This window comes from Barbatula barbatula, assembly GCF_947034865.1.
Source record: "Barbatula barbatula genome assembly, chromosome: 5".
Taxonomy (NCBI): Eukaryota; Metazoa; Chordata; class Actinopteri; order Cypriniformes; family Nemacheilidae; genus Barbatula; species Barbatula barbatula.
This window is the reverse complement of record NC_136769.1, coordinates 7,502,084-7,772,922: the sequence shown is the minus strand read 5'-3', so window position 1 is coordinate 7,772,922 and position 270,839 is coordinate 7,502,084. Positions and strand designations below refer to the sequence as shown.

At 38.6% G+C, this 270,839-nt stretch overlaps 18 protein-coding genes and 1 long non-coding RNA gene across 30 annotated transcripts; 11 read left to right on the top strand and 8 right to left on the bottom strand.

Annotated features, from left to right (window-relative positions):
• The first annotated feature begins 9,704 nt into the window (after positions 1-9,704).
• col1a1a (collagen, type I, alpha 1a) lies at positions 9,705-24,723 on the top strand. The gene is made up of 51 exons (XM_079456043.1): positions 9,705-9,920; positions 11,288-11,479; positions 11,842-11,864; positions 12,045-12,080; positions 12,666-12,758; positions 13,141-13,212; positions 13,562-13,606; positions 13,794-13,847; positions 14,135-14,188; positions 14,298-14,351; positions 14,434-14,487; positions 14,571-14,624; positions 14,707-14,751; positions 14,866-14,919; positions 15,294-15,338; positions 15,463-15,516; positions 15,997-16,095; positions 16,219-16,263; positions 16,384-16,482; positions 16,612-16,665; positions 16,854-16,961; positions 17,128-17,181; positions 17,271-17,369; positions 17,477-17,530; positions 17,708-17,806; positions 17,976-18,029; positions 18,116-18,169; positions 18,353-18,406; positions 18,506-18,559; positions 18,670-18,714; positions 18,833-18,931; positions 19,078-19,185; positions 19,374-19,481; positions 19,585-19,638; positions 19,737-19,790; positions 19,883-19,990; positions 20,203-20,256; positions 20,378-20,431; positions 20,592-20,753; positions 21,547-21,654; positions 21,739-21,846; positions 21,942-21,995; positions 22,106-22,213; positions 22,300-22,353; positions 22,427-22,534; positions 22,641-22,694; positions 22,841-22,948; positions 23,042-23,321; positions 23,413-23,603; positions 23,688-23,930; positions 24,167-24,723. The coding sequence occupies exons 1-51, from the start codon at positions 9,839-9,841 to the stop codon at positions 24,311-24,313; spliced, it is 4,347 nt and encodes a 1,448-aa protein (XP_079312169.1). The 5' UTR covers positions 9,705-9,838; the 3' UTR covers positions 24,314-24,723.
• A 4,889-nt stretch (positions 24,724-29,612) lies between these two features.
• On the top strand, positions 29,613-32,447 carry LOC306894573 (uncharacterized protein). 2 transcript variants are annotated; one of them, XM_079457231.1, is made up of 6 exons: positions 29,613-29,648; positions 30,880-30,904; positions 30,983-31,094; positions 31,181-31,490; positions 31,606-31,974; positions 32,135-32,447. In XM_079457231.1, exons 3-6 carry the CDS (start codon positions 31,013-31,015, stop codon positions 32,145-32,147), a joined length of 774 nt encoding a protein of 257 aa, XP_079313357.1. In that variant the 5' UTR covers positions 29,613-29,648; positions 30,880-30,904; positions 30,983-31,012; the 3' UTR covers positions 32,148-32,447. The 2 variants fall into 2 exon arrangements, with proteins under 2 accessions (XP_079313357.1, XP_079313356.1); XM_079457230.1 differs by lacking the exon at positions 30,880-30,904.
• A 914-nt stretch (positions 32,448-33,361) lies between these two features.
• On the top strand, positions 33,362-57,225 carry ppp1r9ba (protein phosphatase 1, regulatory subunit 9Ba). The gene is made up of 11 exons (XM_079456214.1): positions 33,362-33,497; positions 35,077-36,450; positions 48,628-48,760; positions 49,386-49,506; positions 50,523-50,627; positions 50,952-51,087; positions 52,831-52,974; positions 53,227-53,280; positions 53,362-53,591; positions 53,701-53,797; positions 53,868-57,225. Exons 2-11 carry the CDS (start codon positions 35,134-35,136, stop codon positions 53,919-53,921), a joined length of 2,391 nt encoding a protein of 796 aa, XP_079312340.1. The 5' UTR covers positions 33,362-33,497; positions 35,077-35,133; the 3' UTR covers positions 53,922-57,225.
• A 169-nt stretch (positions 57,226-57,394) lies between these two features.
• On the bottom strand, positions 57,395-86,808 carry rapgefl1 (Rap guanine nucleotide exchange factor (GEF)-like 1). Of its 3 annotated transcripts, none has more exons than XM_079457641.1 (15): positions 85,653-86,808; positions 75,765-75,843; positions 72,644-72,794; positions 72,138-72,235; positions 71,376-71,488; positions 70,542-70,709; positions 70,254-70,351; positions 69,657-69,779; positions 68,876-69,054; positions 68,454-68,544; positions 67,763-67,813; positions 67,258-67,345; positions 63,896-63,960; positions 62,801-62,855; positions 57,395-59,684 (listed from the first exon to the last, which is right to left on the bottom strand). In XM_079457641.1, exons 1-15 carry the CDS (start codon positions 86,032-86,034, stop codon positions 59,560-59,562), a joined length of 1,866 nt encoding a protein of 621 aa, XP_079313767.1. In that variant the 5' UTR covers positions 86,035-86,808; the 3' UTR covers positions 57,395-59,559. The 3 variants fall into 3 exon arrangements, with proteins under 3 accessions (XP_079313767.1, XP_079313768.1, XP_079313769.1); XM_079457642.1 differs by having other exon boundaries at positions 85,535-85,662; XM_079457643.1 differs by lacking the exon at positions 85,653-86,808 and adding an exon at positions 85,188-85,348.
• A 7,887-nt stretch (positions 86,809-94,695) lies between these two features.
• Positions 94,696-101,740, bottom strand: casc3 (casc3 exon junction complex subunit). Of its 2 annotated transcripts, none has more exons than XM_079457043.1 (13): positions 101,523-101,740; positions 100,885-100,909; positions 100,673-100,728; positions 99,145-99,366; positions 98,720-98,868; positions 98,402-98,578; positions 97,415-98,229; positions 97,252-97,313; positions 97,026-97,134; positions 96,816-96,932; positions 96,475-96,680; positions 96,184-96,306; positions 94,696-96,112 (listed from the first exon to the last, which is right to left on the bottom strand). In XM_079457043.1, exons 1-13 carry the CDS (start codon positions 101,706-101,708, stop codon positions 96,095-96,097), a joined length of 2,265 nt encoding a protein of 754 aa, XP_079313169.1. In that variant the 5' UTR covers positions 101,709-101,740; the 3' UTR covers positions 94,696-96,094. The 2 variants fall into 2 exon arrangements, with proteins under 2 accessions (XP_079313169.1, XP_079313168.1); XM_079457042.1 differs by having other exon boundaries at positions 94,696-96,065.
• A 504-nt stretch (positions 101,741-102,244) lies between these two features.
• Positions 102,245-105,732, bottom strand: msl1a (MSL complex subunit 1a). Of its 2 annotated transcripts, none has more exons than XM_079456701.1 (9): positions 105,601-105,732; positions 104,510-105,152; positions 104,219-104,412; positions 103,872-104,116; positions 103,704-103,768; positions 103,554-103,621; positions 103,245-103,369; positions 103,065-103,137; positions 102,245-102,968 (listed from the first exon to the last, which is right to left on the bottom strand). In XM_079456701.1, exons 2-9 carry the CDS (start codon positions 105,035-105,037, stop codon positions 102,878-102,880), a joined length of 1,389 nt encoding a protein of 462 aa, XP_079312827.1. In that variant the 5' UTR covers positions 105,038-105,152; positions 105,601-105,732; the 3' UTR covers positions 102,245-102,877. The 2 variants fall into 2 exon arrangements, with proteins under 2 accessions (XP_079312827.1, XP_079312828.1); XM_079456702.1 differs by having other exon boundaries at positions 105,271-105,637.
• A 7,185-nt stretch (positions 105,733-112,917) lies between these two features.
• Positions 112,918-118,959, top strand: nr1d1 (nuclear receptor subfamily 1, group d, member 1). The gene is made up of 8 exons (XM_079456309.1): positions 112,918-113,348; positions 115,854-116,153; positions 116,240-116,328; positions 116,446-116,590; positions 116,693-117,366; positions 117,468-117,653; positions 117,771-117,981; positions 118,087-118,959. The coding sequence occupies exons 1-8, from the start codon at positions 113,300-113,302 to the stop codon at positions 118,281-118,283; spliced, it is 1,851 nt and encodes a 616-aa protein (XP_079312435.1). The 5' UTR covers positions 112,918-113,299; the 3' UTR covers positions 118,284-118,959.
• A 715-nt stretch (positions 118,960-119,674) lies between these two features.
• LOC306893745 (uncharacterized protein) lies at positions 119,675-125,703 on the bottom strand. 6 transcript variants are annotated; one of them, XM_079455768.1, is made up of 11 exons: positions 125,459-125,593; positions 125,278-125,320; positions 124,706-124,802; positions 124,210-124,333; positions 123,857-124,014; positions 123,691-123,747; positions 123,402-123,544; positions 123,038-123,203; positions 122,798-122,937; positions 122,526-122,688; positions 119,675-121,206 (listed from the first exon to the last, which is right to left on the bottom strand). In XM_079455768.1, the coding sequence occupies exons 3-11, from the start codon at positions 124,721-124,723 to the stop codon at positions 121,141-121,143; spliced, it is 1,035 nt and encodes a 344-aa protein (XP_079311894.1). In that variant the 5' UTR covers positions 124,724-124,802; positions 125,278-125,320; positions 125,459-125,593; the 3' UTR covers positions 119,675-121,140. The 6 variants fall into 6 exon arrangements, with proteins under 6 accessions (XP_079311894.1, XP_079311891.1, XP_079311895.1 ...); XM_079455766.1 differs by having other exon boundaries at positions 119,676-121,206; positions 125,263-125,320; positions 125,390-125,593; XM_079455767.1 differs by having other exon boundaries at positions 119,676-121,206; positions 125,263-125,320.
• LOC306893746 lies at positions 120,405-123,228 on the top strand. The gene is made up of 3 exons (XR_013786615.1): positions 120,405-120,588; positions 121,070-121,229; positions 122,521-123,228. It is a non-coding gene; the product is annotated as an uncharacterized lncRNA (long non-coding RNA).
• A 5,838-nt stretch (positions 125,704-131,541) lies between the features above and the next one.
• On the bottom strand, positions 131,542-158,176 carry igf2bp1 (insulin-like growth factor 2 mRNA binding protein 1). Of its 2 annotated transcripts, none has more exons than XM_079455563.1 (15): positions 157,556-158,176; positions 156,281-156,341; positions 137,914-137,962; positions 136,512-136,563; positions 136,014-136,077; positions 135,328-135,615; positions 134,638-134,772; positions 134,140-134,262; positions 133,883-134,018; positions 133,609-133,725; positions 133,408-133,524; positions 133,000-133,074; positions 132,683-132,814; positions 132,187-132,300; positions 131,542-131,858 (listed from the first exon to the last, which is right to left on the bottom strand). In XM_079455563.1, exons 1-15 carry the CDS (start codon positions 157,728-157,730, stop codon positions 131,712-131,714), a joined length of 1,785 nt encoding a protein of 594 aa, XP_079311689.1. In that variant the 5' UTR covers positions 157,731-158,176; the 3' UTR covers positions 131,542-131,711. The 2 variants fall into 2 exon arrangements, with proteins under 2 accessions (XP_079311689.1, XP_079311688.1); XM_079455562.1 differs by having other exon boundaries at positions 133,609-133,731; positions 157,556-158,161.
• Positions 158,177-165,247: 7,071 nt separating this feature from the next.
• Positions 165,248-172,256, bottom strand: ube2z (ubiquitin-conjugating enzyme E2Z). Its single transcript, XM_079456216.1, has 7 exons — positions 171,488-172,256; positions 170,572-170,644; positions 170,019-170,206; positions 169,643-169,754; positions 169,365-169,477; positions 168,405-168,495; positions 165,248-168,153 (listed from the first exon to the last, which is right to left on the bottom strand). Exons 1-7 carry the CDS (start codon positions 171,889-171,891, stop codon positions 167,983-167,985), a joined length of 1,152 nt encoding a protein of 383 aa, XP_079312342.1. The 5' UTR covers positions 171,892-172,256; the 3' UTR covers positions 165,248-167,982.
• Positions 172,257-173,897: 1,641 nt separating this feature from the next.
• atp5mc1 (ATP synthase membrane subunit c locus 1) lies at positions 173,898-176,416 on the bottom strand. The gene is made up of 5 exons (XM_079457660.1): positions 176,314-176,416; positions 175,109-175,156; positions 174,785-174,862; positions 174,423-174,610; positions 173,898-174,201 (listed from the first exon to the last, which is right to left on the bottom strand). Exons 2-5 carry the CDS (start codon positions 175,145-175,147, stop codon positions 174,087-174,089), a joined length of 420 nt encoding a protein of 139 aa, XP_079313786.1. The 5' UTR covers positions 175,148-175,156; positions 176,314-176,416; the 3' UTR covers positions 173,898-174,086.
• Positions 176,417-201,682: 25,266 nt separating this feature from the next.
• Positions 201,683-203,311, bottom strand: eve1 (even-skipped-like1; the record flags this gene model as incomplete). The annotated part of the gene is made up of 3 exons (XM_079457722.1): positions 201,683-202,138; positions 202,399-202,640; positions 203,287-203,311. The coding sequence occupies 3 exons, from the start codon at positions 203,309-203,311 to the stop codon at positions 201,683-201,685; spliced, it is 723 nt and encodes a 240-aa protein (XP_079313848.1).
• Positions 203,312-211,541: 8,230 nt separating this feature from the next.
• On the top strand, positions 211,542-212,629 carry hoxb13a (homeobox B13a; the record flags this gene model as incomplete). The annotated part of the gene is made up of 2 exons (XM_079456582.1): positions 211,542-212,205; positions 212,382-212,629. 2 exons carry the CDS (start codon positions 211,542-211,544, stop codon positions 212,627-212,629), a joined length of 912 nt encoding a protein of 303 aa, XP_079312708.1.
• Positions 212,630-231,566: 18,937 nt separating this feature from the next.
• Positions 231,567-234,738, top strand: LOC306893585 (homeobox protein Hox-B9a; the record flags this gene model as incomplete). The annotated part of the gene is made up of 2 exons (XM_079455513.1): positions 231,567-232,080; positions 234,503-234,738. 2 exons carry the CDS (start codon positions 231,567-231,569, stop codon positions 234,736-234,738), a joined length of 750 nt encoding a protein of 249 aa, XP_079311639.1.
• A 6,041-nt stretch (positions 234,739-240,779) lies between these two features.
• Positions 240,780-243,237, top strand: hoxb8a (homeobox B8a). Its single transcript, XM_079456261.1, has 2 exons — positions 240,780-241,591; positions 242,348-243,237. Exons 1-2 carry the CDS (start codon positions 241,168-241,170, stop codon positions 242,659-242,661), a joined length of 738 nt encoding a protein of 245 aa, XP_079312387.1. The 5' UTR covers positions 240,780-241,167; the 3' UTR covers positions 242,662-243,237.
• A 1,110-nt stretch (positions 243,238-244,347) lies between these two features.
• On the top strand, positions 244,348-248,281 carry hoxb7a (homeobox B7a). The gene is made up of 2 exons (XM_079456738.1): positions 244,348-244,806; positions 247,646-248,281. Exons 1-2 carry the CDS (start codon positions 244,383-244,385, stop codon positions 247,891-247,893), a joined length of 672 nt encoding a protein of 223 aa, XP_079312864.1. The 5' UTR covers positions 244,348-244,382; the 3' UTR covers positions 247,894-248,281.
• Positions 248,282-254,119: 5,838 nt separating this feature from the next.
• Positions 254,120-257,400, top strand: hoxb6a (homeobox B6a). Its single transcript, XM_079455596.1, has 2 exons — positions 254,120-255,511; positions 256,614-257,400. The coding sequence occupies exons 1-2, from the start codon at positions 255,085-255,087 to the stop codon at positions 256,862-256,864; spliced, it is 678 nt and encodes a 225-aa protein (XP_079311722.1). The 5' UTR covers positions 254,120-255,084; the 3' UTR covers positions 256,865-257,400.
• A 1,705-nt stretch (positions 257,401-259,105) lies between these two features.
• On the top strand, positions 259,106-261,533 carry hoxb5a (homeobox B5a). The gene is made up of 2 exons (XM_079455601.1): positions 259,106-259,782; positions 260,428-261,533. The coding sequence occupies exons 1-2, from the start codon at positions 259,203-259,205 to the stop codon at positions 260,673-260,675; spliced, it is 828 nt and encodes a 275-aa protein (XP_079311727.1). The 5' UTR covers positions 259,106-259,202; the 3' UTR covers positions 260,676-261,533.
• The last annotated feature ends 9,306 nt before the right edge of the window (positions 261,534-270,839 follow it).

Below are 270,839 nucleotides of genomic sequence, written 5' to 3'. Positions count from 1 at the left end.
CCAAAAAAATACCAATGAGCCACTGAGCAGATGGACCAATTTAACAATGTCTTTAGTACTTTTCTGGACCTTGGCAAAAACTGACACCATGATGTCTATGAGGAGGCCTGAAAATCTCTCGGACTTCACCTAAACCTCATCTTTATTTGTGCTCTGAAGATGCCGGAAGTTCTCTAAACATGTTTAAAGTCATGTGGGTGAGGAAAAAATCACACAATGTAGATTTTTGAGTGAACTTCCGCTTTAAAGTCAATGGACATCGCCGTTTTTTTTTTAACTTTTTCTTTTGTGTTCATTTTTGGGTGAACAATTTCATTAAAAACTGTCCTTTGGTACTTTTTACACTAATACATTTTTAAAGACATACTTATCATGTTTATTTAGTTAAGATGGAACACATTTTATAACAGTTATATTATCAAAGGACTTAATTTCACTTTTTTACTTTACCAGACGTTGCTATTTTTGTTATGTCCTTGGATGTGTCTATTTAAAAATATTCCAGATGTTGCTGTATTGTTGTAGATCCTTATAATCTTTTTTTAATATCTCTTTTATTACAGTTTTCTAATGACGTCATCCTCCAGGAAGTGACAACCTTATGGTAAGAAGAACGCAACAGCACGAAATCAAGCCTTCAAAAATTCTATGAATTCTGTTATGTTTCGTAATATCATGTGTTTCTTCTCACATAGTCCATTAGTCTCATTTCTACCATAGCCTTCATATCACCACTACTTGAAATGAATGCAATTCTTGAACCATAAAACATCAGAACATCTGAAAATGCACACATATCAAGCCCCAGCCACCTGTTCACCAGCGCCCGCAGGTTGTCTCCGGTGTCTGTGTGCGCTCCGTGTGTTCAGTGGGCACCTGTAATTGTGCGAGATGATTTTACCTCTGCTTTAATGACAGACATTTACAGTCGTCTCCAGATCTGGGGCGGCATTCTGGATTGTGACCCCCCCACCTGGCCCCACCCACCTTCACCCTGTCATTAGTCTGGGATGTGAGGAGTTTATCAAAGTAGAAGTGATGCCATCACAGTCTAGCATTGAGAAGAACACGTCGTCTCTTGGGAGGAAGAGTCCCATGAGGCTTCATTGTCCCCTTTATGCAGGTGTGTTTAAAGAAAATTAAGCAAAATGCAACTGTGGTGTCATTTATTTTGCAAATCTCCGCTCTCATTAAGCATGTCAAAACAGTTGTTCGTGCAAAATAAAACCTCTTTCCCTAGCCTTTTTTATCTATGTGTGACCTCTACATCTCATTCAAAGGTTCATTGTGTTTCAACATGGTTCCATTTCAGATGTACCACAGAATGCTTCAGGTTCCAGTGGTCTGGATCGAGGTCTGATTACGGAAGTCATGCCACTCGGCAGCCATGTTTGCAACGCCTCTGGGCAGCTATTTACAAGTCCAGAGTCCTATCTACTTGAATGATGGAATATTTCTAAAATCGCTGGCAAAAATCACAATTATACAGTATACTTCCAATCAATAATTAAACATGACATGAAATGTATCATAACTTCCTAAAATCTACTTTTTCGAGGTTGCCTCATCTATCGCGACTGCGCACAGGCTGGCAAGCGCAACACATAAGCCCCGCCCCGGAGAATCGTCAGTCTTTATTGATTGACGGTCGGCTGGTTTTAATGGAAGGCGGGACTTCCTTCGCTAGAGCAGCCATATTGAGCGTTGCATTCCTCCCCATTCATTAATGGACAGACGGACAGATTGTCATAAAGCGCTGCGTAATCATTTTCACACTGAATACGAGTTCAGCACTTTTTGGCCAAGTTGAATCAAGCTGTTTTAGAGTTCAACGCAAGCTTTCGTTGGCTTCCGTGATCAAACAGCATCAATTTGTGCATGCTTAGATTTTGTTTAGTAAAAAGCGTTTTAATTGCCCTGTGGTTGTTAAATGAGACCCGATGCTGTAAAACAACAAATGAATATGTGTCTAAAGCGTGCGACTGCTCACCTGCTGAGCTGATGAAGTGTCTTAGTAAGCATTGGCGCCAACTTACACATTTTCGTAGGTCTTAAACTTCTAACAGGGGCTTGTGAAGTGTGTCTCACACCCAGAAGCTACTGTTTGACATCCGTATACACGTGTACACGCAAACACACACTTCACAGGACCAATAAACATACACAAAATAAAAACACAGCGTGAACTCGTATGCAGGCGTGCAGTTTTAACTGTTTGTTACCTGTCAGGTGGTTTTGTTTAAAAATACCTGATGGCTCAGTATCTTCTAAAAGCTTTCATTTACATTTACATTTATGCATTAGACAGACACTTTTATCCAAAGGGACATACATCGCATTACACTATGCTTTCGGCATCAGACTTTCAAGCAGCCCACTTCATTTCACGTCAGGGCTGGTAAGAAAAATGCCAATCATCAGCAAGTTATAATTCTCCCTCCATGGCCTATTTGCCTCTTTACCATGTTTCTAAAACAAAATAATACAAATTGAAAGGATAGTTCACTGAAAAATAAAACATTCTGGTGTGTTGTAGTGGGTGTTTTGAATGTGCTTCGTGTCAAACGCATGTCTTCAGTCTGTATTTAGATGAAGGAAATGTACAGTAAATGTTGTAGTACAGTAATTTGGGACATTAGTGTTTGTTAAACTCCCAATGCCATTTACTGTAGTTGATGTAAATGCCAGCGACGACTGCAAGGCCCCTGCATAACAAGGTAGCAATATGGCGCTTTACATTTTTAATTTTTTGCCTTGGGCGAGCGAAACCAAATGAAACATCTGTCTGCAAGCTGCTACAAGTGAAGAAAGGGATAGTGATGTGGTTCACCTCTGAAATGGGTTCATCTTTAGAATGAGGAACATTGGTCTTAAATCTCACGCAGGTAATTCAATGTCAAATATATTTGTTACCTACATATATTATATTATAAATATATTTAATACATTACCTTATAAATGTTCTGTTGGTTGTATTTTGTTCAAACGTTTTCCTAGTGCTAAAAACTGAAACCGGAAGTTGTTCTTTGTTTACATCATTCGAAGTGGTCTTGTGGTTTGTTTTGTGTATGTTGTGGCCATACAGTAGCTAACTCTACGAAACATGACACACACATTTTATAAATATGTATACAAATGTATATATTACACAAATGACAGCAGGTTTACCTGTAAGACAATAACAATTAGACATAGATGTTAGGAATGACCACAATGAACAGTACAATTTAGCACACTGTAAAAATAAAAGATTTCTTAAATATCTTTTTGTGTACTCAAAGAACCTAAAACTGTATTTTAAGTGCTTCAAAGCTTCTTTTCTCGTAATAGTGCTATTGGTGGGACCATCTTTAGTCTTTGTGGTTCTACCAGGAACTTATAAGATTCCTGAATAACCCCGTATCCAGTTCTGACGTTCCTGAGTCACATTTTCACTTCACTGGGACCTCAAAGTGCCTTGCGGGTTATGGTTTTTGTAAGATCCGTAAATATGTAAGTGGTTCCTGGAGAATCTCTCTTGTATAAGACAGCATCTAGAGGAACCCACGAAAAAGCGATTTTAAGTGTCTGATTATTTTGATGTTTTATAACAATAAGAATAGTCCAAAGTCAGGTTTTTGGCCCCTGCTATGTGAACATACATTTTAAAATCATGCACATGATAAACGGCTACACGTTATTTAAAAAGTTGTCAGCAAGCTTTAGATTTAACAATTGATCATTTTGTATTTCTTACTATTATGATTATAATTATTGGAGATTATTCTACACGTATATATAAGTCACTGAAATCTGTTTCCATCCAAGTTCCTATTCACTGTTTGTAGTGCAGTCTCGGCCCATTGTCGCAGCATCATTGCATGTGTGCAGGTGTTTCACTTTTCAGCTCTGCGCAGACTGGAAAGAGGAAGAAAGCGACGCAGCCAGTATTTTTCACTCGTTTTTAGACGAGACGTGAACTACCCGTGACATTTCTATTTGAAAACATGATTTATCTACCTACATTGCACACTTTCACAGTTAAACTGACCCGAGCCTCTGTCATAAGCGACTACCGCCTTCTTTCTTTTGATTGGACAGTAATGCTCAGCTTCCTTCATTTGATTGGCAATCTCAATTAGATTGATGAGCGCTTGTTTTGGCATTTTTTACAATATTGGCAGCAGTTCATTCAGTTTGTCCTGTTATTCATGACTTTTATGACACACCATGGAAAAATGACCACGGGTATATAGGCCAACAATAAATCGGTCAAATTAAAATATTATTAATCTTTATGTCTATTAATCTTAATCTTTATAATCTTAATAATTAATGTCACATTAATTTTAAATGTAGTTTAACCAATAAAACCCATACAAATATTTTTCTTGATATTCCATGGTTCTTGACATTTTACCACATCTTGTACATAATAGCATTTTTGCCCAGGTTTTCAAGTACTAAAGCTATAGATGGCTTATCATTACAATGATTAGATCAATGGAAAATTTGTAGCGGTTATGTTTTTTCAAGAAGCCATTCAGTCATAAGCCATACCTGTTAGGAAAATCCCCAATTCATTTAAAATACCGGTGATGTAGTAAAACTAAACAAACTTGTATATACTTACCAAGTGTATCGTACTGCCATAATGACATGTAGTACATTTATACCTTGTCTCTGTAACGAATGACATGACATGAAAAAGTGCCAATAACTCCGACATTCCCCTCATGTGGTACCTCAAATCTTAGATGGCAGAATCTTAGGCTCATTGTTTGCAGCAGATGGAATAGGTGAAAGGTAAAAGATGAGCGGCCTCAGGGGCGGAGAGTTTCATTAAAGCTTCATTACCTGGTGTGCTGGTTCCTGCCCTGCAGATGTGTGTAAACTGTGTGTTGTGAAGTGTGTGTGAGCGTGTCTTTGCCAACGCAACACGCTCCCAGCAAACGTGTCCTTTAACAGCTCTTCAAACCGGTGGCTTCCGTTCATAAAAGCTTGCTTTTAAAATGAGGCACCTTTTGGTTCAGGCATTCAGTGAGGACAGCTAAAGTATACTCATTAGGGCCTTTTATGGAGGGAGATGAAAGCAGATGTTTTCAGTGGATTCAAATGTTAGTTCATTTATTGTTTTTGGTTTATCTAATATTTAGCTAACAGTTTTTTTACTATTGTAGATTCGTTCTTTGTGCTTAAAAAAAGGGCCGTTGACTTTACGACTTTCAGATTAATAAGTAGAGACACTTTCTTCCTAACCTACATGTATAGCCACAGAACCGTCATATTTGTGCTTAGAATGAATCTGGCCTCTCCTCGGTCCATCAGTAATTCTCATCAGAAGAGCAGCCGGCCAGCTGCAAACTCAATCAACTATTATTGTTTTGTGTCATTCTATGGTATAAGCTAGAGAAAAGCACACAAAAGAATGAGCAGGGCAGCTAGAACGGGTGACGGAGAAAAAAAGCCAGGAGAGAAAGTGAGAGACGACTTTTCAACTCAAAACTAACCTCATTTCTCCATCCAGTGGAACTCCACCCATAATCACTAGCTGACCTCTACTAGCCTCTGACCACAGAACTATAGATTACAAAGACCAGAGGCAGACTAGGAGGTTCTTAAAATGCCAGTTGCTATTTCAATGCTGTGCCTTTCCGCTACTGCAGCTTTGTAAACTCAGTGAACGCTCAGCACATTTACCACAAACACTAAAAGAAAAAATCAAGGGCGTGGCATAAAGGTGACAGGACGTTTTTACGTTTTGTGTCAGTTTTTGCTCATTAGAGACGTTCCCTAGATGTGCATCATAGTTAATTGACACGTGATTTGTTAAGCATAGGTAACAAAGTACGTTTTATTTTGCTTGAGTATGTGCAATTTCATAGTTGCACATAGGAAATTCATGAAAACTCACATTCTCCTATTTCAGGCCAGGGTGGATCAGTGCTCCTTTCCGGGAAGTTTTTTCCATTGTATCTGGAACACGAAATTCAATCAATTCCTTAGAAAATCCTGCGGACGCCGTCCAATATTTTTGGAAACATACGATTTTAGTATGCCACCTTCCCTGTAAGACAGATGTAGATACAAAAACATACTGTTGCAGGCTTTCACACACAGGCAAAATATCATTTTTTGCATTCATGTTGCCTGACACAGTTGACATGCTAAATACGGCAAATGCTTCTTTGTATTTAACTATTTTAACTGCCCTTTTACAAATGTAGTAAACTAGTACAGTTTGTTTGTCACAGGGCCAAGAAAGCACTCAATTACGCCCATTTCTCAAACGAACAAAGCAGGACCCCGATGTTAAGTTATATGAAAGGGCTCTAAATTAAGAAGCATATCATAACTTACAAATTGGCTTGAGGCAAGCTGACAAACACATAGCGGTTACATGTGCTTTTTCCAAGAGATTGCTCATAAACGTATTACATTGTTGGTGTTCTTTAATCTGGCTTTTTGGAAGGATATGGATGGATGGATTTAGATTTGCGCTTGTAGTTATTTACAACAAACGGTTTAATCCGCATTGTAGTATGCGGTTTCCAAATGTCTTTAAATCAAACTCTGTGAGGCCTAAAAGCATTCAGGGGCACCAAAAGAAAAAGAGTAGCTTTGAAGAATCAGGCTAAGATGAAAACGATCCAAACTGAACAAATTGCTAGGTAAAACTATACTTTTGAGTTAAATAACAATGAGTGAGCTTGTTTTTTTCTGTCAGTGTTTTACTGTAAACACTGCTAGTCTTTTAACAAATGCATTCAGGTTCACAGTATCTTCCTCGTTTTGTGTGTCTGTGTGTGTACATGTGTGTGCATGACTGCAAACCATAAAGCGGATAAGCACTTTCCTGAAGAGCAACAGCTGTGGACGCAGCAGTAGAATGAGGCTGGTATTTTTGGAGAACAGGCCTTCTGCACCATGAAAGTGTGGGGTGGGTCACAACACCTGTTTGCTCAGGACAGACACCCACCTATCTAAGCACAGAGTCTCAGAGCGTGCAAGACTGAGCTGGTTGCCGTAATGACAAGATGGTCGGAAAGCGTTCCTCGCCAACGTGTCCCTTTTTTCTGAGGCTATTGCAGTTTGAACAGTGGTTACCTTGATTTTTGCATCAGTAATGATGGGTTTCCAACAAACAAAAATGCTAATATAATAGGGTTTACAGTGTTTTTCGTGTTAAGCACTTTGAAGATGTATACAGAGGTTTATAATGCTTTAGCAAGGTCACTACTTGTCTGATTGTCACAATTCAACTGTTTCTGATACTGATGTGCAGTAATGTGGAGAAGACAGCAGCTCCTCGTATGAGAATCTCATCTAAGATCAATTGTTCGGCACTCTGAAAAGTCCTTCTTTTCCCTCTACCCTGTTGCTTTTTCCAGGTCACGTTTTAAGAAGCTGTCTGTGCTGTGTTGTGTTTGGCTGTTTCTCTGCCGCAGCTCATGCTGGCTTTGGACAATGTGTGAGCTCCCAGAAGGCTTTGCTCTCGCAGGCTAAACACTAATACTCTGCTGTTTTGCGGTCGCATCCGTTTTCATAAATTTTCAAGTCTGCTTTGGCCACTATTGCATGTATCTATATTTATAGTATTTAGACAGATGACAGGCCCTTGCGAAAACATTTTTCAGTGTTTTGAAAACAAACAGCTACGGCAAAACTAACAAATATGATTATAAACAAAGCGTTTTTATGTCTAACTTAACAGTGACTTGCAAACTGAAATAATTGTTTGTGTAATGCGTTAAAAACACAGTAATGCACATTTGCATATGCATACGATTCACATGTCAGCCATTTGACCAATGCTGTCAATCCAGTATGCATTATTGTAAAAGCAAACCAGGATATTAAACATAAAACATTTTTTTTATATCGTCAGAAATTGTCTATAACTTAAGGGTGTACTATATGACCGCAAATTATACGTCTGTTTCTATGACTTTGGATATTTATAGTTTGTTGAATGTGTATTTGCTATTTTGTTCAGAAGAACAATCTTTGCAAGCTTTGGCTGCATTCTTGTTTTACTTCTGTGCCTTTAATTTGAATAATGTTTGCTTACTATTTTTGTTCAAATAGAGGGGAACAAATGGCAACTATGTGCTTCTTGTGAATTCGCAATTGTAACAGAAAGCCTTCTTATCTGATTTTAAAGCATTAAAGCATTACCTGTTTTTCTGCAGATATGTTTTGATAATCATTCTAATCTGGTATCATTTACACTTTTAATTAAAAGTTAAATGTAGAATTTGCTTTTGTAAGATGATTTTATTCAAAGTGTTTGCTTTACATATAATGTAAAAAGACCCAATATAATGTCATATTGTAGGCTTGTAAACTTGGAGAAGTTATTCATATATTCACACACATGCACTTAAATAGAAACAACTTCTTAATTTAGGGTGCACTTGCCAAAAGCAACTCTGAGTTCAATTAAAATATCAAAATGAATTTGAATACGTTAATATTTGAAATGCAAATTAAAGTAATCTAATTATATAATGATTCTAGTTAGTCTACTGTGTGTACAAGCAAGCACGTTCCTCGCGAGTCGACTGACCCTATATGCACCTGAAAGCGATGAGGTGGCGTTTTCTCTTTCTCTCTCTCCAGGGCCAGGCTCTCGACTTTCATCTCCATTACTCTGAGCGGGATGAGGCAGTCCCAGCTCTTGGATGAGAAGCTGGTATGAAGATGAGGAGAGAGGGGGAGAGCGGTGAATCTGATTGGACAGTTGCAGAGGTGCGACGTGTCTGCGGAAGAGAGATGGAGCCGCTGACAAGCCAAATCACTTTCTGCGATGTCAAAACGAACGCACGCTGAGCTGTCGCTTCTGTGTGGATGCGTTTTTTAGGATATGCACGTTTAAAAGCATTTTATATGCGCTATCGCCTTGACATCATGCCAATGTGTGGTATATGCTGGTTTCTGTTTTCATTTTATTTACGATGTGTGCCTATCCCCAATATGCATCTTAAGGTCAATATTTCAAACGTTTACAAAGCACATACTTTTTCAGAAGTCCTTAAACAGAATATTAAAATAAAAATGCAACCAGCACTTCAAAGCCCAAACTGCCAACTTTCTCTATTTCATTGCCAATAAATCGCATCAATTCTAAAAACGTATAAATGTATATCACATCAATTCTAAAAAAATGCACAAAGCCTTGCAAAGATAGTCTAGAAGGCTACTATACTCCAACACGGTTTTAAACAATTTAAGTCCACAGTTTTCATTATAGTTCTGTTCCTGATTTTTATCATGGCAAAAATACCAAATTCTTCGAATGTCGTTGTATAGAAAATGATAAAACATTAAGAGAAAGTATAAATACGTCACTGAATTTTGCAAAATAAACAATAAATAAACAATAAACAGTATAATACATTTAGAAAAACGGTGTCATCGTCGTCTCCATGATAATCGTAAAGAGTCTTGAAATAAAAAGTCCGGAGCAATGCCCACAATACAGGTGGCCACCTTGGCACACAACGTGCAACTTATCCAAAAGAAATGTAGAAATCAAACCCTCACCTTTTTATTAAGAGATCGGGTTTCGTTAGATGTCGGGGTGAAAAAGTTTTGAAGACAGCCCCTCCGTCCGGTGAAGGAGGGACGCTATTCCATTAAACGTGAACATGCTTGAGTTATCTGGTGCGCCCGGCGCCTCCCAGAAAGTTTGGGGTATAAAAGCCAGGTCCTAGAGTTCGTTTAGGCAGTAGGGAGTTTCTGCTGGGGTCTGAATTGGAATCACAGAAGACCGGACCCTACCCGTGTATGATTGGAGTCTAAAGAAAAAAAAACAGATTCCCTCGTCTCAAAGAGTCTACATGTCTAATATTTAGACATGTTCAGCTTTGTGGATATTCGGTTGGCGCTGTTGCTCTGCGCAACGGTGCTTTTGGCAAGAGGACAAGGCGAGGACGATCGTAAGTATAAAACTTTTCTTAAAACTTTTGCTGGAGGTTGATGGTTGCAAAAGGGGCGAGGAGGTGGTTTTGTGATGCTGAGATGGGTTAGGCAGAGAAAATAATTTCTAGACGCTACATTTAATTCTTGCAGTTTGTGCTGTGCCTTAAGCATAGATTTTCATATTTTCCTGGAATGGGAGAAAAACACTTGGACATGAGTTAGACCCATTGGGCCTTTTCGAGCTCTGCATGCGAGCCTTTGGAGACAAGTTGGCACAGGTTTCCAGACTCTCCTCCATGCCATATTTATTGTCCTCAAGCTAGGTTTCAGCTTTCAGCTGCCAGAAGAGAAAAGCAGATGGGGAAGCAATGTTCGAATACCACACAAAATGTCATTTGGAATTGAATTGTTAATAACAAAAAGTGCATGAAGATGTATTTGTAAAAAGAGGCGTTGGTTAAAATATAATTCGTTGACTGGATCAAATATTGACCAGCTGGAAAAAGAAAAACACGTTTAGCTTAGATCTTGCTTATTCTTCTTACGTTTGAACGGAACAAAATGATCCGAATAGAAGAGACATGTATGGAAAAAGTTTTTTCCCCAGCATAAGGGTGATCTCATTCTTGGACTGGGATTTGGAGCATCTCACAAACTGGCTAGTGAAGTATGCTGCATTAAAACTACATGATCTACATAATAACAAACTAACAATAACAATGAAGTTAGAATCATTGAAAAGTTACATTCAGAGTCATTTGACATTTAAAACGCCTTTCTTCCATAACCTCAAATCATTTTACCAGTTTAAGTGGTTATGTACACAGGCGGTATTACAGCGCCACCCAGAGGATACATACGCAGTTGCATTACATTAAGACAATTGCCCCAAAACGTTCCCCCATCCCTTTCGCTTTTTTTCTCTGTTATGGTGATTGGAAACACATGCGGACTCTGCAGACTTTCCACTTAAGGAAACCGTCAGTCGTTGCCAAACCGACAGTTTTAAATTACTTTATGATGGACGGTCAGCTTCAGCGGACGTGGAATTTTTCCCTGAATAATGGATTTTGGGCGTACAAGCATAACCCCATTTACGGTTCACTTCAGACCAAACCATTTCCAATACAAAGCATGCAGGTCAGGGTCTGTGTTGACACCCATAATCCTCAGCGTGTCCCCAGGCCACCCGAAAAAAAGTTTGATCTAACAAGAATGTTTGCAACTGTCACACATTTACTACCAAATTCTAGATGCATGCATTGCAAGACTAAAGTGAAATTGTTAAATTCACAGAATTTTAGTACATGAACACCAAACGTCACATAAAAGACGAATTTTGTCATTCAAACTTTCCTGCTCACGACCTTGATCTTTTTCATAGGCACAGGTGGCAGCTGCGCCTTTGACGGTAAGACCTACAATGACAGGGATGTCTGGAAACCAGAGGATTGTCAAATCTGCGTGTGCGACAACGGCGCCGTTATGTGCGACGAGGTGGTGTGCGAAGACACGGTCGACTGCCCCAACCCAGTGATCCCCCAGGGCGAGTGCTGCCCCGTCTGCCCAGACGACGGTACGACGCCTTGATTTTCACGCACCGTTTTGGTTGTTGTTGTTTTTGTAAACCGAGGGAAATTCTTTCGAGATCAACATTCCCCACTTTAAAAGTGTGTGGCATCCTGGGAAAATCACGGATCCACATCATGTCTTCCCCTTCCGGATGTGGTCGGCCCATCACTGGATTATTTTACATTTCATTTCAACACCCTGATCCTTTGGCCCAGTAGGCTTAAACCAAGGCCTAAATCTAATAGGGGAAAACAACACTCACGGTCTCATTGCTGATACTGTTTATATGTTTTCTCCTTAAAATAGGAATATTATTTATTAGTAGTTTATTTGGTTTAAATTTTTATTTTTCCCTCACTTTAATAGATTTCCAGGACCCCGGTGTTGAGGTAAATGCCACTTTTATTTAAAACAAGCTTATATTTCTACTGAGAATATATTAAACAGTAGGCTTGATATAAATAATGAGAATGCACTATTAAGTAGGACATACATTTGAATCATTATTTAAAATGAATAAAATAATTTATGATTTATAAAAACTTATTTTTAATCCTTACTCTTTTTAGGGACCTAAAGGTGCTCCTGGTGACAAGGGTGACAGGGTAGGTTTATATTTCTTTCTTTTCATTTATGTGCATGTGTGTTGATCTGTGTTTTGATTTTCTTAGTAAATATCCTCATGCTCCCAGGGACAAAATAATGATATATTTAGTTCTGCACAGGCAAACAGTTACACCTTACAGCTTTATATATATATATATATATATATATATATATAGACATTTAAAGCTCACTGATCTCCAAATGTGTGTGAACAACAACAAACATAGCCTGATTTCAAACCTTGTGCAGATCTGGGGGTTGGTGTATTTGCTGAATAGCAAGTAGTTTTTTATGGGTGTCAAACTGATGTCATCTATAAGCATGTGCAGCTAGTATACCTTGTTTTGTTATATGGTGTTCATGGTACTTTGAACACTTGTGTAGAGGCACAGGGGTATTCTGTAGTCTGTATTTAAATGACAGAGTGAAATATTGACCCTTCATTGTGCACTAGTTACATCTGTACCCAGTAAGACTGACTTTTCATTGTGGTGTATTGACTTGAATTGTACGTGGTATACAAACCTGTATGTTACACAGAGTATTTCTTATTCACTCAAATCATATTTTTCTCTGTAAAACAGGGTCTTCCTGGTCCTCCTGGCAATGATGGAATCCCTGGACAGCCTGGCCTTCCTGGGCCCCCAGGCCCTCCCGGACCACCCGGCCTTGGTGGAGTATGTATCTCACCTTAAAAGAGAAAATACCAAAACTTTGTAAAAGAGACAGAATAAAGAACGGACTTCCGTGTATATTAAGGCTAAGTGCTTAACTTCTGCAGTTTTTGTTCCAAACTCAAAGATCTAAAGAGAGCTCTAGGCCAGGTATTGAAATTAAAGTACCTTTCAGGTCACCTTTCAGCACCATTATAGTGGACAGCGCCCTGGGGCCTTTGCAGTAGTTGCATTGCATGAGATAAGGCTTAGATCAATTCCATTTTAGTTCACTGTGCTGAGATATACTGATATATCTTAAAAATGTTGAAGTTCAGAGGTTCACATACTAAGGAACCTGAAGTCTCTGTCCAAATCACTGACAACCTTTTTTCTTCTGCTTCAGAACTTTTCTCCTCAGATGTCTGGTGGCTTTGATGAGAAATCCGGTGGAGGAATGGCTGTTGCAGGCCCCATGGTTAGTACACATACATAAACACACATGCTTACATGCACACGGTATGCCTAAAATTAGGCATGCATGCAAACATGTTGTGATTCCCTTGCCAATACCAAGATACACTTAGTTTGTCCCCCTGTCCTTCTGTTTTTCTCTTTATGAAAAACCACATCATTAGATGTCACCCTACAAACAACTGCTACTTATTATCTTTTCTGTTCCATTAAACATAATCAGACTTAAATAAAAATATCATCAGATGTTAAACAGCATTACTACTTCCTACTTGCCATACAAAGACCTGTTGCATATTACACATAAAAACATGATCAGATCACACTGACTATCTGCCTATTTTTTGTTGTAGGGACCCATGGGTGCTCGTGGACCCCCTGGACCTCCCGGATCATCTGTGAGTAACAACTGTTTAACATATTGGATCGAAATAATCAACAAATTATGTTTTTTTTTATTTTAGAAGAAATACACAGTTGGAGAGCACATATTTCTATTTTCAAGTTTTTCAAGATTTTCCTGCAATTCTAATTATTCCAACTATCAAGTATATAACATTGTGTTTTTTCTGTCAATCTCTACAGGGACCACAAGGTTTTACAGGCCCCCCGGGTGAGCCTGGCGAGTCTGGTTCTCCTGTAAGTATACAAACCACATACACACTTTAAGACTCCATGTAACCCTTGTTACTGTAGAATATGCATTATATGTGGCATAGCTGCAGTTTGACTCATGTAAGTCAAATGAGATTAACAGTTTCTTGAATCATGAACTCAGCCACATTGATTTACCCAAGGTCAGATACATGATATCCGACTAATATAACTAAGCTCTCTTACTGGATAATTTAAGCCGCCACAATTTGAGACATGTATATACACGCATAAAAAAGAGGCTTTTTCAAACTTAGCTTTCCAACGTTTAGGGTGCAATGGGTCCCCGTGGTCCTGCTGGCCCACCTGGAAAGAATGGAGAAGATGTAAGTAACCCACGGTTTTTAAACTGTAATTTAAAAAAGAAATTGTGTTTCCATACCTCTTTCTGATATAGGCCTTATGATTCAGTCTAACTCCTTCCTCTCTTTGTAGGGTGAATCTGGCAAACCTGGTCGCGGCGGTGAGCGTGGAACCCCTGGCGCACAGGTGAAATTTAGAGTGCTAGTCTATGCTTTTCAGGATAATGTAGTAAGTCGAATATATTATTCAACATAATATTTTTGCTTAGGGTGCTCGTGGATTCCCCGGAACCCCTGGACTTCCAGGCATCAAGGGACACAGAGTAAGAAATGTTTCTTTCGGACTGACCACTTTGGACATCTATCCACATAAACTAATATCTTCATGCCATTCTCTCTACCTCAGGGATTCAGTGGTCTAGATGGAGCTAAGGGAGATGGTGGCCCTGCCGGACCTAAGGTAAAATGAACATCTTGACCCAGTGTAAACGTTAACATTTTAACATTCAGCAGACCACTTAACATGCTGCTTTGTCTGGTAGGGAGAGGCTGGTTCCCCTGGTGAGAACGGTACCCCTGGTGCTATGGTAAGTAACTACTATTAAATCACATATTTAAACATGGCACAGATTTGTCTTTTCTAAGCTTCAACTTCCATGTTTGCACCTTTCTGACTTTCCTTCTCAAACTCTGTTATCCAGGGTCCTCGTGGTCTGCCTGGCGAGAGAGGCCGTGCTGGTCCTTCTGGTGCTGCTGTAAGTTATATATGTGCCTTATATACTTATACTTATATGTGCCTATTCAGTTCAGTTCAAATTAATTGATATTGATGCACTGATTCAAAATGGCATAACAAGGAAAATAATCACAAAAGCCAAACGACAACAAAAAATAGATAAAATATATAATTTTATATATAAGTCATATTCATATCAAATACAGACATTGTAACCACAGACATATGAAGAAAAATATTTCCACAGATAATATTCTTTAAATGCACTTCAATATAATAAAGTATTAAACACGAAGTATTTATAAATCCACAGGTTATTACCTTATATTTAGATTATAAATGGGCTGCTGGTCTCTATTATGGCTCCAAATAATCTCTCTCCATTTGTTTCAGGGTGCCCGTGGAAATGATGGTGCCGCTGGAGCTGCTGGTCCCCCTGTAAGTGACCATATAAAAAAATTATAATGAAAAAAGGACAAACTTCCACAAAAAATCTGGTTGTTGAACCTTTACAATCAGTACAAGAACTTTAAATTCAACGTGTATTTGTTTACTTTTTTAGGGCCCAACTGGCCCTGCTGGTTCCCCAGGATTCCCTGGTGGCCCCGGAGCTAAGGTAAAAATTATATTTCAATTGTTTCATCAAATTTTACCTTCACACAAACAGCAAGAATACCCTGAGATGGAACTGATATTGAGTCATGAGAGCCAGATGGTTTCGTCCATTCAGATTATAGTTTTTTAACACTACTGATGTGTCATTCATCTGGATTATGTCAGTCATTCATAAACAGTGTGTTAATAGGGAAAATCATTCAAAATTATGGGATGTAATTATCCATATTGGAAATCCAGAGGACGACAGATTCATCCTTCACAATAAAATAAAGCGAAAAAGGAAATTCCTTTGACACACATTCCATACACATGAAATTCGAATTTAGACCACAGAAACACAGGTCATCTCTTCTCTTCTTATATTGATTTGTGGACCATATACATTCTTCTCTTATTTACATTAGGGGTTGAGATGCTCACTTCATGTTTATTTGAGGGCAGTTAGGTGTATCACCTCATTCTTCTTTGCTTTCTCTAGGGAGAGGTTGGTCCACAGGGAGGCCGTGGTGGTGAGGGACCCCAGGGAGCCCGTGGTGAGCCTGGTAACCCTGGACCTGCTGGTGCTGCCGGACCCGCTGTCAGTAAATCTTTGTATTTTACAACCAATGAAACCTGATGAGAATTATCTCTGGTCATTTTTTTAAGTTGTACCGTTCTGTTCTGTCCTGACCTCTACGTTCATATCGTCCTTCAACTATAGGGTAACAATGGAGCTGATGGTTCCCCTGGTGCTAAGGGTGCTCCTGTAAGTATCATTTTAATCGTTATCCGAAATTCAGGTCGCAATATTATTTCTGGTTATACTTGAACTGTGGTGTTGGCAAATTAACCCCTAAACGTTGTAACTCTTTGCTGCCACCTGCAGGGCGCTCCTGGTATTGCTGGTGCTCCTGGTTTCCCCGGACCTCGTGGTCCTCCTGGATCTGCTGGAGCTGCTGGTGCCCCTGGCCCTAAGGGAAACACTGTAAGTGGCAACTTCTCCCGAAATTATAATTGTAATTTTTTTTATTTGCACTTTTGGGTTTATTTAAAAAACCTGAGATCTTCTAGGCTTTTTGTCTCCATCTGTTCATCGATTTATTTTGTTTTTCAGGGTGAGACTGGTGCTCCTGGTTCCAAAGGAGAGTCTGGCGTCAAGGGAGAGGCTGTAAGTATATACCATCATTTAGTTGAAACGTGAATAACAAAAACACTGTGCATGACATTTTGTCCCATTTAACCCAATCCAAACGCACCAATATTTCCAGTTGCTTATTTGATGAATGCATTTTCATACATTTTCAGTATTGTTGTTCAATTTCTAACCATCTCAACTTTGTTTGCGTACTTTCACAGGGTGCCGCTGGAGTTCAGGGAGCCCCTGGACCTCCTGGTGAAGAGGGAAAGAGAGGACCCCGTGGTGAGGTCGGTGCTGCAGGTACCCGTGGAGCCCCTGGAGAGCGGGTATGTACTCACGTCAAATCTGTTCAGATATTTTGTTTCAGATAATAATATGTGTTTGGAGAGCTCCATATACCATTTCAGCTCTGTATACATATTGTTCAAAGTTCTTAATTCAGTACACGTTAGTTAGAGGCAGTAACTCCAACCATTTTGTCTCTTTGTGCAGGGTTCCCCTGGTTCTCGTGGTTTCCCTGGTGCTGATGGAGCTGCTGGTGCTAGAGTAAGTTGTCAAAAGATACGGAAAATCCATGTGGTATACTTAATTTAATATTTCCGCTGTAAAATAAAACTCTTTGGTCTGTGTGATAGGGTGGACCTGGTGAACGTGGAGGTCCTGGAGCTGTCGGACCTAAGGGTGCCACTGGTGAGCCTGGTCGCAACGGTGAACCTGGCATGCCAGGATCCAAGGTAAGAAAGTTGGCATCAAATGAAGTGCCGGTTTAATTTATTGTGTGTTAGTGTTCTGGTGTCACTGAGCATTACTTAATCCGATCTCCCCTTTTTGACAATTAAAGGGTATGACTGGTAGCCCTGGCAGCCCTGGACCTGATGGCAAGATGGGACCTGCTGTGAGTTTCCCATTCTCTGCACAACACTCCCCAAACAGTTCTCCATAATGACAAAACATAGAATATCCATAACTCATATATGACTGACATGCTTCCCATCTCTTTTGCACAATACATATCCGGCATTGTGGATGGGGTTTACAGAGGTTACTTGGCTTTTTGTTTAATAACTGATAGGGTGCTTCTGGACAAGATGGCCGCCCTGGACCACCCGGCCCTGTTGGATCCAGAGGACAGCCTGGAGTCATGGGATTCCCTGGACCCAAGGGTGCTGCTGTAAGTGCTTTCTTTATCTTTCAAGTTTGACTTTTGAAATAAATTCCTGAAAATAGTCAGGGAAATAGCCAGATTAAGTTAGAATCCACTACAATTCCTGTGTTATCAATACAGTACTTGGCCTAAATGTAGACAACCTAACCTGATGGTTTATTTTACTCCTGTACAGGGTGAGGCTGGCAAACCTGGTGAGAGGGGTGTGATGGGCGCTCTTGGTGCGACTGTACGTATTTCACAGCACTTTTAATAATTTGGTTATGCTTGTTTTGGTCCAGACCTTATGCTATTGTGTTTTATGCTTGAATATAGGGTGCTCCTGGTAAGGATGGTGATGTTGGTGCCCCTGGTGCTTCTGGACCTGCTGTGAGTAGCAATTTTTACATTGCACAATGCACCAGACACAAGGTTTCTAGTCATTTTAGCTAGATTATAAACAGCAACTTTGCTAGTTCATCATGTAAAGCATCTAATTACAGTGGTATAATCATAAATGAACCACTCTGATATTTAATTTTAGCTAATGTTTTTTAACCATTTACTGAACAGGGGCCTGCTGGTGAGAGAGGTGAGCAGGGACCCGCTGGTTCTCCTGGATTCCAGGTAAGTGTCTTTCACTCATTCCACCCACTAAAACACAATTGTATCTACTGTGGATTATGGAAACTAAATCTTCAACTCCTTTTTGTCTTAAAATGACAGGGTCTGCCAGGACCTCAAGGAGCAACTGGTGAGCCTGGTAAATCTGGTGAGCAGGTAAGTTACCAGCCGTCATGCTGATAAAGAAATCAAAAACAATGTTTACCTCTTCATTCTAAATAAATATATATGACATAATGCTTTTTTGTCTCCTCTGCCTATTAAAGGGTATCCCTGGAGAGGCTGGAGCTCTTGGACCCTCTGGATCCAGAGTGAGTATCTGCGGCATAATCACAAAATGATCACCCAGCCACAATCCAAAATCTTCTTCACACTTCGAATTAGTATAATGATCAAGAACTGATGGGATCTCTCCCCTTTTTAACCAAGGGTGATAGAGGATTCCCTGGTGAGCGTGGTTCCCCCGGCCCTGCTGGTCCTGCTGGTCCCCGTGGATCTCCCGGTTCAGCTGGTAACGATGGTGCCAAGGTGGGTTTGAACTATTCTGTTAACCATCCTTGAAACTTCCATGGGTAAAGTTAAACAGCTAGCTATGCTAGCTATTGACGGTATTATTATTATTATTAGCAATTTAAATTTTAGAGATTACATGAAGGATCTTTTTGCTTTCTTAGGGTGATGCTGGTGCTTCAGGTGCCCCTGGTGCTCAGGGTCCTCCAGGACTTCAAGGCATGCCTGGTGAACGGGGTTCTGCTGGTCTGCCAGGTCTTAAGGGAGACAGAGTAAGTAAAAATGACAGCACACTTAAGGTGACAAACAGACTGCACAAAGCAGTATGCCTAGGCCTAGACGATAGCACACGTGAAGAACTTCACCCTACTTAACCAGACTTCTCGTACAGCTAGGCTTGTGTCAGGCACATGGTAAGGACTTTTAACCCAAATTAACTGATGGAAAACTTTTACCCTAGGGTGACCAAGGTAGCAAGGGTGCTGATGGTGTCGGTGGTAAAGATGGAGCCCGTGGTATGACCGGACCAATTGGACCTCCAGGACCTGCTGGAGCTCCTGGTGACAAGGTGAGTGTTAAACTGGACTCCATACTCTGTTGTTGTCATTCATGATGAATTCTTAAAGTTGAAGAGACCCATCATGTTTTCTATTATTTGTATCTTAATCCAGGGAGAGACTGGTGCTGCTGGACTTCTTGGACCTACTGGTGCCCGTGGAGCACCTGTGAGTGCAATCTTCTAAGAAGAGTTATGAATTTGATGAAATGCTGATCTGTAGGGAGTTTCTAAAATCCTGATCTCTTGATGTTTTCTATAATCTAGGGTGAGCGTGGTGAGAGCGGTGCCCCTGGACCTGCTGGATTTGCTGGACCTCCTGTGAGTAAACAAAATCCCAGTAGAACATTGTAACAAGTTTTAAAAATCCTAGGCCAGTTCATGGTTCAAACATCTTATTATCACTCCAACAGGGTGCCGATGGTCTGTCTGGTGCTAAGGGAGAGGCTGGTGACAATGGTGCTAAGGGTGATTCTGGTCCTCCAGGACCTGCAGGAGCAACTGGTACCCCTGGACCCCAGGTGTGATTATTTTCTAAACCCCCTCAGTCCAGGGACAACACAGACAATCTTCTTAGAAATTTTCCAAATGCTTGTCCAAAACAGGTCATACAGTATATTCCCTGTTCAAGCATTTGCATTCATCTTTATAATGCGTAATGAATTCATCAGTGTTCTATACTAATGTTGACATGACACTTCTGAAAATTAAAATCCTAATTTGTGCCAATCAGGGTCCTGTTGGTGCTACTGGACCCAAAGGTGGCCGTGGTGCAGCTGGTCCCCCTGTGAGTTCAACTACTATAATTTTATATTTTTCAATATCCCTCGATATAAATCTAAACGGAGTTAAAGAAGTACCTTCTGCTATTCAATGTACTTGGAACTTATGTAATAATTTATTTTAAGGGTTCTACTGGTTTCCCTGGTGCTGCTGGCAGAGTTGGACCTCCTGGCCCCTCTGTAAGAACCTCTTCCACAGTTTCATTTACACTGGAGTTTGCACACAAACACACAATACAGATCCAGCCTGTTCTAGACTGTTCACACATTTTCAAACACTGTGCTTCAAAGTAAGTAACCTCTTCCATAATTAATGATTGTTTCTGATTTTTGGCTTTAGGGTAACGCTGGACCCCCAGGACCTTCCGGACCCCCTGGAAAGGAGGGCCAGAAAGGTAACCGTGGTGAGACTGGACCTTCTGGTCGCACTGGTGAAGTTGGTGCTGCTGGACCACCTGGTGCTCCTGGTGAGAAGGGAAATCCTGGAGCTGAGGGTGCCCCTGTAAGTCTATCATGGTGATCTTTAAAAAAACGTCTACTCAAGGCCAGTGTATATTTTACTGAATTCGCATATTGTCACATTTGAATAGACATTGGAACCAGTTTGGTTGCCATGCTACCTCACTGTCATTTTTTAAAACGCCATGAACGCTGTGAGAAGAAGAGAGGGGGAGTGGGCGGGGCACGAGAGAAAGTGATCCGATTCCACATCTTAAAATATATCAGACATTACCTGTTTTATACAGTCTACGGTCATTTCACAAATCACACTTTCAAGCCACATCGGTTTTACAGTAACCACTTAATGTAATATGAGTATTTATTTTTTATTAAATGCAAGTTTAACTGTTCTAGTTCAAATTTGACCGTTAAAACACAAGTAAAACACAGTCTGTTACTGTTCCGGCCATACTCACAGTGGCATCCATGACGAGCAGGCTTTTTTCCAATCGATGAACCTTCCAGCATGGGAGACGGACGCTCTAAAGAGGCGACTAGCATTTCCCCTTCATCTGTTTGAGTTCCAAACGTGACACATTGAGCTGTACTTGTACACGTGAGCTCCGGTCCACCGAGAGCTCCAAATGGCCATCCGTGCCTGGTTCTCTGAGCCACAATTTCAACGACTGTCATGTATTTATCACTTTCAGTGGAGAAACCCTTCTCCCACATATATACCGCATATAATGTATTTCACATAAAAATATACTTTTATAACACCTTGACACACAGTTAGACATTGCCCATGTCAGATCAAAATTATGTCACTAATATCTTTGCCTCTTTTTTTGCAGGGTTCGTCTGGTATCCCTGGACCTCAAGGTCTTGGTGGGCAGCGTGGTATTGTTGGTCTTCCTGGAACAAGAGGCGAGCGTGGTTTCCCTGGTCTCGCTGGACAATCTGTGAGTGCTTTGTCATACAAAAAGATCACTGGTCTAGTTCCAAGGGCAAATGTGTTCTAAAGCTTTCTTTGTAATGCCATCTAGGGAGAACCTGGCAAACAGGGACCTGGTGGCCCCTCTGGTGAACGTGGACCTCCTGGTCCTATGGGACCCCCTGGATTGGCTGGACCTCCTGGCGAGCCTGGTCGTGAGGTAATAATATACACCTGCAACATTACTTAAGTCTAACAATAACTCTGAAGGCCCTTCTGCTGACATTTAACAAACAATTATTTGTCATATATTAGGGTACTCCAGGTAATGAGGGATCTGCTGGACGTGATGGTTCTGCTGGCCCCAAGGTGATCTAAACTTTTCATACTTCTAAAATTCTCATAGTGTATACACATAAGGCACCCAAACCCTTGGATGTTCCATGTCTCTAACATTAGCATTGTTCGTGTTATAACAGGGTGACCGTGGTGAGAGTGGAGCTTCTGGTGCTCCAGGTGCCCCTGGACCCCCTGGCGCTCCTGGACCCATTGGGCCTTCTGGAAAGACTGGTGATCGTGGAGAGTCTGTAAGTGTCCCATCCTCAAAAAAGAACTGTTGAAGGGTTTACAAAGATTATACATTTAATTTAAATGATCAATTTATCCTCCCTAGGGTCCTGCTGGTCCTGCCGGTGCTGCTGGCCCTGCTGGTTCTCGTGGTCCCTCTGTAAGTCCATATTTAAATGAGTCTGTGTTTATAATATACTTTATTGTAGATTGAGTAGTAATCTTGTGTGCAGGGACCCGCTGGAGCCCGTGGAGACAAAGGTGAGGCCGGTGAGGCTGGTGAGAGAGGCATGAAGGGACACCGAGGATTCACCGGAATGCAGGGACCCTCAGGACCTCCTGTAAGCCAATCTATGTGACTGATGGAAAATAAACCTCCGACATATTATGTATAGCTCTGATATAATATCTTTTAGAATTGAATTATAGAATTTTTATATTCTGTAGGGACCTTCAGGAGAGCCTGGACCTGCTGGAACTTCTGGACCCGCTGGACCTAGAGTAAGTATTTAAAGATATATAAAATGTACAACTTCTTTTATTTAGCTGATTTCATTAGGCTTTGAGGCACACACATAGTAACCTGAGTTTGTTTTAAAGTTGATGTGTTCACAAAAAATATTGTTGTCTTTGATTTCTATCAACAGGGGCCTGCTGGATCTGCCGGTTCAGCTGGTAAGGATGGTATGTCTGGACTTCCTGGTCCCATTGGACCTCCTGGACCACGTGGTCGCAATGGTGAAATTGGACCAGCTGTGGGTGACACATTCCTTATCCATATGATTATGCAGCCAGTAAGCAAAATGTGTACTTTAACCTCCCTTTATTTGGTTTGTCTTCTGGTTTAGGGAGCCCCTGGATCTCCCGGACCACCTGGACCCCCTGGACCCTCTGGTGGTGGATTTGACATCGGCTTCATTGCCCAACCACAGGAGAAGGCCCCGGATCCCTTCCGTCACTTCCGTGCTGATGATGCCAACGTGATGCGGGATCGTGACCTTGAGATTGACACCACCCTCAAGTCCCTGAGCCAACAGATTGAGAGCATCATTAGCCCAGATGGCACCAAAAAGAACCCTGCACGCACTTGTCGTGACCTGAAGATGTGCCACCCAGACTGGAAGAGCGGTGTGTGCCTTTCTACAGCCATCTGCTTTCTCTTCATCATACTGCACAACTTCACATATTGTAATCTCGTTGCTTCATTTTTTCTGCATAGGCGAGTACTGGATTGATCCTGACCAGGGATGCAACCAGGACTCCATCAAGGTCTACTGCAACATGGAAACTGGTGAGACCTGTGTCAACCCAACTCAGTCCAACATTCCTAAGAAGAGCTGGTACACAAGCAAGAACATCAAGGAGAAGAAGCATGTCTGGTTCGGAGAGGCCATGACTGACGGCTTCCAGGTGATGATACGATGATATGAATTTCTCTTCATGTGCTTATCTACTACATTTGCTAATTTTCTGTGCTTCACTCAACCCCTGCAGTTCGAGTATGGCAATGAGGACTCCAAGCCTGAGGATGTCAACATTCAGCTCACCTTCTTGCGTCTCATGTCCACCGAGGCCACCCAGAACATCACATACCACTGCAAGAACAGTATTGCATACATGGACCAGGCCTCTGGCAACCTGAAGAAGGCTCTTCTGCTGCAGGGCTCAAACGAGATTGAGATCAGAGCAGAGGGCAATAGCCGCTTCACATACACCGTCACTGAAGATGGTTGCACGGTAAGGAAACGTTTTTGTGTATTTTATTTAGAATATTATGTGGCTCTGTTAATGCTACCATATTTATGTAGCGCTTTACGTATGTGATCAAGTTTACTGGAATAAGGTTTAAATCAAATCTAAAAAGTTACGATTAAAAAGAAGCTACTCATCCCATGTCAATAACAATTTATTTTGTAACGTTTTTGATGTTTTGTAAAGTTACTAATGTCATCCTTCTGTTCTTTTTCTTGCAGTCGCACACCGGTGCATGGGGCAAGACAGTAATCGACTACAAAACAACAAAAACATCCCGTCTGCCTATTATTGACATCGCCCCTATGGACGTTGGCGCACCTAATCAGGAATTTGGCATTGAAGTTGGCCCAGTCTGCTTCTTGTAAAAAGAAATCTGGACTTGAGATTGTTTGTGTGCGTGTGTTTTTTCTAGCAATCATCTCTCTGAAATCTTTTCTATGCATTTAAAATTCAAACCCTAGAATTCAAATTGGCTGTCCAGATGATCCACTTGCTTAGACCTGCGCTTCAGAAGACAGTGGTTGTGTGTTGTCAGGCTTTTTTTCTTTGGACCACTATACTGTCACCAGCCACACTGAGGATACTTTAGAAGACTCATTTGTTTCACTGGCAACAAGAAAATAATATATACCTATAAAGTGTAAAATCCCCCTGGAGTTTAAAAGAAACATCACTGACACGAGTGACTTTTTCAACCACTGCGGAAGGACAATGAAAGACCAAATCCACATGCTTTGTACCATGTTCAGGTGTTAAATAAATCTGTAAAATGACATTTAAGCGTCTTTGTGTTATGCCCACTAGGACCACCGGGTGCCATATGCAAGATGTTTTTCAAACGTCACAGCTATTAGAAACATGGGGTTCGGCTTTGTTTGATGTCTTATGGCTACCTCAAAAACGAAACCATTCCCAGTGTTGACCAACACCAGGTCAGGATTTTACTTATGAGAAGAATGGATAAAAGAGCAAGTGACCGCTGCAAAAGGTGCTATTTTCCTTATGAGGTCCTGTAAGCAAGATCCTAGAGTTTTTCTAAAAGAAATGTATTTTTCATCGCTTTGCTCACAGGGCCTTCGGTGCTAATAAAAGCCAAGCGTCTTGCTGTCCAGTTGTGACAGATGCCTTCTTAAGTGTACGCTAAGAGCCAAACAGCAGAGCTTTTTTCAAGCAGTACTGTAGCTGTGATGCACGCAGTCTTTTCAAGTGTAGAATAAGCAGGTGGAGTCGGTTTTTATTTTTCAAAAACACCTTTTTGACACTTTTTGGTTGTTGTCTTTTGGTTTCTTAACAAAATATTCCCCAAATGTTGTCTAGTTGCTTCCAGCTCCATCCCCACTTCCCTCCCAGAACTCTGTCATAGAAATTTGTTTTTTTAAAAGAGGGTTAAATCTAAAAGGCAATCACGTAGAAAAGTCCTAATATGATGAGAGGAGCAGACACACCATAGGGGGATTAAAAAGCAAAAGGATCTGTACCTATTTTGTATATGTATAATAATTTGAGATGTTTTTAATTATTTTGAATGCTGAAATAAAGCATGTTAAGTGGTCGATCTTATGTTTGTCAGAAGTGATCTTGACTCGTCCCTGACTGCCCAATGGACTTGAATGAAACACAGCTTGCACCTGTTACAGTTGTTTTGACTCAAAGGAAGATTAAAGAAAATCTCTGAAACCTTTGTCTTTGCTACTTGCTGGTCATTTTAATTAGCAAAACTAATTGCAAGAAAAAGTCTAGCCAAAAGGACATCCATGGCGAAAAGTAGCTTCCATTAGTAAATGCAGAAGTTGTGATGATAAGCACTAACCTGATAGAGTCTGGGGGTACTTCTGTGAAAAAGTATCACGATATTCCACAAAGAAATTAGTCCTTCAGTGAGAATGATGTACCTCAGGTCCAAGTCCCAAACCGTCCTTGCAATAGTTTATCCTTGATGTAGCAAATCTGCTCATCTTTAACATGATCTTGTAAAATGTCTCTGGATTAAAGTACTAAAATATAAATTTTAAACTACTTGAAATGCTACAATAAGCGTTGAAGGAGAACTCTCCTCTGCTGAAATGCTCAGTGGAATGATGAAGGTGGTCAGTGGTGAAGGTGGTACTGCTGCAGGACACAACAGGGCCATTGTATTTAATGGTATGCAGAGTCTTCCGTAGTGGGGAGCTTGAATGTCTGAGCCGCTTAACCCCGGCGATTTTAACAGCCCAATTTTTCTGATACAGGGAAGTTTTAATCTTTATCCTGGAAAGCCATTTGTTCCTATTTAATGTTGTTATGTCAATTGTCAATAATAGAACAAAATGACCTCTTTGAAGATTTACGTCAAAGCTCAGATAAAGTTACCCAGCACGAGCGGAACAGTACAACAACCCTAACTATCATAATGCATTTCCCTCATGGGTTGGGGGAGGGTGAATTTGAAACATAAAATCTAAAAACTATAAACCCTAATCTAATTGTATTATTATTTATTTTTATATTTTCTCAGCAAGTGCGGTATAGTCTCACCATGTGGCCAAATCATGCAAATGCATTTCTAGAATGAGATCGGTAAGTGTATAACACATCTTCGTAAATACTATATTTTATTCTTGTGAAAATTCTTTTTTTAACTATTGCAACTACAAACAATTACGTTCTAGCAATTATTTTACTAACATATGTTCATGACACCCTCTGGTGGTCGGGTATGGGTACACCAATATAGCCTCTGGGTGGCTATACCTCTTGCTACTTTTGAAACGATTGGGGATAGACTTTCATTATCTTCGAAAGTAATTTTTCAAGTAAACATGAAAATCCATTTAAAAAGGTGAACACGTTTGAACTAAAAGCCCTCCTCATGTTGAAATTAAAGCGCTATATAGCAAATATCATTTTGCGTTCTGATGCTTAGTAGTTCTAACAAATGTTGCTGAAACATATTTTATGCCTAAACAGTGCTAATGTCTATGCAAGTAGAGGATCATGAGGATGTTAGTGGTGGATCTGCTGTGTTTTGGATCCCTGAGAAAGACATTGACTTGCTCATGTTGGTGAGAAAGAATCTGAGATTTTATTAGGATCTGTGAAGAGTTTGGTTCCAAAATGAGAAAACACCGTTTTTAACATTTTTCAAAAATCATGTTTTTATTATGTTATCATGCTTTTTTCTGTTAGTTGGCTTTATTTATTTATTTTAGTTATGCACATAACAGAGAGAACAACCGACGTCTGCAAAACATGTATTAAAGCGGCCATAACTCAGACAGTTTCTTTATATCCTATGTTAATCTTGTGTACGTACAGAATAGTATTGCACCCTTCAAATATCCGCAGAGTGTTTAGTTTGATCACATTTATAAAAGACAGATACAGCTTTACGATTACAGTGAGAATTATCCAATAAGGGACTAAGTAAAGTTGTTACCAAACGAAATTTCATGTTCGAATTTTTCCTGTAAGAACGCCGGAGGAGTGTATCGAGCACAGAAAGACCACGCAGTGGCGGTTTTAGGCACGGGGGAACCGGGCAGTCGCCCGGGGCGGCATTTTTTCATGTCACGTGGGGGGCGGCACCGGCACGAGCAGTAAAAGAAACTCTGGGCCGCCGCAAATCGGTTATCTATTATCTATTCGTTCATTGTGTGGGGAATTGGCAAATTGGCGCCCCTGCATGCTGAAAAGATAAAGGTAGGCAACCATAATGTTCTCTCTGTGTTATGATTACTGTATCTATGTTGCCAAGTTGTGTGGAAAGACACTGTGGTGTTTAACCTAGTCGTTAGAGCGCCCGACTCTCATTCGGACAGACGTCGGTTCGATGCCCGCGCAGGGCAGGTAGAACCGACTATACTTATACAACAAATTTGTTTTTAAGTCACAAACACGAGATCTAATTTCACCATAATATTGTGCTTTGCAACAAAACTGTTACAAGTTCAGTTATTATGATTTATTTCCATCAGTTGGGTTAACGTAAGGTCCCGTAATGAGCAAACAGAATTTTCCAATCTGTAGCTAGTTTCTAAGACGAACATAACCTTTGCTATTTATTTGCTACATCACACATGTCATGAATATGAAGGTTTTATGCATGTTTATGACAACTGTCATTAAGTGTCATTCGCTCAATTATGACATTTTTAATGCAAATATTGTTTGTTTGAGGTCTTTGTTGACAACTTTACATTAACCAATACATCTTAACCTGTCATAATTGTCATAAAAACATGACATAGCAGATTAATAATTGAATGTAAGACACTACTTAGCTGGTGTTTCGGCATCTAACCATATTGCCTTAGATACACTTCTGTACGCGTCACAGTTGTTTTATTTGACAGAACAAACATTTTACTTGTACGATCAACAGAAAGTTGGCCATCCCATCGCTCACCCCCTACCAACCACGACAAACAATATAACACACTGGATATAAAGGAAACGGAAGTGAAGACAACAAAACACGTGATTACAAATAACCGATAAGAAGATAAATGAATTAAGGCCACTACAGCTGGGTTAACTGTCATATTGGTTTTGACATTGGCTGTCATGAGGCCATTATAACTATCATGAATCTTTTTCTGACCACTTTTTTTCCAGTGGTACAAATTGAATGTCAGTAAAATATCATTAAGTGTTAATACTCTGTCAAATTGTTTTATAACAATGTCATGTATACTTTTCTTGACCTCAACTACAGTGGTACAATTACATTTTAATGACAAATTCAATTTGTACCACTGTAGTTTAGGTCAAGAAAAATATGACATAATTTAGTTTTTTCGAGGGGGGGGGGCGCTCAAAGATGTTCTCGCCCGGGGTGCAATTCAATGTAGAACCGCCACTGAGACCACGTCATACATCCAACTCGTTTTTTGACAAGTTGACCATGTCAAGCATGAGAAGACAACACGTTTAACATTGTAAATAAGTCAGAATGCATGAAACACCATTGCACGGCCGCTTTAACACAACAAGTGCAACACGCTTTTTGTGTTATCTGTTTAAAAATATAAGTGTCTTACCTGTTCTGTTCAGAAGAAATAAACCCATGTCTGAATTCGTTTTCAATATTTTCAGATCACAGAGTTCACGGCACATTGGAAATTAGGGCTGTCACGGTTATTCAATTTGACTGATGAATAATTGTCTAATAAATCATTGTTATGACGATTCATGTCTGTTTTAGGGCTTTGACATTTCATTCTCATTAATGTTTTATTTGGCTTTGAAACGACCATTTCGTTCTGAATATTAGTTTTCTCTTAAAAAATGGTGTCATTGTATATTTCAGGTCTAGGCTTTTACATTACAATAACACAGCTGCCAAATCCGTGTAAAACGAGTTTGAAGCCACCATTAAAATGCTATCAGTCATAGAAAAACTTCTAGTCTGTTTTTTCTCACTTGCAAGACTACAATAAAAAGTTACATGACATTTTGGTAGGCTGGTCTTCACATTGAGATTAGCTTAAATAATATTTAAGGTTTATGGTATATACTTTTTTTAAGTGGTTGTTGGTACATTTTACCAGTATTACCATGGTAAGTTACTTGTACTAAAACATGCAATATGCATGTTGGCTAGCAGCAGTGTGCTATTCGTTCTGTTCACGAATGTGACGAAATGACGCATAGACTGCAAACACCAAAAAAGTATTTACACGTCCCATTCCTCATTTTGCTACTGTGCGGACGAGTAACAAGGTGGGTCTGTCAGTCTTTGTTTATTTGGCAAACAGTTTATAGGAACACATATGTCAAGGAATGAAGTTAAAAATTAGTTTTCACTGTGGTTCATTATGTAGGGAGGATACACTTTATACTTTGGTCACTTTATTTTTGTCAGGGTATATAAAGTCTAAAGTCCTTCTCTGTGCTAGACTGCATAGGTTTTGCTGTTCATTACTGTTACATTTATAATCACAAACGGAATATTCAACTGGGATCAGTGATCATTACTAGTCTAAAGTTGTAAATTTAGTCTAAGTAGTAGGCCTATATGTAACCAACCATTTGCAGTCTGTATTTGATGACATTTATCAGGTCTTTGAACACTTTAGCTCAGCTATTTGCTCAGGCTTTAGATGGCTGTCTGGTCTTAAACTGGTTAAAGCTGGAAGTAGCTGCTTTCCAGACGATCTGTCAGATGATTTTAGATTTGAAAAAACTTCAGAAGCCAGCCATCTTACACTGGTTTTAGCAGCTTTAAATGTTTTCTTTTTAAAGACTGCCGAAAGACATAAATAAAGCTAATAAATCGCTGCAATTTGCAGCGATTCTTTAAAATTAAAAATGTGTTATTTTTTACTCAACATGCTTTCAGAGCTTTCAGGGTCTTTGGAACACAAATAAAGATATTTTAGGTGACATCCAAGAGATCCAGAAAAGTACTAAAGACAATGTTAAATTGGTCCATCCGCTCATAGTCGACGCATTCACATTCGATGAGGGCAGACCTTCAAAGATTCTGTTTGTTAAACCACTAAACGTGTTTTGTTTGAGATAAAAAAAAATTATGTTTTGTGTATTCCCCCCGGCGTTGAAATCAGGTACAAAAATCCTGGTTTATTTGTTTCTCCTATTGAAAGTTAAGCAATCAGCAGCTAAGAGTGTTGTGCCACTCTAGGGGTCGTGGTCCGGCATGTTTATGTGGGAAAGTGACATCAATGCATTCCCTCTATAGTTCCCAATTGAAAGTTTAGTCAAGCACAAGATTCTAAAAGGACTTTAAGGTATCTCTTACATTTCTTGAGTTACAGGCATGCAAAATTTGTAAAAAATAACACGAAAAGTGCTTTGTCCTTATTCTTGAACTGTCATTATTGGCATAAAATGTATGAAGGGTTGTTAAAGTTTTTTTTCAATTAGACTAATTGATATACCATTCTCTGAAATAAAATAAGAATGCTGTCATATTTCTCATGTCATTTCACAGAGTTTTATATGATTCCAAATTTAAGGTAAAATTGTCATTTATTTATTTTCTTTGTGCATATTAAAACACATTTCTCAGTGAAATAGTATTCTTTTTGACATAGATAAGCTGACAAGAAAACAAACTGAGCATAATGTTCATAACTTCTGCAAGGCTTCTATGGAGTATTGTCGGAGTTTTTGGTTTTATATTCAGCATCTACTCTGTCAATAAGGGTAAGATACACCTACACACAAATCTCACACAGATACAGTACACCAAGAGGGAGGAACACTGATATAATGATTGTGTTTCCTGATAGGACAGAGGAGTGAACATCGGACATGTGTTGACTTCGATTCTGTGAAGCTTCAGCAGCTCAAAAAAAGTGCCCAGGATGCACTAAACGCTATTTCTTCACAAAACGTGATTTGTTCTGGAGAGCGAGCGAAACAGGGCCAGCATGTCTTTAACAAGGGAATCCTTCGGTTCCATTACAATGTTCTGGATGACCTGCTGAAAATAGATACAGTGGGAGGCCATGAGCATCTTGATAGCCTAATGCGGGACCTTGTAAACCCCCTCGACCAAACTGTACAAGAGACAATTAGAAATACGAAGGCTTACTTCAGGTCTCTGTGTGTGTGTGTTTGCGCGGCGTGCCTGCGCAGGTTGGATGAGTGCAGTGAGGTCCCAACAATAAAATGACATAAATGATCAAATTGTTATATCTTGTTGTCTCTTTAGTGCGGAAGAGATCTACGTGGATTGCAATGCAGATGTGTTCGGAAAGTATGTAAGTAAGCTCCGAGCTAAACTTGTGGCATACCTCATGGCTGATACATCTGTCACCATTTATGGGAGGTACGGAATCCAGCAGATTCGTCGGGAAGTGCACCATATCGCCACTCGAATGGTGAATCATGAGGTGTATGTGGACCCGATGGCCCGCGATCGCTGGCTGTCGGAGAACCCAGGACGTGTGAAAAAGTACAATCAGGCCACATGTGCCATTGCGATTATGTTCAGAAACATCCTGCAGGACTTCAAAAAAGTGTCTGACAAGATGAAAGTATTTCGCTCGAGGGGAAACAAGTGGATCTGGGACGAGGACATGTGAGAGTTTGTTTTCCTGTAGACATACAAACCAAGCCATAAAAAGTTTATTAAAATTGACAGACCCAAAAAAAATTCTGAGGAGTTCACTGTAGAGCACTTCAACATAAAGCTCACCTTCAACAGACATTTTCTCATGTAACTCTTGTTCTCTTTTCAGAAGTGACCTGTAGTGAGTCCGCAGACTGAATCTGTTCCAGAACCAGTTATCCTATTCATATATACAAATCACAGATTCTTGTTTATAATTTCCCAAATATTTTGACATATTTCAATGTTTAGTGACAATAAATATAGAAAACAAATGTCTAACGTTATATCAACAATATGTCTGCCATCATTTTTTCTATCTTCATTTGTGAGTTATACAGAACATTTAGCCTAAAATGTTTTTCATTTGTACAATTTTATTACAATTCTATCTGTAAAATTGATTGAACGCATTAAAATTGCACTTTAAATTCGCAAACTACCTTCTCAGCCTACAAACAAGATTGTCACAGATTATTTTATCATCTATTCTAATAGTTGTGTGCGACTGCACAAGAAACGTCTCCTTTACCCCCTTGATTCAAAGTCCTAGCATGTCAATTTAAAGTTGAAAAGGTTCTTTTTAGTCCATATTAAGCTCTTACTGTACATACGGCCTCTTCTATGGCTTCACAATCACTGACTGACAGTAACAAAGACTCTCTGGTTTTAACAAGCGTCGACAGACGTTTAGACTCGCCACACGGTGTCGCCCTATACATACAAGCTTTTAACTAGAATTGCAAAGAAACTAATCTCTCTAAAATGGGTCAGTGTGTCTTGGAGGCCTTCGCATTGCAGAGGTTTCATTCGTGCAGACAGACACGCGTGTTGATAGTTACATGTTACTAACATGGGTTCCGGCCTGTTTGAGTCCAGGTGTCGTAGCCCCATCTTTGTAAGGTCTTGCCATGCATTGACATCTCTGATATACGAAGCTGCGCTGTTTATGATGCAATGATGATGCGTAGATGTTGACTAAAAAACGGCCTTACAAAAATCCACAATCTTACCTTTTAATACAAACTACCTGTATTTATGTATTTAGCACACACAATGGGAAACTAGAAACACAATTGCTGTACCAAATACTTATACGTTATAGAACATTGTAGTTTTTGCAGTTTGGCCCTGTTGAAATGGTTAAGCTCAGTGATGCTGCTGCTGTTGGTGATGAGAGTGTGTGTGTGTGTGAGAGAGTGTGAGAGAGAGAGAGAGAGAGAGAGAGAGAGAGAGAGAGAGAGAGAGAGAGAGAGAGAGAGAGAGAGAGAGAGAGAGAGAGAGAGAGAGAGAGAGAGAGAGAGAGAGAGAGAGAGAGAGAGAGAGAGAGAGAGAGAGAGAGAGAGAGAGAGAGAGAGAGAGAGAGCAGGCGCGTCACACTCTCGTGGGGGGAAATCAAGAGGGCGAAACGGCTCGTGGACACAATGGATTTGCGAACAGAAGGATTTTGCGTTGAATAAGCCACAGGGTCTTCGATGAACACGACAAACAAGGTAACATCTGATCGCGAGGAAAGAAGTCACGTAATTTTCGCGTTTTGTCGCGTTTTTTCCCTTTGATTCGTACAGAGCAGAACAGTTATGTGGACGGGTGAGGATGCAGGAAGTCGAGGCATCATTGCAGAAAGCGGGGCCCGAGCGCTCCGCGGGGTCCTAGTGTCGTGTTTTGACAGGCTGTAGTTTTAATATGTTGACACTTCTTAAATCCATTTATCGACACAAAAACAACATGCCGTTTTAATTGCAGATCTGGTCTTTCTTACGCATTAGGATTCAACGAAAATGAAAAAGAGCCGGACGTTGTCGTGCCTGAAGCCTGGTGAGATAAGTCATCTGCTGGCATCAGCAGCGGTATGGGATCACAACAAAGCCTGCTTGTCTACTAGTATGTGCGGTATTTCCCAGGGATTCACGAAACGTTATAAAATGATATCATCAAACGATTTTCTTACGTTCACGTTTGTTTACTTTGTTTCAGGAAATTCGTTCATATTCTGACTTCCTGACAGAGGATCTTTAAGATGCTTATAGCCTACATAGATCATATAACGTTACCGTTACATATACCGGACTATGATAAATGAGCAAAAAACATCAATGCACATTTCTAAGTTAACATTTTGGCTTTTCTTTTTAAAATAAATACGCATCCTTAACGGACTTCATCTGTGCGCTATTGCGCTCGAGCGTTTCTTCGAGAAATGTGTTTTTACGGAAGCGTTTCGCAGCAGCGCGTTAAGCTTTTTTACCCTTTTCTTGAATGTTACTATTTAAAGGTGGTAGTGTATTAAAATGATAACACGCTTTCAATGAAATTGTAAGTGTACTCTAAAATGAGGAGAAACAAATAAGGATGTAACTTTCTGGCTTTTTGACCCTGGGGCATCTGTGTGAAGCTGTCAATGAATCCCCTCAAACACAATTGTGTAATAAATGTCAATAAATAATAAAATGTGATTTCCCTGAAAGCGCACTCTGGCAGACATATATTTGTTGTCTGCATTTACATCTCCAAGACGTATTTGTTTTATTGTTCGCTCATCTGCAATATATCTCTGAGACGTCTGCTGTCAGACGTCATAAAGACATCCAGAAGGTGTCTGTAAGATGTTTATGATTTAGACCGTATGTCAAACTTCTCTTTCTAAAACATTTAGCAGATGTTTTTACAGAGCAGATATATACCAGACCTCCAGATCTTTAGTAGACATCTAACACACTACCTGTGTTATCTGGGTTAATATCGTATGTTGAATTTTTAAGGTCTTGCTAATATGATGAATATGTGATGAGGAATGATTACATACATACTCGTCCCCAAAAAGCATCACTTCGTTGTGTATGCCCGTCAGTCTTTACATTAATTTTTGTGTTCAAATACTCCCACTTTATATGTATTGCTATATGGGCTTCAGAATTAATCAAGTTTAAGTTGATTTAGTTTATTTTTAAGCCTCGAAGTTATACATAATTTTTGCATTTCATTTATATTTGTTTCTCTCCTCTTTTTTGATTGCATGGATTGATCTTCACTGTTTCCTGATGGCCTTCTGACATTCTGTCCTGCATTAAGACGGAGAAGCAGAGGGCTATGCCATTTCTGCTCATCTTTACTGCTGTTTGATTAACCATGATGAAGACTGAACCCCCATCTGCACCCAGCGGCAGCACAGCCACCCCCCTCGTATCCCGAAGCGCCTCCCCGCACAGGAACGCATATGAGGCTGGAATTCAAGCTCTCAAGCCGGTAAACTCAAGTGCTGTGAATAAAGATGATGGGAAACTTCGACAGCAGGGTCGGGGCCGCAGGTACGGCTCCAATGTGCACCGCATCAAGAACATGTTCATGCAGATGGGTTCTCCCGGTGAGGAATTGGACCCATCGAAGGCCAACGATCAATCTATCCGACTCTCTCTCCCTAGAGCGAGCAGTCTGAACGAGAATGTGGATCACAGTGCTCTGCTCAAACTTGGTGGGACTGTGTCAGAGCGGGTTAGCCGCTTCGATGTAAAGACTGATGGCAGCAGTTCTCGAGGGGCTGTCACCGGTGCTACCAAGCTGCAGGAAACTCGAAAGATATTCGAACAACGCCACCTACAGGAGAAGCAGGCCGCAACCAATCGAATCCTCTTGAAGAAAGAGCGGGCGTCAGGATTTCAGGACAGCCGTCTGGATGTTGTGGTTCGCTTCAATGGAAGCACAGAATCCTTGGACCGGCTTGACGCTGAGGATTGTCCCGCAGATGCTGTGTCTCCTACGGTCAGCCAGTTGAGTGCTGTGTTCGAAAGAGCAGAACAGCGTAACAACCTTCACCGACCGTCCTCGACTTCCCCGACCCCATGCAAGCTTGAAGGAAGCAACTCACAAACCACCAGAATGGTGCAGGCTGTCCCTCTGACAGACGAGCAGGAGGATGGAGGTCAGGGAGAAGACCACGAGGGTGCTCCTGGGAGTCCGAAGTCCAGGGCAGGCATTCAGCCAGATGGACCCAACAATAAACCACGTGAAGATGTGTCGTCTGGCACAGCCGATACAAACCTAGAGAAGATCCAGGATGCTTCACACACAGTAAAAGAGTCCAAACATGGGGAGCATCCATCAGATGCAGGGAGCAGACTGGTACAGGCGGATGTCCACGCCTCGCTTGAAAACGGGGAGGCCACCAGCAGCTCGGAACAAAAGGAGGAAACCGGACAAGGAGCTGGAGAGGCCTACACTGAGGAGGAATCCCATAGAGAGGATATCTCAGAAGCAGACCTTGTGGACATCAGCGCATATAGCGGCATCGGAGAGGACTCCGGCGGTAGCCAGCTGGATGACGATGAGGAGCCAGAGGATGATGATGCTTATGAACCAGAATCCAGCTGTTCAGAGATCCCCGGGCTTCCGGCAGAAGACGAACCTCCACCAAGCAGGAAGATTGGTTTCAGTTCAAACCCAATTAAGGTGAGAGCTTGTGTACAAAAGCAAACACTGAAACAAAGCATGCAATGTGTAATAAACATAACAGCATCATAGTGTACATTTTATATAATAAAAGCAGCAGGCGCAGTTTAGTTTAAATGCTGGTTCCAACAGAAATCATTTGGCAGATTTTGCGATTGGACAGAGCCTGGATGGTAACTGGAACGCACATTTACATTTTATGTCAGATCCTTTATGAGGAGAAACTCAACTCAAATGCTTTTCTTAGAAGCAGTGTTAGATCTCATCCGTTCAGATGATTTCATAAAACTATTAATAGCTTGACGCAGTAGTACGGGCCTTTGTTTTCTCAAATTGTCTATACCTCCATGAAAAAGCTGCTTCATGGCCTGCAGTTTCCTCAATGCACCGTCATCAGCCCCTGAGGACCCACTTCAGCTGATCGAAGATAGGTTGGTCTGGTGGTTTACACTCTTCTATTTGTATGAGAGTCACGTGGTTGTGTTCCTCTGTGTTTTAGGGACCGTTGCTTCTAAATTGGTTTATGAGACAATGGTGTACGTAACTGATCTTAAACCATAGACAGAACAGAGACGAATCAATGTTTTCAAGCTGCATTGCATTGGACATGGCTTTCATTGGTCTCTCATTGGAAGTGATCGTGTGTTATCTTTGTTGACCGATATCCATCCAGCTTTTAGTGTCTTTTAAGTATCGGAAACGTTTACTGTTCTGAGCTAGTATAGCTCCTTGAGGCACCTTCACATGATTACTACCGTCTGTTTATCTGATCAACAGAGTACAAAGTTGTGGCTGTCTGTCTGGAATATTTATACCACTTGCTGCTGCTGCAGTGATCATGTGTTGTGCTTTGAAGGATGTCTTTTATAATAGAAACAGTTTGTAAAGGCTGAACAAACCCCCTGGTATTAAATCCCATAGACGTCAGTAAGATTACACAGTGTGCAGTTCAGATACAGCATGACTACAGCATGCCTTCACTGGGAGCTTGAAACTCCCATACTGTAAAAGTCTGCACCTGCTATGCACAGCACTTCCCGTTTTTTATTTGTGTAAACCTTTATATCTACAATTTCTATCCATATTTGTCATTTTTTCACACTACAGATACTACAGCTTGATGTAGACAGAAACCTGCTTTATTGTATGTGTAATGTGAACATCATATCCATTTGTAACCCAATGTTAATTATAGATTATTGTAATTTTTGAGTATGAGCATGTTTATTCCACCGCATTCTCTTAATGCAATGTAATAAAATATATTTCCAGACACATAACACCGTGTCTACACCGGACGCGACCGGCACGATGCAACACAACAAAAGACATTAGAAACGCATTAGAACCCATTAGAACCCATTATAATTTTAAATTTTGTCCACGCTGGATGTGGCGCGACAAACCCATTGAGAACAAGCAGGTTGTCATGTCGCATCGTGCCTGTCTGCGTGTTATATTTGACTATTTAAAAAAAAAGGTTAGTGGTTTTTATTTATGGGTCAAATGTTACTCAGACGCCCTCAAACAAGCAACCAGTTTACAAGAGTTGGTTTAAAGGTCATACGTCTATGTTTTTTATATTAGTTTGTGTGTGAGAAAGATACACAAAACAATCCTTCATAAACCATCTGTGCGTAATGTACCCTGCTGTTTACGTGTTAATGTTGTAACGATTTCTAGGACGAATATTCAACATCTATCAAACCGTCTGTACCTTTGTTGATCATTTGCATTTATGTTATTTGTAGATATTCTGACTTTGCTATTAAGTGGTTTGAGAGAACAGACAGGTGGACAGAACCTCTCATGGTCGAGCTACAGAAATAGTACAGTAACTGCAATTTCATGGGGAAGAGACGATGAATTTATGGCTATTTGTAGAAGTTGACTTTCAGCACTGAACTCAGACCAGTATTGCTCATCTTGGAAGTGAGAGGCTCTGGATTTAGATGTGGCCAGACCAGATCCCAAAAACTGTATATAAAATAAATGTATTAAGTCAGATTTGACTCAAAAGTTGACTGTGAGAAAACTGTTAAGGAATAACAGGAAATGATGTGGTAATGATTTTTAAATAGTCTCTCTAAGTCAGTGGTTCTCAGACTTTTTTTTAAAGGCCCCCAAATAAATAATTATAATCTTAAACTTAGAATTTGTATTAAACCAAAAACATTTTTATTAAAAAAAATTCTGGAACATCAATTACTTTGGTTTCTGGTCTTATTTATGTTATGTTTCATTGCATAAAATGTATGCAAAATTATTTATATTTCATAAAATGCCACAACATCTGTGCCCCCTGGATCCATCTTGGGGCCCCCGGTTTGAGAATCACTGCTTTAAGTAGTACAATGAAATGTTATGGTCTTTTGATTACAGAATAAATTGCACATGGACCCTTTTTGACTCTCAGCGGACATAAGGCCGTTGGAGCAGCTCACAACAGATTTCGTCCAGAAATAGTTGAGTTGTGCTCACTTTCACATAATCCAGTAAGAAAGTCTTGCTCTTTGCACTACAGGTGGTCATAGAGCTTTTGAGAGATTAAAGGGAAAGTTAACCTCAAAATGAAGCTCTCCAATCTTGTCAGTCTATGGTTCGCGTTCACGCGTATTCAGCTTGAGAATATATCAACTAAAATTGTCGTCGCTTCAAAATCTGTTGAGCCACTATGAGCGAATGGACCAATTTAACAATTTCTTTAGTACTTTTCTGGACCTTGACAACAACTGTTACCATGATGTCTATGAGGAGGCCTGTAGATCTCTCAGATGTCACCTGAAATATCTTAATTTGTGTTCCAAAGACGCCAGGAGGTCTTAAAGCATGTTGTAAGTCATGTTGGTGATTAAAAAATAACTCCATTTTGATTTTGAGGTGAACTTTAGCTTTAAGGTACTGTAGCCCCGAATACTATAAATAACATAGAGACCAAAGCTTCTGTGTGCTGCAGGTTTGGGGTTCTCGATTGATCTCGGTAGTTGAATGAGGCCTATTACCAGGCTGAAACAGGAAACTGCTAGAAAAAGGAAATGCTATATCTTAAAGGGCCAGCGGATGTTTTTAAATGAGAGGTTCAAACCCACCCATGCCTCTGCTTGGTTGCCTCCACGCTCTGCTGCATGTTGAGTGGCCTTTAGAGCCAAACTTTAGCTCAAATGAATGAAAGCAAATGGAGCATAGTATCTTAACAGCATACTTTTGTCCTCCAGTGACAGAAATGTCACAGCATTCCTCAGATTCCACTTAATAATATATTACATTTTTACAATATATTTTATAACATTTCCTTAAATGGAAGACTTCCCTAATAGTGCATATGGCATTGACTTTAGTATGAGGGTAGTTGGCAAATAAACTGTACACGTGCCCGATGGTGCGACAGCAAACATTCAGAAAACAATGTTAATAATAAACTATTTGATAATATTTATAATATAAAATGCATTACATATATTTATAATTCCATGTGTTTTGGTTAGCAGGCCATTTTGTCTATGATTTAACCACTTTACTTTATACTGTAGATACACAATCTTAAGAAAACTAACAAATATTTTAACATTTTGAGATTTAAAGTATATTATGTTTGCTCATTCAGCCAAAGCAATGTGGCCAAATGGTAACATTTGAATTGAACAAGCCAGTGCCCTATTTACATTGTGCCATTTATCTGTCTTAAATTCTGTCTGTACATCATCCCTAAATTTTCATTCCTGGAGGTTTCCAGGGATGTCAAACAAGCTAGATAACTGCCTTCCAATTAAACCTTTCATACATTGAGTCATAGATGGGCGAAGACAGATGGGTCGTAAAAGAAGCTGAATTATATACAAAACAGCCAGGGGAGGACTGTTTAAATACCACAGAAGGCATTGGTTTTTGGTGAGATTATTGATTGATCTATGGCCTCATTTTTTTAACAGTTCTCACTGCCCATCCTCTCATGCGGTGGCTGGTCGGAGATCGTCTAGACACAGTCAGAGCCAACGCAAAAACCTACGTGTGGTCTTATGTTTAGAGCTTAAAATCTTTTAGTTTACATTTATTCATTTGGCAGACGCTTTTATCCAAAGCCACTTACAAGTAGTTTTATACAGTGGCACATTACTGCAGAGCAATCAGGGGTAAGGTGCCTTGCTCAAGGGCCCTTCAGTCATGACCTCCTGGCTCTGAGATTAGAACCAGCAACCTTCTGATCACAAGCCCAACGCTCTAACCATTAGGCCACAGCTGACCCGACCTCTAGTTGAATTGTTCTATACTCATTTCAGCGTATGGTGTAAGCTTGTTTGCTCTCATGTTTTTCAGCTTTTTCTTTCTGCTGGCATTTAAAACAGTCACACTTTAATCCAGAGCGAAAAACAGAGGCTTGTTTACCACCCAAGTTAGGTCACCTATCATTAAAATGACAGATTATAACATTTTCATTTGAATTTCAGATCAAAATGCTTCAGTATTTAATACAATACCTGACATTTTGTTATGGATCAGTCTCACAAAGTATACTCAAAACAGTTCATTTGTAACACCACTGCCTTTTTAGAGATTGAATCCTGTTCCGCTTTTGAGGCATTTAAAAGTAATTGCATTTGCAATTCCTATTTGGATCGTACCGTTTTAAAAATGCCCCCAGGCCAAACCCAGTCTCTCAACCGTATACCACCTCCCTGCGAATCGCTTGCAAGGTTAAACTGCTCTACGTTATCAGCGTTTTTGAAGTCGCACAAATATAACTTGATGGCTAGCATGGAAGTCTGGCTCTAAGGAAACGGTTAAAGGGTCGGCCAATATCGAAGCATTGTTTCATATGTTCAACATGTTGGTGGTTTCAGGGCAATGTGTGATATTTTGCTGGGGGTTAAGATTATATTGATCAGTCGTTGGGTAGATTTTGTTGTGTGGCACTATTGCACCTGTTTATTTGGCTGGCTTCTCTATTCACTGAACTGTAACATCCATTAGGGGATGTTTATCATTTTATGACACTGCTATCAGCTTTTCTATCTTAAAAACCCTCTCCTCCTGTCCTGTTTTGAAGGATACATTAGTATCTAGAACAATAGTTCTATTTCCAAAACAGTATCTGATTACACAACAGTTATGATAATGGACAGTGCGAAATCTCTTTATTTCTAGCTCTTAAAACGACAGATTACATTAGGGATGTGCATTTTGGTTAATCGAGTTCTCGACAGATAAACCAGAAGTGTGCTTGAGTACTTGTAAACATACAGTGCTTCAGTAAACAGTCTTTGCGTTCCCTATCGAGTACAATAGGTAGGCAGAAGACTCAATCTTTTGATGTCTTTTGTCGCGGTGGGGCACTGCTGTCTTTTTCCAGTATACGGCACAGTTAGCCACTTTAGCTACTTCCTGTGTGAGAAATGCCAGCCGAGGCAGCAAACGCCTTTTTTCCTCTGTGTGGGAGAGCTGAAAATCAGCCATTGGCTCACTCACAGGCAGTCTGCTGAAGAAAGGTTGCCAGGGTCACGTTGGAAGCGGGCACACTACAGCGCCTGTTCCTTGTGTCTCTTTCTATGTGGAGCTCTCTACTCTGAGGCCGCCTCCTTTTTCAAGAGGCCTTAACATCAGGAATTCCTTTTTTTCTTGATCTTCGAAATGTATGTCCATGTACTTGTAAAACATTTTGAATTATTTAAGGAGTAGTTCACCTACAAAATGAAAATTCTGTCATCATTTACATGCCCTCTTGTCATTTCAAACCTGTATGACTTTCTTTCTTCCGCAGAGCACAAAAGAAGATATTTTGAAGAATGTTGTCAACAGCCCCCTATTCACTTGGTTACAATAGAAGTGAATGGGGGGGGGGGCTGTGCTGTTCTGTTACCAACATTTTTCCAAATATCTTCTTTAGTGTTCTGCAGAAGAAAGAAAGTCATACAGGTTTAAAATGACTAGAGCGTGTGTGAGTGATGACAGATTTTTAATTTTGGAGGTGAACTACTCCTTTAAAGCTGGAGATGAATTTCGGAGATAAAATAATAACCTCACATACTGGTGTATGAGCACAATGGCACAGCAGTTATTATTGATGCTCATTTCACATGTAACTCCTTCTTAAAGGCACGGCAGCCCTAAATTGGAGAGGCATTTTAAAGGTGCTGTGCGAAATTATTTTAATAAAATTATTTCGATCTATTGACAGAAATGCAATATAATAGACATGACTGTCTTCAGAGGTGTATGAAGACTTTACATAATTAATGATATTTCTTTCTACATACGCCACGGGTCCCCTTACATTGAATTGGCCATTTTGTTTCAACAGTAGCCCTAAATGGACAAACTTGCTCTACAGAGCGTTATGTTAATATGTTATCGTATATCTACTCGGCAAAGAAGCAAAAACACTTAATGATATGATGCTTCACCCTCCGCATCTCTATTGCTTGCTTTTTATACACTCCACCTTTTTCTTTACATAGTGATTTACAATGTAAATCAGTGGTTGCAGTGGACTGTGTTCTGAGCTCTTTACTCTCCTCCACCTTGTTTGCTCCGATAACGGATCCTCGGATGAGTTTTCCCGGAACGCCGCAGTGGAGGCAGACATAAAGCCAGAATTGCATTTCCAGCTCGGTTTTCTTATTAAACTCATTTGTTGTTCACACATCTTGACAGCACCGCTGCAGATTCAGTCCAACTCTGCCTGCCGTCTTTTCTTAAAGGGAAAGTGCACCTAAAAATGACAATTCTCTCATCACTTGCTTTCCTTTATGTTATTCACTTTTAATTTCAGTCTAACTCTGTATGAATATTTTACGAACATGCGGGCTACAAAGAGATTACGAGAACGAGTCTTTGGGAGGGGGGGATGAGGTCTTGTTATTTAGAAATTTGACATCCACGGTTCCCATTCAATCTTATTAGAGACCGCATTCCGGCACTCTGAATAGCAGGCCTGATGTCGAGAGACTGAAATACAATTAGTTACAGTCGTGCGTTTGTGTATGTGTGCTGGAAAATTTTGGAACAGCTGGTCAGTCTGTAGATCAGCGTACTAAAGGTGGTATTAGTGGAAACAGGACAGACCATTGTGGACTACACAGGAATCCCCTGAGGTGTGTGTGTGTGATTGTTTTCCCTCTTCTGGAACGCCATTTATCTCGTCCAAACAGCACTCAAGTCGTAACACACACTGAAATACTGAACGTTGTGTGACACTATCTTAAAACTGACCTATGACCCACCCACCCACACAACACAATACTCATATCAGTGAACTCTTTTAACAGTCTGCATGTTAACACTTTATCCACAACTAGTGGTTCCCAGAATGCCGCAGAGACGTTCTCCTAAAAGCGAGCAAAAAGCAGCCAGAGGTCAATTACCCACAATGCACATCTCCACTTGGTGGGATTAAGCCAACAGGTTGATTCCTAAAGGATTAGCAGCGTGTCTTGTGAGATTACAGGACTTGTTACAAACAAGGTGTGTGTCATGGTTTCAGTAATGAATCATAACTTTATTTCTTTTCTTTAGGAGCAAGGCTGCTCTGGTTAAAGATCCGTGATGTGTTTCGCAGGAGTTGGTATAAAGTAACACTTTTCTGCATACAGAAGATCAGATTTGCTAGGAATTTGAAACATGATCAGATGGTGGATCCCTGGGGGTTGCTTTTGGATGCTGTGGTTATTTTCAGGTTAAGATAGCATAAGGGATAGTTCACCCAAAAACGATGTCCTCCCAAATTTGTATGACCTTCTTTCTTCTGCAGAAAACAGAAAATATTTTCATATTATCACGTTGATAACAACACAGGCCCCCATTGACTTTCATTGTATGATGTCAGATAAAACATTTTGGCCGAACTATCTCTTCAACACGAGTAATGGTTTTCAATGATTTTTCATGTTTCAATCTTTCACACCAACCCTTAAAGGTCTAGTTCACCCAAAAATGAAACTTTCGTCATCATTTACTCACCGTCAGGTTGTTTCAAACCTGTATACATTTCTCTGTTCTGTAAGACCGTTAGCCATTTCAGTTCTGGGATATTGTCTACTTCCATGGTAGGAATAAAAAATGAGATATTTTGAATAATTTATGAAAACAAAGAGTTCTGGGGCACCTTTGAAGACCATTTAATTTGAACTACTATGGTAGTCAATGATGTCCCGGAACTGAAGATTGCTATCATTCTTACGAATATCTTTCTCTGCGTTCATCAGAACAAAGTAATTTATACACGTATGAAATTACATAGGGTAAGTAAATGATGATTTTTGGGTGAACTATCACTTTAAATACAATTTGAGGTTTTTATTTTTTTCACACAAGCAATACGGAGCATTTTAAAATCAATAACTCTGCCAAATGGATGATTGGTTAATTGGTAAATTGATCGGTTGATTGATTGGCTATCCTTTAATGTCACATTAAATCAATGGGTGCAAATGGTTTTCCGGTTATCGGGTCACGGAGTGTATGTATGCAGGCGAGACCACTGAGGTGGTAATGGACTTCCCTAAATTAATTCGTTTTCGTTATGTACTGTATTTTTGTAAATCTGCATTACTGTACTAAAGCTCTGCAGGTTCTAAAGTGCTACGCACTGCTTTATCCTTCCAAGTTTAGCTCTGATCATAATCAACAACTTCCTGTTGTCAAAGCTGACTTCCTCCTTTGCCTGTTGTGCTTATGTTGTGAATACAAGAGAGCGATCACCGACTCTACCGTATTTTATTCAAGCGGCAACCTTCCGATTTCTCTCGTGAAACCAACACGGAGACATTACGTCCGTGTTTTATACAGTCTATGATTTTATTGCATACAGCTGAGAAGGGCTCCCTCAGTTTTGACCCTGCTCCTAGATACCTGCCTGTGCTTTAAGTGCATCTAAAGATCCTGAATTATTTATGTGTTGAAGGTGGAAAAATGTACTGTAACCTAAGATATATATGTAACACAGCCAGTGTGTAAGGTTTTAATAACACGGTTCTAGATGGCATAAAGTAATCTATCTGAAAGTTTTTAATAGAAGAAAACTGATTTGTAAAGGATGCGACTGTATTATTTTGATGTGATTTGAGGAAGTTCATTCTAATCTTCAGAATAATAACATATAGCCAAAGATGTTCCAAAAGTAAAGGAACATCACCCAACAGTTAGCCTTGGTTCTCCGAAATTTGACATTTAGCATAAAATTCTAATGAAACTTTTGAAACAGAATGATGTATGCAAATGTATTCATGATACTAAACAGGAAAGGGATGGGGTCTCACAAGCTCATGCGGTACCACCCGATTTATCTCTCTTTTTGTCCTGTCTGTGGGTTACAGTAGACCACCCCGCAGCTGAATCACACGTGTGATTTTCAGGATTTAGATTGTTGCTAACAATATTTGTCACAACCTTTCAGAACGCCTGGGGTTTTCTTGTGTCCGTGTCACTTGTGTTCGTCTCCGTAGAGTGTGCATCAGTCTGAATCTCCATAGCAACCAGGCGAAGAGTGTCAAAACAGTGCCCAGAGAGGGCGATTTTCACAGTGGCTCGGAGAGAACAGTGTTAGCACAGATGCGCAAAGACAAGAGTGAAATAGATCTGTGGAGCACGTTAGCCCACACAATTGCTTTCCCTTTCTGTTGCACAAGGTACGTAATGTACCTTTTCTGTTTTTTAACACATCTTCCTTTATTCGGTCCAGGGAGTGCATGCAGATAAATGAAGGTTTGTGTGTGTTCTCTCGCTTGTGAGGGAGGGGCTGCCTGCCGTTATGCTAACACACTGCACCGTCTCCTGCATACCAGCGAGAATACAGACATCTGAGCCAAAACACAGCAGCTTTCCACATGCACAAACAGCATCTTTGCATGCGTATCTCTTATATACCCTGAATAAAATCTCTTCTCTGCTCTCTTTACGGCATGCACATCTGGACTTTGCATTTCTGCTGTCGCTTCCAACATTCCGTATGAGACGGACGAAGAGAGGTGCAGAAAGGGAGATACCAAATGAGACGGAGGAGATGGAGGACTGGGTCAGACACCCCACAGAATCGGTTGGCACTGGGTTGTTTGATTTGGCCTGAAGTGACCAAACCAGTTTAGTCAGTCAGCAATAACATATGCAGTCACACAGGCAGTGTACATGAATAACATGAATTTTTTATAGATGTAGTTTTATTAGTTTTCACAAAACAAATTGCCAGCGGCAAGATATTGTGGGTCTCCGTGAGACCCGTAACCCCCTCCCTAACTATTTCACAGCCATTGGAAGGAATAAATAACGAGATAGAGGAAGGTAAAAGGAGGGGGAGGTGCAGAAGGAGAAAAAAATGGCCCGGCGATGTCATAATCACAATCGCCAAGCCGTTGCTATGGAGACAGAGACATGTGAACAGGCCCATGGCATGCACAGTGAGGGTGCACCGACCTGCCGTTTGCTTCAGCTCTGAGATTGAGAGGATATTTTTAGAGAAAAAATAATACAAGGGAGGGATTTGAGAAAGACAGGAGTGACCCAGTGAAGAGAGCTTTGGGTAAAAGCTGATCGTTTTACATGGTGTATAAAAAGTCCAAGCTGGGCATACATTGTAGTAGGATGGTCCATGCCAAGTCTGGATGGTTGATCAGCTGGTGAACCAGATTTTGACCTGATGAAAGCAGGTGGGCCCACAAGCAAACCATCTTTCATGTTCCAAAAAACAGGCTGACCACCTTAATCAGGTCCGACCTGGTTTTCTATCAGAAAATACATCATACATAAAAAATAATACTTAAAATAAGCCTTTTAAACATATAGAGCTATTTAATAGCTTTTGTATTCAATTGTTTGTTTTTTATATACAGATGCAGAGAAATTAAGACCTCATCATTTAATAATGTATTTAATTACATTGTTACAAAGTAAAAATGGACGAGACGAAAACTTGTGAATGATAACTAAGAAAGATGGGGCATGAAGTGAAAGACGGAGAGGGTGATTGTGAAAGACAAATTCCGCGTGGTTGGCTGGTTTAAGGAAGTTGGAAATGACTAAACAAAAATGAGAAGAAAAGCAAAGTTAACAACATGGACACATATAATAATAACACATAAATAATGTCCCACTGCAGACGAAATAAGAAAGAAAAGAAAAACGAGGGGCTGGGTTCTGATCAGTAAATTGACTTTCATGTTGTTCATTGAGCATGGAGAGATGGACTATTGAAAATCCAATGGGTTGCCTCTTTTATAGACTGATAATCTTTTACTTTTCTGTTCCCCAAACAGGAAACTAACCCCCAGATTCGCTGATGTTTTACGAGTCACATAATCAAAGGCTTCTTCAACACTATATGTGCTGCTGTTTCCGTTTCAATATTATAGCTCATATAGCGGTACGCTGTATGCTTGTGTGGTTTCACTGCCTCTGTGAAGGTAGTTTGATGCATGACTTTAGCTAGTAGACAGCTGCTTGTACCGCCCGAGGCATGAGAAAAATGATTTACAGAGGAGTGTTTGTAGCTCTGAATATTTAGCAGATAACTACAGGAGTCCTTATCATTTACCAAGTGCGCTAAGATGGACCAGAACTGAGATCTTACAGAATAAATAGCGAGAAAACGAACAATATGTAATTGTTTCCTTGAGAAATTTCTGTGTGATCTTACGCTTAAATATCACTGTTGCTCAGCCTAATGTATGAGGTCGGGTTGATTCTGGTTTCACATCCTGTGTATATGGTGCTTTCACTATTGTATGTTGTGGCAGGTATGCATTGCCTTGTGAATCACGGTTATTGAAATCCACTTTTACTTTGGGCTTAGTTGATCCACCCGACACGCTTCTGTCGAACTTCTGTCATCATTTATTCTCCCTCGAACAGTTCCAAATCTGCATAAATGTCTTTGTTCTGATGAACACAGAGAAGGATATTTGGAAGAATGCTTGTAACCAAACATTTCTTGCCCACCATTGACTCCCATAGTAGGAAAAATTACAATGGTGGCCCACATTCTTCAAAATATCTTCTTTTGTGTTCATCAGAACAAAGAAATTTGTACAGATTTGGAACAACTTGAGGGTGAACAAATAAAGTCAAGATTTTCATTTTGGGTGAACTGTTCCTTTAAGTCACACTTACACCAAAGATGATTTCAATTTTGCTAAACCTGATAGCCGGGTTTAATTCATTCCTACTTCTTACTCAAGTCCTTAATCTTTACAGGTTTTCACCACATACTCCAACAAAGAATACGACAGACGCAATGATGAGGTCGACCCCATGGCAGCTTCGGCCGAGTATGAACTGGAGAAGCGCGTGGAAAGACTGGACCTCTTCCCCGTGGAGTTAGAAAAAGGTACTCCATTTTTTCTTTACCACACTTCTGGTATGGCATTCGTGGTATGATGTCCTTAACTTCCTGTTTCCAAACACACTTTCTCAAGAAGCTTGCCAAGTAAGCAGCTTTTGCTGATTAAAAACATGGAGGGGTCGATGCTTTTTCTAAAGCAGGCTGGCGGTAACCATGGTTACTGGATTTGAAATATTACAGCGCTGGGTGGAGGAGGTCGAAAAAGCTTCATCCGCTATGTAAACATTTTCAATTCAGCACACATTGACCTTATATGACACTCATGACTTCACCGCTGTGTAGCAGAATTAAAGAAACTGGAAGTCAGCTGACGACAAATAAACAAGAGATCTTCACAAAATCATAGTTTCAAGAGGATCAGTGCAAAGAATCATTTATAAATAATCTCTTCAATCTGTTTACACTTGCAAGATTGAATCACATGTTAATCCCAGCTCATAAGCTCATTATTTAGTTATAAACATCTAAAAGCCCTAAAGCTTTTCTAAGGACCATTTATGAGTTCTCTGTTCTATTGTATGGATAATATGGTAAATAAATAAGAAATTGCGGTACCATAACAACCTGTACCCCAAAAATCTTGTAAGCAAACTTTGTGTTTTCGGATCAGACAATGACGGTTTGGGAATCAGCATCATCGGGATGGGAGCCGGTGCAGACATGGGCCTTGAAAAACTAGGAATCTTCGTCAAGACGGTCACGGAAGGAGGAGCCGCCCATCGAGACGAAAGGTCAGTTGGAAAATGAAAGCACCTGAATTCGATCTTTTATTGGATTTGAGCATTCGAATACTTGTGCTTTGCATGCACAGTGTGTGCTGTGTGTTGTCTTAAATTTTGCATGAAATCTTCATCCATCTGCAGTCTCTTGATGTGTTTTAAATAGCTCATCTCATTAGAGTCTGCGTTCAGAGTCGCTGCAAAATGTCTGTTATACTGTACGCACACATGTGACCACACATCACTTGAATGCTGCAGTATATTTGAGGGAGTTGTCTGCTGTAAGTTGCTTCATTTCAACCGCACCCACCCTGCAGGTCATACTGTGATTTATACTGGTAGAACCAGTATAACCATTTATTCTTATAGAAGTGTTTTTATTGTTAGTACTTGTGGAAGTTGTTATTTTAAATATAAATAACATTAAATCTAAGTATTAACACAATTTTATGCTTTTTCATCTTAATGCTTAAATGAACGGATGTAATTGATGTGGATTGTGTAGTTTGCTCATGTATAGTTCGAATCTGATCTAAAAGACCACGTCAGTCTGACAAAAGGTGCGAATAATAACAATTCGGCCAATAGCATTACATTCTTTAGCTCATAATGTGTTAATGTAGCAGAAAGAACATGGTGCTAGCAAGGACTGTGAGAAACAGCCCATCTGAAAATGAACTGTCATCACTCAAAAACACCCCATCATCACTATCTTGTTCCCGATTGGTTCTCCTGCTGTCCATCAAACAACCAGCTGTCCTGATAGGCTGGTGTAGGCTGTCTTTGGTGGAAGCTGGCATGCTTTATCACTTAGAGGGCCCGATCGATCACTTCAACAGCCTGAATTACAAGAGGTGTAGTTAAGTGGGGCACTGATTCACTGCTGCCGTTGGTCAGTCTGTTTCACACCAAATGAGTGTTTTCTTTGGCAGCGTCGTTTTTTTACGCATAGAGATTTTTGCTGCAACCATTTCACAGATCTATTGTACTGAACGTCTGTGCGCACTTCTGTTCTTTCTTTTTGTCAGGATCCAGGTGAACGACCTGATAGTGGAGGTAGATGGAACCAGTCTGGTGGGCGTGACGCAGAATTTCGCAGCATCCGTCCTGAGGAACACCAGTGGAGTTGTCAAGTAAGAAACTAGCAACATCTTAACAAGTTTACTTGTGATCCATGTCACGCGTTGGTTTTCAGCTTTATTAAAATGTATCAAAATGAGTTGGATTGGCAAATTTTTGAAATACTAGATAGAAGAGTAAGAATTACATAATGATATTCGATTTAAACTTTGTGATCCATTTCCATTTTAATCCAAATCATCATCTTGGTTTTCCGCTTCCCTAGAACCCATCAAACATACGTCAGAATAAAAATGGAAGATAATCCACCAGTGCAGTTGCGTGATAAATTAGTCACGCTCCTGCTCACCTGATTGGCTGTTGTTTGCTTTGTGCAGGTTTGTGATTGGCCGGGAGAAGCCAGGGGAGCAGAGCGAGGTGGCCCAGCTGATCCAACAGACGCTGGAGCAGGAGAAATGGCAGAGAGAAATGATGGAACAACGCTACAACCCCTACATGGAGGAGGACGAAGAGGTGATGTTTGGTTCAAGGAACTACAAAAAACTAAATGTAGTGCTCTGAATCTTCCCGTTGCATTTATTGAATTTGTTCAACAAACTGCACTGTCTTAGTAAGCAAATGATGTGGCCGTAAACAATGGACAGCTCTGTTATTTAAACCACATTGAATTATTTCAAAAACACTTGACTTTAGCTTTCTTTGGCAATGTACACGTTCTCGTGGCGCCGACGGCCGATTAGCATTGAATATTTTCAATTACTAGTCATTAGATGTGACTTTACTTGAATTCAGCGCGCGGTACAGAACATCTTCGAGGTAGGAAACGTTAAAGCAGAATTCAGTGAGTTTATTACAATTCACAATAATAAGCTCTGTTTATCTGCACCGCAGTTCTTGTTCGTGTAACATGAAGCGGTACGTCCTGTTCACATCTCATAATTGTCCCCCGCACCTGCCCACGTCGCCATGGCGTGAATGTGTGGAGAATCGATAAATAATTCAGGTGTTGAAGATGAGCTGTTCTCGTATTCTGTATTTCTGGAGATCTGGGGCGCAGCATGCTCAGCTCCCCCCTCGGCCCAATGTCCTCCTCACAGTCTGATGTTGTCTCAGTGTTTGAGACACACTGGAAGTGACAGTTTGTCTACTGCGTTACCCACATGTCAGAGTTCAGACGGCCACACTGACACAGTGATAGAAAAAAATACGGAAGCACTCTCTTATAGCCCTCTTTATCTCTTATTAATGACTTCACATGCATAAAAAATAGGGATGTTCATACATCATAAATATATCAGAGCTTATATAATATATACTTTTATATTTATTTGACTTGTATATTTACTAAATGACAGCAGTGGCATCATCTATACAGTTTATTTGTTGCATTTCTTGTTGATAACAATAATAGCATCTCTCGGATACCAACCTACGCATACAACAGCTTGTATATAACATCAGTAACGGGAACAAAACGTTACATCAGGGGAACCAAGAGTTTCTGTCATACGTGTCATAAACTGCATGGCCACTCGCTTCCTTCATCCAGACAGGAAGTGATTGTGGGGGAGTTTCTGTCCATACATGTCCATTGTTTAAAGTATGTCTGTAGTAGTGGTGCGGTTGCAGAGACTCTGAGGGAGTGTCGGGTGTGCGGGAGTCTTGGGGTCCGAGTAATTGCAGTTTGAGATGTCGAGAACACGCAGGTGGTTTTATGTTCAGATGTGTCGGGGCATGTTTTCATTTTGAGGCGCTGAAAATACACAAGGGACTTCATTATGTTGTTGGGTGGGAATCTTTTTTGTGTGTCACATCAGTGTATCCAGCAGTTGCCGTTTTCTCCGTCTGCTCTTAGATTTAACCGTCCGGCTGTACCACAGTCAGTCCAAAATGGTGGTTGGCCAGTTAAAGGGTTTTTTAATGATGTCCTGGCATGTAATAGGCTTCTGTCTAGCACAACTCTGACCCCTAGTGGTAAACCGTACGCTAATACACACTAAAAATGAGTCAAGGCCACGGGCTGACAGAAGAGCTGAATTTCATTATTAAAATCATAATCACCTGTAAAATGGTTAATATGTTGAATGTTTAATGTAGCACTTAAAGGGCAGGTCATTATTGGATATATATGGAAACATGATTTAGATGTAGTTGTTTCAGACACTAGCATTGACGTTAGTTCTACAGCAATGATGTTTTCTTACAGTGTTTGTTTATTAATCAGATGATTCACCATCTATTGTCTCTCTCTGGCAGACGGGTGAATACGCCACAGACGAGGAGGAGGAGATCAGTCCCATGTTTCCCAACGCCATCGAGGTGTTCGACCTGGCCGAGAACGAGGACATGCTCTCTCCTGTGGAGATGGACCCAGAGAAACTTACGCACAAGTTTAAGGAGGTCAGTAGGACACATGGATCCAAAACATTATGATTACAAAACCACATAACACTTATTAAAAATAAATCTGCAATAGCAGCATAGTCACTGGTGTCAAAGGATGAATCCTTAGAATAAAAGATTGATGTGCTGTAATAGAAATTCTGTATGAATTGTTCAATTATATCATAAATGTATATCTGCAGAATGCGAAATTTGCACAAAGTAACAATGATGTCATAACACATGTCAATCTCTCCCCCACATCTCTAGCTCCAGATAAAACATGCAGTAACTCAGGCTGAGATCCAACAGATCAAGAGGAAGGTACGACCACCACTGATCTCACATCTATTGTAAATAACGTTTGGTTTGCCCTCGTGACAAGGTCTCTTTCTCTGTCTCTAGCTGGCTCACGCTGAGCAGGATAAGCTGCGCTGGCGGATGGAGAAAGCTCAGCTGGAGCAGACGGTGAGGGAGAATAAAGAGCGGATGGAGAAGTTGGAAGGGTATTGGATGGAGGCTCAGAGCTTATGCCAGGCGGTGGACGAGCACCTGAAGGAGACGCAGACACAGTATCAGGCACTGGAGCGCAAGTACAGCAAAGCCAAGCGCCTCATCAAAGAGTATCAGCAGAAGTGAGTGCACGGGATTGTGGGTACTGAAATCTCTTGAGTGGGTACGGAATGAGTTTGGTTTACATATGTACTGTATATATTATTTGTGTGTGTGTGTGTTTGAACGCAGAGAGATCGAGTATCTGAAGAAGGAAACAGCGCAGCGCAGAGCACAAGAAGAATCAGAGGCCAGTCACAAGGTGGAGACAGAAAACCTCCAGGAAAAGGTTTGTGTTTCTTTTTTCTTATCTATGCACACACTGTGTTGTCATAATTATGTGTCTTTCTTTCTCTCAGATTACAGACTTGGAATCAAAGCTGGGCGCTTTGAAGAACCTAGAGCCTTCGTAAGCTTCCCGCTGCGGAAAAGATGGAGAAACAAGATAAACGCCTTCGACCCCGCCCACTCTCCCCCGCCCACATTCTTCCTCCACGACCTGAAGCCGAACGGATGAACTACAGGAAACATGATGATGGGGGAGTTACCGGGGAAACGGAGTGGACAAACCAAACACACTGTACCAGACACCAGACAGACGTCTGCCCATCAGGAGGCCCTTTTATATAAGCATTTAGTCCCGTTTTCCTCCTTTCTTTCTAAGCGCCCTTAAAGGAACCACGGCCGTATCTGCACTCGGCAGGAATGTAAAACTCAAAACGCTTGCAGCAGAAGCTTGTTACTCAGACGCAGACAGAACGGAAGCCCCCCGTTAATGAGGAGACGATCGGAGCGAATGGACTGTTTGTATATATTCTTGCATATATTTAAATATTAAAACCGCTTAAGCAATGTTCCGGGGGGAGGAGAGGGGCTTTTACCTTTCACATATAGGCAAATAATAAGGTAAAAAAAGTGTCCATTTACATTTTTTTGCATGGACAGCATTTGCAAACAGGGTGTGAGGAGTGTAAGTTTGACGTTTAGTTTTAGCATTAGGGGCTTTTAGGCTCTGTAAAAAAACATGTTCATGAACCAGTGTTAAAAGAAAAGGCGATTATAGGTGAGATTCACATCAGTTATCGAGTGCAGCGTTAGCGTGAAGCTCGAAAACTGTCGGAGGTCACCGCACGGTGTGTCTCTCTTACAATGTCGCCTACACTCTTAAATATAAAGATGCTTCACGATGCAACAGAAGAACCTTTGCTTGTATGGTTCCTCAGAGAACATGTAACATCCGGACAACCTTCCTATTCCACAAAGTGGCCAAAGGTTATTAAAAGATAAAGGACCTTTGATTGAATGGTTTTTTGTGGAACCAAAGATCCTTTTTGTAGCGCCTTTATTTTTAAGAGTGTATTTCTGTCGAGTCAGTTAAAGTTCACCCAAAAATGAAAAGGATGTCATCACTGTCTTCTCTGGTCATTTCAAACCTGCGTGACTTTCTTTCTTCAGCAGAACACAAAAGACGATATTTCGACCGAACAATGGCGGTACGCATTGACTTCTATCGTATGGATCAAAAAACAATGCAAGTCAATGTTGTTCGGTTGCCAACATTCTTCAAAATATCTTATTTTGTGTTTTAATGAAGAAAGTCATACAGCTTTGAAATGACAAAAGGGTGAGTAAATGAGACAATTTTCATTTTTGGCTGTACTATCACTTTAAGCAAACTCCAGGTATGAGACTGTACATTCAGAGAAAGAATTGTGTATCATGGCCTTTTTTACCAGCTCTCTTTGTCTCTGTCTCTAGAGACCACAGTAACACACTTGGAACTGCATTTTCTTCAGTATTATTATTTCATTAACAATAATGTGGAATCTCTCTTTTGTGGCGTTATAACCCACAACTGTCTCAATGTATGTTTAAAATAGAGTTTGTTTCGATTGTACTCCTGGGGAAACTGGAATTTTGACAGCAGTTGATGGGGGGCGTTTAAGGCTTCAGGTGTTCTGCCTTTTGCTTCTGCAACTTAAATCAAGAGCTGGTCTTAGATCAGCATTCTTCCTAAATCCATTCAGACATGTCGACACCTCATTCACGAAAGGAATTTCTGTGTGAAATTGTGAACCATTCTTGGATAAATCATCGCATTTGATTTGATGTAACGGTGCACGTAAGAACCGAGTTCCAGAGCGGTCATTTTCAAGAGATGAATTCTTCAGTTAAATCCGATAGCTGTGTTCTGTTCTCCTCGGTGTTTGATTCAGGAAGTACCATCACATTTTCAGTCCTTGTTTTTTAAATGCAGTATTGAAGTATTTCAAGTATTTTAGTGTGTCGTCGAAGACATTTTGTCATTTTTTTCTTTTCCCTACATTATTCTTAATGCTACACTTCTTTTATCGCAATGGACAAACGGAAGGATAGAATAAACATTCATTGCAGGTTTTGTCTCGCAACAGATTCTAAGAATCCTAAAAGAATTGGTTTTGGTAAACTTTAGTCGTAAATAATCTGAGGTTGTTCTTTGTTCTGAAGCTGAAAAGTAAAATCAATGGTAACTGTTTTCTCTGCATATTAAGATGGAATACGAGAAAGCTACACGCTTCAATTGAACAAATTAAAAGGGATTCAAAGCACTGACTAGAAAATATATATATGTTAGTAAATGAAGAGTTTGTTTCCAAAATGAGATAACTTTTTTTACATCATGGTTTTATTTATGTTAGTTAGCTGTAGGTTTTGACTTATAGCTTAAATCAAAACAAACCAACTGCAGTTTGATTGATATTCATTGGAATGCACATTCAACTTTTAAAAACCGAGTTATCTCATTTAGAAAATAACGTCATTTTTTGGGAGGGGGTCATTAGTCCACAACTAATAAAATAAATATTTTGAGGTTTTTCTTTTTCATTTTTATGAAAGATTTGATGATGTACCTGGATAAGGATATTCTAACATGATATTTGCTGTTAGCTGAAATGTATTGTTGATGGATATCCAGAGGGTGTCACATTTGCAAGATACATTTTGTAACCCTGTTACACTGTAGGAACAAGCAACCTGATGTTTAAAATAAACTTGGATCAAACGCTTTACATCTACATCATCGACGCTTAGCTTAGCTTTTGCCTTTAATGAAATGAAATTGCTTCCATGTACAGGAAAGGACTTGGTCTTGTGCTCTGGTATTATGGATCCTCTTTATATTTCTTGTCTACGGTTTATTTAAAATGACTTCTAATACAGTCAGCTCACAATGACTAGTTTAAAGATGATGTTGTGCTGGGCTGGTGTTAAACAAGCAGTAACTTAGTGGTAGCCCTATTGGATGGAAAGCGGCAATAACCTCGATCGTAATTGCTGTGCGTTTTAAAGCTGTTATTCGTAACTTTTTTCAGTTCAAATACGAATCAGTTACCGAGCAAAATCATGAAAAGTATTCAAAATTGTCTCCAGTGATAATGATTTAAAAGTTACTTCAATACTTCAAACCCACATGAAGAAAATAATTTGCAGTTCAAAATTTCATGATATTAACAGAGATGTGATAAAGAGGTGAACATTACGGATTGCAGTGTGGAAGGAAACTGTTTTTATGCTTTATTTCAGTTCCCGTTTTACACCGCCGTGTAAATGCTATCACCAGAGGAAGATGTTTTTCATTTGAAATTTGACTGGTTGCATATTTACTGTCATGAATAATAAATGCAAATATGTGCTGATCAACAGTATTAAACTGTCAGTTTTGAAAGTCCCGTTGTCAACTGATTTTGTTTGATGTTTGTGCCACTTTGTATCAGGTGCGTGCGTTCCTTCAAGATTCTTTAAAAAAATACAACAATGCCATCTTTGTCTTACCAGCTTCTGTTCAAGCATCATGCGTTTAGAATTTACACTTAGACCTACGTGGTAAAAAAAGTCTCTATATTTAAGCGATAAAATGTGATGGTGAGTTTATTTAACTTGAAATGAAACCAATTACTTTAAATTACTTTTCTGTTTCTTGAAAACCAAATACATAGTTCATCATTTTCTGTAGAAAGAAATGTTACTTTAGTAAAAGGGGTCAAATCCAAATGTACTCTAAAACATTTTTAGGTTATAAATAAATGAAAACCAATCGTTGGGTAAAAACTAAAGGTCCAGTCTGTGAATTTTAGCGGCGTCCAATGGTGAGGTTGTGAATTGCAACCAACGCCTCATTTGGAAGCAATACGGTGGCTGACATAGGACAAAGTCGCCACGTTTTAACTTTTTTGCCAAGGAGGCAACGTATTTACGCTCCGTAGAGCAGTTTGTCCGTTTAGGGCACTGTAGAACAACATGGGGAATTCGATGCAAGGGGACCCGCGGTGTATGTAGATAGACATAGCTCATTCTAAGATAATAAAAACATAATGCGTCACTTTATAAGGTCTTTATACACCTCTGAAGACATAGTTACGTATATTGCATTTCTGTCAACAGATCCTCCTCAATCTCACACATTATACCTTTAACACTGTGTTGTGTTGTTTTCAATCTATGGGTCCTCACACACACACACAGGTATCTGAAGCAGTGTGGCTCAAGTGCTCATCACTTTATTTTAGATGCATTTTTGTCTCAAATCAAGAAAGTGGGCGGGACAGTGTCCACCCGCCCTCTTATCTTTCATTGGACATGTCTGAGTTTCAGAAATTTGCACTGTAAACACGGACTTCTGTACAAAACCAAAACAACAATAGAATACCCGCTTTAAAAAGATAAAAACTAAGTAAACGTTGACCAAAAAAAACCAAACAAAATCCAACTAAACCATCAACATGCTGTACAATTTATCCATTGCAGATAAAGAACGCAAAAAAAACCAATGCAACCAAAACAGAGGATATGTACACGTCATCTGTAATGGATAAGAAATGATATCAAACCCAAACAACGAAACCAGCAAATATACAATTCTTTCCTCTATAACCTCAGACACTGTCTGGGTCCTCATTTAAACTGTACACATACATTTGGTTCTTTGATTTACAAAACAAATATTCCTTTTGAGAGTCCTTCTCATATCTCTTACATAAAATAGAGTCATTAATATTTATTTAGCTATTTACATGATGTATGTACAGGCGTTCTCTTGTATGACCTCGGGAGGAGATCTTGAGGGTCCAATCCAAGACGAGTCAATCCATACAGTCTTTGTAGCTTATGATAAGTGAAAAGAAAACTTTTTCAGTCATGAGAGTTTACTTTTTCCCTGACTTTAGCGAATGTCCTTTTAACATATGGCCTGGACGTATTGGGACAAAGTGCTCGACTGTGTAAAGGTTGGGCCATCCATATATTAATGTTAAAATAGTTGATCAATTCTGAGGTTGTCACAGTTAAAAGTGAAAATACTGCATTAGGTCACTTATTTTTGGTCGTATCAATCTTGTATATAAAGAGTGACCAAATCTTATTTGGCTTTTGTTAGCTTGCTGTAGTGTTTAGGTGAATCTCTTTGAGACTTATTTACATGAACAGGTACAGTTGAAGATTCTGTAAGTAGGCGCTGGTCTTGGATTTGGGACTCCTTTGATGGCTGGGGATCCATTATATGTACAGAACACTAACGTCTAATGAGGGTAAGTAAGTGCCAATGTTGGCGGGAGGGGGGTTGGGAAGACCAAAGGTCAGGAGGTCAGATTGTCTCATGTTGTAAGAGATGTTTGGGATAAAGGTTCAAGAATCAACGATCAAATCGGCCTGCGTTTCAGATGGCCCGTGTGAAAAGTCCACGAGAGATTGTGATTATGATAAGGGCCGGCGACCCGGTCGGCTGTCGGTTTGGTTCGGTTCAACTGATGGCAGTGCAAACAGGTTTCCCTTCAGTTGTGAACAGCGAGAAAAGCGTAAAATAAAATCCAGACCTTTACGTGGGGTGATACTTAGAACATTGACACAGATTCACTCAAATCACAATTCACACCGTTTCCATGAATGAGTTTCCTGGTGTGGAGGCGGAGCCTGAGATGATTGACAGCACAGCTGGGTTGATCTGCGACGATGAAGCGCGGTGCACCTGGGGTTTATTGAAGGGAAAGAGAGGTCGTGGAGATATGGCTTGTGTGTTCACATGTCTTTTGGCTCCAGCTTGCTGGACATCTCAAACAGCAGGTTCTGATTGTCGATGACCTGCAGCTGCCTGACGTACGCTTTCGTCTGGAGGTGAGACGGGGACGGCTCGGCCTCCACAGCTGCGAGAAAGAATAAAAAATACAAAAGAACTCCATTAAATCTACAGAAAGAAAGCTATTAAAGGAATAGTGTTTTTCTTTTCCCCTTATTTCACATGTTTCTGCTAAAGATGTACATTTTTATATTTTAGTCGATGGTTTAAATTTACATACTTTCATTTATATTTTATCCATATATACCATATTTAAATTCCACTTTAATGTTTGTAGCTATTGTATGCGAGATAATAGTCCATGAACCTTTCACATTTGATCATAGTTGATTTGTTGGTTTTTGGTAAATGATGCAAATTAAGCGTTAATTCAACTATATAAAAAGAAAAGAGAAACTGGATAACATGATGGCTTGAATGTTTACTTCGCATGAGACCAATATTTAGCCAATAAAATATTTTAGACTAAGTTAAAAATAAGCTGCTCTTTCGTGGAAAGCTGCTCTGAAAGAATGCAACATTTTAAAAGCGCGATATGGAAAAACTTGAATTGAAATGATATCTGTATCTTCACTATTGGAATGTCTTTCTCCTCAAGAGAATCTGAATTTGATACTTAGCTTGACCACATGGTGGAGCGGTAGAGCTGAGATACCAGCATTCATATCACTCGCTCACTCACATGTCCAACTGACCTAACTTTAGTGACAGCATCAGTTGCTAAGCCACGCTTTTCTAAAAGAAACATCAAACCGCAAGAGCAGAGAAAGAGAGGCAGGAATGAAAACAGCTCTTTTCAGCAGCTATGAATAGCTGCACATTGTCCTCTCTGATCTCTAGAAAGAAAACCTGTCACTCCGCCTCTGCATCAGTTTCATCTGTCAATCATGTCTTCTGGCACGACCGATGCTGCTGCAGGTACCTGCAGATCCGAGAGCAACTTCCCCTTAGCTCTCCAAACCCAAAGCACTAGCCTGAGGAACACTTATTGATGCACAGTTGAGCTGTGAGACATAACAGATACTCTGGTTTGTTTCAATTCAATACAAAGTTTCTTCTAAAACTCCTTTGAGGATAATACATAGGATAGAAAACATGTTTCTTTACATTAAAGCTCTGAACGTTGCTCTTAATCCTTTTGATCTCTGATAAAAACGACACACAAGAGCTGATTCGACAAGCATATATCATAAAACTGACGGAAGATCAAGTTCCTGCTCATATCTGCAGCATCCCTCCTCCGACAGCAGGAGCGCATTAAATACAATTACACAGTCATAAGATCCAACATGCGAGTAGCTCCCTCAAAGTTCATCTCAGATCTGATTTTACGCGAGCGTGAGGAGCTACGTGTGATTTCAGAAATCTACAATCTGTCCATTTAAATGAATTCCCTCTGGCCTGTACACGTCACTATCTCCAGCTACAGAAATGTCATTGCAAACGGGACACAGCATCCAAAGTACCATCCAAATGAAACTCGCCGCATGTAGAGCAAATGGAGTGTTAAAATGAAAAGAAAACGTCCAGTGTGCTTGTCTGGGCATCGGTGCGTCTAATGGAAAGGGAGGAGGGCGATCCACTCAGGTAGATGGAGACAGAATGAGCCCTAATAATTACAGGCCTGATTCAGCGGAAAGACAGGAAGATGAGCACCCTGACAAACTGAGACCTGCCGCTTGACTTCAATACGCTGACGTCACTGGAGATACTGCATAGCAACTGAACGAAGAGCTAGAAAATAATAAAGTCATAGCCAAAGGGGGCTATTTTCTCAGTGAGTCATTTCAAAAGCAAAGTTGAGTTTGGTTATAGTGTTCCTAAATTAAAGTTAAACAATAACAAAGACCCTTTAAGGCAGGTTGATTCACTTGGCGGCCATCTTGGTAACACCCCCAAGCAGCTGTTTGCTCTGTAGATACAAACAACAGACACTGTCGTTTATTATGTTTTGTTAAGATTGCAGTAACGCATGCCAAATCTGCAATAAGATCAGACTACAAACTATTTTTAGACTGGTAAAGTGGGGGAAAGGACAGAATATCAAAAATATTCATTTTAGAATTATGATATTATGAGTATTGTGATTATTATTGTTATTATAACACTTATTATTATCACCATTACTAATATTATTTTCAATATTAATACGAAATATACGTTTTTATTCAAAAATAGTCATCACTATCTATTTATAGATATTTAGAAATTTGCAAAACCCAGTGACAAACATAAAAAAACATAACTGATATATAATATATATAAATATTATAAAAATCAAAAACACAAAATATGGAGATACAAGGTTTCAGAAGGACAGCGGCAATATACGTTTCTCTACTCCGAACATCACATTCAAGTCTCTTTTTAAAAAGTAAATGTTCTTCAATGCCATTATCACTGCTATTGCTTGTTTTTGTGTTTAGCATGTGGTGATCCTTGTTATCAAAAAATGATGTTGATGACACAGTTATGCATGACAACGTGAAAACAAACAGTAACTTGAAGTGGAACCGAAAGAGAAAGATTTGTCACGGTGTCATAGTGCAGGCGGTCTTTTTGCGTTATTTCCTGCGAAGGTGCGAACCAACTCACAACTTTGCAACCTCGTACAACGTCGTGGTTGCCATGGAACAAGGTTTTGTTTGTGTGATTGTTGTGAATTCCAACTCTGTAGGTATTGAAACCAAAAGCACTTCTACTGTTATAGAAGATAACAGTGTTACTGATCTAGGACCAGCTTCTTAAACACGTAATTGTTTTCTGAACCACGCGACAAAATGAACCCAAACTGGTCTAAGGTCAGCACATGGTAGTGCAACCAACACAAACAAGTTGTTGAAGTATTGAAGTGTTGTGAAGCATTGGCCAGCTGTTGCATGCCTGTGTGTATGCACATGTTGTGGGCGTGTGTATATTCGCGTGTGTTTTGAAGTGGTGCCCTCTAGTCCGTGCCCCCCCTGAGGGCTGTGCTGTCCTAAACAGATGGGCTGTGGCAGGGTGGAGCAGCAGTCTCATTGAATTAATCCAGCTAGACAGGTGTGTGTGTGTGTGTGCATGCACGTAAGTTATGTTGGCGGGTGGAGACGTGCTCTCATTCTGCTCCACGTCTTTCTGACAGGTCCATGTCTATCTGTCTGTGGGTGTATACAGAGTTGGGTGTATGTGTGCGAGTGTTCGTACCTAGCTGACTGCTCCTAAACCGCCTGATGCTTCGAACCATCTCGGCCACTTTGTGCTGAGGGAGGGACAGAAAAAGAATAATTATATGACACTCCTTCCATCCTTCCAGGGTTTTAACACACCACATGAAGCTACAGCCATTAATGAGTAATACAATCATCTGAACCTATGATCCATCGTATTATGAATTATGCATTATGAATGTTTTTGTTCCATTCTGAAAACATTAAAGGTTTCGCTATGCTTTACGATAAGGTTATATTAGATAACGTTAGTACATGTGTTACATAACATAAACTAATAATGAGCAATATCGTTTTTAGAATTTTTAGTTAATGTCAATACAATTATTCATGTTCATTGTGCATTAAGTAAGTGATAATGTACAGCCAGCCGGTTGTTATCGCAGAAATAAGCCCTGACAGTGTTATCTGGACCTGACACGATCTTGCGTCTTATTTCGCGATAACAGCCGGCAGCTTGTACATTATCCTGTTTATTACTTGGCTACTTGGCACATGAGAATCAACTGGACATGAAATGTGAATTTTTTATATTTTATTAGCTTATTTGCATACCTTAAACGTCACGAACAGGCAATTTGGTTTAATCACTTTTAAAAATAATGGACATAATAAAAGACAGATATTTAATAAATGATCAAAATGATTTGCTGCATCCGGGTTACAGTGTGTTATTAGTTTTGAGAGGTTGTTATCTGGGAATAACAAACCTGCAAATGTCGCGACTGGCCAATCAGAATCAAGCATTCCAACGAGCCGAGTAACAACTAATATTAATAGTTTACCAATTTTGATTGCAAAAATGTATTAATAAATGTATTAGTAAATGCTAAAATTATTATGAACTTCGATTAATAAATGCTGTAAAAAATGTATTTATTGTTAGCAAATTTTAACGGATACAACCGTATTGCAAAGTGTTACCAAAGTTTTATTTAACTTAATGTAAAAAACATATATAAAATCTTAGACGTATATAGATACGGAGTTATGCTAAAATGTTAGCTTGGTAAATGTGATCATGTGTGTGTGTGTAAGCACATCATTGCTTCCATTATATATGCCAACTCACCATTTTTTCAAAATTAACCAGCTCCCCATGGAAAGTCTTACAGCTCTCATGGAGGAAGGTCAAATCTGCAGAGAGAAAGAGAGAGAGTGAATGCATAATAAAGGAACTCTTTAAGCTTTATTGCTCCCTGAACTCTCTGTAGGTCACTTTGGATAAAAGCGTCTGCTAAATGACAATGTAAATGGTACATTATCCTGCCATTACTCGTCTGGCATCTTTGTTGCAGAGATTATGTAAAGTTCTACATTGGAAAACAGGACTGAGGGAAAAGTGAATTTAAATTTTCCCGTAATAAGTCATGATCTGTGGTCTACTGTATAACAGAGAGAAAGAAAGAGATAATATCACCAGGAAAAAATGCTGAAAGTAAAGCCCTTTTCATACAGAGATCCTGGAAAACACACGGAAAATGTGACCAGGAAAGTGTCCCGGGATCGTTAGATTTTGTTCATTCACACAACCGGTGATTTTATGTAATCTGTGCGTGCGTTCACACACCCTGTGAAGATCCCGTATACACACCTGACGTAATATGTGCATTTTTTTGTCGTGAAAATTGGGCTGATCACGGTAAAGGATATTTCCTTGAGCCTCAATGCTCTTCGTTGTGCTGCATTTACCAATAGAAAATATAAATAAAAAAAGTTTGTTTTAAAACTGACATCTTTGCAAAAAGCAGCAATTTATGCTACAAAAGGAGAGATTATTTAGGCCAATTTGGAAGTAGATAAAGGAAGGTAGTTATAACAACAAATGCAAATTGCATTATTTAGCCATCTAAAAACACCTATAGCCCAACCAGCTTACGCTAAATATAAGATAAATGTAAAATGTCGTATGAAAATTAAATAAAAGCACATTGTTCAGGCTTGTTCGGTGTAAATAATGAAATAACATTAAATAATGTCCTTAATGACAAAATATAAAGTAATACAAGTCAAAATTAGCCTGCATTTATGGAACATAATCTAATTGCAATACAAAGCTACTTGTATAATAATTTTTCAGTAAAATGATGTACAAAAATGTGGGTTTAAAAAAATATTTTTTTAAACAAAGTTTGAGAAACGCTTCTAAGAATTTAGATTTTGTAACCATTTTGGCATAAACTCAAGTAGATCAAATGAAAATCCATGAATAAAGCGTATTCCACATAATGCTTCAAAAAACGTAAATACACACTTAGGTCGGTATATGATCATCATGTTTACATTGTTTGCAGTGTTTTTCTCAACAAAAACAATTTCAATGTTCAGGTGAAAGTCAAGCCAGTGTCTGCACAGAAACACACAGGCTTCTCCGCAGCACGAGCACGCAGGGTGCACACATCCATGTTTTAAAGGTTGGAAAGTGATCAAGTTTATTAAAGCTCTGTGTATTTTCGTGTTTATAGTTTTGATAAAAGTAATTTCATGTTTAACTGCGTTTAGAAGCAGATTCTCGCATCTGACCTTAAGTTTGGTGATTATGACTCTTGTATGATTTAGCTAAAGCTTGCTTCTCTATATTTGTCTTTGCATAGCCAAATTATTTATTATAGATGCGTGTCATCACTACAGGGTTTTCACGCCATTGTTTTTGCCTTTTGTTCACACAGGGCGCTTTCAGGGACTGATCCTGTTAATCTCACAAAGTCCCGTCTCCAGAATCACTTTTCGGATCAATCCGGCATGCGTTTGCGTTCACACAGAAGGCGCTCTGGCAATTTTATGGCAATTTTCTGGGATAAGCGGTCTGTGTGTTAGGGGTTTAGACATGAACATTAGCAACTATTAAATGCGCAATTTTCTTAAGAATTAATGTAATTTTGTCTTCTCATAGTTTGAAGTCTTTCCACTTATTTTTAATTAGGCGGCGTTTTTCCTTATTCTAGAGCCTGTTCTTTTTCTCTGTTGTATACAACTCAGCACAGAGTTTGATGTTCAACTGATCCTGACAAACTTGAGTCATGACCACCTACTGTACAGGGAAGGATACAGAGAAAGTGAAGAGATGGCGAGAGAACAGACGGGTGAGAATATAACAGCTGCCTTTCAATGTGTGTCTGTGAGAGTGTACGAGTAGCCAGGTGATGTGTGCATGCAGATACTAGGGGAAGACTATAGTCTCAAAGAGACTATCATTTATGTCAAACTTCTCAGACTATACATGTCTATACATACATTGAGAGTAAACACAATAGCTACACAATAAATGTGACCCTGGACCACAAAACTTGTTATAAGCCCATGTTTTGAATAAATAAGCTTTCCGTTGATGTATGGTTTGTTAGGATATGACGATATTTGGAAGAGATATAACTATTTGAAAATCTGGAATCTGAGGGTGCAAAGAAATTTTAATACTGAGAAAAATCGCATTTAAAGTCCATCAGAGGCGCTGTAGCAGGCCGTAGCTAAAAGGAAACAGATTTGTTTTAACAATCTCTATTGGCTTACAGCTGTAATGATGCTGTGGAGAAGATGAACCCGAAAGCTGGAATTCTAAGCTTTACATAGATACCAATCTTGAGGAATACCAAAAGTTTCCGTTTCCAAAAAAAATATCTTCATGGAACATGATCTTAACATAATATCCTAATGACTTTCGACATAAAAGAAAAATAGATAATTTTGACTCGTACAACGTATTGTTTCAAATATACCCGTGCTACTTATACCTTATCACACATATTTGAGCACAATATCAGACATTTCTGCGATATTTAGGAAACATGAGGGATGCAAAACTTCCCTATAAACTCTTTTTTGTAGAAAAAATGTTGAGATATTAAACATATTTTTTCTTACAATTATTACAGGGTATTAAATCTGAGGTGCCCACAGCTACTTTACAAACAACTCTGGACACACACACACGTAGACACACTCCTTTTCTCTCAAATATCCCTGGTACCTTTATAGTTTAACGTTGGAAAAAGTTTGCTTTGAGACGCACAGCAAGACATCATTGTAGCCATGTGTGAACGCGTTGCTGCTATTCATTAATTCTTTACATCATACGCAGACATTTCTGGGTATGTGTGTGTCTGTATTGTAAATGTGCATTTATGTGGCTCCAGGTGTATGTTTGGCCCCGCGGGGGTCCGCAGTTCTCCATACACAGGAGCTGCCGAACAGAGGGACATGAATGTGGAGCTTTTCTGAGTGACTTTAAAACAAACCGCCACGACAGGAAGGAGCTTTATATGAACGCATCTGGAGAGCAGCTGGGAGACTGAAACCAGCGGTACATCACCATGACGGTGTGTTTGTGTATGTTTCACTTCAAATCTAATAATGTGAACAGGTTCTGGTAGGATTAGGGTATGATAAATATGGACGTCTCAAAATTCGCCCATCAGAGATGTATGTGTGTCTTACCCTTTAGCAGCAGTGGAGTGAAGGGTATGAGAGGTGCTCTCAGGCTTGCTAGAAGGTCCCTGTATGACTTGTGGTTCCTGGATGGGTCCTGTATCAAACATGATCATCATCAAGTTCCAAACCATTTACTACCATAGTTGAAAAATGGCTTTATACATTTAATTGTTCTTTTGAACACAAAAGAAAATACTTTTAAGAATGTGGGACAGCAAACAGCTCTGGAGCACTTTTGTCTACTAGTTTATTTTGTTCATCATAAGAATTTGGAACAACTCAAGGGTGTGCATTTTTGTATATTGTCATTAAATTCATAAGATATGCTGTGGTTTGCCTTGTTGCCTAATAATTTTGACCAATAAATAACTCAAAGGTTATATTATATATTTTGATAGTTAGATATTTTAATATTTATTTTATAAATTTAATCTAACCCGAGGGGAAAAAAAATGTGTTATCTATAAAATCTCATTGGTGATATGTAAGAGATGGATGGATAAACACTCACCGCAATGCTCTCGAACTGCTGAAACTGCTTACGGAACTTTCCTGGCAAACCCTTTCAAAACACACACGCAATGAATTAATTTAAGACAAAAATCACGTGCCATCAAATTATCGTATATTGAAAACAAAATTTTTTCTTCTTTTAATTAACTTTGGCATTAAAGTTAAAGATAGATTCATTCACTATTCCCTATATAGCGAATGCTAAATAGTCCACTATATGGGGAAGAAGTGAATGAAAATGAGTGAACCATTTCGGACGCTGGCGTAATACTATATATCCTGCGTCTGACAGTACTGTCGCGGACATTGGTCAAAACGCTTATATTACACCTGTGTGGCTTTATGGATTGTTTTCATTTTTACATTATTTGTCACGTTAACTGTATTCGTTTTGAATATAGAGAACAAAACAAATGTTGCCACGTTTATTTACTTTTCGGACAACACTACAAAATGGCGGACACCTGATATAGTGCACTAAATAGGAGATGGGGGGCAAATTCAGACACAGCTTTGGAATTATTTCTTTTTGCAAAGAACTTCTAATTCAGTTCTGTTACCATGACAACTGCTAATAACCTCCTGCCGAGAATAACACACAACGCTTTGGTGAGTAGGCAGAGGTGCTAAAGTGTGTGAGTGCAAGAGAGAAAGAAACAGCGAAAGACTCAGAAAACAAATGCACTTACTTCCCAGGTCAGGCGTAGGCGACTGACTGCAGGATTGTCCAAACCCAAAACCAACGCCAGAAAAGACAGCAGATCCTGCTGCTGTTTACATCTAAAACACATAGAAACTCAACTGTTAAAGCACACGATTTAAACCAAAAGTGCCACCCAATGTTTTTCTCCTGACATCGCTACATTGTTAGTAAAAGTCTCTAGTAACAATGATTATTTTTGCTACTGTCTCTTAAACACGTAACTTCTACATGTACGTGACATCTTTCATGATTGACAAATGACATTGAGTCTGAAAAGACTAACAACACCCCTGCCGAGGCGCTGAATCCCGAACAGGTGTTGATGCAAGAGGGCGGCCATATGTTAACACGTTTGCGGTTCTGACGTCAATCCTCAGACAATATTTGAATAACCGAGCACACACTCACAAGGCTGCGATCTTTATGAACTTGCGCAGCAGCTGTATCCTCTTTGGGAGAGACTGGCACTGCAGGATCTCCGTAGCGACCCAGTGCTGCACCTCGCTGCACCGCTGCAGTATCAGTTCCAGGTTGAGGGGGCGCCAGCGAGCCTGTTCCCCGTGGAACACGTAACACACAAACTCCACCTGCGCAAACAAATCCAGATAAATAAAATCAGCCATGAACTGGGATACAGACACACGGAAAACAGTGCAAGTTATTTTTGGGCTTTTTTAGCTTCGCAGACATTCTCAGACATTTCTCAAAATATCTTCTTTTGTGCTCTGCATCAAATACAGGTTTTGGATGACATAACAATGAATGAATGACAACTTTAGGTTGGGTTGAGCTATTCATTATCCTAAGCTTTTAAATCACATGAACAGGGAAAACTTCACTCACTCACAGGATATATTGTGAGATAGGACTGTAGCATTTAAAACAACATGAAGGCATGGCTGACATTTATTTTGCATTTTAACATCTTGAACATTACAAATCCTTGATTCCCAATTAAAGTCGAATTACAACCAAAGTTAAATGCACACTTAAATCTGTCTTCTGATCTTTTAGTGTCCTATTACGTGTCCCTGTAAAGCTCTTTAGGGTTCAGTCATATTCCCATGATTTGATGATATTATCTTTCATTATACTGATTTCATAATGAAACAGCTTTATGGGACACTGTGAACATGTTTGTGTTTTAGACTAAGCTGTACTGATGGTTTGAGGGCAGTAGTGTCCTGACCTCGTGCACACAGCTGAACAGCTCCCAGTCAAACACCACCAGCTGATTGGCCACCTCCTCTGCGCTCATGTCATGGAGTTTGCTGTCACCCGGTGACCAGTGGATCTCCTCTGGGAGGGGTATCTAAAGAAAATATGAGTGTGAGAACAGGACGGTAGCACAATAGACACGTCCCCATATCAAATGTAGAATAACAGTCCAACTAGTATTGTTGTTTTATAACCTTTGTTTTGTCTAACTGTTTTTGTCACATAGTGATCTGTGCTGGACGTAATCTCAGATTTGTTAATGTATTGGACCTCACAGTCTTTATTGTTATCGTCCGCTGGTGTGGTGTAAATATAGTTATAGTTTCAAATAACATTATAGTTATAATTTCTTGCATAAAACAAGAATGAATAATATAGCTCTTGTTTTTTATATTTGTACAATACACAAGACATCAACTTTGCTGACCTTTTCCTAAGTAGTACTACTATAAATGATTTTCCCAAATGATTGTCACATATACTGTGCACTTAAAGATGCTATTTATAAAGGTCTCCGTGGCAACGACCTGTCCTCTCCTCACATCACTATCTCGCCAACGGTTCTCACCAGGCTTTCCAGCTCCAATGGTTCGCACGCAAACAGGTGGGTGTTAACGCCCAGAGTTGTGAAAACAGCCTCGTCGCTGGGACGGAACACGGCCTTCTCTGAAACAAATACAGATTCACGTGGGACATTAAAACATACACATTGAACCCCAAACACTGACATTTCCCACAACAACGATACGGGTGTAAGAATAATATATATTTTTAACCCTGAATGTTTGCATTAGAAAAGGTTATAGTGCACATCTTGGCTAAACTGGTTAAACTTTAATGACTTTATCACTCTTACCCCCAGATGAGGTGACCGCCACCAGTATGAGGTTGGCAGGTTGGGTGGGCTGATCCTCGCTATACTGAAGCTTTTCTTTCACCAGCGCCAAGATGTCCCCAACACGACACGACAGGCGACTGCGAATGGTCACGTACGAGTGATCTGGTGTGTAAACCCTGCAGAAGACTGATCAAGAACCAGATAGTCAGTCTTGCAATTCAACATGACAATACACACAGATTTCATAGATAATCTGGATCTGCAAGCATGGCAAAAGTTAAAATAGCTTGCCAAAGTTCACATGATTTTATTCAGAAGTCATTGTCATAAAATTAATTTCCTGCAATATTTAAGCAGCACTTAGTACAGTAAAGTATTGACTTTTTTCATTTACTAGCCACAGCTCCGCTCAAACAAAAGCAAAACGCGGGTCACTGGAGGATTCAGGGTCAGCAGCGTTTTGTACTGTCAGATTGCCTATTGATTAACGTCTGGGAAATCACTTAGCTTGGCGTGGAGTCTCATTCCATCAGATGAGCTCATTGAATCTACAAAACTTGGCAGACGTTCCATGTGACCCGATTTGTCATATTGGTCTGAATGCGGAAGCGCACTAGGACTTTAACAAAGAAGAATGAATAAGATGATTCACTGAAACTACTTCAGGAGCGTTTCTGCACGACTAAGCAAACCAGGAGGTTATTAAAGTCGGGAATCAATTGATCAATGAGAAAGTTTGTACTTTCGCTGCTGAGTTTCATTAGTCTATGATAGTGATGATGTTTGTGTTTTTTTGTGTTTTCTAGTTTTCTAGTATATTATGTAATATGTAATAACACTATGAAAACATACTCTCATCTGAGCCGCGGAAAGCCTCTCGGGGCTGTAGGCAGGCATCGATACGCCGAAAGTGCCGGAAAAGTGGACGAACTTGCTTCTTACGGCTCTCCTTGTCCTCTTCTGCCCTGTTTGAAATAAAGAGAGAAACGCATCGGTCAGTTGTTCAGCTGTCAATAATTTAGTAATTTATTTCTCTTTAAAAGACATGAACAGTGCACGCCTAAATGAGTAAATTAGGGATTTGGAAATTGCATTGAAAAGGTATCTTAGGATTGCTCTTGAGTGTTTTAACTGTTTGTTATGGCTGGACCTCGAGAAATTTCCAACTCCAATAAGGCAAAGCACACTACGTCTCTGAGGGGAAATGGCATCGGTTTCGTTTAAACAGAACTTCTATGTAAGGAAGACTGCAGTGCTGAATAAACCATTAAAACCGAAACGCCGCATGCACTGAGACTAAACAGACCGTTACCTATTTCATGAGCCAGAGAAAGAAACATTTCCTAAATTCTTTAAACTGGATTACAAAAAATGTTTGAGGTTTTATGAAAGTCTTGGAAAAGACCTTTTAAGACACAATCAGTAAAAAAACACTAAACCTACGGACAAAACCATCATCTGCTTCCCCCCAAGCTCTTAAAGGGCCACTGCGGGGTTTAATACTTCCAAATTCAACCGATATGTATTATGACCTTCTGTTTCTAAGGTTTCATAAAATAATTTCTTTCTTGTATTCATGTTGTACAGTGTGAATAAAGAGGATTTGATGCTTACGGGGTGTGTAGTATCTCATTCCAGCGCTGAAGCTTCAGGACGTCCTCCACCAACTCTGGAAAGCGGCTGAGATCTTGAACAGCGCACAGATACAGTTCCTAAAAAAACACAGAGAGGAAGAAAACAGAGAAGCAATATGATGATGATGTTTTCTACAGTAATGAGAAACAATTGTAAAAACAGTAAGTTATAGCTTCTGGCCTGAGCGCTGACTTCTAAAACAACTCGTGAGGAAAAACAGAAGAACTGAAGTTTAAAATAACTCTTGTATAACTGTGAAAAAAGCTACATTCTATAACACAGGTGTGTTTGTCTTTTATTAGTGAACGCTGAGGTGAAACCAGAGCATAAAAAACGAAATTGTTTCGAAGTTGGATGCTTTTTGAAACGTGTTTTGTTACCATTGTAACCCTGACAGTCTCATACTATATAAAAAAACTCTCTAAATAACTGCACAAAATACATAAATCTGCATGCATTCTGGTTGATTTTCATGTGTACGGTACCTTTGGGAAGGTGTTGGACCGTTCTCCCTCCTCCTGTAATAAGTCTCTATACGTATCCAGATATCGGAAGGCCACGGTCAGAACCGCAACTTTCCGCTCCGCTCCATCCCAGCCGGGCCAGCCTTCACCCTGCTTCCCGTCTGCATTGAATCTGAGCACGCGGTTAAGAAACAACACACTCGCCAGCCAACGAATACACACCTGCACTCACTTAAAACTCTGGATATAAATGTGCACACATGTCTACACCTGCACGTGCAGACTAAGCTCTTTATATAGACATACATGATCTCTCTGCTCGGGTCTGATTGGTGTGCCAATGATTACCGGAACTTTATTGGTTAAGAAGTCCACCATTCAGACACAATATATGTACGGCTGGACATCCAAACACAAAAACTGAAGTGGTGTATAAGTGCGTGTGGATAAACACATGCTCAGACATCCGCTGTCCGATCACCTGACGCAGATGCAGGTCTGGAAAAACAAAATCTACAGCTCTGTGGCTAGACAGACAGAATAATTATAACCTTTGAAAACTATTGAGGGCGATGGAACACACCCATTACACCCACACACACTTACTCACACGAACGCACGCATACTACAACATCAACACACACACAGATCTTTCTTTGCAAGCATGGTTACGTAAGTCAAAGCAGTAAGTCACACTGTAAGCATTTGAGCAAAACAATTTTTTTTCTCAAATTCTGCAAAGACTCTCTACACCCTTATCCCAATCCCAATATGCAGGATAAAAATGTCAGCATCCCTTGCGATAAGAAACAAGTCTAAAATTGAAAAAGACCCTGGAGCATGAGTTTCTGCGTATAGCATCCCGGATCTCGAAACTTTGTATCAGTAGCCGCCACCTCCGTTTGGCAGCAGTGTGAGCCGGCGGGCAGCTGGAGAAAATGAACTCCGCACGAGTCCTGGATAGCGGTTTGTAGAGCGGTTTGGAGGCCGGCCAGAGCAACTCCGCCGGGAGCTCGGCCTGTGAGCTTTGATCGCTCAGCTACTCAAACACTGTGTGTGTGTGTTGAGCCCAAACCAGTGTGTGCAAAGTAAAAAAAGATTTACGTGCTTTAAAGTTTTATTAAAGGGATAGTTCATCCAAAAATTAAAATTCTGTCATCATTTACTCACCCTCGAGTTCTTCCAAATCTGCATAAATGTATTTGTTCTGATGAACACAGAGAATGATATTTGGAAGAACGCTTATAACCAGCTCATAATTTTGCTCCTCATTCACTACCATAGTAGGAAAAAATACAATGGTAGTCAAATATTCTTTGGTGTCCTATATTCTTCAAAGTGTCTTCTTTTGTGTTCAACAGAATAAAAAAAGTGATGAAGTAATTTCTCGTACTATGGGAGTCAATGGGGCCGAGATCCGTTTGGTGTTAAGCATTCATTCAAATATCTTTCTCTGTGTTCATCAGAACAAATAAATGTAGAAAGATTTGGAAAAACTTGAAGGTGAGTAGACGATGACAGAACTTTCATTTTTGGGTGAACTATCCCTTTAAATCCGTTAATAAACTGATGAGAAGGAAACGAGGAGACTAAGCAGGAAGCAGCTGTGTTTCCAAAACAAAAGATCTGATCAGGCCTGGATTAGGTCGAGTCAAAGACCGGGAAAAAAGGTGTGGAAGTGGAGAGATAAATGGCAGGGAAATGGAAGAAAGAGACGGAGTGGTTCTGGCAGTTGGGGAGCGATTAGCAGGGGAGACTGATTGCCGTATGCAGACATTGTGTGTGTGTGTGTGTGTGTGTGTGTGTGGTCGGGGGTCTACAGATCTGCAGACACGCTGCATTAGAAGCACTGTAGCGTGCAGACGATCCTTCCTAAGAATACCTTTATGCTTAAAGCCCACAGACAAGCCCCTAGACGCCATTATGGTTGGGGGGCCGCACTTAGTGAAGGAATGTAGGTCACAGAATGAAAGACGGGGGGGAGAAGGGTGACACAACGCCTAAAGCTAACAATACAAATACATTCCACACATAGACCTTATCTGAATATTGGCAGCCTTGGTGGCTGGCGAGGGAGACGGGCCGCTAACATAGTTAGCTTGATGTAGACTAGCACTGCGGCTAATTGGTAAATAATTTTGTCCCGGCGTAAACAGCCCGTGCTATTGCTTTTAGCCCCCTGCGGTTGAAAATGTGGAGTGTCTTAGCTGCGTGTGTAATGGGGTGTTGGCTGTTTTTGGCAGATAATGCTGCTTGTTTATGGAAACGCTCTGCGCCGGACGGCAAAGTTTCAAAGCAAAAGATAGCGTTAAGTGTTACGCAAAGACCGAACACAGAAATATGTTAGACGCTATCACAGCTCCGATCGCACCATTGGGAACAAAAAACTGTTTGTAATGGCGTTTAAAAACGCATTTGTGCTGTGGATCTACAATCTATGTATCGCAAATGATCTAGTCAAGACGGTCCTGAATCGAAAAAACTCAAAGGAGATCACAATACTATCAGTTTCTGAATTGAGGAATCAGTTCTTCTGAATCAGTTCACGGAAATGAGATGAAAATTCTTCAATCTTCGGAAATTCTTCTAAAGAATTGATATCGAAAGAAAAGCACCCCATTAATCTCATGCATTTCATGTTGTGAATCGGAAGATATCTCAGCAAACTGAACTCCGATTTGACTCAAATCAAGACCTCAATATGAACATTAAGCTGCAAATCTGTTATTTATTTATTATTTTATAACTTCATTTATTTATTTGGTTAAAAAAATAACCAAATAAAACTGTTTAACTGTTTCTTGACCTTAACCCGATTCAGAACACTAAACTTTTAACGTAAAATCATGATTTAAGCATTTTCTTTTGCCTCAAATCTGTATCAATTTCTTTATTCTGATTAACACAGAGAAACATATTCGGAAGAATCCTTGTGAGCAAACGGTTCCGTGTTTCCTCAGAACAAAGACATTTATACACATTTGGAACAACTTGAGGATGAGTTAATTGAATTTTTAATTTTGGGGGGTGAATTTTGTGAGGGTTTCTTTAATACTTCTATTAATTCTAAAGTTTGTGGATGGCCACATAAGGTTAACAGAAGTTAAAAGATGCATGTCTGACACTTATGAGGAAAGGATACTGTTGAAGCAAGACCTGCTGGAACTTGTCCGGGGCCAAGAAGATCGGGTGTGTCAGCATGAAGTCATCAAGGAGTATTTCTGAAAAGACAGAAGAATACAACCTCATTACTGACATCATCACAACCTCTAAACAACACGCCAATGTTTGTCAAGACAAACCTTTATTTTGAGAACAGAGGAAGTACACAAGAACAGACTAAGGGCAGGTATCTTCACGGGTTGTGAAGACGCACTCTTTTAGCGTGCGTTTAAAAGCAGTGTTGAACTTCAGCTCTCACCTTCGCTAACTTTTCATTTCAAGGACGGCGGGATTGTGGATAAAATAAATCATGTTGCTTCCTGGCCCACTTTGTAGCTGAGACACTCCTAGACGCTGCGGTGATGTGCTGTAAACGCATATCTGACACTTGCAGCCCTTGCAGACTGCGGCAACACTTAAGTTGATCTGAACATTAGCATTTCTGCACGCGGAACCGTTTGATTTAGTGTCGCACCGCCGTTAGCAAGAGTCATTAACAAAATTGCTTGTATAAACATTGAATCGTACACGTGAAATGAAAGAGCGAGACTATGAAAAACTGTCTTAAGGAATCTGCATACTATCTAGTGTGTACTTTCTTGCGATCTGTGGCACATTTTGACAGCGAGATTTTGGGAGACTGTATTTTGGCTAAAGACAGGACATGATGCTCATTATGTATCTGGGTTATATCGATGTGGAGCGCATAAATCATTGATATTTAACTATTAAAATGTGATCGCCGAGGGGAACGAGAAAAGAGTCGGTGGCACAAAATGAACACATCAGTTGAGTGAAAATAAGCTGGAGCATTCTCGTGCCAAATCAATGTGCTTAAATACGTTAATCATACATTGTTTTACACATAATCATACTTTTGTAAACGTTAAGCGTGAACATTTTTCATTTCTTTCAAAATTAAAAGCCATTTGGCTTGACCTTTTGTTTTCTAATTCAAGTCTCCGTGTGCCGTTTGGGGTCTCTGTATCTACATTAGAGAGGGCATGCGAGTCTAGCTCCTTCCACATCTTGGAAGCTGCAGATCTCTTAAGGTTGCCGTGGCAACCCTGACTTTAAAGACTGAGTCAGAAAAAAGGGAAACACACGGACAAAATACAAACGAGTACGGCAGATGTACAGAGTAATACAGATGCATGAGAATCAAGGTAAACACAAAAAAACAAATGACATGCAAAGGCATAAACGTTTGGTTAAGTTGGCAGGCCAGGCCAGTTTGTGTAAAAAAACGGATCGGAATATCTGGAGGTGGAGTCACCAGGGTTCATTACAACCTTTGATAGCTGCTACGTCCTCACAGACATGTGTTAACAACCACACAGAAGACGAGCTACTTTTAGTCCAAACGGAAAGCCGTGAGTCAATTACGAGGTGTTAAGTCTAACATATCAAGCCTCGGGTTCAGTTTAGGTCTCCAAGCCCATTTAAAAGCTCATACACACATTTCACGACTTATCTTATGAGAATGAAATATAAACAAAATGTCCACTTCATACACTCCAACAGTCCTCCCTAATACAGTTACATCTGGTACCATTTTTGGGGTCTCAGTGAACCAACACATAAACAAGTGAATGAATTTCAGGTTTCTGACTACTGTGCATAGAGTTGAGATAAACTCCTGTCAAGTTTATTTTATCCTACCAGAAACACTGTTTTTGACCTGATACCGGTCACATATCCGACTAGCGTGCGATTAAAACAGAGGGATATTGTTTCAGTAATATCTGGTTTCGATTAGAAACACATTTGAACAGAAAATGAGGGTTAAATCAACTTTTCTTTTAGTCCCGTAATGAGCGTGTAATTGTGAGCGCTGACTGGAATTATTCAGAGGCTCCTTCAGTCAAACAGGCATTATTTTCCATGACCATCTCTCTTCATTAGCGTTTGTCAGGACCGTTGAGATTGAATACGAGTTTATAAGTCTCCATAACTTTCACTTCGGCGGTATTTAAGACACATGTTAGCGTGGGTCTGTTCGCCTCCCTCAGGCGTATAATATTAAGCAGAGAGAATATTCACAGGAGCGCAGACATTTACTGCATCCAGCTGTCCTCACTTAACACATCTAGCTTGGACGAATCAGTTTTGAGCCAAAAATTTGGTTGCAGCTTTATGCTTATAAAAATTAACTCATAATTCAAGCATTTAAGTGACAGTTCACCCCAAAATGAAAATTCTGTCATCGTTTACTCATGTATAACCGAGCAGCAACGGCTCCCATTCACTTGCATTGGATTTGTGTCCATTCAATAGAAGCAAATTGGTGCCGGGGCTGTACGGTTACCAAAATTCCTCTAAATATCTTCATTTATGCTTTGTAGAAGAAAGAAGGTCATACAGGTTTAAGCGCGAGTATGACAGAATTTTCATTTTGGGGTAGACTATCCCTATAATATGTGCTTTTTATTGGCATAATATCAACAATATATGACATCCACCTTTATTTATTTCGTGATATTGAGCCTGAACATATAAACCAGCACAAAAAATCTAAATATGACCTCATAAGCTTATTTCTCCATTTAATCCCTTCTTTGACTGTGCCCACATCCTCCAGCATTCTTTCATCCATCTTTCGACTCACCCGTTTACATTATGAAAGCATAAAGTGTAGCAAATTTACATGAGTAGGAGCAGAACAACATTTTTCACCTACCCTGATACACACACACACACACGCACACACAATCATTTACAATCTGATGCAAAGCTGCACATGTATTCTCCACACCATCACGTGTCCTTGCCCTCGTGCTGTGAGAACAAACCGAGAGTTCAGACAAACACCCATCAGCATCGCATTCCTACCGCCATCAGATAAAGGGAGGGAACGGGGCGTGTGCGCAACTGAAGGCCGTTTGGATGTGCTCCGGTTTTCGGCTGAGCAAATAACCTTGATAGACCTAAAGTTAAGGAAAAACTTCCTTGAGTCTTCAGAAATGCAAAAAAACAAACAAAACAGATTCTCCAGGTGCACGCGAGGGTGCTGTTATTTGTGTGTTTGTCAGGAGTGGGTTGGGCCAGGTTGGGGGGTTCAAGCTCAATAAATGGTCATCAAGTGTCATTGAGCACTCGGAGCTCCAGCTGCATGGATGTGGTCCATGTAGTCTGTAATCTACTGGAGATGGGAGGTTGGGATTTCAGAAGAGCGTAATGGTGAGGACCGGGGTGCGTTACATAAACCATGATAGACATTCCGTTACCATGGAGGCCCTATCGCATCAAAACCTCACACTACCCACACACGTTCTTCAACCCCCCTGTGCTCTGCTTTCTCCATCTCTTTTTTCTCGCATTGGTGATTTTTGGCATGACGCTCTGTGTGTCCACATTGTGTGGGGGATCTGTGTTTATTCTCCGGGGCTGTCTGCACTTGTTCTCCATATCTGCTTGATCTCAACCCCCTGCAAAATCTGTCCGCTCTATGAGGCAGTTCACCCATCGACTCCCATCTTTTCTTTGGATCGTAACACAAAACACGATCATTGACATGCAAATCTGCTTTGGCAGGCCGCCAACTATAAGTTACTAAAGCCACTGGAGGACCGAGGCTGTTCCACAACAACAAAACCTTCCTTTGAAATGAATGCTTGAAAACTTTTCATACTGTTGAAGGGAACAAAGCAGGTGCAAATGAAAATAAATACGTTATGTGTCTATCAAAGAGCGCAAACGCAACACAAAAATATTGTAGCGCAAGCACCAGTCTGGAGAAATGTGATGTGACTCAAAAATACCATAGTCTTTATCTAAAAACAGAACTTTCTGAATTTAGGTGCACATCGTTTTTTAGACCTAACCCAGTTCAAACTGGCCTCAAGAGACATTGTTCCTAGAGTAGGACTCACAAAAGCATTTTTAAAGCCTTCAGTCTGGTCAACAGGGAGCCATGATTCGAAACCTCTGCGACCGGTATTACATAAGACAAGAATGAAAGGTAGTTCAAAGCTAAGAGTCCAAGATGTGCCCACATAAAAGCACAACCGCACACAAACCTGCACACGTGCACAAATACCTGCGGGAACTCCCATGCAAACAAATCCAAAACCCACATCAGAGGTAATGGATTCATTTTGTGCATTTGTTTGCCTATCGTGTGCACGACCTTTGAACTTGGCCCTGAGTTGATGCAATGACGCTGCAGGCACTCGGTTAATGGTGCTCATGTTCTGGGCGCTTTGCAAATATTCTTGCAGCAAGAAGTTGAATATGTGCAAGTTTCTTAAAACTTGAAACAAAACTACAAACAACACATCTGAATATAAACCCTGTGTCAGATTATCATAATGCTATGTTATTGGTAAATAGAAACGCTAAGAATATTCATGCATTTGCAATTTAACCAAAGGAATTATTTCAAGCTCATTTTACCAGATTACAAATTTCTTCGAACCGTTCATCAAGCGTTACAAGTTCCACTTGAGCTACAGTAACACCTTTCACAAATCTGAGCACGATTAAATATTAAATACTCATATTACATAATAATATTTTTTATGGCAAAATGGCATTTTCCTCAGAAAAAGAGAAGGTTTTGGTTACAGTTATTGAAAGCAAACATTTTTCTTTGGAATCATGAACAATGTGACAAGTAACTTGAATCAGTTTTGCTTTTATTTTAAGTTTTAAATGCATCCCACGCCTTTTGTTTGAACTGACACTTGCGTACTTTGTTACAAAATATATAAATTACTGGATACTTTCGGATGAAAAATGCGTCACAGTGTTTGCATCTTATCTCTCTCGGATTTGATCTCCAGGCCTTAATACATCTAACACATTGTGATGACAGAAAATCTAAGCTAAAACCTCCTGTGACTGTTTCATTTAGAACATTGTGTCTACCATAGTACTGAACAGAAATAAAAAATCAGAGGTTTACTGTTTTACAACATGTGGGATGATTTTATGTAAAAAACAGTAAATGGCCAAAAATACTTTAGCTATTTTTTCACAGGCAGTGTCACAAATAGGGCTGGGTATCGATTCTGATGTTCCGATTCAATTCCGATTCATAAGCGCACGATTCGATTCGAGTCAATGATTATAGATTTAATACAAATCCTATAGATATTTCTAAAAAAAGATCAGTACAACGGTGAATAAAAAAATGAAAGGAAGAGCCACAGATCTGTATACTAAACTTTAAACACACTTGGTTATATTGAAACAGACCAAGTTATTTTGCATTTAAGATACAGTATAACAAACAAAACTTCACAAAATTAGCTGTAAAGAGGGGCTGCAGTTATATGAACCACTGGCTTTTATGTAAAGGTGATGTTAAATTCGACAACACACCCGCCACGTCCGCCATGTTAATGAAGCAATGAATGAACGATATGCTCCCTGTTGTAACATCACCCGTTTTAAAATGACAAGTGACATCTAGTGAATAGTAGTAGCAATAACATTCACCTAATGAATGTTCAGTGTTTGCGGAAATATGAAAGAAAAAAAATCGATTCACAGCTTTTAACATTTGAATCGAATTTTAAAAAACGATTAATCGATTTTTCATTTTGCCCAGCCCTAGTCACAAATATGACATGTGGCAGATGAATGTCTCGGGTCATGGTCGTGATATCAAGTGATATTTTTTATATATGCTGCATCTTAAAGATTAAAAATCAAGTTAAAAATAGTTTAACCTTTAAACTTTTGCATGCAGCTAACAGTTGAAAAATAGTTGTGATCAATCAAGTTACTGTACTAAACAAATCAAAGGAAATAAAATTGGTTTGTTTATTAAGTCTTTTGATGAATCTTATTTCAAATTCAATGTTTTAGGCTTCTGCTTCCTAAAATGTGCAAAAGCACTCTTAAATGCCTGCATCTCCAAGGTCTCTTTCAGAAGTCCATATGTGACTGCTTCTCAGTGGGAGTCATCGCTGCGTGCTAATCACATCCTTCTCGCTATCAGGCAGTGAGGCTGTTCTCAGGCTGTTATTAGGGCTGTCGGTCCAGCCACTGATCTGGGCGCTCGGGGCCATCTGTGTGTGAGTGTGTATGAGCGTGGCGGAGTGCACAAGTGCCGTGCTGAAAAAGAGCATCCTCTGCTGTCACTTCAAAGGGGTGTCACGTGGTGCATTTTCTATGGTATGATTCGGGCATTGACTCGGGGTGACTGCACTGCTGTTTTCTGTAATGTGTGGGATAAAGAATATGAGAGCGATGGAGTAAGAGAGAAAAAGAAGATTCAGGTGCCACCTCATAGCTGCTCTCAAAGAAATGTGTCTGCATATTTAAAGCGTCAGTTTCTTCAATGCCTTGCTTTACGCTCGTCATCCTCCCATCTACCGTTTGCCTTCTCTTCGTCCACCTCCTCCGAGAGCACCAGTTGCCATGTGAACAGGTGCTGAGTTTGAAATAGGCTCCTTCACACAAGAGCATTTGCGCAGAGACCCCACACACTCGTACAAATATCGCTATTAGAACAAGGCCATCAAAGCGAAGCTATTTATACTTGCTATCAAAACTTGACAACAATGAGAGCAATAGATGCAGGGAATCCAAGATACAAATGGCTGGTACAATGGAACAAACAATAGTGTTCCTCTTAACAGCTAAACTGTTAAAGTGCGGTGATAATACCGAAGCCAAGCTTCAGGGTTCAAATTCCAGGGAATGATAACAAAAATGGATATCACAAATGCACTATTCTAGCCTTTCATAAGTAATGCATAAACAAAAAACTATGACAACCCCACATACTTATTAGGAAAATAAGCAGTTGTATTATACAACATAATTGTGTCACCCCCTCCACACACACAGCTTCCGCAGCACTAATAAACTTTAAACAGATCAAATATTCGCTATGCACACGGTCCGAGAACAGAGCCGAGGGGGACACCAATGATTTTCTCCAGCAGAGAGCTGCACAGGTGTGTGAATGTGCACAAACTGAGTGGGCACAACCGTCGAGAAGGCAGCGTGGGGGCCATATATCGCTTTTCTTTACGATGTTATGTAAAGCCTTGCAAAGAGAGGCCGGTGAGTGGGTAGCCGTTCCACTCTAATCCCTCGTCCTATTCAAAAGGGAAAAAATGCCAGCATTCCTCCCACACAAACACACTCACTCCGATTGCACTGCTCTCTCCTTCCCTCCCCACACTTTTCTTGCTTGCCGAAGATTCTTTTAAAAACAGCCCAAGGACAATTTCGGCCCACTGGAAAGCAGCACATTGAGAGTAGGAAGGTCCTTACAGAACCGGGCCGGAGTCTGGAGACCATCTTCGGCTCTCATTACCATCCCTATCTTCAGCTGATAAACAGGATAACATTACTGTTGAAATGTGATTTAAAATTTTGAAAAAATATATATACGTAGCTCATTTGATAGCGACAAGTTATATTCAGTTAAGACAGGTCACACATTCATTGTAGTCTGTGAAACCGGGCCTTGCAGTTCAACAAGTTTGACGAAGGCACACTAAGTGAAATTTTTCCAAATTCAAAAGCTACGTAACAGCGCCAATACCAATAATAGTTAGACTGCTGCTGCCTTGCCCTCTGGAACGTTGTTCTGACACGCCAGTCGATCGGATTACATCTGCCTCACAACTAGAAGGTCTAAAGGTACACAGTTATGCAATGATCGACTTGTTAATCTCAGTTCAATGGGCCTTACGGAATCACTCCACAACACACACATTACACAGGCACACACAAATAAGGCGTCAGTTCACATTCCACAGACAAAGCCGTTGATGTTTTCAAGAGGGCGTGTTGTGTTGGAGTGTAGTTGGTTCCTGGAAATCAGGGATTCCACAATGAAAACATCAGACGCCACACCTTGTACAAAGTAAATTGAAATATGCAGAAGTGTTTTGGATTTTAACTGTTAGATATGACCTATGGTTTAATGTGACTTGTTAAAACATCTGTATTATGTACACTACAGCTCCAACCAGCAACAAAATATATCTGTCTAAACTCACTTTTTTGGCCAACTGCTGGGATATGTGGTTTAATGCTGTGAAATTGACAGCTCATCAGAACTGAAGTAGTTGCTCATTTCTGTGCAGTACCTTTTGACCCTGGATCAGTGGACATCCGACAGTCCATAATCCAGAGTCACTCCACAAACAACAAATTGTAAATCAATTGTTTGCTCATCCAGGATTAGTGGCACTTTTTCAACATGTCACGGGCCTCGATAATGATAATTTAAAGCAAAAATGTCAGTCTTACCTTTCCCTCGCTCAGAGCAACTACGCCAATCTTTGACATAAAATTCTCAAATCAACTGCAAAGGAGAAATCACAAGTCATATCAACATGGTCAGGCACAATAAACAGATGTCCACATAAATCAAAGCATCCTTAACACAGATTCACTCAAACTGTGTTTTCAATAAGATTTTTTTTTAAATAGAATGGACCAATTTCTTGAACACTAAAAATCAAGTTACTTTACACATCTAGAGCAATCGGATAAAAGAACAAACAGCCCTAGTCTTCATCTTTCATCGCCATGTCATTCTAATAAATGCAAATAACGCAATGAACCAAGGCAAGCGGTCCATCTGCCCATTGATTTCACATCAAGCATAATTCTCTTCTTATGCACTAGCATACTGTTCAAATCCCTGCAGTTTCCATGGTTACTTCACAAAAACACTCTGATGCACATGTGCACCGAAAGCTGCAGCAACGAACCACCAGCAATGAATGTGTGGGAGAGTTGCTATTCATAGGATAAAAGTCCTGCACCTTACTGGAAAAGATTACATGTACGCACTTGTCGAAGACAAACACACAACCTATTCCCATCATGAAAATCACAGACACGCAATTTACCATATCAGTCTTTTGTATGTGGGCTACAGTAGAAATCCCCATGACTGGCACAGGGATTGTACAGGTTTGGCTTAATTGTCTTCTACATACAGGCGATCTGTGAAGTACGTGGGTGGTAACAGCTCGACTTATCACGAAACTTCCACAACACAAAATCTGAGGAAAGGTAAACAGAAATCACATTGGTAACTCTTACTTTCCCTTTTTGTGTTCATAAACTTTCCAAAACCCAAGGAAATGGACGAACTCCGCCCTTGCTTATCCTGTAAGTTTTCTCATGGACAGAAACTGTTCTATGGCATCGCAGTCTCAAACTCAAAATTCAAAGTTTACAATACGTAAACAATGTTAAAGTATAAAACGTATTTGCACGTATAAATAACAGCTTTCGCTGTTATTAAAATCCCACCCTCATGGCAGTGTTGCAATGCTTTCTGTACAGGCATATTAGGTTTGCACAATCGTATCAGGGAAACTGGGGCATCCCTGACTTTGATGTGTGGATCAAATAAAGTAGTGTTTGTTTTACGCACGTGCCTAGCTCTTTTGATACCGCAAAAAAACTGATATCTTACACAAAACAACATGCACTGTAAAGGGTCTTCACTCAGCAAGCATCCATCAAAACAGAGAGCAACTGCCCGTGACGCAAGGTTCTCCAAACGCGTTTCTAAAAGTTAACAATTGGCTGTCGTAAAAACGCAACGCTCGAGGCAAAACGGTACGACGCGACCGCAAAACACGTCCGCCTCTCACAGGTGTACATCAAGCAAAAATGGCTAAATATTACTAACGCGATGCAATAACGCATTTTGATTCATATGCTGCACATATTGCATGCGTACCGCGATTTGTTATGTAACCCTCGTGCGCAACACTTGTATCCCAACACAGCCGTGCACCAAACTGTTAGAATATTCACCAATGAGAGCAAAGCATCGCATCAGCGTCAACCAGATCTGTCAGTAGTAGGACATTTGCATCCAACAAAGTGTCAATATGGAGAGCGAAGTAGCCATGCGCCATGAACTCGTTCTCACCTGTGCAGTTGGTGTAACGCTTTCCCGCCACACTATCCAGCAGCGCCAGCGCTACATTCTGTGGAGTGTCCGCGGGCAGCGGTGTCCAGTTCGTGTCCAGACTCGCCTCTGAGCTCTGCTCATCGCTGGACAACGATGGGCTCCTGATGTCCGCAGTGGCCGAAGGCCAGCACGGCGCTTCTTCGGTCTCCGGGCTGAACACCTCCCTGGCCGGTCCGCTCTCGGGAGACGTCTCCCTGAAGAACGGCACCACACGGGACAGGCTCGCTCGCCGCCTGGACGCCCCGGTGCCCGTGGCCTTATCCCCGAAACCACCCGCCCGCGTGAGCGCATTGGTCTGCTTTTTCAAGAACTTTTCAAGCGGCTTCATTCCAGCCGGCATTTTCGTGGAAAGAAATATCACAAGAAGGCCCTGGTTTGTTCCCAATGAATACTCGAGAAATTAACACTGACGGTGAGCGCAGGGACGCGAGCGTCTACATCATAGCCGGATGATAGTGAAGCCCAAGTCCGATTGGAAAACGACTGAAGAAATCCCCCCTGCGGTAAAGAAGTGTCAAGAATAAAACACGGCCATTGGGTCCAATGTTACCCCAGAAAAGCAGAAACAAGTGGATGCTGATCGAGTCCCCCTGCTTCCGTAAGGGAAAAAAGCTCCAAACGTATCCAAGGGATCCCCGTCCTCCACTGCAGCTCTTCTGGTCGTGTATATTAGCTATATGTGTATCGCGGTTATATTGCCACCGTCACGAAGCCTTGATGGAAGAGTCAATTAGACAAATAATCGCTCTGAATCCAGACACGGACGATAAAGAAAAGCAGCAGGGGGTTTGAAAACACGGCGCCCGGTAGCTCTTTATAATGCATATAAATCAGTCTGTCAAGATGCCGTACCGTACAGATGAATCGTCTGTGGCAGCAGGTCTACGGCAAAGAGAATCGTGTCGCATGCGAGACGCAGATCCCATCGGCGATACCGCGAGTAAAGATCCCTGAACTTTTCGGTGCTATCCTTGTTTATTTCTCTTTTAACGATACTGAGCGTTGTGCGCCTCCAGTCCGCACAAATACTGCGCTCCGTTGCAATGCGCTCACATACAGTTTACACACCCAACGGGGGTGTGTGAGTCTCTCTCTCTCTCTCTCTCTCTTTCTCAACCCGCCTTCTCTGCAGCTGAGCGTGTGATGTTGGTGGTGTCAAGAGATATTGCCCAATTGCTTTGAATAGCAGCAATTGCAGTCACAAGCGCATACTAACGTTGATCAACAATATTCAGTACGTTTTTCACGTATTTCCAAACCTATTCATGCTATTATCATGAGAATGCAAGATCAATGTTAGCGTGGCATGTACTGTATTACTTTTGGTTCTAATGTCCTTACTAGCCATCACCATGATTCTAGATCCTTCTGGTGGTGCATGACTTTTTATTGTCCGATTTGATATAAAGTTGTCAAGTTTACATTTAGTCATTTTAGCAGACGCTTTTATCAAAAGGAGCAACTCTTTGTAAGAGGGAACTCTTTGTAAAACACAGGGAGTTTTATTGTATATTTTGGTGAAAGAATGTAAACGACAGAAAGTAATGTACATCAAACAGAATGTCAAGGAACACATAGTAGGCAATATAAGCATTAAAGCGACAAGAAAACATATTTGTCATGTTTATATGATCAACTTTGAGTAAACCGCAAAATTCATTAAGTAAAAACCTGAGACTTGTGCACTGTGGACACCGAGCCATATCGATTACAGTTGGCACGTGTCTTGTTCTCCGTAAGGTTGCTGGTGGTCTTTCAAGCTGGTTTCATAGCCCAGCTGGAAAACTCATCTCTTACACAGCCATTTTGTTCTCAGTCCCACAAACACTGCATTTAAGCATCTTTAATCAAAGGCGGCAAATAGTAGGCACGTGCCGACAGCTGAAAGATTCGATTCTGGTCATGGTAGCCTGCCAGTGTGAAAAGATGCAAGTGTATAGGGTTTTGCCACTTTATCTATCATCAGTGTCAGGTTACATCTGACCGCACATGCTCGGTGTCTTGTTCCAGCATCTGTCAGGAAACACTATCCCAAGACACCGATGATGGGTAAATACGGGATCCAATTGCTGTCAGGGGCTATGTTGAGCACTTAATTGAATACAAGATACAGAAATGTAGAAAGGGAATTATCTTTTTAAAAGATATTTTTATTAGACAAGGGAAGTAAATGTCAAGCTGTTTAGAGAAAAATTGATTTGTGTGGTTTAGTCAACCCAGTCTCACAGGAATTCGTAACTATTTTACTAGGTGCCTAATTCGTATGAATTTGTACATTGTGAATCGTAGAAAAACATACGATTACTGGATAAAAGCAATACTGAAACCCCGCCCCAAACCTAACATCACTGGCACGAATGCAAAATGTACGAATAAGATTACATAAAATGATTCGAATTAGCCACGTCGTAAAACAATTACGTTTTTGCCATGAGATTGTGTTAGTTACGTTACGTTAGTGACAGGGTTCGTTCAGCTTAAATGGAAATTCTGACTTTCTTTTATCCATAAATCACTAGACGTTACTTTAAAGAAAGTTAAACAATACGTTTTCCATACAGGGAAAGTGAGCCATGTAGTCAGTCTCTATAAGTGTTTTTCTCACGGTTTTTCTTGTGTTCCACAAAATATAGAAGGTCATACAAGTCACGAAAGTGTGTAAAGAATAAAAAGAAAATGTGAAATATTACGATGATAAATTATTCTGTTATCCTTCTTGATGCTGTAGTCATGATACTTCTCCAAATCCTAACCTTCTCTCATAAAAAAACGTTTTGTTGGTTATCTATAGGACACTGTAATCTTATGATAATGTATAGATATTTTAAAATAGCTTTTTTGCAGCTAGAATTAGCATCAAAGGTTAAAATCTGCCTGATGACCCCAGACGAACCCACTGACTTGTGGTTAGAGCTCCTTCCGCACATCATAGGTGATATGGGTATTTCCTAGCTCTATGACACGTGATTATGACACGGATAAACCCGTCCGATAAAATTGACTTGATCCAGATCAAAGCGTGTAGAGCTTCAAACAATGTGTACGATTTTCACTTAAACTCAAAACTGCACGCTGTAAAAAAATTGCTGTGGGTATAAATTTAGCTCTGCGTCAGTAGAGGTCCTCCTTGTCACCATGGAAATGAGAGTGAAACCATGCTGCAAAGAGGTGGAAATCACACGTTGTGCAAACCGCTGCAGTCATCTAACATAACACCCACACACACGATCTCTCCACTCCATTCACTTCTCCTTTACATTATAATACTAGTTACAGGATATAGTTTGAGGGGCATCCCGCGTTCCTTTCACCACAGGTAGACCCCTTTGAATTCTGTTTATGAGAAAATACACTACACGGCACTAAAGGAACAATGTCACATTTGGATGCATGAGTGAGTGTTTAAAGAAGGAGTCATACCCTTTAGTCATATGACCTTGTCAGAGTTAAGATGTGTCATGATTTCAACATGCATAGCTTGTGACTCCATCATAAGAACCCCCCTTCTTTACAACATTAGACGGAGTGCGTCACACGGCGCTACATAATGTTTTCTGTTCTCTCAGCAAGATAATTATAGGGGTAATGAACCCATAAATAAATGAACTCGAAAGCCAGATGAGGTCCTGTTACTGGGAATGCAGCATTAATATGATCATAGTTTATTTCAGGGACTACCGACACTGAATTGTGATTGTGACAATAGCTACGTACAGTCGCTGAAAATATTAAAAGACCGGTAACACTTCAGGGCTATTATCCTATATTATTAGCCTGGTATTGGCATTTTGGCTATTTATTAGTACTTATAAAGCACATATTCTGCATGACCATACTCTACATCCCCAATCCTACCCAATGCCTTAACCTAACAACTACTTTACTAACTATTAATAGGCAACAAATAATGAGTTTATTTGGAAAAAGGCGTAGTTACTGGTTTGTTGATAGCAAGAATTTCCCTTGAAAAGACCTTCAAAATTATATTGAGTTTTTCAAAATGTACTATTAACAGGTATGCGATTAAAATAAGTTCACATTGTTGTTGGATGACTTCATGTCACTCATGAGGTTTGATTGAAATTCAATAGACACTGGACTGTAATGACCACGTTACATCTAGAAATTATCATTTGAAATGAATATTTGCATTAGTCTCTTAATTTTGTCTGCGCCTGTCTATATATATATATATATATATATATATATGTATACATATATTAAAAATTCTTAGTACTATTTAAGATATGCTAACATTTTATCATTTAATTTTGACCTGTTTGTCACATTAAAATTTTCTGTAAATAAATGCAAATAAAAACAATATTTGTTTTAATTTGGGAGAAATATTGTACTAATTCATTAAAACTGATAATTTTACTTAAACGTGTCTACAAATAATATAAATAATTTTGGAGTGGTCTCTTTTTTGATATGATATATTATTTTTATACATTAGAAAAAAGTAAATTTTGCTGATACAGAGCTAACATAATCCATCCAAAAAAATTATCAAAAGAGAAAGATGTCATTACCATAGTAATTCCGTACGCATATTTGTCTTTGTAATGAATATGACTCTCTAATAAATTTGCGTGGCAGAGTAGCCCACCAGTCCCCACAGTTACACAAAGCCACCCACATGCACTCAGATGATGGATGACCTCAAGAGCCCAACGCACTTGCCCCGGAGAGCAGAGCTTACATCTGCGATGACTCATTAAATAAACCCCCCACCCTTACACGCTGTCACAACGCCATCCTTATGCCATGTGCTATTGTGCACAAACACACAAATATAAGTGCACACGCTCACTGTGTTATGTCATACTTGTATTGTATTGTACGGCCTGTAATGTGTTGTACGGATGAAAACGCAGCCAAGTGCTCCTCTCCTTTGTTGACCTGTGGAGACACACAACTCTTAAGACATACACAATACACAATAGATTATTGAAATACAAAGTACACACACTAACACACCACCAGACCGGGGATCCCATCGAATCCAGGATCATCTCCTGTGGAAACATAATCACTCTTTCATATACACACGCATACACACAAACGGAGGCTGAGATGAATGTTTTGGGCCCCTGGAGTGCAACATTAGTTGTGCGTGCGTGTGTGTGCACACTATTTTCCCATAAGATTATCTTTAACTCATTAAACAGACCCACTTTCCAGCGGCATGATACACAATAACTCTTTTCCCCTCCCTGACACCCCAAACAGATCATAAGTACATCCGAGGAAAGCTGTTTGTCTCCTGCGCAGACGCCCTCCTCCCTGTCAATCTGCCAGATTTAGATGCTAATGTGACCCCTGAAGAGCGTTTTCCAAAACACACTTTTATGGGATTACTTTTCACTGTGATCCGCGGGCTTATGGCATTATTTAGCGTAGTGTCATTTAGGAAGTGTTTCTAAATAATGATATCTTAATGTCATACTGCATATGACAAGACACTTCATTGAGAGAAAGACGTATAAAAAGCCTTTCAAATACTGCTGAAAAACGGGATTTAAGTGTAAAGTTACAAATAAAAAACAAGAAACACGTTAAAGATGAAAAAAGAAGGAGAAGCGTTCATCCGGTCGCCTTGATGTTACGTAGAGATACATGCAGGTAAAGGCAATTTCCATAGCTGTTAAATTACACCTTAGTGCTGTGTTCAGCTGTACAGAGAAGACAAAAGCGACGAAAAAGAAGGAAAATCAATCGACGGAAACGACTCAACTTTTTCGTGAGTTTGCGTTAGTGAACGTGATACACATATGAGCATTTTTGCTAGAATGTGACACACACACACATCTTCTTATACGAGCACATTATTTATTTCAATGGATGTATGCTTGATAACAGCCCCCATGAATCATGCAAAAGTTGACTGACACCCACAAAACACACACACAGTCACTGTCACCACAGGGGATGGGAAACACAAAATGACATCACCCTCAGAAAACACGAGGCTTTGTTTGCTTACAGTCCCTCTGAAAAGAGTGTCGGGGGAGGCCCGACCTCAGAGATGTGCATCCCTGACACACACAACAATAGATGAGAGAGGGGACACTGTTAAATATGCAGAGGCCGGCATCAAGACGCATTAAAATTGCATTGGGGTGTAAAGCTCCAAAAGGCACCTGAAAGCATGAATTTCAGGAGTTTAAAAGCCTGACACAGACCAATATCTGAATTCAGAAAATCTGACTCATACTTCGGGGTTCAGTTTGGGGTTACAATGCTTGTCTACAAAAGCTCATACTTAAGAAATACTTTAAATTCTTTTATAAGTCTTATTCAAAATGTCTTCTTTTGTGTTTTTGCATTGTAAGAAAATAAAATTGTTTTCCTTTCTCGCAACTACCCGAAGGATAAATAATGACAGTTTTTTAATTTTCGTATGAATTTTTACTTAAAATCACTAAATAGTTTCATGTGTTCTCATAGTTTTTGGATGAACGGTTCACAAATCTGGATCTAAGTATTTTTTAAAAACTATTCATGGCACCATCAGTGCATACAAAGAAAGAGATGGTGGAATTACATCTAAATGCTAAGTGTCTAGTTGACTATAGCATGACATCTTGAGTGAGATGGGGCTCGTGGCTCAAAAAGAATCTCTGACGTGCGTCAGGTTTCAGCAGGTCATCCTAGGCCTGAAGCCATAAATCGCATCACGCTTCAGTGATCTCAGATGCGTACAAACAAACCTACCCACGTGATCTTTCACGTGCCACGGAAAAGCATCGGCGTGCAGTGCATTTGTCAACATGCCATTGGTACGTCTGCAAACGTATAAAGGCTTTTTGTCTGGCTGAAAAGGCCCTAAAAATGGGAACCCCTCAGGAATAGTCATTTGGCTAGCCCGTACAAGTCGAAAAGAGACTGGTGGTCGTGGGAGAAATAATGCGAGAGATATTCTGAGGAGAGAAGAGGTCGGCGTCAAAGACAGGAAGTCCAGGAATGCTAAGAAGAATGGGACAGGTAGATGAGAAGATAACTGAGGCGTTACAGAATTTTACAAAACACTATAAACACTTAAATAAATGAAATAAATTTTATGCATAAGAAATTGACGATATAACCAGATTGAGATGTAAGTGGTGTCCAGGGGACTATATTCCTTATTAGCTAAGTGGTTCTTGGGCATTAGATAGGCCTAATTATTTAAGGCCGTTGCTATAGTTACTAGGGTCATATGGAAGGTTGCTTGCTGGCTTGGATCTAAATAAGCAACCCCCAAATCTCTATCCGACACTTGGGTACTTAATATATAACTTGAGTCCTTCCTCAATGTATCCTCAAGAAAACAAGAAGTCTAACAACAAACCCTTGACTTCCTCTGTAACACTTATCACTCATCTGTTTCTGCAACAATATTTGCATGAACCTTTGCTCTGCTAAGTGTGCATTGAAACTCCTTTTCCATGTATGCAGGTCAATAAAATTATCAAAGAAGCTGCATTTTAACTGCTTTGCATATTTTATGGTTATTCATTTTTGTGTATGGACAGTAAGGTTATTAATATGCATGTGTTTTTTGTTGTTTTCACCATCAGTATCATATTTTAGATGAGATGAACTGCTGAAGACAAGTCAAGTGTGAACGAAGAAGTTAACACTCTTTGGCCCGGTTTCACAGACTGAAATTAAGCCAGGACTATGCCTTAGTTGAATTTAGATATTTATGTTATTCAGGCCTTAGTATAAAACATTACTGATGTGCATATTGAAACTATATTAGGACATTTCTGGGCAAGTTATATTCAGTTAAGACGGGCCACACATTCATTTTAGTCTATAGCCTCAACGTTTGTCTGTGAAACCAGGCCTTTATCATGAAATGGGTTGTTTTGAGCTGTGAGTATTTTGAGATTTTGAGAGAAGCTATAACTTTAGGTCAAAAGATGTAGACACCAAATATTTCCAGGGCTCGACTGGTAGAGTAAGAATGTTTTTCCCTTCACACTTCGGTACAACTCAAGTCTTATTCTTTTAAAAGCAAAATAAACAACTAGTACTCTAGTAAAAGTTTAGTTTGGTATGAAAATCCAAACACAGGCACAATTTCAAGCATTAAAGCATCAACTTTTAACATGAAATGTATTCTCTGCTTCATGTGGAGTTCATCGCGCGGCATTCACAAGTGGTTAGCGCCCCCTATTGGACGTAATAAGGATTGCCGATAACGCCACCGTGAGACCTGACCTCATTCATGCGTGTTTGCTTGAAAATAACATATGTGGAGCATGGCGTTAACAGCACAAACGACGCTAGATCGTCTCCCAGTGAATACCCATATCGTTAAAAAGCTTGACATTTCTATATAAGAATAAAAGCTTTTGCATTCGTGTAGATGTAATAAAACACGACTGCTTTTCAAACAGCGCTCTAAATAATACAAATGAACGCTTGTTAGAGACCCGAAATATGCCTAAAAATGTTCGTCTGCCCATGGCCTATATATACGGGTTACAGTGTCATTTTGAGGCGCGCTGCTACGGTTTTACTGCAGGAGTACCCGCGCGTTACGACGCATGCGTCGCCGCCTCTTGGCAGGTTTTAATACGGCAGAAGCGACGCTTCCCTTTTGGCAAAGTCAAGTGTATGAACGACTAATGTGGGGCCGAGCATCCTCTGCGATTACAACCTGGCACGCTTGCCACGTTGAGCCTGCTGTGAAGCTCGTTTCTAATGTAATGTACACTTCTTATTCCAATGTTTTCCTATAATCCAACAATATTTTGAACCATCGGCTGTTAACCATTCTACCCATTAGAAATAGTATGTAATGTTGGGATTCCAAAAAGCTGTTGTTGGCCGTCCACCAGATAAATACCGCCAACACATAACCAGTAGAGTCCCACCAGTATGGTTTCCATCAAAGGTCAATACCCTTTATAACCATTAAAATGATTTCACCGGGATCCATAATAGCAAGATAAAAAAGAGAAACAATTGCCTGTGAAAAACAGCGCAGGACAATTAAAAGGTTAGATTGAATTCGTTTAATGTTTATCTCCTGACATTGCTCCACAAAAATGAACACTTTCAATATTATTCAAACAACTAGGAAACGTACAAGCCCTCACAGTGTCGTCAGGTCTAGTCAAACAAGACAGATATGTCAAACCGATAAATTCTTTAAGGCATAGAACGTAATACAACATCATCTAATAATCTTTATGAGCCGTGTCTAAACAACGCTTGGAACAACACTTCAGTTATACTGTTAGTTATCTTTTATGTGACAATCATAAAGGGAACCGTTGAAAAAGATGCATCCATTGCACTCCCACAGTGGGGCGAAGAGTAACAGCTCACAGCCAAAGTCGCCATCACAGAGAAACAGATCTATAAAAACATGCGTGCCTGTACAGTGTGCCTGACAGAATACAACCATCAGAACTCCTTAAAACGAAGAGGAAACTAAAATAACGGAGGCCTAAGCTGTTTCCCTGCTGGCTTTGTTTATATACTGACAGTATGTCATAGTAGTTTAGTATTTTAGTACAGTATTACTCCTAAAACAACTGGCTTTAATATACTTTAATATGTACACTTACAATAGAAAGCTAACAAGCAGTTACATGGTCAAGTAGGTCAGTATCTGACAAGGTTATCGGTGGATTTGATAGATGTACAGTATTGAATTCAACACATTACAATGTCAAGGATACAAGGGCCAACTGGACAGAAAGAGAAAGGTTGAAGGTTTCGGCCTCCTACGTGGGGCCTAGCACCAATCACGATGGGTCAAGCAGTCAGAATGGTACAGCACACGTAAACTTGACAACGGTGTGAAATGTTTTAACTTCAGGATTGAACTTTGGAAAATCTTGCATTTGCAAACACATTTTTCCGTTACAAGCATGAAACTTGCAAGATTCAGGGCAAAAAAACAACATAGTCAAGATCTCAGCCATACTTTCCTCCTTTTGAATAATAGCATGTTTGTTTGCACAGCAGCGCAAAGGAGATCCGAAATCGAGAAAACCATCTAAACCCCTTGTGGTCTAGGATGAAGGCATTTCAAAGTCCAGCAGTTTTGAACAATTTCAATCAGTCTGACAAGAGACATCAGGGATAAGGGATTTATTGTGTAGGAAAGGAAACCGTCTGCCTGCTTATTTCACTCCCAGGCGAGCAGGGAAAAATACTTTACTGGTTGGGGAAAAATGCAACCTAGGAACAACCAGGACCGTGGATGAAGAGAGTGAACCCAAGCAAGGCATTACAAAACACAGATTTAAAAAAATTGAACAAACTAAATAGCAAATTAAATTTATACAAAATGGTCCTGACACACATCCTCATTTCTGTAAGCTAGGAATGGATCTCCTCAGCTGGCTTTCGGCTCTGGTCCTGGTGGATGAGAGAGTGAAACCCTTGATTTAAAACTGAAGTGTTTTCTAGTAGACAAGAAAGAACAGTTTCAGAACAGTGATTGTTAGGAAGTGTGTTCAAATGGTATGGCTGTTACCTCAGGAGGTGGAGGTCTGACAGTAACAGGATGAGAAGACCGCCGGGGTGGGGAGCGTTTGGGCTGAGCTTGCTGCTGAATCGTGTCGTAGTACGTCACCCCGCCGTACACCTGCACCTGTGCCTGCAGAACACATGGAACGGTAAGATTTGAATACACAATCTAATGGCCTGGTGCTTTTTACAGTGTTAAGTGTCAGAGAACCACCCGCCAGTGAGAGATGTGTTATAAGCTACAGCAAATGCTCGGAAGGCTTCATATGACTCAAATTCTTGAATGAAAATGGCTCACCTGGGGGTTGGGGTACATTGGAGGTAGCGTAGCTCCAGCAGGGTACGGGTAGTTGGTGTTCCCAAAGGCCATGACACCTGGAGGGGGATAGAAGGGTGGGGGTAGCAGCTGCTGTGGAGGGGGTTGCCCAGGTGACATAGAAACGGGTGGGGCGGCATAAAGAGCAGGATTGGGCATCGGCCCTCCAGATTGGTGCGGATGTAAGCCTGAAATACATAAAGTAGTGGTTTTACACACACTGCACCCCAAAACCTTAAAAAGGTTTAAAACCAGGCAACATTCAGTAATATCACTACATACAATGAGAAATTCTCAATAAATAATGGATGCCTTTTTTTTACCTGGGTGTCCAGGGTGAGTGGGGTGTGGAAGGTGCATCTCAGGCTGAACGAGCATGCCTTGAGGAGGAAGGGCTCCTGGGCTCTCCCCGTGTGCGTAAATTGGTCCCTGGAAAGACACTTGCAACAAAAAATTTTTTGTAAATATCCATGTTTTCAGTATTTTCATTACAGAATATGATGTTGAGGAAAGCACAGGAGAAATGCACTCACTGGGTTCGTAATAATGGCCCTCCATGACTCCTATGTGCATGGGCGCAGGTTCAGGAACTGGCCTCTGGCGCTGTGATGAATACCGCTTTGCCCGACCACTACCAACACCCTAATTTAAAAAAAAAAAGTTGTACTTATGTTTACATTGAATGTGGCAATAGGACCACAAATATCAAGCATGCAAGTTTTGTCTTTGTGAATGAGTTTTTGTAGGTAATTCACTCACCATATCCTCCATGTTTCCATACTGAGGAGGGCCTCCACCCATGTGCATTGAACTACGGATACCTGGAACACACAAAACGTACAGGAATGCAAAACCGCCCTCCATAAAATCTAAAAGATAGTATCCCGGATTAAAATGTCATGTAAAAACATGAAAGAATTACCCCTCATCTCAGCCTGTAGGTAGGAGGGTGGGCTCTGGGCCCAGTTCTGCCCAGCCAGGCTGATGCGGGCCAGGTCCTGATCAAGCCCCGTCAGTCCACCTTGCGTTCCTGCATCGCTCTGCTCCTGCCACGACTCGGCCTTCGACGCCGTTGCAGCTTGCTGTACAGTAGAAGAAGAATCCTCCAATGACACCTGCTTACCGAGGTCTGATGGCCGCGTTCTCATCGCCCTCCGCCCGAGCGAGTAAGATTTCTTTTCCACAGGTTTCTCTTGAGGTGGAGACGATTCTCGCATGTGCCCGGCTGCACTGTTTCCTTCTGCCACTAGACCTGGGTCCTGTTTCCGTGGCGATGGAACCCTATCTCTTTCAGTCTTATAGTGATGAGCAGTGTATGTAGTCGTCGCCAGTGGAATTTCACCGTCCTCCTCTTCCTCGCTGTGGATGTCCTCCACCAGTAGTGCTGGGCTGCGGTCAGCATGGCCGGAGTGAGAGCCACGGCCCTTGAGCCTTTGACCCCTCTCGACCTCCGCTGACTGAGACCGCAAACCACGAGGTGGGGGGCCGTCCAGGCCCAGCTTCGGGTACCCTCTGCCTTCTGTCCTGTGCGGGGCTGTTGGGCCTCGACTGTTATGGAAACTGCGGTGGGGAGGCTGAGCTGAGGTTCGTCCTGCAGGGGGAGCAGTGGGTGGGCCTGATTGTAGGGTAACAGACTGAGGGGGATTGCGGTGACCAGGAGGGGGGCCCTGCCACGTGGTACGAACAAACTTTTCGCTATCACGCTGGCGCCTTGGCTCTCGATTGGGTGAACCATGTCTGCAATAAAAGAAAAACATTATTAGTAAAGCTGGCTACCGAGCAATTACAGTTTAACTCAAGAGGTCAGCTAAATTGCTAAGCATAATAAACAGTATAGAATTTTAATCAATGCATCACACTGTACCACTTGAGCACAAAAACAGATGCTTAAGAAAGATTCGCATCTAACCTGGGTTTTCGAGAACGGTACGACCGTCCATCACTTGGTCCTGTGCCATTGCGTATGTCATAACCATAAATAGCGATAAGCTCTTCGCGGGATTTTGGCTCCTGCTCCTCTTCACGGAACTTATCGTGTGCCCAACGACCCTCATCCTTCCACAGCTTCCTGTGTCTCCCTTTAGGTCTGATGAGAGATGAAAATAATCAAGGTGAGAATTCCCACCAAGGAGGTTTTAAAGGGAATCTTTTCAGCTAGGAAGGTGAAAAATAATCCTAGTGCACATTATCAGCAAAGTTATGAAGATCAACTAAAATTCCCTCTCACCTCTCTTCTTCTTGAGTCTGACCTCTGACATCATGCTCGAAGAAGAGCCCTCTTCGGGGGATGTATGCTGGATTCTTCCGGTCTTCATCGTCGTCCAGCTTCTGACTGCCTTTAATGTCGGATTTATTCTCAGGGTCCTCTGTGCTTTCCTGTAAACATTTAGGGCCGGTTTCAAGCTTAGTTTCAGCCTAAAAAGGATTTACAATTAGAAACACCAATGACAGTGTGATTTAGCTGCGACTAAGTCCAAGCTGTGGAATTTCAACTGGCTGGCTGTAAATCTGTCAATGGACTGTTTAAATGACTTGGTCCCTGCCAAGAAACACTTGTATACACACAAACTATTACCAGGATGCTGACATAAATTGACTATGAAAATATATGTAATGTGCAGAAGAATTCATTCATTTTAGAGCCTCTCATACCTGCCCGTCACCACTCTGCCTCTCTCCGTCACCACTCTGTCTCTCTCCGGCCACATTTTCCTTCTCATCTGCTTTAACTTCCTCCACCACTTCATCTCTCTCTTCGACCTCCAGCTCTTCTTCCGCGGGGGCGACTGCAGCAGGTTCTGGTTCCGGTTCTGCAACAGGTCGTGAGGCCTCTTCTTCGCTAAAATGCTCGCCTTCCTCCTCGTCCTCGCCTCCCTGGAAGGGGGGACAGTCAAAAGAGAACTGTGAACATGGCCGGCGAATACGATTCTTGAGGTAAGAGAACTACATTGAATAAATCATTTACATTTCATTCCAATCCTGAATGACTATCTCCTGTAGAAGATATTTTGAAGAACGTTGATAACCCACTCCAATGTACGGACACAAGACATCAAAGACATTTCTTCCTTTTTGAAACTCATACAGGTTTGGAACAACATTGAGTAAATGGTTGCAGAATTTCCTTTTTTGGGGAAATATCCATTTAGGGAACAAAATTGATACATTTGTAACCATAATTTTTTTTTTAAAGAACTTTAAAAAAAAAGCTTCTCACATGAGACCAGTTAGTTGTAATAATAAAGGTATAGCTACAATAATAATAGATTTGTGTAAAAGCCAATGAAACGAAGTACAAATAAAAGGTAATTCATCTCCATTTAATTTAGTACCGAATTAAGTTGCTGGAACAAATGAGCAGCGCCAATAGCTGTGTAGATATATAGCTACTTGAGTATAAACTACAGCAAAATTGACATTTTTACAGTCGAACAAGAGAGGCCGCCCAGCGCTGACACGGAATGCAATTTACTGGCTTTCCCCTGTCTGGAAAACTTGTTTGGAAACGGCATTCTGTGAGGAAAGCGTACTTGTCTGGCGCAACTTAAGTCCAGCGTTACGTGGGTCTGGACTGCAGAGATGCTATAGAAAGGGTTGCTAGGACACCGAACAAGGTGGAACATCAGCAGGCTGGACTGCGCCGAATAAGCCTGGTGAGCTGAGAAGTACAGCACCATTCAATTCCATTCTGCTACTCTTACAACCAATGAGCCGGAGGCAACGAAACAGCCATATTCTCGAATACATCCTAATCACCCAACAATATGCCTTGCAGTCATCAAAATGCTACATGCAAAACATCTCATTGGCGCGTCATTTCTAAAATTAGACAGGAACCACAGATGCACTAACAGCATGGGGCGATAAATTGGCAGTACTCATAATTCCACTAGAGATTCATGCAAAAACACCCTAGATACAGTTTCGGTGGAGAATAAAAATTAAAAAATCACAACCTGAGCATTTCTGACAATTCAACATTGAAAATGTTTTTAAACATTAAATCACAGTATCTCTTTAAGCCAAGCACAGTTCCCATCAGCTGCTGTTCATTGATAAATGCATCACTATTAAGGAGCCGGACAGTCCAGTCCTGCACGGATTCAGCAAAGCATTTATATTCTCAGAACCGATTGATTTCCCAACAAAGCCCTTAAACAGTGTTGCCATAGAGACTTACCTCAGTGTGTGATCCATTTTCCTCCAGATCAGCACTGTCATAGTCTGATAGCACAGCTGAGGAAAGAGCCACACAAAACAGCCTTTAATGAAAGTCTGTTCCCAATCCATTACCAAAAATAACATCCGGCTACTAACGGAATGCAGCGAGAGTGACAGCTCATCTTATTTCGATGGAGAATGAATGTATTGCAAATGTTAAAAGGTACTCACCTTCACCCACGCCGTCTTCACTTTCCTAAAGGGAACGAAATCAGAATCAAATATGAACATGCTCGATAAACAACTCCCAAATTATTTAAGGGAGTTTAGAAGACAAATACAAGTCACAACACAACTGACAAATGTATACAGACGTCAATATCATTTCTGTTCTCTTCTGACATATCAAAGCAACATACGGATCGGGCCCTACCACATAAACCTTATTTTAAGTATTTTACAGCCTGAGGTGTATCACGTGTGTTGGGTAAATAAGAGAGACAAAATATGCAGAGCTGGGGTGCCTCCAGGACCAGGATGGAAAACCAGAGTTAGAAGCATGTTGGAGGCAAATATCTTGGACAAAAATCTAAAACAACACATCCACGTATACTCAACGTCACATATCCAGTTGGGTCTGTGTAACATAAAGATAAAGGCGTCTATGATGTAGAGTTTACGTCATTTTGCATAATTGAATATTTGTCTTGCGTGCAGGATCAAGACACTAACATTTCATCAAACTTCAACATTCGTATCACGTCCGGAGAAGCTTTAAAAAGTAGCCGACGATCGTTTACGGACACTGTTAACCGCACACACTCAGATCGGCCCCGATTATAAAAGCAGATTTATAGTCACACACTCACACACTCCGACACACAGTCGATTTTGGGGGCGACGCGCTCCACTGGCGATTCCACCGGCTCGGGATCTTTTCCGCGAGCCTTCCTGCTGGCCGAAGAGGATCTCCCGCTCTCGGATCCCGAGGCGGACTCTTCCTCCTCCTCGCTGTCTTGAGAGGCGCGCCGTCTCCGTCGCCGCCGGTCCGCCATCTTAACTCTCAAGGAAGGGAAAGCGGATGTGCGCGGGGAATTGTGGGGGATGAGGAATGCGTCATATCCCTTCTGTTTTCGCTCCGCGCCAGAGGAGGCGCGCGCGGGTAGCGGAAAGGAGTTAGTTACGTAATGGACGTTTCTTTCGAGGTTTCGTTTAAATCGTTTAACAGCGCTGATCTGAGTAGCGTTTATAAAGATCTAACACGTTGAAGAACTGGTTTTCTATCTGTGTTGATTTTTTAGTTTTAAAATGTTATAATATGTTGTATTTTTGTCAATGAATACCATGTCTGTTATTATCCATCTACCTTTTTTATAAGGGAAGATTACCGTGTTATTTTAATTTTTTTAAATGTACAAAAAATTGGCTCCAGAATAAGGAAAAAAAATAAAAGTGCAGAAAATTTATACGATTTCAATTCCCTTGTCAGTATAAAAGATATCTGTATTCACCAAAAGCATTGTACATTGTGGAAATCCTCTGGAAACTGCTATGATTTGGTTTATAATGCTTTTGGAAAACGCAGCCACGGTCAGTTATAATCAATTTTATTTTGGTTTACCATCAAACATTCATTTAAAACAGACAGAAAAACTATGCATACCGTTTCTTAACTTGTTTTAATATTTGAAAAATTATTTAGCTTTAAATATCTTACACGTTTTTTAACAAGAGCTTTCCGTTACAATAAATGCTGCTTCAATGACTCTCAACCATGTTCAATTTTCTTTATGACTGAGCAACCCACCCGCAACTAACAAAAAATGTAGTTCTGCAACCGTGGTTTAATATATATAGCAGATGGGTTATGGTAAAAGCTTTGGTCCATATTGCTTAAGTTCATCAGCGAGATATAACGCAAGCATGACCATGTGAGTGTTGCATTCAACACTGTAGAGGCCACCATGACCATGGATGAAAGACTTTTTCTCAGACATTACAAAACCATTTCTTATAGATGCCAAGCAGAGGCTTTAAAGGAGATCCAAGCCAGCCCACAATCTGCCACAAAATATTCAAAGTGCAATCTAGTGATTAAGTCCAAGAGAGTAGAGTACATCGCCAAGATTCTGCTTCAACACACGAGGCGTATAAATGAAGCGGATTCCTGTTGACTCTGCGGTGAGAGGTGCGTGTCATCACTGCTTTGCATATGGAGATGGTTTCATTTGCGACACCTCCGATGTGGCGTCCTTTTCTTGATCACCTCACTGCGGCAGCGACTACGTTCCTCCACCAATGGCATCTCAAAATTTCTGAGTAAAGAAACACGGACACATTAAACACATTTTAGTGCAAAATATATTTTAAAATGTGATCCTTAATATACAGTATTAAAAAAATAAACTCACTCCTCTTTTAGGTTAGGGAGAGGTTTTCCAAAAGCCACCGTTGGCAAGAAGGGTGTTACCATAATAGACTCCACTAAGGAAACACAAAAAAGCTTGTTGTTTTGTTATTGTAGACCGCTGTTACGCAATTCTTATAAATTCTCATTTGATATAAATTCTTTCTAGGTACACTTGACATACCATCTTCAAGGTTTGGATGCAAGGAGCAGCGCTCTGGTTCACTCTCCTGATCCACCTTCCTTTTATTCATCCTCTGCTGTAGACGCTGAAACATCCTCTGCTCACGAATACGCTGGATATCCCACCTGAAATGGAGGATGAAACTAAATTAAACCAAGGTCTGGAAAATGTTAAAATAGAACTTATAAGCAAACTAAGAACTAATATTAGAAAAAAAAAATATTTAGCAATCATCAATGACACATTTTGTAAAGTTTTTATACAGTATATGACAGTCACCTAACATAAAATACTATGACCAAAAATCACCTTTTTCTTCTCTTTTCATCAAGTTCAAGCTTTGAGTGCCGCTTCAAAAAGACACTGTCGTCCAGACACTGTACAAAAGAAAAACAGATCTAAGATATAAGCATTCACTTCAGTCACTGCGTACAGGATTGCATATTGTGTCTTACTAACCTCAGGGATGTCGGAGGCCTCTTTCTGCCCCAGAGGCTCTATGATGCTCTCCCGCCAGGAAGGAACTGCGCAATGTTGCAATGATACACTTCAATAATCGGGACATCTTGAATTCATCATACATCAACAGAGAAACAACAGAAGTTAAATCCCATGAACTGAACACACCTGGAACGGTGTCCTCGTGCACAGGGGAAGAGTCTCCCCATGGCGACGGAGGTGGCTGATGGCAGCAGCACGTCTCGGTGGTTGTCATGTAAGGCTGGTCCTCCGCCTGGCATCCAGAGCCGCTCACATCCTGTGGTTCCTCTTTCTGAGATGGACCCTCCTGGGGTGGTGGTGATGCTGGAGGTGGTGACTTGGCCTGTCCACGTCTCGTCCTGCCCTTCCTGGAGTCCTGGAAAAGTAACCTCCTTGAGGGAGTAAGGATGTTAAAAACATTTGTTTTTGAAAAACAAAAAGTTGCTATTATTTCTACGCAAAATTCTGTCTAATCTGATCATTTTGAAGTATACCTTTTCGTGTCTCTTCCTGCTCTGTCACAGCGCGCTTGTGTTGGGTTGTCAACCCGCTTCTCCTGTTGGCCCTCATTTGAGGTGGCCGTCTTCGCCTCAGGCTCTTTTCGACGAGGCGTCTGAGAGGAACGAGAATCTCCATCTTTTCTCCCCGTCTGTAGTCTGTGTTCCATGCGATCAATCCGTGCCATAAGCTATACAAACGCAAAGCGTATTACTTTGTGACTTCCGGTCAATCAAGCTGATGACACTATTAAACAAATGTAAATTGAACAGAAAACAGCAGCCTACCATGGTTTTTTCAGCTTTGAGATCATCGATCTCTTTGTTCTTGTTGTGAAGTTGCTTTTGCTGCTGCTCGATCAGTTCCAGTTGCAGCAGCAGGATCTGTCGGATGCAGCTGGTCTGCGTGTCAACGAGGCCTGAGCCTTTTCTCACATTCCAACGCTTCCCATCAGGGCTGTTTTCTGGTGTAGGGACAGCCATTTCGTCTCTCCGCTGGCTGCTGCCATTTGATGCCATGGGATCCATCTTTTCCACGTGGTTGTGATTGGCCGGACAAAACAGTGATTTGCTCTTAACCGGGGAACCTTCGGCCCCCATCTGCTTGGTAGATGGGAGTGTCAAGAACCTCAGTGTCTCCCAGTTCTCCTCTTGTCTCAGGCCTCCTGCTGAAGATGGGTCGGGACAGGACGAAGCACTCTGATGGCTGATCTTTGCTTTGAGTAGATGCTGATGATTTGTACTGTTTTGGATTGTGCTCAGGCTTGCGTCCAGTCTGTGTCCTTCACTTGTGAACACAGTGGATCGCATAGTCATTGCAACCTCCTCCAAATGGAGATTTGGGGGGGTTTACAAATACCCACCTCTGCAGATGAGGGGGATTTGTGGCAGTCTGGATATGTGCTTCTGATATTCCTTTTCTATAGCCATGCTGGAGGAAAAGACACGATGTTATTGAAGTTATAGTAGTTCACCATGATCAGTAAGGTGTTTACAATCTTAGCGCAAATCGAACACTGAGGAGCAGAGAGTTATAGATTACTGTTTACAATTGTTGTAGAGCTGCTTTGAACATAGATAGAGATGACATCGTCTGTGATTGTGTATATAAACGCAACTAGTATTTCTCCGTTCGTCAGGCGTGCACTCGGCTTCGTTATTTTTAGAAGCACCGCGGCGGCCACCATTTTACATCTATTGCAAAACAATGACAGTCATTTTCACCAGTTCCTTCGACTGCCGTGGAGAGACGATGGCGCCATTTTAAGTCATGTTACCCTGCTGAATATATAAATACCGAAGGGACAACATTGCAACACCTATAACGATTCGTGCATCGTCACTTTGAATCGACAAGCTATTTAAATATCCGAACTCACCTATCGCCTTCCTTGGGACGACTTTCGGATTTGGTCTGAATGTGCGCACACCGCGCATGCGCGTTGTGCTGCGTGAAAGGAAGCTGAAATCGTGCCTCGCGCAGCGCTGTTTGCGTTATGACATCACGTGGCAATGTATTGCGCATTTCTACTATTAAGTTTTGCATTATATCAAATATTAAAGCATGGACAAAGTGGTCGGGTCCACAGAGCGTATATAATAAATGTCCTTATTAGCTCAAAATGTTTATGGTTACAGTTTCACAAATACGTAAATACAGTTAAAATCTACTGATGAGTTATGGTGGCTGCTGGAAATGCATTTTGTCAGCAAATGAGATTAAACAAACACTTCTTGGCATTGAAATAAATGTGCTAGATTTATATGAACACTGATTCGAAATTGTTTATTTATGCTTAATGTAACAATTCTTGAGAGGTTGTAGTGTAAAATTAGATTGCAAAATTATTTAACAATGGTGTAAAAAAATAGCTGTTTATGCATAAAATATTTTCAAGACCGTTTCAATACAGAATTACTTCCGTAAATGTAAAAAGATCATTTTGGTCTGTTTAGAACAAGCAAAATATTGTTCATTCATTTATGTCGTGCGTTTATGCATATTCTGCTGTCTGGTCAACTGCGGATAAAAAAAAGAACATTAATACATGTAGGCCTACATAAAAAATACAAAACAATAGTGGATCTAGACACGTTAAAAGACCTGAGGCAGATATGTGTGGAGACAGAAATTCATACGTCTTGTAATGTGTTAATGGGAGAACAATGCCATTCCTCCCTATTTTAAAGGCAGACAGGGCTCCAAATGCACACCAAAATAATAGTACAAAGGGAATTACAATAACAGGGTCAGGACCTGCAAGCAACATATTACATATATACTTGTTGAATAAATTAACATTAGCTTGCTGTGTTTTAAGTTTCTGTGTTCCTTTAATCAAATTACTACATATTTTCAATAATTGGAAATGTATGGTTTGGTCATTCTGTTTTCCAAGTACAAGTAAACAGACAGATACATCATGCATCATCCATCTTTATTGCTATACTACACATTACATTTACATTACATTTAGTCATTTAGCAGACGCTTTTATCCAAAGGAAGCAATAAGCGATGTGTCATAAAAGAGCAATAGTACAATAGGTGATCTCTGCTTTTCAGCACCGATCTCGACACTCTACCCCGTCTGGTACGTCCCATCAGCATTAGGTAGCACATATCCCCATGTGACCCGTTTCTCATTTACCAGCTGGCCCTCCTGAAGTAGGGACATGTAAATGGGTCGGGGGTAAAAACCAGTTGCCAGGCAGGTAACCTGAACTACACCCGTGTCACCGTAAAAGTGTTCAACCACTCTCACTCTTGGTTTTACTGTCGGGGAAAAGAACGTCCAATAAGCAACACATCATGGGTTCATGCTTTATAGATGTGCTGTCATATTTTGCCAGCAACGCAAGTTTTCTACCATGGCCATCACCCGTTAGTCTCCTATTTTAGATATTTCTTGAGCTGGCTGATGCACAGAGGGCGGTAAAAGTGAGCAGCCACACATCGTACTCCAACTGTGCTGTACTCTTTATCACTAGACATTTCCACCGAGTGCGCTGGTCACCCTGAATTTCATAGTGTCTCTCGAAGCTACTTTATCCATCAAAGGCTTCCAGGGTCATCTCTGAGAAGCTCACATCCCACCATTCTCTACTGCGTTTTACAGGCCAAATTTACTTGTAGTTATCTTTTCTATTTGTGTATTAATATTTATATTTAGAGTTCAAAATGCTAAAGTCTAAACTTCCAGCGACACGAGCAGTCACGACCAGATGGGCCATGTAGTGATGGAAAAATTTGAGAATTCTTCATGCAAATGAAGAGCGATTTTCAGGGGCGACAGCCAATAGGAAGATGGTTGAGCTAACGTAATCAATGGATGTCGTCACTAAGGCAAACACTAGTGGGAATGCCCACTAGCAACCTAACCACAAAACCCTGCAGCGACAAAGTGGTGTTTAGTCTGAACGCAGCAGTATGGTTAACTACTCTAGGTGGCGCAAATCAATATCAATAATACTGTGCGGTTCACCTTAAAGGAACAGTTCACTCGAAAATTGTGCCTTCCTTTACTACTGTTCCAAATCTGGGTTTGGAAGAATGCTTGTAACCAAACAGTTCTTTGTCAACATTGACACCATAGTAGGAATTTTGGAGTGAACTGTCCCTTTAAAACAATTGCACACACACCTTTAACCAACACATTATAACACTAATATTGTAGACAATTTGCTTTAATACTAAACTTTAACTCTAAGAGCTACCTTAATTTTGCCCTAAGCATAATCAGAATGGTAATTGCCAGACTTGACCACTAGAGTGTGCTATTTGAACTGTTAACGCTGTTCTCAATTGTATAAAAGGAGCCCAGGGTTTAAGAGATGTATGGCTTAATACGTTGTAATAACCTTAGACTACTAGCATTTGTCGTAAGAAAAACATCAGATATTGTAATTATTTTAAAAAACTAACTGTAATATTCATTTTAAACTAAGGAGGCCGCCATGTTCTTTTTCGATTATGTAAAATGGTTGCACCAAGCAGCCAAACTGAACACCAACACACAATCAGTTCTTCAGTAAATATAAGGTGCTGTATGATAAATATATATATATATATATATATATATATATTTATAATGCTTAAATGATAAAGAAAGAAAATAAAGACGCTATTTGGTGTATTTTCATACATTTTAAAGTCACCGTATCTCAGACAGCTTAGCCTGGCTGAGCGCCGAGAAGACGATCGAACTTGACTATTTAGAGGAACTCGTGAGGTTCATGTCCGGCATCTTTCAGCGCGGGGACCGCCGCTCCATCTATCAGTTTAAAATGATCTCCAAATCCAGCGTTTTACCCACCGTTTATATAACATTCATCACCCAAATGCAGCGGACAAACAACACAGCTGAACTTCGCGAACATGGTGCTCTCTCTCTCTCTCTCTCTCTCTCTCTCTCTCTCTCTCTCTCTCTCTCTCTCTCTCTCTCTCTCTCTCTCTCTCTCTCTCTCTCTCTCTCTCTCTCTCTCTCTCTCTCTCTCTCTCTCTCTCTCTCTCTCTGCTACAAACAAGTGAAAGTGACTTGTGCGCATGCGCCTATTCCCGGGCGTGCCGCGTGCTTTTCCGGGCGACTTGTCCAATAAGGGACTAAGAAAAGTTGTTACGTAACGATTTTTCATGTTCGAAAAAAACTTTCCGAAACCTGCAGGAACACTGGGGGAGTGTATCGAGCACAGAAATACTACGTAATACGTCAAACTCGTTTTTTGACAAGTTGAACATGTTCGGCATGAGAAGACAGCACATTTAACAAAATCAGAAAGCATTACACACCGTTGCATCACCCCTTTTATATTCTTGTCAGTAACAATACGAACATACATATTAATAACCAAAATCATTGCAAATTTTATATATACACTGTGTCTTTAGCCGTTGTATTAGGTATTTGATGTAGATTTTGATTTTCTGATATTGATCTCCAATGTGTAAACAGTGTGCGTATGACTCGTGATATTCGATTGGGAGGGATAGGCTATTGATAAAACCTGTCAGACTTGTGCTGAATAGCTGATAAAAACATTCTATGGAAGAAGCAAGGTCAAGGCCGGCATATGTTTATGGGAAATAATTAACCTTATCAACTACATAGAGAGTTTTGTCTCAGTGTAACTTAAGTGTTAAATACTCCTAGACCGCAGTTATTTACGCATGTTCATCAGATTTCACAAATAATATAGAAAAGTGGCCTATATAAGAATAATAATTGATATACACCATTAAATAGAACTGCAGTCACATTCACAACCCCTGGTTGGGTCACAACGCGGGTTGGGTTTCTCCGGACTAATAGATGTTTACACTAGTCTAGTGGATGACCGATGCTTTCCACGAAAATAGAGCGCCGGGTCGACGCCCACTTTAGTGTTCCACTTCGAGAGCTGACGTCGTAACAGCGCCCCCGCACGTGGACGAGCCTGGTGACAATGCGCATCCGCAGCAGTGACGACACTCCCCTATCACGCTCCTGAGCGTGTAGCAATGTCCTCGGAGCTGGACCGCTCACATGGCGCACGGGGACCGTAAACAGAAAACACAAGGACGCATTTTTATTTGGACCGCATCGGTGAAAGATTCCTCCGTTACCGTTTGTTATATTTTCTTTGTAAGTCAACACCGCAATTGTTGCAGAAACTAATATGTATCTATTTGATGTATTTAGCAGGTTTAATGTATCCGAGTGCACCCTGGATGTTAATGTACACTACTATAATAGCAGCTAGAAACATATGACATTGTTATTGCCATTTTGCATACTTTGTTATATCATTGATGTTGGTTTTTCTGTTGCTTTTAAACCACCAATGAGATACCGGTTCTGTATCTCATTAAGTCACGCGGACAGTAGGTTAAAGCTCAAGTGACCTAGATTCATACTGAACTAGTTTGCTTCTAAGTTTTTATTTAGCGAATTGATATTTCCTTGTGGGTTTTAACAACCAGAGAGATGCCCACCAGAGACCACCCATCAATGATCGTTGCTATTTAATTAAACTACTAAAAAACATTTACATACAATATTATATGTGGATATATTGAAACAGTTGTGCTGACCAAGAAATAGTAACGTACTTACTATCATAACGTACATAACGTAACGTACATATTATCAGTGCATTAAGATGGGGTTTGCCTTTGGTGTTGCCAAAGAGAAGAAAACCGCAATGATCATGGGAAGGTAGCCTAATGATCGTTTGCCATGCCAAGACTTCCTCACGTTGTCGAGCACGGACGCTGTTGATACAAACACAACACGGACAAATAACACATGAAGTAATAGAAAAATAGTTAGGATATTCACAGTTCTGTGCCACTGAGATTACCACATTAAATGTATACTTTTTTAGGGATAGTTTTAAGGATAGTGGGGGGCCACACCCCAAAAAAACTTGTCATCATTTACTCAAAAGCAAACCGTTCTCGGCCACCATTGACTACCATACTTTATACCTTTTTCCTGTTGAACACAAAAGAAGATATTTTGAAGAATGTAGGAAAGCAAACAGTTATGGTGCTCTTTTGACTACCATTGTATTTTTTTCTACTATGGTAGTCAACGGTGGACAATAACTGTTTGGTTACACGCATTCGTCCAAGTATCATTCTCTGTGTTCAACCAAAGATATGTATACATGTTTGGAACAAGAGAGTGAGTAGTTAATGAAAGAATTTTTGGTTGAACTATCTACTAACTCCAGAGTTGAACTAACTCCAAATAAACCAAACAACATTTTTACGAATAATAAACAACCATTGTAATGTACCACGGCACCACAGTTTTTGTTAGAAGCTATTACAAATATTACTTCTAAATCACAAATAGGCTTGGTTGCTAATTATTTAACAAAGAGATAATAACATTAAGGAGAGTACCTCATTAAGGCCTTTTCATGTGTTTTTATTTTGGGCTTAAAAACAAATGTTTGACTTTCTACACACATTTTTAAATTATGCACATATTTCCACATTCAACAGCTTGACACCGACTGTGTACTTTTGGTTGATGGGTACCCTGTCATCAAACCCATGCATATGCACTATTTTTTATTTATCTTATTTATTTGAATGGCACTGCAGAGCCCTATATGCCTGAAAAGGGTTAATACACATTCTTCGGTATGGCTTAATACAATTACTTTTTGGTATTCAAGTTTTCGCAGCTGCAAACATTAGATTATCATGTAATTTGCATCTGCAGAGAAGGTTGGTTAGATGATGGTACACTGGTGCGCGCGTGACCAAAGATCGGGCACTGCTTTCAGTGCTTGGATCTGCATGTGACAATCCAGGGATGTTACAAATACAGTCGTGCACACGCTGCCTTTGCTACAAGTCGCCAGTGTCGAGTTGCGCGCAGTTTTAAATCCACTCAAGTGATTATGAAACGTGACGATATCTGCCTCGCTTATCCTGAGGCACTGTTATTAATATTGCACTGTGACCTTGACAGTGTAAACAAGATGCATTCGCTTAAGAAACGTGTCGGAAGCGATTGTCAGAAAATAGCGCAAACAGGCGTGGTCCATTCAAAACACTTGGAGGAAACGGCTATTTGCCAACACCACGAAATCATGCATGTTTGTTTTCAAGAGAGACTCGTAGCGCGGTCACGTGCATTATCACGCACTGTTGTTGTGCAGGTGAGAGTAATAAATCGTACCTGCAGTAAGGCGCCCGAGTGATTCACGTGATTTCAACAAGCGTGGTTGTGGTTTGGGTAAGTGATGTTACTGTTGTGCTTCATATACACATGACGCTGTAAGATGGTCTTTTTTTCAGCAGCCTACGGCTCAGCCTGAGCCCGAAAAGAAAATAATGGTCCTCTAAAGATGGTCTTTCCTTCTGGGGTACGTGCACAGTGAAAAGTGAATTTGGGGTTGAACCGACGGTGTGCTGAAAAGGAGAGGAAATTGTAAAAAAACATCAAAAGATAAGATATTAAAGATGTCGACTTTGTACATTTTTTAGAATGGTTGAACGATACAATATTAATTAACTCAGAGAGGAGACTGGGTGGCATAATAACCGTTCAGAATTCATATTTCAGTGCTGTGTTGTTATAAATAAACTTATTCTGTGATTATTTATGTTTGTGTGATCGTTTTTGAGAAAAACATACTATACCTTATTGCTTTCTCATATTTTCAGACGTGGTCAGTGCTATATGGCATTAAAAATAAGTTATAGTGGCACGTGATGTCTTGCATAATGTAAAATTGTGTTGTTGTTTTTCAAACGACTTAAAACTAGTTTTTAATTTAAGGTGGTTTTATTCGAGACAAAATATTATTTCATGAGTAAGTGAGTCAGCCTGACTACACATTCAATTACATTTAATTGCACTCATTTCTTTGTCACGTCGGGTATTAAAAGCTTTTAAAGAGAACAACAAAAGCATCATCTATGCATTTTTTAGGCGATATAGGTTATCTAATATTTTGCCCAAATGATGGATAGTTACAATAAGTATCTTCCTTACAAACACTTACAACTGTTTTTTTATCATTCTCTGATTTGTATTTACAAACCTGACTCAAAACTTTCCTCTTTCCAAAACACTTACGCATTATACACAAGAAACAAACATGGTTTGCCAGGCACCCTAAAAACTTTTAAACGTAAACTACACGAGACAGCCACGTGCGCGGGAACCTTTAAATTGGTCCTGAAAATGTGTTTGGGAGAAACTGTGTCACTGGGGCACGAGGATCTAGCTCGGGTCACATGGACACATTTCGAGCCTCGTGCAGCAGCAGTGAATCCGGTGCGCCTGCGCTCATCTCATCCTGTACCTTGAAACGAGGCAGTCCAAGCAAAACCGGGCCGACTTGACAGAAGAGTTCAGAGCGAGAGCGAAACCGATTGGACGAGTGACACGACACGCGCGCTGGCGTATGATACACTATAATTGAATGAAGCACGTCTCCTTGACACTTTAATGTGAAGCTGTGAGCTGCTTCCTAGCGCAGCTTTCGTTCTCTTTTCTCTGATCTAAAAGAAAACAGAAGAGCATCTAGAGAGATTCTCCAGTGTTGCCGCTAAGATTATTCCGTCTACACTTGCATGACTCTACTGGGGCTCAATATGACTACAGCGGTAGACTCGAACACAGGTAAGACTTTTGGTTTGCTTTTAGAAACAGTGATATTTAACTAAACGGCTTTTGATATGTTGCGCGTCTCTGCTTGATCTGTGTCAACTGCGTTATGATGTCGAATGTGTTTTTGCATTACGCGCAACTACATTTTTGGACAAACAGATTAAAAAGGTATCGTCGATGTCATTTATCGTGTAACATTATATGTATCTCTTGGTTAACTTGCCACACTTATTGTAAACATTAATGAATGAGATGTTGCGTATTACCCAAGAATATAAATCCCATAAACATCTATTTTAACGAGCGCATGCGCGCAAAATACGGTTTTGCAATGATGAACAGAATATTTGTAAATACTTCAATACATATGCATGATGACCCCGACGGCTTGGAAAGGCGTTAATCTGTACTTAATCTGAAATGTCATATAACATTTATCGCGATATAGATGTTAGAAAGTAAATATCAAACGAAGACACCGACATCACGGGTTAAGAAACAACGTCCCCGTGTATTTCGGGGAACTAGGTCATAACTACAAAGTCAGGTGTACGGACATCCCTGCGATGCAGTCGAGAGTCGCAGATCCTAGCAGATTCACATGGACCGCCGTGTCTAGCCATGTGCTTTTTGTTTTCATTCTCTGCTCTCCGCCTACATGCATTGGCAAGCGCAGGCGCTCATTACATAATTCCGCCTCGCGATGCGTCCGCCCTCCCAACGCGAACCCGTGTGTGACGCGGCAGGCTGGGCCATGTGCGCGATGTGATTGGACCGAGTGTTGAGAAGGGGGGCTGGACGTCACGTTAACCCGTGTTCGCTTCAAAAGTAGGACATGAGTTGATCCACTTTAACGCAACAGTTTTTATATGTGCAGCGTCACAAAACACCCCAAACCCAGCATGTTAGGCCTATATATAATATCAAACATGTTATTTTAATTTTTTTTTCAAACATTCATTTAAGAGCTATAGAAGACACGTTTGCTCATCGTTGATACATTTGTTGGATTGACCATTTTGGTCCGTCACTGCACATTATTAATGCAATTAGTCTCTTCCGGGATATAACCAGTACTGTACAATACAGTAACTGTGACCTCCGAACTCGCTGTTTATTGTTCCTGCTTTAGAGATAGTTATATTGAACACTAGCTAAATATTTACGGCTTTTTATTATTATTACAGACTGTAAAGGTGACGAGTGGGCGAGGTTGAGAATGTTTTTTCTAAACCGGGCGTGTCAAAAGCAGCGCGAGTGGTGCACGGGGGGAGGCGTGCCTCCCCGATGATATACTGGAACACCCCACACGCGCCCTGTTACGCTTACACACGATTTCCTTCGACACGGTGTTCATTCATCGATGCCAGGGAAGCGTTTAAATAAAAAACTATTAGTGAGGAGCCTTGCGTGATGCGATTTGCTGGTGATCTTTTGTTCCTGCGAATAAAAGTTTGACGAATGTAACGCCCTACGGGTGTTTCGCCCCTGTTGCCCCACATTGGCTTTCCTGACACATTGACTTTCTGACTTTTTGTGTAAGTGTACAGCACTAATGTAAATGAATCGACCGACTTGCTCCTGGCGTTTAAATGATATACATTTACATTTCTCAAACATTATTGACATAACATTATTGTTGCCGTGCGGTGTTAGTTTGAATGAACAACGAAAGATCAAATGTAAGAATAGCTTTTTAAGCCTGATCATATCAATCTAAACATTTCTTTCATCGGTAGGCTTACGTGTGTGCCCTGGCGTTATCAAACCCATGACCTTTGCATTTCTAGTGCAATGCGTTACCAATTCAACTACAGGAACACACCCCGTTTTGTAGGTGTACAGAAATAACGAGAGGAACATAATATATAAATAATAAACAGCAGTGGATACCCATAAACAGCTTACGTGGTCAAAGTGTAAACTCATTGTATAGTTCCTCAAGGGCAAAGTTGACTATTGGTATCTGATTTGAGCAAAGGCCAAAGAGCAAGATCCAAATAACACAAACCAAACAGTCAACACACATGTTTAGGCATGTGCTACGGTATGCAGAATTAAAGCAGAGTTGTGTAAATAAGACGGATTGCCACATGCTCACATGGCTTTCTACTGTCATTAACCTCCTCAGGAACTCGCTCAGGAAATAAAAGGAGCGGCTGCTTTAACTTTTTATGTCCCTGTGCCATTTACAGCAAAGGAAAAACAATTCCTAGAAAGTTCTGCCTGCTCCACCCATACAGGTTCTCTCAGCCTCCGCGTTACTACGGCCCCTTGTGTTTTACTGAAACTCCTTGTGTAACCGAGAGAAGTATTTGTGGAAACATCATAATACGCTCTGTTTTAGGAAGGCCAAAAATATTTGAGAACATTCCCAGCTCCCGCTCGGTGGGCCTCCTTCTCTTACTTTTTACGAGTGAGCGTTCCCACAGTGCAAGCGCGGCTAGGAGTCATGTTAATGTTATGTAAAGTTTCTCTAAGCCTTTTGTAAACACGTGCTTCTCTTTCCATCACTAGGTGGGGTAATATCGTACATCGGATCGTGCGGAGGCTCTCCCAACCGCACCAGCCCCGTGTCCATGTACAGTGACAATTCCAACAGCAGCCTGCAGTCCTTCACACAGCCTTGTTTCGGCTCATCGTTCCCACCATCTCCCAATGGATCCCACGATTTTTCGCGCATGTACACCAGCGGCAGCTCAAGTTCAGGATCGGGTGAGGATGGGAGCTCCTCGTGTTCCGGCGGATCTCCGAGACGCCGTGATGATGGCAGAAATGCACGCAACTCTCCCAACAAATCAGTTGCCACGCTTACAAGTAAGCATTAAGAATATTGCACGATCTTTATAGTAGCATAAATCAGAGAGTATATAATATTAATGTCTGGTTTTCTCTCGACTCAGAACTGAATGGAATGGTGTTGCTGTGTAAAGTGTGTGGAGATGTGGCTTCTGGATTTCATTATGGTGTCCATGCCTGTGAGGGATGCAAGGTGAGATAGTTGCACGCACACACAGACACGCACGCGCACACACATACAGGTTATATATATATATATATATAACGTGTACATGTATAGAGTAACATATATTTTATCTGCGATCCACAGGGTTTCTTTCGACGCAGCATCCAGCAGAACATCCAGTACAAGAAGTGCCTGAAAAATGAAACTTGTACAATTATGAGGATCAACCGGAACAGGTGTCAGCAGTGCCGCTTTAAAAAGTGTCTATCTGTGGGCATGTCCCGTGACGGTGAGCATCTTGTGCAACCAAGCACGAAGTACAGTTTCATTGGCATACAATGAAAATACATCATACATTTTGTGACCTTTTCTCTCCTTTTCGAATCCCCAGCTGTTCGTTTCGGCCGCATCCCAAAGCGCGAGAAGCAGCGGATGCTTGCCGAGATGCAGAATGCCATGAACAACATGGTGAACAACCAATTGCAGAATGAATTCCAGATGGCCAGCATCACATCCAACACCCCATCTTCGTCGTCTTCTTCCCCATCTACTTCCTCTTCTTCCACGTCTCCGTGCTCGGGTCTTACTGTGGCACCCCAGCCCCCTGCGGTGCCCATAGCACCATCTCCCTCCCCCGCGGACTCGACGTCGGCACATTCAGCTCAGTGTCCCCCACCGGTCTCCTCTTCTCCACCGCTGTGCTCCAGTCCGGGAGTCGAAAAAACCATCACCGCCATAACCAGGGCACATCGGGAGACCTTCGTCTACGCCCATGATAAGTTAGGTTCGACACTGCTGCCTCATATGGACAACCGAAGCAACAATCGCTGCACGGCTGGTTATCACCTCAATGGCCAAAACACAATCTACCACCATGACAATAATGTCAACCATCATCATAACAACTTTGAGGCACCACTAGAAAACGGGCAACATTTCCAGGCCTCCTCAGGGTCCGGAATGATGCACAATAACAACAGTCATTTCTACGGGGTTCACCAAGAGATGAACAGCAGCTCACAGGGACACAACTGTCCGTGGAAGAAACGCAAAGAGATTCTGCTGGTAAGACAATTATGTTTGGATAGAGCAATTTTTAATGAATATATTTTTTAACTGAGCTTGAGAAAGTGATGTCTGAACGTTATCCGACTTGATTTCTACAGGCTTGTCCTATGAACATGCATCCTTACTCGGACCCCAACAAAACACCCCAGGAAATTTGGGAAGACTTCTCTCTTAGCTTCACACCGGCTGTGCGGGAAGTGGTGGAGTTTGCCAAACACATCCCGGGATTTAGCACATTATCCCAGAATGACCAGGTCACTTTGCTGAAAGCTGGGACGTTTGAGGTGAGTCATTTTTAAACACTTGAATGTTGAAAGTAACTTTTTACATTGAATTAACATTTATATTCTCTTACCTTGTTGTGTTATGTTGGATTAACAATCATCTAATGCCTCCTGCAGGTCCTCATGGTACGCTTCTCCTCTCTGTTCAACGTAAAAGAAAAGACTGTAACATTCATTTCTGGTGCCACCTACAGCCTGGAGGCTTTGAAAAGCATGGGCATGGGCAATCTTTTAGGCACCATGTTTGACTTCAGTGAAAAACTCAACGCATTAGAGCTGTCACCAGAAGAACTGGGGCTCTTCACTGCTGTGGTGCTGGTGTCTGCTGGTGAGTCCTATATAAGCATCAATAACTTGATGATTGACATTTTTTGCCGATCGAGTGATATTACTGTTTTGTAATTCACTCTCATGTGTGGTTTTTCTCCTTCAGATCGGTCTGGAATTGAAAACGTGAATTCAGTAGAGATCCTCCAGGAAAGTCTCATCCGGGCTCTTCGAACCCTCGTCAGCAAGGTCGGACCTGTCGACACCTCCCGATTCACCAAGCTGCTGCTCAAGCTTCCAGACCTGCGCACGCTGAACAACATGCATTCTGAGAAGCTGCTTTCATTCCGCATTGACGCGTGAGGTCACAGATGGCTGAAAGACAGAAAGGGAACCAAGAGAAAACAAACTGATGCCTTTGGACGTTAAAACACTCGATCATATATCTGAGTGTAAACGGCTTTTATAGCCAGTTACTAGCATGCATGGCCAGATAGACAATATTGGACATTTACTTGAAATGGGCGGCAAGCTTATTGAAAAGTTGGAATTGCTTTAACCCTCTATCCCAGAGGGCGAGAACTCAAATTTGGACTTAAGAAACTGTGTATATATGGGACCCTTGGTCAGACAGGGGAAGCCACAGGGAACAAGTGCAAAATGATTCTTGCAAGGATCTCCAGGCCAGTTCCAGACAGGAGACAGAAGACACAAGCCGCAGAATGTGTCCTCATAACCCGTCAGGCCTGGGTTCCTGCTGCACCCACATTTACAGAATAAGGATCATTTTACTGGAGTAAAGCTGTATAAAAGATTAGCCTACACATATTCCCTATCTGTAAATAAATGTAAATATTATATACATATTTTAAATGTTTCACAGTGTATAATATATATTTTTTGTAAAGTTCACATGCTCAATGCAAATTATATATACAGTATATGGACACAAAAGTAGAGTGTATGCAAATTCTAGGACAACATCCAGACATGCATTTCAAGATGTCATTAAAATCATAAAAGCATTTTATGAAACGGTTGTGTGGTGTGTTGTCTTTTTTTCAAGATACCTGGAAAGAAACACGTTTGTTTTGAATAAATCTTAGTTTATTTAAAACGTGTTATTTGTGTGATCAGTTCACCCAAATGCCATCATTTACTCACCTTCTTGTCATTTCAAACCTGAATGACATTCTTTTTTCTTCAGAAGATATTTTGAAGGATGTTGGAAAACCAAAAATTCCCCTTCACTTCTATTGTATGGACACAAAACCATGAAAGTAAATTGGGACCAACGTTTTTTTTGTTATCAACATTCTTCAAAGTATCTTCTTTTGTGTTCTGCAGAAGAAAGAATGTCATACAGGTCTAAATGATGATAATAGAGTATTTTCATTTGGGGTGAAGTAGGTATGCTGTCTATGGCTGTATAATCATCTATGCTAATCCATATCTATAAGCTTTCCTGTTATAAATAACATACATATAAGAATATACAAGGCTGCAAAGTCATGACTGTACCAACTATAGATTGTATAAAATGGCTAAGACGACAAAAATCTAAGTAGAAAACATAACAAAAGCTGTCAGTTTAAAAATTATTTTCTGTTTTCAGAATTTATTTACCATTTATGTGTTTAGGTAAAATTATAAACTCCGTTTATTTCTGTGAACTTCTAAGAAATGTTTCTACCAAATTTTTTAATTGTAATATAGTTTATATTTGCATTTATTTGCAGAAAATGAAAACTGGAAAAACAAAAGATGCTCTTTATTTTTTTAGACCTCAGATACTGCACAGAAAATGTTTACTTTTAAGCAATAGGACACTTATATAAGTATTTAGGAAAAGTTCAAATACGATTTTTTATGTGATAACCCGGATTTATATCACAGTTTCATGTGTCTTGTCATGCTGTCAGTCTTTCACGTTGCTGTTGGATGACTTTAAAAAATTCAACAGACACCGGACTGGAATGATCACAATACATCTAGAAATGATGATTAAATGTGGAATGGTCTCTTAATATTTTTCCACAGCTGTAAATACACACGATGATGCAGAACACTACAAGATGAAAGACATGAAAAACATATAGCACATTGTAATTTAACATCTATCACGTTAGCTTGAGAAAATTGATAAACTGACCACTTAAACGGGTCTAGAACAGGAAAGACAGAAGACATTGTTCAATTCAATAACGGTGCTGTACACTCTAAGCTTTCTTTTCTTTTGTCTTGTTATCAACATTTAACCTGTTTTAAAGGATAAACTGAGGGATACGGAATCTGATCTATAAAGTAAATGTTCAAGTAACAGCATTTCATTACAGATACGTTGAGAATATACCCTCCAAACACATGGACTTAGAACTGGGTCATTGTGCCCTCATAATCAGTTTCACATCTCCCCATTGGTCGGATCCAGAACAACCCTCACATCCTTTCTGGCCAATAACAAAACAGCTCTTGTTGTGCTGTGCTAGAGGGCTGATACATGCAGTCATGTTCCAAGAGCCAAGTAGAGTATGTCAACCTGACCATGGGTAGAAAAAATTAAAGGGAATTTGAGCTTTTGTAATAACTAGTTTGGCGTTTAAGGTGAACATGAATCAACCTGATAGGATCTGTTCATGTCTGAGGAGAAACGCTACACATCTAACAGGTGAAAATGACTTTGACAGGTCTGTTTTGTAGTTTAAAAGAAGGATTAATCTCTGGGCTGCATAAGAATTAGCTTGGTGCTCCAGACACATTTTATCTTGTTACCTAACCTGTTACATCAGACTGTAGTGGATGCAACAATGTACACGTGAGGAAACTCACAGGTGCTGCCATCTAGTGAGGATAAGGAGAACTTTACTGTACATGTATTTATCATTCGATAGACATTTATTTACTTGGGTAGTTCAATATTTATACATTTGTATGTGTAATTACTGACTAAAATGTTTGCTGGCAATTAAAGACAGAAAACACTAATTAAAATACTAATCGGCTCAGATTTTTCCTACAGTAAATCTGAATGTATTTCCTTTCTGAGAGACGGCACAACATTAACAAAGGCAAACTACAAACATACACATATAAATAAAGAACACAACTGTAGAGTACAGATGCTTAATGTGTAATCCTCTCTGACTCAGGTGTGACTCATTGGCAGGCACTCCTGGTTTTCCTCCCTGACTGTGGGTTTGACTAGGAGTAATCAGTGACATCAGATGTTGGGATTGGAAGAGAGAAACTCAAGCCACTGAGTCAGGACCGGATGTTTCTCTGGTGGCTGTAAACAGCAAGAGAGCAAATGTAAACGGCAAAAATCATGGGTGGTCTGGGAACTAAAGGGTTGTTTCGATCAATACTGAAATTAAATAAGTGGCCCTGTCTGTGAAATCCAGACAGGTCTCAATCTAAGTATACCATTAGGAGCATCAAAGTTTAATTTCACAACAATTTCAATCTTACTCGGTTTGTGTATACAATAGACTATCAAAAGTCTATTAACACACATTTCACTAATACATAAGTATGAATTTATGCTTTTCGACCGCTATGTGCAGATCATTTATAAATTGTGTATACAAAAAAGCAGTAATTGCATTCAATGGTTTGGGACAACAATATATTAAAGTGATAGTTCACCCCAAAATTTTAACTTTGGCATAATTTACTCACCCTCTTCTTATTTCATACCTGAATGGCTTTCTTCCTTCAGCAGAACACAAAAGACGATATTTTGAAGAATGTTGTTAATTGGCCCCCATTTACTTGCATTGGTTTTGTGTCCATACAATAGAAGTGAATGGGGGCCAATGGTGTTCAGTTACCAGCATTCTTTAAAATATCTTCTTTTCCGTTCTGTTGATGAAAGAAAGTCATAGAAGTTTAAAATGAGAAGAGGGTGAGTAAATGATAACAGACAAAGACAAATTCATCAGTCCAGCAAATGGTTACTGCTATATTTTTGTTTGACATCTAGAAAAATTGTAATGAGATATATATATATATATACACACACACACACACATAGATAGATGCATGTATCATTTTAGGAAAAAAACTGATATTGATATATTAAATATTTATATTTCAATATAAACTAGTGCTGTCAAACGAGTGATCACATCCAGAATAAAAGTTTGTGTTTACATAATATATCTCTATTTACACGCGCATATATTTTAGACAAATATTAAAATTAATAACCATTTATTTATATATGTAAATATTTCCTAAATTTGAATACATGTATGTGGATATTAATCAAAAATTAATATGCAGACATATATTATATAAGCACAAACTTTTATTCTGGATGCAGTTAATCTTGACAGCCCTAATATAAACATTAAAATGTGTATATTAAAATATACATGTATGTGAATGTCTTTATATATACAATTATAATCCACAGAATACACACAGATATTTTGTAAACAAAAACTTTTATTTGGCAAACGATTAGTCACCAATAATCGGTTGACAGCCCTACTATTTTATTCACTGCTGTTGTATATGGATGTCTGCACTGGACGAAAATAAAAAGTAAATAAAACTTTTGCGTGTTAAGAATCAGCTCTTTCTGATTCTAAAACAGCTCACCTGCAGACTGGCGATATCAAGCAGATTGCCATCTTTTCTCACAGAAAGCAGAGTAGCTCGGCCATGTGATGGGTAACTCTCCCCGACCCTCAGGTGACACACTGTGGTCGCAGTCTTCAGAAAGATGAGAAGCCTTTCAGCCGGACACCAATCAATTGCAAACCTGAGTGGACAAATATCTCAATTTCAAGTCACATTTGTAAAAGTATTTTTACTTTAAAGCTTCAAATCGAAGTTATATGTTTCTAACTGCTTATTTTTAGACCATGTACCTTGAGTGCAGAGCCTGAATCTCCGAAAGCATCTCTCCTTGACTAATGTACCGCTCCATCACCTCCACCAAAGCAGCACTCACTTGTCTGAGTTGACCTTCTGTCGCCTCTTCTACAAGGCCAGCAGTTCCCTGAAACACCTTACAGATGTAGACAAAGAGAAAGAAACAGTAAAAAACACATATATATTTATATATCAATCTGTATGGGTGTGCTTGTATACACGCTGGAACACAATACCTGAAGATGGAAATGGTCGTTGGTTGTCATGGTGATGGAGACACGCAGTGGTTCAAGTGATTTCTCAGTAGCACGTGGCAGGAGCTCCAGGCACATCTCCGAGGGTCTGACTGACAACAGCCTGTACTGCATATTTCTCTGCGTCCCTCTGACCAACAACTGTAAACTGTGAGATAAATAAACAGATGGACAAAAGAGGGATATTTATTGTGATGTGAAAACACACTTTCTGCAGAACCTTGCATTATTTCTAGAGCACTAATAAAAAGTGCTTAAACGACACATTGATCATGTCTAAATAAATTAACCAACTGTACCAAAGCAGATCTTTAAAAAAATACATGTACTTTGTATAGAGACTTACCCGTCCTTCAGTAATGTCCATTCACTAATACGCTCCTGCTGCTTATTAACTTCATCCTGGAGATTAGACAGACGCAGATCACACGCATTCAAGGCATTCAGAGCTGCTTGTAAGGAATCCTCCAGCTGAAAGTTGATTTGTTTCTGTGTGTAAGAACAATCAATGAAAATTCAGCCATCAGATCGATTTGTTCCACAGCTGTTCTCACATCTCTTAGTTAATAAAGGTGGAGGTTTTTGGAGAAGACTGGCCAAAGCAGAGTAACATCTGAAGTGATTGGACATCTTACCTCAGCTCTCTGATTTCGTTTAGCTGCGATTCTCTCTTTGTCTTTACACTCCTCCTTCTATAAAATAATATTAATCTCCATATAAAAACAGCATATGGCATGAAAATGTGTAAATGACATCATTCACAATACATTATTAATTGCATAAATATGTTATTCCGTGTACCTTTTTCTGCAGTGTGGACAATAGAGTCTTCAGTTTATGCCGTTTACCCTGAAGCTCCTCCATGCGGCGCTGAAAGGTGCTGATCAGCTCCTCCACCTCCTGAACTCTGTTCTGATATTCAGCTTTTAAAGCCTTCCATGCAGCACGCGCATCATTCACTACATGACGACACAGTCAAAGCAAAGGACCGTTTTGCAACAAATACATAATAATAATAATCTATGCCTTCATTGCACACTCATTTGTATTCAGCACTTTTATCCAAAGCAATTTATAGAATATGCTAGCTTGACATTTCAAACCATTAACACAATGCTGCTCAGTTAAAATAGATAAAAGCCTATGAGCATTACCTGGGTTTTGAGGACACGGCTCATTTAATAGTTGGTCCACAGCCTCTAGACCTGCAAGCAGCTTTATCATGTCATCCGCTACACACAGCTGACGGAATATATGCTTCTGTTTACGTCTGCAGTCCTGGCGAAACAGACAGACAGATGCAGTCTTCATTAATGTATTTACTCAGTAAACATAGACTGTACAGATTGTACAGCTGATTCTTTAAAGGGCTAGTTTTTTCATAATTTACTCACCCTGGTGTCATTACAAACCTGTATGACTTAATTTCTTACGAAAATCACAAGAGAAGACATTTTGAAGAACGTTGTTAACGAAACAAAACAGACACCGATTGACTTTCACTGTCAATTTTCAAAAAGTCTTCTTTTGTGTTCCACAGATGAAAGAATTTAATTCAGGTTTTGACTAAATGTTGAGAGATTGTGTGTTTGTGAATTAGCCGTTTAAGTTGTTGGCATGAGCTCGTCGAGTTACAAAACACAATTTTACCATGAGATAAGGAGCCATAATTTCTCCCTCTCCCGTTTCTTGCAGTTCGGTGGTGTTGCATGACCTTATGACGGTAAGATCAGTCCTTTCTATCAGTCTGAAATCAAAGATCAAATAGCGTCCATTAGATCGTATATGGGCAAGTTTTACCAATGGCTTTTGGCACAGATATTTGGTGGTTTATATACCCATGTGAGGTCTCACTTAAACTTTCTGAAGCATCATGGTTTTCCATAGTCATGCAAGTGCCACATTCAGCCTATTTTCCTCATAAATAAGCGCATGGAAATTAAAACTATTTCATGATCTATGAAGAGCATTTTCTCCATTTGTTGGAGAACAAATTTTCCTTTTTTTGTTCCTTATGTCTTCTGGTTGGTGCATTTTTATTCACAGAAATCCAACATACGTTATCTCTCAAAGCGTGTGTCCTTTTTGTCATCCACAACACATTATTTTCTTTGTTATAAATGGAAAAACTCCAGCATATAAAGATATCTAGTAGGGGTATAATAAATTATAAACAGATGATTCAATATATTACATTATATACCCACAATGCTGGAATTAACATGGTATGATCCACCAGATCGCTGTGAAACGTTATTGTTACCACTGTAACACAAAATACAATATTTTATAACCGTTCTGTCGTATTTCTTGATGTAAAGACGTTAAACTGACCAAAGTATAAATAACGACATCTGGTTATCGTGATAAATTTGAGTGTGTGCGCAAACGCTTCCGCCTTACGTTATTTGTCAACATACGAACAATTATGTGCAACGAAAAACCTTTTCAGCATTTTAAGCGTAACGAATAACCTTGAAATATCTTTTCAACCTTATATAACCTATAAAATCGTTCATAGTTGAATACTTACGCCTCGATTCTCTCCGTCGCCATTTCTGTTTTGAACCTTTCCCGCTCTTTGCTGATTGGCCCAAACTTTGACCAATGAACAAGAGCGTTGGCGTACGTCAGAGACGCCAGTCTTGTTGTATAGGGATGAAACCTTAAACAGATTACTGTACATTAGGCGCTAACTATTTATAAGTACATTTGTATTATTCGTTGTTTATAATTCATATTTTCACTCATGATGAGTTGTAAAGTTATGTTTCAGTTGCTTATTTTGGCATATTTACTGCAAATGTAAATTAAATTTTAATAATGGTGTTCATAAACAATTGAAAGATGTAACAATGTAATTAAACAATTATATTGTGAGCAATGATAGTTGTTTACAACAGTCAACGTAGTTATATAACAGAACATAATTGCTCAATTTAGCCATTTCGATTTAAATTCCTTTGCAACATATTTAAAGTAATTTTCCTCCATTGTAAAGTATCTCAGACTTATGTTGTTGTTAAAATAAAAAAGCCAGACATTCAGAGACCACCTAAATACAATCCAGACAAAATAAAGCTCCGTTTTACTCGTCTTTTATTGTCACATTCATATCTATGCTCTGTATTCTTTACAAGAAGTTTAAAACAATTGTGAATGAGAAGCAAAGAAAATCAGGCAGGCAGAAGTTGAAAGTCCCAATAATATCTGTGGCACCTGCAGTAAGGAGGGTGAAGGGACAATGTAGTCTGATAAATGTTCTCCTTCCTCTCTCAGCTCCTGAAATGTGCCCTATCTTATTAAACAGACCTTCACTCCCCTGTTGTACCATTACGTAGGTCAAATGAAAAAAAAGGTAACACTTGGTACAATAAGGCTGAATTTGTTAACATTAGGTAATGCAACTAAACAACATGTAAGAACGCTAAATAGTACATTTATTAAGTATTAATCCTTGTTAATGTTGATATCCACAAATATTAAAACATTTTCACATTTCAAGAACGAATAACATTAACCTATAAACGCTGCATTCGTTGTCCATCGCCACCTCATCATTAACTACTGCTAACAAACTGAAACTTATTGTAAAGCGTTACCATAAAACTGAAAATGATTTTAACATCATGCTGCTCTGTGCGCCCTGAAAAGATACTATTATGTTGTGGTTCACAGAGAAAGACAGCAAATTCTATTGCAAACATAAGAGATACAATCCTATGTCACTTTTAAAAGCCATCAGAAATATAAATCAAATAAAAAGATGAATTTGTAGGTTAAAAATGAAAATCAGTTTAATCATAATAAAAAAAGAAATCGGATAGTGAAATTCTTTTTATTACCCCTCTCACATTCTATTTATTCCATTTCCAAATTCTTCCCGAACAATTTCAACAACAACTGGAGAAAATAATCTTTGGAAGTAAAAGGTTTCTATCCACTACAGTATATGGAGATGTTGCTACCCAGTTGTTGAAATATTTTCCTATGATTGAATTTTTTGTGTCCTTTTTACATTTTTGATCTGTCCTAATTTTCTAAGAGGTAGATTTAAAAAAAAAAGTAAAATACATGGTTACAGGTTTTGTGCCCTGTGAATCAGGGTGTGAATTAATAAAAAGGGAACAACAGATGGACGACAGAATGTTAGTAGAAGCTCTGGGCAGAATGTGCGGTTTTATTGCCGATTTAAATCCAGTTTCACTCATCCTAGCCACAACCATCAAAAAAAGACACAGTGAAACATGTTTTCAAGATCAGCCAGAAAAGGGCAGCTTCTAACATGATCGAGAGGGGAAAGGGTTGTACTTAAGGTCCAAGTAATGGTAGGCCAAGGCTGCATGGCGTGGAGGTAGAGTGGTCCCATTAAGGTGGGAAAGGACATGGAGATGCTGAAATAGGCATCTATTGTTTTGTGCCTTCGTAATATCTAACACAAGCCACGTCATTCAGTCTACAAATGCTGCCAGTTTCTTCCAAATGTTTCCTAATAGTCCACCCCACTTAAGGGGATTCTGGGTAAGAGTATTTGGGAAAGATCTTATGATATGCAAGAAAGTTCACAGGATGCATTTAAGACCATTTTCTCAATTACCCCTCGAGTATACTTCTCCTTCTCACACTAAGCAAACCGTTACACCACGCGTTAATTTCCTGCCCTGCGCCCCCTTCCCCGAATGTTAGCCGTCGATTGTTAATCGAAGTCCCAACTCTAAGTTGAAGTAGTAAAATCCTAACCAAACCCCTAAAAGAAACGAAAAGCTAAAAATAAATTAAATTTAATGTAACATGCACTTTTGCTCTCGTCTGGTTGATAAACACAATCTTATGGCTAAATATTGAGGTAGCGTTACTAGTTATGTGAGGTTCGAGTCGTATTTGTAGCACCCAAATGTTTTCCTTAAGGAGAGGCCAGACACTAGCACGGTGAGATACAACAGTGGCATGCAACGTCAAAATTACGATCACACCCAACTACGCTGAGGTTCAATCTGTAGTCTACATGTACATCTCTGCACTGCAATACAACGGGGTGATCGCATGCTCCTCGTGGACTTCTCAGCATACACTTGACAGTCCATAACCAACACGGTCCGACAAGCCTTTCGCTTGGCTTGCCACAGAATTGCATAAGTATACAACATACTGTCTCTTTTCGAAGCTCAAGTATGCTAACAAAACTGTTCTACTGTTTGTTGAAGGCCCTGCTACACCAGCAAAGGACTGCGGGGGAAAAAAAGAGAGATAACATTTCCAAGAACAAGTGCCAAACGGGAGACCATCTCAGAGTACTCGAGGAACTGCGCAGTCGTATGAGCACCGCTTCTGTCCCAACTGCGTGCAGTCTTAAGTAGCTCCCAGAAAATCCTGGCCCCTGTTTGGCACAGGTGTTAGAAGAAGTATTATTTGTTATTATGTCAAATCTACTAATAGCAGTATAAGGGTGTGTGTGCATAATGAACTCTGATAAAGGAGGAGAAATCTAGTTATTATCCGAACTAAATAAAGACTGTGTGAGAAAAAGAAATAAAATCAAAACTAAAAGAAATGAAACGTCAAACGACTAAACTGAACAGAGAAAACCGTCACAAACAATGCCAGCGTGAGAGAGGGCGTTCTGCTCCAGAACTGAAATGACATGATTTAGAACAATGCAATTTAAGAAAAATCATAATAATTGGATGAAGGCAGTGATGGTGTAAAGGGAATAAAGAACGTGGAGTAAAAAAGGAAGGGGATCTCAACTGTTAAAAAACATCCAGCAAATAAAAAAAATGCAAAATTTGAAGGAATGTCTGCCTCTCCATTAAAACTGTCCAGGCCATAAATCCCTCTCATCACTTAAACCTTACACCCAAAACATAACAAAACAAAAATGCAATTACATGATATAACATATCTACTTTTTCATTTTTTGTCACAATTATGTTAGTTCTTGGAGATCTGCCGTTATGTTAATATTCTCTTACATTTTTTTGTAATTTTTTATATTGATGAAACAGTTCACAACCAGATGTCATGTCCAAATAAAGCTTGCTGTAAATAAAATAAAGAAAATGGCTGCTGCAGTCTGAACAGAGTGAAAGTGTGCGAGCGTGTCGTGGTGTCTGACAGAAATCTGAATCAGGACACGGACTGAAGGGTAGTAGCATTGAATCAGTAAAAGGTTCAAATCTTAAGTGTTCGAAAAAGGAAGCTTAAAAAAACCCAAAGATTGTGTGACCTGTTAAAGTGTATGAACGCGTTGAAAACCCAGATGTGGCTGCATTCTGGCAGTGTCCATCCATCTTTAACGGTTCTCTACATCTTACCATCCTTAATCAAGGTAGCATTTTATTCTAAAAATACAAAAACTGTTCCGGATTGTTCCACTGAACACATTATTTACAGGTAAATTGGCGATGTGAATGTTTACATTTTTTGGCTTCCGTTTTTCGAAAGGTACCTCTTATGTTCCGAGTCAGCTTAAAAAAACGAGTTTGACCGAGGCCATAGAGTGTTTTTCATTTTTTCTGCCTTTTTTAAACACCCTAACCACTTTCCCAAAGAAAGTTTAAACACTTAAACTCATTAAAATTAGACAACGCACTCGCACAGGACAATGGGGAATAAGTTGACTCCATTAAAAAAATGTATGTTTACATTCAGTGCCTTGGGATTGACATCCTGTTCAATTTAGTTCTCTCATATAAGCCCTTTCAAGCAAATTAGCCATTGGCTTGTGGAGTCAAATGGTGAACCTTTAGCGCACAACGACATAATCACACCACAGGTGAACATACAATGGCACTTGTCAGGAAAGGCTTCATGTGCGTCCTTCATTTAAGACCATTCTTAGCTCTCTATGGTCAGGCCTTTGACAAAAAAAACTTTTCATACAAGTCAGACCTGTGGTGTGAAATGTTCCTTATGTGCCACTGACAGGTGGTGTACATTTTCCTATTTCCCATTGGCCAGATTTCAAGTGTAGCTCTGTAAAGACACCCAGGAACACCATCCTCAAAGACAGAAAACAAAAATTCCTTGATTTCCCGGGTGTCATTTAGAGCCGAGATGAGGGAAAGCCCTCAGTATAACACTCATTCGCACACGCATACTGAAAAGAAAAGAGAAAAAGCAAACGGAAAAAAAAACTAAAAATATTTCTTCTTTAAAAAAATAAAATATTCAAGACTATCAGCTTTTTATAAAACACCAGCAAGCAAAAAAAAAGAAAATAAATGAATACAAATTAGGAATACTGAGGTAACAATACCTGAGGTAGGTTTTTTGTTATTCTTAATTTCATTTTATCTAATCTGTTCTAAGTTCAGTGAGAAAGGCCAGGTCTCTGGCAACCTCATCGGCAAATGTAGAACAAAGTGGAGGGGAGAGAACACAGAAACCATTTTGTCTTCACCTGTTCTTGACCTTCAACCAAAAGGCAGGGCCTTGACCCTTCATTCCAATTTTCATCATTTCAAACCTGGCCTTGCTGTTCCCGTCTCTGAATATTTAACATATTATCCTCAAGCGAAAGCCAAAACAAGTTGTTTGAAGGCCAGGTTTACAGATGAAGATTCTTGTTTCAAAAATTGTGAAGGTGTACTGACACATTCCTGAAATTACTTTATTTTTTAAAGATGTTCTAGGTCGTATCGAAATACCACCCATCCCGTTCTCCATTCTTTTATCTGCCTGCTCCTATGCAACGAGGGGCCAGGTTAACTCACATATCATATATATATAATATATATAAAATATGCCGTTTGGGTGCGAGCAACGCTGCAGCGGACATCGCTGGCGTGGTTTAGGGTGGGATCTGTGTGTTACTGCATCCCAAAGCTGAGCCACTGCAATATAACTGCAGTGGTCATCTTTAGCCCACACATATATACTGAACTCTTGCCACACGTCCTGCCAGCCAATCAGCACGCAACCTGAAAGAAACAACCACCCCCGCAAACACGCTTTCAGGTGCACGACCGCTGACAGCTAAACGTGCAGCATCTCAACACAAAGTCATGAAGATTATATTTACAACCTCATTTTTTCGTCTTATGTCATCTCACGAGCAGTGTTAACAACTTTGGCCCCTCCCCTTATGTCTGAAAGGTAGCCGGAGGTCTGCCCCTAAAAAGTGATGGTTTCTCTGTTCTCTCTCGCCCATCTCTACCTCACTGCATTTCATTAATAATACCTCTGAATAAACATTTCTATACATATATCTCTATCTTTTAAAAAAAAAGTTAAAATTTGGAAGTGACTGTTGATGGCTGAGGGTCCCAGGTAGCCTAAACCTCTTAAGAGTACACACTTTTGAGGCAATTGCACAAGAGAGGACCTCCGTTATACCCCATTCCTAAAAAGCGGCTATCTCAGAAAACTCTCACTAGAGGGCGCTCTTAGCCATCCACAGTCACTCCACCTGGCCTGGCATCTGGTCTCTGTTTTCTAGTATCACATTTTTTTTTATAAAAATCACTCTTTTTCTTGTTCCTTTTCACTAAACGTATGTCCTCTCTTTTTTATACTTTTTCCATTTTTAATTCCCTCTCATGTTGATGCTCTTTTCTCCCTGTCTACCGCTGGGTCTGTGTGTCACTTTCTCAGTCAATCCGCTCGTTTGTACTCCATTTGTCTGTCCATCTGGCTAGGTAAGGGCCCGGGCGTGTCACTTCCTCTTGGGTTCCTGTGCCAGCCCCTGTGGGGGTGCCGGCTCAGTCATGCCCTGTGGGTTGGGAGGCGGTGGACCTCCCATACTTCCTTTCTGCTGTTGCTTGACTTGTGTCAAAATGTCCCTGATCTTTCTTTGTGCCAGCTGGAGAAGGAACAAAAAAATCATTTTAGTGACTGCAAGACGAAGATTTGCGTTTTGTTCAAAATACAAAGACATTTTACTTTTGCCAAATGCCATTTATACATTTGTGTGGATGACACTCGTAGCAGAATATAGTTTGCAGATCTCTTTTTGTACTAATGTTAATGAAATTCCCTTTAAATAATTTATTAAGAAAACGCATTTCTGGTTAAGTGTTGCTGTGAGTCAGTACATGAAATTGACAAGGTTTCAAGAAACTACGGTTTTAGATAACCCCAACAGTAAACAAAAGAGAAACCACTGATAACCAAATAACTTAGTGACTCACCTGACTTGCGTAAAAGTGGCCGATGATTTTGACGATGACCTGGTCTTGTTCATCAGGGGTTTGCTCTCTGGGGACCACAACCTCGGCAGCGGTGAGATTCTGAAGCTCATTCACCTTACAGGACATGAAACACAACATACCCCTCTCAATTATAACGCTTATGCTTTCAACTTCAGAATCTTTCGAATGATATTGGTTTTAATGGAAACTATAATGGTGCCTACTGGTATGTCATAGATTCTATATGTGAGATAATGCAAAATGGGAACCAATAGAAACCCATCAAGTCCTTTTGGCATAATGTCTAATGCCCAATTTTCTAATGGTTTAATGGAAAAAGCTAATAAAAACCTTTAGAATGTCTGTGATGGTTTCTGTTGTTTTTTCCCCAGCAGGGAATAAAGAGGCATATGCCAGTATAGTAATCTTAAATGTATATTTATTGTTATCTCACATTATAAGTCAAAATGGAATGATGACGTCCGACATGACTTACGGTTTTCCCTCCTTTTCCAATGACTCTTCCTGCTGCGGCAGCGGCTACTTTGATGTGTGTCTCCAGCTTGACCTCCTCTTTGGGCCCAAAGAAATTTTCCTCCTTCAGCTTACCATATATCCTGCCTTGAGCCTAAACACCAAAGACATTCAGCTATTATCATCATCTTTATATCACAGACAGATGTTCTGACACTCTTGATACTCTTTTCTTTGCTTTGTTCATAATGTGTATGCGTCATTTCTGATCACCTCTTACACTATATGGTATATGTAATGGAAAACCGAAACGTTCACAAAGTTTGCAAACCATCTGACCTTGAACTGGGCTTCAGGTGGTCCTGTGACAATGACCATACGCATTTTTGAGTCTGGAGCTTCTGCAGGTGCAATCTGAGGACAGGTGAACATGAAATGTATCAGATGTTGCCTATAAACTTTGGCAAATCCAACGACTACATTTGGCACAACTCATTTTTCTGGTAGACCTCTGTTTCCATATGCAACCAAATATGGCCTATTTTAGGTCTGTCAAAATATTAAATTGTGGAGTTACTATTAAACTGATCTATTTACCTGCACACCCAGTCACAAAAATCCTTAAATCAAAAATCACTAAAACAAGTTAATGACACATGTTAGCGGATAAGGCCATGACTTTAGCAAGATTTGTAAATCAAGCATCAACTTAAACTGAATAGGATTACCCACATTATATTTTCATACCTTAATAGACGCTCCAGCGAAGCGGCTCAGTTGTTTGATATGTTGTCCCTTCTTGCCAATAATGGCTCCCACGGCCTGGGCTGGGATGTACACGTGGACAGTTTCCTGTTCACAGGCCTGCAGAGAGACACAATAGGATTAGAGGATGACACCGCAACATGAGGTAAACGTGGCTCTGTAAGAGAACAAAAGTGGTCATACCCCAACAGGGCCATAGGGGGGTCCGGGTACAGAGTTTCCCAAGGCAGGTGGAGGCATGGCAGAGTGCGGTGGGAAGAGGCCAATTGCTCCCAGGTTTAGTCCAGGAATCAGGTGAGTCTGTTGCTGGTCAAAAAATAGGAAATGAAGTAGATCAATATATAAACATAGAGCGCAAGTTAAGATTTACTTAAAACGATCAAAGCTGGAGAAAGTTTGGCTATTTTGTCTCTTATAAGCCAGTTTCCAAAAAAATAATCTGCACAGTGTAACTCACATTCATTGCAGCGATGTCATTGTCATACGCCTCGCGCACTTTCTTCATGATCTCTTGTTCTGCAAGGCAGCACGCTTCAATAGAACCCTTCACTGTGATGGTCCTCTCTGGGTTATAAAGAGTCAGATCCTGCAGTCTGCAGAGAGAGACATTCATCAAATCAATACAAAGTCTAAAAATTGTCAAGTACTTGTGTCTCAAAACATTTCGTTGGTGGGATCATTTTTGCTGTTGAAATCATGTCCTTCATCGCTTACGGTGAAATGGTGATCTTGGTGTCCGTGTCTTGTTCCACTTTCTTCAGGTTGCGACCTTCTTTGCCAATCAATCGGCCGACAAAGTTGTTGTGCGCGAGAATCTTCAGAGGAACCTCATCAGCACTATCAGAAATGAAAAACCTGTTAATACCGATCTGAGAATGGACGTCACCCTGCGCTGACAAATCAAAGGACTGCGGCTTCAAAGAAAAGTGGAACCTTTCATAAATAAGGAGCATTCTGGGTATTGGGAGATGCGCTTGCATTTATATATGAATACCTTCTTGAGCTTTCTACACAAATATATATATTTATTTGTGGCCTGAGATCTTTCATTTATCTCTTAGTGCTGTGGAATATTTTTCATTTGAAATGAATGAGACTCATTTGGTAAGTACTTTCGTAAATATCTGTTTCAATAGATTGCAATGGGAAAAGAAACATTTTAAATAGACGTGGAAGTGCGTGGAAGTACAGTTTTGATTGGCTGTTGCTTACGTTTTGGTGTCTTTGGCCTCCTGATTCATGATTTCCAGGATCATGCGGCAGGCAGCAGAACAGCCCTCTGGGGTGGAATGGATACTGATGGGCTTCTCAGCAGCTCCTGCGTTCTCTTTACGATGCACGTCAATCCTAAGAGATGAGAAAACGGCAGTTGTGTCGTAAAGCTTATGAACTGACCACTAAATGAAAGCAAACATATGAGGTCCAGAGAATAGATTCAAAACAGCACTTTCCATTAACAGGATACTGTATAAATAAACTCTTTACAAAAATGAACTTAAACAAACTCAGTTCAGATTAAATTGTTATATGATCTGTTGTGTAAGAATTAAAAATGTACTTAATATAACGTTAGATCCCCCAAAGAAATGACAATTCTGTCATTATTTACTGACTTTAATGTTGTTCCAAACCTGTATACATTTATTTGTGTTGTATAAAGCACTTTTTGTGTGTGTTCAGCTGAACAAAAAATGTATACAAGCTTGGAACAACTTGAATTTTTGGATGAACTATCCCTATAAACAATGTTTTTTTTTAGTAATTAAAGATAACAGTATATGATAATTATATATTATTACATTTTGGTAAAGTATTTTTCAACAAACAAATATCAAATACATTTGAAAAAATGATAAAATTGATGATTTTAGTTGCTCAATATTGTCAAGGACTTATACTCACTTGCTCTGAGTTTGCTTGGTGATGTTGCGGATGGTGGCACCCTCTTTGCCGATGATGGCACCCACGTACTGCGTGGGCACCAGCAGTCTGAGAGGGATGTCGGCGTGCTGGTGTTTGGAGGGGATTCCTGAACCGGGTGACATCTGGCGGGAATTTCCACGACCGAATCCGGGACGGCGGCCGTTCTCTGGACCTCGCTGGGAGTCGTCGTCCGAATTCTCATCAGGGATGTACGAGACACGCAGGGCGTTGTTCTCAAACTGGTAGCCATTGAGTTTTTGGATTGCTCTTTGGGAAGAAACGTTAAAGTACGTTCAGGATGATGTGCTGATAACTGTAAATGAGAGCAGCTCAAATGTATCTTGTGAAAAAATATATTAGCAAGAACACAAAATGAATAATTTGGATCATTTCACAGTTCAGCACTTTTTGTTGCAGGTTATTAAGCAACATTAACTAACTAACTAACTAACTAGATTTAGATCTGTGCAGGGTTCTGCAGTTCAGCTGGATCACCAGCGGGTGTCAGATGAGAGCACTAAAAAAGACTGAATGGAGCACTGGTTTGATTTGCGAACCAGAGGATGTATGTAGGGAGACAGAAGATGTGTGTTGTGTCGAAAGATTCACTTAAATATTACAGAAAGACAAGATCAGAAGCCATGCTAAAATAAAGCTCAACTTACTGTCTAGCCTGTTCCCGGGTCCCATAAGTGACATTCACGACTGCAGTCTCACTGTCAGTGTTCACTATGAGGAAGAGAGAGAAAGAACATTAGGGATTGTGACACAAACATCATTTCTGATCTTGTTCATAGATTTCAAATACTGCAATTTGAAACTCCAACCAACACCATCCCCATCTTTCTTTACAAATGTATATATGTTTTGGACTCTTTTTCCAGGCATTATTTTGTACGTTTTTATGCAAATACTTTGAATGTAAAACAATTAAAATGGCAAGAAAAGCACGCTGAAATGCACACTGAACTTGAGAGAGAGACAGCGTATTTTTACATTTTTAAATGTCTTTTGGGATCATTCAAAAACAACTTTAAAGTGGACAAAAATGACAGTTTTTCACCATAAATATTAGCAATATGTTTAACTTTGGATAGTGCAAGTTAGGATTCTCTTTGATGATTCTCATTCACATCATGAACAACACTTGTGTGGTCATTTACCTTGTTCACAGTTCTCAACAGTTCCGTACTGGGCGAGCAGACCATCAAGAACCTATAGCCGATCAAAGAAAGAAAAATTATTTATTCAAGATGACTTAACTTTAATTGAACCACTGTGTCTGACATAAGGATAGAGTCTCAACTCACATATTGCTTACAACAGCGATGGTTATATTAGAGGAAGGCTTTAGTAAAGTTAACCAAGATAAGCCAGCATCATCGATTCTTTTAAATAATCCTTTGAAACTGATCAGGAGCACACAAGAATCTTGTGGCTACTTTAAAACTCAGCGTCCTGAACTAAAATACCTTCGTATTTGTTTATGTGTTGTGCGACTAATGTTCTGTAATCAAATAGTAAAATACACTTTATTTCAGATGTATACAAATCTTCCCGTTTGTCACATGTTCTGCTATACCACATTTTCGCAAATTCCTACTAAAGCTCTCCAGAGTTAACAGACCCACAAGGTGTCAGCGACTGACTTAAGGTATCGCCTCCTGGCGGCTCACATTGGAATAAGCGCCTTGGCAGATGTGGAGACATGCCAGGACAGACCCGCCCCGCAAGAACAACAGTCAGGCACCACAACAACCATTGGAGAAGCGTGCACCGCGCCACGCCCGCACACACGCACGTCCACGTACGGTATGCTGCTGGTCTAATCTCATAATTGTGCACAGATCTAACCTGAACAACGCTGACAAAACTCTGAGTTTAAAATCCACCCCACACTACCCCTGCCGGAACATGCAGGACAATTTCAGTCTTAACTGGATTTAATAGAGACTTGCTAAATGTTTTTTTTTAGATTTGCGCATAACTGATTTCATTTCTACCATCCTAGTGGTTTATCTCAGTATCTAAGTTGATCTTAGTATTCAAGCATCTCAAAATGTAAATATTTTCAACTTTTTCCTGTATTATCCATTCCAACTTAATTTGCATTGACAACTGTACACCATAAGCATCCCAGTACAGCTGATTTCTCAGAAACATTTAAAAACCTTTGTTGTACTATAAAAACATCTTTATTTCTGTGTGAGTCCTGAGTCCTGAGTGAGTCCTGACCAGCTCAACAATACAATTATAAGTTATAGTTATACAATTATAACTCGACCAATAGCATCTGTCCTTTCAATTTCGTCTAACCAATGGCAGATAGGGTGGACTTGCTTTGAAACCTGTATTGCAATTCTGTTTGATGATGCCAGTGACAACCCTTCGCATCTTATTTGCAACTGGCTGTTTTTCAAAGTCAAACTCTGAAGCGGAATGACAGACTACACAAAATGTATCCTAGGATTAGGCTTAATCTACGTCTGGAGAACCAGTGTTTAAAAGCTCTTAGGTAAAACATTTAAGCCAAGTGCATCGTTGTAGAATTGAAGAATGACTCACCTCCCACTGTAGGTGTGGTGGAATGTTTCTGATCTGCAGTTTTCTGGTCCTGTAGAGAGAGCGAAGAAGAGACATGAGGTTTAGAGAGCGCACAACATACAACAAATACAAACCTAAATCAAAGCTGCGGTCACAGTCGCAGACTTGTTTAACAAAACCCCGTTCTGAAGTTTACAACAATAATCGTATGGAAACTAATTACACTAATGACATTCGGTGATGCAATGTCATCCAAATGCTGCTGATTTATGAGACAGTAAGCATGAGAAGTCGTCTTATCTATATATATATGGCGCCGCAGACAGAGATGCATCTAAAGGTGAAAGTCAAGATGAGAACGAAGATAAATCCTGCAGAATTTCACATGCCGTAAAAGAGGATGATTTCCACGAACATGGTAACTCTGGATGGAAGATTTGGTTTAGGCCACACAAGCACCAGAATAAAGTCAAACTGATAGCATTCAACAAATAAGGCTCGGTCCACAGCATCCATGCCGTGATGCACGCTTGCAAACTATGTAGGTAAATGACAGCAAACTAACCTTAACAAAGAATCATTTCATTCCAGAGTATTTGTATTAACAGCATTACACCCCTCAAAATCATGCATGAATTACATATGAATGAGTTTCTTTTTTAGTGTATCTAACATTCAGAATAGAGTGGTAGACTTATGGTTAGGTGTATAAAACACAGTGAAGATGCTCTGCTGGAAGAGAGAGAGAGAGAGAGAGAGAGAGAGAGAGGAGACTGAATGGGTATATTGAAACTAGACACTGATGTAGTTTAATGCCAGCTGCCCCGGAACCTTCCAAAATAATCGGTCGAGAGAGCGAGAGAGAGAGAGAGAGAGAGATAGAGTCGTTCTTTGCATTCCTTTATTTCTATATATTGGTATGTAAGTACTTTGGCCATACGAATTAACATTTGTCATGCCCATAAACTACACTTCAATTGCAATTCAAATGGAGACAGAGAAACGTAACTACAATAGTGTAAAGGCAATAACAGACATTGAACACCACAAAAATAAAATGGAGAAATATGTGGAAAAGAGCCATTTTTACAACAAGATGTTTAAAACAACTCCCAAACCCAAAAATCTACACCAAGCGCTTGCACCCTGGAACCTCTAGAGGGCCTATCAGCAAACATCTGAGGCAACAATAAGCATGTGTTTAGGATCAAAGAGGGAAATTGGTGCCAGGGGTCATGGGGGAGGGACCCGGAGGTCTTTTTTGGTGAGTGAGAAAGGGTTAAAACCAGAAGCCCTAAAGACCTCTGAACTCCGGAAGGTTAACACCCACCGGTCGAAGTAGAGAAAACGGCGCCATTTGGCGGCTTTCTACCTCCCAGATTTCATGCAAATGGTGGGCGACACAGCCAATCAGGCATCTGCTTCTTGCCGCAGAGATCAGCGTTGCGAAAAGTGTGTGACTTAAGCTACAGTAAAATATTTTTTAATTTAATGAGATTTTGAAATTCTCACAGGGACTGTGGAGACCCGTGGAATGGGGTAATGGGAAATTTTATAAGAGGAATTTCAATGTTCTTCTTTTTGAAAGATCATTCACCATTCAGAAGAAAGTACTTTAAAGTAAATGAAGCACCAACAGTTACAAACGTATGTTTGGTTCATTCAAGCTGGGAGAGACTACAAATCTGTCCGCTCACCCACTGATCAATCACCTCGTTTCCAAACCCATCCCCCAAAGTGACGCTTCTGCATCCCACCCGCATTCACAACACACCCTCCATCCCAACCCCCAGTGCTGAAACCATCTTTCTTGTTTGGCACATTTGAAACCGTTTGAACGGTGTCTTGTCCCACCGAACCCCTGTCCACTCTGATTGGTCGGCGCCATAAAAATACCAGCAAGATGAAAGAATCGGAGACGATGAGTCCCTTCTTCTATTGTTTGAGGATAAGCTTTATAAGCCAACTCCCTTCTGTGCAACAGGTGAAACTGCTAAAATGAATTTTAGATTTAATAACTACAATATTCCTGCGTATGATGCAAGACCAACCAAATAACCAATTCATATCTGCCAAGATTCAGATCTTGTATGTGCACATAGCGTTAAGCTGTATTTCTATGGTTAGGCAAATCAAATCTATTTTAGGATTTGGCTTTAGTTAAAACCAGACAATTCAACACAGAAAGTACAGTCACATACTCACAAAAAAAACACCCAATAAAAACATGAATCATAAAAAAGGGACAAAAAAGAGCCGAAGAAAAAAGAAGAGATTCACCACTAAGAGGGTCAAAGGTCAGAACTCTATAGGCGAATATCGTTTGGGGGAGGGTGCGTGTTTGTTGCCCCGCGGGCTGGTATGTGGAATTGTCCTACAGAGGGGGTAAAGGGTCAGGCAGAACATTACTGAAGTTTACTCCTATCTTGAACTTGTGAATGTCAAACAAAAGTGTAGATACGAGTTCAGGTAACACACCAGTTTGAGGACTTTCTTCTTATAAGAATGAATCCATCTTTAAATGAGCAATCTATCATCTTTCTGAATGTCTAGAATGCCTATGAGCGCCACACGGCAGTTCTCGACGCAAGAGAAAAAAAATAAGCAGGGAATGAACTTTATGTCTCGACATAGTAAAGAACATTCAGTTCCTCCAGAGCACAGTGCGCAGACATGCGCAGACATGGACGTAAGCTTAGTCTATAGAATGTCCTCATTTTGTTTTCAAAGCAATGTTTTTTTATAACATTTAAAAAAGTTTTAAAGCAATACGTCTCAGCTGGCCTGTAGGAATCAGCTGGACGCTCCCTTGAATGGAGACACAATGAGAACCCTTCCACAATTTATTCTCATAAATCTTCCCATGTCAAAAACAAACACATACACACCCACTGAATGTTTGCCGTATGTAGATTGATTTTGCCTACACACACAGACACACACATTAAAAGCAAACAATTCCACAGTGCAAGGCACAAAAGCGTGACACTTACATTGAACACGCATGCAAACACCTACACAGCTCGTATCACACAGGTGCATATGAAACGTGCAGCTCTATGTAAAGCGCTAAATTTGTCTCAACCTCCTTTGAGTAGTTTCTCACAAGAGCTGTCAACCAAAAAAAAGGTGCGTATCTAGAAGACCAATCCAAGTTGTCGAGGATAATAAGTGTACCTCTCAAAACGTCGCTCACCATCTAGTATCACCGGATGCACTGTATTTAAAAAAACAAATCATGTGTGGTTTACAAGTCTCGCCACGCAATCCCTCTAATGCAATAGAGGTTGTGAATTCCTTTTTTGTTGACACTGTCTTTGCACAGGCGAAGAAAAGGATTTTACAAAGGAACACTAGACGCAGCTTGGAAAACACTAACACAAAAAGACTAGTTGTAAAATAACAAATGTATAGAACTAATCTTTGAAACAGATGAACAATACAAAAATGGCAGCCTTCATAACGTGATTGGTTATATATTTTTAGGAGTACATTTGAATAAACACAACTGATGAATGGTGTGTTATCGCTTACGTTTACAAGTTACCTTATTAAATAACATGAGACGAATAAACAGGTGCATGAAGTGTCAATCAAATAATTAAAACTGAAAACTGAAATTTACTGTCCGAGTAATGGGTATTAACTATTTAAGACCTACAATAGAATTGAAGGGGCTACAAAAAACAAGAGCACAGGAAGTCAAAAATCACCTCTTTGAAATAAGCCTCTTTGAGCAACTTCCTGTCTTGTTTTAGCCAATCAGAAGTGAAGATGATTAAAAACTGTGGGGGAGGGGAAGAGAAGAAACAATGAAAACTGCGTCAAGAAGAGGGGGTGTGTCTTTGCAAAGAAACTTTCGTTGCAGACTGAGCCCATGATGATCGTGAGTTCTTGTCAAAGTCTAAATCAAGACTGCAATTCAAAGAAACACCTCTCACCAAATTTCACTGGAACAAAGCATTGAATGTTGGGTCTCGAAATTCTCAACAACCTCAACTAAATTTAAGATCAATTTATGGAACTTCGATGGAGTTAAATGAAAGAAATGTAGATGCAACAAGTGACTAGGAGATTTAGATTTTTTTTACAATGCTCGAGGATGCAAATGGTGACTTGGATAGGTTGGATTTTTGTACGATAAAATTACCTGCGCAAGTCCCGATGCTGGATAATCGAATCAGTGCCACTAGTTTGTCACACATATAGATCAGTGTTCCTGAACAACTTTATCAAGATGACTGATCTTTTAGTACATTTACATTTAAATGTAAATAATAACTAAAACAATTTATTTTCAGTCGTTTTTTTCATCAAGCAAACCTTATCATAATATTGTATAATGAATACATTATTTAAAGCCCACATTCATAAAAGCAGTCTCCTGAATCACAAAACTACATTTAATAACACTGAGATCAGCGATTTAGATCAAGTAACTGCATAGGAAATGAATACACATTAGTAGCTGAAAATACAATATTATAAACCTTTTAAACGTGAAGCACTGTGATTAGAGAGAGAGAGAGAGAGACACAAACATGAAACATTCAGGACTTCTGTGAGTAAACTACCAGTGGAGATGCAAAGAGGAGCTTTGTGCATTAAGGCCTCTGCAACCCACAAAGAAAATGGTGGGCGAGCGTATGAGGGAAATGGGCGTGGCTTAAGTTTCAAACACCTCCCTTTCCCGCTCTTTGCGTAACAGGAGTCCACGGAGGGAAGTTGCGAGCTGCTGGGGTCTAGATGAACGTGAAGGTACCTCTAGTCAAAGAAACACACCCTCCCAAAGTTTGGTGGCGGCGTAGAAGACTCTAGGTTTTTAGCACGGCGAGAGGCACCATCGCTGATATCCTTTCGCCCAATGGGACCAAGGCAGTGTTTTCAAGAATTCAATGGAACAGCAAGGGTTAAGCCATAAATCAGAGTGGTGTGGAGAGACTACAGGCAATGGTGAGACAACTTCACCAAAAATAACAGACACCCCATCCCCCTTTCTTTCCTGCTTCGAACACGTTCTCGTTCCCTCTTTCTACCGCCCTCCCTGCGGAGTTTTCTGCTCTGCATTACCTGATAGGCCCCCCTCCCCCTTTCTGTTCCGCTCATTTCTTCTTGCCCTATTCCTCCGAGAGGTGAAAGGTCACTCCCCATGCGCAACCATCAACACACGCTGATGCAACCCGTAACATACCATAAGAACAGAAAGAGAGGGGCGATGTTACTTTGCTTCCGCCAGGGCATACGGTCACGTAACATTGACCCCAATAAAAAAAACGTATGACAACCAATGGGAGAGGAAAACAAGGTAACAACTTAACCCTTATAAGGAAATAGACGTTATAAAACTTTTTATCATCTCCTTGGTGGAACAGCTGATCATTACAAAGGTTCTCGTAGATCTCCACATGCTACGATCAGAAGACAAATCTTCTAACAAAACATGGACACGATCAATTTTGATAAATGACTGCAGCACAGAGCTTGATAACTAAATGCACATGGACTGACACATTTCTTTTTTATAACTGCTCTTATCCACAATTCTTCTAAAAGAAAATAGCAGCACTTTGACTGCACAATTTACTGACACGCTTTCAAATAGTTGAAATATCTTGCCATTCAAACATGTAACTTTGAGAACATACTGTTGACATTGTGCTAATTTAATCCGAGATTTCAGGCTCTCATAGACCGCCAGTGTTTAGCAGTGACAGTAAATTTTTTATGCTACAGGCAAATAAGAGTAAATATTTCATAGTCCATGCAAAAGTGACCAGCGACTCTAAGGGTCAAAAATAGACACAAACAATTTGAAATTTGTAAGCCAGCACGGCTCACACCTTCACAGGGATTTAAATAGTTCCCATGACGTAAAAAGTAGATCCAATATTTATATAATAAAAACTCTTACTTCTAAAAACTAGCGCCGGGTTAAGAACCCAAGGTGCAGCAATATAATGACACATTAGTTAAATGTACAATTAATGTGTCAGAAAATTATAAAAAATTATTTTAAAAAGTGCAAACTTAGAAAAGAACTTAACCACTTAAAAGCGTATAGTGGAGGTTAATAAATAACATGAAAGTTGTTAAACTGTTTATTTTTTATGTTGTGATTGCAGAATAATCCATGTTTTGAACAATTATATCTTTAGCAGGTATTTAAAAGAATCTGGATCATGCCAAAAGCACAAATGGATTATGAAGTGAAAATATTTTAAACTTGTCATTTTTATGGGATTTGTAAAATATGGCGTCACATCTACAGACTGGTATTTCTTGTTTCTTTATCAGTTCACTAATTCAATCAATGTGCATGATCAGCTGCTGAGGACACATCACCAACATCTCACTGGCTGAAGAAAATGACCAAAAGGGTAAAAACAGAAATATAATATTTTGTATTCATATCATATATATGTGGGATTTATAATTATAAACATTGTAATAGTTGCACGCAACTGCAGTTAAATAAAAAATAAAATGTGTGCATTCTTTTACAATTTCATAATCAGCAGATGTAAGCAATGGCACGCCGTGAGATAAGAATAGCTGTCCTTAAGTGGAACTGACATGAACAAGGAAATTAAAATATATGAACTACACAACAAACAGATATAAAACACTTTCTACAAATGCTTTTCACAACAGCCTCTTTAACAACGACTTCAAAACTATCCCACCACAGTTCACAATCAGATGCAAACACAAATCTAAAAAAATAGCTGTTTGTTAAAAAATGTAAAAGATGAATACGTCCAATAAACTGTACTCGTGCATGTAAAAGTAAGTGCACAGATGTGGACAAGGGGTAACCACCCTGGGTTTTGACTGCTCAATTTTAAGAATGTCATAGTGTGCAGGGAGCAACATGCTCAACTGAGGAATGCAACACAGTCGGTGGGGGTGAAGAGAACCTCAGGTCCCTTCCTGCATTATCATGTGAAACACTCCTCCCTCTCATCCGTCATTTTCCCCTCTCTCTCTCCCTTGGCCATTTGAGTGAGACAGGGGGCCATGGGGAATACATAGGGAGGGAGAGAGTGCGCGCAAGATCTCATCAACAAAGAGTTTTGTCTGCAAGTAGTTCTCAACTTTGCATCTCAACCTTTGACCCTAGTGTGGATAGAGACCCCTTTGGCAGGGATTTTAAAAAAGAGCCAGAGAGCGGGGCAGGAGACTGGGGTTACTAGCAAACAATTAAACATCTCAAAGAGGCGTAGATTATGCTGACGTATAAAAGGGGAGGGTTTTCATAGAGAAAAAACTAAACAGAAGATATGAAAATATTTTATTATGATGCAATAAATTGTGATGCACAGCAAGAAATATACTAAATGAAAATATAATAAAATGCTTACATAGAGACTCAGATGAAACGTACTGATAGAGAGGCGTTTTAGGAAAAAGGGGGCGTTGTCTGAATCACAGTTTATCAGCAACAATAGGTGGTATTGTCCAAATGTATTTTTTAAATAACCACTTCTCATCGTTACAATGTAACATACGAAAAGGACAGAATCCGCGCACGCGCTTTTGTGATTTGTTTTAAAAATTCCATATGTATAGGCATTTCCCCTTGGGTGGGGCTGGTTGGTGCGTGGCATGTGCGAAACGACCGTGTAGAGTATAAACTCCGGGACCTAGTTAGTTTACAAAGGCGATATGCCCTTAGTTTGGGTCAAAGTTCACGCTTCGCGCCGATGTGCCCAACTCAGTGCAGAAGATGGAAGCGTTGCGCGCCTCCATTTTGTGACTCAGGAGAACACGGGACTGAATCACAAGCTACGTTGCCAATGCATAGTCTTTTATATTATTGAACACCTTGTTATTAACCATGAACAAATCACTTGTTTTTAAGAGAGCTGGACAAGACTGGTGCGTGTTATTGGCACATCACATATCCCAACCGACTGCTAAATAAACGTCACGCTGTATTTATTCTGTAAACCAATCAATACCATGCAAACTCGACATAATATGGCAAGTTTGGCATTTAAACATGTAATAAATCTGCATAAAAATGACGCCGCCTCCCCTCCATGTTCGCCATTTCATGAGAAGGGTTCAGGCCGAAAGGAAATGGCTGTTTAAATCTTATATCATCTTGAATTCTTTGATCATTTAAATATGCTCGAAATTAAATTATAACAATTAATTAATTATGAAAGTCTGTCTGTCAACGTATTAAATTTTTCTTGCACTTTTAGTTCACTCGCTTTCTTGATTGTTCAATGGCGCTTATTTAAATATCCTTGTTTTAAAGGCACCAAAGTTGTTTATTCCGTGGCAAAGTTCTCAAATAAATAAAAAGGGCGGAAATGTTAAATGTGTGATGTTGCATAAGAGTTAAATGCTTCTAAAATAAAACAAACCTGTAAATGCTTTCAAGATACAAAGGGTTTCGTTTAGCTGCTATTCGGTCACGTATTTTGAATGGAAAACACTACAATATTATTTTCCCCCTGACGTTAAGTGGAAAGAAACGCTGAATCGTATACAGGGTTATTGCATCGTGCTTTATTAAAAACACTATACGAAATAAGCTACACGCAATGCAAATATCCGCCCGTCACGCTCTCCTGCTATAGGGTTAAATATTTACATTCTAATACCATTACAAACCGGCGGTACACGTCTACAAATGCAAAGCAAACGTGCCGACAAATACAGACTAAACATACAGTCATTCCCTACAAACCAGCAGGAAATTCTAGTTCAGAGTGAGCAACATTGGCCTGGTTATCTCTCAGCCATGTGGGCAAGTGTACGTTCAGCCATCCTACTGACAACGCCCAATTACCACAATGAATCTCGGTCACATGGACGGGCGGAGAACGTGCTAGAAGCCTATAGGTAACATAGGAGCTGCATAAGCCAGCGCACAGCTTAATGTGATGAAAACCACATATGTTGTTCAACATTTAATTTCACAAAGCTGTCATTGCAAAAAGCTATACAAGAGAGACATTTGAATAAATGGCGTAGTTGTTGTTGTGGAACAGACCGATTGTTTTTCATTTGATGTAACAATCTCTGGTTAATTATGTTATAATACAAATTGCCTTATAGTACGGTGTCGTTGTGGCACTTTCTGCCGTTTTACTGAATGCGCTCAGACATTACACATATTTTGCGCGTTTGCCCACATCGTCCAGGATTTGGCTTTATTTTAACGCCTGCAGTGCAGCAGAAACAACATGCGCTGACTCTCATGCTGCTCCGCTTCTCGCACGCAGCGCTGAGGCTTCGGGTCCGCGCAGGCAGCGAGGGGGAGACCTGCCTTCATTCATAAAGTCACCGGGCTACTCGAGAGTACTACGGCGTCGTGAAAGAGGCGGGGCGCATAGTCGCAGCTCCGCCCACCCCCAGGGATGCGGAGGGGGTTGGTCGAGAAGAGGAGATTTGCAAGTTGACGAGGAAATGGGGGGTGTGGAACGGAACAGAAACTGTCTCGCGCAGAACAGCATAGTGCCACCATGCAATGCACCTGACTCAGCTGTACATACATTAAATACAATGATTTTGTCACATTTCGATATGCATTCGATGCACATCTTGCCGTTCCTCCTAAAGCAAATCTTTCGTCATGATTATGTCATGTTTTTTTTTGCATGTATAGATGAATAGATTTAATCGTGCTTTCTGAACATAACACTCGATATACCAAGCTGAGTTGGGATTTAAATGAATTATTTCGTTCCTATATTTAGTTTATATGTGACTGTAAACACTATACTGCTTGAAATCAGGCCTACTGAACAAAATGCATAGAATTTCATACACAATGATGTGGTTTGTCTTCAGAACAGAAGACCGACGGTTTAAAGCATTTCAACTAGTACAGACTTAACATCTTTAAATTGTGTTGCATTAAAAGTATTTGTAAAAATCTTTTTCTATTAACTTTTATATTACCGTTTAGTTTCCACCAGCACAAAGCTCTGTTTCAAGTTGTAAATTATCCGTTGGATGCAAATCCTTTATTTAAATGTCAAGATGTCATATTTTTGGGGTTTCTTCTTTAAAAAAGTAAGAAATACAGAAATGTAATGACCAAGTTGCATCTAATCTGAAGGTCACGGTGACAGCACAGTATCTGAAAATCACACAAAACCAGCATCTGTACAGTAAATATGAATCAAGCCTATACATGTAGCCTAAAATGATACTATTTTAATCAAAGACACATCTTTAATAAGATACAATGTATTTACAAAAAACACTCTGGACCTCTTGTATGTGTGACTGGGAATATGTGATATTTTGTTGCTCTATCAGTAAATGTTTTGGTTAAACTTATTATCCGACTGTTCTAGTTATTTAACAGTTAATCTATCAAAATAAACCTTAAAATTGGAAGACCTTTAATCTCCTTTACCCTAAGTTGTATTTTAATATTTTTCAACCCTCCCCGCTTTAAAACATTCTATTCACAAAACAACCTTTACCTCACATTTAATAAACTCAACCAACAAAATATGCAATAATCAATTTTAACCAAAACTATTTTATTTGATATAAACTGTAGATCTGAAAGATACCAGTATAAAGCTTTTTATTAACTTTTAACAGACAATTCGCCCTTTTTTTACTTTTACAGACAATAACCAAAAATCTGAAAACAAATGTTTAACACTTTAATTTCTATAATTTACTTTGTGAATGTCAAATAAAATAGTTACTCATCATCAGCAAATCTCTCTTGAACTCTTGAAATGTTCCCCATTTCCCTTTAAGGGAAGGAAACGTATATGTGGGGTGCCTCTTCTGTTTGGAGCATGATGTCATCTTGGCTTTTTTTCTGAACTCAGAAGTTTCTCTGCTACTGCTGACAACATGAACAAGAACCTATTCTTCATGCCTGTATTACTCAATTTCTCTCTCTTTTTTTTCTTTTTACAATTTGTATAGTTTCTCTCTAAGAGCAGCAGCAGATGTGAAATATAAAAAAATGCTCAGTCTGTTCATAAAAATGTGTAACAATTTTATGATTAACAATATGTTAATTTATAAATTATTAAAACAATGTAAAGAGAACTGCATTCAAAAGAAAACATTTAGAAACTAGAACAATAGATCTGACTGTATAAAAACACATTAGATCCCCCAAAAAAGTAAATCGTCCATATAAGAAACGTACATTTTAGGGTCAAATGAACAATTTTCAAGACATTTCTCAGACAAAAATTTAAATAACATTTAATACAATGTTAAAATACAAATCTGTATTCCTGTAAGGAATAAGAATATCTGTAAGGAAATTTGACATGCAAATTTTACAAAGACCACATAGAACTTAAAACAAAGCTGTGCCAGACAAATCCACATGTGCAAAGAACATGCTTTGTCAGATAGTTTCTTTGACCATCAGTTCAGAGCAAAACTAAAATATCATGAGTAGTCACATTCATACGTCAACACTCATGAATCTCCTCTGCCTGAGAAGCCCAATGCTTCACGCTGCATGTGACGGTCAGTGTATGAAAGTAGAAGGTAGGAGTCCATCTAGATATGGAAGGGGGTGTGCTTGGCAGCCCTTCCCCCTTTCTATGCTTTTTAAATGTGTGTGTGTGTGTGTGTGTGTAAGGGAAGGATAGCATGACCATACCAGCACATGCCTGTTAAGAGGTCATGTGATCCAGAGGCTCCATTTTAAGTGATTTGGACTCGGAAGGAGGGAGTTGCGATGTGGAGGGAGGGTAGGAGGAAGAGGGGCAGAGAGAGAAAAATAGCAAAAGAAAGAAGAACAGCATTGGCTTTACTGGTGTAACATGGGACCATGATGAAGTAAAAAGGTTTTGAAAAATAAACGAAGAAGCCATTGAGATTTCACTAATGGTGTGCATTTTTATGATGAACCGCAAAGTTTAATCCATTCACCGAGAATCATGGATTATGATTTCTTACATAGGTTTCTGGGTTCTTTAATGCTAATAGTATATATTTCTGTAGTGGCTAAAAAAGGAGCACAGATGGGAGGTTACTGGCTGTTAAATGAACTTTAACCACAATCTAAAGTTTGGGTTAATTCTGTCAATGCAAACACATAAAAGTGTAAGACTTCATAAAGTGATTTCTATAAGGTGTGAATGTCGATGACACGCATTACAGCCCTGTAAACATTATTATTTTATATAAAGTCATATTATTTCCATTCAACACGGTTAAGGAGATTTTTTTTAATTCAAGACAATTCCACATATGCAGATTTGGTACATTTACATTTTATCTGGTCTGATGTGCTCCAACATTCTTGTGATGATTAATACAGCAGAGTAATGTGATTCTACAAGACGACACGTATTCTCATTTTTTACATTTTCTGCGATTTTTTTCTAGCCTTACATTTTTAATGAAACCGAGAAAGAAAGACCTTTTAAATGATATTTTCTCTTGTATGTTTAAATGTTGCATTGTACAAAAACAACCAAATGTTTTAATATGCACTAACAATAATTTGCTGTATGATTATATGAGCAATTAGAAAAAAAGATTGAAGTTACTAATAAGGCAGGAATGATGAACATATTTAAAGAAAGGTTTAAAGTTTTAATCTTGTAATAACAGATGACATCATGAGTCTTCACAAAATGTTATTAAGAGCAGAATGTGTCAAAAAGGCTAGCTTTATAAATTAAATTACTTCATTCCACATATCCCAGAAATAGTACTGTAAGCTAGTATTCAGCCAGTCAAAGTGGAAGAAAAAAGCTTTGGGTGACACACCTCAAGACTTGTGTGGGTGGATCTGTATTAATTAATATTAATATAATAGCTAATGAGAGGTGATAAAACAAATCAACGGAAAAAAATAGGTGACTTGACATCCTATAAAAAACATGAATTTTCTAAAATAAAAAGGATTAACAATACAAGTAAATTTCACACAATGATTTTTTTAGAGCATAAATAGAAATTACATTGCAGGGCAAAATAAATTAAGTGCATTGGTGTGTGCAAAGAAAATTGAGAAAATAGCTTCATTGTATACAGCGCAATTCCAAAACATAAGCAGCAGAAAATATATTCATTGGCCATTCTATTCTGTATTATTCATTTTATACTGTATTACTGTATTAACGTCACAAAAATAACTCTGTGCAAGATAATGCTGTCATGCTGTTGACATCCTCCGTATCAAAACAAATCTAATAACTTTATACACTGGCCCATTTAACATAAGAAAAAGAAAGAAGAATGTAGAGAATTTTGGTTTCAAGGGGCCCCTCCCCCCTTTCCTTATGTATGTTTATGATGACCGCGCCTTCCGAAAGGCTTGTTCACTGGTGAAATAAAGAGTCACGGGTTGGGGGGACAGGGCAGGGGGCCCATATATCACAAAGGTAAACCACCAGGAACTTTTTTACCCTGGAAACACGCCGTGTCTCACGTCTCTCCCCCAAACGCACAAAAAGACACACAAACAAGCAGGTTGAGTTCCTCTTTATAATGCCATGCTGCACTACTCTATAGACATAACATAAACGGTTTACACGTGTTTATTCATAATTTGATTCTATTTTAGAGTTTCTGTTGCTTTGCAGTGCAAAGGTCATGAATCCCAGAGAAAACTCGTAACGATAAAATGTATAAATGCTGAATAAATTTACATAAATGTAAATACTTTTGTCCAGGCTATATAGTGTAAGTTTCTATACTACAGCAATCCAAAGATGATGTAAACAGGACTGTTTCATTTAAAATTTTTACAACAAAAACAATTTATTATTAAAATATAATTTATGTATTATACTTAATATACATAAAAGCAACAAAATATTTAACTTGATGCAAAATTAAGAGAGTTTGACATTTGAGATTAACTGCAAAAACACAAATTAAAAATCAGTTTTGGGCTTGATTTTCTCAACTGAAACAAAAAAACACCCAACAGGGAGTTGGGCAGCCATGCTGCAAAATGGCACCAGGCGCTGATCTCAACTTAAAGCCAAGTCCCATCCAACTGCTTTGAACATTCCCTATGACTCTTCTATTCACAAACAACTTTTAATGAAGGTTCAAGAAAACTTGGATCAAAAGTGTTATTATCCGAGCGTTATGCTAGTACCACTTCCTTGACTTCTGAGTGAACAAGAACAAGTCTAAATAACTTTATTGAAACAAATCCTTCGAACACAAGCACTTGGCGCATTAAAATCATTTTCAACATCAGATCACACAAAAAACTAATTTCATCTTAAAAGCTTTGGGAAGGGGGATAAGTGTGCCTAGTCGTGAATGCTAGACCAAGGCTGCCTTCAATGTAGAGGTAAATGGTCTTTGATGAAAAAACAGCACAGATGGTTCAAAATAAGGAAGGGGGAGTGAGCACACATTGGTATGGGGTTAAAAAGAGGGGTGGGTGCTCTTAAAGGCAAAGTACATATTTAACCATCACATTCTCAGTATCTTATCGTGAGATGAGCGCTTTTGATTGGGTCTCTCTACATATTTTATCTTACTCAATTGCTCTTATTAACCTTTTACTTTAAAAAACAATACTGCCTGCTTTATGGCAAAAGGGAAGCCCATAAGGCCATGCATTCCCCCTTGATCCCCACCCCCTTCTCTCCCGTTCTCCTCTCTTCTTTCTTTCCTCTTCCTGCTCAGGCAAGCCCTGTATATAGAATGTAATATGAACATACTGACATGAGCGCCGGCTCGCACAGGCTGCAAGCCTGCAGAAAATGTCTCCTGAATCCCAAATGCATATGTCTGACAGCAATTGAAAGAAGGGAAAGGCCAAGAAACTGCATACACGGATCAGGAGGAACAAAGGGAGGAAGAGAAATAAAGCAGAAGATAAAAACAGCAAGCAAATAAGCACGCTGGTGGGAGAGAGAGGAGAATTAGAACGAGGTTGCGTCTCGTGCAGCACTGTCAACAGCTTCTGAGAAACTGCACACAGGTGTTCCCGGCCTCTGATTGGTCGCACCTCCTTCTCTGTAAATAGCCCTCCCCCTGCCTTCTGTAGTACTACTATCACAAGCGGAGATGGAGAGAAAGGACAGCGAGAAAAGGAGGGAGGGAGCCAGCATGAGAAACAGCGAGCGAGCAAGAGTGAAGTGGAGTGAGACTGCCTGAGCATGCTATAGCAACACACACATCACAAAATGCTGCCGTTCAGATAAAAACTTAAGATATTTTCCTCTTTCTTGTTGAACTCACTGTGTTAAGATTTAGTCAGACAGACTTGCATGTGTAAATACAATGTTTTAAAGTCAAAATAGTTCAAATTTATAAGAGAGTAGCCTATAAAACGCATGCATTTCTTTATCCAGGGCATTTGTTAAAGACTATCTGCTCTATTATTTCATATTCACGTATTTACAGTGTACTGCAACAGACGAATGATTCTTAATCAGATATATATTTCAATCTCATATGCACCAATTTAATCACAATGGTTGTGACTCCAAAAATTTGCAGGATGGAAAACATAAGTGTGAGGCGGCTTTGTTTAACCATTTTCATTAAACAATATTTCACAAAACAACCCTAAGAAAAAAATCTCAATATAACCAATACACAATTTCGCCTCAACAGGTATTTAACCCTCTCTAGATATGGCAACCTTAAATAATTACGTTGTTTAAATTCACACAAACACATTCTTGTACAAAGGTCTTCATGGGTAGATGATAATCTTAAGTGGCTACGTGTTTTTGCATTAAAAAAATAATCCTATTAATGTAACATTTTCTCCTAAATGTCTGTGTGTGACGTCTCTCTGTTATAGGCTTTTCATATAGCTATTATACAGATATTTCCGTTCCATGTTTAAGTGAAACTGGACTCATGCACTGTCTGCATATTTTCTCACCTACACTGTTTGGACCACAAAAGAAATTCACCATTGGCACAATGTCCATTAATGTCCCTCTTCTGTATTTGAGCCTTGAGCTACAAAGACCCTGTTGCTTTTGGGATTCTGATAGGTGCTAACAAGGGGAAGAGAGTGTGCATCTGGAAGAAAGGGGGGGGAAGGGCCATTGTTACACTTTTATCACCCTGTATTGTCATAAAGGTGTGGCTCTTCCCATCGCCTATAAATCCCTCTCCTTCCTAAGAACTTCAAAAGTGGCCAATCGGGCCATGTCATACAAATCCGACATTGCATAAAAAAGGGAGAAACTCAAGGCGTTAGACACATAGCCGCCCCACACAGGTCCACGCACACATTGTTAATGCTTACTCAATACACACTCAACAGGGAACATGCAAATTCTTTTTTTAAATAACTAGACTTTGCCCCTTGCACCAAACATCTAAGTACAATTTTTTATAGCGTGTAGGGTTTGGCCAGTTATATTTTACGTCTGTTTCTGTTTAACAGTGGGATAACGTCAATTAAGACCTTTCACTTAGGAACACTTACAGGCAAAACAATGTTACCAAACACAAGAGCTGTGCACAAAAAAAAAGCATCTCTGACCGACCACATCCCCAAACCCCCTTCCAAAATAAATACCAACAATGGTAATTCCTCATGCGTTCCAAAACAACACAATACTACTAAAAAGAAATCTAAATTTAGTGCCTACACAGTATGGAGGTTTTAATTTTTTATTTGGCCAGAGTGATATCTCAGGCAGCTCCAAAGCATACAATGTAACAAAGGGCGAAAGCAACGTATATGCTGACCTAGGGGCGTGCATTGCCTTTTAACACTCCACACCTCAGAGGCCAGCCCCACAAAGACGTTTATCAAAATGGCGACGAGAAACAGTTCCACTCTGATTAAAATTTCCACAATGCTGCTTCGGTTTTTTTTTGTGTACTGGTATGCTTTTACTTATATATTTTTAATTGAAAAAACCACACACATCATCAATAGAGCGTATACTATATGAATCCTGCGATTATCATTCACAAGGAAAATTACAAAGTTCCCCAAAAGTGCAGCAAAACAACATACATGACAAAATGTGCATGTTTATGTGTGAAATAAGCATTCTGAATGAAAATACTTAAACTAGACTGTTTAAATGATGTTACAATAGCATGACGTGTGTAAAAATGAATTTCCACCTTTTCATCTTAATGCCACAGTGCTTTCAAATGGAGCCTTCCACAGAGTAGCCCATTGTACGCCATTTTCTCAATTGCTGACGTTGGTTAGTACACTGATGGCGACCACGTGTCACGCTATAGGAGTAACGTGTGTTTTCCACTACTAACAATGTACCTGTCTAATGCCACGAAGATGCGTAAAATTGGTGCATACAAGACAACAACTACGTTAAGAGTATGATTAGCCAGTTTCGTATAAATGAAGGCACTTGTACGTACGCATTGCAAAAAAACATATGCAAAATCAGCACGCATGTCACTCTAAAACGTATATAGCGTAAACGTATAGCATTGTTACAGCGTACATAAGAAATATAATTTCGAGCAGCATTCATCACTGCGAGCCATTTTTTACACATGCAAAAAGCCAACACACTGACGAAACAGATTTTTTTTGTAGGTAGCAACATTTAAAAGCATTATAGCGATCCAGAAACCAGATTGCCAGGTGTAACGGATGGATATGCAACGTTTCTTTAGGGTGCAAGAGGCAGGGTTGCGTTAGGTGGGATTTAATGTTCCACATAAACAGCCTACTGAAGTTCCACAAGCATACATATGTATTATGACAGGAATTAACTCAGGAGTTGCTCTCACAAATACTCAATACAATCGCCAAAAATACGTCGACAATACCCAAACGTGTCAGTTTGTGCCATACAACAAAACACGCTAATCGCACATTTATACAATTTAAAATCCTCAAAGCTCACCTGAAGCGGTGTAGTTTATAGCTTTAACCCTTTGCGTACGCTACAAAACTAACTTACTAGCAGCGAACAACGTTCCACAATGACAGCTTTTAAAGCCATCGAGCAAAAAAAGAGAAACCTAAATCTGTGTTGGATGAATCATTCGAGCACAGAGGCCTAGGCTTTGCAGTAGGCCATGGCCTGATCAACAGGGGACAAGTGATTGAAATGAAACAGATATCAGCTTTGCGCATGTTTAGCAATTACGCACGAATTTGTCTAATACAGGAGACGGAAAGTGGCCATGAAGCTCAGCAGTAACTATGAACGTAACAGCACGCGGTGAAAAGCTTAAGGAATACGCTACTTAAACATCAAACACTACAACAGCCACCAGAATCCAATGCCACAAAGAGAAACAATTGTATCCGTTCGTACGATCTGAAAAAGTAACAATAACTTAATGGAATTGTTCGCATCTGGCTAATGCGCGGTTTTGAATGCACAGCGAAGTCTTCTTGACATTGCACAAATATTTGTGTCACCGCCACAACTTGCATACATTAAGCTTTTATATACAACAAACGAACAGTGCGGGTATTTAAGAGAAAGTCAAATACCTCTGCTTTTTAGGGACAGAATGCTCGACCTCGATTCGTTTTCCGTGGAGTTCCACTTTACCTGAGAAAGGAAACAAATTAACACAATTTTTCCCGTTTCTTAATACCCCCACTCACAAATGAGGCCACTGGCTTACTTGACTGGCACTCACAGCGTGGTTAACTTAAACGTAAATTAATAGACGTATCAAATTTGTGTCTTAAACATTTTACAAACGCTTCTGTGCATCTTGGCTACTTTCCAGCGTAAAGAGAGTAAGTGTGTTCTCCTGCATTTCAAAAACTTGCTTTGCGAAAGGCCCAAACGTGCTTCTGATGACCGTGGGGTTACAAATATTGCGTATTGATAAAAAAAGTGATTGCACTTTAAAAATGAATAAAGTTTCAATAGAAAAACACATGCACGCTTTTAAGTTTCAATGAGAACGGCCATGCAAGCGTTGTTCGTCAACTGTGGGGATATAATCCATACGTGCATGGCTATTATTACGTGTTGTGCGAGTCTACTTGAGACTTAACAGACATGCAGCGATAAAATGAACAGCTGAAGATGTATTAATCTTGACTGTGACTTTATGTGGTGTATAGTTTTAACTGGATCCTTGTCAGCATGGCGACCTTCGTGCTATATAGAGCACACGTCACATGCTACATATGTTGAGAACAGATTTTTAGTGGTCAGCAAGACAGATGCATCGAATTTGTAATATTAAAGTCGGCATTTAAGAATGCCACACTTCACATAGACATAACGGTCGGAAGCTTTAGTATTACGTCTGTTAACTAAACACACGAAACGTGATTCATTTTAGATCCGCTGGCCTATTAGCCAAAAGGGGGAGGGGTGAGACCTGATTCTATAGCTGTGCCGGGTAGGTTGGACTAAACCTACAGACCGATCTTAGAAGTACTACGTCCTACACACTTTAAGCTAGGACGAGGCTAATTTTAAATTGTAAAGTACAATACACTGCACGTTTTACCTGTCGGAGCAAAGAAAGTAAAGTCGTAAATGGGTACATGAATAATTTCAGTATCTGCAAACCCTGTATTCTTAAAAGTTCCCTATCTCAAGCACCTTTGCACTATACAACCTTACATTGCCCTCTTTAAAATATGAAAGGTAGATACATTGATTCAGTTTCGTAATAAACCCCAAATCCACGCAACAGTGGAACCAAAAATGGTTATGGCATGTTAAAAAAATGAGTTATTAAAGGAATAACCAAATACTTCAACCGGCAACGTCAGGCCCATTACGGTCAATTTACTCACCAGAAAATGTTTCAATCGCTTTCATCGCCCATTGGTCGTCCGGGCAATCAACAAACGCATAGCCCGTTTTCATGAGAAACTGCCCAGAGTATGGGATCTTGTTATCTTCAAAGGTTTTAACCAAGTCCTCCGCGGTCACGTTTTCATTCAGATTTCCAATGTATAGCTTGTTCATCGTGAAAACCTGCGATGCTTCCCCCCAAAAATAGAAATGAAAATAAAACTTTTCGTCAAAACGCTCCTAATTTTGAAAAGGGACTGAAGCACCCGCAGTTAACAGAATCGTGTGGCTGTCAACCGGCTGGCAATAAAAACGAGGGAAAAATCAAATGGCAACACAATCCAAAATAAAAAAGGAAAGTTCGACTAACAGTAACGTTGTAGTCGAATAAAGTCCTGCGGGCGAGTGGTAAATATTCTCCACTGTGGCAACCTTCCCGGATTTCCAGCACGGTGTAGAAACGATAACAGTTTGAATGAATCTGATGTTTGTTATTATGGAATAGTGGTACAAATATAGCGGGATCGGGAGAAAATCCTCTCGCTGCCCCTCAACCTAAAGCTGTACCCTGTACTGTCACACAGATCCTACCGCTTGGCGATGGCACCGCCTCTAAAAGCGAGTCGAATTTACTAATTTTTTTTGTTTGCAAAGAAGAAACCACGTGGTCTATGAGTAGCTAGAAAGGGGGCAGGTCCTTCTATCTCTGTCAAGCTTAGCGCCAGTATTGCTTGGGAAGACAGAAACGCTCTGTACGTTAGTTGTATATGCTTTGCATTCGTATAGATGTACAAACATCACGCGGTTTACTTACGTCCAATGCATGCATTATGGATTTGGCCCCTTTAATACTTTGTGCATTTTGTGCAATCAAGATTTTTAAGATACCCATCGTAGACAATAGACCAATTAGTGACGTTTTTTATTAGAACCATTATGTAAAAAAGTCCTTTGTAATGACGCTCGACGGCTCCGATAGTCGCCCAACCCTTAAACCAATGCAGCCTTAAGTTGTTAGACTGCAGCCACTTAAGTTGCAAAGTTACCTACAAAACACGCTTTCTAACATTAAACCCATAACATATGGGGAGCAATGCGTCAAGACCTAAGCGTTTAAGTAAAATAAGCATTTCTGCACTGTTACACGATTAAGGCAAACATCACGAGGCGGGGAAATACCAAGTACAACCTTGTTTATTTAATGCATCATTTTATTGAAACAACGTGTCCTGTGTGTGTGTTCGTGAGAACTTGGTGCTGCCAATAAAGAGAAACCAGTCCAAAAGGGTCCCCGAAACCAGAGAGTGCATTTCCATATATCTCGAAAGTTCACATTCTGCCAAACCCAGGACACGAGAAGGTCCGAAATGGGGGTGTTGAAACAGCTGGGCCTAGCATGGAGGATACCGCCTACCAACAGGAAGTGATCAACTGTTGCGTTGCTTTTGTGATCACAAAGTGGAAATCTGTCACTTGTGTATCACTGCGGGAAATTGTTCAGATATGCGTACGCGTTTAAACGCCAGACCTATCGTTCAAATTCGGTTAGATGGCAAATCTAAAGCCCCGGACTGTGTTATTTATTGCTCTCAAATTGTACACGTGGCGGCAGTACAGGCTCATAGCGAGAAAATGGCTTCCCGTCCTTCCCTGCATAAGCGAGGGCTGATTCACATATCACGCCCATTTGGATTGAAGGAACTCAAAGAGTCCGCACTTGTTGCTTAATTAAGTGTTTTGACCAGCATGCCACCTTAATAAACGGCAGATAATAGAGTGCTATATTGGATGTGTTTGAGTTTATCGTCTTCGTTTAAAGCAAGCAAGCGAGACGTGCACGTTCAGCAGCAGAAATTGGGCGCAATAAGAATGCGCCGAGTCGGTTACATTGGCAATGTTGGTTTGTTTTAGGACAAATATAAAGTTGATTTACTTGTTCTCTGGAGTTATGTTTGCTTGCACACAGGTTCTCGGATGGTTTATGCAGTGCACGCAAAGGCCGGGTTGTGCTATTGTGTAATACGTATAATAGTTACAACCAGTGTCATGTATTTATTTGTACGTTCACGCATTTATTAACCAAAAGCTAGCAAATGAGGAATTAAGGTTACATGATATTTTGCATAATGGCTATATTTTCAGAATTGTTATCAGATGCCTACGTCATTTTTCCATATTTGTTTTAACTTAGTTTGACATACGAGATAGAAAACTACTGAGCACTAAAGAGGTCACTGATTTGATGACCTTACCCTAAATCTAAACTTTGAAAGAATCCTTCGAATCCTTGCACGTACTATATTATATATTGTAATTTAAAACTCACATAGGCATAACCGAAATCATCTATCTTTGCATGGTGTATTATGTATTCCCTTTCATATTCCTATTACACTCAAAAGACAGAAAGAGTTGTAAGGGATGCACTTTGAGGTCCCATGAAGGAATTGGCATGTCAATACAACCCCCTGTGAGTATGAGGACTCTGAGATTTGAGATTGTGACCTGACCACACACTGTGAGGGGGATGGGGAGGATATTGTGTGGGGGTAGGGCATCTCTTTACTGGGTGAGGGGACCACAGGCATGGAGCACGCCCAGGACAACAAGGAATTTAGAGTTCGGTGATGCATCAATGTAACTTTTTCCTTGGCATTCCTTAAAAAGTACTAAATAATTATTTTATTGAAAACATGTGTTTTAGACACTGTGAGGTATATGACTTCGTGTTTTGCTTTCAATTAAATTTGTTTTATGTACTGGCAGTTAACCAATAAGGCTCTGGAGAACAACAGCGCAGGGTGCGGAAAGTTCTGAAATGCAAAAACAACTTTAACTTTACTTGGACAATAATGTAGTGTAAGCATTTTATTGATTTTATTAAATCTCTTTTTACAGAACTTATTTGTGTAGCTAAATAATTTCCTGAAGGCACAAAACAATCATGTTAAATCATGTTTTCTGTAAAGCTCAATGTGAGAGAAAAGCCAATGTTTACAAAATGAGGGAAGCCTTTGGTCTGACCCCATTCGCCACAGGGCTGTCTCTAGCATTAATTATTTTGCAAACCTATGCATTCAATAGCACCATTGCAACACATCTGCAATTTTCTACTTAAATTTGTGGTGTTTTTAACAGTGAATTTTAGCAAAACAACATTCAGACCAAAGGTAAGGTCAGTTTTAAACATACCAAAAGAGAAATCATATACTGGTAATCAGTGAATCTTTTTTAATAAACATTTTTACATAGATAGAAGAGATACATCTTACACAACAAAAAAGTATAACCATGACAGGACCTTGTATCATAGTGAAAATACGTTTTGCAGAAGGTTTAACAGTGATAAAGGCTGCATGAATCCATAGTTTGTTATTAGTTTAGCTTCTTCTGTTTCCCATGGTCGTTTATATTTTACATAATGTAATGAAAAGTTCCTAAATGTTTTTAAACTTTATTCATTTCCTGGGTTCAATTAAACAATGAAATTAAATTTATTAAAACATTTTCTATATGGTTAACAAATTATTATATATTTGCATGCTGTAAATTGTTAAGATATTATATTAATTTAGTACTATCTATATATTCTATATCTCATTTAAGTATTAGAAACTCATGAAAATAAGCAGGGAACGAATTTAAGATTACAAAACAAAGAAAGAAAATTGAGTGTCAATCTCAGTTTAGTCTAGACTCTAGGTAGTCATCTGCAGTTTCGATTTATTCTTCTTTTTCTGATTGAAAGTTTTTCTTTTACAATTATCTTGAGAAAGTGAATTAATGTCCCTTGTTTAGTACTTTCTTCTGTGTAATACATCTTAGGCATTTAAAATAAATTGCAATAAATTGCTAAAGATTTTTTTTTAGCTTTTAAAAATTAAAAAAAGTTTAAAAGGGTATATTTATAGTATTTATACACAGTATCTGGTTTACAGTATCCTGGTCTCTTTAAGAAAGCTGAGAATAATTGGTAGTTTTCTATCATTTCCCCTGATGCCACTTGTGAGCCCCTATCTGCTGTCTTTGCAGTAATATACTATAATCTGGAATTATAAAACCTTTGTAAATCCATTTATGCAGTAAACCAAGATGACAAATTGTATCAGAACTATCAGCATATTTAGGGTATTGCTTTCAACTCTTGAAACAGTTAGGTATCTATTAGATTGAGTATTAATTGTTTAATACTCTTCTAAATTTATAAAATACATTCAAATAAATACAGTTGTACACCATCTTTTAACAGAAAGCCTCTGTTTTTATTACACAACAAGGGATGTGTGTAGGTTTATAGAATATATGTTGAGTGTTTTGTGAAAATGAATAATAACATTTATTTACAATATCAGCAAAATGTCACTTCACTCAAAATTTCAATATCCATCTTCAATAATAAATCTTCAAGATACAGTGTTCCAATGAAATACTTTGGTTAATGTTTTATCATCTTACAAATGAATGTAGCATTGTACACGTTAAGTGTAAAATAACACATTAAACATATTAAGTATTTTCTATTAAAATGTAACTATTTTAAATAGGGGTTATATATTACATATATAATAAAAGCACTTAAAAAACAAAGAATTAGGACACAAAAGTATAGGGAATTCCACTGCAAGATTAATCATTATGCAAAAATAAAAGTTTTGTATATAGAATGAATGAACATGACTTTACGAATGTTTACCTTACATAAAATCAAATAATTAAAATAAATTAAGAAGAAAGAAGGGATTTAGCAGAGAATGAACATCAGGTTACAATGTTGTTGGAGTACCTGAGTGATTCATATCAGCAGTTCCTCTTTTGTGTTTAACTTCTCAGATATTTTACATTAATAATCGCTATCCGTTACGGTAAAACAATGCAACACTTTTTATGACTTAAGGCCACTCTGAGATTTCTCACAAAATGGAGAGGGGAGGAGTGACCAATCAGAAAAGCGTTTCCCCACTAAAGCCGATGACGTAGGTTTCACACCCCCGCGCGTGCAACGTGCACAATTTCATTTGGCAGTTCTTGAATTCCCCCCATTCTTTAGAAATAGGGTTCATTTCACGTAAGTGAACACATATACAACAAATATGAGTTAATTATACAGTATTGGTTCGAATGGCTAAAACATAAAATATAAAAACAAAATATGATCTTTTATATTATATCAAATTGCTTAGATAGACTGACCTATCAGTGTAAACTAAACTGCAATTTTAAGAATCCAAGGGGGAACCTTTTCCATATAATTTTTTTAGAAAACTGTACATTTAACGCACAAAGCTGTCAAAAGTCCAATATAGCAGTGAGCTGTTAGTGTCATAGTGTTTGGCAGGGCAACAACTTGCACGTGGCTGCTTCCACCAAGCGGGCATTTTGAGATAATGCACGTCCCAAGACCCAAAGAGGGATTTGCTTTTGTACTGTTAAATTTATCGTAAATATTGCAATACATTTCTTTTAACGTGTTGAATGTAAAGGATGAAGCCTTATTAACTGGATTCATTTACAATAAGATGATTAATGTAATCATGTTTTGAAGGGACGTGACGTAATCTTTATTTAATCTGATAAAGATTGTGTATACTTTATTCTCCAGATAACAATGAATTTCGTTAACTTCAAATCTTTTTTAGAGTGATGTCACGTGTTCACATCACTTGTGAAAACGGCGTCGTGTATCAGACTACTCATTCATAAAACGTGTCTTGTTCGTTTCTGTTGCTTCAGAGTTGAACATGTTGCTCAACGTCGTGTTTGTTAGTAATGTCTTTTCAAAACAGCTTCGATGAATAGTCATGCATCAATAGAGAGTTACTTTGCAAAGACATTTTCTCAAAGACATTATCTATTTATTGCGACTTATTTAAGTGCGCAGAAAAATGTATGCAACAAAATGTTAAACGCAAAATTATGTTTAAGTTGTGTGGTTTATTCGTATAGAGATTGCCAACACAACTATAACAGATGTTTTAAAATATCAAGATCTCCGTAACATCGATCATTTAGTTCGGACTGTAAATAGATAGCTTAAAATAGTTCAATTTACTGTGCATATGTAACAAATATTAACGTCGGTGAATTACAACATGATATTGACACTTTCAATAATTGTATAAATTAAACAAATACTTTTCTTTAACGAAAGACGTGAGCCCGAGTTATTAAAGCGAATATTCTAACGTGAAAAATCTGTCCGACACAATAATTCGCTTTCACAGATTAATAAAATAGATGTTAAATAGTTCAAGATGAACCGTTTTAACAATTTAGATAACGCTACCTTTATATTGCACAAACTAAATGCCCAATATTCTTTACATGCTCATTGAATATGAACAGTTCTGTGTGCTTAAACTGTGCTGTTTTTAGTTTTTAACGTTCACTTACAACTTCCTCTGACTTGTCGCGGTTGTTTGTGACTTATGTTAATAAAATATTTGTTAAACTATTTATGGACACGCCTCCGTTTTTTGGTTATTTGTTGTAATTTAAACTCTCGTGGCTGTGTCCTTGTTCTTTCATTCTTTAGTTTAGAGTTCTTGAGTTCCTGGTTACTCTAAACTTATAATGTCCACAGTGACGTCACGAAACGTGAACTTTTACACCCCCTACACACCCCTGGCAGAGTTCACGTAATTTTGATGTAATTGTGAACGAAACTATTCACAAAACGCAGCTAATGACGTTTCACTGTTCAAAGTAATGCAACAAAATCAAAGAAACAAATTATACATTTTTACTTTTCATGTATAGGAAAAATGTATACCATAAAGTTTGTGCATATAGTGACGTCATCATCAGAGCCTGTGTGCCAAATTCAAACGAATAAATAGTTAGTTAGGTTTGACCACAGAGTCTAGTAAAGAACGAACTTGCTCCTAAAATCTGCTTTATTGTTTGTTAAAGGAATTTAAAAACAAAAAGTTTAATGATAGCAATCAGTTTATAGCCTATTTATGGCAATTTCTCTCTACAAGACACAAATCGTGGAGTAAGTTGGTTGTGTTTAGTTGTTTTCGTTAAGTCCTTCAGTTTCATATTTGACAGTTCACTCTGACTCACTTTCAACAATAATCAAACCGATTTGAAGAAAGTTATAGCTTACGACCAGCAAATCTGTAAAATGCTAAAATTATATTATTTTTTGTTATGCTTATCAATGTATGTATTGTGACTATTAAAATCTTTGCTGGTCACTATTGTATCTGCATGATTTTAAGTGCTTTGGTGAAACATTTGGTTGGAATGTTATATCATATCATATAAGATCAATTCAAATCACATTTATCATTGAAATAAAAAGCATGGTGGTCTTTGCAGTTAAAATGAACTGATCTTATGAGATTTTATTTAGGCTGTAAATGTTTGCTTTGATATCGCTTTGTGACTGTGTTTTATGTACTGTTATTGCACGTTATATAATTCAATGAGAAACATTTAAAAGTATTATTGTGATATAAGGTTTAAAATTGCACTCCATCATATTACTGTTAGTAAAATGCTTAGAAGTTCTGCTAAACAAATGCTTATAACTATATTTATCCATTTACAATATTCATACTCTAACAATGTATTTCCATTTTTGTCAACACAAGTATCCATGAAAATGCAATGAGATTATGTTATGAAGAATTATAAAGCATCTCAGTGCATAATGTAAATTACACCCGAAGGCTTTACATAATAGTGGTAGCTCAATTCAGTTCATAGATTTAATCCTTTTCCCTTACTTGCAAACAATTCATTCTTCACAACACATTAATGCTGATGATTACAAAGCATGCACAATCACTCAACATAAGGCAACATGTAAGGGATAGTTCACCCAAAAATCAAAATTCTATCATCATTTACTCACCCTCACGTTGTTCCAAAGGTATATACATTTATATTTTCATGTTGAACACAGAGAAAGGAAGAATGTTAGCAATTTTCAGTTCTGGGACATCATTGACATGACTGTTTGCTTTCCACAATTCTTCCAAATATCTTTCTCTGTGTTCAACAGAACAGAGAAATTGATACAGATTTGGAACAACATTGAGGGTAAATAAATGGAGATGTATTGTAACGGTGATATTTTATACTCATTGGCTCACTTCGTAGAATGATCAGAGCAAATTTCAAGTACAAATTGTGTTAAGTCTGTCACACCATAGGAAGAAAATGTTTAAAACATGTAATATGTTTAGAATATGCACAAGCACAAATTATTACCCAAAATAACTACGTATAGATTCATATATATATTCAAGAATAACAAAAGAAACAAAGTTGTAAGTGAAAAACTCATCTTATTTTAAAAACATTTGGCTCGTTTTTCTATAAACAAATGTAATGTCATGTTTTGAACTATTCACATCAATCTTTTCATTGTTCAAAAAAATGATCATAATATTTATATTTAACAAACTTAAAAAACAATGTAACCGTTTGCTTATGTCTGCAAACTTTTAAACATGCTATAATTGTTGACAATTGTGTTGTTGTTTTCAATTTTTTTAAGGTAAGCAAAGTTTGCCTTTAGTAAAAAAACAACAACCAAACTAGAATTTAAAGGAACAGTTAATTCAAAAGATAAATCAACAATATTTACTCACCCTTATATGACATGACTCTCTTTCATAGAACACAGAACGTGCCCTAGTCATGAAGGATTGGGACAACATAATGGTGAATTAAGAATTTTGAGAGAACTTTTTTGCTGGGCTACAAGTATTTTATAACACGTTTGTTTACTATTTCACAAAACAGGAAAAAGACGCTAGATTTGATATATATATATACTTTTTTCTTACAGTTGCAATTGATTGATACATTCATTATTTACACATTTATTCTCATTTTGCTAAAGAGGAAAAAGCATTAGTACATCACAAAGTCAAGCTCAGGAAACAGTTTCCTGTTTGAGGACCTTCCATACAAAACAAAAAGGAAACAACAAAGAAAGCGCAGTCTTGTCATTCAAAGTCCTAGACCAGAGTACATTCTGTCTCAGTTAAAAGAAAAACTGCATACCACTCAAGCACATGCAAAAACCTTACAACTGTCTACCTAGTCTATCATTGTTAACTGTGTTATTTTGCACATTTTTAATGAAGGTTTACCCTCACCCGTCACTCACACCATGTCTAAGCTCGGTAAGAATTGCAAATGTTCTAAATAGAAGAGACAATTGCTTTATTCTTTAAACAAAATGCAAGATAAATGTACATGTATACAGAATAATTAAGGCTGTTTAATATGCTTTAGGAAACTATATCAACCTGCTAATTAAAGGGATGAATTGCAATAGAATCGGTGCAAAAAGGTAAGGTACACTCTCAAGAAAAACTAATATGAGCTTTACATGAAGAGCTAGTCATGAATCGTTGTGCCATGTAATGGCTCAACAGCGTAATGCTCTTCCTTGGCCCCCAATCCGTGTCAGACAGCTTCAACCGGTTGCATATGAGGACGCCAGTGACCACAGTATCCCCGGTAAATAAACTAAACTTATGTTAAGCTGAAGCCGGCGTGGAACTGCTGACTGTAAAGTCTCTGTCTAATCGAAAAAAAAAACAATTCCCTAGAACAGGTCTCTGACAGTTTCACAATTAGAGACAGACCGAAGTTCACCACACAAAACTGTACTTCCAATGAGTTAAGACCACTCAACATCTCTTTTAAGTGCTTAAGAAATCTGACACGCTCAGTCTGCAGATACCAAAATGATTTAGCATCTTAAGAACATTAAAATAAAACTTTTCTATTAACAATTATATGTACATTTTATGAAGTTGCATCACTTTTTCATCCCTCTTAAAGAGTGTTTGATTATGAATTAATAACAGTTACAACTAAACTTAGATTCATTTTTAATGGTTCACTTAATTAACAAGAGAGGGATTTTAATAATAATCACCACAAGGAAACAGTGGGGGGAAAAAAATGAGCAGAAAACTATGCAAACTATATGTGAGATGTGTGCATTTGCAAGCAGACCAGTTGGTTTTTATATCAGACTGATTTTATTATCTTCGTTTCTAAACTATTACGCATCTCTACACTGAATGAAGCACATGCCAGAAAAACACGAACTGGAGTGCGATTTGTTGACCTGGTATGGGGCGATGTGTACATTTCTCTCTTGCAAACACACACGTGCACAGATACACATATCTGCAAGGCCCTCATTCCCCCTCCTGCCTAAAACTCCTTGGCACAAGAGAAGAAAAACAGCAAAACAAATGCAAGCCATTGGCCAGCACAATATAGGAATATGAACCAATCAAAAGAAACAATCTCAGGAAACTCCTGATCTCCACGAGCAGATTCTCCATGTTTTTTCCAACTCTCCAAGCATTAGTGCTCGCTTGAAGTGTCCGGAGCTGCAGGTGAAGGTAAACGATCTAACCTTGCACCCCTTGAACCTTGCACAACTCTAGGGCTGTGAGCTGCCCTGGCTGTCCGGATCGGTACCAGAAGAGCTGGTGTCTGAATCAGAGTCATTTTCTTCCGGTGGGCACTTTTCCCGCAACCGCCTCTGGATTGCTCTGAGCCGGGTCAACAGACCCTGATAGTCAAAACGTCCTCTTTTCTCTCCAAAGGGATCCTGTAAGAAATCCAAAGCAAAACATCACAATTCGATGAGAAATGAAAGGGTGTTTTGTTAGGAAGGATGTTACACTAACTTCTATGCTAGAAATATAGAATGAAAGTAACAAACTTATTGTTAACAAAGTTAACAATGTGCAAAATGTCGATAAAATGCCTAAAGCGCGTGATACACGAATGCATTGCGGTTCCCTTTAAATGCCTAAACAATTGCCTTAAATCCTACACGGTGTTAGAAACAATTGTTACCTGCATGTTCTGCCCTTGAAGATGAAGGCGCTCCTTGCAAACCCCCTCATAGAAATCATAGTACTCCAAGAAGGATTTCTCCATCACATTCCTATGAACAGAAAATATGTTCTAGATTCAACAGCATTTGTTGCAGAATGTTGTCAAAAAAAGAGAAAGGAATTGACCAAGGAACTAACTACAAGCAAGTGTCCCAGTGAAATTAAAAAATGTCAATGCAAACTAATTTTTTCATGAAATATTGCTGCATTTATTGTAAATAGTTTATCAATGGGGGTCATTCTCTTCTAAAAATGTGTGTGCCCTCATAATTTTTAGTTATAATTTGAAAATGCACTTCCTCCCTGACATGACTATCCATTTTAAATGATGTATGTTAGACGGCTTGGGTGGAGCTTCCCTTCACTCCTCCCCTTTAACTGTCAGTCTGCTGCCAGTTCCATTTCAAAACACAACGGCTGTTTTATACATCCAATCAAATAGCAGAGAAAGACGAAAGCCATGCCCACTATTTTTCTCATTTGAAAATCCTCTTCACTCGGAAATGCTAAATGTTTGCAACTTCCAGTTCACGTAGACTTTAAACTAAAATTTTCGTAATATTATTTACGAAAGCAGTACAAACTTTATGCACTCAAGGGTTTGAAAGACGAAATATAAGGCTTTTTACATACATACTTTTACAGAATTTTTTCTTAATGTGTATCTCTACAGTTCAATAAATTTCTATTTTTACTGTACTATAGTTACAGGTGGACAAACGTCTAGTTATTGGTCACTGACCATATGTGTGTTTATATTTTTCCTCTATGTAGAAAAAACATCTCTTGTATCATGGAAAAGTTTAGGATGGCTTTATCTTTTTAAATATTACAGGGACAAGCAAGCAAAGAACAGAAAATACATTCAGGAATCGGTTTAAAAATGGGACACTTGAGGCACAAATTCACAATCACTCACCACAAAGCTTCGGGACATGGCACTTTACCCTCCAGCATATCACACACAGCAACTCGCATGGTCTCATGCCGGATACACTCGTTGTAGTTTTTGCTGTCCCCTGGATGCCTTTCCTAGTAAACAGATGACAGTGCAGAATGAACTATAGCATTCACTGTAATAAAAATAAAACAACAAATACAAAGCAGAAAATAAAAATATATACGCTTTTATGCCTGATTTGACCTCCCATAAGATTAGTCAAAATTAACAAAAGTGCATTCCTGAACTTCTAGTACCTGCTCAAAGCCAGGTTCATTGTGGTATGGGTTCTCCGTCATTAAGGATTGTATGGATATGAGAACAGAGGAGATGCTCTGAGCGGGACTCCATGCCGGCCCAGTCCAAGTGCTGCAGGAAAATAATCAAACCTGAATTGAAATCTGAGATGACAGATCATGCATGGATGCAGGACACAATACAGTTCAAAAGCTGTCATGTGGTAAGGCCAGTTTCCACAACACAAATACTGTGTGACTACTTCATAAAAAGTAACTAGGTAACAAAACAAAGTATTATGATGGCCTAAATAAAAGCTGTGAGAGAATACAATCACATACACAAATGAAACCCAGCTCGCAGGTTCTTCAGCGCGCTTCACATAAATCATCTTACCCGAGGATGCTGAGGCACACTTTGCCATTTCTGTAGAAGTTGGGGTTAAAGCGAACAGTGTTGTGCCCGGTAGTGATCAGTTTGACCCGTGGAGGGTGGATGGGATAGTCAGGGGGACAACGGAACAGGAAGAGGAAGAAGCCACCCTCATAGGGCGTGTCAAAGGGGCCGGTGATAAGGGCGTGAATCTGTGGAGGCAAGAGGAGGCGGGGCTTATTTCTCAAAGAAGAAATCTTTAAATGATCTGGACCACTTCAGCAGCAATAAATTACAAAAACATAACTAAACAAAGTACTGTGCCAACAACTTATACACAGAGATGGTGCTAGACGAAGTTACTAAAGACAAGCCACTTCACTAAAATTCTTATTGTCGTTTTACATATTGGTTTAACTACCTTTGTTTGGGGATATACAATTCAGTGATACTTTACCTTTGTGCATGTGCAATCAAAAATTTGTCATTGTTTGGAAAGAATATAACAATAGAAAGAAGGATGAAGAGAGCACACAAGAGAGGGAGATATGCTGAAACCAATCATTAAAAAACTTACCTTGGTCATATCATGAGGATCTGGAACCACAAACATACCCGGAGGAGGTTCCTTATAGATAGACATGATATCTCTGTAATATGAACAAAAAGATTAACTAAATTAATAAAAGCAAACACACCTCATTCAAGTGTGTAAAATATATGTATATGTATAATAAATTGCATCCATTTCCTCAAAAAACAAGAAGTGTCAGGAACACACACCCTGTGAATGAAATCATGAACAACGAGGGCTGGGATTAAAGGGAAAGTTCAAGCAAAAATAAAGATTTTGAAGATATTTTGAGAAACATCTCTGGTTTTGTTTCCATACCATCAAAATATCTTCTTTTGTTAGAAAAAGTCAAGTCAATGTTTATTCATAAGGCACTTATCAAAGTGCTGTACATTCATAAAAATAATATCATTATCAAAAAGTCCCTGACACCGTAAAAAGGTATTTACGTTTTCAATGACTTGAGAGTGAGTTAAAAAAATAACTATTTTTAGGTGAACTATGCTTTTAATGAGTCATAATATAGTAACAATAGGACTATTCTTTAATAGTTCTCAACAGACATCTGTCAATGGGCATTGTCACTGTTACAAATCCTGTGCCTTGTCAAGTCAAATGTCACACCCTTAAGAAAAATGAGCCACGGTTTAAATATAGTAAAAGTGTAGTAACCATTTTTTAGGCAGGTTACCATATACTTTGATGAAACTACAGTGAATTTGTGGATAGGGTACTGTTCTATTGTCCTAAGGAAAGTTAGATTATAAGCAGGTTTACATTTGGTTGGCAGATGTCTGTTCACATCTGCATGCCAAAGCATACCAACCAGCACTGGCCGCCTTACACCATATGTTTAAACCTCAAAGTTAACCAAAAAACGCCTGATAAAAACAAATGCATCGCGGTTCACTTGAAAGACCTTTTTATCCGCAGAATGCATTGTTGAGACGCTTTCTCGTTGTCCCAGTCCGTGCTTAGCGTGGGGTCCCAAGAGGTCGCGTGAATTTGGGACAGGAGGCCCGCTCCGGCCAGATTCGGTGCGCCGCCCGGAACACCAATACCGGGCGGCAGAGGCGGAGGAACGGCCGCGGGTACGGCGGAGTCCACGGCGTGGCTCAAAACACCGAGTGCGCTCTCCAGAGCGGGAGTGATGGTATGCGCGATCACGGGAGCGACCACAGCCAGGCCGGCTTCTGCTGGAGGCGGTGGGAATGACGATTGCCCCGGTAAGGAATTACCCAAACTCGGCGACAGCAACTGGGTGCCGTGGCCCTGAGCCGTTCCCACCGAACCGTTGACTTCCTCTCCGATGCTGTCCGCCATCGATTCGCGGAAGAAACTGAAGCTTAAGACCAGCTGTTAGATGAACTAGTTTCTTGTACAAGTAGGAGGGCAGGAATAGAGGAACAACTCCTACATAACGTTACTCTCCCGTTTCCTTTTCCAACTACGATTAGATAACCTGTGTCGAGATCACTGCCGATGTTATTGTCTTAACTGAAGTGAAAACTCAGCTTAGACAAACATTTGACATGCACAGAAATGAGTAAAGAAGTCTATGGTAGACTCGCACGTAAACGTAGTCTCTACTCTTTCGGCCTGGCCTGTTTAATGTTTATCATCGTTGTTTCGTTCTGTGCACTTCCTGCTCCTCTGGGAGGAAACACTGCCGTCTAGCGGTACTCGCCTGGAGGTGTGTCAGGGAAAAGAGTGAGCAAGTACTGGTCGCTGCAGCCCGGAGAACGGGAGGGGGGAGGAGTTAACGCCACAGCCCGCAAGTGGGAGGGGCTTAGGCCACTAAAGTCCTTTTTTATTGCAGTTATTACAGTTGAAAGAACAACAGTAGAAGTAACTTCTACTTCTACTGTTGACGTTAGATAAGATACACACATTTACAAGATATATCAAGGATAAATAAAAAAAATTACAAAATGAAAGAAAGGATCTCTTACGGATTAGGGCTTTAAAGTCACCATGAAACGGAAATTGCGATTGCGTTTTTTCCGCATCGTGACGCGTATCCGAGGGAAACGGCTATTATATGTTTGTTGTAAATTGGACCTGGAGGGGAGGGCTAATGCCTGACCATTGGACAGTCAGTATAGTCCTACCTGTTTTTGGTCGCGTGGGTCATGTGGTGAAGAGTTGCTGTTAAGGGGGGAGAGGAGCTTAATGTTTTTAATTACAGATTACAAGTGAAAATGAATAAAAAATAATGGTGTGCACGGATAAATATTTCTACAAAAACTCAACATTCCAAGCCAGTTGTATGTGGATATTGAGATTTGTCCAGCAGGGGGCAGTATGTATTGTGTGTGCTGCATTGTAAAAGGCTGCGAAGAAGCCTAGTGTGTGTTGCGCAAGTTTATGCTTTTGTGTGCATGGGTCCCCAATAAAGTAACCAACGAGAATTATGGCCTTCTTTGAGTCTTCTTTTTGTTAGCATCCCAAAATTCTACACCGACTGTAGCTCATGAACCAATACTTCAACACACGACATGAAATGCACCAATCAAAATCCTCTGGAGGTTTGTATAGCTAATTGTGGCGTAAGGCACCCAATTACATTTTGATGACCGTCGCACCTCGCTCCGACCTCTGTTTTTTACCAATAAAAATAAACAAAACTTACATTCGTCTTAAATTTAATTTTTAATTTATTTTATGCGTCTCGTTGTGTATTGCTTTGACTACATGGATGTATTTATATTTACATTTAGCAGACCATTTTATCCAAAGCAACTTAGGCCTACTGAGAGTTCAGGGAGCAATAAGCGATATGTCATTCAGAAGAAATTATACAATGGGTGCTAATACAAAGTTACTTGTTTCAACAATGCATTAAATGTTTAAACCAGTTGTTATATTTCATTGTTTTGAAATGTGTGTATTTATGTTTTTGGCATGTTTTTATGTTGCATGTTTTGCCTGCCTTGGTGAAAAAAAAATTAACTTTTGTAGTGTGTTTTGGTTATTATATTCCAAAATACAACCAAATAGAATCTATCATATACCAGTAGACATCATTATAGTTTCAATTAAAACCATTAAATTTTCAATTGTGTATTAGTCAGGCTTCTGTTGTGTTTATTTTATTGTTCACTAAAGACTCGTCACTCACAACTACAAATTGGGTTGAGATGTCGCTTGAGTACTTAATACTTAATCAAGCAAAATAAACGTATATAAGAGCTGGACCAGACCCCACCCTAAAACTCCAGCAACTTGATATTTAATTGCTTAATACCAGGTTTGACACGACACCAGAAAAGTCTGAGATGATTCTCAATAAAAAGCTACTTATTTACTGCGGCGATGAACAAACAAAACAGATTTCAAGTATTTATTCTGATGGTCTGTGAAGAGTTCTTACATAAAGCTTTCAGAAAAAGAAAACTGGTACAGGGGAAAATAAAAAGGGATGTTTTGTTGGAATGGCATTGCCACGGTCCAAGCTGTGTGTAGAGATCCAATATCCAGAAGTTAGTTGACTGTGTGTGAGAGCAGATAGCTAAAGTTCACATGGCGAACAGGATGAGGAACGCCACCATCAGACAGAACAGACCCATGGCCTCAGACAAAGCGAAGCCCAAAATGGCGTAGGAGAAGAGCTGCTGTTTCAGAGAAGGGTTCCTGGAAAAGATAGATAAACAAAATAAACAAAAATAAAAATCAACTTGCAAAGTCAAGATATAAATAAATTATATTGATCGAAGACAGGGAAAACAGACTCCTGAAATGTCTAAACATCTGTACCAGCTGCTACCATTGTATATGGAGTCAAGTAAACTGATCCTGAGATACAATATTTTCTTATGTGAAACCACAAGAATGAACCTTGAACTAGAAGTTACCTGGCATAGCCAATAATGAGACTGCCGAACACTGTTCCGATTCCAGCTCCTGATCCAGCCACACCCACCGTGGCAGCTCCAGCACCAATGAACTTGGCTGCTGTGTCAATGTCTCTGGATACAGCACTGGTCTGGAACCCCCGGGTTACATTAAGAAGGGATGCCTCGCCAACTGGCAATAGAGCTGTCTGAAAGGGAGGAAAAAATTAGGCATGGAATCACAAGTTCAACTCTTAAAGACGTCTCATATTACTATAACATACATTTCCAATGTGTCAGTTTAGCGTTCTTGCCTGTATATAAAATCTAAACTGCAAGAATCAGAAACACAAGAGCTACTACTGAGCATGGTGGATTTTTACCTGCTCAGTTCTTGCTTCAGGTCTGTTGAACAAAGACATTGAAATGGGCCGTGCCAGAACCCTGGAGCCTCCGCGGAGCTGAAAGTAGAAAAGCATCTCTTAGAAAAACAACAACAAAACCATGCATATTTATTTATAATAAAAACTGACTAAACTTTAGACTTTAAAACGAGCAATCCTGTGTGTGTGTGTGTGTGTGTGCGCGAAGCATTGGAATGTGAACAACTTAATTTTCACGAGTCTTGGACATTTCATCTTTTCAATCTGTGCACTTTAAAAAAATAGGCCTTTGTGAGACCAACAGTAAAATGTGACAATACATACCACAGCAGGTGAGGTGACAAACTTAGCACAGGCATACATGTTTGAAGCCTGTGAAGAAGAGAAATGATGGACTGGTGTAAGACAAAGAACTTATAACACAGAACAACATTCAAGCAAGGTACTTGATGTGGCATTTGTGCTTACTGATGGGAAATTCACTCTTAAATTAATAAAAAAAGGCAATCAGTTATTTTCCATCCACAGGTTAATCAAACCCTGAATATAACCGTCTTCTGTGTAAGACAAAAAATAAGAAAAGTCTCAGTGGTTTTGCAATGTGGAAGGCAATGTTGTTTGGTTACAAGCTTTCTTGAAAATATATTTTTGGTTCTGCAGTAGTAGTCTTCATGCAAGTTATCTAGAATGACATTCGGGTGAGAAAATAACTCAACACCGGACATAATAGGATTTCCCCAAATGATCAATTGTCTCAACAAAGCATCTACAAAGCTGTCCAGTCATGGACCCTGTAAGATAACTTATTAGACAAAATTACTTGATCAAAGTCTTATAGTGTGAGTGGAAGTCAAAGTAGGCACCCTATATAAGAGGTCACCCTTTACAGTCTGAACAGCCTATGTGATCTATGCTTTTAAATAAATTTGGGGGTTTAAAAGGCGACTCTGGAAACATTTAAAAAGCAGTTTAACTTGAGTTTAACCCTAATGTGCGTTTATTATAGCACAATCGCCATTGCATTGGGGATGGCGCCTATTGAAGGTCACCAATGACCCCTTGATCGATACTTTTAACTTAGAAGTATAAACTGCACAAGGGTTGTTTTGAAATTAAATACAGAAAACAGACAAGATACGTGTATTAAATTAAGACACAGGCTAAAGTTTAAGGGAGCGTTCAGGCTGCTTCGGGCCCAGAGCGAGTCAGACATTTTGCAAGTGTCACCAAAGACAGGTGGTGAGAAATTAAATAAAACCCCTGTGAATATGAAAAGCAGTAACACATAGCAAATAAGCGATTACGTGTTAATTTGCCCTTTCGGAGGCTTGAAACGCGATATTGGTCGGAGTCATTCATTCATTCGTTTGCAATGACTTTGACAAGCGGCTAGCAGAGCTTTTCGTTAGCAGTGCGCTTTTCTACCACACTCAAATACATGAATCTGGCCACTAACTTCTGCGCATGATCCTTACTTTTGAATTCATCCATATGTCTCAAAAACTGAGCGCAAAATAAACGTGACTCACCTATTAGACACAGCACACAAGGACCAGGGTATCGGAAACAAGCTGGAAGCAATGAGAGTACGGCTCGGCAACCTGTCACCTTGTAATTTATAAGCTTTGGAAGGACGTCCTCGATCCTGATTGGCTCCTAGACATGTCAGAAATGAAACATATCCAATCAGATGCGTTGTTAAGAAGGCGGACACTCAATGATTGGCGTAAATGGTTAAAGGAAGAAAGTCACGAAACACATCCCGTGTCCCCTCTGTCTATTGGAAGCTTTGGATGGAAACCCCGCCTATCAGGAAATAGATAAGAGGAAGTGCAAAGACTTTTTTTTTATTGATTTTTTTATTGAATTTATCAAGATATACAAACAAACATGGCTGCATAATATCCGTTTCTTCATAATATAATACAGAAAATACATAGGTTGAGGGAGCAGCTCTTAATACAAACAGGAAATATATATGCACTCTTAGAAAAAAACGGAAAAAGATTTATAAAAGGAAAAAAATTATAAATTAATAAAATTAATTACAAATTAAGAAAATTACAACATGCAAAAGGGGAGAATTCCGTTCCTGTTCAGCTATTAACCTCAGTTGGGAAGTATTTTAGGGTATCATATATTTTTTGTGTAGGACCTTTCAACATTTTTAAAGACTTCATATACAGTTTAAATTAATTTAAAAAAAAACAACGAATTTGGGAGATGATTTCACAATTCTACATTTGTGGATGAAGAATTTATCTAGACATACAATTGTATTAGCACAGAGCTCATCACCCTTGCTTTGCAATTACAATCCAAATGTTATATCGTCCCTTTTTTAAATTGATTTTATTGCATCAAATGTACAAGCAAAACACGCATTCAATCACAAATTACAAATTGAGAAAAAAACTAATAAACAAAAATCATAAGGAGAGAAAGAAATAAAGAAAGAAGGGAAAAATAACACACAGAGGCGTGTTCAAATAAAGGTGAAATCAGGGCTTTAGTATTGTTAACGCATTTTAAAGTTTTACACATCTGTTTTTATCTAATTTAACCCCTGATTGAAGATGGGCTTTGATTTAAAGCACCTACATTTATGAATCAAATTACACGCAAAAACGTTAACAATAAAATCTGAATGTTTGTTCTCCAAAAATAAAACTGTAAAGTATAAAATCTCTGGACTATTCACTTCAAATTTTTATTTTAATCTTAAAAACCTCGATTTAAAAACCGACTTTCTTCCCAACTTTATATACCTATTGTTGTAAGTTAAGTGTGGTATTGGAGTTCTCCAGTAGGGGCGGTGGCACACGTTGTTTATGGGCTGTAGCATAAAAGCAGAGAAGAAAGGGCCGTGTGGGGGGCACCTTGTGTGTGTATTGCTGACTACAGAGATGAGTCCTAATAAAGAGAGACCATTCTGAAGTTCCCGTTGCTTATAAGTTTTCCCTTGGAATCTACGATACAACACCTATTATTCCAAAATGCGGCTTAAAGTTATGCTTAAACAACATTTTCCAGGAAAGAGGTAGGCTATCTGCTGATGGAAAGCTGAAAATTCTTCCTAATAAAAAACTACACTGGGGACAATATATAAAAAATAATGACTTTTTTGGATGAAGGACTTTGACCTTTTAAAACACCATTTATAATATCGAAATTAATTGCATTCATATACCCAACTTGATTCTTCTCCCATATTATATTTTTTTTACCTTATTTAGTCATAGCAAAGCCCTTTTATAAGGAAAGCCGGCAACTATTCGCCAAAAACATGTAACGGCTAGCTAACGCCGGTGTTATATAATGCACCCCTTCAACAACGCGGCTGTCCGATTGGCTGATTCTAGGCAGGACTCACTTACGGCATTATCATTAAATTCAGATTAAATTCAGGTTTCAGTAGTTATGAGAAAACTTAAACCGTAATAACTAAAACTGCATGTGACGCTGATGTAATTTTATGGAAAAGGGACGTAAATGTTAAATATTATAAAGTATATTTGTTGATGAATGAAAATTAAATGTTTCAATAAACACATTTGAAATGTACTGAATTGACTGTTGCGTTGATCATGAACGTGCAATTGAATGTGAAATAAACAGAATAAGCAAATCAATAAATATAAACGTATGGTTTCTCTGACTTCCAGATTTAAACAAATAAATTACATTTACAGGGTAATTGTGGTCTATTTTAAACGAAAACGATATGAGGATAACCAACAAAATATATTGTCTTGTGCAATATTTATTTACAATATGAACAAACAAATTCACGCGAAACTCCGCCTACTGACGCCACTGCCATTATATGATTGGTTGAGAGTGCATCAAGTGATCCGGGTTAGCCGTTACGCCTTTTCCTATGGTATGCATTACAGACCCTTCCATCCCCCTATATAAGGGTTTTTTTCTGGGAAGAGGGTTGTGGCAAGAAGTGTTGCAAAAGTCGCCATATATTTACAATACATTACAGCAGTTTACGGCTAGAACTTCCCCCAACACTGAAACTAATCTTACAATAATAAAATATTAATATTAATCAGCTGTGTTCAGCGTCACAAAAATTACGCGGTATTGAAGTGCGCATGCGCAGTGGAGGTAGCTGTATCCCTTCAAGCCAAACCCGAGGAAGGGGCGAAGGTGCCATTCGGAAGATTTCATGAAATTGCAACAGCGGTTTTAGATCTCTAGAGGGCGACATGAACGCTCCTTTTGTGTTTGAATCTCGAAGGAGATACAAACAAACATTTTGCAAAAATGTATATAATTTTAATTTGCTTTGTTACAAATTATCTGTATATGTTGATGATTTTAGAAAAAATAGCAAAAATAAAAATCCTGCAGATTCTCTAAAGAAACACATTAGTGACGCAGATTGATAAATCACATTATAAGAAGATTATAAATTAACACTACCACCAGGAATGTATTCCATTACAATTTCCATCAGAAACAAGGAGCATTGACAGTCTATGCCTACCTTATACCATTTAAACGTACCGTGTGTTAATCTCTTTTCATTATATATTTTCGTCTTATATATCAGATATGTTTTCAAAAATCATGTTTTTTATCGTGCATTCCAATTAATATAAATCAAACTCCAATTGGTTTGTTTTGATTTAAGCCATGATAACAAAATACAGCTAACTAACACAATAAAATACAATAAAAACATGATAACATTATAAAAAAATGTTTGTTGAGGTATGAGTTATCTCATGTTGGAACCAAACTCAATACATCAGAAAGCAGATTTAGTGGCTGAGAATTGAATACTTATGGCTAATATATGAACTTCAGTTTTCTTTACACTCTATGTGTCTATATCATTTTAACTACCTGTCTGAACAAGACCTTTTATGGATTACGGGTTGAATAAATCAAACCTAAATCTTTCTTTACAATCTCAGAGTTGGGGAAACATATTCCCCTATTTTTTTAAATCTGGAACTACTCTAAAGGCTGTAATGTGAATTCTTGGAAACATGCCACCAGAAACAAGTTTGCAGAACACAATAACATGAATTAGAACTGATTCATAATGATGAATGAGTAACACTTTACAAAAGTTTTTGTAATTTGTTAGACTATGTGTTAAAGGAAAAACACTAACTAACAATGAGCCATTTATTTACAGATTTTATTCATCTTTGTGCAAATACAGTTATTCATGTACACAGTTATTCAAATACTAAAGAAGTATTGCTCACTGCTAGTTCATGTTAGGTAATGCATTATAATGTTAACAAATACAAATAATGTGTTGTAGATGAATGATTGACTATTGAAAGGCTAATAATGATTTATTTTATTTTTTTCATCATTAATTACATCTTTCATGAATACTTGTATTTTGTGCAAATGATTATGCAAAGTAGTAGTTTTATTGCTACCATCTTTGCTATAGCTGACAAGTTCATTGCATTTTATAAAGCTTTGTATTTACATATTCCTCTCAGGATTCAAACAAAACACTTTTCAATAAAAATACTATTTAAGCATCAGCAAACTGTTGATGAAAAAAGTAAAATAAACCAGTTTTAAAAACAACATTTTCCAGAAACATCCCTTCTAAGAGTTTAGACACTCCATCCCAGCAGGAGGTAGATTTGATAAGCTTTCGGGATGACAGGGGCAATAAATTACGAAAACTTTACAAGCTATAGCTGCCAAGGTTTTCCACAAAGAACTGCGACTGAAGCACGTACATGGAGTTATGCTCAAGATATGCTACTGGATATATTAATAATGACATCCATAGCGATTGTAATTACATGCTTCATGGATGTCAAGAGCTTAAACAACACTACTGCAAGTCTCACAATCGGAATAGCACCAGGTTAGCATAAAAATGCACACAGCGCATGACAAATATTGTCATGTACTGATTGTTTGTATTGATACTTTAATGTATTATTTTTTTCTCAAATTTTGTCAGAGACAAATTAGTTCTTATTTTTAGATAAATTCCCTACTTCTGCCAGTAAGGGTCGCCTGCAAAGGATCGCTGGCGGCTGTAGCCTTCACCAATCACCAATATTTCGACAGCTAGTTGTTGATCACACAATAGGACAATGTGGGTGGGAATTGAGTTTAAGGAAATGTGCTGCTGACACATATATAGACTGATGTTAGAAAAGAGAATGACTGAGATCTCAGACTATATTGTTTTTGAAGAAAGGACTGAGTTTCTGATTACATTTACTATACTATGAATCCTCTATGGTGAAGAATTTAGGATTTGGGGTTCATTTTATGAGGTTAATATTAATAACATTAATAGTATAGACTGTCAAAAGTTTCAAACTAATGAGTTATAAATAACAGCTGAAGCCCGCAGGACATTCCAGTAAACCATGAGGAGAAAAGGTGGGCTCTTCAATGGGTGTCAAGTTGCCCTCAGCCCACCCTGGATGTGATTCATATGGAGCTGCTGAGTTAAAGAGCCTCTTGCTGGTCACCTTTGTTGAAAAGCCACTGAAGCAGCAGCAGAAGTTACATAATAGAAACCTTACATCTCAAAAAAGCATTTATACTTTGTAACATACACACGATACACCCTCGAAATGGCTTTCCTTTACATCTTTTCTCTAATGATTTATTTTGTCTAAAGTTATGAGTAAAGGATATTAAAATATACATATATGCATAGTAAATACCTACACAGCACTATCTGTAGACTTCTAACAAGCACAAAATGAACACCTTGTTGACCTAAACTGAATTAGATATTACATGAATATTAAAGTGGTATTGTACTGTGTATCCTCTGCAGTTATTCTTGAGGCGTTAACCAAAAAAAGCAATAGTTAGCAAGAATGAGGGGGCTGATTTCCATTCATTGCTTCTACTTTGTCTTCTCCGAGTCTCTGTTTAGGCTGTTATCGACCAACAATGCTGGCAATCCCTCCTTGCACATAGTGGATGTGTGCACAATGACAATGGCACCCCCTGCATTAAATGTAACACTTTAAACACTTTAAATATTGTTTATTATGAGTTCTTCATTTGAGTTCTTCATTTTAAAAACCTCCATAAACAAAAAGAAATCTAAATATTCAATCTACATATCTATCTACATTATATCTCTCTATAATATATATTTTAACCACATTTTTAAGAGTTGTTCATATGTTACAGGGTTTCTTTCTGTTAATTAAAAGGCTTTACGTTTAATTCTCTTAAAGTCAACGTGTACATCAGGAAAAACAGGAACATTCTAAGTGTTCTACACAGTGTTGCAGTGATTATTATAAATGATTTATCCATGCACATCCTTACTTTTTTTTAAATGCATTTGCACTTCAAATGTTAAAAAAGCGTATAAGCTCCTTTCCCCCTCTCAACAACATCTCTTCACCACATGACGTCAGCAACAAAAAAGAGGTATAGGACTAATACTGACTGTCCGATGGCAGGCCAGGCCATAGCCTTCCTAAATGTGGAACATTCACTCCACCAGGTCAAAGGGCAATTTATCCCATTACACCTCACGAGCCCAAGGCACAGATGGATTATGGTGGCTATAGAAATGGGATGGTGGTGGTTGGGTGAACAGTGATAATTGTAAATTGGGCGTGAATAATTTATACACTGTATCACAGCACTCATTGTCAACCCACCTGTCTTGACATATTTGATGAAAAACCTTTTTTTCTGCATGCCAATATATTTTGATGGTTTAAATATTTTTAACAATGGCAGTTAAAGGTGTATAGCATAGGGCTTAATAAAATTCATACATTTTTAAAAATTTTGTGTTAATCTGTACCCTGCACTACATTCGACTTTTACAGTTTAGGGCCTGCTTAACCGTTTGTCACAGAAATTTCCAAAACTAGTCATAAATCTGCTGCTTATGCTACTTTGTACAACATTTCGCTTATATTCGCTCTTGTGCTACCAGTATCCTCAGTGCAAAATCAATAGGCTCTTAACAGGCCAGCAAGGCTTATTTCCCTATCTCACCCTTGACAAACGAGGCAATGCACTAATTGATCTCCTCAGCCTTCACTATGTTCTTTGCGTAGTACCATGTGTAAAACGTTCTTTAACATGGACTGTGAGCATGCACGGTTGATCGCTACATCTGATGCATCGAGCCAGCTTTTTAACACACCCAATGATGGCCATGAATCATCTTCATTAGCCAAACTGTCGATATTCAAGAGAGTATATGGAAGGCAGATAATTCTGAGAGAGCAGACAGTGAAGGAGTGATGCAACAGCTAATTTAAGCACAATGCTTTGCATATCACATAAATCTTTCATGTCATGTGACAAACGAATGTGACAGAATAGATAAGATTTATGTAGAGTTTGCTAAGGGAACCTAAAAGTTCTGCTAAGAAAATCATCAGTCATTTAGGTTTCCTGACTTATAATGTAATACATAACTAAATCATTGATAACATATTACAGCTAAATAAAAGAGAATAGATTTCATTCAATAGTCTTTATATAAAGAATCAGGCGTATCAAAGGAAATTTCACGAACAGAATGCCCTTTATAAAGGATATCACAGAAATGTTGTTGTACATATGTTTATACTAAAGGGATATTTCACCCCATAATAAAATGTATTTCATCATTTACTCACCCTCTTGCCATTTTAAACCTGTATGACTTTCTTTCTTCTGCAGAACACAAATGAAAATATTTAGTCTTATTTATAGTTTAAGCTACTAGTGAGAGACACATTCACAGGTTGGAATTGATAAATCAGATTTATGATGCTGTTTGCCAAGACAACGGCAAGCTCTGTATAAGGATTGGTGGACAGGGAGGTGGTAGTGTGTGTGTGCGTGTGTCTTTTTTGGGCTTTGGAAAACCTTTGCAGTCCATAGAGCAGCTGCTCATTTCTGGGTAGAATGAGAGAGAGAGAGAGAGAGAGAGGGAGAGAGAGAGAGAGAGAGAGAGAGAGAGAGAGAGAGAGAGAGAGAGAGAGAGAGAGAGAGAGATGGGGGAGGTAGACACATGGTTATAGCTTCTTGTAAATAAGGCTCATCTACTTTTGATATTGATTAAACACACACTCACACTTTAACCAGTTAAATATAAAAATTAAAAAATGTTGGCTACATGAGCTAATATCTAATAGCAAACTTAATACACAGTCGTTGCCATTTTAAACTGACTGCACTGTTCAGGAAATAATCATCTGCGTGATGATAGCGCAGTAATACAGCACAAAAAACACATAATCAATAAAACAACTGCCTCTCCGTCCTCTCCGTCCCCTCCCAACCATCCCCCACAAACCCTTTCTTACAGACAACTGCTTCATCCCTGTCTGGGTAGTGAGCAATGCTTGCCCGAGGAGCTGCTGTTTTTTAATGGGTTGAAAGGGATGTGAAGAGCCCGAGCAGTCATTCAAAGTATTATTACACTCCTGGGCTGCACACTGCCCGCTTGGCCCCCTTGCTGAGGTCGTGGAAGATGGATGGCTTACTGGAGCGGCAATTAATAATGTTTTTACAAGACCAATGGAGGCGTGTGCGAGCCATGGACGGATTGGGCAGAGTATTGAAATGTGCAGGTGAATTGATTGGCCCATCGGATTTCCTGTAGAAATCATTTGGATTAATTGAAAGCACGGGAAGGGAGGAGGGAAGGTGGGGTGGCGTATTGATTTATAGGCCTCACTCAGAAGAAGAGAAAATGGCCACCTCGCTGCTGGAGACAAGATGATGTGGCTTCAGGCTGGATGCCAATAAAACTTAAATGATGCTGAGATGTTAGACTCATCAGTAGACGTGAGGAAGCCACAAATATGCCAACAAATAAAAACAAATGAGATACAAAAGTTCAAAGGAAAATATTAAAGGAATATACAGAGATGTCATTAAACTTCTTCCCTACCAAGTTTTCAGTATTTTTCTCTATTTATATCGTGTTTATAATATATATACATAATTAAAATCTTTCTTTTATATCTGCCATAGTCATATGCTGATCTGAGAAGAACATACAGTAGAAGGCCTTACTAAAACATTTTAGGTGAGTTGCTCAATACCGCCCCCTGCGGTGTCTGCTAAAAATGTTTGATGTTGGTCAATATATTGTTTTTTAATTCAGAAGCTGTCTCTGTCACAGCTTTCAAAATCAAGCATGGTTCATTGTAGGCAACAGGAAATCAGAAACAATGAAGAAAACTATTTTATTTTTAATATCTGTTTTTATTTATATTAGAATTTATTTGAATGAGTTTCAATCTGTGGGAACATGACAAATCAGACTAAATGAAATTCAGATAATCTGTATTTCTGAGAGAATAATGCATAAAACAGATTAGACTGAAATTTGGGGAGATATTGAGGTCTCAATATAACTCTTACATATTTAGATTCATGCAATTTTATGATTTATAACCACTTGGATGGTGGATTTATGTCCTTATACAGTTTAATTAATAACTAATTAACTAATTTATTTATTATTAAATTATTCATATACATTTAAATGCTTATAGCTACTTTAGTGTAAACACCAAACAAGAATGAAGTGCAAATTTACCAGTTATCTTTTAATTCTAAAACACATTCTGCAGAAGCCGATTGTAAGTATTTTTACTCTAACTCTCAGGTAGGCTATCTGTACTTTACCCGTGTGTTTTTCTTATGAAAGTTGTACTTTAGGCTATTAATGCAAAATATCATACTTTAAACTATTTACCCGTAAACGTACCTTACCTAATAACTACCTTAAGTATTTTTACTCAAACATTGATTAAGAAAGTATATAGAGTGTAACATGAGTGTATCACTTTTATTGCCTTCTCTGCTCACAGACAAAGTGATGATGAAAGTTAAAGAATAAACGACAGTGGCACCAGCTTAAGTATATGATCTAATGTCTGCTCACTCATTTTTATTTGTGTTATTGCTCAAGTTGCTTTGGAGATACAAATGTTATAGAGAATGAAAATCAACAAAGAAACATAATTTCTGCTTTTTCTGATAATACATGATAATATGACATTTTTATGTGATCTTTTTATATAAATTGCAAATAACAATTCTGTTGTGTTTACAGAAATGATTAACGTTTGTATTGTGTTTTGCAATATGCTCTGTTACGCACCTTTTTTTGTTGTTGTGTGCATTATGACAAACTCACACACACATGATACATCAGTCTGTTGACATATATTTCCCTGCTTTTCCCAGTAAGTTTGTGGCAGACGTTGGTTATGGCCAGCTGCCTGTCTGTAAAGAAGGTGGGCGACGCTAAAGCAGGCAGGAGCACTGCTCTCTGGTTACAGTACCTGTCTATAAAAACCGTTCCTGTGTCTCGCATCCCCCTCCTTCCAGACCCCCCAGTGTTTCCCCCGAATAGCACCAACAATGAAAGCCATGTCTTGGGTTGCAGTCCCCACAAACCTTCCTTGTTTATGAGGGCTCGTTTGATGTCTGCGCCTAGTTAAGGGCGCTCTGTCCCTATTATGGGTGCCATGTGCCTGGGTGGTACATGGAAATTTGTGCAGAGAAGCTTTAAATCACAGAAGAGCATTTTAGACATATCCATCAATAGACAAGACAGTCTATCCCTTTTCTAATGTATGTATCTTAGTATATTAATTTATTTGATGTGCAATGCTTTTAGCACAATTATATGCATTAGAAGTGAATTATGTGAATACAGTATTCATTTCAGTTCCCCAGACATCTACATTCTATGAATCTAATGCTGTCATATAACTGACAATTACAGCATATATGGCTCTTTAACGGAAGCTAAAAGGCTAGGCAGTGCCCTTTAATCACAGATTGATGTTAGAGTCCCAAAGATTATCCTAACGCACCCACCGCACCAACTCTGGTCCTGTTAAAATATCTCACATTCCCCATGACATTCAAGAGGCTTCTGAAGGACTCCAGTCAGTGGAATTAAAGCCAGGGCTCTTGTGTAGCTCCAGTGAAGGCGGTTTATTGCGGATTTCTTTACTGCACACTGGTGCACACCTTTTTTACTGCAAACAGAGAAGGCTTAACGGTTGGGGAATGAGCAATAAGTGGAATGTGAATGATGCAGGTTCGTCAGAATGAGCTCCCTCGGATGCTGTTTACAAGAAATAAGGCTTTTTAAGACTCTTCCCCAACCGCAAAGAGTGAGACTGTCCCTTGCTTAATTACTGTCAGGGTTTTATATAAAGTCCAATTAAATTTCACTTTAATTATGCTGTTTTTTTTGACTGTTTAAAAAAACATATCTTGTCTTCATAGTTGGCCCTCTAAATTTACACATCAATTTACTCTTTGCAAAACTAGTGGGAACTAAGAAATGGATAGATGTTTTGTTTATTAACTATTTATTTTGGTTTCATATTCATCACTTCGGTTTAAACGGCAAGCTTACCAATAAGTTACTATTTGTTTAGATTTATTCTAATAAATAGTCAAATTAATATATTAGTTGAGAAGCATGTCAAGATAAATGCTGTAATTCAGGAAGCATAATAATTATCCAACCTCATTCAGTGAATATTGATTGTGTTTCCTGATCATTAATTCATTGTGATTGTCAGTTCTCTAGAATATAGAGTAGATATAGAAGCAATAAGTATGTGGTCTGCTATGGTGTCAGTCCTCTATGTTTGTAATGCGGATCTGTTATTGACCAGTAGATGGCGTCAGAGACACCAAACATAATTGAGAGGACTTTCTGGATTTAACATTTTCAAAGCAGAAATATATCACTAGTCTTTGACTGATTTTTTACGCGTATTATTCTGGTTATTTGTACCATAAGGGTTTATCAGACATGGACTTGCCATATCAATTATACCTATAACACAGTGCCTGTGTTTTTTGTGTTCTGTGCGTGTGGAGTTGTGTTTTATGCATGTATGTGTATATGAACCTGTGTGCATGTCTCTATTCTGTGTGTGTTAACTTTTTTTGTTTTTACTTGTATGACTTTAATGTTTAGCTTATAGTCAATATTTTTAATGTACAGCTGCTTTGTAACAATGCAAATGGCTAAAAGCGCTATATAAATAAAGTTGATAGTTCAGTATTTGTTTATTGATTTATTTAGGTTATTCACATTTGGAAATCTTATGTCAGCTTTATACATTTTCTTCACTACTCATTCATTACTAAAATTATGTTGGCATGCTTACAGTCACAAAGTAAAGGATCAATAGCACAAAAGCTGCCATAAGGAAATTACTTTTAACATTACCTTTTAGACAGAAGTACCATGAGCTCAGATGTTAATATATGATTGTATACAGTATGCCTATGCCTCTGCAAAGATAAATTGAAAATGCTGAATGATAAAACTGATGAAAGTATGTAACTAATCAATGGCTTAGCAATCCGTAAAGCTGAAATGGAATTGAAGGAAGAGAGCTCATGCACCAACGGCTTGCATAAGGTTATGCAAGAGTTTTCACCATTTGCTTTCTTTAAAATCTTTCAGAAAATATTTTTAAGCGTTCTATTCAACATCTACCAAACTAAACAGACTTGATGAATCACATTATTACAAGTTTTATTAAAGGTAGACTTTGCAGTACTTTTGGAAATATGTATTATTTACATTAGCCGTCTTGCTCTAGGAACCTCCCTCTGCTTTTAAAAGAGATGTTTCCCTCCTTTCATTTATTTCGCTTGGCTGGTAAATAGCTTGTATGTCAGATTTTCACAGCTGATAACAGCCAACTGGCTGACATTATTTTTCTACAGTGTGGTTTATAACTGAATGCCAGGAAAAATGACATAGACGGGTGCTATTTTATCCCATTTAAATAGGTGTTGACCAATGTCTTCTAGTCTAATTTGTACGCATTACTGAGAACTGATACCTCTCCTCCATAGAAATAGAGAAGACAGGACGCTTTCCGTTTTCATATCAATCATAAACTAAAAATCTCTATATTTACTTACGTCATCACAAGATATTTAGAATTTAAAGTATGTTAATAATTTAGAATATGTATGTACATTAATGTACATTATTATAATAGGGTATTACAATATATTGCATTATATTTATTATATTATATTAGGCCTCTAGCATAATTTCCACCCTGCTTCTTGTTGCTGAAATAGGCTACCGAAATAAATGTATTGTTTTTTTGGATTTATTTGAAGCCAACAAGTTAAGAGTTTAATTCTAAGACATTTGACTTTGCATTAGAGTTGCTTTTGTAGAAACCATTTATCTACACTGGAAATAAGTGTTGTAAAAACATGTGATGCTATAATGTTCATGCAAACAGAAAATGGAACAGGTATTAAGAAAGTATTAATGAAATAAAAGTATAATTTTACAGCCGCAGCGGAAGTAACGTCACCTTGCAGTGACGTTTTTCCAAATCTTGTGAGAAAGGCCTTTTCAGCGTCAGTCCCAAATGTAGGTATTAAGGTAGAATTAATATTATAAATGTCTACCTTTTGTTACACCCGTCGTGTCAAAGGCTTGCACGTGGCTGAAATGTTGCCCACGGAGTCATACTGCCAGGAGTTGAACCATTTAAGTCATCCGCTATGCTTCATGCTAATGAGAGATTAAGTCCCCTCCTCCTCCTCCTCCTCCTCCTCACAGTCGAGTCTTCTCCCACAGCACGTGTGACATGCGGCTCACAGGAGGGATGCGGACTTTCCCGAAGTCACTCCTGCAATTCAGTGCTACTGTAAGTTAAATAGCTTACCTATTTTAAATCATTACATTTGACAACAAACAATAATGTTTATATAGCCTATTATAAGACAAAGAACAAAATCATAAATGCCAAACATGATCACAACTCGAGTAGGCTTTGGATCTATACTTTTTTTTTGCTTTTTCAGTCAAAGGATTTTGTGAATATTTACCAAACAAATCCATCAATAGTTTCAAGCATTGTCTTTTAAGTAATACAATTTATGTTCCTTATTATTGTTTGGCAAATATGAGATGCACGTAGTAGGCCTACTTGGCCAATTAAACACAATTATTTGAAGAGAAGATATCTAATTGATATTAATGATTTACATTTAGCCATTTAGCAGACGATTTTATCCAAAGCGACTTACAAAGACTTCGGGGAGCAATAAACGATATGTCATACAAAGAGCAAGTGCTAATAATACACATGATATAGAAACATGCCAAATATATTAGTATTTGCGTTATGATATTTTACACGCTGCATGTTCTGATGTTTAACTCAAATAGCAAAATAAAATCAACAAGACAGTAGTTCACTCATGTTTAAGATACACCTTACATCGTGTGCTCTTGCTGGTGTTACTGATAGATCTGGTTTGTCATCAACCTAAATGCATTTGATTAATGTGGATTCTCACCTTTTTCGTTGGCAAACGGGATATAGGGACATTATACAAAACGTGTTCATTATCTTTGTAGAGAGTAATACTTGTTAGTACACTAAGAAATGCTTGATTAGGCATGAAAGGGGAATCTCTGGATAATAAGCCTCTGGAAAACAATCATGGTGGTTAAAAGGACAGTTCATCCAAAAAAATGAACCTTCATCATTACTCGCCCTCATGTTATTCCAAACCTATACAGGTTTTCTTCTGAAGAACACAAGAGAAGACATTTTGAAAAATGTTGCGACGATTACGCCTAATGACTTTTATTTGAACCACCAGACATTTCTCAAAATATTTTCTTTTGTGTCATATGCAGGTTTTGGACTATAAGAGCGCAATAAAACGATGACTACCTTGATATAGATTGCTGGGCGGACTTTGAAAATCTTGTTTTATGCATTTTAGTTTAATTAGTTGGTGCAGAGGTTTTGTTTTGGCCTTCCCATTGATCTGAATGTCACCATTTAAATTAAAGTGGTAAGAAAATGAATTGAAAATAGGAAAGGCAAAGAAAAATAATGGCTGACAGGCCATATGAGACAACAGAGGGTAGGAGAAAGACTTGGGTCTGATAGATTTAATTAACAACAACAAATAATCACAATATTATAACGGATATGTTCTGATATTGTATTGATCTGTACATTGAATGATTGTTCTTAATGTTCGTAGGGTCTTAAATGGTGTGTCTTTACAGTATTTGTGTATTTAGGTGGTAAGAAGCATCTCATTTACATCCAAAGAAGGACACTTCTCTCTGACTGCAGATTGCAGAGTGCATATAGCTACAGGTTTCAGACTTTAGGACCCTGGAAGGTCTCACGTACTGTGCAGGCCCATATTATTTTGGCATGTCTCATTGGCAGTCTTTGTGCTAGTAGGTTGGTCTCCATTCAGTTACTGATGTGGCGTCTCCTGCTGCTTGTGTTATCCCTTTCTAGCACTGATGGTGTAGAAACCATTGCCTTTCAACACGCATCAACAACTAAATATATAACCGCATTATTGGCCTAAAGCATGTCAAACTGCGAAAAAACACCCACATATGTGCCTGTGTTGCAATTTATATGCGACCATCGAGATTTAAACAGATGCAGAGAAGATGGTGTCTGCAATTTACAGATCCTGAAAGTACATAGCTGTGAGGCATGTGCAGTCAACCGCACAACACAACCAAAACCTCAATAAAATTCTGTTTACTTGTGGACTTATTCCCAGCCAATAATCATCTCAGCATGCAACGCATATAAATACTAATTTTTTAATTTATATTCATCCCTCAAATGATTTCTAAAAACTGGTTTAGTTTACAAAACTAAACCAAAACAGATTGTACAAAATATATTTCTTTCAGACATAATATGGCTTTATGTTTCAGAAGATTCTCTTTCTCAGGTCCAGAAAGGAACTTTTTTTTTCATGCAGGTCCAGTGCGTTATTTTTGGAGGATCTTTTGACAGAATTACACCTCTTCAGAAGTGTGTAAAGACCTTACATAATGAAGCATTACCCATCATAAGCATTACCCCAGATGAGCTATTTCTGTCTATATATTCGGCGGGTCCCCTTAGAATTCGCCATGTTGTTTCTACAGTACCCCTAAACGGACAAACTGCTCTACAGAGCACGTTTTGTAAATGCTTAATCTCCTTCGGCAAAGAAGCAAAAACTGGCAACTTCTTAGCACGCTGTCAGCCTCCATAGTGCTTTAAAGGAGGGGTGGAGTGAGCCGTTTGTTGCGTTTACAACTTCACCACTTAGATGCCACTACCTTTAAAGGAACCTTTAACCCAATGATCCAATAAGCACCTTAAAAAAAATTCTGCCAACAGATTCACATATATGACCTAAAGGAGGCGCTATTAGGAACAACTGGACCAGCTAGAAGGATACTGGATCAGCAAGTGTTTTCCTTTGAAGGACCAAAAAAAATAAAGCTGACAGGTTGGTGGTTCAATTTCATCACATAAATGCACCAAATTTACAAGATTTCTCAGAACTCTGTTACAAATAGGCAGATGCCCAAAGCGTCAAATTAATGTTGTACAGATTCCAAAACCCCCCTCCACCTGGTGCAACCCAACAGAAGTAATGTTAATATATATACAGTACACTCTGTATATACACATATACATCACAGGTTAATTAAAATGAGCCTTTAGAGTTCCTGGAGATTGCGAATGTGGGTGGAACCTTTAAGGTTCATTTTTGAATGAATTAGGACCCTCTCTTAAAAGTGCATTAAAGAACCAGCAGAGTTCCTTTTGGAGCCCTTTTCTAGTCACCATTTCAGTAGTATTATTATTGCTATTGTTATTATTATTAAACATTTGCTATGTAATCTATGTTTTATTGTGAATAAAATATTAACTCATGTGATTTGAAATTCCTTTAGTTTTCATTTTACTCAAATTTTATAAACGTCACAACTTTTCTGGAATTTGGGTTGTACATTTCATTTGTTTTTCTTTCATGTTTTCATAAAGGTCTTAGTAGTTTTTTTAAGTTTGACCTCAGATATTCAAGCATTTCCCCTCAGTTCCTGTGCTCATGCAGCAAGAGTTTGTTACGGGTTTGAGCTGCAACATGGGCGCGCACGAGAGACATTTGAGCGCAAGACTTCGTTCAAGGCGAAGTCGAGTTGAAATGTCCCACTTCCGACCTCACAGCTTCCGACCATTAGCTCCGCGCTAAATTCACTGCATGACTGCAAGCATTTTGGATGTGACGTCTCCATGCGCTCAGCTTGATTGGTCTGCCCTGAGTTCATGGGTCGTATGAGTGCAGTTTCCAAGTAGTATATGGGAAGAATCATTCTGAGTTTGCTTGAACTTAGCACTGGCTGTTGAAACCAGAAGCGCGTGTCATTTTAGATATTTGAAATGGTGGTGTCCTACTCTCAAATTGTTTGTGTATTCATATTTTTTATAGGTTCATCTTTTTATCTTTATATATACATATATACAAAGCGTTACTTATAGAACTTATAAATTCAAATTTGAACCGTTTTTGATAATAAGAGGTTCATATTTTAACTTTAAAGTTCTTTTTCTAACTCTAAAGATTCATTCTCTTCTAAGAGTGTATAGTGTTAAATGTTTAATAGTGTAGCTCAGCAAGCTTTGTGCATCCTTCGATATCCATGTCCAGTAAGGATATTTTATACAAAAACATCTGTGGTACGGAAGTTCACCCTCTCATATATGACCACAGGACGTAACAGGCCTATACAATTGATAAATTAATATTTGAAAATCAATGATCTTACAAGTTATTCTGTTACATGCAGCATGGACGTGGCACATGGGTGGGTGTACTTAACCACAGGACAGACATGTTTAGGCTGTGCATCTCAGTTGACGAATTGTGTATGCAAATACGTCAGGTTTCTATGACAACCAGATCACTTGTACTTGCCTGCATCTCTCAGCCACAGGTCAGAGGTCATAATTAACGTAGTGGTAAAAGCACTCCAAATCATTTTATGGTTATGTCAAGCAATGTAAATTGTCATGAGTAATCTAAATTATGTTGTACAGTTGAGTAATGATTTGCTACATAGTCTATGTGTATTGTATAGTCAGCCAGTGGCCTTGAGTCAGCTCGGATGTGCTAACATGCAAACTGCGTCTTTTATTGTTGTAAATATGTATCTTTTACAACAGCTCTAAAACTTCAGTGAGGTCAGATTATTTTTAGATATATTGAAGGAGGATTTTTATTTTAGTAAAATAGCCGTTCCCTTAGTTTTATATAGGGATGTGCCGATATGTACATTTTGGCCGTTAACGATACCTTAGAATTTTTAAAGTTGGAAGCCGAACTAAATATGAATTTAAATTTCCCTTAAACAAAAGGCAAACATTGGAAAATAAATTATTTTAAAACAAAGTAACATTTCGTTACTTCTTTACACTAGTTTATGATTCTTTAACTTCTTTAAAATAATTTTCTGGTATAATAGTATTTATATATTTATAAACAATTTTATTGTCATTATTATTCATGGTTAGTAAACATATTATAGATGATCTTCAAGTGCAACCCAGAAAAGTGTTCTCAATAGCCACATGTCTATCATGTCTCAAGAAAAAACGCATTTAGACATGGTTTTGTTTTGTGACTTACGGAGTCATAAATATATTAATAAAGTACCTACATCAACATTGTCTTGCTAATAGCAGTAAGTGAATGATCACAACAGACAGACAGTTCTGTTCTGGATTTAATCTATGAGAAGCATGAACCTGAAGTGGTTTAACCAGAGGAAATTATAATATCTTTAATATATCGGCCTGATTCTATTATCTGATTTTATGATATTTAATATCGATAACATTAAAAACGACAATTAATATTATAACAATATCGTGCATCACTAGTTTTATTGTTTTTTGTAATATTGTTGTTTTGGTGATTCTACTTTCTTGAACAGCACTATTCTTTGTTAACATGATTTTTAAATTAAGTTATGTAGTTTGCTAGTGCTGAATTATGATTATTCGGTTGTCAAGTCCAAGCATCCAAGCAAACAATACATTCATTTCCAGCAAGGCTACAGCTTAAACAACTCTTTATGAGCACTGTTTAATCATATTGCATATTTAATTAAAAATAAATCGCTGACTGGCCACGTGGGATTTCGATATAAAGACAGGCAAGGGTCATGGTTTTCCGGTGTTATAGCTCGCTGTGACGTGAACGTATGTAAGCATTTTTTGTTTGCCTATAGCATCTCATTGTGCGTTTGGACCCAGAAACAGTATCTGACCTTCCGTATATGGTGGTGCGTGACTTCAGGCTTAACAAGCTGATAAACAAACCTCTTACATTTGTTTTCTGCAGAATACTTATTTAAAGCACCTGAAAGGGTTCTGCACAACTTTCTTTGAAGTCAGAAACGCTGGTGATGAATCACACCCACTATTGAACTTTTTACTCACTCAAAGCAGTCAGTTAAAAAACACAGTCATATAAGACACAGTCAGATTTCATCACTCTGTGTCTATATCGGAGTTTTACAGTATTTAAATAGCTTCAGTTGACACAGGCCAAGCCTGTAGATTTTACTACACCCATAAAGCTCTGTCCTTGCAACAATATAGATACACCATACTTACTCATAACCATACTTACATATCTCCCTCATTCAAAAAACAAATCATGTTTGTTTCTCTTTGTTAAATTGAGTTCAATTAAATTAGCCAGTTGTGAACAATTGTTAGTCATGTCACTGCAGTGAACAACTCCTGACAACTCATGGATTATTATTTACAGTTACTCTGATGGTTGCCTTTGTTGCATTTATATTGTTGGTACCTGTTGATTCCTTAAGTTCTGAATATAGTGTTAACTTAAATCCATTTCCTTCTTAAATATATCTAAGTCATTGTGATTTGCGTTAGAAGTATGCATGTCACAGTTTACCCATGCATGTCATCATGTAACAATTTGTTGTTTCATCTTTATGGAGTTAGGAGTAAAGATGACAGTCGTAGTGACAACAAAGTTTGCACCATTCACCAGTGCCGCACCATCGAAAGTTTCCTGGAATGTTTTTTTTGTGTGCTTTTGAGGAATGTCTTACTCATGTGACTAATTATGCCATATACCAGCTTTGTAAGAGATGTTCAAAGAATTATGGCGAAATATTATGTAAGGAAAGAGACATTTGGAATAAAATATACAAGCTCCTTCTCATAAAGCTTTTAAAAAGATCCTCTAGAACTTAAATAGTTTAATATAAACAACTCAAACAAGGTATGTGTGTCATATAAATGGTCAATCATCACATCCTCCTGGCTTCTATCAGTGCTATGGGTGTCTCTGGAATGGCGTTGCAATGGTTTGAGTCCTACCTCTCGGGTAGGTCATTCAGAGTATCCTGGAGAGATGAGGTCTCTGCGTCCCAACAGCTCAACACGGGGGTGCCACAGGGTTCAGTGCTTGGACCGCTACTCTTCTCCATTTACATGACATCCCTCGGCTCGGTCGTTCAGAAGCATGGCTTCTCCTATCACTGCTATGCCGACGACACACAACTCTACTTGTCATTTCAACTGGATGCATCGCGGCATGCCTGAGTGACATCTCGCTTTGGATGAAGGATCATCACCTGCAGCTAAACCTTGCAAAAACGGAACTGCTTGTGATCCCAGCCAACCCAAAGATTCACCACAACCTTGCCAGTCAACTAGGCTCATCAACGATTACACCGTCCAGCATAGCCAGAAACCTGGGAGTGGTAATCGATGATCGGCTTAACCTCACAAGTCATGTTGCCAGCACCACCCGGTCCTGTAGATTCATCCTCTACAACATTAGGAAAATTAGACCTTTCCTATCGGAGCACTCTACGCAAGTCCTAGTCCAGGCTCTTGTCCTGTCCAAACTGGATTATTGCAATGCGCTTCTGGCTGGACTTCCTGCTTGCACAATCAAACCTCTCCAGATGATCCAGAATGCGGCGGCAAGAGTGGTCTTCAATGAACTGAAGAAAGCACATGTAACTCCGCTCTTCATCAGGTTACACTGGCTCCCTGTTGCCGCCCGCATAAAGTTCAAAGCTCTGCTTCTGGCCTACATGACCAACACCGGGTCTGCACCATCGTATCTGCACTCACTAATGCAGATCTATGTTCCTGCCAGATCACTCCGGTCTGCAAAGGAACAACGAATAGTGGTGCCATCCCAAAAAGGAAAAAAGTCACTCTCCCATACCTTCTCTGGATCTGTTCCACATTGGTAGAATGATCTACCAGCTGCTACAAGATCAGCAGACTCTGTTGCCATCTTTAAAAAACGCCTAAAAACGCATCTCTTCCGTCAACACGTCGCTGATTGATTTTTCCTAATTTTCTTCCCTTTCCTTCTTTAAAAAAATAAAAATAAAAAACACCTTACTAACCTCACTTTTCTTAGATTTGTATACTGTGCTAGGCTTTAATGGACTAGTTTGATGCACTTATGTATTTTGTTGCCTATGTTGTTATAATTGCTTCTAATGTTTCCTCATCTGTAAGTCGCTTTGGATAAAAGCATCTGCTAAATGACTAAATGTAAATGTCTATAAATGTGCACGCCAATCTGTATTGGCAAGATGTATAAAGGTTTGTGTGTATTTAAGTAATGAATAAATACGTTTGTCTCTGTGGAATGTTTGTATTTATTCTGGGCATGTCTGTCTCTCTGCCAAATGTAAACAGCGAAATTAAAACTATGGAGGAAAGCTATAAAATCCAAGAGTTCCAAGGAGAGTTCGTTTCCCTACATTTAGTACACACCACACACCATGGCTCTACAATAACTCCGTACAAGAAATATTGTTATAACTCCGTAAATTGAAAGATGTTACATTGCTTAGTTTCTCTTCTATATACTAAATGTGTAGGTTGCATACTAACTTCAGACATTCTTTACTGTTGTGGCTCTATACGACACCAGCCAAGGAATAAGGATTCATAATTTTCCAAGAAACAAAAACATTATATACTTTTTAACATAATTACAGTATATAACTTGCACTGCCTTGGAATGCCTCCATGATGTGCATTCACGAAAACATAATCACATCTACAAAGGTCATAATCACATCTACAAAGGTAAATGTGTTTAACAGTGTTTACGAGTGTGGAGAAAGAAGATCGTTCAAAAGTTCGTGGATGTTGAATGACACGTTATATGTCTTTGTGCAAGATTACTGTTTAAATGGTCAGTTCGTGTGCATATCAGGGATGTTTAAATCTTTCGAAGTCTATGTCAAGCTTTAACCTTTTTAACCTGATTGCGCAATACGGAAGTCGTAGACGTGAATCACTGAAGCAGTGCAAGCCGTGTGTTTGTTAAAAAGTATATGATTTTTTAGTCTTCTTGAAAAATGACTAATCGCTTCTCTAGGCAACACCCTTATTCAATCGGCTGGTGTCGTGTGCCTTTTGAAGCTGCCATGAAACAGAAATTTGGACCTTAACCATCAGCAGTTTAACATGTTAAGAGAACTTCTGGCATCTTGAAGATGAAGATAATTAGGTTACATTCGAGAGATTTACAGGCTTTCTCATAGACATCATGGTGTCAGTTTTTGCCAAGGTCCAGAAGACATTGTTAAATTGGTCCATCCGGGCATAGTGGCTCGGATGAATTTTTTTTAAGCGACGAGAATGTTTTATGTGCGAGAAACAAATAAAAATACATTCATCTATATACGCTCCTCTGTCTTGTCAGTGTATGGCTTGCGTTCATGAGAGCACTTCTTCTTTGTCTTCTTCTTGGACGAGAGTACTTTGCATGCGCATTAGGTTTGTGCGCCAAACGCTGAATGGGGCCTGCCCCTCCCTTTTGGATGCCGGTGCTCTGACTCACATGCGTCAAAGTGCTCTCGTCCAAGAAGATGAAGTGCTCTCATGAACACATGGCATACTGAGATTGATTAAAGTCGGTATTTTGGTCAATTCAACTTAGCCACTATGCACGGATGGACCAATTTAACAATGTCTTTAGTACTTTTCAGGACCTTGGCAAAAACTGACACCATGATGTCTATGCGGAGGCCTGGAAATCTCTCGGATATCACCTAAACATCTTCATTTGTTCTCCGAAGATAACGGAAGTTCTCGAAACATGTTAAACGTCACGTGGGTGAGTAAAAAAATCGCACAAAGTAGATTTTTGGGTGAACTTCCCCTTTTAGGGCTCCTTTTTGTACCTCTACATGTACAAAATATATTGTGCCTTTTTGGGTACTTAATTGTACCATAATAACCTTATTGTATTTAATCCTCAGTCGAATGTTAAAAGAAAATAAAACATTTAAGTTTACCTTTAAATGCACACAATTAGAGGTACAATTATGTTCCCAAAAGATCATACCATGTTAAAGGTTTTGAACCTGTAGTGGTAAAAAAAGGAGCCCTTTAGGGGACCACCCCAGTGATGGCAATTGTACCTTTAGAAAGTACGGTTTTGTATGTATTTGTGCATCAGACTCTGCAAAGGTTGTGTTTGTGTCTCTGTGTGCATGTGTTATAATTTTTTAATAGCTTACACAGAATTTGCACACAATTTTGACATAGGTTGTTTATTGATCCATTACCGGATAGTCTTCTTTCTAGAATTATTTTTCATGGGCTAGAGCAAGCATTTAAATCTAAACCGATACGACTTCCCCTTCTTAATTGTGATTCATAACTGTACAGATGTTGAATCTTTATAGATAAATATTTTGGTTGTTACATTCGTTAGCACTATAGTTTCTGAAGTTGTACTCTGACTCACAAAGCTTCTGTCCACTTCTTGTGTGGCTTTTCTATGTCATATTTCTCTCTAGTGAAGACGTTTGTGGAGTTGTGGTTCATGAACTCCTAGTGTGTGATGTAAATTAGGAAACACAACATTCTATGCAGTCTTCTCTTGTTGCACGGGTCCTCTAGAAACACGCATACTTCAGACCTGACATTGCCTGAGATGAGCTTATGAGTTTGACTTGCATACAGTATATGAACCAATGCAAATTAAAGTGATAGTTATATAGTATAATTATGCCTGAATTACATCTTGTTAGTCTTGTTTGAAACCGCAATGCTTTATTTTGACTGTGAGCTGGTTGTCTCCACAATCTTTTGAGCCTTTTTTTGTTGTGTTTGACGCTGGAAGCATTAGAGTTTTTGTTTAACTTGTATATACTGTTTTCAGGGGTGAACTTTACGATTATTTAAATGCAATGTGATTTTTAACATTTTCTTTTGAGCACCACAAAGTGAGATAAACATTCATCTCTTACCCACATTTCATCAGTTGCATCACAAATGTTTTGCATCATTGAAATTAAACTATAATGGTATATTGATGTTATTTCTGCAGTTTGACTGAAGGAGACAGATTTATGGAGAACTTGCCATCATGTCAGCCTGTCCACCTCTGACTCCCTGAGGGCCGAGGCAGTGTAAAGAGCAGGAAGTTGTAAACATCACACGGTAGTGCTCTCCAGACAAAAGACGATCTGCTACTGTGTGCTCAATCAGTGTTCCCACAGTCACCGTAGAGGAGAATCTATTTACAGTCTGTTCCAATTTACCCCATCACTCACAATTCAGTTTTTTTACTGTCATTTCCCACCTATTGCCTAGCTTTACTGCAGACATCACCCATTGAGTTATTGTCAAACTCAGACAAGTGTATGACTGCTGGTCCCAAATGGTCTGCGCATCCATAGAGTTGTTTATACCTAAATACATTAAAAGATTTGATAGCATTACATTTATTCCTATCAAACTTGCAGTTTACCAAAATAGTCTAATTAGATACATTTTTATGAGCATTGGATTGAAAGTGATAAAGTGCCATTTCTTACAAATTATCCAAAAATGTGATCCAGTCTGTGATTCTTCTACATAGCTATTGTAAAGAAGTGAATATATAATTTTGATATCTTTATAATATGGACTGAGTAATACCATTGAGATTGAAATCACAGTGAAATCAAACGTTGATGTTTGTTATTTCATAATTTGATTTTGAGACTTTCGCCTAGTTTTCACAGACAGGGTCACATCAATTTAAATTATTTAGAATTTTACATAAGATTTTTGGAGAGTAAGAGTAAAATATGTCAAATGAAAAAGGTGATATGAAATTAAGCAGATCTGTAAAGGTTATCACAACACGGCAGAGAACAGGTTTATTTTTGCTTAGAAGTGGGGTTTAGCTGCTTTTCAACTAGAAATCACCTGCAGCAGGAGGGGGTGAGATAAGCCACCACACCTGCACACTCAACAGGTGCTTCACTTCACATAACCAGAGCTATGTCTGAGGCACCTGAGCTATAACTCGGGTTCACCGTCTTAACAGCCATTAAAAACTAAATGCATTCAACACTGGAAAAGCTGATGTCTTCCTGTATCTTCTGCCTTATATGCCGTCAAACAAGTAAAACAAAGAAGCTGTTTATTAAGAGCAACGTCTCGTCTCTATCTTTTTCATAGACAGTATGGTAAAGCCTGTGATGTTCAGGTGGCTCAGCCATTTCTGTCCACCTGTTGATGTTTTGTCTGGCAACAGTGGTTGTGTCTGGAATAGACTATAATGAAAGGAGCTTCGTGTCTGTTATTTGATAAGTGGTCTTTTAGATTAATGTGCCGTTTGGTCACTAGATTGATGTTAAACCAATAAGAAATGTGTTTGTCTAAATGACTTGAGACATGTCAGTCTGTGTAACATTCAAAGACATTATTTGATGTTCATTTATCTTGCAAATAATAATAGAAAAATGCAGAATAAGAAATACTTTTTCCATAAATATTTTTAATTCTCAAATTTGTCATATATATTTTTTAAAGCAAATATTTACACAGGAAACTCTATGACAGTGTTCAGATGCAAAAAATTGCAACTGTACATATTTTTTTTTATAAAAGATCAGTGAAGGACTTCAAGCAGGCAAAATGGTCATCAAGATTGTAAGAAAAAATAAACAACAGAACATGACCTACACGTCTCCAGTGACTATCTAGATTCTGAACTGTACAGATAAATAAATACAACGTGACATCAGCTTTATTGAGGCAAAGACACCTCTTTGCTGTTGTCCTGAAGCATTGCTAAAGGTTTTGAGTTGCGTGCCTGTCGTAACCCCAGGCTGGCTCCCCCTCTGGCTTTACGCAGTTGTTCCGGTCTCCAGTGGAGGCAGTGGGGACATGGGCATGCCACAGGATGGTGTTTTGTCTGAGCAGGGGAGTACAAAGTTGGCTGTGGAAGTCCACCCAGCCAGGGGTAGGTTGAAGGAAGGAGGTGCAGAGTGTCTACTGGCCTTGTTGTGGCAACATAAGGGCTTGAGTAACCCATGCTCATGTGAGAGTACAGATGAAGAGGTATGTGGGGTAGCAGCGGGTAGGGCAGTCCGGATGCTGCCTGGCTCACCATGAAGGCACACAGGTTTGGGTCCAGTGGATTAGGCCAGTGTAGACTGTGACGTTGCCTCTTGTCCTTCATTCTTCTGTTCTGGAACCAGACCTGTAATAGATAGTGTAGGACACAACATGATGCCTGGTAATGTTGTAAGAGAAAGTTGAAAACCACCTTTTGTGGAGTAAGCTTGAATAAAGTCATCAATTATTTTATACGCACTTTTACGAGAAGCTTGAAATTCATTTTAAAATTCGTTTAGGATAAAAGGTTGAAATGCTTTAAATATTGTCCTTATGACTGGAGAAGCTTTTCTTGGACGAAGGTTTGAGAAGGCCCATGTCATTGTACAGGTGATGTCGAACTACCTTTATCGTTGTCTCCGGGAGGTTTAGCGCCGCAGCCATTTCACATCGCCTCGGTCGAGACACGTAACTTTCTTTGCAGTATTCTTGCTCAAGGCGGGTAAGCTGCTCCCGTGTGAACGCGGTCCGGTGTCGCCGACTTTGGTCTATTCCGTTGAGGAGTGAAATACGAGGGCAATCTTCATCTCCTTGGTCACTGTCAGCCTGAACGACAGTAGACACTGTTGACTCCCTGCCTTCTCCTACTGAATAATAAACACGAGACCGTCGTTAAGATTAATTCAAATTCAACCAGATTATGTTGGATATTCGTACATTTTAGCTGGAAATAACGAAAGATAACGAGTAAATTGTTTAATCATGATGTCTTTATCATAGTAAAACAATGGCAATCAGTACACACAAAAATCACAGTTCATTTTACTTCACTAAAACCATGGTACACTTTCATATGCCTACATACATTTAAAGTTGACACGACTCTTCAGTTGCTGCTCTATAGGTTTATATGGCTGCTCTTATTATCTGAAGGCTATATTAAACCTGTGAGTGCGTATAGCACGTCATATTTACTTAAGTAACATGTTTAATATGCAGGTAAATATTTTCTAGTTTATGCAAAGCATGTCGACAGTCCTCTTCACAAAACGTAAATGTAAAAAATATGGGCATACTTACACATTTTACCGTCGAGCTTCACTTCCTCTATAATCCACTAGTTATCCAAATATTCCCAAGCGTATTTTCACAAGCTTTTCATTTTGCACAAAACGGCCTAAAGCGAGGCCCAAACGAACGATCTCTCTCCACACTGCTTTTCTACCGAGCCAAGTTGGGATATGCGTGGTAAGATGAGTTGTTTTTGTAGTCACCGTCCACCCCCTCCCTCACCTCTGCATCTTTCAGGTCGTCCCATCTTGTCCTAATGAGAGAGACGCGCTCTATCCGCCGAGGCGCCGCCTGGGCGCGCGGACGGAGGTGTTAAATTGTCTTTGGTCTCCGACTGGCCTTTGTACTTTTGTTATGGAGAATTAAGTTCGACCTCCCTTTGCGTACTGTCACAGTGGCATCCCCGTGGAGATAGGCCGAACCTGATTGTTCCGTGGCGTTTGATGTTTGTATTTTTGGAAGTCAATCATTAGAATCCTAATGTCCTCAAATTGTAGAGGTCTGCGGTTTATAATAAAGATGAAAGCGTTCCAGCAACGCAATACAAGCGTGTGTGGTTGCTACCTGCAGCAACCATTTGACAAATTTACATTTATAATAAAAATAATTAGACTCTCCACTGATCAGACTGGATTTATCTATTGTGGTTTATACAGTTTTAATAAGTGATACCTGTGCCAGGTAAAGACAACACACTGCATTAATTTAAAAGCAGCATAACGATTTTTGATCTAACGTTTGACTCTCTAATGTGCCTTATGAAGACAAATACATACAATTCAAAATCTAGCCCGATTTGTTATTTATTTAAGTTTTAATGAGGTTTAATCTGCCTCTGTTCATCTTCTGTCAGTAGGTGACAAACAAATGGGATCAAAGATCATTAACCTGTTTACACACAATTTTAGCCACATTACAGCCAACATTAGACAATGTAAACAAGGCAAGGACAGAAGAGGAAAATGTAAATTCTTAAAATTAGCTAAGTTTATTAAAGTAAAAATAATTTTTTATTGGAATTGACAAAAATATTTGTTCTAAAAATTATGAAACGTGCTTCATAGGTGTTTGCATGTCTCGATTACCAATGCAAGTAGCCATGGATAGACCATCCCCAGTAATTTATTAACTGATCTCTTCTCCCAGACATGGTTTCAAATCCTTCCGTACTTGGTGGTACAGATTAACCTGATATCAAACTGTCTGATTGTTGTATTGTTATACATTAGTTCTTTGATCACTTGACAGTTGGGGAAAGGCTCCGGCAAGGCTGTAGTCTTACCTGGACACTGTGAGCAGATATCACGTAGGGGTGACAGACGTTTCACCTTCATGAACAGACAAGCCCGTCTGCATCACTTGAAAACTTTGGGAAACCTGAGCAGGTTTGTCTGCACTGAAAATGTAAATTTCGTTTTATTTGGCCTGATGTGGAATGTTGATCTTGTAGTTCCAAAAATTTCTCAGACAAAGAAGGTCCAGGTGTCAAAGAGTTAACTTTATTTGTAGAAGCCAAACAAAGTGAGTTCTTCCCAAAGCGTCTGAAAATACAGTGTTTTCCATAGTGAAACTTCTGAAAGGAGGGTTTCTTGTTAGACCAATCAGGTAAGTCCCTGTTATCTCTTATTTTATATTAATTGCTTTACTTTCACCACCAATAGATCCCATTTTAATCGTGGTTTGCTCGTTACTACCGAATTTTTTTAAATAATCGTAAACAATGTTATAACCTAGGTACAATGGTCAGTGGAAAGTACCTATGTTATCTGTGCCTCATCCTCTGAACTTTATTAAACTTTAGGCCTCAGGCTTCTAGGTCTCACAGACATTACTGGATTTTACATTGCTGCATAATGTTCAAAAGTGCTCTTAAACATGCTTGTTAAGTGCATTTATGTGAATAATCGTTGATCAGGTATACTGATTGTAACATTAAATCGTCAAATCAACTGTATAATTCATTCGCATACAATAATCTTTGGATAAATGTGGTTTCAGATCATATTACTAATACTCCCACATATTCTAATATTCCTATGAATACTTCTTAATGCTGTTTAAGTACATTATGACTGTGGTAAATAACAGTGCTTAGTGCATGTAAACTCATTGTTAAATCAGCTAAAATCATACAGAAATTACACAATAGGTCCTTTTTACATTGTTTCATACTAAAACGGATCGTTTAGGTTTTCATATAACATTGACCAATTTATCACCCTAGAGAAAGATTTTCTTAAAAGAAATCAATACTCAGTTAAAGGGATACTTCACCCAAAAATGTTCTCTCATGAATTACTCCCCCAAAGTTGTTCCAAATCTCAATACATGTCTTTGATCTGTTGAACACGAAGAAATATGTTGTGCATCTGACATTTCTGGCACATAATTAAGTCATAGTTGCCCTATTTACTTTCCTAAATTCTTCAAAAATGATGTCCCAGAAATGTCAGTTGCTAACATTTTTCCAAATGACTAGTTCAAGCTAATCTCTATTTTAACAGGGACTGTTATTTTTCAGGTAGCAATTTTTGTTTTATCCTTTGTGTGTCTTTGTAGTGAGCTTTTTATAATGCAGTACATCCATTTTTTCCGTGTTGTATCGGTGCTTTTGTCAACAAAGCTTTTGACTACAATTATAAAGAGTGCATTTAATTGTAAAGTCCATCAAATATTGTATTGTTTTATTTATACATTAAAAATACATAAAGAGAAAGGCACACAGGCGATGTCCAATAACTGCATCTCATTCTAGTACAACAGTGTGAAGTGTCAAGTGCTAGCCGTGATGCACCTCAACCTGCTATTTGCAGATGTTTGGGATAACTTTAGAATCTAAAGAAGGTGTGTGATCTTTGTTGGTACTAAAAGACAGTTCATCAGAAGCAAGGTTGGTTGTTTCTGGTGTAGCTATAGCATGGCAATTGAATGAGGAAGTGTTCTTTACAGGGTTGGTGCTGCCGTGCAAGTCATTGTGGGAGTACATCTGGTGTAGAATTAAGTTGTTTACTTTGTCCTGGTTATTTGTGCAGATATAAGATCCAATCTGCTTCTACAACCCTGACTGTAATTTTCCACTTGATGCCTTTATTTGCTTGTTCAGGTGTGTTTATCCGAAGACGAAATTAAACTACAGAAGTGTAGATCTCAGACAGTAGAACGTACCAGTTTAGTATCAAAAATAAAAATCCTGATCATGGTTCAGTTTTTTAAGTAGTAATATTTATAATAAAAAAATCTATTTCTAAATATGAAGATGCCTCTTTACCAAATTACTCCAATATTCAAGTTGAAAGTAGAAATGGTTGCGAAAATTTCCACTGTACATGTGAGGGTAGAGAGCCTTTAATGAGTATTTCATTCTATTATTTGGGATAACGAATGGCACAAAGACAATTCCCAAAGAAATACAATATTCAAGTGATTCCAAATCGTTTTGCTGTTTGTTTTTAAATGGCATAATTTAGTATTGAAATGGTCATTTTCAAAGTCCTTATTTAGTTCCATTTTCTGTATTCCTACATCAGATGCACACAAGGTGGATTGGCAAACTTTATTTTTTCTTAGATATCTTTGGTGGAGCCTATTTCAAAGTTCACCAAAAAACGAAATAGTATTTGTCATCATTCACTCACCCTCCTGTTGTTTTAAAGTGGATGGCATTCCTTTTTTTGCACAACACAATTTTTTTGATGTAATCCAGACAATGAATACAAATCTTACTTGTTTAGTGAAGTATGACATAAGCATTAAGTACTTGTTAATTCAAATATTTTAATAGAAATTACTTATGTTAAAATGACATGGGACATGCTGACTTGATTTATTTATCTGTTGATTATGAGCACATTTCCCCTGTAGCAACATTTCTCACATCTATAGGCCCACTATATGAGACTTTAGCTACATTTTTTGTGGTTGTATTTATGTTATGGGTTTAAAAGATTACTGTTCCATGTATTAGTAACGTATATCAAATGAACATAAAATCTCCTGGGGTTCGGAGGTCTGAAAGCACAGTGGTATTCTCGAGTTTGGCGTTTTATTGTTTTATATGGTTCGGAATATTAATAATAACCGCACTCATTTAAAATGTATAAGATAAATAAAGGAACTCGTAAATTACGTAAATAAATGGCCACTGGTCTTTTTGTGGACGGCCACGTAAAGTTTGAAGACAAATACAACATCGAAAAATGTAAGAATAAATAATTGAAATATGAATGTCGTATGAAAGCCGGTTATGGTAAGCTCCTTCTAGACCACCTTTATTATACGCCTACCTGCTCATGCTGTCTAAAACGGGCAGTCTTTTCATCACAGTCAAGACCATGCCGCTTGATTATCCATAAAGCGCACCTTCCATCTTTATTTCATCTTTAGTGCTCTCTTCAGACAATCATTATCATTGTACATATATGTCAGGACCATTACTGCAAACGCGCATCAGCCGAGCCAATCATTAAATGCGTAAAAGTAATACAAATACTCACCAAATGAATTCTGTGTGTGCAATTTGGCTAAATGTTTAAAGTTAGTTAAACATCATCCTGAAAGTTAATTTGTCTTTTTTGCCTGCTTTTTTGTTCGTCTTATGTTTTAGGAGATGTTTACTTTGTCGCAATACCCAAAACAACACGAGTTTCGGTGAATTATCGTATACGCTATCGCGCTAAAGATTGTTCATGTCCAACTTGCAAGAAGTAAGTTTACCGCATAAGTGCAATATGATTCGATCCAAAATTGTTTGTATCCTATGTGATAACTATAATTATTTCCATATGTTTAGTCTCATTCCCACTTAATCTGCAGTGATTTAAAGTCTATTAAAATCTGCAGTAGGTCTGTTTAATTACTTTTTGTTAATTTTCTTGCACATATTTTTTTGAATGCAAATCTTTTTAAAGGTTTTTCTTGTTACAACAGAATCGTTTATATATACGCTTGCTAATTCTCTTATATATAATTTAAAATAAATTCGCGTTCATTTCTAAACATTACAAATCTGGGTCACTATAAAGACCGTGTTTTAATTTTAGGCTAGATTGTTCACAAAAGTTGCCTTCGATTATTTTCATAAGCATGCTGTTTGAACATATTTGTGGATTTGTTTCTTATTTAATTTTGATTAAACATGGTCTTGACTTTAAACATGCTATGTATCCTGTCATTTATTGCATTAAGTCACCATCACCTTTTAAACTACAAACCCCGTGTCTTAGAAATAAAAGTTTCCTCAATTAATACCACAAACATTATTTACAGTGAATAACCAATATTTGCTTATTAAGAATTAGGGGATATTTATAAAATAAAATGACTTGCTGACAACCGGAGCATCCGATCTTCTTCTAAAACCACCTCCTCATTTTTGTGACTTATGTATCGCAGTACTGGTTTCAATGTTATAGCAGACCTCAGTTTCATGTTGCTGATGTCCTTGAAGTGCAGGTTCTATACGTTTCACAAACATGATAACCTATTCTAGACGGGCAAATGGACGTATTCTTATAACAAAGTAATGAAAGTACATCAGTGACGCGCAAATGACTCTGTCATTAAAGGTCCAGGATTACAATTTACGTCAATGACCATACGTGATTACTGTGTTGCATAGAAGCAGTGTAGGCCTGCATTGAGAACTTAAAGCGCTCCATTTGCATTATCTTTGGCAATCTGTCATTGAGACTATTTATTTAATTGTGGAAAAAATTGAGGTATTCAAATATACGTCATAGGGCCGACCTTGCTTAGTGCACAAATTAGCAGTTTTGTTGCAGCTTGCCAAATAAATGATGCGTTTTTAAAGTCCTGTTAAAGGTACATGTATTTACAATATACATCACATTATTTGTTATTCTTTGAAACACTTTTGATGAAACAACTGTCACTGCATGGGCACAGAAAGGGTTATGCAGAAACTAAAAAATATGCAATAACATTGTATGGACGCAACGATCTCGCTGAATAGTCCAAGTACAACGCCGACCATCTTTCCAAAAAATAATGACCAATTCCAACTAAACAAAAACAAAGTGAGGTACCTATTTATTAGTTGTTAATTACCACCTTGAAGTTATTAATTCCATTTATTATAAATTCCAAAACATTTATGATCTGGACACTGTACAATTAGATCATTAAATGATTTCTTGCGCACAGTAGCAGTCTCGAGTGAGCACAGCATGTTATGAGGCTGCTGTTGTCTTGAATCAAGAATACCACGCGGCTGCTCAATGACGCGATATCTCACCTTGTGTTTAAAAATCACGAAAATCAGGCACTGCTTTGTTTATAGTTCATCCCTATAGTTTGAGGCGGATCTGTTTACATTTTCTGATTCATTTTAGCCGTTTAAAGGAAGCAGGCTATTCAAGACCGGTTTAGTCATTTGTCATAAATCTCGGCAGCTTATCATCCCTCCGGCCGCGTCATTCTTCAAATGTGTTGCCTTTGATGACAAGTTCGATCCAGAGACCTTGAACTTTGTCTAAGGAGGGACTGCGTCTATCGCTGCCGCCTAAATAGACCCTTCAGGGTGGGCTCTACTCGTCCCTTTAAACTTGGCCTTGACCTTGAGGGCCTTGCCTGACCTGTTTGTAAATTCAACCGTCTGGGGATGTGTGTGGGAAGGCACATTAAAAGGGGAAGCTTATTTTCCATATACACATTTGTGCCATTTTACAAAATCGCACATTGTATACTAAATATCACATCAAGATTAAACGTAATCTAACCATTTTTTATATGATTGAAACATTATATATTACCTCAAAACAACGTTTATAAAACATGCATTCACATGTTACAAATAGTCTACCAACGTTTTTTGTTTTCAAATTTATTCATTTAAATTACTTAATTTTTTTTACTTTGCCGTCTTAATAGTGTTAACATTTGCGTGCAAACACTAAAGTTTGGATTCTGAAGGCCTTCGGTAATTGCTCTTTTTTGTTCTCTACATCACAAATAATAATCAATCAAATTGACAAATAATCAAAATCCTTAGTGATAAATAAATATTTCACAGCAAAAAAATGTTTTATACAAAACCATCAGTCCCTCAAAGCGTGTAAAACACTACACACAAAATCCAATGCAAAATATATTTTGTTAACCATTTCAATCCATGTTGTTCGCATTAAAGTCAAGGCTGCCGTAATAAACGAGACTTTTGACTATTGTTTGGGGAAAACATTTGAATGAACTTTTTCCTCTATCTGCGAATTATTGCTGCAAGGCATGAGGCGTTTTTCAAACTCATGTGAAACAAGTTATGATTTCAATTTTTATGGTAATGATAAATCGTTTGTACATTTGGCAATGGTGATTATAGGCCATTTAAATGTCTGTAATGAAGCATTCTAGCGTTTGCTGCCAGTGTGCATTTAAATCCTAAATAAAACTATGACCTGTATAATATTTGATTTTCAGCATTTTGGATATTTGTACTCCTGTGATATTATTCTGATATTATTTTGCTGCAAGAACGTTTATTTTCTCCATTGTTGCAACAGTTAAGTTAAAAAGTTAAATATATTTATACGCAGAAATATATAAAAATAGGGTAATGTAGGTTTTAATACTGCGATTTACATTATAGTGCCATTAGATGTAATACTTTAAGCAACGTGTATTTGTTTATTTGTTGAGTGAAACTCTGTTAATATTAATCCAAATGCAATTGTTAACATTCGTGTAATACGGACACTGTGAATGCAACAATCACTTTCACTCCAAATAGTTGTATACAATAATTTATTTTTTACTTGTCAAAGCAATAACATAATGTTATGAGCGAGTTGTGAAGCATTTAGTGTTCAGGTAAAACATCCAATAATAAAAAATGTATGTCTCGCCGGTTCCAGAGTTGTTTTAAGCTGCTATTCCGATTTAATTTCCAGAAGGTCATCACATCTAAAAATGACCTATCACTATGTTAAATATGCTTGCTCATGAACTAAAATACTGGCATGATTTTCTAAAATATTTAAGTATTGATTATATTTACATTTAGTCAATTAGCAGACGCGTTTATCCAAAGCGACTTACAAATGAGGTAAACAATGAAAGTAATTGAAACAACGACAATTTATTAAAATGACATTTGTTTGATAAAATACAAGGTATTTCTTCAAGAACTTCAAATCGTAGCTAAATATCAATACATTTCTCCCCTAAAAAACTTGTTCTGTGATTTGTGTGTATATCAAAGGTTTATACAATTTTTATGCATAAAGGCAATGCAAAATTAAGGCAGGATTTGGAGCGTACATTAAAGAGGCTTAAAAAAATCTTTGACATTCCAAAGTCAAAGTTTATGTTATGCATCACGTGGTGCACCTCTTATCCAATGAAGTCACTGCAGTCCAGACTGTAGTCTGTTGCGTCAATGCAGCTGTGCCAATGTAACCGAGTGTCCTGCTTTGGACTGGAGTCTTTGTAACATAATTCTCCGTCTGAATGGTGAGCGTGCTATGACAACCTCCTTGGTCCTGAATCCTCGCTGGGCGGACACGGTTATGTTTGTGTATGAAAACAACTTGGATGAGCTAAAGAACATGGAGAGTCTGGTGGGAAGCGGCAATTTTGCGGCCAATCAGTGCAGGAATCTGATGGCACACTCGGCTTTGAGTGGCCACCCGTCTAGTCTCGTCCATGGCTCGAGCTATCCCTCTGTGGACGTACCGACTTCGAGTTCTGCAGAGACAGGAAAACAATGCACACCTTGCCCAACGGTTCCCCAGGCTTCCTCAACCGGTCCGATACCGTATGGCTACTTCGGCAACAGCTATTATCCTTGCAGAATGGGGCGGGGTTCACTGAAGTCCTGCACGCAGCCGAGTGCACTCAGCTACTCTGCAGAGAAATACATGGATACCCCAGTCACATCTGAAGAATATCCTAGCAGGGCCAAGGAGTTTGCCTTTTACCACAGCTACCCCAGTCCCTATCAGTCCATGGCCAGTTATTTGGACGTGTCAGTTGTGCAGACGCTCGGAACTGGAGAGCCCCGACACGATAGTCTCCTGCCTATGGACAGCTACCAGCCTTGGGCTCTCGCTAACGGATGGGGTAGTCAGATGTATTGTTCCAAGGAACAGACCCAGGCAGGCCATCTTTGGAAATCCGCACTAGCAGGTAGGGTTGAAATTGCAGTAGCAGAATTAAAATTTGCGCATTTTCCTCAGTAAGAATAGTTTCCTGTAATGATTCATTAACTCAAAGAATTGACGTGATATGAAAGTCAGAGAATGCAATTAAGGGGGACAATTAATTAGCCTATTAATAATAACGCTGTATGTTATTCATTCCAGATGTTGTTGCCCACCAACATGATGGGGGCTCATTCCGTCGAGGTCGAAAGAAGCGGATACCCTACACAAAAGTGCAACTAAAGGAATTAGAGAAAGAATATGCAGCCAACAAATTCATCACAAAGGACAAGAGGAGAAAGATTTCAGCGGCAACCAACCTATCCGAGCGGCAGATCACTATTTGGTTTCAGAACAGACGGGTAAAGGAAAAGAAATTTATTGCCAAAGTTAAGACCAGCGCGCCATAATGAAGGCGCGAGAGCTGACTCGTTGTTTCCAAAATGATCGTCGCTAGGACTTAAGTTGGACTGGAATCGTTTTTATGCGTATTTACAATTGATGGACTTCAAAAAAATATCAAAAAAAGTTAAAGGACTTCATAACTTGTAAATACCGCACGTGCCTGCCTATATATAATTGTGTTCGTTGAAGTCTTTTGTCGTGCTTTAGCTTCAAGTTTGCATTTACATGTTTTATGTCATTGTTGTTGCAACAGTCGTATCGCCTATTACTCAATACTTGTCAGAACTTATATTCTATGTTTATATCGCTTGTAAAATAATATAACATATATCAAAAACTTAATAAAAGTGTTAATTCCATTGTGTTTTAGCTTAAGCTATATATAAACGTCAGAGTTACATGGATTCTTATTTTGCGTCGCGTAGTAGGCTTCTGCCTTTTTAGTCATTGTTTCAGTAATCTGTAACATTTCCTAATAGTGCATAATGTAAAGAAAATCAAGAAAAATGTGCAGGAGTGTCTCCCCTTAAATTTTAAGAGTTCCTTTTCCATTTTATAATTACTGAATAAAGGGACATTTGTCTTCCTTTTATGGTATCTGCATAAATTTGTGTTTGTAAAATTATTTTATTGACAACTTTACATAAAATAATTTATCGGCTTTTTAAGGAAAGATTTGTGCTTCATTTGTTGTCATTTCGGCAAGTTAAAGGCTTTACTTAGAATGTTGTGTAAACATTTTTCTTGCTACATTTTTTTAATATTTTTTGATAACAGATTGGAGCGATAATCCTAACCTTAAATACCTTCGTAAAGAAAGAGCGCTGATCCTTAAATTTAACGATCTGGGATTTCCTCCTCACGGTGGGACAGAGCACGACCGGGAATGTTTTGATGTTGGTGGTGGAGGAGGGGTACTCCACTTGCAGCAGATCCACTAAATCAGCCCACAACCTTGACCTTGAAGGAGACGTGTGAAGATAAGAAATAGATTTTGTTCTTCCCGAAACAATGCGTATTTAAGCATACCAACACTGCACTTAGCACTTATATTCTATCTGAAAGGTTTCAATAATTATCTTAGTTTTTTAAACAAAACAAAACGCCTGTTATTTGTCTTGGGGCTGCAGAGGTCCTCTGAATTATATTCTGAGAACCGTTTATCTCTTAATTTAGAACCATAAACTCATGAATACAAAGTCATCTCTTACTTAACTTTTCGTCATGTCGTTTGGTCTCCAGCAGGTATAACTTACGTTTATTTCCAGGTTCAAGCCATTTAATTATTGGATAGTCTACAGATCCACAGTCTGCTGTCTTTGCAACCTGCACTTAATGTCGGTCTAGATTAGTAAGGGTGTAAAAGGTCCGCTGTTACTCAACGGCTTCACTTTGTCACTTTCGACTGCACCACTCCACTTGTGATTATACCTTTTTAATTTGATGCATCCCCTAAAACATAAAAAGGTCGCTTTACTTTATGTATAGCCTTATATTGGTAAACTTTGGAATGGACAGCTTACTTAGTCATGATACCTCGTCACGATATAAATCAAAATGCTGGGTTTTTAATCCATGTACCTCATCCAAATATAATTAACGTATTATACCCCACATTTTCGAAATGGTTATTGAGAAATAATTCCGCTTCAAACTTGTCTCGAACTATACAGCAGATGGCAACATATTTATGTACGGAAGGCATAATCTAAAGATTGGATATCTATATATATAAATATATATTTTTTGTTCTTTAAAAAAATATTAATTTATTCTGAACACAAACACAAATTTTAAGAATTCTATTTAGAATGTAGAATTATTAAGTTCACAATAAAACAAATAGCATACGTTTGTATAAATAATAATTGCCAAAAGACATAAAACAAAGTTCTAAACAGAGTGGTAAAATGTAAATTCAATGTCTACCTTCCCCAGACAGCACAGGGGGTCATAAAATGTCCAAGTTCTTCCTTCCACTTCCAGTTAACATTGAACCTGACAAAAGCATTCAAACAAACGGTACGTTTGCCTTGAGTTTACACATGATTTAATAGCAATTATTTCCTCTCGTTTTAAAATGCCTAAAGCACAATCAGCCCTACAGCTCGGCCAGTCCTAATACTTACAAACAAATGCCACATTTGTTCAAAACTAACAATTTGTGAGGCTAAGTTGATCTAAGTGATGGTTAATGAAGTCGGGCAAATTTGACCACAACAACAAAGTATTTTGCTAACATAGGCTAACTGTCAAAGACCCAAGATGAGAAGGACTTGATTTACGTGCAGTTGATTTATTAATATAAACGATATATATGGTATCATACAAACGATTAACAGCTTGATCCGATTATTTACTTAAGCTCAACATCTATATAGGCTTTGTAAACAAAGTAAAACGATTGTTTTTATGTATTTAAGGGTTGTGGCCTATTTGTTTTGGTGTCAGGCAAACTGGTTGACTAACGTTAGACTAATTTCCCTCAAGTTCACGTCCAACCCAACTCCCCCATATTTATTGTAGCCTCCAGCACTAAACCCCCCCCCCAACCGCATTTCTTCGGACAGACTTTTGGTAAGCTTCGGACTTCACAGTTGAACTTGAGACATCTTGTAAACAATAGTCTGGCCCTTGTCTGAGCAGAGGTTGTCCCATAGGCCAGCATATTAGAGCAAAGTGAGTCCTCTTAAGAAAGCGGAGAGGAAACGACTTCACACGAAAGGACCCCAACGACAGAGAAGAAATGTCCACTGTCAAAGTTGACATTCTGCAAAACGATTGGTGCATTTACCGCATTGTGACGCATTCTTTTTTGGCAAATGTTACAGGTTGACAGATTTGAAGCACTCTTGTGTGTCTTAAAAATACATTTGTAAACGTAAACATTATAACATGTCAAATGTAAACATGATTATTTTTCCATTCCTTCCCACTATTCATTAAGGTATTTACATATTTCATAACCGAAGAAACTAAACGGATATGTAAGTGTTGCAGCTGTGTCTTTCTGTAGCGAACCCATTCTCATCAAAATTTAACTTTGGCGTACGTATTACACGATATTTACACGCAAATCTATGAGAACGGCTAAACTATACCGCAGTGAATGTCAAATGAGATAAGGTAATCGTCCAAGCAAATCGAATAATTTCTTCTTTTTTCTGCAATTTCACTATACAAACAACAACACGAGGACACCATAAGAAAACAGACAAGCTGCTTGTTTTAACATGTGGGACAGGGCCTTTATCTGCAGTAGCCTTTATGTTAAACATTGCACCAAATGCCCCGATTCCTTGCACTCCACTGTTAGTCAGGTAACCTAGAAACTTTTCATTGTGCATGTGCTCTTTTTTTAAATTATAAATTCGGTGTAAAAAAGGAACATGGAATTGGATTTATTGTGTTATACTGTGGACCTTTTAGCGTTGATGAATTTGTTACTTAATTTATAAGTGATGTCAACAACAGAGCAATTTACAAGAGCCACATTCACCTGACGTCTTCAATCAGTTTAGCTTGACCATAGAAAATGGGAGAAATGCTTTTTTTTCTTCAATCAAATATAAAAGTTCATGTTCCATTTGTATCTCTGACGTAATTTCCAAAAAGGAAAGAAATGAATCATGTCCTGCTTCTAAAACACGAAGTCGGCACATTGCAGTGCACAACATCCAAAATCGGACTACTTGTATTACAGGTTTTAGAATGGTTTTCTCAGCTTTGCCAGGGAAAAATAGACGATTTATTCGATCAAGTCAGTTTTGGATATTAGTGAAAAATTATCTTTGCAACTGTTAGCTTTATTGTAATTAAATTTTTGTAATTTTATTATTTGATTATCATTTTGCTATACCACTATAACAAAATCCGTATTAATCAGATACACATTTTTGTGTTTTTCTTATTATTATTATTACAGGTGATCACAATTCTTATTATTCAGACACGTTCAGGATTCAATCGTCTATTAATTATGCAAGTAAGCAAGCGAGCGGTTAAAGAGAACAGGGTTGATGAAGCTGCAAAACATGTTGTCTCCTTTGAGTGCAAATACAAATAATTGCGTCGTAGCTACTTTCTTCTAGTGGAATGCCAAACCGCCTAAACACAAATTAACATAATTGCATGTCAATAAAGAAACCAAATGCATTGGCGTGCAACATGCAACTCATGGGTGAAATTTTACAGGGCACTAAAATTATGTTGACCTTATAAACGCGAGTTTTGGAAAGAACTGGATTTCTTTGATAAAGGATGCCACTATTTTCTGTTATTGCGATCATTTGCACTCTAATGTCAGGTTGCTTGTGGCAAGAACGTTTTTTTAGTATATCGGTGAATTGCAAGCCTTCGTTTTGAGATGACTTCGGTTGCTTTTGCCAAGTTTAATATTTTGGTTTTATGTAGGCCTTCATTTTGTTATTTTGCCTTTATATTTGATGTACAGAGCAAAAATCAAACGTACGAATATAATTACGAATTGCAGTGAGATTGTTTTGGAGCCGTGAGATTGTGAGCTTTTGTAACGGGCTCGGTTGAAGCGATAATAACACAAAAACAAAAATTCTGTTATCATTTATTGGACCTCATGTCATCCCGTTGTGCCTATATCTTCTGAAAATAACAATAAATTATGAGAAATGTCTCGGTGGTTTTGTGTCCATACAATGGAAGCCAATAGGGTTTGTGACTTTCTTTACTAATCTTCTGTGAAGAAAGTCTTGCAGGTTTGGAATGACATGGGTGAGTAAATGATAAAAGGATTGAAATTTGGTGAACTATCACTGTGTTTTGTACAGCTGGAAGTGGCACTTATATTGTATGAAGGTGCCATGTGCAATGGTATACTGCAATAATACATTTATATCCATTAGATTTGGTCAAAAAGCAAAATTACACTGTTTAACATTTTGTACAAAATTAAAAAAGAAGCTATTTGCAATAATGTGTGTTAATCATGTTTTCTAAATAATGGTGACGGTGGTGCTAGCTAGCAATATTGTTTGTGAAATTATAAATAAACCTTACATGTCTTGTAAAATATAATAATACTAAATAATGCAGATTTAACATTTCAACTTTAGAAAGGTTGAGGACCATCTTCAAAAATGAATTTTAATTATTGACATTTTAAATGGCCTCAAATTGGTTTCCAGCAGTAACCTATATCCTTGTCACGCATGCCTGAATTAGCCTGAGACAACAGCTTTATGAAGGCCTACCTTGATAAATGAGTAAATAGAAATGAAATGTGTTTTTAAGATAAAACCATGAATTTATGTGAAATTGTACAACACATTTAAATGGGTCTGCATATATTGGAGTTTTTTTTTCTGAAACCTAAATCCCTTGTTATTGTGATCAGCATATTAGTTTTGTGTTATTTTAGTAGGAAGACAAAATTATTTTGTAAGGTTCTAGATGCATGTAGTTCAGGATTTTAAGTTAACTTAAGTAAACTTGAAGTGTTACTTCACCCCAAAAAGAAAATTCTGTCATCATTTACTCACCTTCGAGAAAGATATTTGGAAGAATGCTTATAACCAGACAGATTTTGCCACCCATACCATAGTAGGAAAAAAACTTTTTGACATTGAGCAATATAGGACAGCAGTTCTGGGTCACTTTTGACCATGGCATTTTTCCTACTATGGTAGTCAATGGGAGGCTAAATCTGTTTGATGACGGATTTTTCATTTTTGGGTGAAGTATCCCTTTGAATTGAAGTTAATATACAGTGCCCTCCACTACTAGCACCCTTGGTAAATATGAGCGAATAAGGCTGTAAAAATAAATCTGCCTTGTTTTTCCCTTTGATCTTTTATTTAAAAATTTACATTTCATTAAAGTCAAACAATTTGAAGTGTAAGGCAAATTTCACATTATGCATTTTTCTTCTCCTTTACACCCTGTTCACAATAATTGGCAAAATTCTTATGAGTAAAATATCTCCGAAGTATATTCCCATTGATATTTACATTTTTAGAAACATGATGTTGTCTCCAGTCATGACTTCTTGTTGCAAAGGGGAATAAATATTAGTAACAAAGCCCAAACCCCTTTAATCATTTATCACAATGGGTAAAACCAACGAATATAGTTCTGATGTGCAATATAGTTCTGTTGAGCTACACAAAATACAAAATGGCTTTAAGGAAATAGTTAAAACAATAAAACAGGGCAAAGTTTTAATGGACTGGAGATGGAGATGCTTGATGTGTCTAATATTGTCTCAATGCACAGCAAGGAGAATAATTTGAGTGGCCAGAGACTCTTCACAGAGCACAGTTGAAAAATTGCAGTAATCATTTGAATTTTGGGGTCAAATAGCATTTAATAAAAATAAAGGAAAACTCCATCACCACAAGATGTTTGGGACACTGTTCAAGAACCATATCTTCTACTCTCATGCAGAAAACAAACTTCACCATATTAATCTGCGATACTGGAACTGCAGGACTGAGGTCTATGGCCATATGAAATGAAAACGTATTTTTGGCAGCAATAACACAAGATTTCATCTTACATTCGGTCTTCTAAATGTTATGTAGTGATTTAAGACTCAGATCAGGTTAAGTTATTTACTTGTTTTATTACTTAAATAGATATATTACATAATCAATGCAAATACCTCTCAATGCAAGGCTATAACTGGTTGTATTTATAAAACGTAACTGAGTTTTGGTTACTGACATCTACTGGCGACAGACTCTTACTGCATTTTGCACGACAACAGCAAGAGCTAACTATTGTGAGATTAACTAAAAGCTTTGCTTTTGATGTAAATTGTGGAATGCTATGGTTTATCAGTTGCATTTGTAATTCTTCACTAGCACAAAGCGGCTGTGACAAAGTGAAATAAAACCAGTTCGAAATTCTTGTATCTTTGCCCTTCACAGCCGAGCAAGGTCACACTAGATTTCATTGTGGAGGCTCTGATTTGAACACGGCTTGGAATTTTACGATTCTTAAAAAGGCGGTCGGTCTCTCGGTGACGACATCCACTGAAGGTTTTTATAGGAAGCCTCTTTATTCAATTGTTCTCGCTCTGATAGGCATCCAGAATATTGGGCGTGTGTTCTTTGACCTAATTGTCTGTTGGCGGCTGTAAAGCGTCACTGAAATACACAACTATAAAAGACTTCACCCCTGCCCATTGATGGAGAAGGTCTGTCCAGTTCTCATATAAATTAAATATTAAATAAGATGCTTGATTAGAAATGCATTTTAAATAGTTGTTAAATGTAGTTGGTTTTATGTTAGGGACCTTCAGGATTATCAAGGATTTCACGCACGCACACACAAACAAATAGGGGTTCTCTCTCTCTCACTCTCTCTCTCTATTTCTCTCTCTCTCTCTCTCTCTCTCTCTCTCTCTCTCTCTCTCTCTTCTCTCTCTCTCTTTTTCTCTCTCTCTCTTTTTCTCTCTCTCTTTTTCTCTCTCTCTTTTTCTCTCTCTCTCTCTCTCTCTCTCTCTCTTTCTCTCTTTCTCTCTTTCTCTCTCTCTCTCTCTCTTTCTCTCAATTTAAGTTTGCATTAACGGCTGAACAAAGTCTGTACCGTCAGATTTGCAGGCTTAGTATTAGAAAAAAGCACACAACAAGGAACATGAATATTTACAAACTTGTGGTGTTAAATGTTAGAAGGGTGGACATAACCCGTCTAACTTTCAACTAGGTTTTTTGTGTTTGTCTGGTTCTTTAGGTCGTGACCTTGTCAAGGTGTTTCTTTTTATCCGTCACTGTTTACCATTGTGTCCCATGTTTCACGACTTAAGTTTAGTTGTTGTAGGCCAATAAGTTATATAAATATAAAACGCTGTTTTGTGTTTGGACCAAATCTAATAAATTTTTACTGTTTAGCCTCAGTTTGTCTTTTAGTAGTACAACGTCTCCATCTTGTGGTCATTATATATAACAACATTACTTTTCAACAACACTGAAGAGTCATTTCTCGGTTGTGTTTTTTGGAAGGCTCTGTTACTTCGAAGAAAAAGATGTTAGTATAGACTTCCGTTATTCTGTGCATAATTTGCATGTGACCTACAAAGTTTTAAACACGAACATATATTTAAACACATTTTAATCACAACTGGCTTCACCATATAGCAACACAAGACATTTAAAAAAATTGCGAAATAATTTCAACCTATATAGATAGGTTCAGATACGTTAGATAGGCCATTGCAGAGCCAACTCTGGGTGCCCAACTCTGTTATGTAACGAGCTCCTTTTGGACAAGGTTAAATTGAACAGAAGCATTGCATGCTTACAAAATAAGTCAGAAAAGATACAAGTATGTGAAGTCTCTCCGAACAGTCAGTAAACACTTACGAAATCTGTGCATGAGTAATGGAGGCTAAACCATGTCTGCATTGGTCACAGGTGGTGCTAATGTAAAGCAGGGTTTAGATCCCTTTGGCATATAATGCGGCAAAAAAACAGCAGAGAGGGAGGCTCGATATGCATTTTCCCACTTGTTCCAATACACGAACAGGACTGTATGAATATGTTTTCATGTTGGTTTTTCAAACTTTTATAGCACCAACACTCAGGTGGAAATATAATGTTTTATATGTCATGTTTTATAAGCCCACTGTAATGACGTATTAATCCTTATTTTCTCTCGTAGCTGCTCTGACACTAAGTTACTGACAACAGGTAAATAACTCAACGCGATCTTCAGACAAATTAATCATAATCTGTAATAGGGTTCAACAGTTACTCTGGCCCATTAGCACTACCTTGTTGCCGTTGTCGGGTCATGCTACCTCCTACAGGCATGAAAGGGAACTTCGATCCAGCAAAATTATGTGTCGTGTGCCGCCGAACGATAGAAAATTAAACACGTGGTAGTATAATCCAGTATGGTGACAGATTGCATGATGCCAAAAAGTAAGAGACTGGCAGGCTACTTAAGATAGGAGACAAGAATTGTTTCTAAATGTTTTCATTATAATTTCTGTAATCATGTTAAGGACATCAACCTAACCTATTGTTTAGCCTCGCTATTTTATTAAATACCAATGTATTGGGTTTGTTAGTAGCCTTATTGCTCAATGTCCCTAATTCACGTTAAGCATTTAGAATTATCAGAAAATCCGTTAAATTGTCCTTAACACACTTGATCTCCTGTAATGTCCTCACAGTTTAGTTATTTCAATACTTCTTAATGCAGGGTGGCGATCTGTTGTTTACATCGAATACATGTTTTCTCAATAAAAAATGTATCGTATTTGTAATTGTTTGCAGAATTGAAGCTTGGATGCCGTTCAAGTTTACCCCTCCGACAAAATATTCGCTGTAAATGCTTTCTAATATAACCCAGCCAATTTAGTTGATATTTGGATGAATGCTTAAAATCAGACAGATTTTGCCCCCATAGACTGCCATAGTAGGAAAAGTGCCCCAGAACTGTTTGCTGTCCTACAGTCTTTAAAATGTCTTTTGTGTTCGACAGAAGTATTTTTTCCTACTATGGGAGTCAATAGGGGCTAAATCTGTTTGATTATAAGTATTCTTCCAAATATATTTCATAAGAATAAAGAAATGTATACAGATTTTCAACAACTCGAAGGTGAGTAAATGATGAGGGAATGTCAACTTTTGGGTGAAGTATTTTACGGTTCAGACAAATAGCCTTATAAATGCCTTCGAAGTTCAAAATCTGGCCCTCTAACTACAGAACATGTGGATTTATTTTGGTTTTCCGTAGATACAATATTCTTGATACACCTTTTGTTGCAAACGTTCTACATCTTGCTACAGTGTATAACTGACGTATAAATGACGTCATAGCAAAGTCTAACCGGAATACGTATTCAGCCTTAATCCTGAACTTTTAAAAGAAAATAAATAATTATATCACTCCCTTTTCCTCTTCAAACCAGACACATGTTATTTGCTGCCTGGCAGTAAAACTTTACAGCAAATGGGGTGGCTCAGTTGTCATGGCTACAGTTATACGAGTATGACCGAAGATCCTCTCACCATTTGGAAGGGGCCAGCTTTTCTGTTTGTGATTATAAAACTGGAATGCGAAGAAAATATAAATTCGACTAGGTTTCCTTTCCTTTTTCGCTATTTGTTTGTATTAACGGGAGACCAGAAGGGAAAGCACCCTATCCCTAGGCATCTGATATTCTTTAAAGTGTTAGGCATGTCTGTCAGAAAATGTTTAATGGTTTTAGGGTAGCACGCCAGACAGAAAGTAAACAACTGCCCAAGATTGGTGATGTCAACGTCAACCCGTCAAGTTATCGCTCGTAGTGCATCAAAGGCCTTGAGCCGAAGAAGCTGTTTGCATACAGAGAAATAGCAAGAGAAAACATAGCTTCGTTTCGTTTGCATGCCTGATGTTGTTTTCATTTGTGATAGACAAATAAAAAGGAGAATGGTGAGGAAAGTAAGTATTGCATTTTGAAATGCATTACTTTATACATCATTTATCTCCACTTTTAGTTTGTTCAGGCTATTATTGTATTACATTGCGAGCCTATATGTTATACTGTGTACGAAAACGAATGTGATAAAATTACGAAGAAAATGCAACATTAGACATCAAGATAAAATTATTTTATGAAGACCTGTGCTTGCTTAGGCCATATTGTTCTAACAATGGATAAACGGATTGAGATTTAATTCAGATATACGATTTTTTGCACAAAATAAATACAAAATTCAGCATTGAACTTCTTAATTTGTCAAGTTTCAAGTGATCCAGACAAACTTTCTTTGTCCATTAAGGCTAAAATAAGCTCTTTGGCACCCACAATTAATTTCGTCAATATCACGTTGTATTTTTGCATTTTGATAGAATATACTGGCAGCGCAGAAGAGTATACTCTCAAATTAGCAAACGATTGTTGTCCTTTTAGAAACTATTATGGGGTGTTCATTTTAATACATATTGTTTGTCCCATAAATCAACGGGTTATTTAATCTCATCATTTAATCATGAATTGATGAAGCACGGGATTTAAGCCTAGGGTCCTGTTATGTTTTTATTTAACGCGAAGTAAAAGAAGAACCCAGATAAGTCGCCTGTATGCTATGATAATTTAAAAATGTTGAGAATTAAGAATTTCTAACTATATATATATATTTGAAGAGTCTGTTTCCAAAATGAGAACTCCGCTTGTAACGAGTTTTCAAAAATCATGTTTTCTTTTGTGCATTCCAATTAATATCAATCAAAATGCTATTGGTTTGTTTTGATTTAAGCCATATAACTAAAAACGAAAAAGACTAGCTAACTACCACAATAAAACACAATAAAAACATGAAAACATAAAAAACGTGATTTTTCTCATTTTGGAACCAAACGTTTCATTAATATATTATTAGAAACCATCACATATATAAATTTGTATTGATTTTAAACGAATCTGTCGAAAAGCTTGTTAAAAGTATAATGCGTAGGCCTATTACTAAACAATTTGTAGTGTTGAAATGAATTAAAACTCGTGGCCATCGTGTTACACACATTCAATCACTCAAAATCCAATTTATATATTTTATATATTTATGTATTTCGTTGTTCATTTTAGTAAAAGTTTTCAACCACAATCAAATTATAACAACAAGGTAGCAAATTAATTTATGGCAAAGTAGTTGTTTTTGTTTGTACAGTTTTAGATACTAAAAACTACAACAGGCTTTTCTGTGTGTTTGATAAAATACATACAAAACACTGCCATGATATCATGTTAACGGCAATATTTTTTCGTAATATTAGCCTGCAACATATAGTATAGGACATACAATGTTTATTTGTTATTTCTTATTATTTGAGTGTGCGTTTTACGTGTGGCTGATAACGAAATTACCAACAATTAAATTGAATACATATTTCCAGCTCTAACGGCATATTAGCTATTTTCTCTTTGTTTTTACTTCTGATGTCAGCGGAGAATAAACTCCGAATTTGAAAAGGATGAAAATCACGTTCTCTGTTTACTGCATTTAACTCTGAATTTGAAAATAATAAAAATCAAGTTCTCTGTGCATGAGCCAAACACTTCATGCATCATGTAGAATGACTTGATTGTGGACGACATTTTCATTGTTATTAACTTTTATTATATTATTTTAAAGTGTCCGCAATACGATTATTTTGTGGATCTTTAAATCATTAAAAGATGAAAAGTATGTTGATGTTTGGAGTAGAAGCTTCAAAAAGCGTTAAAACCCGTCTGCAAGAGGAGGAGCTTGTCCGTGAACCCAAAATGTCTATTTACGAGGCAGAAGGAAACGTAAGTGCCCGCTACCGGCTGAAAAGCAATTTGTTAAGGACTTGCTTCATGGCTCAAAATATGCTTCAACAGTTACATGCTCCGAGACATTTATTTTCTAAATATTTTCGATGAACTCGTATGAAAGCCAAGGTTCAAAGGAACCTCCAGGTGGTGCTTACGGAAGCTCACGTTCTTACATCGACTGTCAAATCCCAAATAGCTGGAACAACCCATCATATTCGGGCACGTTCAGGACAATAATCCAGATTCGGATAGTCTCGGTCCAAGAAGCCATGGCTCTACCGCGTCATCATTTTTTAGATGGATCACGCTTGAGCCCTGATCAGATTCCGCAGGTCAGCACGTGTCCCTTTAGCGCTTCAGGTGGAAAGGAGAACACCATCTATTACGTTGCATGGACGCGGCAGTGCAAACCAGACAGACCTTCGGTTTTTCCGCCTTCAGCAGACTCATGACGGATATGGGTTCTTTGAACGTAACAGGTTCCATTACAAACATTCATCCTCCAGAAGGGTCTTTTTACTCTGGACACAAACTCTTCTCACTTTATGCACGGACGGTAAATCCGGACAGTTCACCGCGTTCTTCCATTTCTTACTCCCAACATTTGCAGTTTGGCTTTCTTTGCGCCTTCCGAATATGACAGTAAGCCTATTACTCGTTATTTAACGCTTCACGGAACAACACGACATGACAGCTGCGTCGACAGGACCACACAGACCATCAGTCAGACAAACGAAGACGACACAGTTCCCAATATTCTCCAAGCAGACTTTGCCAGGGGAGATAAAACTCACAGAGCGAAGACGCAAGGTGGGTAAACAGGGTTAGAAGACGTAACGTGGATAAAGCAAACTACTCAAAGGCCAAGACGAGTTGTTTTCGTTCCGAAGGCTATTGAAGGGTGTAGCCACGAAGACACAAAGAGAGCCATGGCTGAAAATGACTTTATTGCACGGAATTACCCTAGACAGACTAAATTGCACGTCGTTTCTCAGAACATCAAAAAAAGCGGAAGTTTCCATTGTCAACTGGAAGCCGAAGGCTGGGCCAGGTGTGCTATTGCTTTAGGGCCTGGTTTTATTGCTGGAAAACTAAAACTCGCGGACAGACAAATTCCGGGTGCAGAATTCTTAGCGGTTTTAGCATGGGCTACAATATGTCTTGGGTTAGTAGTCCAAGTTTAGTGTCAGTGTGTAGTCCATACACAACCAGGATATCTGGAGATAGACAATAGTACGCCGATTGGTAATAGTCATTTAAATAACAATTTATTTGTATTTTTTCTGAGACATCGAGACTAATTAATGTATTTTTCTGTTAAGAATTCTGCTAAACGTAGCAGAGGCCTTAAGCGTGCAATGTTTTTTGGCTTAGTCATTTAGTGTCTTTGTTTAACAATTGTTTCTCGTATTCTCTACTCTAATTTCAATATAAACATTTTAGGTACGCCATTGTTTTGTATTTTATATAAATGCAAATTTTGTTTGTAACCTTTATTGTGCAGCAATTTGTTGCTAAACATTATATATTTTAATGACATTAAACAATGTAAGCGTTTTAATTCGCTGGCTTTTATTTCAGCTCCACATACAATTTTAGATTCTTCCACAAGCCAGTTAATGACTAAATAATTACAATTTGCGTCACTGTATTTGTGATGTAAAAGCTGATTGCAATTGAGCTAAAATGTGCATGCTTAAACAGTTGCTCTCGTGCATCTTTTCCTTTGTGTTTTGCTTTTCTCCCCCTCTCACCAACCAACACAGACACACATTGTCTAGTCGGCAATTACATTATTTCCTGTCATAAAATGTCGGACACAGCCAGGTAATGGCCGCAAGCGTCAAGCTCAGTCATTGTTTGTTCACTATGAAGGGCGAGTGTTACAACGATCTTTCTTACTGTCTTTCTGTCTTTCTGTCTTTCTTTCTGTCTTTCTTCACAACTTTAGAAAAAGCTGCGAGTGGCTGGCTGTCGACAAAAGCGGGAAGGAAGAACCGATGTCCGTACACTAAACATCAAATCTTAGAGCTGGAGAAAGAATTTCTGTTCAACATGTACTTGACTCGCGAGCGCCGCCTGGAGATTAGCCGGAGCGTCACCCTCACCGACCTCCAGGATACAATCTGGTTTCAGAATCGTAGGATGATACTGAAGAAACTGTAAAAATAATCCAGGACGAGGGACCCTGACACCAGTTTCAGTCTCTGATATGTTCTGCAAAACGATTAAAAGATAACTGGTTCTGCTTCCTGGATTAAAAGTAGGACGCAAATAGTCAAATTTGACTAAAGCAAATGTAGCAGAGATAAATAAGACAACAAATCGCATGATGTTGAAATCTAACCCATATTTGAGGTAGATTTTTTTCCATGTTATCAGTTTTATGCAGTGTTGGTCGTTTTTACGTAATGTGACCTGCTTTATAATAAGTCACTTTGACGTGTTTAAAGTCATATGCCCTAAAGGATAAATAAATGTGTGTGCTTACTATAATTGTTTTCATATGTTCTTTTAGGTTAATAAATGTAAATTCCAGACAGTAACTGCATAACAACTGAAAACATGTTTCTGGGTCAGAGGCACTCATAATTATGGAGCAGGTCAAATATTTATGTACTGGAGAAATGGCACAGATTCTCTTCTAAAGTATGTTGGAATGTACTTATCGGACTATGATACTTTAATATTTCTTGTTTAACATATAGTTTATTTTAAATATAACATTGCTCTACGTGACCATTATATTATTTTTGGTTATACCAAGCCTTTATTCTCAGCGGTTATACTGTCTGAATTTCTATATTTGCAGTTATTGAGTTGTATTTGCTAAGCATTTTACGAGTTTTGTGTTGGACCATTAGGTCTACTTTGTTTTCTAATTTCCAAGTAATTATGTATCTTTCTTACATATTGAAGAAAAAAGGAATTCCGGACAAAACCAAAGAACAATTCCAAATCTTTTTCATTGTTTGCATACTAATAGGCGAATTATGGGACACATGATATGAAATGAATAGACATTTCATTTAGGAGATATGGCATGTTGTAAAAAAGAACAACAAGGCGTGGTGAGGTTATCTTAATGTAATAATAAGAAATGATTCATCAATCAGAGAAAGAGATTGTATACTACAGTTAAATAATTTTGTCCTTAAATTTGAGAAAGCTCAAATGAAAAAAACCAGAAAATAATTTATTTGCATTGATTTAAAGTATTGAAGGGACATAACTCACTGATGGAAGTATTCTTGCCTATGTGGGACTAAGAAGGTATCGTGATATCATTTGAACCATGTTTGGAAAAATACAATCCACACTGTCTGGTAGTTTTTTTGGAGAGTAAGAAATAATCCAGAACATATGCTGCTACTGCTTCACCTAATACAGTTCCTTCTTTTTAGTAAGGAAGGCGAATCCTCAACCGCCATGTTGAGATCAGACAATCCCAACGCCATTGGCTAGCCATGGACCTCTTCTTATAGCAGGGGCAATATACTTTTTTATTACCGACAGTCTGGAGAGAACCGGACATGCTTGTGAACTTAAATTACTTTATTTCAGGCAACTTCTGTACAATGCCCAAGACATCTCTGTATTGTTTTTCCTGTCGTACGTGAAATATTTCACTGGATATTTTAGCACTGGTGTTTTTAACAGGATTCCCTCAGTTAAACGGTACTCTCTGAAAGTAATACTGAAATATGAGTGTGCATCCGGTTCAGTAGGTTTGGACGATGGAGTTCTAGCTATTCAATGTCTTGCCTTTGAACACGGAGACGGCAAAGCTGGTGTGATTTAGGTAGTTTCAAGTTGTTGGGCTGGACGTTTAATATCACAGGAACCTGAAACTGCCTGGATTGCTCTGGTAAAATGCACCATTGTCCGTTTCAGTTGGAGTGAAGATACTGTAACGACGTCGTTCCAAGTACTGATTTGATAACCTATGTTTTGTTAAACCAACCAAAATGTATTATTTTATTCGAGAACGCTTGTTGTGCGTTCCGCTTTCTACAACCTGTAACACGGAGTTTTATTCGCAATATCTATGCATTTTATATATTCATTTCACATATGTTTTTATGAAAACTTGTGCATAATGTATATCTATGCTAATAATAGTATCCGACACCAGTGTATAGCATTTTATGGCACAATCGTAATGAAAATATAGTAGCCTGTTCCATAAAATTTCCGCAAATCTTAGGACCATTTAATATTTATTAAATTGTGGTCACCTGTGACGTTTTTTATATTTTAATAAACAAAACATTCCTCTCGTTTATGCTAATCAGTGACCACACACATGGACAAAATAAGCCTGGTGGTTAGAGAGTTGGGCTTTTGATCAGAAGGTTGCCGGTTCGAAAATAGTACCAACAGGTCATGACTGAAGTGTCCTTGAGCAAGACACCTTACCCCTGATTGCTCTGCAGTAATGTGCCACTGTAAAAAACTACTTGTAAGTCGCTTTGGATAAAAGCGTCTGCCAAATGAATAAATGTAAATGTAAATGATACCATAATTGAGGAAGTTGTGTGTGTGTGTGTGTCTGTGTGTGTCTGCATGCATGCTTTTTGTGTTGTTTACTCATTTCTGTTGACAGCCTCTGAGTTAATTCTTGAAATGTAGTCTCAATGCATAAATAATTTTAGAATTTCTTGATCGGTTAAGATAAAAAAATATAGAAAATAAGACTAATATGTTTTTTTATTTAAACATAAAATTTCCCCTGTTTTGCATGGTTTGATAACTGATAACAGATAACTAAAAATTATAAAAAATCAAATTAAAATCAAACAAACTTCATTTGGGTTGTTTTGATTGTTATAATTACTCAGAAAAGAGCAGCGAACTAACACTATAAACATGACAACATAAAAAACATGTTTTTTTGGAAAAGGTTCTAAAACGGAGTTATGAGTTTTTGCGAATAAACTCTTCATATTATCGATATAATTATAAATAGTCGTATGTTCTGTCTGTCTGTGTCTCTGTGTTTGTGTGTGTGTGTGTGTGTATGTGTGCGTGTGTATGAGTGTGTGTGTATGAATATATATATATATATATGTGTGTGTGTGTGTGTGTGTGTTTGTAAAAATTAGTTTTACAACACATCACTCAAAGTAAATTTTTACTGTGGTGTTAAAATAAGCACTGCTTGTCAAATACTGTAATTAGCTTGTTAAACTGTTCTATAGATATATTACAACCTAGCTTTCAGTACACATTTTTCAGATACAAAAAAATGAAATAAAATCGACATTCTTGCAGTCACTTCGTGGCAATGGAAGTTTGATCAAAAAGACATGTTTCCTGATTTTTTTGTGGCTTTCCTGGTTCTATGCATTTAATACATAAAAGTCTCATTATGTAACTGGACCTGTCTACACCTTTTACTGTGTGCTTCATAAAATTAGCTAAAATGCATTTGGCTTAAGTTACTGAGAAATATAAAGCTAGAAAGAAAACTGTTACGTGAGAAGGGTGTTTAATTTTCACGTGCAGAAAAATGTTGGGTTCCGTTTCTGTATGGTTCAGCAAATAAGGAGTATTTTTGTTGGTCTTTTGCAGAGGCACAACGGCCTGATTCGGTTTCAATTTTTAGGGTTAAAATATTTCTTGGGCACGGCCAAGATTGCTAATCATTTAAAACGGACAGTGCACGTCTCTGTAAAATATTTAATTCGTACTTGCTTTCTGTCAACACAAGGTGGACAAGACGTGTGTTTTAATAATTCAGCAGAATAAAAAAACAGGAAATTTAGTTTTAGTCTGTATGTGCGTGTGTGTAAGTGCAAAGTGCGCGCTTGGGTGGAATGCTACAGTGGAGTCGTTCACGGTCCTCGCCACAGGCAGTATATCAGGCCTATAAAAATCAAAGGTGCCTGATGTAGTATTTTATTATAGTATTAAACGACCAAAAAGTTCAAGTAGTTTCTTCCATAAATACAAGGGGATTGTCGCACTGTGGTGTTTAATACCCTCGTTAAGAAAAAAATGACTGTTAATTTTCCAATAAACCTGCTCATTATCTCAGCGTACACCAGAAGAGAAGAGGTTTGCTTCCCTGGAGGTTATAAAGTTAAGCATTATAAATAGTATGAACATTTTATATGCAATATAAGCTATATTAAAATACCTACTAATAATATTTATGAAAAGTAGGAAAATATGGTTAAGTGAATTACACAGCATTTGTTTAATATTTCAATAAATTGTCCACAAATATTATCAAAATTAAACACCGTTCCTGTCGATCAAAGAATAATGCATCAATTTACAGAAAACAATGTTGTCTCACTTATTTGTAGCCCAGCATATGCGTTTGAACACACAATGTCTAAACGTTTCATTATCTAAACTGACATTCGTAGATATAGACACACTCCCATTTTGCATATTCCATAAACAAGAGAATATATTTACAGGGGAAATACAGAGAGCGCAAGTGTAGGAGAGCTCTGTACAGCCTCTTGGCGGATTGATTTACACCCCATTGACGCTTTATCAGGCTCGCGAAAAAAGTCTGACCAATCACTTCGCTCTGAGCGCACACCACAGCAGCCCAGCTCTACTTTGTTAGCGAGAGTGTGAAGAGGAGTACCGTAAGGGGAGTGAATTTCTATTGTACATGTTTTCCCTTCAATGAATAGTAAGTTATATAATGTCCGAGAATGTCCATTTCTGGAACTTTAAGCAACTACTATGTCGATTCTATCATAAGTCATGAAGGAGAAGATCCGAATGCGTCCCGCTTCTCCAATGTACAGTACTCCAGCGCTAGACAACCGGGACCCGGAGACCATCCAGAGTTCCCCTCTTGTAGTTTTCAGCCCAAACCTCCAGTGTTCAGTTCTTCGTGGAGTCCATTCAGTTCTCACGCGTCCAATGGCTTACCAGCAGTCTACCATCCTTACATACCGACTCAGCCCGTGCCTTCCACGGATACACGATACCTCCGCACATGGCTCGACTGTGCCCCGAGAGCAGAGCCGCTGCCTGGGCAAGGACAGGTCAAAATGGAGCCGCTGCTTGGACATCTCGGAGAGCCACAGAAACTCGGTGGGCAACATGAGTATATCTTGGAATCCTCCACAGCTCGGGAAATGAATTCTGCCCACAGCGCTGGGTTTGAAGACAATAAGGACATATGCGAAGGTACCGAGGACAAAGAGGGACCGGATAAAAGTAAGTTATAAACCTAGGAAGTGAACACTCTGTAAAGCTTTTAATGCTGTCATAAAACTAGAACAAAGCAGTGGAAAGCCACAGACACCTCACGGAGCCAAGTATGATCATGTAGCTTTACGAAGTGTGTCTTAACATTAAGCTTTACTTTTGTAAGTAATTTATTGACCTTACAATTTCATTTTGATCGTGATTTCGTATACAGCCATACTCCGTTTTATATTGTTATGGAGTTACGCAGAGGTTTGTCACGTTTCAAAAATAGCCTAATCCTTCAGCGTTATCAATTAGCTTTTATTTCGTTGTTGAGAAACTATTTAGTTTATTTCTCTCTCTCCCCCACTCACAGTCTGCTAGAGTCGGTTATTTGCGCGTCAGTGCACTTTAATGCACCAGCCAGTATTAGGTCGGCAGTAAATAGTTTTATTTTCATTGTCTCTCTAAAGCCTCCACTTAGGTTTTTTGCAAAAATTCTGAACGCGAGCTGTCTTTGTTATGCATTCTTTAAATCTATGGAGGAGAGATTAAATATTATTGTTCACTATGTTCTCGTATATAATGCAATTTATACTATTTACTAGCGTATGCTAGTTCTGCATAGATATGTGGCTGGTTGTTCTTGTGCCCTGTTATTTTTTCATCTCCTTTAGCCGCACTATAGCAAGAGAGTGGATGTGAGCTGATGCATTGATAGCTCATAAACAATAGACACAGACTATGGGCCTTGAATGATTCATTAAGTCCGATCCTTCTCCATTGGTGCTCGCGCAGCCAGGTGGTAGAGAGAAATAACGGATTAATTTTTTCCACAAATTCTAAAATACAGCTAAATGCTTAACCGATGCACCTATTTCATTTTCATTGGAAATACCCAGAGTTTATTCGGTTCAATAGGTTCAAGAAAAGCAAAATGAAGGAATTGTGCGCAATAGAAATCCCCAATGTGCTACCCCGGGCGGCTGTCCAGAATAAACCGAAGGCAAAGGCAGTGATGTTGGGAATTGCACGTCCTTCTTTCTGAAGACATGTTATAGCTCTTATGTCAGAAGAACCAGTATCCCCAATCGTATGTGAATATCGGTGGTTGTGCTTAAAATAAACTCTAAAAATAAATTCAGTTTCATACACGCAAAACGTTTACTAATGTTAAATGCCCATTTGGACATTAGGCCCGGAGAACAGTTTTTAATGAAATTCTTTATAGTTTCTTTTTTATTTGGAGATTTTTTGGTACACGTCACTTTCTTCAAATCATACAACCTAAAACTCTGGGTGTTTTATTGTTGGGTTTCAAGTCTTCAACCCATCTCGTAAATGACAATGTAAAGTTCCCTTTGTATATGTGTCCGTGAGGCCTACAGTTGACATACGCGGTCATGGATCATTTAGACAGGTGTATGTATTTCACTCCATTATAAAAATAGAATTACGTAATACGATTTTAGGATGCATATTGTGACTGTACAGCTGAAGGGCATATATTGGGGCATGAAGCGATTGGATTTCCAAATCGTCGCATCACGAAATTGTGTCTGGTTGATTATGATCTTAAGTAGACCGAGTTACGTAAAAAACATTTTACCTTAATTTAGTACTCGAATATTCCAATTTTGACACGGGACAAATCCTCCATCAACGTTATTAAGCCCAAACAGTAATGGAGGTATGAGTTCCTCATCACGGTGCATCTCGCAGTACTGTGAGATTCAACTTGTCAGTGTGCATAGTCCCAAATGCATCACAATGGAACATTTTCCGTCCAAACCGCTGACATTAGAAATGCTCTTCCTCTATTATTTACCCCACAGATTTCCCTAAATAAATAGACAATCTTATGTCACATGTGTCAACACATTTTACAGAGTATTAAAGTGCTTTGCACACAGTTCAAATCTGTTTCTTCACAATTAGATTTTGATTAGAAATTGATTTTTTTATTTTGAATCATTTAACTCATTGCCCGAAAGCTCTGTGAATGACAGATAATTTCGAAGATGATCTCTTGTACAATGTTGTTCATTGCGCAGTCCGTGGATTCCAGTTGCTACTCTTGAATTCATTGGCCTCCATCAGGTCTACAGCAGCGCTTTAGGTCGCCTCCCAAGTCTGCTGCAGAATTAAGCCAATACTACCGTATGTTAAAAACGAAATAGAAGTAGAATGGACAAATATTGATACTGCAAGTCACTACGCACTAAGAGGTCGTGGAACCGTGAAAGCGAATATATTTTTCACCTTATTATCAGTGTTTTGAGGTTGTATTTGTTATTTCTTTTCAGATATTATATAGGAATGAATGAACCCCTTCTATATTTTTATCGCCTTCGTAAATGTTCGAACATAAAGTGGATTGTAGCATGTGTATCATGTTAAATCTGGAATCCTGTAACTAATATTTGGATCTGTATTGCTTGTTTTGCAGATGATCCCTCAGCCAATTGGTTGCACGCTCGATCATCCCGGAAAAAGCGATGTCCATACACGAAATATCAGACCTTGGAGCTTGAGAAGGAATTTCTGTTCAATATGTACCTCACCCGGGACCGGAGGCACGAGGTAGCTCGTCTGCTGAACTTGACAGAGCGACAAGTAAAAATCTGGTTCCAGAACCGGAGGATGAAAATGAAGAAAATGAACAAGGACCAGGCCAAAGAATGAGAACGCAGATTTGTGCCTGGCTTCCAAACCTTTTACAAGAGAATTTTAAATCTGGAAGCTGATGCAAGCACACATACTTTCCGTATGAATGAACAGTATTAAGCAGAGAATATAAAGAAGAGGTGAATGACGCAGAGGAAGGGGAAACGTCTTAACACTCTCCCTTGAATGCTACTTTTATTACGTTCATGTCTTGGGTGAAAGAAACGGGACACTTCATCAGGAAACACACAGGTGTAAAAACATATCTGGTTTACGAACTGTTTAAAATAATCTGCTTTTTTAAGGTTGTTTCTTCGACTTTTGCCTTTCCACCATTCCTTTTGTGATAGACGTGTGCTAAAACAACATGTATTTAACATTATATTTAAAGTTACACCTCGTCCATTATACAAGTCAAGTTAAGATTTATTATTATTATTATTATTATTACTAAAAAGTAAATTAAACAACCCTTTTCGTTTCCTAGAGTTTGTTTTTCCTCAAACGAGGTTTGCTTATTTGTTTTTTGATGTAATGTATTAAATATTCTATTTGTATGTACTTGTGTTAAGAAATAGGGTTGTTGTACATTTATTGTAAAATTATGTTGCATCTCTCACATAAAGCATCTTATAAAATATAATAATAATAATAATAATAATGGGCTCATCGAAATCTGCTTTATTTTAACTTTAGCCTGGAGTTTTGCATCGTTTGCATAAAATCAGATTAATTTAACGCGAACCAGGTTTCATTTCCTTATCTTTTCCGCTTTCATGACAAATATCTAATATCATCCTTGAATAATCCTAAAAATAGAGTTTTTTATTTTTCAAGGAATTACTCACAATGGAAAGAAACACCATGTATTAGAGTACATCTTCCGAGTTGTAATTGTAGTGTGCCAGTAACCATACAATTTACATGTGCTTAAATGTATAACAACCTTTAATACAAATTCGGTCGCTGTTATGCTTTCACTTGTTTACATACATTTGCGCATGCCTTTATTAGTGTAGTTTGTATGCGCTAGTAAAAGCTAGTATTAATTCAAAGCTGTTTCATGTGCTGTCCTAGGATTGTATTTTTTATTTATTGTAAATACATTTATAGCTTTTTTAGTTTTGAATGAAATGTGATTTGTTGTTGTAAAAATAATTTCAAAAAGTCTTTATACTTGAATGGGCAGATAGATGTAATCTTCCAATTTAATTTTGTTTACACCTCTCATGTGTATTTGACCAGCTTCCGTTATGTCCGTTGTTTGTATTGTCAGTGTGTTTTCTGTATTTGCTCTTTTCTCCATGTTACGTTGTTGAGATTTCTTTTTTTTAGGTGAAAAAACAATGTTGTGGTATAATTTTACTCAACAATCAAACGCGTCTCCAACTGTTTTATATTTAGTGGCCACTAACCCAACCGTCTCCCACCTTTTTTGACACATTCCCGCAAAGACACACATGCACCAAAACAAGAAAATTTGATTTCAGACTAAAACAATGCTAGATTTTAAAGCAGAGACACGCTCTAACCTCGGTACTACATCGTTCATGTACACATTTATGTTATCCGTTTCATTTGGTGTTACTGTTTTGTTTTGTTGTGTTGTTAATCTGTGCTATTGCACGGCTGATGCTGGACTCATATTAAAAGTTTACATAGACCACATGCTGAGGTCTCGTCATTTTTATGTACAGAAATCAAATTACCATCTAAATCTAAACAAAAACTATAAAAACATTTAGTCTTCACATTTTTTTATATTTCTTTCAACAAGAGCAACATCTAGAATCCTAAATTAAATAAAGTTTTAGGCAATATGATGAATGCACCTTGCTCGTCACAAGTGTTATTTCAAAATGTAGCATCTGTGTTGTGTTGGTTATGGCTATTAGCAAGCTACAAACACTCTGGCTGACAGTATTCTGTTTAGTCATGTCAGTCTGTCTTTAGGTCCATTGGTTTGTACCATTGACAAAAAAACATAACAATTGAATTTTCGTCAAAAGTTATGTTCTTGTTCTTTAACGGCCCAACATTTATTCTTCACCCCTTTGTGTGCTGAGCTTCATGTATATTACGTGTGATATAATAAGAGGCATATGTTGTAAATGTGCCATAGTACGCTAAAGCATTCTTCTTGAACTGTAAAGTAGAAACGTGCAGATCATCTGTGAACAAAACAATTATTGCGAATTACCATGTCTTATCTTCGCTTTGGCGCTCTGCTTTACGCTTTATTTGAGTTCCCGTTTATTAATGCTGGTTCGTTTTGTTTTACTGTTCCCTCCACATGCAAAAACAAAGAAGGTTTTCCGCGATGTACAATAAATGATGCACACTAATAGGGATAAGGGTTGATGTTAGCTTTCGAGCTAATAACTAAAAGGCTTAAGCGACGGTAAATGCCGTCATGTGTTTCGTTTGAGTCCACATAGTTCACATTAGCATATTATGCTGTAGTTTTGCGCTTGAAAAAATATATATTTTTTACATTTAGACTAATTAACTGAGTTTTATGTGAAGATCTTGAGCACCAGAGATCATCCTTATGTTTACTTGTCAGTGTTGCAAAATAAAGATTCAAATGTTTTCATACAAGAGCCTGTTAGAAACATTTTGAAGACATGGCTAGGTCTACTAGCTTACAGATGTGTTCAAGAAACTTAATGAGTATCTGTTTGTAGGCCTGCTGATAATTGCAAAAGCTAAGAGAAATTTCCAGTCCAGCTATATCACCCATCAACGCCCTTTATTTTGGTGTTTTGAAAGGAAACAAACTGCAGAAAGAATGTACGCTAGCCCGGAAATGGGAAGTCGACTGTCATAAAAAAAGAGAATGAAATCCAATGTGGTGTCCCGCAATAAAATAATATGAGTGCAGTAAAACTTTATAGTGTATACATTTCTGAAGGTTAAGAACTAAATGGTTGTAAAGCAAACACTACGTGAAAAAGGAGAAACGTTTGAATTCATAAGAATGGTAAAACAGTAATTTGCCTAGTCTACGCGCTGTTCACATATAAGGATATTAGCCTGTTTTCGCTCCTTTTCTCACATTTGTCGTTTTATTGTGAACAACGTTTGTTCTTTATCCGTCCAGATTCCTTACAGAGTAGGGGGTCGAGAATGGTGAGATCTGGACTTCCACATAAGAGCCCTGAACCCGATTCTCTCGACGCCCACCCTTTGTTCTATTTCCGAATGCACTACAGCCCTTATAGCGGCCATAAACCGGCAAAAAAAAGGATTTCTGGCGAGACGTCTGGGATGACCAACCTTAATTTGTTTACAACCTTTGGGACCAGCTCGACTTCGCCATTCTGTGGCCACACATCCGATTGTGTCTTGGTGAGACGAGATTCAAAGGCTGGTTGCTATAGAACAATATTTCAATCACCCAACATATTCGTTCTCTCTTATAGTTTATCTCTCGCCACATTTCCCCAAACAATGCATTTTTAATAAACACTGGAAATGCAGAACTGTTGTTGCTGAATCGTCGTTAAATCAAGAACCTTAAAATAAATATTTTTTTCTGAAAATTATTCTCGAATGTAATCGTTTTGTGACATATAAATAGGTTTACAGATGTTGTTTAAAACAGCCGTATTAGTACATTTAGTCATTTATCTTTAGCAGACGCTTTTATCCGATGCGACTTACAAAGAGTTCAGGGAGCCATAAGCGATATGTCATAAAAAAGCAATAGTACGATAGGTGCTAATACAAAGTTACTAGTTTCAACAAAAGAAGGCCACCTGTTGCGAGAAGAGAGAGGGTTCGTTTTTTATTTTTATTTCACAGTATTCACAGAAGAGATGGGTATTTATACAAAGAATACGGGGAACACGCTTTCCGAAACTATATAACTTAGAATATAACTTGGAATATAACTATATTTTATCTTGTTCATAATTTGGAAATCAAAAGTAATAAAATATATACATGTATATCTGTGTAACGTTATCCTACGTCAATGCCAACAATGTTACTTTTCTAAATACTTTGGAAAATCCACAGAAGACAAGGATCAGTTTAAATGGATTCCTTATTATAGAGAATTAAAATAAGTACTTTACATCATTGGATTTGCACTTACTGAGCTGTTAATTCCCTCATTCTGTTTTTATGTCTGTTGTTTATAGAACCATTAGCTTTTGAACTTTCGCTCATCACAGCTGAATTTGCTGTAGGCCTAACACACAATTGCCGCTTGATGGCAATGTTGCTCCACCGAAACGAGAGTCATCTGTCACCTTCCCCCCTCAACCGGAAATCACTGGAGCCAAAACATGTGCTGTGTTACACTTGACTAAGAGAAGGCTCACGCGATTTACGTTTGACACGGTGAAACTTTCGAGAAGGATGAAGAAGATTAACTTCAAAAGATTATTTAATATATTTGACAGAGTACCACAGTAGTCTGTGAACAAAGTACATTGATTTTTCTTAGGAAATTACCCTACATGTTTGGATACACACAGTTTGGTGTATTAATTAAAAAATACTCATTTTTTCTTTATTACATTTTTCTAACATTTAATTTGTGTTCTTCGGAATTCAAGGAGCTACGTGGAAAGGGAAGTGAGTCATTTTTTGGATATAATCTCCAAATCGTTTATTAAAACCCCTGTTTTTTATAGGCATATTTGTAATATATTTTTATGACTAAATTGTTTTGACTGTTAAATAAAATAGTCAATGACCACACATAACTTTGGTAAGAAAAATGTGTTTTATTGAAAAAACAAACAAACAAAAACGCAACGACAAGGACTTTTACACTGAAATGATATAAAAAAGGCTATATTCATTTCATGCAAAGGTAATAAAGTGTTCAAATTGAAATTGTTTACAGAACATCTTCATGATATCTTGTTTAAGCATTCAGTTGTATTGGATTAAACATCAGAACTCATGTAAAATTAAGAAAATGTAGCCTTTATTAACCCGTTGTTAAAATAAAATATTACATAGGGTTAGTATGTCGTCGCCTATGTTAAGTACTGCAAATTAAACAACATATGCATTCACGAAACAATCCGCATTTTGGAATACAAGCTTTATTCTTCATATAATCAAAGTAAAGATTCAATATAATGCGTGACATTAGGACTGAAGTGCAAATTTTGAGCAAGAGTTTTATTTTCAAAATCGTTGCAGAAATATACTATCTTTAATTTTTTTTAATTTTTTCATTTACAGGAGTAACAAACATTATTTATTTCAATTGTTTTTTCTTGTAACATTAGTTTACCATTATCTATCGGGTTTTCTACGAAAATGTAAATCAGAATTCCTTGTCCAAAATTGAATGGCAAATCGTTTAAAATACAAAACTAAATGACAATTAAAGGACGTCTTATTTCTGCACGGATAAAATTCTGAGTGAAGCATTTACAGCGCTGGTAGTGGAACCTCATAAAAATCTAACAGCTTTTTCTGATGCACAACGTCAACAACAAATAGTAAGGGCGTTTATTGCATTTTATAGATGGTCAAACCATTTACGACCACATTTCCCCTATTCCGGACTCATGTATCTGTGGAATATCTTTAAGTAATATTTTTAAAGTAAAAATATAAAAACTGGAAAGATGACTGCATTTCCAAATTTCGATTCGTGCATTAGTCGTGGAAACGTGGAAATAAGGGTTGTTTGATATGTTTTACCAGAAACATCGTTGTAAAATAACATATTTTTTTTGCTTTTTAAAGTAATCCCTCTACATAAAATAAACGAATTATTAGTCTTGTTAGAGAACTAAATAATGCCTAGGATGCCTGTGATCATAATGCAAAAAATCTTTCAGATAAAGGGTTGTAGTTAATAAGTTGAGCGGGGGATGGGCAGAGGATGTGCACTTGATCTGATGCAAAGCGGCAGATTTCTCATTAACTTACTGGCTTGAACATATTAATGTGCATATTCTCCCCTCCTTTCTCCTTTGACTAACCCCCTCCCGCTTCCTCGCTCTCCCGCTCTCTCTCTCCCTCTCTCTGTTCGCTCGCTTTCTCTTTTTCCCTCTTTTTCATTCTCTTACTCCCTCCATATCAGAATAGCACAGAGCGGTGTCCGTGAGGGGATGCAAGAAGCCAATGAGATGAGGATCCGATTGTAGACGCAAATTGTTGTGAAAACACTGCAAAATATGAAACTACTTATTTGCCGAAGAGTAAGTCACAGAATGCTACTTGGGAATTGGCACCCTTTACCGGAATTGTGATGCTGGAGCTCTACAGTGGGAACATGTCAATGGAAGCTAAATAACTTTGCTTTAGAGAAGTTGTTTTAACAAAGGTACACCAACGCAAGCCATTCCGTTATTGGAAATCATCGCTTGTTGTACTGTGAAACGGACGACTTTCTGTGACTACTGAGCTGAAAGAAGCACATTCAAAAGCAAACCCTTGAACAAAATCAGCATCAACAAACGTCAAAAGATGAGCTCATATTTCGTCAACTCTCTCTTCACTAAATATAAAAGCGGAGACACGCTCCGGCCGAATTATTACGAGTGCGGTTTTGCGCAGGACCTGGGGACAAGACCCACCGTCGTGTACGGTCCAGGCACCGGGGCCACTTTCCAGCATGCCCCTCAGATTCAGGAGTTTTACCACCACGGCGCGTCAACGCTAGCCGCAGCCCCTTACCAGCAGAGTCCCTGCGCCGTAACTTGTCACGGCGAGCCTGGTAACTTCTATGGGTATGATGCTCTCCAAAGGCAAGCACTTTTTGGTACTCAAGACGCCGACTTGGTGCAGTATAGCGACTGTAAGCTCGCCACGGGGGGCATCGGCGACGAGACGGACAACACGGAACAGAGTCCGTCGCCCACACAGCTGTTTCCTTGGATGCGACCTCAAGGTGAGCCTCGGTAAAGATAAGCCTGCCAACTCGCGTTGTGTGTTAGTGTAAGTGAGAGTGACATTAAATCCCACTAAAATTCTCGGTGCAATTTAGTTTTAGAGCTGAGTTTCCTGTGTGCACAAGGGGGCGGGGGGCAATAGCGGTTTATTGTTTTATGGTGTTCAAAACTTGTGAATCACTTTATAGTTTAATGACCCTGCCATAGAAAAAGAGGGTAGTGGGAAGAGAGGAAGACAAGAGAAAAGCCCAAATTCCCTTCTTTCTGTTTACATGTGTGAGATTTTGTCCCACGGCGGATCTCTAAATTCTCACCCAGGTCAAAGTTTTACTGCAGCCTTTAACGACTTACAGTGCGCCTTGGCCGTTTCACAATGCTTCTGTCATTTATGACTTTGACTAATCCTATGAACATGTGAAATCGTATAGACTGCTTTTGATGACTCTATTGTGTTAGCATAAGGAAATAATGTCTTCATGCTAACCTATTTATATTTTCATTGGCGGAGCCTTTATATTGATTTCACATGATTTAAAATGAAGTCCCCATGGAATGCTAAAAGCATATCCAGAAATGTTATATTGTGGTAAACATATTTGTGCTCGTTATATGTTTGTATTTCATAACCCCCTTTCACGCGTGAAAGTTGCTTTGAAGTGTACAGATTCTTAGACAAAAACTTAATTCTTAAACGTTGGTTTGGGGTGTATTTAAGCTCTGTCTAACTTAAGTGAACTTTTTTTTATTGCCAGTAGCTGCCGGACGGAGGCGAGGTCGCCAGACATACAGCCGCTATCAGACGCTGGAACTCGAGAAAGAGTTTCTCTTCAATCCCTACCTGACACGCAAGCGACGGATTGAAGTATCACACGCTTTGGGACTGACCGAGCGACAAGTCAAAATCTGGTTTCAAAACCGCCGCATGAAATGGAAAAAAGAAAACAACAAAGACAAATTTCCAAGCAGCAAGTCTGAACAGGAGCAGATCGAAAACGAAAAACGGGAGAAAGAACAGGCGTCCGGGGCACAGTCAGCCGGTGAAGACTGCGACAAGGCAAAACAAATGTAGAACGGATGTGTGGGTGTTTGTGTGTGAGCGCGCGTGTGTGGAGGGAGCAATCAAAAGAATAAATAGGGAAACAGACAATGATTAAGAGAATACGAGTGTTTGCATGGGAGGTTTGTCTCTCAGAGACAGATTGAGTCGTTACATCTTGGTAACACGATGAAGGAACATAACAATGACTGGGAATAGAAAAATGACTGTAGACCTAAAATGGTGATGACAGAACTTCAGGACGACGAAGGACCCGAATTTCTACTTTCTACCTGATGTTCAGAGAGTGTGATAGTATTAAAACTAATCTCCTTTCTTTGTGGAATAATTATCGTGAAACTTATGTTTCTATTGTTAGGATATTGTCATTAACAATTACCTTGGCAGCTGTATAGTTTTTAAGTTAAATGGTGCACTTTTAACTGTTCTCACTTATATGTTATGATGTTTATGTAGTGATGACTTCCAACAACATGAAACTGCCTATTTATGCCGTAGAATCTCTTTTTACACGTATTTGGTTCTTCTCAAATCGATGGTATTTTGTTGTCTTCCTTTCCTGGGGTAAGCATGCGCACAGTGGATTATAAAAATGAATAAAACATAATAAAAATAATTAAAAAATGTCATGTGACCCATTGTTTACTAAAATTATTTTGTTTGTTCACAATTACTGGTGAAGTAGCCCACTTCATGGCGCCGACTATATGGTTTTGTTGACATTCGTAACTGTGTGAACTGTCTAAAACTGGAAGAAGCGGAAGAAAATGGACACAATAAAGTTTACACGCGAGAATCCGTGACATCATGTGTCCTCTACCTCATTTCCTTTTATTATGCGGATCAGAGTGATCCGGTGTCACAAAGACGGCATCGGCCAAAACCAGACAGAGGTCGTTTTTGTTTAAAATGGTAAAAATCCTTGGGCTTAATAGAATCACAAACAATAAATTTACAGTATAATTAACCAAGAAGACCTATGTTTCACATTGTGGTCACGTTCTTGATTTATAGTTGCATTTATGAGTTACGTAAACTAGGAGAGAGGCATTTGAAACCACAACTGGAAACCCTCATAACTATTTTGTCAGCACTAAAGAGAAATCGTAGTATCGGTGTACTATTTCAATTTTGTATAACACGAAATTTGATCGTGGCTAAACTTATTATTGAAAATCATATATTGGTGACACATTTGAACAGCGAGGTGAGGGTGGTGCGTATCCCTTAATGGCTACAGTAGGCTATAGCTGGTAAAACACTGAACGCAATGATAGTCGGCAAAACGGAACTATCGTCGAAAATCAATACAAATATAAAAAGGGCTCTTTTTATTTGTGTGTTGGATTTCCAAACAAACGACACATTGCTAAGCCTGGCCAATCCTGGAAACTCAGTAAACATATTGTATGCTTGAGTCAGGTGATCACAGAAAGCTTCTCGATAGCATATCGATTTGTGTGTTCCACTGTGCCGTTGTGTAGCCTGTACCTTTGCTGTAAGTGAATAATTAAAAAAATGATGTGGACCATCGGCTGCGTATCCCTTTTCCACTTTAGGCTGTGGATAGCATACTCATTGGAAGACTTTCATCACGTGCTGCTCATCACGTGGCCCCTGAGGAAAAAGGAGTGTTTTTTTCGTGTAAACCTAGAGTGTAATTCTGTAATATATCATTGGGTCTCGTAAAACCGACACTGAAACCTATTGGCCTATAAATCATTTCTCAAATTATGAGTTCATTGTACTATGCGAACGCGTTGTTTTCCAAGTATCAAGTGGCGAGTTCTGTCGTCTCTGCTGGCGTTCTTCCCGAACAAACTGCATGTGCCTTTGCGAGTAATGCGGAGCGGTCTAGCAGCTACGACACGGCTTTTACTGGTACACCGGTCTCTTCCTCATCCTCCGTCTTAATGTCAAGCATGTATACTAAAGGTGCAAGTGCTTCCGGACAGGGCTTCGGTATGTTGCCCACTGCATATGAGCTGGGGGCAGTCTCGTTGAACATGCACAGTTCTCTGTTTGAGCGTCCGAATCTACGCATGGTGTGCGCTGGCGATCTCTCTAAAGCCCAAAGCAATGGTAAGACAGAGCATGGAGGCTATCATCAAAACAACGAGGACAACCCCCGGATCTATCCATGGATGAGGAGCACAGGTCTGTAATAACGGGGTGTTTCGTAAAGACAGGGGTGTGAGCTTGTGTCTGAGGGGGAGGAAAACGGGTTAAGGGGAACAACCACATTTCCAAATAGTTTTCTTTTAACTGTGCTAAGGCATTAGGGTTGACTTGCAGAACGTACTGGGCAGCTCTTTTTTTCAACATAAAAATTATTATTCAGCACATGAATTATAATTCATGTTAATAGCATATTTCATAGTAATGGAGGGGCGAGAAGACATTTTCAAGAAGTGTTTTATTTTAGCATGAACAAATCGTTGCCTGCTGCCAAGCTTTTGTGGCGTTTTTGCATCGCATTTCATGTCGCTGCACGTACAGTTTCACACCGACATATATAACATTAGAAACATTATTCCTAATAATTGGCTTTAAATATACATATATTTTCACAAAAGGGTCTTGTATTTCTATAGGGTACTGCTAGATTGTATATGTACTTGTTCTACAAGTAAACTAATCTTTGAAAGTACTGTATTGCCATTATTGTTTGGTATACGATGTCAACACATTCGTTCTAACACGTATTACTGTATTCCTTCTTTACTCGTCACTTTATTTTACTCTGCTTTATCTTTCACACATTTTTACACGTGTGTTGTTGTTTTGGCAATATGATATGCAGAACAAAACCGGTCTGAAATTGACAATAATGTTCACAGAATATATCACTAAATACTTACAAATTTTGTATTTTAACTGAATAGCATCACACGTAGCTACCTCACATACCTTCAGTAGTAATTAGAAAAGAGGAGGCTCAAGACACTCCCCACGAGCAACGACGTTTCTATCAGTCAGCTGTCAACATGGGGTGCTTCTTCTCTTGTTAACTCCCAGTGTAAAAATACAGCAACATAAATAGTTTGAAGAACAGATACCTCATTAGCAATGCTGGTGACATTTACTGGCAGAGCGCCCTTAGATTCTAGTGAGGAAGCGCCGTGTGGAATGTCAGTCATGTAGTAAAAAATGCATACTTCATAAATGTATATTTTATGCACTACAGAAAACGTATGACTGTTAATAACATCCACAGTTTTTCTACTTTGTAAAGCGAATTCCGATGTCGGGCATAGGCCTCTCAACTGTTCACTATACAGAACATTTTAAATATTTAAATAAACCTTGATGTATTATCATGCATTATCATGTATTTATATATGCAGACCTTAGCCTATACAGGAATATGGTAATTTACAAAGCTAGTGTAAACAGTTAGTAATTTAGATTCACAACAACAACAACTATAATCATAGAGTAGCCTTTACTGTTTCCATACATTTTAATGCATTACACACATATTCCTTGCAACCACACCATGATTTCATTTTGTGATACTATTCGATATTCCATTTAGATTTGTTCCCTCCCACTTCCTCTCTCACACACACATTTTATTATAATTCTGAAAGCTGCGTGAACGCCAAAGACCCTAGTTAAAGAGTACAATGCTCGGTCTTGTTTTAACTCTTTTTGTTATCGTTTTTTCTAAAAGGATGGTACATATCACATAGGCTCAATTAAGAGCACATAATAGCTGTTGTATTGGCTTTTAGTGAAGAAGTACATTTATTACTGCCTATATCTTATTTTTTAATTCTGTGTTTGTTCTTACCAAATTCCTCAAGCTTTTGCACAGTTTGGAGTCAAGGCGTCAGAAACGGAAGTAAAATTACGACTAAAGAGTGCAATAAAACGTTCCAAAAGCACACAAACTCAAAGCAGTCCCCATTTGTCGACAGTCTGCTGGAAATACACAGACAGCACAAGTCGCAAGTCACTGACTGTGGACAAGGCTGTGAAAGTGTAGATTTCACTTTAAATAATGTGCTGTTAAAAGATGGATATTACAAAGATGGCGCTTACACTCAGAAAGGCGAACACTTCGACGCTTCTTTGGAAAGGAATTAGATCCTGTTGTTGACTTTGGACATGTTTTGGAGGAAGTCTGAATGCCCGCCCCACTCACGGCAAATTTGGAAGCCAAAAAATAAACTTATATCAAGGGTATTTGCTGAACGTTTCGGTGTTTCTTAATGATATTCCACTTTGACATCTAAGCTAATTTTTGGCTTGTTTTGGCAAGTTTTCTGTTTTCTTAATTCAAATCTGTGCTTTTGAAAAAGAATAATGCAGGTTGCATTATTTCGTTCACGGTGTGGATAGAATACAAAAAAAAGAATTGTTCGCCAAAAATCGCCAAAACGTACATGATTATTTTTTTAAAAAAGTGATTCTTAACCTCGGCATTTCCAAATACATATGCTGCCCTCTGAAATAGAACTCATCTACGTTGGCCTTTCGTTCAAGCTGTTTAAAACTACAATATCTACAATATATTTGTCTTCGCGTATTCTTCTGGTATCTTCATAATCTTCAAGTTGTTTTACTTTATCAGGGAGCATGGATATACGTAATATCTGCATTATTTTTCAGATGAAATGAATTACTTGAATTACTCGTTACCAATTAGAACAATTATTGTGTGGATTTAACGAGTGCCTTTTTCAACAATCCAAAACGACAGTAATCTTAGTTTATCTAGCGCATTTGTAGTAAAACCATAATAGCTACAAATGTACAATTGTCTCACTACAATAAGAACATAGTTCAACCCTAATATTTGATATTTGTAACAACTATACAACTGGAAATTAATTCGCCAAAAACACACTTACTATTCTTTTTTTAATATGTGTTACTGTCCTTGCTTACAGATGTATACAATCATACAAAAAAGGGAAATTTATTTTTCTGGTGTTTTTATTTTGCCCGCTGTCAAACCTCAGTCCCTTGTTTACTTCATTGACCACAGGTGTGGATCGGAAAAGAGGACGCCAGACATATTCGCGCTATCAAACACTAGAGCTGGAGAAGGAGTTCCACTTCAACCGTTACCTTTCACGGCGACGGCGTATTGAGATTGCACATGCCCTTTGCCTGACAGAACGTCAGATCAAAATCTGGTTTCAAAACAGAAGGATGAAATGGAAAAAAGAGAACAAATCTACGGGTCCCTGTTCTCCTACGATCGACCAAGTCAGGGGCGACGAGGAGGATTAGTAGCAGACTGTGAAAAATCTGGCTATCGGAGGAGCAAACTGACCTGTTTTAATTCACATTACAACGATGCTAAATATGCTGTAGTCAAATTGATCTTATTTACATTTGGAAGCGGAGTGTTAATTTGACTTATAGAATGACAAGATATTACTTATAATAATAATTGTTTAGCTGCTAATTTGAAAAGTGCATAGCGACAGCCTATATAATCAACGAAATAATTCGTTGCAAAAGTATTCATGGATAAATATATGGCCTATTGGATGGGGTAAACCATAGAAGGTAACATTGTATTTTATAATAATTAGCTATGTGTTTTTGTACCGCTGTCCATAATTATTTATGTATATGTGCATTTTTGTTAAATGTATACATCGAAATAAACGAACCGTACAGTTAATCATAAGATGTTGAATGTTTGCCACATTTGCTTTGTTTTTTCTTTTCTGAATCGAAACACGTCATGAAACGACTATACCATGATGCTGTGTGAAAAATAACATAGAATTATAATACAAATAAACCCATACAATACGGGAATTTGACATTTTTGTTAGGAAAAACAGGTATAATAATAATTAACTTTATCACTTGTGTTTTACTCGGAGTTATTAATAAATACTTATTTGGTCAAACATACAAATATTATCAAGTTGCAATACATTGGAATTGGCGTTTTATTAGTTGTGTTTGTAGTAGTATTGTTAGCCGCATTCATGTATTTCAGTTATATACGTTATAAATTGTATCACATTGGACAGAATTTACTGTTTTAATAATCATACCATTATTTGTGTAGAAATTGTATTGTTGGAAAAAAGTAGGCATATATGCTTAAAGTAAACGTAAACATTTAAATATAATAAAATCAATTTAAACAGATTTGGGTGAAATAAGGATAACCGCTAGCGCCCCAAAGCATCTTAAAAGCAAATTATATATTCTTTTTATTTCAGTATAATATTATTGGCCTAGTACTATTGTTAGCAGAATTTGTACCATTATATGCCCAAAAGTATTTTTAAAACACAGATTTTGTCTCTTAAGGTCAAGCCGAGTGGACGGAAGTGACAGGTTGTGTGAGACCAAAAGAAGGCGTTTATATTATGGGTTGTAAACTAATGTGTTTAGTGCGTCAATAAAAAGCCGGAAACGCAATAAAAGGAACAAAAATCAGCAGAATAGGAAAGTGCTCTGTCTTTTTCGCTTTAGGCCTTTTATTACATGGTTTTGGTGACAATACCCTTTCCGACTTAGATTGAACTGTGTAACTATAAAAATGAAGTCGAATGCAAAAACCTCTTGCTATCAGCTATGGGCTACTGCTTACCGTAATGTGGGAAACATTTGTCTTCTACTTCTTATTTTTTTAAAGATTTTAGAGTTTAATTTAGACATTTAGACATTCTATTTAGACATTTAAATAGAATGAGCGAAAAGGTACTGATCAGAAGGCATTTAAAAACCTATATCTTTGAATAAACAATATTTTCTTTTTGGTAATATTAATAACATAAATGTAAATAGCAAAATTAGAATGAAAAACTATGCTCATAATATGGCCTTTTGTTTTTACGTAATCCTCAGCTATAATATGTTACAAAATAAAGGCCGAACATCCTCTCTTGGGGCATACGCTTCCCTGAGAATTATATCCAAAACTTTTGCCTTATAAAGTCACATCCCATGTGTTTATAGCATCGTAAACACGTAGCTTCACTGTAGCTACTTTTATTTCTCTTGTATTGTTCCAATTGACTGGATGCCTTCGTTTTATATAAACGCGTTTGAAGCCTGCTTTAAATAAAATTAAACCATGACGAAAATGCTAAATATACTTTACTTCGACAGTGCATCCACAAAACGCAAGCATACATTTTAAACATTCGTACATTCGAGAACATGCCTTCTTGATAGTAAGGCCGTACATGCTAAAGAAACCGAAAAAATAAAGAAATTTCTTTTGCGTTCTTAAAGAAAAAGATGGCGACTGCAGAGGTACTGCTGTTAAAACACTCATGAAGAAATGCAATAAATTCCTTGTTGTTTTATGAAAATTTACAACTTTGTGATAGAACTTTATGAGTTCCTGGGACCTGGGATTGGCCGAGGATGGTCATGTGGACGGGTAACCGTGAACATGAACTTTTTATGATTTCCCAAGTGGTTATATTGCAGCATTCTTTTGGCGCCGCACTTATTGTAGCCTCTCTGTGCTCCTTATAGGTTCTTTCTCTGTTTAAATGTATATTTGGGCAAATACCGAACACCCATACAGCCTCAGAGCACTGTGTAGACTGATGTTCTCACATTGTAAAGGGAGAGACCCTCTCCGCTCTGCTATGCTAATGTGGCCGCCTGCAACTGGGATATCCACTGAGATGGAGTTTTACTCAGATGAGGACACGCAGTAGGATCACAAGATTTTTTTCACGCGGGAGTCTCACTCCCGTTGACTTAAGCGGGTGAAACCGAAAAAAGCGTTGGTGCCGTTGTTTTTTGTCACTTCTTCGTGCTAATGGCGGAACGAAGAGGAGCAACAGGACTTACCGAGCGTAGGCTACGGCGAAAGCCTTGCCTCTCTATCCTGGTGCTGGCTGACGAATTATCAACAAAGGTAAGACTGTCATTGTCTACCAGCCGCATCGTTTTTCTGAGGTCAGAGCTCGACCAAACCTAACCATGCGTACTGGATCTATTTGACTTCTAAGCTATTGTGCACGCGCGGCTTATTAGTAAACACCTTGTCTAAATCCAATTATTCATTTCCACTTTGGGTGGAGCAGGCTTAAGCCTTTGATGTCTTGCCATATTTTCTCGTCGGCATTGCTAGGAATTTTAGATCAAATGTATGCTGTGCATTTATAGAGATAACGATTTCGAATTTGTCTGCTGCATTACTGTATTTGATATAGAGACGGCGCAGCCAGGGTATCGACGATAGGGCGAGGTTTGATGGAGCTGCAGTATTTCCGATCAGGTCTCTTATGTAAAATGCTGAGTATAGAGAATTTTGTTTTCGATAAAATTGATATTGCATTGCTAAAAATACTTAAAGACCTCTAGTAAATGGTGGTTATAAATGAATTATATGAAAAACGAAAACAAAATACCCAAGGGTGTCCTGTTCCGAATTAGCCCCCATTCACTTCCAGATCAAAGGTACAAACCTTCCAGGTTATTCTACAAGGTTTTTTGAGATTTATTTTTTATATACATTTATTGTACTCTGTTATTTCATAGTGCCAAGCCTGAAAATTGTTCATTATTTTGTATTTATTGAAATATCATCAGACAATTATTATTTTTTGTCTTAGAGTATCATCCCAATAGACAATCAATAACTAAAGGAGTAAATTTGAAGTCGTTTTGATATACAAGCAAATGATTGTAGAGTTTAACACGCTGTTTTAATAGGTTTTCATGTACTCGTATTTTTATCTCTTTCGCCATTTTTGGCACATCTAAATTTGTTCTAGCAATATTGTGCAAACTCCACCTCTTCCGAGGTGCATTATCTTGGCTATCATCTTGTTGATGAGAGCTCCTGACGCAGGTCCAGCATTTAGAGTAATGTCCCGCCATCTGCTGCCATCTAGTGGACAGCATTGCTTTACGACATAATACTACTTTTCTCCTGAATGTTTTTCAGAGAGGGTGTTTACTGAACTAGGCGTGTATGTGTGCGCGCGTGAGTAGATAATTTATTACAGTGCTTATTTGTTCGCTATATAGTGTGTGTGAGAGTATATGTGCTCGTCAGCACGGGCGCGGGACTAGAAATTTTATGGCAGTGAGAATGTTTTAGTGTTCTTCAAAACTACATTTTATTGCAATGTGAAAGCGTGACTGTAGGCTATCGATTGTTTCTCTTTAAGCAACTCACACCAGCATTGGCTATTCACCAACAGCGGTGTTCTTTTGGTTTTAAAAATGTATAAAATCTTTGGTAAATGTAGTTGTCTATAAGGCAAAACACTCAGGCATTGCAGTCGCAGATAACAGAATAGACAGGGAGGGGTTTTCGGCCCGGTGGCAGTGAAACGTAAAAGAATGCAGGGGTTGTAAATTCTCAGAGCTGTTGTTGCTGCTCTTTGAAGTGTCTGCGTTTAGGAAAGATTTGTGGCACACACCCAGAAAAATCAGAGTTTAAGGGATTATATTCCTTCATCCCCATTCTTTTGCCTATTGAAATCCAACCAGAATACGAGCATTTGACCGCCCCTTGGTTATGCCACTGTACTGGAAATAAAATGCGTTGAGGCCTAAATTTAAGCCGACTCTTCTCAATAGTTTCTAAAGCCATACTATTTTTTTATTTAATGTACTCTCTTAGGGAAGCACGTGTTCTGAGCTTTAAGTGTTTATTTAGACTGGCAGTGGACAAAGTTACCGGAAGAAGAGAGAAAGGGGAGGAGGGACTGATTCGAAACTCCTGTTTAATGTTTTAAAGAGGGAACATGCGACATTGTCTCTTGATCTTTGTATACATTTCTTGACTTATATATTGCACATTAGTGCGATAATCTGTGAGCAATTCCAGCCCCGAAAATATGTTTCCATTATATCAAAAAGTACACCCACTTTCATTTTATTTGCATTGCACCCGTCTAAATTCGATTATACGGATAATTATATTTTAGTAAATTATAGTATTGCGTTTACGTCTTAATTCAAGTTTACGTAATCAAAACATGATTTAAGTGGAAAAAAATAACACACACACACAATAAATATATAATGTATCTTATTTATATTTTGGGAAACACCAGCGGATTTCCCTTTTGCATTAAAACAACATGCTTTGCATTTGCGAACTCAAAAACACTTGATGAGAATTGCTAACAAAGTCTACTAAATCGATGCAAAATATTTACCCGTTAGGTCTATGACGTGGTAAAATAGCATAGCAAACTCGCTTTAAGGGAAACTTTTGTAACTTGCAATTTACCCAAACCTGATATACTTTACTTAACTTCAGCTTGTGAGGGTAAGCTCATTTTCAATGTCTTTGACAAATGTGTGAACATATTAAAAACATTTGATTTGGTAATTTCATTTAGAGACATCTATAATTTAATTACATGCAGACATGACGTTCAATATTGATTTAAATATTTAAGGTTTACATTCTTTTTCACAAAAATCGTGAACTGGTTAATTTAAGGAAGGTTATGGTGTACAATTGGCCGACCGATTTACAGTAAATTTACGTTTAAAAAGTCTTAGAGCAAATTTGAAAGCCTAATTATTACAGTAATGTAAAAACTTTAACAGTTCGTACACGACATGCAGAGTAAGTATTGTGAGGTATGTGACTATTCAGTTTTACGGATTCTCTTCACAGCAGAAATATTTAACTATTTATAACCACGGCCGTTAACACAACAGACGCTGAGATTTATGGTCAATCAATATGGGTTATGAAAAAAACACCCTTTACACTCTGTCGTGAACATTTGGTAAAATCTTTACTAACAAATATTATATTGAAGAGATTATATAACATATTTATAATCCAAACATTAATGTTTACAAATTCAATAAAAGTTTATGAAAACCATTAGTTAATTTTCTTTAAACAAATGGTACGCAGGCATACTCTGAAGACATTGAAAAATATTTTTAGGATACAGCAAACAAATGGTACGCAGGCATACCCTGAACACATTGAAAACATATTTTAAAGACACACTTACTGCATAGCCTATTTAACAATGCATTTACATACTTACATAAACGTATTACAATGCGGCACACTCGAGGGAATTAGCAGAACGTTACATGTCACACTTGCCATAAAGCTAGTAACAACGCATGTCACTCCATGTCCAACTTGGTGTGAAATTGTCAACTTTTCGTCCTTATATGATCCGTTGATGAAGTCAAAATAGTTGTGATTTCTGTCAGTCAGCAGAGTGTTCTGGATCCCGTGCTTCCCGACGACAAAACATAAATGCCCTGTAGGAAAAAGTAAAGTTAAAAAGTAAATCATATGCTTTAGGTGAAAACCCGGACAATTGTATATTGTGGTACATTTAAATCGTAAACTCAAGAGTTCTTGGTTATTATATGAAACATTAGGAATTATTACGCCTTACAAATTTTGACTCTTCTCCCCATTGCTCACTGTAAACACAATAGATGTCTTCCGTTCGCAGAAAACTGTGCAATGCGAAAGGAAACGAAGCATCCTCGTCAAAGGAAACTGAAATGAAAGTAAAGCGCACGCAACCCCCCGTGCGCCACCTTTAAAAATATCCACTTGTTGTGCCGCAAATGGTTTATTGGTTGTATAGCGACAGGATACCAGGCCACCATTACTGTACTTTTGGTTAATGAAAAACACACGCACGCTCGACCAGTGCAGTGGAAGGTCCATAAAAAGCCGAAACTCTGCTGAACCTACTTACTGATGTTCCAAACGGTCACTTTTACAGAAGGAAAAATGAAACGTTTTAATAATGTATGTGATCTGGCATTTTTTCGTCTTAGCGATTTTGTTGAAAAGTTTTATTCAGACAAATCTACTTTCTGGTGTATGTAGCCTACGTGTTTTGGTTTTCCTCAACACGTCGTTTACAATTTAAGCATAACTATGATATTATAGTGATGATAAAACATATATCATGAATTTGTCATTCTTATCTGTTGTGGCCTACTTATGGGATAAGGCCTACTAAATTAGGCTATATATCTTATACATGTATTTCACCCGCTGAAAAATTCATAAAATGCAGTACGGAATTTGTGCTTTGAAAATGTAGGCTACTCGGAAGCTTGCACGTTGACGCCTATATCGCCATCGCCATGATAGGTCCAAAAGCGACTTTATGTAGAGTGTCGATGTATTCAATCTAACGTTTTAAAATTATGTCATTTATATTCACCAATTTCATTGGAAGGAGAGGAAAGACAGAAGGGATTTTAAAAGCTAGCTCTCTGCTCCTGGGTCCCCCGGCGCGTGCAATCACAGCCCCCCTAAAGGGAGCTATTTTGCAGTCACGTCCGCTTGCGATTGGTCAGTGCCTGGTCAGATGGTACGGTTTCCCTCTGTCCCGCACTGGCATATAGCCACCCAGCCCCCCCCCCCAACTAAAACCCAATCTCCGATAAACTACTAATAGCTAAACCACTTGGACTATAAAACACAACAAATCATAAACCAAGCAAAAGAACCGTGCCCTCCCAATGAGTTCCTATTTTGTAAACTCAACTTTCCCAGTGACTCTGCCCGGAGGACAGGAGTCGTTCTTGGGACAGATACCGTTATATTCCTCCGGATATACAGACCCTTTACGACACTATCCCGGTTCTGCTTATGGAGCTGCCAGCGTCCAAGAGAAGGCATATCCATCCTCGTTTTACCAGCAAGCGAATGGTGGCTTCGGAAGGGCAGCCGCTGCCGGTCCTTGCGATTACGCGACAGCAAGCTTCTATAGGGAAAAGGACCCTGCTTGCACCCTCGCAAGCATAGAGGAACACTCGTTTGTTCTCAGTCAGGATCACCGCAAGACAGACTGCACGGGAACGATGGGAAAAAGTATTTACCCCGAGGACGAACAGAAATCGCCAGTGCCGGTTTATCCTTGGATGCAACGGATGAATTCATGTAACGGTGAGTACATTTTTGGTCATTGCTAATACACACGAAGCTAGAGCGTATAACATGACTTACGGCTTCACTGTACAATGCCGGAAGCACATACAGTGCAAATACGTTGCTCTTCTAGTCATACTGAAACCTAAGCCACTCCTGTAATGTTTTGTGAAATCTCTCATTATGTTCTTGCTTTTAAGCGTGGAAATATAGGAATATTATTGTTGCAGGGCTCATTCTATTTAAAGAACAGCGTATACACGAGTCTTGTGTAATTTTAAGCAAAGCTGTCGCCTTGTGTTTTATCACAACATAGGCAGTACTGCTTTTCTATGTCTCACGTGCTGTTCATGCCTTATTTTTTAATGTTTATATAAGCATGATCATAATGCAAAAACACAATATCGCAATGACAGTAGTTCTTGTTCGCATCTCCGTGGTACAGTGTGCTGTTGTCAGTGCAGACAACAGCATACTGTACCATAGAGATACCAACAATGACAAGCACAGGGTGGAATAGGCAAACGCCAAAGTTATTATAATGTGACCATGAAATGTACAATATATAAGGCAAGTCTCTCTACACTTAAACTCTGTTGTAAAGCTTTTCACAAAATATAATATTTATTTAAAAAAATTATCATTGTCTTGTATTTATGGTCCTTTTTGTTTTAAACAACTACGTGTATAAAAGTTTAAAAGATCATAAGCACGTAGGTGACGTTTGTGCACGTTAATTTATGCATGGGACAATCGTGTAATTTATACTTAAACTGTAACAGTGCGTATATTGTTCAAATTTAAAGTTTTATATAAAGCATTATAACATTAAAATATATCTCACTTTACAAATGTGAATTGTTTAAATATAAATTGTTTTGTTTAAATATAAAAATAGCCAGTACACTTTTTAACATGGAAAATGTATTATGTTGTGGAAAATGTGTGTTGATGTGGACTGTGTTTCAGGTGCATACATTTCTCAATGTTTTGAAAGTTTCGTGTCATGATGTAACCCTCGAGCTGTTTTTATCCGGACACATTTATCATAGTAAAAACACGCTCTCGGCGTTAATGTTTGACTTACTCTTTCCTTTTATCTCTCTTATTTTGTGGACAGGGACCTTCGCTACTGCCGGGAGAAGGGGTCGTCAGACGTACACTCGCTACCAGACGTTAGAATTGGAAAAAGAGTTCCACTTTAACAGGTACCTGACCCGAAGGCGTCGAATTGAGATTGCGCACGCACTGTGCCTGACAGAACGTCAAATAAAGATTTGGTTCCAAAATCGACGAATGAAATGGAAAAAAGAGAACAAATTGGTCAACTGTTCACAAAACGAAGAGGATGAGGAAAAGAGGACAGAATGAACTCTGAAGGATATGTCTCAAGAAAAAGAAAACTATTGCATAGAGGGCACCAGACACCACCTCTAATAACACGAAAGAAGACTTTCCATGATGTTAACAACTGTAGCATTCCTGTAAACTTATAATTTTATTTTTATTGTGATTTTTGTTGTATTTTTTACATGTCATTTGAAAGCACGTGATTTGTGCGTTCTTACTCAGACTTTAGATTTGCTCATAAAAATGAAATGTCCATGTTGAACGAAGCTATCTGAAATCTGTCATATTCGTGTTTATATTTAAACTGTGTAAAATAAAAAACATTCCAAATGTGCGGAAATTGCTTTTCTATTTTTATTTTCATCGGTATCATTATTTTCTTGTAAGTATAACCTTTAGACTTTTAGACGTTTAAACATTTAAAAGTAATGTATAGATGTGTGGTAAAATGGCTGGATACTTAAATTATCCCAGAGAACAATTGAAGTATCATAGTTATCAATAGTCTTTATATATATTTTTTTTGTACGTGCTTTCTATTTGTTATTCAACCCACCAATAAAACTAACAAATCATTCCGCCTGTCATGCTGTGTCTAATGACGGCCGTATCATATAAAATGAAATCTTTTTTTATTTCGTCACAACACATGTTCTTTACTTTGTGAAGAAAAGTCGTTTTGGGCTTTAAAGTTAAGACTTAGAGGTGACACATAAGATATACAGCCACTCCGTGATGATTTTAGCTTGTTTGACAATGCGATTAACACGCACTCGGGCAAACTTTATGGAATTTAGAAAATGCTGGAAAATATGTAGGTTATTAAGATATTTAATGTTCATGTAATATCCAAATAATCGTCAGGTACACCATCATTAAGGGATTTGGCTTCGCTTCTCATACTGAGTAGACGCCGAAAGTTGCCCACTTAGTACGAAAATACACCCTACAAAGTGAGAGTTGAGAAGGTTGAGCAAGCTTTAATAGATAACCAAAGGAGAAAGCTGACCTGTCCGTGCTGGTCACTTACCCCGAGAGATTTTAAACCCTGGAGGGCCTTTGGCGAGCCATTTCTCAGGTGAAGGTTACTAACGGACTATTTAAAGTTTTACCTCTAAAAATCAGATACCCATGCACGATTACAAAATTTAAGCGATATCGTTTTCTTTAGATAACCAATGCTTTAGACAAATACATTTTATTTATATTATAAACATACAATTTTGTACTTCATTGACCACGTGATATTGATTTCACGCTTTTGCGCCGTTTAGACAGTGTATACCTGTTACTTTTTGTAGGTGTTTCAACACATAAAACATAATTTCAATATGATACAGGCGTATTATAAAGCATTTTAACCCATTTCCGGGTTTAATGTAAGCAAAAGAGTATGACATTTTGGTACAGATTTACGTCGTGCACGTACATGAAATAGCAATTGGCTTTTTGTCAACAAACCATATATCTTGGATCATATATCACGGACTCGCATTCCTGATGTCCAGTCCATATTGTGCGACCAGGAACATATCTTAAGGCATTTATCCTGATTTAAAATTTAAAATACATAAACAAAGTCTGTAATTACCAGTAACAGGAAACATTTTAACTTAGCATTTCGTCTGCCTTAACATAGAAAACTTGATCAAAATAATGCAGTTTGCGTTCTTTTTAACATTTTATTTGTTATAATCATATTTTATAATCGAATTGACATATGTTGTTTTATACTAGGCTAGTGGTCGTAGCGTTAATATCATTGGAGGTTTTACATATTAATGTCACGATGTCAATAAGTAAACCCTTTAAATATTATTTTAATATTACAATTTATTTTTTGAGAATGTTGTATTTGCCATTCAGAATGTCGTTTGCATTTTAAAGACGCGTTATATATTCTGGGCACATTCGTGTTAAAAAATATACCAAACGTTACCAAAACGAGACAAAGAACACTTTGAGTAAAATAACAATTTTTACTCTAAGTGAATAAAATAGGGTGGAGAGCTCTTCCATGCTTGCAATAAATTTGATTCCCAGTAGGTGACGCTGTCCGCTTACAGGCAGCGAATCCCTGTACAGGGAAGAACACGTTGAGTCGAGTCTAACGACTCCCAGTCTCGTCATCATTTGTAACCATAGAGCATGAATTACCTCTTGAAGTCATCAGTGAGAATTTACGACTGGTCAACAAAAGCACGTGATTCTCAAACGCACCCCCACCCCCATATTTGGCCGCATACATAGCAAAAACGAAGTACAGTGCATTGCTATAATTCATTAATACATCATAAATCGTCAAGCACAGCGTTATAACGACCAAGATCTACAAATCAAGCCCTCTAAAACAACCTAAATGAGCTCTTACTTTGTAAACTCGTTCTCAGGGCGCTACCCAAATGGCCCTGACTATCAGTTACTAAATTATGGAACTAGCAGCAGCGCTATGAACGCCTCGTACAGGGACTCCGGCACCATGCATTCAGGCTCTTACGGCTACAACTACAATGGGATGGACCTAAGCGTCAATCGTTCAACCAACACTGGCCACTTTGGAGCGGTTGGGGACAACTCCCGGGTCTTCCAGTCTCCAGCTCCGGAGACGCGATTCCGTCAGCCTTCAAGCTGCTCGCTCGCGTCTCCGGAGCCGCTGCCCTGTTCCAACAGCGAAATCCTGGGACCAAAAAGCTCGTCGCCCCCTTCCGACCAAAACAACACCACTGCGGGTAATAATCTTATCAAAAACACACATTTCACAGAAATCGACGAGGCCAGCGCCTCTTCTGAGACCGAGGAAGCGTCTCACAGAGCGAACAACTCAGCACCCCGGACACAGCAGAAGCAAGAGACCACGGCAACCTCCACTACGTCGGCGACGTCCGATGGCCAGGCTCCCCAAATATTCCCTTGGATGAGGAAACTACATATTAGCCATGGTATACACGTATTATGTTTATGCCTCTTTGTTTGTTAGAAAGTGAGTATTGTGTTTATTTGAGAGATTTAATCCAAGTGTGCATGGCGTCAGTAACAGCCTTTATTTTAGAATTCCGTGAAAGTGCCATAAATCTATCAAGTGTGGAGCCTCGCAAACTGTAGAGGAGAGAATGGGGTGGAAGAGAGGGCAGCGGGGCTTAGAAGTTGTTGTTTCTTTGAAAAGTTCAGCTTTATGGTGTGTGGGAATGCGATTAGTTTAGTGTTGAAGAGCCAGTAATAAAATGAAGAGAAAAACATGCGGTGGAAGGTTATAGTGAGATTGATAAACAAGCTGCGATGAGAAAAATTGAATATGCACGATAATCAAGGATGCTCGATGCTATAATAGATGCGTCACGTTGTGGTTTAAAAAAGTAAAATGAAACAAAAGCAAAGCAGATGCCATAAAGCTACGTGTCGAGTGAGACGTTTTGCACTGTACCATTTGGTGATTTCTCTGTACGCATTTTGTTTTGAATCGTAAATCAACAATGTGTATCAAAATGAGAATGTCGATTTATATATATAAAAAAACTGTTTAAATGCTATGCAGGTCCATTCTCGCTAATCTTTACTCCCCTTTGCGTTTTGTCCACAATATTCAGATATGACTGGACCAGATGGCAAAAGGGCCCGAACTGCATATACCCGCTATCAGACGCTAGAGCTGGAAAAAGAGTTCCATTTCAATAGATACCTCACCCGGAGGAGGAGGATAGAGATAGCCCACGCTCTATGCCTCTCAGAGCGCCAAATTAAGATTTGGTTCCAAAACCGGCGGATGAAATGGAAAAAGGACAATAAACTGAAGAGCATGAGTTTGGCTACCGCAGGTAGCGCTTTCCAGCCATAGTTGTCTCCCAAGTCATACGTTGGGGTGTGCAAAAGAAAATCAAGAGGATTTCAAATCAATATGTTTCAAAACGTTATTTACAGAGTACTGTACATCGCGGCACCTTTCGGCATGTTATGGATGTTTTAGGCATTTTAAAATTCTACTGTGGTACTGCTATAATGAAACGAAAGTTAGTGTTCATATGTTGTTCTTTTAATACTATGGCGATTCAAATTTTACAAGTAAATTAAAACGGAAGGGGAAAGAAGCTATCCATATACCGCCTGTTGTTCTTGTTATCAATATTGTTTATGTGTCAAGTGCTATGTTAATGCTTTCTTGAGAGTTAGCATGTAAGCTCTTAAATGTTATAACTTATTTACACTACCTATACACGTGTATACCTTTTGAGTTTACAGCTTAGGAACGCATCTGCCCTAGTATGAAGTGAAGCTCTAGTTTTGTGGTAACTGCAGTAAATTTAGCAGAAACCTCTGTATGTTTCATGGTCCTATGTTTTATTGTCTTATTAATCCAATTCGACTTGTCATGTGTTGAAACTCTTCTGAGAAAAAAGGGAAATATGTAAATATTCTTCACTAGATTCTTGTACCCGTTCATACGTGTGTATAGTTGTATTCCAAATATGTAATTGTATATTACTGGATCATGTTTATGTTCCAAAAGGATGTACATATTGAACATTTTTATTGTGATCGGTTGGCTATTTGTAGGAGGCAGAATGAACGGCAAATGTGTGGAAAACAGAAAAAAGGCTATCATAGAACTGCCTGATAGCATTTGCCAAAAAGCTTTTTGTATTTGTTTGTAGTTTAACTTGGAGTAAAAAAATAAAGTTCATCATATTCAAATCTGATATATACGGTTATTACTTTTTTCCGTACTGGCTTGGTTTTACTTTTTTATTTTCAATTGATGCTGAATCGTCACGTTATTCTTGTCAATGGCTGACAGTTATATATGACACAATGCCACAATACAGAACCGTGATCTGTCAAACAGCAAAACTTTAGGTTACTAGCGTAACCCCGGTTCTCCCATAGTGAGACACGTTCAGTGTTAGAAAGAAAACCACATATACCACCTTCAAATAACGGGAAAGTATACACCAACAATATTGAACAAAATCGTATGTTTACGAGACTATAGAACACAGGCTATACACCAAAAATATTGAACAAAATGTTATGTTTACGAGTCTATTCAGAACACAAAACTAGTCCCGGAGTTCATATCTACTCTTTAGTCCGTCTAAACCTAAAAACAAATCGTCCAATTTCTCAAATGTTCTTCTATAATTATTGCATACACTGTACAATGAATATCCCCGTTTTCCACTCGATAAACAAACACTGAACCTTTAAACTTACCATGCGTGTCAAACTCTTCTCTACATCTAAGGCGAGTTTTGAAAGCCGAGTGGAGGTCTCCGCAGTGTGCCAACGGCCACTTGCTTTTTGCTATTTTCCCTTGCCCAAACTATACAAAAAGTAGCTATGACATTTACATGTCAAACGGATGAGCGTTTTATCTTGAAGTTCGATCGTAAAAATCGCCCAGGCCACAGACAGATACCCCTTACTGGCTCTCAAAAGTCACGTGGGGTCCATAAAGTTAGTTTTATGGTTTTGGGGAGTTGACAATGTACTATATATTTCACATTCTAGAATGCAAGTGACGGTTTAACTGCTTCGAGGGGATTCTAAAGGGTCAGTTGTGAGAGGACTAGCGTACCAGTAGGCCACTGCAGTGCCCGTGTCTAGTCAGTGTAATATCTCTCCGGTTCTACCCATTTGGAGGCGGAAAAAATGGATAGTGGACCGTGTGCACTCAAAGTAAGTTCAATTTAAGCCTGCATTGGTCGGTGATTTGATCTGGGAATATGTGGGAAGGAAAGGAGGGGTATGTCTGAAGCAGAAGTGTCAATCATTGTGTTTCTCTGACGTTGAAGAGAGGTCCTGTTTGATCAAGTTCTGTGAAGTGCTCAGGCGTTATAACGTGGTGTCTAGTACATTACCTGCAAAAAATATAAATGTGACATTGTTTTGTGGCGAACTATTAACTATAAGACAAATTGTGTTCATAAAAAATGTAAAATGTAAAACAGAAAAATATTTTATTATTGTATGACTTCGGTTTCGCTTGAAACTTTCGACTTAACAATAAATATTGATGCACATTTTAGCCATTACATTTTTCATTGCATGTTTTTAAAATATTTTTCATTGCATGTTTTTAAAACGACAGATTCGCATTTTTACATTTAGTATGAGGTGGATTTGAAATATGATTTTTTTACCTTTGAACCTCTAACATTTTAACATCTTACATGTTCGTTTTGGGAAAACTGTGTTTTTTATTAAGCTAACCTTGTGCTGTTTTTATAAATCTCAATAAATTATATGAAGATCATCTCTCTCTCTCCCTCTCTCTCTCTCTCTCTCTCTCTCTCTCACACACACACACACACGCACGCACACACACACAGGCACACACACAACAATATGCCTCCCTAAGGTTCTACAAGCAAAGCTTTGTTCCTTCCCCGCCCCTGTATTTTCCAGAGAGGAAGCGCGTAAGGAACACACAGTTGCTGTACTTTGTTAAACATCCAGACTACATATAAATATGTTATACTATTGGTTACAGGCATATGGACTCCTTCAAAATGTGTATTGTAAAATTATAATACTGTCATTTATTGTCATAGCGGTTCGATACAACTAAATTTAGAAATAATTATACAAGACAATTAACTTTCCTAATATACTAACCAGGGCGACACAATATAGCAGTAAAATGTTGAAACTATCTCCAATGACAAAAACCTTGTTTGATTCTCAAAATTATTTGTTTTTCTTTAATTTAGAGGACGATTGCTGTTATTCCAAATATACAACAATAAAAACAATATAAAAGATAACACGTGAATGGCATATTTAATTTAAACTGCGTTTTCTATTTAAATGTAATAGTTTGCTCGTCTGTAGACTAAAATATCGAATTTCGGCGTAACATAGCCTTCTTTCAATGAGTGTTACAGATTTTATGTTTCTCAATTAGGCATTTCTTTATGTGAGAAGGGGGGAGATATGCTGAGAGAACGAGTGCAGGAGAGAGTTAAGGGAGTTTTGTGTGTGTATGTGTGTTTGGGTATGTCCGCACAACAGAGTTAGGAAGTCTTGGGCCGTAAACAGGAAGGCGAAACTCTGGTCACGAGCATATGTCGAGGGCTACCGTTTCATTTTCTATCGACTTCCTTTTTTAATGATACGAGTGGGGAGGGCTCCAGCCTACAAACGAAAATGCACGCATTCCTTTAAAAGCTCACTTACAAGGACAACCCTTTATTAAACCACAATAGAGGTCAACCGATATCATACAGTACATAACTGGACCATACAATTCTAGTATAGAATAATGCAAAGAGAGGAATGGCCGTATCTCTTGTGTGTTTATATGTGTTGTGAGTCACTAAGGCGACTGGGCATTAATTCTAGGTGTGTTTGTACGTCAGGGAAATATTTGCAGGGTGTGTGCGATACGTTTTGAGAGGATCAAAGACTACAGTCTCTGAATGTGGATTAAACGGTTGGCCCAAAATACGACTATTTGCTATTGCTACTGATATCTATATTCGTACGTTACGTGGTCAATGCTTGGGTTTTAGCGTATTTAAATAAATAAAAAAATTCGAATATAAAACAAAATATTACATATCTAGGCCCTCTACCAAGTAGACACAGCAATTCCAAACGTTTAAATAGCCATTTTAAAGCTAATGCCTTTTGCATATTGATAGGGGCAATCTGAGAGCATATCTCATCCATAATGCATAGGGACGGGATCATCCAGGGGTCAACAGACTGGCACTACTGAGAAGGCGCTAGCGCGAAACAATACCGCGAAAATTACGTGATTGTACACAAATCTTCATAGTGAATGTTTTGCAACATTCTTATCCAGTGTTTGGAAAACCAAAACAACTAACGAAAAGTTTAAGAATATTTGCTTTTTCGTAATTTTATTTATCGAAAAGATAGAGAAGTAAATGGCAGAAGGAAAAGGGGACGGGGTGGGCAACTGACACGAGTCCAGGTGATTGACGTGTAGACTATTTAAACGTGCCAGATTATTTTTGATGGACTACGGAAGTGATGCAATACGAATATTTTTTTATTTTGTATATAGCTAAAAAATATAGCAAAAGTCAAGCAAAATATATACGAAAATAGATGCATATTATATATGATTATTCGTTTTACCTTGTTTTTTTAAGAAATTTTAACAATACAAGTTCTATATCAAATATTTGACATCCATTTTTGTTATTTACTGTAAAGCCGGTTTATTTAATGTGAACAATTCTTAGAGAGATATGACCACTATGGCTATAGGCCTACTAATAACTATAGATGTACATGAATCATAAATACTGAATTTACAAATATGGAACATAGATAAACTTGAACAAGATAGAAGAAGAACGTTTAAGAAATAATAACAGAAAATGGTATTCTATCCAATTACTCTAGCTACAGTAGATTATTGCACACATAATGATCTTTATCAGAGAGATAATCCTAATTTTTATACAAATTAAAATGTAATGTTTCTTTTTTTAATTAATTTTAGAGTAGCCTAACCAACAATTTGTAACACTTGGAGTCTGTATATTAAACCAGAAATCTTAGTGAGACAAACAATTTTCATGTGCAATTATGTATCACTACCGTTATATTTATAATTATATTTTTGATTTACATTTATTTAATTCGTTTTCTAATCTGTAGGTCACGAATTGAAAGCTTTTGCCTGAAAGGTAAATGTTCATATTCTCTGCTTGATTTGTGTCGGATGTAACTCTCCTCCGTCGCCAGCAGAGCCCGCTTTAGACCAAGATCACGATGCCTGAAGAAGCCGGTTTCTACTTCTGCTAATTAGAAATGCCGAGAAATACAACTTTCAATATTTTCTCACCATGATATTGTCTAAATTACACAAATCAAACATCAATTCCTTGTCTCGTAGTCTGTCCGGAATTGACTGCGAGCAGAATTTAGTCCGTAGTAATTTACGTGTCAGAATAATTTAAGGCTATAGACGTAATTTAGGAAGCATAAACAGTATGGTACAAAAAAAAGATCGTTCTCTCTCGATCAAAATTTCATTAAGTGGAGTGAGTAAAGGTAAACTTTAGTCTCGTTAGAGTGACGCGAGATCTGGCGAGGTCATAAAGTTGAAGGGTCAAAAGTTTACGTAGTGCGTGACATGGCCGCTGGCTGTCGACTCGCTGCGCTTGACCAATCGCTGGATGTCAATGGCAACGTGGTAGAAAATAGGAGGGGGAGAAACACGAGAGGGAGGACCCACGGGGGAGTGAGCAGGTTCAGTCTGTCTCTTTTGAAAAGATGAGAGAATGATAGGAAGAGCAAAGCTGCCGAGATCCACCTTTTAAAAAAGCGTTGATGCGTAGAGCAGAAAAATAACGTATTCTTTTTAAGTTTTATACATCCGAAAAGCCCCAATGTCTTGCAGTTTGTTCACTAATCTTAAACTAAACATATTTACCTTTGCTGCTAAATGCAAAATGTCGTATGATAGTCTGCCTTTAGGTCCTCTGAAACATGTTAAGTCAAATTCATGCATTTTTCAACCAAGGCTGAGTTTGTTAGACGAGTATAGCAAAACAAATGTAAAATGTATATTTAGTTGGTGTGTGTATTAATAATGTGAGTTGACAATTACAATCGCACACCAAAACTGGATTGGTTATATTTTTCATTATTACTATGGTTAATAATATAGTTACTATTTTTAAGTAAGAATTATGTTTACTTAGCATACATTTTGCTGTTGTTTTGTAGCTATTCAAGTTTTAAAATAAAATAAAAACAACATACAAACTTATACTTTCATTTTCATATTTTTTCGATTTGCTCACATTTTAACTCTTACAAAAAGTCTTTACTATTTTTATTAGCATCGACTTTATAACGCCACAGCAAATGAGTAAATATAGCGGAAGAATAAAGAAACGCACAGTTACACGAGAGAAGCTGGCTGTAAATGTTCAAAACTTATTTAAACTATTCTCCGTTTTTTTATTGTGATATGGCCACTATTTTGTTGTTCTTTTTTGTTGATCATATTGGCTGCGTTCGACACGGAAGACCACCCGTGGTATTTCGTTTACGTGTTTAAAATGTAGACAAGTTGTTCCTACCCACAACTAGAATCAACAAAAGATTTGCATAAGACTCCCATTTCCTTTTCTCAGAGAAACAGTAGTGCGACCACATCAGTCCCACACTGTAACATAAAAAACGAAATAATACATTTAGTGGTAGTGTTATTATTATCACAACATTTGATTGTACATGGAAAATAGAAACAAAATTATAATTTAATCTAAGATTGCGCCAGCAAAATACCTGAGTTGTTGTGTTTGTGTGAACATTTTAATATGGTTTAAAAGGCATGTTTGGAATATGTTGGTGGTTAACTAAAGAGCTGAGAATTTAGATAATTGAAAATTTGGTTGGTATAAACATTTGTACTAATGGTTGTGCGTTCGAATGATGAGATGCTTGATGATTCAGTATTCTGAAAAACCACATGCGTAAGTGGTGAATAATTATATTAGAAAACTCGTCCTCTTTAGAGTTCAGCTAGAGTTCACTGAATTAATTTCCATTCCATTCTAACATATGCCGTTGCTAGGCAGTGTTGTGCACTGAATTATAATTTTTGGGCGGTAGAGTCGTCTCAGGCGTTTCACATGGCGTATCTTGTCTTATTTTTATGTTTATTGTTAGTATTTATTTAGGTCATAGTTTTAAAACATCTTAATGTAAATTACGTTTTATTTTGGTGAAGTGGGCAACTAAGTAATTATTGGTTCGCTTTGGAAATATTTGACTATGTAATTTCGTTTAAAATCTTTTTTTTATTTAGTTAAAATAATGTGGATTTAGGTTTACATTTTCGATTCTTTGTTGTAGCCTTGGAGTAAAGTGGATTTACAATTTATACCACATTGCGATTTATAACATTTTAGTTACAAATTTAAACAGACGAAACGACCGTATAAATTGTACAAATATGTTGCTGTGTGTTTAGCCATGTAAAATGTCTAAAAAATAAGTCGTTTTTACTTGACTGGAGTGTTAGAAACACGTTGTACCTCTCCTTTAGTGTTCTGAATACAACTAGGGAAATAAAGAATTGTTCTATGGTTGAACTGATTTGTGGGTTTCGAAAGGCTTTTTGAATGACCCCCTTTCTCCGACCATTTTTCTTCAAAGTAATGACCTGGGCACAATTCAATATGAGCGAGCAAACTGCATATATTACTATAGAACTTGCGAGTGGGAGAGACCCAGAGAAGGGGTGAACCGGAGGTCAGCGCGTCTAACAAATATTAAAATGTACTGGGACTCGTGACACGCCTCGCTGTTTAACAAAGACTGCCAAAGTGCGAGATTAATATGAAAACTTGAGAGTCCACAACAAAATGCCTTATAGCGCCCAATGGTATCGTAGAGCTCACAGCGGCGTGAAGCTAACGTGCATTTTATTTTACGTTGTTTAAGACCAGAGAAGGCAGCGTTGTGTGGGGAAAACCCCTTTTTGTTAACATCAGGACACGGAAAACACTGCACGATGGCTCCTGCTATCGCACTCAGTGATTGCCGTTTTATCGTTTATTGGCGTAGTATCGTATTGCTCTTCCGCTTTTCGATTGAGCTTCTTTGTTTCTTGAAGATTGCCTTGGATTGTTTTAATGTCCGCTTGTCTGTTATCGCTGGACGCTTTTGAAGAGGAACTCGAGGGACCCACGGAAATGAGAGGGAGTTTAGCACACAAAGGTATCACGGCGAGGTCACGGGCTAAACCTGTGGCTTTGAAAAAGGGAGAAGGGAGAAGGGAAAAGGGAGGGGGGTTCAGACGGTCGCAGAACGGTTGAAACGGAAAGAAAGGCTTTGGAGTGGCGACAATCCGGTACAAACACCGCGTACTGCGAGAGAGGAGTTATGTGTGGCAGAACACCGAGAGGCGAGATGCTACGCTCTGAGTCGAAAAAAGTAAGTAAAGAATTGAGCGCTTCATTTACATATTGTCGCGCTCTTTTCGGCAGGTGCTTTGCCTGGGCGGACCACGTGCTTGCTTACACTGTGAGGAGAGTAAACGGGTCCCCCCTCCTTTCATAACGGAGTTATGACTTTGAATTCGAGCCCCACGGAGTTGCACTATTACGTGTGTGGGTTTTATATGGTGAATATTTACCTTGGCTATAGTCTCTAAGCTTGCGGCTTTGAATGCTTGTCGGTGTACACATTAACCCTATAATGAGGCAGATGGCTCGAGGTCCCTATGGCTTTTACAAGGAGATGGCTCACGGGGGTGAAGGCGAGGTCGGGGACTTCAGGGGGTGAAGGGGTTAGAGTGGACACCAAGGCTGAACTTTCTCCCTTACTTATACAATGGCTTTGCGTTGCATAAAAATGAGACGTATACTTTTTGTGTAGTGAAAGTTTAGTCTACTACAGTTTAATAAGAATATTGGCCGATATATTCTTTAGCTGGACGCTTTTTTTTAATGGCTGAAGCTTGGCACGATTATTGCTAAAAAGCTATTAAAATGAAATGAAAGAAAAAAGCCAGGCAAGGCGAAAAACAGCTGAAAATGGCAAAAAGGCCCATTTAAAAATGTCTAGAGCTTTGACTGCCTAACGCTAGGGGTGCTACACATTTCTTTGATAAACGTGTACACATTTTCAATGTATTAGTGAATGGAATATTTTCTTTTGTTTAGGAATATTTCGATTCAATACTATTTTACAATGAGTTGCTTTTGAAGAAAAATATGATTCATTAGATTTTTTTAACAAAGGAGACATCGGCAGTTGGCTATTTCTGTAGAAGACGCAAAACTACGAGTGATTTGATAATAGACAAAGACTGTTGGGTTACATGTCTCTTTGTCCCTATTTACGACTGATTTGGCTAAATCTAGCCGAAGTGTTTTCAAAGTCGATGAGTATTAGGAAAGTGGTAATATTAATTTAAACGAAAATGAGTTGTTATTTGGCTATTTTCTATATAAAACGTGTTTAGCCTATACTACAGAAATGCAGGGTGTAATATAAAAAGAATGATAATCACAATAATAAAACAAATAACACATTTGTATGTTGTTAAATCTTTTCACACAAAACAATTCCATGCTAATTTTACATTTTGGAAATGCCTCCGAGTTTTGCATATGTTCTGTGTCTGTAAATAATGGCGGCAATATAATATTACGATTTATTGTGTGATGACGCATGTTCATTTTTGTTATATTTGACAACGCAGGGCGTTAGCAAACTCAATAAATACAATAGCACCGTGATGGGATCTATTAACAAATTATTCTAGGTTTATTCTCGTGTTCGTATTGTGGTTTTGAAAAGCTAATAATTATAAAATGTAGGTGTTAGACATTTGTTTTCCTAATTTTCTGTTATGCACATAACATATTGGAGTTGTTGTAATAACCCAAATCAGCTCGAGAATTCTTTTTTATCAAGTAGATTAGATTTTGCATCGAATTATTCATCCGTTAATCCAGTTTTTCATTTAAATTATTTCACACCAACGTACTGTTATGTATTCAATTTAAAACCTTACCTTTTCTGCACATCTAAAAACAATCTTTTCGGTGCCTTCTTGAAACAAAGAGAAACTCTGTAGAACGAATTAGGTGATCTTTATATCAGAACGTCTTGTAAATGATGGACGTGGTATTTGGTGTGGAAAAACCTTGTTTAAAGGGTCATAAAATGCTTGCTTGGTGTCGTGTGGTTAAAAGAACTATTTTCCTATGTGCATATTTTATTGCTTTATACCTTCTCACCTCGCGATTCATTCGCCGTTTGACTGGTGTTTGCCGGCAGCAAACAGAGCTGACCTGCCATAAAACCCGCATGTTTTATTTCAGGGGTTGCTTCGGCTTACTTTGACCTTTCTGGAGATCTGTCTTGCTCACATTTACTTTTACATTTACTGGCCTGGATGTGCAAGGATTCTGCTGTACGTACTTGTTTTAAAATTCACTTAAAATTTAATTCAAGGATATGTTGTGTCAAACCCAGTATGTAATCGCATGTTTTAATT

Excerpts from the sequence above, each read along its gene's own strand:
- col1a1a (XM_079456043.1), top strand. The coding sequence starts at position 9,839 with ATGTTCAGCTTTGTGGATATTCGGTTGGCGCTGTTGCTCTGCGCAACG. Across the intron at positions 11,865-12,044 it reads TCCAGGACCCCGGTGTTGAG|GGACCTAAAGGTGCTCCTGG; the intron begins GTAAATGCCACT and ends TACTCTTTTTAG. Across the intron at positions 18,560-18,669 it reads CTGGTAAATCTGGTGAGCAG|GGTATCCCTGGAGAGGCTGG; the intron begins GTAAGTTACCAG and ends TGCCTATTAAAG.
- LOC306894573 (XM_079457230.1), top strand. The coding sequence starts at position 31,013 with ATGTTCATAACTTCTGCAAGGCTTCTATGGAGTATTGTCGGAGTTTTT. Across the intron at positions 31,095-31,180 it reads CATCTACTCTGTCAATAAGG|GACAGAGGAGTGAACATCGG; the intron begins GTAAGATACACC and ends GTTTCCTGATAG. Across the intron at positions 31,491-31,605 it reads AATACGAAGGCTTACTTCAG|TGCGGAAGAGATCTACGTGG; the intron begins GTCTCTGTGTGT and ends TTGTCTCTTTAG.
- ppp1r9ba (XM_079456214.1), top strand. The coding sequence starts at position 35,134 with ATGATGAAGACTGAACCCCCATCTGCACCCAGCGGCAGCACAGCCACC. Across the intron at positions 52,975-53,226 it reads TTACGCACAAGTTTAAGGAG|CTCCAGATAAAACATGCAGT; the intron begins GTCAGTAGGACA and ends CCACATCTCTAG. Across the intron at positions 53,281-53,361 it reads TCCAACAGATCAAGAGGAAG|CTGGCTCACGCTGAGCAGGA; the intron begins GTACGACCACCA and ends CTCTGTCTCTAG.
- rapgefl1 (XM_079457641.1), bottom strand. The coding sequence starts at position 86,034 with ATGCCGGCTGGAATGAAGCCGCTTGAAAAGTTCTTGAAAAAGCAGACC. Across the intron at positions 63,961-67,257 it reads CACTCCACTGCTGCTAAAGG|ATTTGACCTTCCTCCATGAG; the intron begins GTAAGACACACA and ends TTCTCTCTGCAG. Across the intron at positions 59,685-62,800 it reads GTTTAGGAGCAGTCAGCTAG|CTGTGGAGGCCGAGCCGTCC; the intron begins GTACGAACACTC and ends TCTTTCTCGCAG.
- casc3 (XM_079457042.1), bottom strand. The coding sequence starts at position 101,708 with ATGGCGGACCGGCGGCGACGGAGACGGCGCGCCTCTCAAGACAGCGAG. Across the intron at positions 98,230-98,401 it reads TACCGTTCTCGAAAACCCAG|ACATGGTTCACCCAATCGAG; the intron begins GTTAGATGCGAA and ends CTTTTATTGCAG. Across the intron at positions 96,066-96,183 it reads TCAGACCTCCACCTCCTGAG|GACCAGAGCCGAAAGCCAGC; the intron begins GTAACAGCCATA and ends CTCATCCACCAG.
- msl1a (XM_079456701.1), bottom strand. The coding sequence starts at position 105,037 with ATGACTATGCGATCCACTGTGTTCACAAGTGAAGGACACAGACTGGAC. Across the intron at positions 103,769-103,871 it reads GCACGAGGACACCGTTCCAG|TTCCTTCCTGGCGGGAGAGC; the intron begins GTGTGTTCAGTT and ends AACATTGCGCAG. Across the intron at positions 103,622-103,703 it reads AGGCCTCCGACATCCCTGAG|TGTCTGGACGACAGTGTCTT; the intron begins GTTAGTAAGACA and ends TCTTTTGTACAG.
- nr1d1 (XM_079456309.1), top strand. The coding sequence starts at position 113,300 with ATGACTCTACTGGGGCTCAATATGACTACAGCGGTAGACTCGAACACA. Across the intron at positions 113,349-115,853 it reads AGCGGTAGACTCGAACACAG|GTGGGGTAATATCGTACATC; the intron begins GTAAGACTTTTG and ends TTCCATCACTAG. Across the intron at positions 116,154-116,239 it reads ATCAGTTGCCACGCTTACAA|AACTGAATGGAATGGTGTTG; the intron begins GTAAGCATTAAG and ends CTCTCGACTCAG.
- LOC306893745 (XM_079455764.1), bottom strand. The coding sequence starts at position 124,946 with ATGACTATGGAAAACCATGATGCTTCAGAAAGTTTAAGTGAGACCTCA. Across the intron at positions 124,803-124,893 it reads TTAAGTGAGACCTCACATGG|ACTGATAGAAAGGACTGATC; the intron begins GTATATAAACCA and ends CTTTGATTTCAG. Across the intron at positions 123,545-123,690 it reads AACGAAATCAGAGAGCTGAG|AAACAAATCAACTTTCAGCT; the intron begins GTAAGATGTCCA and ends TCTTACACACAG.
- igf2bp1 (XM_079455562.1), bottom strand. The coding sequence starts at position 157,730 with ATGAACAAGCTATACATTGGAAATCTGAATGAAAACGTGACCGCGGAG. Across the intron at positions 137,963-156,280 it reads TCTGTCCCTAAAAAGCAGAG|GACCAGAAAACTGCAGATCA; the intron begins GTATTTGACTTT and ends CTCTCTCTACAG. Across the intron at positions 133,732-133,882 it reads ATGACATCGCTGCAATGAAT|CAACAGACTCACCTGATTCC; the intron begins GTGAGTTACACT and ends TTTTTTGACCAG.
- ube2z (XM_079456216.1), bottom strand. The coding sequence starts at position 171,891 with ATGGCGGACAGCATCGGAGAGGAAGTCAACGGTTCGGTGGGAACGGCT. Across the intron at positions 169,478-169,642 it reads ATGAACCTGGCTTTGAGCAG|GAAAGGCATCCAGGGGACAG; the intron begins GTACTAGAAGTT and ends TCTGTTTACTAG. Across the intron at positions 168,496-169,364 it reads CCATGTCCCGAAGCTTTGTG|GAATGTGATGGAGAAATCCT; the intron begins GTGAGTGATTGT and ends TTCTGTTCATAG.
- atp5mc1 (XM_079457660.1), bottom strand. The coding sequence starts at position 175,147 with ATGTATGCCTGTGCTAAGTTTGTCACCTCACCTGCTGTG. Across the intron at positions 174,863-175,108 it reads TTGTCACCTCACCTGCTGTG|CTCCGCGGAGGCTCCAGGGT; the intron begins GTATGTATTGTC and ends TTCTACTTTCAG. Across the intron at positions 174,611-174,784 it reads CTGAAGCAAGAACTGAGCAG|ACAGCTCTATTGCCAGTTGG; the intron begins GTAAAAATCCAC and ends CCTCCCTTTCAG.
- hoxb8a (XM_079456261.1), top strand. The coding sequence starts at position 241,168 with ATGAGCTCATATTTCGTCAACTCTCTCTTCACTAAATATAAAAGCGGA. Across the intron at positions 241,592-242,347 it reads TCCTTGGATGCGACCTCAAG|CTGCCGGACGGAGGCGAGGT; the intron begins GTGAGCCTCGGT and ends TATTGCCAGTAG.
- hoxb7a (XM_079456738.1), top strand. The coding sequence starts at position 244,383 with ATGAGTTCATTGTACTATGCGAACGCGTTGTTTTCCAAGTATCAAGTG. Across the intron at positions 244,807-247,645 it reads TCCATGGATGAGGAGCACAG|GTGTGGATCGGAAAAGAGGA; the intron begins GTCTGTAATAAC and ends CATTGACCACAG.
- hoxb6a (XM_079455596.1), top strand. The coding sequence starts at position 255,085 with ATGAGTTCCTATTTTGTAAACTCAACTTTCCCAGTGACTCTGCCCGGA. Across the intron at positions 255,512-256,613 it reads ACGGATGAATTCATGTAACG|GGACCTTCGCTACTGCCGGG; the intron begins GTGAGTACATTT and ends TTTTGTGGACAG.
- hoxb5a (XM_079455601.1), top strand. The coding sequence starts at position 259,203 with ATGAGCTCTTACTTTGTAAACTCGTTCTCAGGGCGCTACCCAAATGGC. Across the intron at positions 259,783-260,427 it reads GAAACTACATATTAGCCATG|ATATGACTGGACCAGATGGC; the intron begins GTATACACGTAT and ends CACAATATTCAG.